The 209845-nt window shown below is 43.6% G+C and overlaps 4 protein-coding genes, 2 long non-coding RNA genes and 3 other non-coding genes across 22 annotated transcripts; 3 read left to right on the forward strand and 6 right to left on the reverse strand.

Annotated features, from left to right (window-relative positions):
* Positions 1 to 15058: 15058 nt before the first annotated feature.
* On the reverse strand, positions 15059 to 18229 carry LOC123775947 (uncharacterized). The gene is made up of 5 exons (XR_015720891.1): positions 18070 to 18229; positions 17619 to 17728; positions 16127 to 16179; positions 15570 to 15644; positions 15059 to 15300 (listed from the first exon to the last, which is right to left on the reverse strand). It is a non-coding gene; the product is annotated as an uncharacterized LOC123775947 (long non-coding RNA).
* LOC123775952 (small nucleolar SNORD12/SNORD106) lies at positions 15808 to 15899 on the reverse strand. The gene has a single exon (XR_006775208.1). It is a non-coding gene; the product is annotated as a small nucleolar SNORD12/SNORD106 (small nucleolar RNA).
* LOC123775954 (small nucleolar SNORD12/SNORD106) lies at positions 16254 to 16344 on the reverse strand. The gene has a single exon (XR_006775209.1). It is a non-coding gene; the product is annotated as a small nucleolar SNORD12/SNORD106 (small nucleolar RNA).
* Positions 17805 to 17895, reverse strand: LOC123775951 (small nucleolar SNORD12/SNORD106). Its single transcript, XR_006775207.1, has one exon. It is a non-coding gene; the product is annotated as a small nucleolar SNORD12/SNORD106 (small nucleolar RNA).
* Positions 18230 to 18370: 141 nt separating the features above from the next.
* Positions 18371 to 43927, forward strand: ZNFX1 (zinc finger NFX1-type containing 1). Its single transcript, XM_045771535.2, has 14 exons — positions 18371 to 18867; positions 20797 to 20911; positions 23288 to 25099; positions 29317 to 29448; positions 30980 to 31128; positions 31721 to 31870; positions 32990 to 33104; positions 34616 to 34866; positions 36367 to 36506; positions 37579 to 37733; positions 38088 to 38233; positions 39034 to 39144; positions 39458 to 39553; positions 40428 to 43927. Exons 2-14 carry the CDS (start codon positions 20851 to 20853, stop codon positions 42867 to 42869), a joined length of 5760 nt encoding a protein of 1919 aa, XP_045627491.2. The 5' UTR covers positions 18371 to 18867; positions 20797 to 20850; the 3' UTR covers positions 42870 to 43927.
* A 1552-nt stretch (positions 43928 to 45479) lies between these two features.
* DDX27 (DEAD-box helicase 27) lies at positions 45480 to 62998 on the reverse strand. Its single transcript, XM_045771536.2, has 21 exons — positions 62821 to 62998; positions 61158 to 61304; positions 59482 to 59541; positions 59064 to 59229; positions 58480 to 58523; positions 58268 to 58354; positions 57488 to 57593; positions 56104 to 56277; positions 55300 to 55450; positions 52972 to 53071; positions 52660 to 52801; positions 51610 to 51763; positions 50696 to 50777; positions 50423 to 50600; positions 49133 to 49239; positions 48849 to 48951; positions 47252 to 47346; positions 47048 to 47171; positions 46420 to 46507; positions 45782 to 45856; positions 45480 to 45655 (listed from the first exon to the last, which is right to left on the reverse strand). The coding sequence occupies exons 1-21, from the start codon at positions 62914 to 62916 to the stop codon at positions 45637 to 45639; spliced, it is 2298 nt and encodes a 765-aa protein (XP_045627492.2). The 5' UTR covers positions 62917 to 62998; the 3' UTR covers positions 45480 to 45636.
* A 15-nt stretch (positions 62999 to 63013) lies between these two features.
* LOC123775942 (uncharacterized) lies at positions 63014 to 94178 on the forward strand. Of its 2 annotated transcripts, none has more exons than XR_006775205.2 (4): positions 63014 to 63282; positions 67427 to 67541; positions 73097 to 73178; positions 93260 to 94178. It is a non-coding gene; the product is annotated as an uncharacterized LOC123775942 (long non-coding RNA). The 2 variants fall into 2 exon arrangements; XR_006775204.2 differs by lacking the exon at positions 93260 to 94178 and adding an exon at positions 84859 to 89541.
* Positions 94179 to 97712: 3534 nt separating this feature from the next.
* On the forward strand, positions 97713 to 150867 carry STAU1 (staufen double-stranded RNA binding protein 1). Of its 11 annotated transcripts, none has more exons than XM_087853515.1 (16): positions 97713 to 97967; positions 107691 to 107761; positions 114456 to 114744; positions 116539 to 116663; positions 119692 to 119896; positions 121786 to 121924; positions 123220 to 123406; positions 132797 to 132895; positions 141629 to 141859; positions 143403 to 143546; positions 145280 to 145426; positions 146624 to 146699; positions 146895 to 147214; positions 147828 to 147950; positions 148687 to 148772; positions 149363 to 150867. In XM_087853515.1, the coding sequence occupies exons 3-16, from the start codon at positions 114540 to 114542 to the stop codon at positions 149376 to 149378; spliced, it is 2103 nt and encodes a 700-aa protein (XP_087709641.1). In that variant the 5' UTR covers positions 97713 to 97967; positions 107691 to 107761; positions 114456 to 114539; the 3' UTR covers positions 149379 to 150867. The 11 variants fall into 11 exon arrangements, with proteins under 11 accessions (XP_087709641.1, XP_087709643.1, XP_045627470.1 ...); XM_087853517.1 differs by having other exon boundaries at positions 97714 to 97967; positions 141647 to 141859; XM_045771514.2 differs by having other exon boundaries at positions 97714 to 97967; positions 119692 to 119848.
* Positions 150868 to 159946: 9079 nt separating this feature from the next.
* On the reverse strand, positions 159947 to 201983 carry CSE1L (chromosome segregation 1 like). Of its 3 annotated transcripts, XM_045771538.2 has the most exons (26): positions 201852 to 201983; positions 199066 to 199304; positions 189567 to 189662; positions 186229 to 186371; positions 183552 to 183653; positions 183328 to 183473; positions 182134 to 182224; positions 180516 to 180623; positions 178807 to 178899; positions 175868 to 176035; positions 175614 to 175743; positions 174188 to 174253; positions 173579 to 173781; positions 172912 to 172996; positions 171372 to 171433; positions 169576 to 169712; positions 168357 to 168460; positions 166628 to 166725; positions 165204 to 165354; positions 164855 to 165063; positions 164377 to 164474; positions 164199 to 164284; positions 163574 to 163655; positions 162245 to 162391; positions 161280 to 161511; positions 159947 to 160369 (listed from the first exon to the last, which is right to left on the reverse strand). In XM_045771538.2, exons 3-26 carry the CDS (start codon positions 189655 to 189657, stop codon positions 160280 to 160282), a joined length of 2922 nt encoding a protein of 973 aa, XP_045627494.1. In that variant the 5' UTR covers positions 189658 to 189662; positions 199066 to 199304; positions 201852 to 201983; the 3' UTR covers positions 159947 to 160279. The 3 variants fall into 3 exon arrangements, with proteins under 3 accessions (XP_045627494.1, XP_045627493.1, XP_087709640.1); XM_045771537.2 differs by lacking the exon at positions 199066 to 199304; XM_087853514.1 differs by lacking the exons at positions 199066 to 199304; positions 201852 to 201983 and adding an exon at positions 191119 to 191250.
* Positions 201984 to 209845: the final 7862 nt, after the last annotated feature.

Raw genomic sequence — 209845 nt, forward strand, 5'->3', positions numbered from 1 at the left:
CTCAGGAGGCCTCTCACTTGCCCCCAGATGAACCAGGTCGTGCTGCCAAACAAAGTCATCTCCTGGGTTTGAGCCAAGGGTTTCTAGGGGCCAATTCCCAACCAGAGACAATGAAAAATGTGCTCTCAGAACAGGGCCTTTATTTATACCTTATATCTATATTCCGGACTGGGGCCTAGACAGGATGATTGCCCAGGAAGATAATGGAGTCATTAATCTCTACCCAAGACTGGGCTCCCCCTGCCAACTTCCCATCTGGATGACCAACTGGCAGCCCTGTATCAGTTTCCACAGTGCCTGTGGGGCAGAGGACAGGGCACCTCTGGCTGCTGCACTTGGCTTCTCCAGAGGGAGAGCTTCCTGGGTAACTTTAGGACAAGCAAGCTGAGCCCAGGCTAGGGTTCTCAGCCCTGACTTGGCTAGGTCCAGAGCTCAGGCAAACATGGACCTCTTGGCATGTGATGGGGGTGGAAACAGCTGTCTGAGCTTGTGTTTGTGTGGTTGCCCATGTGTGCCCTTCTATTCTTCCTAACTTTACACTAAATATTGGTTCCTTTAACATCACAAGAATTCCCCACCCCACAAGTAATCCGTCTCTCCTACCAACTTTTTTCCTCCTCCATAACCAGCACCAAGATGTTCAATGGAAATGCCCCCCTTCTCTGTTCCCAAATCAAGAAGGTAATTTTTTTTGAAGTTTTTACTTATTTTTAGTACTCTCTACACCCAATGTGGGGCTCGAACTCATGGCCCTGAGATCAAGAGTTGTACACTCTTCTGACTGAGCCAGCTGGGCGCCCCAAAAGGTAAATTTTGATTCAACTTGGCTCTCACTACCCAGAGCATGGTCCAACATCTCACTACCCAGAGCATGGTCCAACATCACCTGGGAGCTTATTGGAAACGCAGAGTCTCAGGGCCCATCCCAGATGTACTGAGCCAGAATCCTCCTTTTCACAAACCCTCTGGTGATTTGATCACATTAGTTCACAACCCTGACTGGACATTAGAAGCGCCTGAAGACTTTTTTCATAACTCTGATACCTGGGATCTTCTGCTGAGATTTTGATTCAATTGATCTGGAATACGACCTGGACATTGGTATTTCTTTTACAGTATAGCATACGTTTAGTAAAATGCACTAATTTTAAATGAATAGCTTGGCGTTTTTTACACACGTGTACACCCACATAGCCACCACTCAGGTGATGGCATAGAACATTTCCCAAAGCTCCCCCAAAAGTTCCATATGGTCCCTTTGAGGTAGGACTGAGGGTTTTTTTCAGGACATGGGGCTCTCAGTACTAAACCCTAAAGTGAGGGGGACAGGGAGGCAGGGACCAGGACCAGTCTATACCCCAGCCCACCTCCAGAGGGAACCATTCTCCTGATTCCTATCGAGCAGATAATTTTAAGCGTTCCCCCAGGTGACTTTAATGTGCAGTTAGGGCTGACCCAGTGTCCATCAGAATCACCTGGAGGCCCCGTGAAAACGTTGCTGCCCCTCACCCCTACTTGCTAATTCGGTAGGTCTGGGGTGGAGCCTCTTATTTGCATTTCTAACAAGTTTTCCAGGTGATCCGGATACTGCTGCTCCAGGTACCTTCATTTGAGGACTACAGGTCTAAGCCAATCACAGGACCTCTCCCCTTGCCAATGGCAGGTTTAGGCTTGGACGCGTGATGCACTTCTGGCCAAGGGGCACGAGGAGAAGACCTCCTGGCGCTTCCCGGACAGCGTTCAGGTAGGCTATTAAAATGGTATCCTTGGCTTGTGCAAATCAGCAGCCCTGGGGTGGGAGTGGGAGGCTCCTAGGACAGATTTTCTCACTGATAGAGAGATGCATGGGAGAGGTTGCTGTCCTCTTCCTTTGAAAGTCCAGTCGCGCATGGGCATGGCCCCTGGAGCTGTCTAGTGTACCTGAGGCAACAAGCCTGGGAACTAAACCCAAACTGCCCAGGGTAGCGGAGAGAAAAGCGGGAGAGAGCCTGAGTCCTTGAAGAGGTTGTCGAACTGCTGGATCAACGAACCCTAACTACCTTCTCGGGAATGTCTTTCCTTCTGGTTTAAATCACATACAGTTGGGTTTTCTCCTATTTGTGTTCAAAAGCATGGAATGCCCGGCTCTTCAGATTGTGGTCCAAGAACCAGCAGCATTGGTAACCCCGGGGAGCTCCCTAGTGTCAAATGATAAACTAAAACAATCTAGTAACAAGCCTGATGTCCGTTATCCAAGGGGAAACAAGACAAGCAGTGGAACACTGTTGCCGAAGGATTTGGGACAAGAGTATTATAGAGCTTAAAAGAGGCAAAGGCAACTTGAAATGACAGGCTGGGCTAGGAGGTCCCATTTGCAGGGTATGGTAAGCTAGCTAAAGCGGAGCGGGAGGACTGTGGCTGGTGTGTGTTACGTTTCCTTGACAGGTGTTTCTTCTGAATTCACGCTGACTTAGGGGTTAGACTTGTGACCTGGGCTGGACCACGAGGGCAGCCTCCGTTTTTGTGGGGGGTCCCGATATACAAATTAACTTCGTCTCAAGAAATGCAGAATCTCGGGCACCCGGGCGGCTCATTTGGTTAAGCAGCCGACTCTTGATTTTGGTTCAGGTCATCATCTTAGGGTCGTGAGATTGAGGCCCGTGTGGGGCTCCGGGCTCAGCATGGAGTCTGCTTGTCCTTCTCCTTCTGTTCCTTCTCTCTCTCGCTAATAAATGAATAAATCTTGGAAGGAAGGAAGGGAGGGAGAGAGGGAGGGAGGGAGGGAGGGAGGGAGGGATGCAGAGTCTTAGGCCCCACCATAGACCTACTGAACCAGAATCTGCATTTTAAGGAGAGGCCCACATTAAGGTCCGAGAAGGACTGTTCTAACGATACAGCAGCACATGGGCCTTTGGATTTTCTGGGCCTTTCTGTGGGTCACCTCCCCCAACTGATTGCTGCGTGAAATCATGTTATTGTTAATAAGTATATGAGAAGATGCTATGGCACTTGCCTCCAGCCACGTTTCCTTTGTGTCTCATTGGTTAGAACTGGGTCACATGCCTTAGCTGCCAGTGAGGCTGGGGAGGCGAGGGTCTGGCTTCATCTGCCTGTCTTGTGGGAGACAGGCTCTGCCTGCAAGGACCCAAAGGAGCTGAAAACTTATGTCTACACAAAAACCTGTACAAGGGTGTTTGTAGCAGTTTTATTCGTTAATTGCCGAAACTTGAGAGCAGCCAAGATGTTGCTTCAGTTGATGAATGGATAAACTGCGGTAGACCCATCAGTGGAATATTTTTCACTGCTAAAAAGAAATGAGCTATCAAGTCCTGAAAAGACATGGAGAAACTTTAAATGTATATTACTCAGCCAAAGAAGCCCATCTGAAAAGGTTACTGTATGATATTAACTCATATGTATGTAACATACTGTATGATTCTAATTATATGACATTCTGGAAAAGGTGAAAACATGGACACAATATAAAGATCAGTGGCTGGGTCGTCTGGGTGGCTCAGTCCATTCAGCGTCTGCCTTCAGCTCAGGTCATGATCCCAGGGTCCTGGGATCGAGTTCCACATCAGGCTCCTTGCTCAGCAGGAAGCCTGCTTCTCCCTCTGACTGTCGCTCCCCCCCACCCCTCCCCCTGCTTGTGCTCACTCTCTCTCCCCTTCCTCTCTCCCTCTCTCCCTCTCTCCCTCTCTCCTCCCTCTCTCTCCCTCTCTCCTCCCTCCCTCTCTCCTCCCTCCCTCTCTCCTCCCTCCCTCTCTCTCTTCCTCTCTCTCTTCCTTCCTCTCTCTCTCTCCCTCTCTCTCTCCCTCTCTCTCTCTCTCCCTCTCCCTCCCTCTCTCTCTTCCTTCCTCTCTCTCTCTTCCTTCCTCTCTCTATCCTCCCCCTCTCTCTCTCTCCCTTTCTCTCTGACAAATAAATAAATAAAATCTTAAAAAAAAAAAAAAGATGAGTGTTTGCCAGGGACAGAGTGAGAAGAGTGATGAACAGGCAGAGCACAGAGAATCTTTAGTGAAAATTCTCTCTCTGTATGATACAACGATGGATATACAATCGGCCCTTAAACAATGCAGGGGTTAGGGGCACTGACCCCCTGCACAGTCGTAAACCTGTGTATAACTTTTGACTCCCCCAAAACTTAACTACTAATAGCCTATGTTAACCAGAAGCCTTACCAGTAAAAAACTTGATTGACACATACTGTGTATGTTATATGTATTATATACTGGAGTCTTACAATAAAGTAAGCTGGTGAAAAGAAAATGTTATTAGATAGAAAATCATAAGGGGGGACCCCCTGGCTGGCTCAGTCAGTGATGCATGCTACTCTTGATCTCAGGGTTGTAAGTTTGAGCGCCATATTGGGTAAAGAGATCACTTAAAAATAAATTTAAAAAAAAATCAGAGAAAATACAGTTACAGTACCATACTGTAAAAAATTCATGTAGAGAGGACTCACCCAGTTCAAACCCATGTTGTTCAAGGGTCAACTGTATGTCATTATATTTTTGTACAAACCCATAGAGAGTATAGCAATGAGAGAGAATTCTAGGGTAAACTACAGACTTTGGGTGATTATGATATGTCCATGGATGTTCAGCCTTGATTAAAAAAAAAAAAAGTACCATTCTGGTGAGTGAAGGTGATAATGGGAGAGGCTGTGCATGAGAGGGGGCAGAGGGCAAATAGGATATCTCTGTATTTTCCTTTCAATTTTGTTGTAAACCTAAAACTCCTCTAAAATATTATCTTTTTTTAAAATAGCCCCCCCCAGAATACATATATATATAAACATATAAAAGATCTAGAAAGATATACAATAAGGTTTGACAGTGGAGTTTCTGAGTTATGTAATAGGGTCTTACTAATTTTTGTTCCATGTTTCTGACTTTCTACAATGTACTTCTGCTTTGGTAATAATGAAAGGTTTTTTTTAAACTTTTTATTTTGAAATAATTGTAGACTCACAGGAAGCAGCAAATTAGCCCATGGACTATCATGTACCCTTCATCTAACTTCTGCAAGAGTGCCATTCTGTGTAACTGCAGTGCAATATGAAAACCAGGGAATAGACTTGGGTGCAATGTATTTACCTAGACCACAGACCTCATTCTGTTGTCACCATGTTTTTAACACATTTATTTGTGTACACACACACACACATAATTCTATGCATTTTTATTCCATAGCAAATAGATTCATATATTCACGTAAATACCGCAAACAAGATACAAAGGAATTCCCTTGTGGTAACTACCTAGGATTACATTCCTCTTCCCTGTCCCTATAACCCAGACAACTGCTAGTCCGTTCTCCACCTCTCTAGTTTGGTCATTTCAAGAATGTAATATAAATGATCATACACATGCAACCTTTTGAAATTGGCTTTTTTCAATAAACATTAGGCCTTTGAGATCGATCTAGGTTGTTGCATGTTATCGCAGTTCATTCTCCATAATAAAAAGTTATTTTTAGTAAGAATATATTTGAGTAGATATCCTACCAGAATTTTAATATACATTTTTATTACGTTTTAAAATTCCAGTATAGTTAACATACAGTGTTAAATTAGATTCATGTGTACAATATAGTAATTCACCAATTCTTTTTTCTCTTTAAGTAGGCTCCACACCCAACATGGGGCTTGAACTCATGACCCTGAGATCAAGAGTCATACGCTCCACTGACTGAGCCAGCCAGGTGCCCTAAATTATCATTCTGTTATTTTTAAGTAATCTCTACACCTGGTCTGGGGCTTGAACTCACAACCCTGAAATCAAGAGTTACATGCTCCAGTGACTGAGCCAGCCAGGAGCCCCTGATTCAACAATTCTATACAATACTTAGTGCTCATCGTGATAAGTATAATCTATAATCGCCATCACCTATTTTGCCCATCCCCCTCCTCATCTCCCCTTTGGGAACCATCAGTTTGTTCACTATGGTTAAGTCTGTTTCTTGGTTTGTCTCTTTTTTTTTTTTTCCTTTGCTCATTTGTTTCTTAAATTCCACATATGAGTGAAATCATATGGTATCTGTCTTTCTGTGACTGACTTATTTTGCTTAGCGTAATACTCTCTAGCTCCATCTATGTTTTTGCAAATGGCAAGATTTCATTCTTTTTTATGGCTGAATAATATTCTATTGTGTATATATACCACATCTTCTTTATCCATTCATCTATCAAGGGACACTTGGGCTGCTTCCATAATCTGGGTATTGTAAATAAAGCTGCAATAAAACACTAATTCCTTTGAATTAGTGTTTTTTGGTTTTTTTGGGTTTTTTTTTTTTTTTGTTTTTGTTTTTGTTTTTGTTTTTGTTTTTGTTTTGTAATTGGGGCGTAAATACCCAGTAGTATGATTACTGAATCCTAGGGTAGTTCCATTTTTAACTTTCTGGGGAAACTCCATACTGTTTTCCACAGTGGCTGCACCAGTTTGCATTTCCACCAACAGTGCAAGAGGGTTGTCCTTTCTCCACATCCTTGCCAACACCTGTTGTTTCTTGTGTTGTTGATTTTAGCCGTTCTGACAGGTGTGAAGTGCTATCTCATTGTAGTTTTGATTTGCATTTCCCTGATGATGAGTGATGTTGAGCATCTTTACATGTGTCTGTTGGCCATCGGGATGTCTTCTTTGGAGCAATGTCTGTTCATGTCTTCTGCCCATTTTTTAATTAGATTATTTGCATTCTGGGTGCTGATTGATACATATATGTTTTGAACCATATCTATATATCTATATCTATATCTCCCTATCTCCACATGTGAGGATAGAGTTTGGAAACCACATGTAGATAAGCTTGGTCTCATCCCCCATGATATTCTAGCCTGAAAAATTAATCAGGGAGTTGGTGACTTGGATATGAACTATTTTAAGGCAATGACTGAGGGATAATTATTCTTCTCATTGCCTCTTTGGCTCAGCTCAATGATTTGCCCCCGAAATGATTCTAATTAAGCACTTGGGGTGGAGGTGCAAGTATTCATAAGGAGCTTGTTCCTAAGAACAAGTCAGGTAAAACAGCATCAGTGTGTGTGTGTGTGTGTGTGTGTGTGTGTGTGTGTGTGTGTGTTGTTAATAGGGTCATTATACTGGCAGGCCCAGAAAATACATTTAACATTCCCTGCAGTTGGGGAAATGCTAGAAATGAGAGCGGATCATGGCCTATGTCAGAAGGCAGACTCTGTGCCTGGCAGGAGCAATCTGAGCGCAGCCCTGGGAGGCCTCTTGCACAGAGGTTATTTTGGGGTCCCTGGGTTCGAATCCCAGTTCTGCCTCTGTACCAGTCCTAGCCTGCTGGAAATAGAACAGTTCCAGCCGACTCTATTCAGAGAATACCACAAGCTTATGCACAGAACATAAGGAAACCACAAGGGCTGGCAAGGAACGCCGGTGCTGGAAATAGAAGGGGGCGCCCCCCACACTTGAAAGTGCCAGGGAAGAAGGAGCCGCTGCCAGAGCCCGGAAGGACGGTCAGGGGAAGAAGCTCCTGGAGAAACGCCCTGCGGGTGAAGCCAGAGGAATGGCTCGCTCAGCCTCAATTGTCATTCGCCCTTCCAATCTACTGCTGAAGCTCCCAGCCCAGGGCTCCAGCCGTCCATGCTCCAGGAGCACTGAGCAAGGTAGATGAGGGTGAGCAGGCAAGGGAAGACATCGGCAGAGCCATTCACTCAGTTTCCTCATCTGTAAAGTCAGAATAATAATATGACCTCCCTTGTAGAGTTGAGGTAAGGAATAAATTATAACATGGCAAGTACCTAGTGCGAAGCCTGGTAGAACATTTCAATGAATGGCAATGACAGATGATGATCGTGACAGTGACAACTTGAGGAGGGAGAAATGGGGCTTAGAGGTCTGCTTGCACTTGACCGAATGGTGGGACAGTGACACGTTTGCAGCAGCCTAGCCCGTGGCACTATGATAAATACCACCACACTCTGTAGATAGCTGCTCTAGCTGTAAAAACATCAGGTCAACCTGGGCAGAGCCAAAAGTGACGTCGGATTTCCAGACTGCCCTTACTGCCACTTTAACATTGGAGAGGGAGGAAAAAAAAAAATCAAAACTCTCATCTTCTAGGACTGCCCCCCACCCCAGCCTTCCCACCTGCAAACAGCGGCCCTGCAGTGCAGATCTGTTTTAGCAAAAGGACCATTTGTTTCGGTGAGCCTGCCAAGTGAGAGGATCCAGATTTCTCCTTTTCTCTCTTTTTAAAAAAGCCACAGATATAAATAAGCCCAAGATGGTCTGTTTCTGCCATGACTAACAGAAAAAGAAAAGACAGTTGCCTTCTAAATAGACATGCAATTAATGAACATTGGGACCTTGGGGGGAAATGTTCAGGGGACCTCCCCAATGGATGGGCACGGGGTCTGCCAATTCCACCATCCAGACGGAAGCCAGTTCAGGAAAAGCCACAGGATGCAATTTGCCCCATGAAATGCAATATCGCCCCTTGGATGAAAAAAATTCCAAGTTGACAGAGAATATGGAAGTTACTCGGAACGTACAAGGTCCATCAAGACTTCCTCTTCAAGAGCAGATGCCATTGTCCCAAACCAGGTGCTCCCACGAATGAGGTTGCCAAATTTAGCAAGCAGAAATACGCAGTGAATGCCCAGTTAACTGTGAAATTCAGATAAACAACAAATAATTTTAACTGTGTCCCGAATATTGCAAGGGATATACTTATGCTAAAAAATTATTTGTGATTTATCTGAGATTCCCAAAGAACTGGATGTCATGTGTTTTATCTGGCTCAGGAATGATGAGACGGGTGCTGAAAAGGATACAGCTCAAATTGCAGAGGTCTCAAACTGGCAGTCTCCAGGCCATCTGAGGCCCACACGGGTGCATTTTCTAAGTCTTCACAGTTTATAAGATTGGAATCTGTTGCTAACAGTTTAAGGATTTCTGGCTTCCTTTAAAACTGGGAAGCTCCAGCCATGCTGGTGAATAGCCACCCTACCATGATAACATCATGGGGACAGAAGGGAACATGGGAAAGTGAAAATCCGATCACTAACCGTGTTAGATTGAAGGGATCATGGGTGAATTTGTTTCTGTTTGGTTTGTTGCTTGGGTCTAGTGGAGGCACCATTAGCAGCCCATATTTCAGGCCTGGGGAACTTGACCTTTCTCAGGCTTCGCTGCTACAGTCAACCCCAGAAGTGCTAGTTGCAAGATCTGAAAAGCTCACCCATCTGCAAGGCCACGACAAGCCATTTTCCCCCTTCCCTGCCCAAGGGTGGAGGCTTTGCGCCCACCAGTTGGAGAAATGTGTGCCCCCAGCGCCCCCTGCAGACACAGGCTGCAGCTGCAAGACCTGGAAGGGACCCCAAGCTCCATCTTCCCTGGCAATTGTGCCACAATGAGGACTGAGGCAGGCAAAATCTAGGAGGAAAAAGGAAAAGAAGAAGATTAAAAGAAACTAAAAAATAAGCATTTGAGAAGCTCTTCCCACGTCCCAAGCAGAGTTATAAGTGTTCCTTTACTCCTCAAAATACCCCAAGAGGTGGATCCTATTAACGTCCTGATTTTTCAGATGAAGGACCTGAGGCTCAGAGATGTGAATCACTTTTTTTTTTTTAATTTAAATTTTAGCTAACATACAGCACAATATTGGTTTCTGGAGTCGAAAGAGATGTGAATCACTTGCTTAAAAAGTTGCATGGTTAATATTGGGCAGAGCTAGGATTCAAACCGAGGGAATCCAATTCCAATTCCATGTTTGTTGTTAATATTTTTTATACTATCATACAATAAGATTGACTTTAGTTTTTCTTTTCTTTTTTTTTTTTGTTTGTTTTTTAAAGATTTTATTTCTTTATTTGACAGAGATAGAGACAGCCAGCGAGAGAGGGAACACAAGCAGGGGGAGTGGGAGAGGAAGAAGCAGGCTCCCAGCAGAGGAGCCTGATGCGGGGCTCGAACCCAGAACACCGGGATCACGCCCTGAGCCGAAGGCAGACGCTTAACCGCTGAGCCACCCAGGCGCCCCGACTTTAGTTTTTCTTTTGGTGTGCAGTCCCACAGACTTTAACAAATGCCTAAATTCATGTAACCATCACCACAATAAGGATACCCCACACTTTCTTGTGCTATTCCTTATATATTCACATCTCCCGCCCATCCTAACTCTCGCAACCACTGATCATCTCCTCCCCATCACTACAGTTTTGCCTTTTTGAGAATGTCCCTTTTTGCCCGGGTGAAGACGGTTGTAATTTATTGAGCACTTAACCCCTGCCAAGTGCTACACTAAGCATTTTGACATATCTCATTTGATCCTCACAGATTCCCAAGAGGAAAGTAATGTTATACCCGTTTTATAGATGGGAGATCCGGAGCTAAGAGCTGGCTGTACGCCAGGAGCCAGGACTAATCCCAGACTCAGAACCACTTATAAAATTGCTCTGTTCCCAGCCAACAAAGAGTGAGGTACGTGGGAGGCAGTACCACCTCCTGGCTGGAATTCTGGAAGATGATCTGTGGATCTCTTATCATTCTCCACAGCTTTCCAGAAACGCTTGTGATTCTACTCATGCAGTTGATGAGGGGTCTGAAGCAAATCTCTTGCAGGACAGGAGAGCATAGAAATTAGGGGCCCAGGATGAAGTTCAAATCCCAGCTGTCACTTCAATGTGTGTGACCTCAAGTAAGTTGCTAAGCCCGAGTCTCAGTTTTCCTGTCTTTAAAATGGGATAGTAAGGGGCATCTGTGTGGCTCAGTTGGTTAAGTGTCTGCCTTTGGCTCAGGTCGTGATCCCAGGGTCCTGGGATTGGGCCCCACACTGGGCTTCCTGCCTGCTCAGAGAGTAGTCTGCTTTTCTCTTTCCCTCTGCAGGTCCCCCTTGTGCTCTCTTGCTTGCCCTCTTCTCTCTCTGTCAAATAAATAAATACATACATACATAAATATTAAAAATGGGATAGTAACAAGCAGAGTTGAGGCATAGATTAAAAGAGATAATAAATAACAGAATATTGCACATGGTAAGCACTCAATGAACGCATTTATTCTTCTTCTTAAAGTTGCCCAACACAGACCTCCTCCCATCTCAATGTGGCAGGAAGATTTGTTTATTCACTAGATATGAATTGTGTCCTTACTATTTGCTAGGCCTTGGGCTAAATGCTTTGCAGACATGAGTTTATTGAACCTTTCGATTCTCTGGAGTAGATATTGTTATGAACCCCATTTCACAGATAAGGAAACTGAGGCTTGAAGAGGTGAAGTTATTTGCCGGTTCCCTCAGCTAGGAGGACAAAAGAAGTAAAGTGAGACTGAAGCTAGGGAGACAGGATGCAGAGTTTGGGCATCCAAGACCTATCATTGGCCCTGGAGTTCAGGGAAGCAGCGACAGCAAAGCCAAGAAACAAGGTGGATGGGAGGACTCTCAGGAGCTTCTTTGGCCCCCGGCTGGCGGGCATTTGGGGCCACTTCTGAACTCAGAAGTATCTTACTGGCAAGGAAGTCCGGCAAAAGCATGGGAACTTTTCATTTCAACTTTTAAGAGCCAGAAATTGAGTCCTTCCTATGTCCACTAGACAACATGTAAGTGATTGGCTGCTATTAAGCCAAAGATTACAAACTCAAGAGCCAGACTGACGGGGTTCGAGTTCTGCCTCTGCCATGATTCCCAGCTGTGTTGACTTTAGGCAGGTTGTTTTACCTCTCTGAGACTGCTGCTTCAACTGTCAAATGAGATTAATAATACAACCTACCTCACAGGGTTGTGGGAAGAATGTTTCATTACCTGTAAAGAACTGCAATTAACTCATAGTAAGGGCTCGATACATGTTAGCCGTTGTTACTCTGATTACTACTGCAGGGGCGGGTCCATAAAAGAGGGAAGTAGGTCACGGAGGGAACTGGAAAGCACGTGACCTGCCAAAAGGGAGGGAAGTTACTCAGCCATAGTCTTTCTTACAAGGCAGGAAAATGAGTCCACTCTGGCCAGACCTTCCAGTTTTCCACTCGAAGCCACACTGACCTCCTTTCTACTCTAAACACAGCATCCAATAGGCATGTTTTTGCCTCAAAGCCTTTGCACTGGCCTGGAATACACCATCCCACTGATACAACCACTCACTCCCTGATCTCAACTGCTCACCTTTACATTTCCAATTCTCTTCCTCTTTCCCGCTATAATGAGTTTTCTCTATTGTATTTACCATTAAATAACATACTATTATTGTTTTATTGTTCCTCCCTTCACTGGCAAGTTAATCTCCCACACTGGCAGTAATTTTTCCCCCCACTATTATATCTAGGTGTCTCAGCACCTAGAACGGAGTCTGGCACACAGTAGGTACTCAATAAATATTTACAGAATGGATTGTGTCCTCATGCTGTCGGTTCATGAGTGATAGTTCAAGGAATCATTTGGTCATTTTTGCCTTATTGAGCACCTACTGTATGCAAGGAATAGCTCTGGAAACTGCAGAGGATGCAGAGAACAGAAAATACTCCTTGTTCTAGCAGAAGACAGTAAGCTGGGAAGGGAAAAGGAGGGGCTTTGGAGTTAAACGGGTCAGAGTTTGTGACCCAGTTGCCTCACACAGACCTGGGGAACCATGCCTCTCTGAGCCTCACTCCCTCATCTGTGCAATTGGGATAAGAATCCTGTTCTCTTCTCCCTGGGCTGTTGTGATGAGTAATGCAGTGTACATGTCAAGGGCCTTTTTTTTTTTTTTTTTAAGATTTAACTTATTTATTCGACAGAGACAGAGACAGCCAGCGAGAGAGGGAACACAAGCAGGGGGAGTGGGAGAGGAAGAAGCAGGCTCATAGCGGAGGAGCCTGATGTGGGGCTCGATCCCAGAACGCCGGGATCACACCCTGAGCCGAAGGCAGACGCTTAACCGCTGTGCCACCCAGGCGCCCCCATGTCAAGTGCCTTAGCACGGTCCAGCCACAAGGTAAGTGTGTGATTCATTCTTTTATTTAACAAATACTGAGTGGCCTACCATATGCCAGGCACTGTGCCCCTTGCTGTGGAGGGGCCATAGACAAAGAAGGGAAAGTTGCTACGTACATGGAGTCCAGGTTTAATGGGGGTGAGGGGGAACCAACAATAAACAAATATACTATATAAATACATATACAATGATATATACAATGTGTGTGTGTGTGTGTGTGTGTGTGTGTGTGTGTCACTTAAGCAGTGACAAGTAATGTGAAAAAAAAATACAAGGTAAGGGAACAGAAAGGGAAGGGAAGGTTATTTTAGATAGGTCCCCGAAAAGGTGACATTTGAATAAATGCACCTGACCGAGACAAGGGAGGAAACCATGCGAAGATCTGAAGAGTCTCAGATTGGTCATTCCAGGCAGAGGGAACAGCAAGTGCAAAGACTCCGAGGGTAGGAGTGATCCTCAAGTGATGGAGGAACAGTTTGGTGGCTGAAAGAGGCTGGAAGAGAAAGGGATAGGTCAGAGATTGAGGAAGAGGCTATAGTGCAGGTCAGGCTCTGGCTTTTACTCTGAGTGAGGTGGGGACATGCTGGAGAGTTCTGAGGACAGTGGCATGATCTTTGGTTTTCAAAATCACTCTAGCTGCATAATAGATCATAGAGGGGAGTGGTAGTACAAAGACCAGTAATCAAAGCTTGGATGATGGTTTGGATCGGCAAAGTGGTAGCGATGGAGGGGCACATTTCAGATGTATTTCGAGGGCAGAACCAACAGGATTTGCTAATTCTTTCACACGTGGAACAAGAGCGAAACCTAAGGGTTAATTCCTAAAATTTTCTGCCTGATCAACTAGACCGAAGCTGTCAATACCTAGGATAGAAGTGACTGCGGGAGAGGCAGCCTTGGTGGGGAAGGGGATAATGAGTTGGTTTTCAAGTTTTGTTTGTTGTTGTTTTTTAAGGATTTTTATTTACTTGACAGAAAGCATGAGCAGGGAGGAGGGGCAGAGGGAGACAGAAGCAGGCTCCCCGCTGAGCAGAGAGCCCCATGTGGGATTCAGTCCCGGAACCCTGAGATTATAACCTGAGCCAAATGCAGACCCTTAACCGACTGAGCCAGCCAAGTGCCCCTAGTTTCTGAAGTTTAAATTGAATGCATGAAGGGGAACACAAGTCTGGAAATGTAGGTTAGGGGCTTCACATTCTTTTGAATGCCCTGATTCAGAAAGGTCAGCGGGCTGATGCAGTATTCCTGTCAAGACCATTATAGAACTTTTTGGATTATGGAGCTCTGGATTTATTGCTGGGTAAATTACTCCCAAAACTCAGTGACTTGAAAAACATTTAATCTTATTTTCTGTAGGTCAGTAATCCAGGTACAGTTTTAATGTGTTGTTTCAGGATCTCTTGAATGCATGAAGGTGCCAGCAGGGATTCCCACCATTGAAATTTGATTGGGGGAAGGATCTGCTTCCAAGAACAGTCCTTGGGAGGGTTCAGTTCCATGCACATGGTTGGCTGGAGTCCCACCTTGCTACGTGGACATTTCCCATTGACGGCTTGCTTCATCAAAGTGAACAAGCCAAGGAATAAAGCAGGTATGAAGGGAACTAGCAAGATAACAAATGAGGAGTCTAATCTCCAGGGACCTACCCTCTTTTGTGGTTTTATATTCATTCGAAGCACTAGGTCCAACACACTCAGGGGGAGGGGGAATCACAGGCGGAGTCAATACCAAGAGATAGTTTAGAAGGCACAATATAAGTGACCCAGTGTGAAATCCCCTTTCTTAGGTTAGACCATCTTAAGACAACATCTACTAAAATTGGGGCAGGGGAGAATGAGAAGAGTTAGATGATGAAACTAGATTGGCCAGGTATCATTAGACCAGTCTAGAATTTTCCATGGTTAAACATTAAAAACATGTAAATCAAGTAGAGCCCTAATCGTTATTTACTAATCTCCCAAATCACCTACAAGGCACAGAACCTGTGCTTTTGTGTCTACCACCATTTAGAAATGCCTGCAGGATGTACAAGTGTGCCATCTGCCCTCCATGTGCTCTCTGCCCCTGGAGTGTGACCCCCGGAGACATGATTGTTACTCATCACCCATGGTTCAGTGTTTATCTCCATTAACCAAACACAAAAGCTTTTGTTTAAAGAATTTTATTTTCTCTCTCCAGATAGGATACAAGTTAAAAGTTTTACGAAGTTTTACAAAGTTTAACCATAATCCTGGATTCTTCAAAATGGGCAAAGGCCTCCAGACAGTCCTCAGGTTACACAAAACCCTTGAGACTGATTCAACCAGAACAATCACCCTTTCTCAGGAAAGCGCAGTGTCAGTTTTTTCCAAGAAGCCTTGTATTCCAGCTCCACAGTTGAGAAATTCCTTAAAAAGAAGATTACAATCAGTATTTAATTCTGATGTAAAAAGATACTTGTTTGGGATGTGGGACACCTCCAGGACCCAGTAGTGCTAATAGGTCAACAGTCCTACTCTTGTTTTAATTCTCCCCTCCTGTTTTATATACCACTTGGGAAGTGGGTTCCCAGGTTACTCCCCAGCAGGCAAACTCAACACCTCTATGGGGGCACATTTGATCACCTTATACAAGGGGACTGACACTTATTAGATAATGCCGTTTGCAGAAACCTCACCTGTTGCAGGACAGACTGAACCAAGCACATCAGGCTGCATCCATCTATTGCCCTGTGGCTCACAGGGCTCCCAACCTATAGGAAGTTAGCAGGTAAAACCAAGGTAAGTGACTCGATTCCTGGGGGAAGAAAACCAAGCTCAAACACCACTTAAAAAAAAAAAAAACAAAACAAAACACTGACACAGAAGATAGTTTGTTAGTGGTAAGCAGAAAACAGGGATAGAGTTATCTCCAGGGCCAATGCATCAGACAAAACACTGGCTAACGGTTGTTAGATCAACATGGTCGATCTGATGGGGAAAAAAGTTATGTCATCAGTTGCAATGGCCAAATATGAGTTATAGCAGAACACAAGGGGGAAAACAGTCCCATATTTAAGATAAAAGTAGGGATGCCTGGCTGGCTCAGAAAAGCATGCGACTTTTCATCTTAGGGATGAGTTCGAGCCCCATGCTGGATGTAGGAATAACTTAAATTAACTTTAAAATAAAAGGAGTTATTATCTCTCCCATTTTCCAGATCCTGTCTATTCAGCCACATGGATACATCACTTACCAACATCTCATTCCTGGTCCAATCGAAGTCTGCTTTCTGCCAACCATCTACCTCTGAGATGAAAAAACAAACATGAGCTCCCATCAGCTAGATGCCCAGGGAGTGGGGGGGCAAAGGAGCTGCTCAAGCTGGCATATCAGACAGAAACTGGCTTAGGAAAGTTAGATCAACATGGTCGATCTGTTGGGGAAAAAAGTTCGGTCATCATATATGCCAGGAGGAAGCTCTCGTTCTTAGAAAAAGCCTGGAACAAGGAGTAAGATTTGGTTGGTCTGCTTCTTTATCTGCAAACTCAATGTTTGAGAGTATCTGTATTCTGTTGTTGGCAATAACAGCTAAGATAAACATCCCTGCCTTCTGAGCTTGTATCTGAGAGGCCAATGTGGCTGGCAAGAATTGTGGGGAAATGGTTGGCTTTGCAGAGGTAAGAAAAGACCACAGGGTTTTGGCTAAGTGTCAGGATGTTACATTTTAATGCAAAATGCCATCACTGAAAATCTGACTTACAGGAACACTCTGGCACAAGTTTTATGGTAAGTCTGTCCTCCAGTAAGTCCTGCCCTTAAGGGGCCATTCCTGGACTCAATCAAATTAAAAGGGTACACAGTTGAGAATTAGTTTGAGTGGCTAGGTCAACCAAAAACACAAATTTAGCTTTCTCTTAGAAAAAAAATACGGGGGGCGCCTAGATGGCTGGGTTGGTAGAGCATGTGACTCGATCTCTAGGTTGTGAGTTTGAGCCCCACATTGGGTGTAGAGAGTCCTTAAAAAAAAAAAAATGTCCTCACTTGTAGAGGCCGCTTTTAGGCAATAAGTTTCAGCAATGGAAACCCGGCTCAATGCAAACAAGCCCTTTAGGCGACCCACCTCAAAATACCCCTAAGCCCTAGATGACCAATGGCTACTTCAGACTGGGCACAGGTACCAAAAACCTAAAATTCCATTCATTCCCATACCTCCTCTCACCTTCCCCCTTAACTACAGCCTCCCGCCACTGCCTCCTGGCAGACAGTCTTTTGCTTTCCTGCCTGCAGCTCCCTTGCAGTATATCCAACAAACATCCCCTCTTGTTCTGCTTCTAGTAAATTTTTTCACCCACCGACCTGCGCTGCCAGCCTCCACCCAGTAAGACCCCCATCCACTGGAACTGTAAGTATGCTCAAGAAAACGGTTCATCAAAAAACACCTCACCTGCGAAGAAATGGGATCCAAAAATATGCTTTCAGGAGCATTCAAGAGACATATAGGAATTAACACCTATTCGCTTTAAAGAGATTTTTCCACTTGGGAAAATTATTTTTCTTAAACCTGTTTCTTCACCGAAGCGTAACAGGTACGTATTTTTAGAACTGTGATAAAATGAAGGGTCCAGCGCACTTATAAGTAAAATTAGTTACGGTTAAATCTTCATTTTCCCCCCAAGTTTGCCTAGCAAACGAAGAGGCACCCAGAGCACGCGTTTCCTACAATAGGCCTGGATACAAATGCTTACGCCAGAGATCAGGAAACGGATGGCCGTAGATATCTACAGAGGGTTCTCTCGGAGGCCCAGCAGCGACCCCCTCCTCCGAGATCCATTCTGTACCCTCTGATCGCGCTGACCTGCGAACCAACAAAGAAAGGGCATCAATCGCCATCTTCTCACGGTCAGCAACAGAACATGGCCGGGCCTCTAGAGGCCGGTGTATCAGAACTAACTGGCAAATATTCAAAGACATCAGCATTGTCGATCTGATGGGGAAAAAAGCGAAGTCATCATTTACACCAGCCAATGACTCCTCAGGTCCGCACACTGGCGCGGACTTTTCCAGTTTTAACTGGTCTCCCCGACGCCTTTAGGCCTTTTAGGGTCAGAGCAGACGGAGCTACAGGCAGGGGCGACAGCAAAGAGGAAAAAGGAGAAAAAGATATCTCGAAGGGAAAACAGCAGTATCTCCACTCACCACACACTGCAGCAAACCCGGGTTCCCGGGCCCGCACGGCAAAGGATAACGCAGAGGCCACCAAATATACAAACGAAAGCGCCGAAGACGAAAAAGAACGAAGACTCCCCCACACCTCTCTTATATAACCAGGGGAACGCTCTCACGCCTGCGCACTGCACCCGAGTCGCTTCCCCTTCCGTCCCGCGGCATGCGGGGCCCTCTGGGAAATGTAGTCTCCGAGCTGCCCGGCCCCAGGCAATCTAATGGTTGTCAAGGCTGCTCTAGCCCCGCCCCCTTCGCCGTACACTCGGGGCCACCAGGGCTTGTCGGCCTCGCCGCCATGTCGCGCTTCGCACGCACTAAGCCGCCCGCCGGGTTCCCCCTCCTCCGGGGCGGGCTGATGCCTGCGACGGCCTTGGGCACTGTTAACCCTCCCCCCGCAGTCCCCTCCCCTCAGTCGCGCCCGCCCGAGCCCGCCGGCCCCGCCGCCGGGGGGAGCTGAGGCGACGCCAACCGGTCAGCCAGCCCCTGCCCGGCCTGAGGGCGGGGGCGCCGGCAGTGCCCCAGGGCCCGGCCCCCAAGCTCGCAGCCCCGAGGTCCCCTCCTCCCCCAACCCTCACTTCTCCTCCTCCTCCCCCCACTCTCATTTCTCCTCCTCCTCCCGGCCGCCCGCCCGGCCCTTCGCCCCGCCCAGTGTCTGCGGGAAAGGAAACCGAAAGTGCGCGGCGCCGGGCGGGGCCGCAGACCTTCCTGGGCCCGAGCCCGAACACCAGTCGCGGCGGCGGCGGCGGCTGCGAGAAGACGCGGCGGAGCCGGGTGAGTGACCCCCCGCCCCGGCCCCGCACCTGCTTCTGCCCGCCGCGACCCCCGCCGCCCGCGCCGCCCGCGCCGCCCGCCACTGCCTCTGCCGCCGCTTCTCCCTGGCGCCCCGTACCCGCCTCAGCATCCCCGCCGCCCCCTCGGTGCCCCATCTCCCCATCATCCATCTCAGAGTCGCAGGTGCCCCCCTCAGAGCCCCATTACCCCCTCGGCGTCTCCATCGCCACCTCTGCCTCTGGCCCCTTCATCTAGTTCTGCCCCCCACCCCCATCTCTGCCCTCACTTTTCTGCCCCAGCCGCCCCCTTCATCTTCTTCTGTCCTTACCTGCCATCACCTCCTTCCACCTCCAGCTTTAGGAGGCACCCTCAGCACCTGCACTCCCCATCCCTACTTCCAACCGCCCCCCCCCAGCTGAGCTCAGCCCTACCCTCTTCTTCTGGAGACCCCCCTACCTCCCCTGCCATTCCCGCCCCAGCCTAGCCGTGGCACCTGCATGCCACCTCACGGCCCTGACTCCCTCTCGACGCCCTAATACTTCCATCGGGACGCCCTGGGCTCTTGGATGCCAGTGATTCCTCCATCCTTCTACTACCCTCTCGGGACTCTGGAGAATCCCTCTGATACCCACCTCTGGCCTCTCATTTCAGTGTGCGCCCCCCCCCCCCGTAATTACCATTCTCCTCTGATTTGACCCCTCTACCGGCTTGACCATCACTGATTTTCTTCTTCCTGCCCTTTTAGGCCTTGACTTCCAAAGAGACCCACTTTAGTCTGCTTTTTTTCATGGCATTTCCTGTTCTCTCTGCACCTCCCTTTGCTTTTTTTCCCCCCATTTCTTTTATCCCAGAAAATTTGAGTTTCTATTTTAGTATTTTTAACAAGAGAAAGAAGGCATTTTCTCCTCAGAATTTTTTTTATTAGAAAAAAAAAAACAACGGAAATACTGAATCTGCACTTGAGAGCTAGATTTGATATGATGAGGAAAGAGATTCACCCACAATATTGCCAGCAGGAAGGAAAAGGACTCCTTTTTCTGATGAGGATAAAAGCTACTCCTCATATAATGCCAAATCTATTCACAGTTTCCAACTATGAATATTTTAAAACTCAGTGAGAGGGACAGTCTCAAAAATCCCTTTGCTGAGGACTGAGTCACCCACTCTTTCCCTAGCCCCAGCTCATATGATGTGTGTGAGTTGTACTGAGAAGTTCCCTTAAAGGGGCTTCCCTTCCTCTTACAGGATCACTGTCAAAAACCTTCAAGGTAGAAGAAAGAGGGGAAGGAAAGAACTACACATTCCTAGCTGGTCCTAGGGAAACAGCATCCTGTAGAGGCTAAGCCTCTGGTTTTTGAAACGTGTAATTTCCTTCTCTTGATTCAGTAGAACAGAGGGCTTAATCAGTTTGGCTGCGTTCCAAAGAATTCGATAAGGGATAACTGCTCACTAATTATTTACAAATAGAATACTGTAAGCTATAGAGTTCTGTATAATATAAATGCTGGGTGGGATGGTGAATGCATGGTTTTTGGATTAGCAAAAACATACTACTTTCTGTCCTGGCAACAATATTTGTCTGCTTTATGGGAGAGGAAAATGAAACCTAGCAACTGATTAAGTAACTTGGCTAAAGGCATAAACCAAACAGTAGTTTTGAATGGGAATTGATGAACTTCTACCCCAGTGAAGTGCAGGGGTGAAGGAAACGGGGGGATTTGAAATCATCTAAATTGTGAATTTAACATTTTATATCATATATGGGCATTCACAGAGTTGAACACTCACACGCGTGATTAAATCTGTGTTTAACTCTTAGTTAACAAATCATTAAGATGTAGAGGCAGAAGGATTGGTTTGATGCTATTATGGGTTTTTTTGTGCTAGATGCTGTATTTCAAGGGCCCTGATCTCTCTCAATCTGTGCAGATTTCCAGGTAACTGAAAGTAACGTGAACGTGAAGGAATTCAGGTAACTCAGACATGGAAGACAGAAGACCTTGCTTGGAGGCCAGGCCAAGGAATCCCTATACTAACCACAGAGGTGAGCAAGATTTTCTACCTAATGGAAGGAAATTGAGTTCTGTATCAATGAGCCAGCCCACCTAAGATGGACAGCATCTCTCAAGTGAAGAATGGCTTATTCCTTAGCCATAGCATGAAGGACTCTGAAAAATAAGCAGCCTTCTCCTTTCCCTAAGAGAGCTGATGAATGGGTACATTCACTTTAACAAAGGTAGTGGTAAGGTGTCTGAGTTGGAAATAACTGTGGTTTAGAGCAACACCACCCAATAGAAACATAATCAAGCCAAAAATATAATTTTTAATTTTCTAGTAGCATCATTAAAAAAAGCAAAAAGAAATAGGTGAAATCCATTTTTGAAATTTAGTACTAATTTAATAAAATTCAATACCTATTTAAATGAGTATATCCAAATAATGTCATTTTATTGTAATAATTGAATACATATATTTAAATATTATTATCCTAAGGTGTTATCAGTATAAAGAAATTTTAATGAGATATTTACCCTATTTTTGGTATTATGTCTTCAGAGTTACTTGTGTTGTTTTACACATCTTAATCAGACTAGCCACATTTAAGATTCTTAACATCCATACATGGCTAGTGGATATGTATGTGATAGCATGTGTCTAGAACCCTAGTCACCAAAGCAGTTAGTTCCAAAAGCTTCACTACTGCTGTGATGATTCTGTTTGCTTAGAACTTTCTAAAACAAAACCAAATGGATTCTTGCTTTTCCCTAAGTTTGCAATATGTCATCTGAGTTTAGCTGTGGAACAAATGAGAAAGAACTGTTGAATTTTATTTTGAGCTGTATGAATGTTGGAAGGATGAAAAACAGTACAATTTTTCATTCTCTAAAACATCTAGCCTTTCAGTCTGATCCAAATATTAGAAGGATGACTTTCTTCTGATACTTTGAGAGTTTGAAAAGTAAATAAGAAAGTAACACATTAAGTTTAGACTTTAGTAATACAGTATTTATATTTTATCAAATGTTCCTTTATGTTGTCACATTAAAACTTTCCCTACAAAGTGCAAAACAAAAAGTGTACAAAAATGGATTTAGCATTTGATGTCATGGAGTGGTATGGTCATCTTGAATATGATGTGCATTTGTAACATTTTTATCTTCACATCATTGTATACGATCTTATTTTGTTGTTTTTAAAATCTCCAAGTAGTTCTGCTAAGTTGGGTCAGCTCTATCAATTTTATGGGAAAGGAAAGTGAAAAAAACTGGGCTTGGGTACGTTGGCCAAGTTAAGAAATGTGTGGCATATTAAGGAAAACAAGTTCAGCTTCATCCACAGGATGATGCTAACTTTCATGTGCGGACTGGTTGTATCTCCTCCCTCCCCCCAGCAACTTCTTGTCTGCGAGCTGGTAGTAGATGATACTGTGTAGATGAACTTGTGCTTCGGAAGGGAGAAAAACTTGAGTTTCGTTTTTGAGTTTCCTAACACAGAAGTTCAGTTTCATTTTTTAGTTTCCTTTTCAAGTATTAATTAGCTCAAAAACATCTTGGTAAAGGAAGCCCCACCATCCCCTTTGCCAACTAATGCTGGACAAATTTCAAGAAGCATTTCTCTTGTAATTTTATCCCACTTGATGCCTCTGTCGCCTGTGACATAACTGTTTAGTGGTAGAACCAATGACTCTAGAAGTCAATAGGGTATTCCCAATAGAAAAGTATTACTAGTGCTGCTAGTAATAACATTAATAATGAGAGCTTTTTATGTGTCAGGTATTCTAGTAAGTATTTTATAAATATTTAATCTTTACACCCACATAGCTACTTAGGCTTAGAGAAATTATTCGACTTGGCCAAGGTTATACAGTGAGGAAGTATCAAGGACAAGATTTGAACCAGATCTGTTTGGCTTTAGAAATCATGTTTTGGCAATCGTTTGGTGTTGGCAAAAAACTAGAAGCAATGAACTAATCTTTTGACCCTCTGAAACAATCCTAGCTTATGAGGACTAAATGAGATACTAGCAAGTATTTATTCTCTAGCATGTATTAAGCACTCAACAAATGTTTATTCTTGCCTTTTTTAAGTTTTATTTATTTAATCACATCCAGCGTGAGGCTTGAACTCAGGACCCCAAGATCAAGAGTTGCATGCTTTTCCAACTAAACCAGCCAGGTGCCCCAACAAATGTTTATTCTTTTTCCCTTTTGCACCCTCTGAAAAAACAATGTTTCATAATATATACAGCAAGCATAGTAATCTATTTTACATTTATTACATGACTTCATAGGAAATTTTCTCTGCAAAGAAAATCTAAGTTCCTTAGTTGTTTTCGAAAATGAGAGTCTTTCCATTGTTGTCCTATTAGATTTCCTTGCACCTTCATTTTTGTGCTTACCCAGTATTCCCATTGTGTTTAGGGCCTGCGGATGGAGAATTACCACCACCAAGAGCTAGAAATCAGGCCAATAACCCACCAGCCAATGTTCTCAGAGGAGGAGCCAACCAGCCCGGAAGGCAGCCTAGGGCCACCAACCATGCTGTTCCTGTACGGCAAAGAGAAGAAAGGTTTGGGGCTATGGGCAGGAACCCACATCAGGGAAGGAGAAACCATGAGGGGCACACGAGTGATGAACCTAGAGGCCAAAGACGTGGTCAGGAAAATGATGCTAGGCGGAGAAATGGCAACCAGGAGGGAAGGAATCACAGACCACCATGGTCTGATGAAAACTTCCAGCAGTGGCGGACCCCCCACCAGAAGCCTTCAGAACAGCCACAGCAGGTGAAGAAACTGGGCTACAAATTCCTAGAAAATCTTCTGCAGAAAGACCCTTCTGAGGTGGTCATCACTCTTGCCACAAGTGTAGGACTGAAAGAGCTCCTGTCTCATTCTGTTATGAAATCCAACTTCCTTGAGCTCATCTGCCAGGTTCTTCGGAAGGCTTGCAGTTCCAAAATGGACCGCCAGAGCGTTCTCCATGTCCTGGGCATATTGAAGAACTCCAAATTCCTCAAAGTCTGCCTGCCAACTTACGTGGTAGGGATGATCACCGAACCCATCCCTGATATTCGAAACCAGTATCCAGAACACATAAGCAACATCATCTCCCTCCTCCAGGATCTTGTAAGTGTCTTCCCTGCCAGCTCTGTGCAGGAAACTTCCATGCTTATTTCCCTCCTGCCAGCTTCTCTGAATGCTTTGAGAGCTTCTGGGGTTGACATAGAAGAGGAGACAGAGAAGAACCTGGAAAAGGTGCAGACCATCATTGAACATCTGCAGGAAAAGAGGCGAGAGGGCACTTTAAGAGTGGACACCTACACGTTAGTGCAGCCTGAGGCAGAAGACCATGTTGAGAGCTATAGGACCATGCCCATTTACCCTACTTACAATGAAGTGCACTTGGATGAGAGGCCATTCCTTCGTCCCAACATCATTACTGGAAAATATGACAGCACTGCTATCTATCTGGATACCCACTTCCGACTCTTAAGGGAAGATTTTGTTAGACCCCTACGAGAAGGCATTTTGGAACTTCTGCAAAGCTTTGAAGACCAAGGCCTGAGGAAGAGAAAGTTTGATGACATCCGAATCTACTTTGATACCAGGATTATCACCCCCGTGTGTTCATCATCAGGCATTGTCTACAAGGTGCAGTTTGACACAAAACCACTAAAGTTTGTTCGCTGGCAGAATTCCAAGCGATTGCTCTATGGATCTTTGGTGTGCATGTCCAAGGACAACTTTGAAACATTTCTTTTTGCCACTGTGTCTAACCGGGAGCAGGAAGATCTCTGCCGAGGAATCGTCCAGCTCTCCTTCAATGAGCAGAGCCAACAGTTGCTCGCAGAGGTCCAGCCCTCTGACTCTTTCCTCATGGTGGAGACAACTGCATACTTTGAGGCCTATAGGCATGTCCTGGAAGGACTCCAGGAGGTCCAGGAGGAAGATGTGCCCTTCCAGAGGAACATTGTGGAGTGTGACTCTTATGTGAAGGAGCCACGGTACTTGCTAATGGGGGGCAGATATGATTTCACTCCCTTAATAAAGAATCCCTCAGCCACTGGGGAACCTTTGAGGAATGCTGAGGGCTTGAGACATCCCAGAGTGAACATCTTAGACCCCAGCCAGTGGCCCTCAAAAGAAGCCTTGAAGCTGGATGACTCTCAAATGGAAGCCTTGCAGTTTGCTCTCACAAGGGAACTGGCTATTATTCAAGGACCTCCTGGAACAGGTAAGAGAATTTTTCAGAGCTTATGACATCTGCCCTATGAGATAGGCAAGGGAGGCTTGACTCTAGGTTTCTAGAGTATCTTGATTAGAGACCTTCTCCTAAAATGGGCATCAGACTTATCTATAAAGTAGCTGTTCGTGGTGATTTTCCAGTGGGCATCATTGGTATGCATAGTAATCAGAATCACAAGGTTAGAGAAGACTGCTATGGAGTCAGACTTAGGAAGATGCATGACCTTTGCTTCATCAAAGGCTGTATTAATTTTTATTTGATTTTATATTTTTAAGGTTTTTTTTAAAGATTTTATTTATTTGAGAGAGAGAGAACACAAGCAGGGGGAGGAACAGAGGGAGAGGGACAAGCAGACTCCACGCCAAGCACAGAGCCCAACTTGGGGCTTGATCCCACAACCCTGAGATCAGGACCCAAGCTAGAACCAAGAGTCGGACGCTCAACTGACTGAGCCACCGAGGTGCCCCTGATTTTATATTACTTTAAATAATATCAAATACATAATAACAGCACTATGTGCCAAGTAGTGTTTTATATGCTTTCCATGTATCAACTCATTACATCCCCAACAACTCTGTGAAGTAGAAACAGTTCCATTTTACAGATGAAAAACTAAGGCAAAGAAAGGTTGAATAATATGTTGACATTCGTACAGATGATAAGTGACAGACCCGACTTGAACTCAGGCAGTGTGGCTCATTTTGTCCTGGCTCTCCTATCTACCACACCATACTTCTCTTGGCTCAGAGCCTGATGTGAGGCTCGATCTTAGGACCCTGAGATCATGACCTGAACTGAAACCAAGAGTTAGACACTTAACTGACCAAGCCACCCAGGCACCTGTGGAAGGTTCTTTCTGATAAGAAACACCTATATAATGGAAAAATATGCATAATTAAAGAGATACTTTCAAGGCTTAAAAGAAAAGAGGGGCGCTTGAGTGGCTCAGTCAGTTAAGTGTCTGCTTTTGGCTCAGGTCAGGGAATCAAGTCCTGCGTCAGGCTCCCTCCTCAGTGTGGAGTCTGCTTCTCCCTCTGCCCCTCCTCCCTGCTCATGCACTCACTTTCTCTCTCAAATAAATAAATTAAAAAAAAAAAAAGAGGATGTACCAGTTTATACTCCCACCAAGAATGAACTAATGTTCCCATTTCCTTATATCTTTTCCAATATTGTTATCGGTCTTTTTTGCTAATCCGTTTTTGCTGATCTGCAAGTTTAAAAATTTTGGCCCATTAGTTTTTATGTTTTTGGTTTGTTTGTTTTAAGATTTGTTTATTTAGAGAGAGAGAGCGCGTGTGCACATGTTGTGGGGGTGGGGGCAGAGGGAGAGAGATTCCTTAAGCAGACTCCCTGCTAAGTGCAGAGCCCATGTGGGGCCCCAATCCTAGGACCCCAAGATCCTGACCTGAGCCAAAATCAAGAATCAGTTGTTGAACTGACTGAGCCACCCTGGTGCCCCTATTTTTTATGTTTTAATAAAAAATTGTTCAGAAGTTTTAAAAAGTCTCCACCATTCTACTCAGTTCCCGTCCCTAAAGCAAACAATGTTATTTTCTTGTTCATCCTTCCAGAGATAATTATGAATATTCAAGCAAATGCACAAATTGAATATAGTTATTACCCTTTACTATTTTCTTTTTTTTTTTTAGATTTTATTTTATTTTTTAAAATTTATTTATTTATTTTAGAGAGCAGGGAGGATGGGTAGAGGATGAGGGAAAGAAAAACTCAAGCAGACGCCACACTGAGCACAGAGCCCAATTCAGGGCTCAATCTGATGACCCTGAGATCATGACCTGAGCTGAAACTAAGAGTTGAGGGCTTAACCAACTGTGCCACCCAGGCGTTCCTTATATATTTTATTTTTAAGTAATCTCCACACGCAGTGTGGGGCTCGAACTCACAACCCGAGACCCAAGAGTCACATGCTTCACCTACTGAGCTAGCTCCTCAGCACCCCACCCCTAATTTTTTTTAACCCACTGTGCTAGAAACACTCTTGTGCATGTGGCTTTGTGCACTTATAAAATATCTTGGTGATCTTTTCGTATTCGTTCGTAAGTAGTAGCTCTTGTTTGTGACTGCATAATATTCCAGACAATGGAATAATCTCTTTAACCAGTCCCATGTGGAAAGATTTATTAATACAAATAATATTTCAGTGAATAGCCTTGTTTGTGAGTCATTTCATATGCAAACAAAATAAATGCAGAAGAGAAATTCCTAACTTGATCAAAGAATATGTAAATTTGTAATTTTTTAAATTTGAATTTAATTAGCCAACATAAAGTACATCATTAGTTTCAGTTGTAAACTTGTAATTTTAACAGATATTGCTAAATTGCCCCCTAGAAATATATATCACAGTGGTTAATATGTATTTGTTTAATGAAGGATGAGATTAAATATCCTTTCTTGAGTTTATTAGCTATTTATATTATTACTTCTGTGGAGTAGCTTCTTTTCAAATGGCTTATTGATTTGTAGGAGCTGTTTTGTTTCAAAATCTACATGTTACAGATAATTTCCCTTAATGTTATCACCTGAAGTAGGACTCTTTAGTTCCAAGTATAGTAATAATTTCAGGCTTGCTTAAGTCACACACCTAAATGGTTACTAGGAAAGAGCATATGTGAGGGGGAGGTAATAAAGGAGTCATTTTTGAGGTGGAAATCCCCAAAACTACCCATTCTAAGGGGAAGGAAGTAGGAGGAGGAGAGCAAATATTGAATTACAGAGATTTTCTTTCCTCCTGAGGTATCCTTATCCATCCAGTCCTGTAACCAGAAACCTAGTTTTCCTTTTCTGCTTCCCACCCTAGCCAAACCATCATCAAGTTCCAATCAATGTTGCCTCTGAAGCTTCTCCCCAGTCTGCCTCATTATCTCATCTCTACTGCTGAAGCCGAGCCTCAGTTTTTACTTACCTGGAAGATGGCAACCCCATCCCTAGTTCTACTTGCCCACTCTTAACTCAGTTTTCACTTCCCCAGGGAAGTCTCTTCTAATCTCATTGACTAGGCCAGAATCCCAATTATATGTTTTTTGGGTACTGTGTATTTCTCATTTCCCACCTTTATGATTTTACATTTGTTTTTGTGAGTAATTATCTTTTTCTTCTACAAGTCTGTATGTTCCAGGACGATAAGAACCATGGTGGTTTTACTCACTATTGTATTTCTTGCACCTAACCCAGTGCCTGATGAGTATTAGGTGCTCAATACTTATTATTTGAAGGAAAAAAAGGAAGGAAGACATTGTTATTTATCCTGCTACACTGAAATCTTTGATTTTCTTGTATTGCTTCCTTACTTACTCTGAGTTTTTCGAGGACAGTGGCTACCTTCTCAGCCTGACACAGAACAATAATTTACCTGTTTGTAGACTTAATTATTGGCCATTTACTAATGAGTCTGTAACTCTAACTTCAATGTTGAAATTTGTGAGTTTTCCCCTCCTATCACAAAGGCAAGTCTACTGTGATACATAGAAATCATTTCTAAACAATTTGTTGCATGAGGGTACTGGCTAAAAAATACCTTATGGTTGTGAAAAAAATACCTTACAGCTGTGAAAAAAGGGGGGATTCTTTTTATGTGCTGATAGAGAACTATCTCCAAGGTACATTCATTAAGTGAAAAAAGCAAGATGTAGAATAGTGAAAATAGTCTGCAGCTATTTCCATGTAAAAAAAAAAAGGGATGGGGCACCTGGGTGGCTCAGTCGTTGGGCGTCTGTCTTTGGCTCAGGTCATGATCTCAGGGTCCTGGGATTGAGCCCTGCCTGGGGCTCCCTGCTCAGCGGGGACCTGCTTCTCCCTCTCCCTCTGCTGCTCCCCCTGCTTGTGCTCTCTTTGTGTCTGTCTGTCTCTCTCTGTCAAATAAATAAAAATAGAATATTTAAAAAAGGGGGGGAAGGCTAGAGAAAGACTATATTCTTATTTGTTTGCATTTGCATAGAATGACTAACTCTGGAAAGTGGCACAAGAAACTGGTAATACTGGTTGCTTCCAAGAGAGGAGCTGCATGACTGGGGGCAGAAGAGCACGGGGGCTTTTCGTAATATACCCATTTGTGTTTCTTGGATTTTAAATCGTCTCCGTGTATGACTTTAAATTTTTTAAAATAATAATTTTCTGTAAATAATTAGTTACTCCTTCTAAGAAGTCTTTAATTTTTTTAACTCTCCTTTTTCCTTGTTTTCTAGGCAAAACCTACGTGGGTCTAAAAATTGTTCAGGCGCTTCTAACCAACGAGCCCGTCTGGCAAATTAGTGTCCAGAAATTCCCCATCTTGGTTGTATGTTATACTAATCATGCTTTGGACCAGTTTCTGGAAGGTAAGTCTAGGCAAATTTGTTCTCCTTCAAGACATTAATAATTGAACTATCAGCAACTTCAGTAGCTTTTTATTGTCTTTGAACTAAGTCCATAGTGCTTTCCATGAGCTGCAAGGCTGTGTGTGGTCTGCTCCAGCCTAACTCTTGAACATTATCTCCTACCTCTTCCTTTGTTCTCCCTAACTCCAGCAACACCAATTTTCTTCAGTTCCTCCAGCTTCTCCCTTGGACTATGCTGTTCCCCCCTCCCTAGAAGGCACTTTTTCTCTCTCCCTCTCTCTCCATCTTGACCTCATCTAGCCTGGTTGGCTCCAACTCATTCTTCAGGTGTCACTTAAATCTCTCTTCAGGTAGACTTTCCCAGTTGCCCCCAGACACGGGGTCTCCTTTTGTATTTTTTCTTCAGAAACTTAATACGTATGTAACAATTTATTATATGTGTTTCTACCCTAGACTCTAAACACTATGAGGGTTTCGGCCCTGTTTCTTGCTATATTCACAGATTCTGGCACATACTAGGTACTCAAAAAAATACTAATTGTATTAATAAATGAGTAAGTATATATTTTTCATTTTGCTTATAATACTATTATCCATTTTATATCTTCCTTTAACCTAGATTAGATCTTTTTTATTCTTGGGATCTCAGTTTAAATATTAGATCCTCAAGAATTGGATCACTACCCCACGTAAACTAGGTAAGGGCCCCTGTTACATACTTATACCATCATGGGCTTATAGTCTTTACTGTACTTATTGCTATTATGATAAATTGTTTAATGTGTATCTTCTCTGCCAGACTGTGAGACATGAGAACAAATTAGGAACTGCATCTGTGCTTTACATGCTATATCTTTTTTTTTTTTTTTTAAGATTTTATTTGTTCATTTGACAGAGTGAGGCAGCGAGAGAGGGAACCCAAGTGGGGGTGGTGGGAGAGGGAAAAGTAGGTTTCCTGCTGAGCAGGGAGCCCGATGTGGGGCTTGATCCCAGAACGCAGGGATTACGGACCCGAGCCGAAGGCAGATGCTTAACTGAGCCACCCAGGGGCCCCTTACCTGCTGTATCTTAAGAACCTAGCACAAGCCTGGCAAATAGTGACCAATCAGCAAATACCTGTAGAGTGAGTGATAGAGAACATTTACTAACTGCTTACCTTGTGCCAGGACCTGCCTGGGAGCTATACAGACACTCTCTCATTTATCCAGACCATAGCCCTATAAGGAGAGTATTTCTTTCTTCAAATCACAGATGAAGAACTGGAGCTCAAGTTAAGTAACTTGCCACAGTTTACATAGCAATAGTGGTGAAGCCAAGATTTGGGTCCCCAGTTGTCTGATTCTAAAGCCTATGTTCTTAAGCACCTCACTACTGCTCTGCAGGTCGTTTCATCTCTGGGGTAGATTCCTGTAAGCACCAGTTTGTTCTCTAAGGGAACAGCTGCAACAACATCCCAAACACATGGAGCTCTCTCCTGAGAGAATCCTGCATGGCTCCTCTGACCTCTGCTGTGCTCTGCCTTATTCCACAGGCATCTACAAGTGTCAGAAGACCAGCATCGTGCGGGTAGGTGGAAGGAGTAACAGTGAAATCCTGAAGCAGTTCACCCTGCGGGAGCTGAGGAACAAGCGGGAGTTCCGCCGCAGCCTCCCCATGCACCTCCGGAGGGCCTACATGAGTGTGAGTTCCGGCTTGGGCTAGCCGAGATAGTTCAAGGTGGCGATATGCTAGAGAGCTGTGTCTCTCTAGGGACGATAAGGAGGCACTCCGCAGAGTGGTGGAGGACCCAGGTTCCTTCCAGCAGTCCACTCTGCTAGTCCCATGGAGTGACCTTTGCCCTCATAATCAAGATGGAGAAAGGACAGAAATGGCACACTACCCCTCCCAACCCCTGCCAGCGCCTTTTAAGGCCACTTCCCCAAACCACCAGCAGCCCTTGCTTACAGCCCATCCTCTAGCTGGGCAGCAGTGTACCCAGACAAAACTCTACCAAGAAAAGGAGAGAAGTGTCTGCAGCAGTATTCTTGGCCTGTTTTTCTGTTGTATTAGTTGTTTCCTTTTACTGGTTGGTGGGCGTCTTTTAGACGTTTTAAATAGTAATCCTTTGGTTTTGAGACCACAGTAATGTGTTTGGAAATTGTTTGTTGACTGGTCTATTTATTAATCTCTCTTCTTGCTGTTCCTGTGTTAGCTCTGTTTTCTCTCATGGGAGGAACTGAGTTCAGGGGATGGTGGTACTTCCTCACCATTTCTTTCCCTCTGTTCTTGGCAGATCGTGACACAAATGAAAGAGTCAGAGCAAGAGCTGCATGAAGGGGCCCAGACCCTGGAGTGCACCATGCGCGGTGTACTCCGGGAACAGCACCTGGAGAAATACATCTCCCCCCAGCACTGGAAAAGCCTGATGAATGGACCAGTACAGGTAGGGGTCATCCTGGGGCCTCTAAGCATCTCTCTTGCCTCAGTACTTGGAGCGAGTCTCCAGCAGAAGCAGCAATCCAAAGCATTCACTGTTTTAATAATCTGACGCTGCCATAATGTGAGAAGTACCTTTTAATAAGGGAGAGGTGGCCGAGTGTACTAGTCAAGCCTGAGTATACTAGTCAAGAGCAAGACTCCGGAGCCAGCTTGCTGGATGTGAATTCTGGTTTTACTCTAGGCAGGTTACTTCATTTTTCTTTTTTTTTTTCTTTTTCTTTTTCTTTTTTTTAGGTTACTTCATTTTTCTGTGCCCGCTTCCTCTTTTATAGAATGGGGATGATAACATTAAGCTGAACCATGTAAAATTGCTAATATTTGTAAATTTGACTTGCAAAAATGGCAGTTTCTTACAGACCAATGTAATTCTTACGGGATTGTTAGTTGGATAAGCAAGTTAATATTTGTAAACCATTTAGCTTAATTAGTGTGCTATAAGCAATTGTTAAATAAAACAAAATCATAACAAGGGAGCCTCGCACATCTAGAGAGCCTTGACGTCAGCAGACCTAAGTCATACACACTGACTGTGTGCCTTGGCCAATGTGGTCCTCAGGTGTCTCAGCAATCAAACAGGGGCAGTAATAATGCCTGCCTTTGAAGGATATTCTGTGAACTAACTGACATGGTTTCTGTAAAGTGGCTGGCCAGGAACCCAGTGAAATGGTAGCTGTCTTATCAATGAGTTGGTGACTTCTAGGGTTACAAACCCAGAAGCCTGAAAGGGTCAATCAAGATCTATAAATGACTAACGCCGCCTAGATATGAGACACTGGAAAGTAGAGAGGGCTTGGCAGACTGGAAAAGAAGTGGTCGCAGTGCACTTGGAGCCATGTGTTGCTGTTCTCGAATGCAGGCTCGTTGCTGCCATAGATCCTGATTTTATCGAGAGGGGAAATTTTTATTTTTAAAATTCTGTGCAAGTCATATTTAATGATCCAGTAGCCCAAGGGTTGCCAACTTACAGCCTCTAAATTTTAAGGGAACTACTTTTGATCCTTCACAGAAACCTTTACGCTGGTTGTCATAGAATTCTCATGACTGATAATTATTCCTTCTTCAGGACAGCGAATGGGTTTGCTTCCAGGGCTGGAAGCATTCCATGATGCTGGAGTGGCTGGGTCTGGGTGTCGGTTCCTTCACCCAAAATGTTGCTCCAGCAGGACCTGAAAATACAGGTAAGAGTGCATGTCTACCTAGAATCACATCTTAAGGTAGACTATGGTAGACCAGAGAATAAAACTTAAAAGTAATACCTAGAGTATATAAAGAGCTATAATCAATCTGAGAGAGACAAGTCATAGTTTGATAGGCAAATAAATAAAAGACATTTCATAAGCACATCACAAAACAGGAAATTCTGATAGTCAATAAACATATGAAGGCTCATTAGAAAAGAGAGGAGCTAAAACTACAATGAGATGGTATCACACACCAGATTGGCAAAAAGCTATAACCCCGCACCAATAAGAATGTGGAGCAGTAGGAACTCTGCTAATGGGGATATTAATTGGCACAACCACTTTATAAAAATAGAAAAAAGAAAGAACTCAAATGTTCATCAACATTTGTACAACAGATGGATCAATTACTGTCCATTCAGATCATGAAATACTGTACAAAATGAAAAGGAATGACTCACAGTGTATATGGTAATGTATGAATCTCAAAAACAGGCTGAATGGAAAAAGCAAGCTGTAGGAAAATATATACAATACTATTCTGTTTGTATAGAGCTCAGAAAGTGGGGAAAAAAAAAAGCCAAAACTAGACAACGTGTAGTTTAGAGATGTGTCTACATTATATATGTGGTTAAGGTATTTTAAAAGAAAGGTGTGGGGGGCGCCTGGGTGGCTCAGTCGTTAAGCATCTGCCTTCGGCTCAAGGCGTGATCCCAGGGTCCTGGGATCGAGCCCCACATCAGGCTCCTCTGCTGGGAGCCTGCTTCTTCCTCTCCCACTCCCCCTGCCTGTGTTCCCTCTCTCCCTGGCTGTCTCTCTCTCTCTCTGTCAAATAAATAAATAAATAAAATCTTTAAAAAATAAAAAAATAAAATGTGGGGGGTGAGGTTGAGCAATAAAATTCAGGTTAGACAGGCCCACAAGGGTCTTCAAGAAATGGGTGATTTTCTCCTTAAATTGGGTGTGAGGTACCCGGATGTTCATTTTAAGAATGTTTATTATCTTTTAAATTGCCCATTTACGTTGCATACCTCTTTTGTGTATTTGTATATAAGTAAAACCTTTCTTAAAAAGGGATACATTTAGGGGTGCCTGGGTGGCTTAGTCGGTTATGCGTCTGCCTTCAGCTTAGGTCACGATCCCAGAGTCCTGGGATTGAGCCCCATGTCTGGCTCCCTGCTCAGCAGAGGGTCTGCTTCTCCCTTTCCTTCTGCCCCTCCCCCTGCTCCTTCTCTCTCTCTCTCTCTCTCTCTCTCTCTCTCTCTCTTGCTCGCTCTCTCTCAAATAAATAAAATCTTAAGGGGGGGATACATTTACATGGTATTTAAAAATATAACAAAAAAGTATCTAAGTCTCCCTCCCCTAACTCTCATTTCTCCCAGCTTCACCTGCTAGAGGTAACCACTTAAACCCCTTGAGAATGTCTTCATGCATCTGAGCTCTTGTAAGTGCCCTCCGCTATTCTTGGGCTTTGAGTTTCACTGCTGTCCTGCCTGCTTTCCTCCTAGCCCAGGCAGAAGGGGAAGAGGAGGAAGAAGAAGGGGAAGAGGAAGGTTCGCTGATTGAGATTGCAGAGGAGGCTGACCTAATTCAAGCAGACCGGGTGATTGAGGAGGAAGAGGTGGTGAGGCCCCGGAGGCGGAAGAAGGAAGAGAATGGGGCAGTCCAGGAGTTGGCTAAAGTGCTTCTGGCCATGAGGCTAGACAACTATGGCCCCGGAATGACAGCTGGGCAGGAGCAAAATGCCGGAGAGTGGGAGGTAAACTCACTTGCTCATGGCCTCTGGAAGCCAGCCCTAAGAGAATGGGAAATGGGAGTTCAGTTACTACTGCCAGGTGGGTGGGGGTTAAACTTTTCTGAAACGGGCCTGAGAACATGTGTTCTGATGAGAACTGCAGCCCCTTGTTTTCACCTACTTCTATTACAACAGTGTATTCACCTTGTCCTCACAGTTAATTTGCCCATTTTACAACCTAACCATCATATAAGGTGGGTTCAGTTCCAAAGAGTATACAGATTATGGCCTTTCAGAGGAGCCCTGGCAAGAAATTCCAACTTAGAAAAACAGGAAGCAGGTAACCAAATGCTTCTCTTGGACTTTTGGAAAAATGCTTCACATGTGGGTCAGATCAAACACGTGATCTCAGTGCTTGGTGCTTTCATGGATATTATCTTCTCAAGTACAAATGAGCCTATGAACAGTACATTAAGACTTTAGAGAATTCAAGTAAAGTAGAATGAAACAAGCTGTACAGCCTGGATGGAATACGCATCCTTCATTCACCTTGGAATTTGATGTTTCTCTTAAAGCCGGAATGGTGTGAACACCCAGACTTTCCCTCTTGTCCTTCCTTTGGTAGAAACAATTGGTCCTCAGAATTTACCGTGCCTTGCTATGACAGTAGAGGACTGGATACTCAAAAAAACATTTTCTGACCCCCACTGATGATTTAAGGGACTTTCAAAGGCAACTTTGACTGGATGCTATTTTCACTGATCTGCTAGCTTTGAGCCCGATCTTCTAGTTGAGTTCAGCATCACTGTACGTGATGGATGGAGTCTGATCCCAGTACGTGGAATTATGGATTGGGCAGCTCTCTGCCACATGGCCTTAGGAGTTGATTTGTTTGGTTTTGAAGTGGGGGGAGGTACATAATATTGTGACATCCATCTTTCATGCCAGTCCTTCTAAAGGCTCATGGCCTCAGACTTAGTACAGAGCCAAGGGAGAGCACTTTCCCCTAAATGGTCCCTTTCACCCACTTGTTGAAGGTACTATGATGGTGTTAAGACCATCTTAGCAGGCCCTGGATGGCATTCAACAAGAAAGACTCACGTCTGCTACTTTTGTGACATTTTTTAGGAATGAGAAATAGAATGTGGTCAAAAGACATTCAGTGATAACTAGTGTCAGCAGTATTCCAAGTGCTTTCCATGTGTTTATTCCTTCAGTCTGTTCAGCAGCCCTGCGAAAATGTACCATTAGTATTCTCATTTTATAGAAGGGGATGCTGAGGTACATAGAGGTTGAGTAACTTACTCTAGGTCCCACAACTCAGTAAGAGGTAGATGGGGCTTTGAACCCAGGCAGACTGGCTCCAGAGCCCTCATTGGGCCACTCTGCGGTGGAGTATGTGTTGGAAGAGTGTGAGACATTCAAAGAAGTTCTTCTGAGGTGGCAGCTTCTTTTTTTAATTTGCTCCCACCTTGGTCTTAGAACTGGGCCCGTGGTAACCCTGGCTGGTATTGATGTCCACAGACCCAGCGCAGCCAGAAAAAGAAAATGAAGAAGAAAGTGAAGGTTGAACTTCGTAAACTGAACACCATGACTGAGACTGAGGCCAGTGAAATCCAGGATGTTTGGCAGCTGGACCTGAATTCTCGATGGCAGCTATATAGGTATTATGCTCACTCCTCACCCCTGCCCCTCAGCCAGCCCATGTTATTTCCCCAAGGGGTTCTTTTTCTGTTCCTGGAACATAACACCGCCCCCCCCCGCCGTCGCTTCACCCCGACCTTCAGCAGTGTTAACTAATGATTGGTTGCATACCCCCACTGTGCTGAGTGCTAGGGGTGCAGCCACGGGATAAAACAGACACTAGGCTCTACCCTTACAGAGCTTAAAGTCTATCCAGGGAGACAAATTAGTCAATTGCTCAAATAAAATGTTACAAGTGGACATAAACGCTAAGAAGGAAAGGAGCAAGGAGTGCTAAGAAGATTAACATGGGATCTGAGCTGGTCTGAGATATCCAGGAAAGTGACATCGGAGGCAAGATCTGAAGGATTAGTAGACATTAACAAAGCCAGCAGGGAATGGGGAACAGATGAAATTACGGGGACCAGATGCGTAAAGGCTTGACCTAGGAAGGAGTATGGCCATTTGAGAAATGAACAGAAGGCAGCCAGCATGTCTGTGGCTTAAAGAGAAATGGGACGTGAGGTCAAAGAGGTGGGCAGGGGCCTGACCTCAGGGCCTAATGAGGCAAAGACGAGGAGCCTGGATTATCAAAAGCCACTTTTCAAAGTGTATTGAAAAGCTGTTGGAACGTTTTACAGCAGAGTAGCCTAGTGAGCAGAGTAGTGTAGTGACACGATCTGTTTTAGTTGTAAACAAGACTCTGGAGCATTAGGGGAGGGGCCTCAGGCAGGAGTGGGGCAGGGAGAATTTGGGAGAGATTCTTGAAGCTTTTGAAGTCCCTTACTTGCTTCCCAATAATTAACATCTTTTCTTTATCCTACTCCCCTCCGTAGCTCCTGGCCACCTATGTACGTGTCTCTGCACATCTTTTTTGTTGGGCATTTTGGACTTTTGGGTCCCAGTAAACCTGGGTCTTTCCTTCCTCTCTCTCTCTCTCTGGTCTGTAAGCTCCTCAAGGGTCTAGGTTCCACTTCATACACACCGAAGGGGGTTCCTCCACCTTCTCAAAGAGCACACATCTTCCTCTCTCTGGTTCTTCACATTCTTCAGGCTGTGGCTACAGATGTACCAGGCCGACACCCGCCGAAAGATCCTCAACTATGAGCGCCAGTACCGCACATCAGCTGAGAGAATGGCTGAGCTGAGGCTCCAGGAAGACCTGCACATCCTGAAAGATGCCCAGGTTGTAGGAATGACAACCACAGGTAAGAAAGCATGGGGAACTTTACCTGATCCAGGGGTCCACTCCTGGTGCCAAACTCCTATCAGACTATCTAGGACAGGTAAAGAGGAGCTGCTTTAGTAGGTTAGAGGGAAAAGGCCATGAGAAGCTACTGAAAGCAAGCTGTGTTTAGGGAAGTGATAGTAAAATGTACCCACTTGTTCCTGCTGCGTTCTGAACCCCAATAATGACCGACATGGGTGTGATGCTCTGGAGACCACCCAGCCGCACTTGTGGTCTCATTCAGGGGTGTGCGCAGCCCTGGCTGAATGTGAGGGCTCAGTTGTCCCAGGGTCCAGTGCCTCAGCTCAGGGAGCCTCTTCTCTCTTGACTCCAGGTGCTGCCAAATACCGTCAGATCCTGCAGAAGGTGGAACCTCGGATTGTCATTGTAGAAGAGGCTGCTGAAGTCCTTGAGGCCCACACCATTGCCACACTGAGCAAAGCTTGCCAGCACCTTATTCTGATTGGGGACCACCAGCAGGTAGGGCAGGAGCCCCTAGAAGATGAAGAGAGATGACTGAGGGGTGCACTCAGACAGAAGACCCTGGCCTCTCTGCTTCACCAGTCCTCAAGCTTGGTGGCTTTCTGTGATTCTTTCCCTCACTTTCCACATTCAATTTAAGAGCAAGTGCTCTTAGATTTGGGGTATATTTCAGAGGTAGTTTCATTCATTTTCTGTTCTCTGCTACTTTTATAATCTACAGTGTCCTTTTAAGTGGACTAGTCAAACAGTAAGCTCCCAGTTCCCCTACTTCCATTTTTGCTGTCCTCTAATCCATTCTTTATAAAGGAGCAAGTGAATATTAAATAAATAAATAAATAAATCAGATCATGTCACTCTACAGCTTGAGACCCTCCAGTGATTTTCCATTGACTTAATATAAAAATCAGGCTTCTTAAAGTGGCTTACAGAGGCAAATAGTCTCAGGTTCAGCCTGCTTCTCCGACTTCTCCTATCACCATCTCATTTGCCCACTGTGTTCCCACCCCTGCCCTCCTTCCTGCTTCCTCTCATGGCTTGCTTTTCAAATGATAGGCACTTCCTCCATGCTGGCATCAACTCAGATGTCACTCTTTACAGAGGCCTATTTAAAGGAACTCCCACCCCTGGGCACTCTGTTACATCACCCTTAGTTCTTGCCTTCATGGCTCTCTGGCTCTTTATCCTTAAGCTGTCAGTACTTAGAGCAGTGCACTTAAAAAACATTTTGATGGGCGGGAGGATGGGTGGATGGATAAAATGTGTCAATACAGAGTCCTTAGACTTGTTTCTTTTCTCAGCTGCGCCCCAGTGCCAACGTGTATGATCTAGCCAAGAATTTCAACCTTGAGGTATCCCTCTTTGAACGGCTGGTGAAAGTAAACATTCCCTTTGTCCGTCTGAATTACCAGGTGAGAAGCTGAACTTCTGTTATTACCTTCCAAATGTCCAGGAGAAGTCTCCTGGGAGCCTGCCAACTGCCAGTAAGAAAGGTCTCATAAAAGTAAAACTGGTTTAGTAATGCAGTGACTGTCAGACTTCTTTTCTGTTTCAAAATAGCACAAGATCAGCCTGTGTTGAGTTTGTGTTGGGCAAAGGAGCTGTTTACATTCTGCCTATTCTTTTCACATTACCTCCAGATTTTCCACCAGCAACCTAGCCTTTAGGAAACTTATCTATTTGTTCTCTGCCCATGTTTCTAATGACATATATATCTTGTTTCAGCACCGCATGCGCCCTGAAATTGCCCGACTTTTGACCCCCTACATTTACCAGGATCTGGAGAATCATCCCTCTGTTCTCAAATATGAGAAGATAAAGGTGAGCCTGTCCTACCTGATCTTTCTGTGATGCTATCAACAACCTAGAAGGCTGTCTTTCCTTGGGAGGGAGAAGTGTTTTCAGAAGGGACTAGAACCCGCTTTTTTTTTTCCTTAATTTTTCCTCTTCAGATTTTATTGAAGAGAGCGAGAGAGAGAGAGCATGAGCACGAGCAGGGTGGAGGGGTGGAGGGAGAAGGAGAGGCAGGCTCTCTGCTGAGCTGGGAGCCCAATGCAGGACTCGATCCCAGGACCCTGGGATTATGACCTGAGCCGGGACAGACACTTAACCGATTGAGCCACCCAGGCTCCCCTAGAGCCAGCTTTTTAAAAAGCTGGTTATTAAGGGGAGAGATAATAATAGAAGTTGAGAGATAGAGATGTGGGTTTTGAATCCCAGCTCTGCCACTTAGTAGTAGCTTTGTAACTTTTCAGCAAGTTATATACCATTTCCGAGTATCAGGGTCTTCTGTACGGTGAGAATAATGGGTACTGCCTTGTTTTGAAGGAGATAATGTGTGTAAAGCGGTCACGGTGGTGTGCTTGTAAGGTAGCTGCTCCCTCAACATCTTCATCATCATAGCTGCTATTTCCCGGACTATAATAGTTGGATTGTGGATGGCTGTTTTAAATATTTATATCTAAACAAATGTGTTGAAAACTAAAATAGACAAGTTTTTTATCTGTTTCCCTACTTGCCATGGTCCCAAAAGAAAGCACATGGTGACTGACTCCAAAGTTAAAGATTGTGGTACAAAGTTCACAAAGAGCTTTGCAGGGTCTCTCCCTGGAATAGGGTCAGTGGCCAATACATGTGGAGATAGAAAAAATTGCACGAGTGAACCTCCTAACGTATCACTTCTTTTCCTTTCTAGGGGGTCTCTTCCAACCTTTTCTTTGTGGAACACAACTTTCCTGAACAGGAAATCCAAGAAGGCAAAAGCCATCAGAACCAGCATGAGGCTCGCTTTGTGGTAGAACTGTGCAAGTACTTCCTGTGCCAGGAGTACCTGCCCTCCCAGATCACCATCCTCACCACCTACACCGGGCAGCTCTTCTGCCTGCGCAAACTCATGCCAGCCAAGACATTTGCTGGGGTCAAGGTCCATGTGGTTGACAAATACCAAGGAGAAGAGAATGACATCATCCTCCTCTCACTGGTGCGGAGCAACGAAGAAGGCAAGGTGGGTTTTCTCCAGATATCCAACCGCATCTGTGTGGCCTTGTCCCGTGCCAAGAAGGGGATGTACTGCATCGGAAACATGCAGATGCTGGCCAAGGTGCCCTTGTGGAGCAAGATCATCCATACTCTTCGAGAGAACAATCAAATCGGCCGCACGCTCCGGCTATGCTGCCAGAACCATCCCGATACCCACACCTTAGTATCCAAAGCTTCTGATTTCCAAAAAGTGCCCGAAGGAGGCTGCAGCCTACCCTGTGAGTTCCGGCTGGGCTGTGGGCACGTCTGCACCCGTGCCTGCCACCCCTATGATTCCTCACACAAGGAGTTCCAGTGCATGAAGCCATGCCAGAAGGTCATCTGCCAGGACGGGCACCGGTGCCCTCTGGTTTGCTTCCAGGAGTGTCAGCCCTGTCAGGTGAAGGTGCGTAAACTCATTCTTCGGTGCGGCCATGAACAAATGGTTCCTTGTTCCATGCCTGAGTCAGATTTTTGCTGCCAAGAGCCTTGCCCCAAGGTCTTAAAATGTGGGCACAGATGCAGCCACCCCTGTGGTGAAGACTGTGTGCGGTTGTGTTCGGAAATGGTCACCGTGAAACTCAAGTGTGGGCACAGCCAGCAGGTGAAGTGTGGTAATGTGCAAGACCTTATGTATGACCTGCCAGTCAAGTGCACCACCAAGTGTGGCACCGTCTTGGACTGCGGGCACCCTTGTCCCGGCTCCTGCCACAGCTGTTTCGAAGGGCGCTTTCATGAGCGCTGTCGGCAGCCCTGCAAGCGCCTGCTCATCTGCTCACACAAGTGCCAGGAGCCGTGCATCGGCGAGTGCCCACCCTGCCAGCGGACCTGCCAGAATCGCTGTGTCCACAGCCAGTGCAAGAAGAAGTGTGGGGAACTGTGCAGCCCCTGCGTGGAACCCTGTGTCTGGCGCTGCCAGCACTACCAGTGCACCAAACTCTGCTCTGAACCCTGCAACCGGCCCCCGTGCTACGTGCCTTGTACTAAGCTGCTGGCTTGTGGCCACCCCTGCATTGGTTTGTGTGGGGAGCCATGCCCCAAGAAGTGCCGTGTCTGCCACCAGGAGGAAGTCACCCAGATCTTCTTTGGCTTCGAGGATGAGCCTGATGCCCGCTTTGTGCAGCTAGAAGACTGCAGCCACATCTTTGAGGTGCAAGCCCTGGACCGCTACATGAATGAGCAGAAGGATGATGAAGTTGCCATCAGGTTGAAGGTGTGCCCTATCTGCCAGGTGCCCATCCGTAAAAACCTACGGTACGGAACCAGCATCAAACAGCGGCTGGAAGAGATTGAAATTGTCAAGGAAAAGATTCAGGGCTCAGCAGGGGAAATTGCAACCAGCCAGGAACGACTTAAGGCCCTGCTGGAGAGCAAGAGCCTCCTCCACCAGCTGCTTCCTGAAGACTTTGTGATGTTGAAGGAGAAGCTGGACCAGAAAAATCTGTCAGTGAAGGACCTGGGCCTTGTTGAGAATTACATCAGCTTCTATGACCACTTGGCTGGCCTGTGGGATTCTCTGAAAAAGGTGAAGGTCTCAGAGCAAGAGAGAGTGGGGATTCGACTAGAACAGGTCCATGAGTGGCTAGCCAAGAAGCGTTTGAGCTTTACCAGCCAGGAACTCGATGACCTCCAAAGTGAAATCCAGAGGCTCACGTACCTGGTGAACCTCCTGTCCCGCTGCAAGATAGCAGAGGGGAAGATGAAAGGTAGCACAGCAGAAGAGGTCTACAGTGTCCGGAAGATCCTTGAGAAAACATCTAAGTTCACCCAGGAGGATGAACAGCTTGTGCAGAAAAAGATGGAAGCTTTGAAAAACACCCTTCCCTGCTCTGGCCTGGGCATCTCAGAGGAAGAACGAGTGCAGATAGTCAATGCTATGGGTTTTCCTCGTGGCCACTGGTTCAAGTGTCCCAATGGCCACATCTATGTGATTAGCGATTGTGGGGGAGCCATGCAGAGGGGCACATGTCCTGACTGTAAGGAGGTGATTGGGGGCATAAATCATACTCTGGAAAGGAGCAATCAGCTTGCTTCTGAGATGGATGGAGCCCAGCACGCTGCCTGGTCTGACACAGCCAATAACCTGATGAACTTTGAAGAGATCCAGAGGATGATGTAGGAAGATGGCGCACCGCTGCCTTGTGCCTAGCCACGTCCTGGCTGGGGTCGGCTCCCTTGCGAAGGAACCGAAGTTTGTTTTTTACTATTGTCCTTTAGTCTTAGCACCTATTTAAGGATCCACTTTTAGGGGTTGCCCACATTTGTTTCTAGATTTCCCCTGCGCTAGAATAAGCACTTTACCTCCAGAACTGAGAGCAGAGTTAACAGATTTCTTCTCTTTTTTTCTCCTGCAAGTTAGTGGACAGGCTCCCTGGAGCACGTTTGGGGCTTCCAGCTCGGGCTACCTACTGGTATCTCTGGGTCCTGACTCAGTCAGATGTTTTTTCTGCAGTGCTCCGGGGCCACAGAGTATGAACTCAGTGAAGCAGACTCAATTCTAATTGCCAGGCCCTAACTTGTAGACTAACTTTAATTCTAATAAACAGAGGTCCAGAGGAGTTGTTTATGAACTGCTTATCCTTTCAAGGAGCACAAAAATCCCTCCCACCCTTCTCCTTGGGCACCCTCACTCCCGGAGACGGAGGCATGTGATAAGACAAAGACTTCAGTGACTAACCCTGACCCAGTTACATAACTGAGAGTGGGAAAGTTGTGACTACAACTTATGCAGCAGGCCCAGGTCAACTAAGGAGTGATCCCATACCCTCTCCTATGACCGGCACTTTGGGATGGTGGAGGTTTCTTTGCAGAAGTTCAGTAGTAGTGCTGGTTCCCCAGGGCCCTGAATGGAACTAAACTTAACATTGGGTACCAGCAGCACCTATCCAAAGTGTGACCCTTTGTCCCAACACTATTACAGCTTTTGCCTGGGCAGGGTTAGCATGCCAGCAGCTTCTGCAGGCTCCAGACCCATGCCAGAAGCCAGCCCCCAGGCCTGCTGCCTGCATACATTTTCCCTCAGTCCAGTGTTCCTAGAACAGACACTTAGGCATCTCAGGTCTTTCTAATGTTGGTGAGAAAAATGTCCTTTTCCTATGTATGCATATCCTTTTTTGTCTTTACTATGCACTTTAGCCTATAAAGCCAATTAATAAAAACGATGATTGAGAAAATCAATGGTCCACATTTGTCGTCAACTGTTAGAAGCAGCTCAAGCAGCTTGAGACAGTGAGGATGGGATTGGAGGCACTGCCTACAAGGAGGCTGGTCCTGTTTCTGTGGTGTGGGGTTTCTGTTTAGCTGGTGAGTCATTTTTACTCAAGGTAAAAAGAATTTTTGGTTATAAAAAGGTTTAACTTGAAGTTTCCTTCCCCAGAGGCAACTCTGTTAACAGCTTCCTGAGTCCTTCCAGAGGTAAGCTATGCACATGCAATGTATAAACCTTAAAACAAAAAACACGGTTCTGCACTTGGTTTTTTTAACCTAACAACCTTAGATGGACATTTGGTTTAGATTAGAGTTAGATTTCTGTAAGCAGATACACAGACAATGAGTCTGAACCATACTCCATCACGCAGGTGTGCCGTTATTTACTGAAATGGCGCCTTCTGTTGGAGACTGTTAGGTGCAGCCTAAATGAATGGCTTTGAACACATTCTTTTAATGTCATGGGTATGTGCTACTGGGTAACTATTATAATTTTTGAGCTGGTGGGGGGAAGTGTATGTATTCCTTAAAATTATATAGGACAGACTACAAACATACAGTTTTCTCAAGGGGTATCCCTTTCATCTAGTTGGCAAAGGAACCTAGGATTCAGAAAGGATGAGAACCACCACTCTAAAGGGTAAAAGCTGTTTTTTGCAACAAGGAGCTAATTTATCTGGGATCCCTTCTGTCCCCTTTGAGCTTCCTTCTCTCCAGCAGCATTTCCACAGCACAGTTAGAGTGTGGGTTCAGGGAGACCCTAGTTTCAAAACCTGAACTCCCAGTGTAACTTTGGAAAGCTACTCCCCTCTATGTGCAAAAGAGGGACGACTACTTCTCCCACAGGGTGTAGTGAATTTAATGAGACCGTGCTCGGTACACAGAATGTCTGGTATATGGCTGATGCTCGGTGGATTACTGCTTTTAGTTCTAGGACAGACATCAAGAGAACTTCTAGGAAGAATTTCCTCCACATCCAGGTCCTCTACAAGCGTAAAGATGGATTGGAAGTAGATGGGGTAGGGGTGCCTGGGTAGTGCAGTCGTTAAGCGTCTGCCTTCAGCTCAGTGCGTGATCCCGGTGTTCTGGGATCGAGTCCCACATCGGGCTCCTCGGCTGGGAGCCTGCTTCTTCCTCTCCCTCTCCCCTGCTGTGTTCCCTCTCTCGCTGGCTGTCTGTCTGTCACATAAATAAATAAAATCTTAAAAAAAAAAAAAAAGGAAGTAAATGGGGTAGACTATGCTGAGGGATGAACAGAGGAATAAAATACACAATTCAGATTGGTTTATTCTCCCTCCCAAAATATACTTCCATTTGTTTTGGGGTTTTTTTTAAGTTTTATTTTAAGTAATCTCTACACCCTACACAGGGCTCAAACTCACAACCCCAAGGTAAGAGTCGTACACTCCTCCGAGCCAGCCAGGCACCCCCCATTTAACTTTATGTGAAACTTAATCAGCAAGAAGAGCCTTGACTGACTCACAGGGATGCTTAGGAAATAAGTCTGCATGCCACCACCATCCCCTGATCTTATGTTCTTTTTTTTAATGTACAAATGACACAGACTTTACATTTAAAAAAAATTTTTTTTTTACAAATGGAGAGAAGAGACCAAACCAGGATGACTTCCCACAAGGAAGGGATCTAAGAGCTGCCCCATGAACTTCAGGCCAACACAGCTACTTCTTCCTCTTGTACCTATGAAGAAAATCCGCAGAGTAAAGGCCAACTTCCAAAGCCAGAAAGAGGAAGGAGGAGCTTTCCCATCAAAGGTCCAATCCCAAACAGGCACAACCTCTGGCCCTCCGTAACGGCAAACATTACCTGGATTTAGACTTAAAGTTTCCTCCTCGCCTCTGGTGGGGCAAGCCCAACTTTTTCCTTTCTTCAAAGGAGGGGCTGCAAGTGAGAAGATGAGACGCTGAAACGAAGCTGGACAGACGGACAATGTCTCACTGCCGCCCCCACCCAGCTCCCACATGAAGCAGTAGCATCACCGAGGCACCGTTTTCGGGGCCTGAGGTTCTAAACCGGGTGTTTCCACCTGATAATATGGGACTGTGGAAGTCAGGGCCCAGCTTTAAAAAAAAGACCAGAAGCTTCATCCATCCCCAATCCAACCCCAGTCCAAGGGATATTGGAGTGGGGGTGGGGGGGGGGGTATAACACATTCCTAAGAGCAAACCAGGATTCTTTGCCTTTCTAGCTCTCCTGAGAGAAAAGTCTACTTCTGAACCAGAAATTTTCACCTCCAAGGCAGGAGGGCCTTAACACTTTCCTCCTGTTTTCACCCTGGGATCCAGAGATGGGCTTAACTGGGGGCAGGGGGGTGGTTTAGACAGGAACCCTTAAAATTATATATTATAAAGCTACAAGTATATGGGAATTGGGGAGGACAGGAGGGAGAAGGTGTATAGCTTCGATTAAAATACAAAGAGCCCCATGATGACTTAAAACTCTACCCGGCTCGATACTGTTTCAGGGCCTTCTTGCTTGTGTTGGTAAGTTCTTCATCGAATACAGATTTCTTCATCTGCTTTTGTTTCTTGGCTGTGCACAGAAAGAATGGGTTAGATATATCCTCTTTGGCCCAAGCTCCTAAATCCTATCCTTACGCTCGGAGTAATGGTTCCAAGTTCAGTGGATGCTCTGACCAGATGATTTACTGACATGGCAACAAGACATTGGATCATTGGATCCCAGCAGAAAAGGGATGAAGAATTCAGAAGTGGCAGGTGTGACGAACCACTCCGAAGGATGACTGCACAGTCCCAAAGTGAAAAGAACCACTGAAATGTGAAATGGGCTGAAGACTGACTTCACTTCTTTTTACTCTGACCTGCTCCTCCAAGGGGCAGTTTGTAAGGACTTAAGCTCGAGTCAGAAAGGCCTGGGTTCAGATCCTAGCTCTCCCCATTAACCATGGGGTCACTTCACCACTTGAGAACCCAAAAATAACTGTACATACTGGTACACACATTACTCAAAAAATATGGGCTCTTATTATCCCTCCAATTTTCTCCCTGATCAGAAGCACAAGTTTCAGGGAGAACCTTCCTACCAGCTCCTGTGGGCTCCCCATCTGCCTACCAGGGCCTCTTGCTGGCTCCTCCTCAGGCATTGCTCGAGCCCTCTTGGCTCTGCGATTCCTCTTGGCCAGCCGCTCAGCAAACATCTGTGCCTTGAGGATTTCAAACTGGGACCTTTCCTCTGCCTGGAAGGAAGAATGATGTGAGTATAGAACAGACCAGGAAGCCCTGACCCATGCCGCTGAGCAGGGACCCCGCCACTTACTGTCATCTCCCCCTTTTTCTTGGCATCCTTCATAAACTTCTTTCTCTTCTTCTTTCCTCTTAAGGCCAAGTCAAACTCCTGCAGAGCCTTGGCAACTAGGATGAGGAGAGAGTACACGATTTCAGGTACCATTTTACATATTTTTTTAAAAGTACACATTTTAAATTGGTACATAAAAGTTCAAAATGAGAAGCAGCAAATCACATTCTCTGCTGGTGGTCACCTCCATCTCACTAACACGCTTCTTCCACTATTTCTCCAATAATCCACTTGAGACGTTCGTTATCTACATCGTGTTGTGAAGGATGATTTGGTTCACTTATACTCCCAGACCTTCCTGCCATATAGTTGTATCTATGTTTAACACAGAAATTTAACATGCATGCACCCTTTTTGTCCCATCAGACATAAGCAGTATTTCTTAAATTGCTGGTACAACCTCTTTGGAGGGTAATTTTGCAATCCCTAACAAAATAATAAATGCACATATCCTCCGGCCTACAATTTCACTTTCGGGGATGTATCCTGCAAATCAAATACACGTGTTTAATTGTGAAGGGGCGTTTGTACAGTTAACTCACTGCATGGTTAGAAAAGAAAAGATTATAAACAACCTCGATGTCCCTCAACAGGGAATTAATTAAATAAATTATAACCTACCCACATGATGGAAGACCATGCAGCCATTTAAAAAAAAAAAAAAAAGGCAGCTATGTATGTGCTTGGATAAAATCTAAGCTACAAAATTAACTGGAAAAAACAAAGTATAGAAAAATGTGAATTTGTTTGATAAAAAGGGGGTAGGGAGGGCAGGGAATACATATAAAAATCTTCCTGACTTAGTTCTTTTTAAATTGTGGCAAAATAGATAGAACATAAAATTTGCCATTTTACCCATTTTTTTTTTTTTTAATATTTGAGAGAGAGAGTGAGCAGGAAGAGAGGGAGAGGGAGAGAGTCTTAAGCAGATTCTGTGCTAAGCGTGGAGCCCGACACAGGGCTTGATCCCATGACCCTGAGATCATGACCTGAGCCGAAACCCCGTCGGACACTTACCCCAGTCGGACAAATGCACCACGCAGGCGCCCCTCACCCATTCTGAAGTACACAATTCAGTGGCATTGATTACATGCACAGTATTGCACAACTGTCACCATGACCTCTTTCTGTAACTTTTTCATCATCCCCAAACAGAAGCTCTGTAACCATTCATAACTCCCTCCCCACAACCCCTGTAATCTCTCTTCTACTTTCTGCATCGAAGGATTTACCTCACATAAGAAGAATCATTAACCATTTGTCCTTCTGCGTCTGGATCATGTCACTTAGGTTCACCCTTGCAGCGCGTATCAACTTCATTACGGCTAAACCATATTCTATCGTACACGCATACCCCGTTTCGTGTAACTGTTCATCTGCTGACAGACACAGGTCGCCTCTAGCCCTTGGCTACTGTGAATAATGCTTCAGTGGACACTGGCATACAGTGTGCCTCTGAGTCCTGTTCTCAGTTCTTCTGGGAATAGACCTAGCAGTGGCCTTGCTGAGTTCTAGGAGAATTCTGTGTTCAGCTTTTTGAGGGACCTCTCCAACATACTTTTTTCCTTCTTCCTCTCTTCCTTGGTCTGGAACCAGCTTCTCTCAGGCTCGTGGTTTGATGCCTCCTTCCCCTTCTCCAGGAGCCGCTTTGCTGTGTTGATCTGTGGAGAGAGCAAAAGGATGGCTGCCATGACAGCTCTGTCTGATAATATGTAGAACGACAGCTGCAGGAAGGCACACGTCTGGCCGACACCGCGTTTCGTCAGGGCAGGACCAGCAGAGGCTGCCACAGCCTGCTTCCCGCCCAGCCCTGCAGGCCCCCCACCCTCCGCGCAGCCCCACCTGGGCTTCCGACTGCTGCAGCTCTTTCTCCTCGGCCTCTAGCTGCAGAACTGCATACACGTCCTTCTCCATCTTCTCAATCTTATCCCGGAATTTGAGAATGACATCTCAAAGGGAAGAGAACAACAAAAATTTTTAAGTAAGAATAAATACTGTGTAACTGATGAAAATAATACAGATGTGTGTTTAGTGACAAAAGAGAATTGGGGTTTCTTATGGGTGACTTCTCTGCTTCACAACACACACCCCCATCCCACCCCCCAAAGAGCCTGTTGCTCTTGGAATAAATTCCAAACTCCTACATGTGGTCCCTGCCCTCGGAGCTTCTATCTCTGCCCTTGTTCACCGTGCCCTAGGCCCTCTCTGGCTCTTCCTTGACTCTGACTCACACCACGTCTGTTCCTGCCTCAGAGGTTTTGCCCTGGTTTTCTCTGCTTGGCACACTGTCCGCAGACCACTCACAGCTGCCTCATTCTTATCTAGGACTCAGCTCAAATGCCATCTGTTCAGATGCCTTTCCTAAACAGCTTTCGAAAGCAGCATCTCTCCTCCTGTCATTCTGGATCACATCTACTCTTATTATTTATTGTCTTTTCCCCACCAGAGTATCAGCTGTTTTGTTTCCTGCTATATCCCTAATACCTAGGATAGAATAAACAGCACCGGGCACTTGGTAGTACTCCATAACTGCTAGAGGGAATGAATTAAGTGAAACTGAAAAAAAAAAAGAAAGAAAAAAAGACACGTATGAATGGAATAAAGGTCTCAAAGGATATGTGCCTAAATGCTAACAGTGGTGAGCCCTTCCACAAGCAATTACACTTTGGCTTTTATTTGCTAATTTCTAACACTGAATATATATTATTTTTATAAATTTAAAAAACAAAGGATGTGACCCTACAGATGAGAAGGAAATGAATGAAAGACATCTAGAACAAGTAAGTGCTGACCTCTTTCCCCCACCAAAAGGAAGGGGGAGGCGCGGTGATTAATAGGGCTTTTGCCCCAAGAAGAAGGCTTCTCTTCCCAAAGGTTGGAAAGTAACCTATGAGTGGGGCAGTCGAGGCGTAAGTCTGTCTCATTCCCTTTCACACAGAGAGAGACACAGAGGGCAAGGTGAGACCGGTCCAGGGTCACTCAGCAAGGAAGCTGCAGGACTGGAGTCCAAATCCGGCTCCTGACTACTCTCACCTATGACCCCCTACTCCTGGCTCTGTCCCACAGAGTCTGGTCTAGGACCCTCCCTGTCCACCCCAACCGCCGTGAACTGCTGCAGTAGTGCCCACTCACCTTGGGGAAGTACCCGGGCCTTCACGGGGGCCTTGGCGGCTTTCACGATCTCCTTTAGCGTCTTCCGCTCTTCTTCTCCCACCAGAGACACTGAGCGCCCAGCCCTACCCGCCCGTGCTGTTCGTCCCACCCGGTGCACATAATGCTTGATGGTGTTGGGCATCGTGAAGTTAATTACCTGGAAGGTCAAAGTCAGACCTGGGAGTTGGAGAGAGGACACAAGGAGGCAAAAAGGCTCCCACCAAAAGTTCAAGGAAGATGGGGGCTACTCACCGTTTTAACCCCCTCGATGTCAAGGCCACGAGCCGCCACATCTGTGGCCACAAGGATGTCGATCTGTTCATCCTTAAAGCGCCTGGAAATAGCCACAAACAGATGTTCACCTAGATACTCAACCCCGAAAATGCTCCACAGGAGCCTGAGCCAGAAGAGAGAACACAAATCCTTTTGAATTCAACCAGGAGAGTACAGATTGTCAGTGATAATCTAAGAGAGATCCTAAACGTCAGACCGTCTAATACGCGACAACGTAAACATCCTGTGACGTAGAACAAACACAGTTTGGTTTATACCACCTTAAGCCCCAACTCCTACAAATACGAAAGTTCGGGAACCACAGAGCTAGACTGTAGAAGTAGCGTATGCAAATGTCTCAGCATTCAAAGCAGCCTTTCTTTAAGAAAATACCTTTCAGCTGCCTATGATAAATGCAGACAGATGAATTCTAAAGGGTCCCGCCTGGCCTACAAGCATGACTCCATTCTACGAGAATTAACAACAAAAAATACATGGAAAACACAGGACATGGCAAAGTACATCCTTAGGAAATGGTGGCTGGCTTTGATTTCAAATCTCGTTCTATCAGACCCAGGTATGCCCACTGCTCTGGAAAAGCTACAGAACACAGGACATGTGCTGTGCCTTCCCAAGTCAGGATTTCCTGCTGTGGCCCCACTCAGCAGCTCCAACACTCGAGCCCTGGGGCTTCTGCAAGACTACGAGGAGTTCCGAATGTATCTAAGACATAACCTTATAGCAGCTGGACTAAAATCTTGAAAGTGGGGAACTGTGCCATCTGCATCCCCTGCAATCTCTCTAACGTGACCTCTGGGTGGTTATTTTCTCTGTCTCTATGAGGAGAGCCCTCTCTGAAGGATGGGTGGGAGCCTGAGCCTCCCAAAGCTTACCGGAGGGCTTCCAGCCGCTGCGTCTGTGACAGGTTGCCGTGGAGCTCGCCCACCTGCAGCCCCATGAGCCCCAGAAGGATGTGCATGCGGTGGGCCTGCTTCTTGGTCTGGGTGAACAGCATCACATGGTCAGTGAAGGTTCTTGTCAGCAGAGCTGGGGGGAGAGAGGAGTGAGCTGGAAGCCACTTCCAATACATACGCCCTCCACACCTGTGAAGTGGCTGCTGTGGCTGGCACCGGGGGAGAGAGGCAAGGTCCCTGCCTTGTGAGGCTCACATTCCAGGGCACAGAAGAGAGGCCAATTCCCAATTCCCAAAGGTGACAAATGCTGTGAGAGAATGAAGGAAAGATGGGGACACAGCTTTAGGGCTGGCCTCTCTTAAGAGGTGATGTTAGGCTGAATGACAGGGCAGGCTTGTTCACAAGATTTGGGGGAAGATTCCAGCCAGAGGAAGGAGCAAATGTGAAGGCCGCAAGGAAGGACAAGCTTGGTGGCTTTGAGAGAACGAAAGCAAGAGTGTGGCTGGGCATCCAGGCAGGCAGGGGCCAAGTCCCAGAGGGCTGTACCGGACTCACTAAGGAGTGTAGACTGTGGTCTGAGAGCAATGGGAGACACCCGACAGTTGTAAATAGGCAGGAAACATGGGTGAATGTTCGCTTGTAAATGATCATTTTAAATGATCTGCAGTGTGGAGAATGGGTCAGCAAGGGACAAGAGTGGGAGTAGGAGCCAAGTCCAAGGCCACTGCAACAATTCAGGAAAGAGTAAGCAGCTTGAAACAAGGGCCAGAGGGGCAGTTGTGGAGGAAGTAGTTGGGTGTTCAGTAGGACCTAAGGAGGACTGGACAGTGGAAAGGAGGTGAGATGACAGAAGAAAGGGAGGAAGGACCCATGGCCAAAGTGGCAGAGCACATTAACGGCAGTACCACACAGCAGGTCAGGGAAGTCCATCAGAGCAGGTGCCAGGCAACACCCAGCCGCTTGAGTGTGCCACCCAGAAGGCCAAGGGAGTCCAGCACCCCCCTGTCTAGTCCCTCCCTGGGCTTTCACCTGCCACAATGGCTTCCCGGTCGCCTTCCCGATTCGGCCGGATCCGGATGAACTCCTGCCGCAGGAAGGGGGCCACGTCCGTGTTGCTGTTGACAAATATTCGGACAGGATTCTTCAAGGAAACAGAAGCCAGATCTTTTACCTGCCCAGGACAAACACAGGGATGCTCACTGGCCTGCCAGGAGGCAGGGGGTAGGGGGTGGGAGTAGAGGTGGAGGCAAGCCACACTTGCCCCAGGCCACCCCCTGCAGTCCAGCCTGGGTCCTCTGCATCCGTCCATTCACCCAGCCAAGCAGAATTCCTATGGCCCACCTCATCTGTCATGGTGGCTGAGAAGAGCATGGTCTGGCGGTGGTGGGAACACATCCGGATGATCTCCTTCATCTGTTCCTCGAAGTACTCGTCCAACATCCTGATGAGGAGGGAGAAGGAATCAAGAGAAATGGACTGAGTTTGCATCTGTCACAATGACGGACAGAAAACATCGGACAAGCTGATGTTCTGATGTTGTAACTGGTTATGCTTCAGGCTCATTTATTTACCCATGTATTAATATTGTTAGGTTACCCTTTCACTAAGATTTATCAAGAACTAGCATTTGGCCACATTTGTTTTATCTCCTTTTTTCTTTTTGCTGAACTGTATATAAGTAAGTGGCAGACATCACAACACCTTCCCCCTAACGATCTCCGCACACATTCCCTAAGAAAGGACCTTCTCCCTATACAGCCATCATGTCATTATCACACCCCAAACATTTAAGTGTTTGAATAATACCTGAAGTACAGTCCAAATTCAAATATCCCTAACTGTCCCCAAAATGTCATTTTATAGCGATCTTTTTATTTTTTTAATCCAGGAAACCAAAGTTCCTATGTTGCATTGGTTGTCATGTTTCTTTAGTCTCCCTTAATCTAGAGAAGTCTCCTTAAGCTTTCACATTCTGTCTTTGTCTGCTCAGTTCCCAGTGACTGGATTCGGTTAACTCATCGCAGCGAGAAGGTACAGCGGTGCGGCTGTGCACTTCCCTCAACATCGAGAGACACAGACCGTCCGTTTGCTCCAGTACCACTGACGTGAGTTTGATCACATGGTTGACGTGGCATCGGCCAGTTCTCTTTGCTGTAAAGGAACCTTCTTCTCTTTGTAGATAATATTAATCAGTAGGATTACTTTGACTCCAATTTGTTCAGCTGACTCAATCCTTCACAGTTCTTCCCCCAGTTCAGGCTCCAGTCGAGCATCACGTACCACATTGAGTTGTCATGGTCCTTGATCTCTTTAAAAGGAAACATGCAGCCTTTCTTGGTCTTCTGAGACTTTAACATTTTTTAAGAATACAATTTTCTTCCCCTTTAAAACTGTGATCAGATTACATTCCCTTTGCTCAGGAAGATCTCCTTTACCTCCCTCATGACTCAAGAATGGTTCATTTGCTCTGGGGGAACCAATCGGTTATTCAACAAACACTTACTGAGCACCTGCTAGATACCAGACACAACCCTGGGCACAGAGCAGCAAGCACCACGAAGCCGGCCCTTCACAATATGGTCCAGGGGAGAGGAGGTCACAACCACCACACAGGCACTCAGGCGACAATGTGGGAGGCTGGAGAGGCACAGCACCTCAGAGGACGGGAAGCAGGAACTGTTCAGACAGTGGTCAGCAAAGGTGCTTCGGGTAAGTGACAACTGGAGCAGAACCTGAGGAGGTACAGGTCATTCCGAACTGAGGGGACAGCAAGCGCAGAAGCCCTGACGTGGGGCTGTGCTGACAGGACTTCCCAATGGACGCTGTGTGGTGGGAGATGAGGCCACAAGAGTGATGCAAAGGATTCTGGCCTGACCCGCTGGGAGGACGGAGCTGCCATGCACGGACGTGGGAAGAGGGAGGGGCGTACGGGGTCCGAAGCCCGGCTCCAGACCTGTTTAGTGTGGAGATGCTTTAATTGGAGAGTAAACCTGCACAGGCTTTGGGGTTATTTGTGGCCTCCTTCCCCTGCCTCCACTTTGATCACGAGTCCAGTTCACTGAGGTTCATTCTGTTCGGTCATGAAGGAAAGAGGTGAGCAGATGGGACCCATATGAGAGAAAGGGGGGGAGGGGGTCCCCTACCACAGTAACAGAGGCTGTTCAATCCTCACCGTGCACTGGCACTCTACCTGTATTACTCCTTGAATCCTCAACACCATGAGGGGGTATTATTCTTACCCCTCACTTACAAACAAGAGATTTGCTTTAGAATCCACATAACAGGGGCGCCTGCCTGGCTCAGCCGGTGGAGCAGGATACTCTTGATGTCAGGGTTGTGAGTTCGAGTTCCATGTTGAGTATAGGGATTACTTAAAAATTTTTAAAATCTTAAAAAAAAAAAAGAACCTAAATAATATTTCCAAATCTCTGTTAGGAAACGGTAGAACCAGAATTTGATCTACCCTCCCTCTTAACCGTCCCATTAGAGAGAAAAAAAGCAGGATAATCGAGATGAACAATGAACAGATGTCCACATGTGAGCAGCTGAATTGGCATCGCACGCATGGCTATGGCAAGATCCATGAAGAATCATGCAGAGGCAGGTTCTCTTCTGGGGTGCGGCTCCCAGGACCCCGGAGCACTTGGGGCCCCACCGTTTCAGATGTACCTGTCAGCCTCATCCAGGATGAGCACCTCAATGCTGCTCAGGTGGAAGGAAGGGCAGTTGTGGAGGTGATCGATGAGCCGGCCCGGGGTGGCGATGAGGATGTCAGGCGCTGCCCTCAGAGCTGCTTCCTGAGACTTCACGTCCAGGCCTCCTGCAGAGAAGAGCCCCGCCAGGTGGCCGAGTCAGTCAGTTGTTCAACAGCATGGACCGGGCCCTGCCACCTGCCACGTCCCGTGCCAGATGCAGGGGAAACAGCAGAGAACGAGACTGACTAAGGCCCCGCTTGTGTGGATTTTACAAGATGTTGGGAGAAACAGATTATTTCATTACAACTGTGCTAAGTGTGAAAAAAGATGATGACATGAAGGCACTTCAGAACAGAAGGACTCAAACACCCAAGGACTGACAGAAGCAGCTGCGAAAGCAAATGATTTCTCCATCACCTTTGCCTTCCCACTGCAGAGGGAGGGTCACGTGAAGGTTGGTGAACAGTACCATAGAACATCATCAGAAAAAATCTGCCCCAAATATTTGATTCTTTATTCATAGAAGGAAGAAATTACATCCTAAATTTGTTCAGTCCCAAGAAAATTTTTTTGCCCTGAATTCTGAAGTTTCATTTTCTAAGGCTGGTGAAATCTCAGTGAAACCCTCTCCCCTCCCCCCAACTCTCTACTCTGAAAACACCTCATCTGGTTTTTCAAGTGGGTTTAATCATAGGAAGGCCTTCCTGGTACCCGTCATCCTCAGATGGTGGGCCCCCCCGCCCCACTTCACAGTCTCTCAGGGGCGTCAGACACTCACCCACGGCCAGGCAGGTGGTGATGTTGCAGAACTGAGCCAGCTGCTTGGTGACGGAGTGCACCTGGATGCCCAGCTCTCGGGTGGGAACCAGCACGAGCACGCGCGTGACCGGAGCCTGGCGGGGTTTGTAGATCAGACGCTCCAGGACGGGCAGGGCGAAAGCAGCGGTTTTACCTGGAGAAGAAGGCAGCAGAACACAGTGAGACGAGCTTCAGTCCCTTCAAGGTTCAGATTTTCACCTGAGCCCAGAAAACCTACCTATCTGCTCAGGCGGAAATTAAGCAACTTTTTTTTTAATAAGCTTTTTTTCTGGTTTTAAACCACAGGGTCAATGTAAAAAATCTGAGAAGTACAAAAAAATATGAAAATAATAAAAATCACCCACAACTCTGCCAACCAGAGATAAACATTAACATAATGGTATCGAGATTGCCAATATTTTTCTTAATGGACAAAAATATAAAAATAAAAAATTTAATGCAATAACACTATATATTCTGTTCAGTAATCCCCTTTCAAAAAAAGCATAACAGGGGCACGTGGCTGGCTGAGTTGCTAGAACATACAGCTCTTGATCTTGGGGTGACAGGTTTGAGCCCCACACTGGATGTAGAGATCACTTAAAAAAAAAAAAACGTATTTCCTGTTTCTTTATTTTTAAATGGTTGCATAATAATTCTATCATGTGACTACTTCTATAATTAACTGTACTGACCTACAACACCATGATGAACGTCTGTTTCATAAAATCTTTATTCCTATTGCAGCACCTGGGTGGCTCAGTTGGTTGGGTGTCTGACTCTTGATTTCGGATCAGGTCATGATCTCAGGGTCGTGGGATAGAGCCTTGCATTGGGCTCTGCTCTCAGCGGGGAGTCTGCTTGAGGATTCTCTCTCTCCTTTACCCTCTCTCCCTGCCCCTCTTAAATTAAAAAAAAAAAAATCTTTACTCCTATTATGGCAGCAACAAGAGATCACAAGCACAGAGACACCCTAATACGATAGTTATAGGTCACAGATTTCAGGGGGTCTCATGAAGGTCACTTTTATTTATACATAAGCCCCAGTCATAGGAGTAAAGATTCTATGAAAAGAATGTTCATCACAATGTTGTATATTAACGAAGTTAATTATAGAGTAGAAACAGTTATGTAATAGAATACCATACAACCATATTTTAAAAGTGAAGAGTACTTAGAGAAATAGGAAAATGTATGTTGAGGTTTTTAACAGGGTTAGGGTTATAGTGTTATTGCATTACAATGTGTATTTGCATATTTAGCCAAGTGGCCCTGGGGTAGATCAACCTAGACCCCTGCTGCAGGTTGAACAGCCTCCTCCTGCCTCCTCCTCTCCTCGCCCCCCAAGTCACTATCCTTTTTACCTGTCCCAGTGGCTGCACAGGCACAGATATCCTTCCCCAACAGACCCACAGGTATGCAGGCCTTCTGGATTGGGGTGGGCTGCTTGAAGCCCATGACTGTAATGGCCTGAAGAGAAAAGACGAAGTCAGACAGGATGGAGAGGAGGAGTCTCAGCAGGAAACAAACAAGGCAGGTTTCCCCACAGGCGGTAACTGCTTCAGTCCCTCCCAGTCATTCATTCTACAAACATTCATCGAGTGCCAACCATGTCGGAGACCTGTTCAAGGCACTGAGATATAGCAGTAAACCAAAGAAATAAAGACCCTGCCCTTGGCAATCTTACAGACTGGTAGGAAAAAAGACCAAACACCATTACATGCCATATGGAGAAAACCGCAGCAGTCCAGGGGGCGGGGGACGAGTACGATTTACAGTAGGGTCAGGGAAAGTCCCATTGAGCAGAGGATGCTGAGTAGAACCCTGAAAGAGGCGAGGAGCACCCCAACCAGATCGCTGGAAAAACCTTCCAGGCAGAGGGAACAGTAAGTGCAAAGGCCCTGAGGAAGAAAACGCCTAACCTGTTTGAGGGCCAGGGAGGAGCCCAAGGTGGCCAGAGCAGAATGCGTGCTAGGAGACCTCACCAGAGGAGACCAAAAAGGGCAGGGCCTTATAGGCCAACATGGAACTTTTTAAGAGGGTTCTCTGGCAGCTGTGTGGACAACAGAATTTAGGGAGGCAAAGAGCCCAGTTTAGGGCAGGGTGACTGCAATAATCCCATGGTTGCCGAAAGAAGCCACTACCTTCAGGAGAGGGCGGGAAAGGTTCATGTCCTGGAATGAGAGGTTTTCATCATACTGAGATGCATCTTCAAAAAATCCTCCTGTTTCCTACACCGGGAAATCAAAAGATAGAACGAGAATTCAGCAAAATGGGCCTGAGGAAACTAACTGGCCTTAAAGTCCTGTCAGGCTGCAAAAATACGCTGTATGCTGTCTTCCACGCTCATGCTCACCTGTCCTTTCTTCTTCTTCTTCCGCTCCTTTACTTTGAGTGTGTCTGTGGAGAAAAACAGAACGACCATCAGCGTTCATACTTACTGAGCATCTATAATCTGCCAGCCGCTGTCCTAAGTGCCTTCCGTGGATACCTCACTGAACACACACAACTGCCTGAGGGAGCTACTGTCATTAGCCTCGTTTGACGGTGAAGACAGCGTGCAGCAAACTCGGCAAGTACCAGAGACCAGGCTCTCAACCACTGCACTCTATTATCATGCCTGAGCACTCACTTCTGCAAGAAATATTTATGGAGCACCCACTACGTGGCCCGGTGGGATGTGGGGGACCTATCACCCCAAATAAGTCTGAGTCTTAGAGGTGCCAGCAGCTGTGCGGGGCTGAGGAGGAGGAAAAGGGTACAGTCTGCCAGCGAAGTACACCCACCCTAACAAAACCCCACGAAAAACGGGAAGCTAGAAGGAGTTCGACCTGGAGATCTTAAATGTGACTGTGTAGAACACAGGAAATCCTACAAAGGAAAGGTGGACTCTTTCCAATTTCCTGCCCCCGTTTCCTACAGCGCCTCTGTGGCGCCTACCTGCTTTGGTGAGGATGTTCTCATCAGCTGACGAGTAATCCGTCTCTGAGTCTTCGTCTTCTGGGCCTTCCTCATCTTTCCCTTCAGGGTCTTCCTGCTCCTCCGGTTCAGAGCCCTCCTTTGCTTCTTTCACCTTCTCTAACTTCGCAGACTTGGCTTCTTTATCCTGGAAAAAAATATTACAGTGAAGCAAGGCAACTACAAACTTCAGGAAATCCAGAACCTCTGAAGAGCATTACCATGCTCTCCGGCCTGGGCAGAGCGCTCTGTGGACTCTCAGTGATTATTAAGAACAGACACACAGAGAAGCCTGTGTGCACCGCCGCACTCCAATTCAGGCTTAAAGAAAAATGGTGGGGTCGTGTGGAGGGCAAAGCTCCGGGCTTTACACGGAGAAGCACCTGCTCTGCTTTCTCACCTCTGTTTTCCTTTTCTTGCGGACTTTCTCAATCTTCTCATCTAATGTAGTGGCTGCCCTCTGCAGATAAAAATAAGATGAATAAGAAAGACATATATGGGAAAGACACAAAGCAAGGTTTCTCTGAGGGCTGGGTCTCCAACGTTAATATAGAAGAGGCTTGTCTGTCCTTGGACAGATTAATCAATCTGCAGATTATTCACAACCACCAAACAACGTAACAAATAAAGAGTCAAGTGTGAAAAACCTTTACTTGGAACCAAGAACATCCACATTTTAGAAGGTGTTTACAATTTAGAAGAATAGAATTACCAAGAGATGTCACATTTATTTATCTGAATGCTACTTAGAAAAACCCTTCCCCACGCTAATCAGACAAAATTTAGCCTAGCAATTAAATACTGAAATCAAAGGAAACTCCGGTAATGCTGGATACTGCTAAAACTTTTAGAAAGGGTAAGTAATGGCAGGCCTCCCTCACATATGCTCAAAGCACCCTGAACTGCCACAGTATTTGCCACAACTATAATTAACTGTGTAATTATTTGTTTACTTATCTTCTACCCTGCTGGCCTGCAAGCTTTGTAAGACCAAGTCTTTAATTACATGGGGTCTATATGCCCAGACCTGGGAACAAACGTAATACTTGTTAAGTGAACCTGGAGTGAACTTTCATCAAAACGTGGAACAGGGGAACAAACACTTCATAATTAATTTGAAAAAGGAAAATTTTTCTGGCATTCTCTGAAAAAATACTGAAAAGGAAAAAAAAAATCACAAAGAAATCCTGTGCAGGCGACCATGAAGAGGCAATGCGGGTTTATTTTATCACCACACCAACAGAGTCGGGAGTAAATAGCTCTGAGCAGGCAGTACTTCTCTGAGGCCCATGGAATGGAAAACAATGCTGATGCGTCTTCTAGCTCGCTCACCAGATTCAAAGGAAAACATGGGATCTTGGCAAATAAGCAGATGACAGTGACATTTGTGGCAGCCTTGGCTATGCTGTGGGGGAACCAGGGACCCTAAACAGTGAGATCACCTGGCAAGTGACAGAATGACAGTATCTGTGGGACAGATCAAAACACTACTACCAAGGGTGCACGCCAGACTGTTCTTTGTTACAAACTAAAGTAACAAAAGTTTCTCTCTAGTATTCAAAACAAGGAGGGAACACCTATAAAGAGACCATTTTAACATAGCTACGCTCATTTTTTTTAAGTCAAGCAATTTATACGTAATATTTGGTATTCCTAAACCATTAGACCAGTAATCAGATTCCCTCTAAAACATTTTTCTCACATTTTAGGTGTATAATATCAGGAAGGTCTCCCTCAATATATACTGAAGTTAATCTAAGTTCGCCACACCCTCCTCGAGGAAAAGCCATCATGGATATCTTCTAACGAAGGAAATAAGATATTTCTGATACTGTAAAATATTCATGTGTTTTAACTAGTCTGTAATAGAATCTATGTTGCCACATTTTACACTTCGGTTTTAATCAAGACGGGGTTACTTGTGCCTGCTTCTCCCCACCCCCTCAAAACTATACCACATATTTCCAAGAGTTCCAGCATTTGCTGAATGTAAGCAGACGGCAAAAAGCAGAGAGGTTAGACCCTGAAACCTTAACAGCCCACGGCCCGGAACTGCCTATCACTGTCCGTTCTCACCTTCTTCTTGAGCTGGCTCATGACATCAGCCATGGCCCAGCTGCCATCATATGCCCCCTCCTTCTCAGTGAAAACGAAGTCAGGGTTGAAATCAGCGCTGCGGTTCTTCTGCAAGGCTTTCTGCTTTCTTCCCAGCACAATGGGCCCCTGGGAAGAGGGAGAAGCAGGATGACTACGGCGCTGAGATGAAAGAACACACAATAGGAATCTACGGTTGTCATGGGAGATTTTAGCACAGCTCTCTCAGTAACTTACAGATCATGCAGACAAAAAATAAGTGCAGAAAATCTGAAGAGCACAATCAACGAGCTTCATTCCTGTGAACATATAGACAAGGCGGCATCTACCACTGGAGAGTGTGCGTTCCGAACAAACACGGAATAGGTGCAAAAACTGATCACACAGGAGGCCTTTAGGCAAATCTTCAAAAAGTTTCAAAGAATCAATATCATACAGACGCTTTTCTCTTGCAGCAATTCAATTAAGTTAGAAACACAAAAACCCATTCATCTAAAAACTGGAAAGGAAGGAAGGCTGGCTGAATTATGGCTTCTGAGAACTAGAAAGTGCTACACTGACCTTTGTTCTTCACTTTAAACAATCTCATAAGAACTCTCACCCTAAAGTTTATTATTAATAATGATTACATAGTGGAACTATTGATAGCTGTACAGCACTTCATATTTTGACTTTGGTATTATCATTTGCCATATTTGCTCCACTACTTTTTAATGATAGTTTTCCATTCAAGAAATGAAAAGATCATTCCAGCTGCTAAGTAGTGAATGGGGGAGGGGGGAGAGAAAGAGCTGGAGACCAGGTACCTCAAGTTGCTGGGTCTCCAGGCACAAGGTGGCAGTGGCTTGGGCTAGGGTAGGCTAGGAGAAAGGGGGAAAAATTAAAGGGCGATTCCTGAGCTAGTCTGAATGAAACTGGAGGGGAGTGAGAAGGAAGACGCTGTAAAGGATGACGCTTAGGTTTCTGGCTTGAGATGGAGCAGGTTGGGAAGGTGAGGGAGACCCGAGTTAGCTTTGGTGAAGCTGAATTCGTGGAGGCCGTGGGACACCGGCGCGGAGGTGTCTGTAGGCAGATGAGGCTACAGTGGGGCAAACACCCGGGCTGGATCTTTGTAGGTTGAGCACCTTTTTCATGACACTGTTCCTCTTTTAATTGCCACACTGCTTAACGTCTGTAACCCTCCTCCCACCCGGCATAAGCTTCAGAAGAGTGGTGTCCTTGCCCATCTTGTTCACTACTGCGTCCCGAACGCTGAACACTAGGTGTAGCCTGCAGACACCTCCACCTGGGTGTCCCATGGCCTCCATGTCAATAAATACTGGCTTAATGAACGAACCCCTGATCAGGAACCACGACTGGCTTCGCCTCTGGAGCTCTATTACACAGAGCCTGGATTCAACATCAGTGAAGGGGTACTGAGCTCGCCAACACCACACGGCGCGTTACCGGCAAGGCGCAGAGGTGAGCAAAAGCGGTTGGTGACCAAACTGAGGAAGATCTCGGGGTCCCCTTCCAGGACACTTGCCGACCTGGCAGGAGGATGCTGAGAAGCTAGGGGCAGGGGCCCGAGGAATCACGGAGAAGGCAAGCAGTCACGGAAATCCGACTGCACGCCACCGCGCCCCCAACCCCGATCAACTCATACCTCCTCCTCCTCCTCGTCCCCGGAGTCAGACTCAGGATCCCCCGGCACTTCGTCATCTTCGCCTATGGTCCCGATTAAACCCAGCTCCTCAAGCATGCTGCCGCTGCCCCACTTCCGGAAATCAGCTCTCACGCAGGCCAGCCCTTACTTTCCGACTGCCTCCTCGTCGTCACTGCGCATGTGCTGACATCACTTCCGCTTGGGGGAAGGCCCCGCGGCGCTCCCTCCTTCGAGCGCCAAGTGCGCACGCGGCAATCTGGGAGGTGGTTTCGGGTGACGGAGTCCAGAGCCCGCTGGGCTTGGGTGAATTTCTTTGTCTTGGTGCGCCGGCCGCGGCGTGCGGCGTGCGACGTGCGGAGGAAGTACGCTGGCGGAGCTGTGTTCCCGTGTGTTTACGGGCTGGCGGAGCTGTGTTCCCGTGTGTTCACGGACGGAAAGTTGCGGAAGAAATGGCAATAAACGGTTAGCAGGGATTGCTACTGGGCAGTAGAACTATGTGATTTTTATTTTCTTCTTAGATTTTTTCCGCAATGCACATTTATTTTCATTAAAAAAAAATAAACAAAAATAAGAATAGTTAGCACTTATATAGCAGTTACTGTGTCCGGAGAACTGATTAAAGTACTTTTACATGCATTACCTATTTTAATCCTCATAGCAACCCTAGCAGAAGGTACCATTACTGTGGACATTTTACGTACGGGGAGACTGAGACAGAGGAAAGTTCCCAAGGCCACCGAGCCAAGATTACAACCCAGGCAGTTGCTCTAGAGTCTGGAAAGTACCTCCCAGAGCTTACCAGTAACTTTTCCTCTCCTTTCCTAGTGTGGAAATCTTGGCTCGTACCTGCAGCTCACGATCATCTTCTTTAGGCAACTTTCCCTAAACATCACCTCAAACATGTAGTTCTCCCAGACTACCCATCCTTGGTAGCTATTTGCTCCCGTGTGCATGTGATTTTTACCATTTTCAAGTGTACGGTTCAGTGGCATTCATTGCATTCACGATGTTGTGCAACCATCACTACTGTATATTTACATACAGAGTTCTTTTCATGAGCACAAATGAACTCTATAACTATTAAGCAGTAGGTCCCCGTTCTTCTCTCCCCAGTCCTGATAACCTCTCATCTATGAATTTGCCTATCCCGGATATTTCATATAAGTTGAACTTTACAATATTTATCCTTTCATGTCTGGCTTACTTCCCTTAGTATTTTCAAGGCTCATCCATGCTGTAGCTGTGTCAGAACTTCCCTAAGGCTGAATGATGTGCTGGTTGTACCAAAACCACATTTGGTTTATCCGTTCGTCCACTGAGGGGCACTTGGGTTGCCCCCAGCTTTTGACCATTGTGCATACTGCTGCAATGAATAGTGACTTAAAAGGATATATCTGACTCTCTGTTTTCAGTTCTTTTGGGTATATAGCTAAGAGTGAAATTGCTAGGTAAAATGATAATTCTAATGTTTAGCTTTTTGAGGAACCACCAAACACTATTTTCCACAGCCGCTACACATTTTACATCCCCACTAGTAATGTATAAGTCTTCCGGTTTCTCCACATCCTTGCCAACACTTGCCGTTTTCCTCCTCCTTGTTGTTGTTGTTGTTGTAGCTTCAGGTGTCTTTTAATGGTGGTTCTGATGGTGGTGAGTTTCATACCCTGGCCTTAGACACTGAGTCTTGTGAATGAAGAATACCTGTCACTTTATTGAGTGTTACTTCTTTACCTCTGGATCCTAATGGAAGGTCCACCCCTCGTAAGCACATAGACACAAAGTTTTTTATACAGTTACAGGGGCCTCTTTGGCCTCCTGAAGTTCATCCAGTCATCCTAAGTGAAATTCTTTGTTTCAGGTGATGGACAGCAGAGACTTGATCTGATTCATCTTCTGTCCACTTCTCTACACTTCTGCTCCCACCACCTCGTTCAAGTCACCATCTTCTCTCAACTGGATGTCTGCAGCAGCAGATTGGTCTCCCAGATTCTCCTCTTGTCTCTCTTCAGTCCATCCTCCACACAATAGAGAGATCTTTCACAAACTCAAATCCTATTGCCTTGCTCCTCTGTTGGAACACTACAATAAGCTTAGAATAAAATCCTGACTACTGAGCAACATGGTCTAGCTCTTGCCTACCCCATCCGCTTCTACTACTACTGTCCCCTTGTTTCCTCTACTCCAGCTACATTGGCCTTCTTATTACCCACACAAGACAATCTCATTCCCACCTAAGGACCTTTGTGCTGACTGTTCCCACTACCCAGAATGCTGTTCCCTTCAATCAGTACGTGACTGGCTCATGCCCATCCTCAGATTTCAGCTCAAATAGAGAGTCCTCACCACCCCATAAACCAGTAGCACCCATCTTGCAATCACGCCCTATCCCATCCCTCTTATTTCTCTCCTAGCACTTAGCACTCTTTGAGATCATTTTATTAGTTAATTTAGTGAACTTGTGTATAGTCTGTCTTACTAGTTGTGAGCTCCAGAAGGGTGAGGGCTTTGTCTGTCTTGTTCACTGCTGTATCCCAAGTGCTTAGTATATAGTGCTTGGCACATAGCAGGCACTCAGTGAATGCCAGGTGAATAAACAAGTGAACGAATGTCTTTACATGTTTTTGAATCGTTTTCAGATGTATATCAGGCCTGTATGCCCGTCTTTGCTCAGTTCAGATAGACCTTATGTCAGCTCTGGCTCCCTCCCATCATTATCTGAGTCTGGAGAGCAGGAAGCATGTCCAACTCTTGTGCCATAGAGCAGTGCTGCAATTTCACCATCTATAATGAAGGACCGACATTTTAAATTTCCAATCCAGGGTCTCCTGGCTGGCTTAGTTGGTAGAGCAGGTGACTCTTAATCTCGGGGTTGTGAGTTCAAGCGCCACCTTGGTTGTAGAGATTACTTAAAAATCTTTTAAAAATAAATTAAAAAATTATAAATAAATCAATTTCCAAATGACTGCAGACTGGTACTTATGTGAAATACAATGAAATATTGTAGCAATGCCAGTTTGCTGGAAAACTTCCTAAAATCTTAGTCTCAATTCTGTACTTTATTGTCCTGAGCAGGTAATAAACAGTTTGCAAACAGGCATCAGGTGCAGTCCGTATTTTGAGTCAAACTGTCTTAGAGCTCAGCACAACACATGGTAGATGTCAGTGTTTAGAGCATTGCCTCAAACTCATAGAAATCCAAGACAACAACTTCACACTGGGTTAAAAGCAAAGATGGACACGAACAGACTTTGTTTACGACGAAGCATCAAATACTGCCAATTGTTAGAGCAGTGTCCATTTTAACTTTCTGCAGCAGTTAAAATGTCTTATATCTGTCCTGTCCAATATGGTAACCATTAACGTGTGGATCGAATTTTCCACTTTTTATTTTAATTAAGTTAAATAGCCACCTGTGGCTAGTGGCAAATACTTTAAATAGTGCGGCCATATCAAGTTGTATGTTTGAAAACACTCCTCCATCTCCTTCAGAAACTATTAATGTATCAGTGTCCAAGATCTATCTTACTCTACTGCCTAAATGTTGGTCCAGTCAGGCCTTCCCCCATTCCCCAAATCAGTGGATGACAACACCATTCAAGGAGCCATGGGTACTTGATTTCTCCCCCTCCTTTACTACCCCCTCTCCAACCTCCCATTCTTCATATCCTCTCAGTATTACCGCCATTTCACGGGTCCCTCTAATTCTCCCTATCTCCACCATCACCATGTCTTGCCTGGAGAGCAGCCTCATAACCAGCTTCCCTGGGTCCAGTCTGGTTCACCTTTCCCTCCCCCCCTGCCTCGGTGAAAATTCTTGAGTGACTTCCATTGTTTTTTGTTTTTAATTTTTATTATTATTTTTTTACTTCCATTGTTTTTTAGGATACAGACAAACCTCCTTCCCCTGGCCCCATTCCCACTTCCAACCCCTATGTAGGTCAAATTCCCTCTTTTTTCTTTTCTTTTCTTTTCTTTTTTTTTTTTTTAACTAGAAGTCTATCATGATCAGTGCAATTCTTTGGAGCACCAGACACAGTTTCAACTTTACTTTCATTTGTAGTGACTTGATAAGTGGTCTTTCCCACTAGATCGTCAGCTCCGTGAGGACCAAGACTGGGTCTGGTTTCGCTCAACATTTTATTCTACCTCCTGGCAGGATGACATTTGGTATCAAGGCAGGTTAACTGAGTGGTTGAGCTCACGGACTGTGGAACTAGCTCTCTAGGTTCAAATTCCGGCTTCACCTCTTAGTAGGTATGACTTTGGCAAATTACCTTCCCTGTGCATCCGTTTTCTCACCTGTAAAATGGCAATAGAGTAACACCTACCCCTTAGAGTTTTAGATTACATGATTTAAAACAGCGCTTGGCACATAGTAAGCACTGGCTAATGTCACTTATTATTAAATGAGTATGTATCATTATTACATAAACGAAGACAGGTATCCCATACTTTTTGAAAGTTTACGTTACACCGCTTCGCTTTTCTGAGAGACCTGCATTAGTTACCTGTTTGCGCTAACTGGAAGAAATCAGAAGAGGATGTTTGCGTTCGGGGAAAAAAAAAAGACGAAAAGCAAAAATAGCACTCAACCGTTGTTTTGCAGCCCGTGGATACAGAGGCAGTGCGCCCCAGCAGCGAGAGTGGCGCCACCAAGTTCCTTCCCTGGGAACTACACTCAGCATCTCAGCATCAAACCACCGTAGCTTTGAATTGTGTAGGTGAGTATCTGTACTTTATCTTGATTTATTTTGTGCATCCATTGCCAAGATGTGTCGTAAGGCATCAGAAGAACCTCAAAGGTTATTTTTTGGGGGGTCTGGAACACTCAACAATTTTTCCGTATAAATTAACAGCAATTGTTCCTTCACATTAAGACATTTCCGCTTACGTAGGAATGCTGTCCTTTGGAATAGCAGGAAACCTGTCGGTGGACTCTGCCTCCCTGTTAGGATCTGCCAGTCAGGGGCACGTGGGTGAGACTGGAGGGCTGGAGGAGGTAGAAGGGAGCTGCTCCTTGTTTGCTGAAATTTCCTGCAAGTGTTACTCCAACAGTAATTCTTCCTAGAAATGACCTTTCATTCCAGTTTCCAGCTGGTTCTAGTTTGCAGGTTTCTATTGTTCTTTTTAACACTGGCAACACCAGCTTCACTGTAGCTGCTCAGCGAACCCACAGCAACAGCTGAGTGGCGCTGCCTTGTCCACCGCAGTGGGAGTCCCGGCCCCATGAGAACTTCCTCTGGGTTCAGAGACCCCAGCGGGTTGAGCCTCTCTGCTGCATTGGCCCCTTTCTCTAAACCCCTTCGTTTTGGTGTTTCCAGCCTCTTCCAATTGTCCCCCCAACTCATGGCTGCTCCCTGCAATTACTACTCAGTGTCCCTTCTTGCCTTTTATGTCGTTAACACCTGGTATGTGTACTTTTTAAAGTATGTTCACAAAATCTTTGATTTCCTCCCTTCAAGAGGTAGAGCTGAATCCCCCCTTGCGTGTAGGCTGTACTTAGTGACTCGCTTCTGAACAACAGAATGTGGGGATAATGTTGGAGTTCCTAAAAAACTTAGTAGCTACACTTAGTACTTTCTTGAACCACATGCTCTGGGAGAAGTCAGCTGCCGTGTGTTGAGGACACTCTAGCAGCCTTTGCAAAGGCCCATGTAATGAGGAGTGAGGCCTCCTGGCAACAGCCAGTAAGAAACTGAGGTCTCTGTCATGTGAAGAAAATACTTTTTTTTTTTTTTTTAAAGATTGTATTTATGTATTGGACAGAGAGAAAGAGCACAAGCAGGCGGAGTGGCAGGCAGAGGGAGAGGGAGAAGCAGGCTCCCCACTGAGCAGGGAGCCTGGCGCAAGGACCCTGGGATCATGACCTGAGCCAAAGGCAGATGCTTAACGACTGAGCCACCCAGGCACCCCTGGTTTTGGTTTTCTTGCAGATTTCACAAATAAGTGAGATCATACAATATTTATCTTTCTCTGACATTCCACTTAGCCTAATGCCCTCAAGGTCCATCCATGTTGTTGCAAATGACAAGATTTCCTTCTTTTTTATGGCTGGATAATATTCCACTGTGTATATATACACCACATATTCTTTTTTTTTTTTTTTAAAGATTTTATTTATTTGACAGAGAGACAATGAGAGAGGGAATACAAGCAGGGGGAGTGGGAGAGGGAGAAGCAGGCTTCCCGCCGAACTCAATCCCAGGACCCTGGGATCATTACCTGAGCTGAAGGCAGAGGCTTAACGACTGAGCCACCCAGGCGCCCCTACCCCACATATTTTTTATCCATTTATACATCAGTGGACACTTAGATTGCTTCCTTGTCTTGGCTATGTTAACAATGCTGCTATGAATATGAACAGATATCCCTTCAAGTTAGTATTTTTGCTTCCTTTGGATAAATACCCAGAAGTGGGATTGCTGGATTGTATGGTAGTTCTACTTTTAATTCTTTGAGAAACATCCATACTGTTTTCCACAGTGGCTGTGCCAATTTACATTCCTGCCAACAGTGCACAAGGGTTCCCTTTTCTCCACATCCTCCCCAACACTCATTATTTCTTGTCTTTTTAATTAAAGCTATTCTTTTTTTTTTTTTTTTTTTTTAAAGATTTTATTTATTTATTCGACAGAGATAGAGACAGCCAGCGAGAGAGGGAACACAAGCAGGGGGAGTGGGAGAGGAAGAAGCAGGCTCATAGCAGAGGAGCCTGATGTGGGGCTCGATCCCGTAACGCCGGGATCACGCCCTGAGCCAAAGGCAGACGCTTAACCGCTGTGCCACCCAGGCGCCCCCTAATTAAAGCTATTCTAACAGGTGTGAGGTGATATCTCATTGTGATTTTTATTTGCATTTCCCTCATGATTAGTGATGTCGACCACCTTTTCATGTACCTGTTGGCCTCTGTATGTCTTCTTTGGAAGAATGCCTCTTCAAATCCTCTGCCATTTTTAAATCAGATTGTTTGTGGGGGGTTTTACTATTCAGTTGTATGAATTCTTTATGTATTTTGGATATTAACCGCTTATCAGACATAGAATTTGCAAATACAGTCTCCCATTCAGTCGGTTGCCTTTTCATTTTGTCAATGTTTTCCCTTGCCAGGAAGAAGCTTTTTAAATTGGCGTGGTCCCATTTGCTTATCTTTGCGCTTGTTGCCTTTGCTTTTAGTGTCAAATCCAAAAAATCGTCACTAAGACCAATGTCAAGGAGCTGACTGCCTGCCCAGGTTTCCTTTGAGGAGTTTTATGGTTTCAGGTCTTAAACTTTCAGGTCTTTAATTCGTTATGCGTTAATATTTGTGTATGGCATGAGATAGTGGTCCCGTTTCATTCTTCTCCATGTGGTCATCCTGTTTTCCCAACGTTATTTATTGAAGAGACTGTTGATTCCCTATTGTATATCCTTGGCTCCTTTGTCATACATTAATCGGTCATATATGCGTGGATTTATTTCTAGGCTCTCTATTCTGTTCCATCTATCTAGGTGTCTGTTTTTATGTCACACCGTACTTTGTAACATAGTGTTGTAAGATAGTTTATAAAATAGTTTAAAATCAGAACGTATGATGCCTACAACTTTGTTCTTTCTCAAAATGCTCTGGCTATTTGGTGTCTCTAATAATTCTTTACATTAAATTTGCTGTTAAAATAACTTACATAGTGGAGCATCTGGGTGGCTCAGTCAGTTAAGCATCTGACTCTTGATTTCAGCTCTAGTCACGATCTCAGGGTCGTGAGATCGAGCCCCGCGTGAAGCTCCACAAGCCTGACTTGATTTCGGCTCAGGTCATGGTCTCAGGGTTGTGAGTCTAAGATTCATGCTCAATGAGGAGTCTGCTGGAGATTCTCTCTCTCCCTCTCCCTGTGCTGCCCCGCCCCCGCCCCAGCTTGTACTGTCTAAATAAATAAGTAAATCTTAGGGAAAAAAACGAAAGGCAGATTATAAGGACACCTGGGTGGCTTAGTCAGTTAAGTGTCTGACTCAGTCTCAGCTTGGGTCTTGGTCTTGGGGTCATGAGTTCAAGTCCCTTTCTTAAAAAAGGAAAGAAGGAAGGAAGGAAGGAAGGAAGGAAGGAAGAAAGAAGGAAGGAGATTATAAAACATGTATGGTAAGATGGAATCTTATGGGTGAGTTATTAAAAAACTAATCGGATTTGTGCTTTTTGCTGCTGTGGACTCACCAACTGAAAGAGGGGGAAACTAAGCTTCAAGCCCATCAGGGAAGGTGAAACTGAAGAGACCCAGAGGCAAAAGCAATAGAGATATTTGTCATCAAGTTTGTGAGAAGAATGTGGCCTGATGTCTCTGTGGGGAGGTAGATTCCCTAACACAGAAAAGGTGTGGAGGCTATTTAAGTTGAAGACAGACAACTAAATCCATTCCAGAATTCTCTATTGGTCAGTGTGATGGTGAATTTTACATCAGCTCGACTGGGCCACAAGATGACCACATGTTGGTCAAATATCATCTTAGGTGTTTCTCTGAGAGGGTTTTTAAATGAGATTAACATTTAGGAGCACCTGGCTGGCTCAGCTAGAGGAATGTGCGACTCTCGATCTTGGGATTATGAGTTCAAACCCCACATTGGGTGTAGAGATTACTTAAAAATAAAATCTTTTAAAAAAAGAGATTGAGAGAGATGGAGCACTGGGTGGCTCAGTCAGTTAGGTGTCTGCCTTCAGCTCAGGTCATGATTCCAGGGTCCCGGGGATCAGGCCGCTGCTCAGTGGGGAGTCTGCGTCTCCCTCTCCCTTGGCCCCTCCCCCAGCTCACACTCTCTTGCTCTCTCTCAAATAAATAAATAAAATCTTTAAAAAAAGAGAGAGAGAGATTCACATTTTTTTAAAGATTTTATTTATTTATTTTGAAGAGAGAGCCTGTGCAAGCATGAGCAGGAGGAGGGGGAGAGGGAGAAGCAGACTCCCCGCTGAGCAGGGAGCCCAAGGCCCGGGGAACCCAACGTGGAACTTGATCGCGGGACACCGGGATCATGACCTGAGCTGAAGGCAGCCGCTTAACTGACAGAACCACACAGGCGCCCCAGAGATTAACATTTAAATCAATAGACTGAGTAAAGCAAATTGACCTCCATAACATGAGGGAGCCTCCTCCAAGCAGTTGAAGGCCTGAATAGAACAAAAGACTGACTCGTCACTAAGTAAGAAAGTATTCTTCCAGTCTGACGGGCTTCATTGAACTGGAACGTCCACTCTTCCTGATTCTACAGCAACTCCCAGCCTTCAGACTCAAACTGGAACATTGGCTCTACAGATTTTGGATTGCTACCTCCATAATCGTGTGAGCCAGTTCCTTATAATAGATCTGTCTCTCCCTCTCTCACCCTCCCTCTGTCTCTGTCTCTCTCTGTCTATATATATATATATGTATCTATAGATATGTCTAAATGGATGAGATAGTTAGATAATCTTCAGACCTGAAGGCTCTGTCCAGAAACAGTGGTCAAATCGCTCCACAGATCTCCTTTGGTTGAGACACAATTGATGCTACTGCTGCTTCCAGATATCATGATCTGTCCTCTGACCACAAGACCAGAGGCCACTGCTGCCTCAAGCTGAGAGTCTCTGCTGCCAGGCTGGTGAGGGTGGATTCCATGTCTGGTTCCCTGCCTCCTGTGGAAGACCAGCACGGTTGCTTCTGACTGACGGAGTCTAGATCACGAGCCTGTCCTCCAGCTGCAGAGCTTCTGAGAAAGCGATTATCTAGTCTCAATCTTAGAGAGGCATGAATTGATGAGATGGGATGTTCCCAAACACCGGTCGGGGAAGGAGTCCAAGAATGTTGAGCAGCCATGAAGAGTAACAGATATTCATTGTTGAGTTTCCGAATGGTCAAGACCTACCCCTCTCACTTCTGTCACACCCCGGGGAGCAGCAAGTCTCTTGACAGGGGATGCTTGGACAGACTTGGAGCAAAGGAAGTGGTTGTTAGAGTACAGCCATCTAACTCAGATGGGACATGGTTTTGGACTTGGTCTCTGAGCAAATCAGCAGTAATCATTGAGCAGAAAGCTAAAGGGCCTTTCCCAATTTTCTTATATTATGGGAAGCTGGGTTGTTGTTATTATTTTGTTTTGTTTGCATGATTCCAAGAGATGGGAAAGAGCCCCCTAAAAAAGTTGACATTAGATTTACTGCCAAACTTGGTGAATGTAGACTGAATCAAAGGAATTCAAAGTTGATTTCTCTTTTGATAAAAGGGCAGATAGAGTGACCAGATTCCTTTCATCCTTTTGCTCCACATCACCATTACAGGGCTTCTACTACACTGGTCAAAATGGATGCCGAAGCTCCAGCCATCAGGCCTCATTCCAGCAAGTGTGAAGGAAGGGAGAGGGTAAGAACTCATATGCTCCCCCCCTCTTTTTCTTAAAAGATTTTCTTTATTTATTTGACAGACAGAGAGACAGCCAGCGAGAGAGGGAACACAAGCAGGGGGTGTGGGAGAGGAAGAAGCAGGCTCCCAGCAGAGCAGGGAGCCCGATGCAGGGTTCAATCCCAGAATGCTGGGATCACGCCCTGAGCCGAAGGCAGAAGCTTAATGACTGAGCCACCCAGGCGCCCCTCATATGCTCCCCTTAATCACACTTCCAGGAGGTCATATAGATGACTTTTGCTTCCAACTCATTGGCCAGGACTTGAGTTGTCTGTGGGCATTCCTACCTGCAGAGAGTCTGGCAAATGTAGATCTTATTCTGAGCATCCCTAGGCTCAACTAAAAATGTAAAGTTTTATTGTTAAGGAAAAAGTAGATAATAGCTATTGAGGGCAACAGGAAACTTCTGTCACAGTCAAGAGGCACATATTCTAAAATGCTAGCCACAATTGTATCTGGAAGGTGAAACTACAGATGATTTTTAGTTATTTCGTTATAGTTTTCCCTAATACTTGATTTAAAAAAAAACTAACCATATGTTTATAATCAGAGGGGAAATAGGCATTGCCGCTCTTTTCAATCTAAAGGAGAAAGCACAATATGAATGAAATAAGTGGCAAAACGATGTACCAGCACGAAAGCAATTTTTAAAGAAATACTTCTGCTCTAAGGAGGCCTTACGCAATGTTCCCGAGGAAATAAAACTTCCTGGAAGTGTAGCTGCCTTTAGCAACCGGATCATGGTTCTCTCCACGTGCAGATAAGATCTTGTCCTCCCCAGAATGCCACAGGGATCTGTTTGGACTTGTCATGGCACAAGGCATGTTTGGCATTGACTTACGTGTTCCTGCCTCAGTCCTGGTATCATCTGACCACATTCCGTGGGTGCCGGGCATCTCCCTGCACCGTGAATGCTGCCGCATGGGCTGCTGCTTCGTTAAATATTTATTACATGGTGTCAAATCCAGGCTGTCTTCACATCTTAATTCCCCTAAATGATTTGCAGTTGATAAGATCTGGGTAGATGTGGAAACCTTGACAAACTTGCCCAAGAATGCGCAAGTCCTGTGAGATCCTTGGCTGTCAGAGATGTCGAGCGCTTTGGAGATTGGCTGCAAATCCATCTGAACTTTCATTCCCACCCTCCTCCTCACCATCCCCACCCAGTTTCTTATCTCCTCTCCAAATCAGAGTCTACAAAGATCAGCTTGGAAACAAGACTTCTTTTCCTCCTTGGCGGTCTGACATTACCCCCAGAACTTTAGCTGAGAACTGAGACTTCCTGCCCAATTCAAAGTAGTTTCCAACTGATTTTTATTCTCAGAGAGTCAAGGGGGATGTTAATAATTAATGTTGAGCAATATTCTTCTAAACAGTGGCACCAACTCAGGATCAGTTTACTGACATAATATTTTCATGCGTTCTGAAACAAAGACAGACATGAGGGATATCGCCATCTCTTTCCCTTCTCCCTCCCCAGGGGTAACCATTCTCATGAATTTGAACTGTAACCTTCCTGTTGGTGCTATTATATCCCCATTTTACAGGCAAAGAAAATGAGGCACTGGGAGATAAAGGAATTTGCTCAAGGTCACACCCCTAGTGAGTGGTGGAACCAGTACAGACAGGTGGTAAGTCAGATGAAGGAAAGACCGCAGGTTGATAAGAGGGACTGGGGCATGTGGTCAGGGAAGTCAGCTCTGGAGAGGCGACCGTGTTCTAACGCTGAGAACTAAAGAGCCACTAAGCGAGATATCTAGGAAGAAAGAACAAGAGCAAAGGCTCCAAAGTGGGAAGGAACTGGGTAAAGTGGCTGCCCCTCCGGCTGCTGTCCTGGACCCAGAGGATGGGGATGGTGCATCAGTGAGCTAGAAGGAGCCTGCATTACCAAGATCTTTGTGGAACATAAAGGTCATGTAGGTCTTGAACTACTGACCTACACTACTACATTGATGAATGAAGCCAAATTATCTTCTGTGTTGTTTAAGCCCTGTTTGGTTTGGTTTTCTTGGCACATTAACTGCATCTAATCCTAATTGTTCCATTGTCCCTTCTGTGAATTCAAATAAGACGTATGCATGTATACAGACCCATTGTATTGACCCTATACCTGCCTCATTTTTTGTTTCTACCCCTTGATTTCTTCATCTTTTTTTTAAAGCAAGTTATAGTCATAGTGTAGTTTTGCTTTTGGTGGTGGTCTTAGTCAGAAATCATTTTATTGCAAGAAACATACCTGTTGAAGTTAGATCATAGAAAAACGTATTGAAAGGGGGCGCCTGGATGGCTCACTGGGTTGAGTGTCCGACTCTTGATTTCAGCTCTGGTCATGATCTCAAGGTTGTAGGATCAAGCCCCGAGTCTGGCTCTGTGCTGAGCATGGCACCTGCTTGGGATTCTCATTCTCTCTCTCCCCCGCCCCCCTCTCCTGCTTGCTCACTCTATTTCTCACTCTCTCTCTCTTTCAAAAAATAAATAAATAAAATAAAATAAAATAAAATAAAATAAAATAAAATAAAATAAAATAAAATAAAATAAAGGGTGCCTGAGTGGTTCAGTTGGTTAAGCCTCTGCCTTTGGCTCAGGTCATGATTCCAGGATCCTGGGATTGAGCTCCACTTTGGGCTCCCTGCTCAGTGTCAGGTTCCCTGTCTGCTTCTCTCTTTCTCTCTGCCCCTCCCCTTCATTCATGCTCTCTCTCTCTCAAATAAATAAAATCTTAAATAAATAAATAAATAAATAAATAAATAAATAAATAAATAAATAAAAATTTTAAAAAAGAAAGATTTACTGAAAGGCATCCGATGTCTCAAGGAAATAATAACAATATAAACCTTATTAAGTACTTATGTTTTAAAGATTATTCTATGATTTTCACACATTAATGTATTTAATTCTCACAATAGCCTTATGAGTAGATCAATACCCCAATTTTTTTTTAAAGATTTTATTTATTTATTCGACAGAGATAGAGACAGCCAGCGAGAGAGGGAACACAAGCAGGGGGAGTGGGAGACGAAGAAGCAGGCTCATAGCAGAGGAGCCTGATGTGGGGCTCGATCCCACAACGCCGGGATCACGCCCTGAGCCGAAGGCAGACGCTTAACCGCTGTGCCACCCAGGCGCCCCAATACCCCAATTTTTTAAACAGCTTTATCGAGATATAATTCATATACCACATTTTTCACCCATATAAAGCAACATCACCAAAATCAATTTTAGAACAATTTCGTTAAATGAAAGCCCAAGAGAAACGTCATACTCTTTAGCTCTCATCCCCAATCTTCACACACACACACTCCAGCCCTAGACAACCACTAATCTACTTTTTATCTCTATGGATTTGCCTACTCTGGACAATTCACATAAATGAAATTTTACAATATGTGATTAGTTCCTTTCTCTTAGCATGTCGTAGCACATACAGGACTCCATTCTTTCATATATGGCTAGGTAATATTCCATTGTATGGATATGCCACATTTTGTGCATTCACCAGTTGATGGGCATTTGGGTTGTTTCCTTTTTTTTTTTTTTTTTTTTTGGCTATTATGAATAATGTTGCCATGAACATACATGTACAAATTTTCAGGTGGACATATTTTAATTTTCTTGGGTACTACAAGTGGAATTATTGGGTCATATGTTAACTCTATGTTTATATCTTTGAGGAACTGCCAAACTCATCAAAACAACATTAGGATCATCAGACTGGGAAGTCAGCTTATTGTAATTACTCACTGAAGCAGTGAGAGGGGGATATGGCAACAAGAGAACAGCTTGTTAGATCGTTTGCCCGGAAATGACACATGTCACTTCTGCTCATCTTTTATTGGTCAAATTAAGTCATACAGCCACACCCAGTGTCAGTGGGGCAGGAAAGCACAGTCTTACCGGACATGCAGAAAGGTGGAAGAACTAGAAACGTTTATAGAAGGATGCTAACAGCTGCTGCAGTGAATGTTGGGTAGAAAGACTTAGGAAAGGCCCCTGTGAGGGGATGATGTTTATACTCTGAGACTTGAAAGACCAGAAAGAGCCTGTTTGAGGTGATGAGGGAAAAGAGATACTCAACATCACTAATCATTAAGGAAATGTAAATAAAAACCATGAGGAACTATCACTTCACACCCACCAAGACGGCTGTATGGTTGACCCTTGAACAACACAGGTTTGAACTACGTGAGTCCACTTATACATGGATTTTTTTTTCTTTTCTTTTCTTTTTTAATTTTAAAGATTATTTAATTATTTGAGATAGAGAAAATGTGAGAGAGAGAGAGAACATGACTGGGGAAGAAGCATACTCCCCGCTGAGCAGGGAGCCCGATGTGGGACTCGATTCCAGGACCCTGGGATCATGACCTGAGCCGAAGGCAGATGCTTAACTGATTGAGCCACCCAGGTGTCCCACGTGGATTTTTTCCCCCACAAATACAGTAAAGTACCATAAATGTATCTTCTCTCTCTTTTTCTCTCTTTTTTTTACTGTAAGCTCTATGCCCAACGTGAGGCTTGAACTCATGACCCCAAGATCAAGAGTCACATGCTTTCCCGACTAAGCCAGCCAGGCACCCCTATTTTCTCTTTCTTATGATTTTCTTCATAACGTTTTCTTTTCTCTAGCTTACTTTACTGTAAGAATGCGGTATATAATACATATCACATACAGAACATGTGTTAATTGATTATGTTATCAGTGAGGCTTCCAGTCAGCAGTAGGCTATAAAATAGTTAAGTTCTGGGGGAGGCAAAAGCCATATGCAGATTTTTGACTGCATGGAGGGTCAGGGCCTCTAACCCTTCAGTTGTTCAACTGTAATAAAAAAAGATACAGACAATAACAACTGTTGGCAAGAGTGTGGAGAAACCGAAGCCTTTGTACGCTGTTGGTGGGAATGGAAAATGGCACAGCCACTCTGGAAACAGTTTGGCAGTTCCTCAGAAAAGTTAAACCCATGGTGTTATCAGGGGCACCTGGGTGGCTCAGTTGGTTAAGCGTCTGACTTCGGCTCAGGTCATGATCCCAGGGTCCTGGGATCCAGCCCCACATTGAGATCCCTGCTCAGTGGGAGTCTGCTTGTCCCTCTCCCTCTGCCCCTCCCCTCACTCATGCTTGCTGTTCTCACTGTCTCTCTCTCAAATAAGTAAATAAAATCTTAAAACAAAACATAGAGTTATCAGATGACCCAACGATTCCACTTCTAGGTATATGTCCAAGAGAATTAAAAACATATATCCACACAAAAACTTTTTTTTTTTTAAAGATTTTATTTATTTGACAGAGAGAGAGACAACAAGAGAGGGAACACAAGCAGAGGGAGTGGGAGAGGGAGAAGCAGGCTCCCCGGGGAGGAGGGAGCCTGACGTGGGGCTCAATCCCAGGACCCTGGGATCATGACCTGAGCCAAAGGCAGATGTTGAACCGACTGAGCCACCGAGGCGCCCCATCCACACAAAAACTTATACATGAATGTTCGTAGCAGCATTATTCATGATAGCCCAAAATAGAAACAACCCAAATGTCTATCACCTGATAAATGAATAAAAAAAATGTGGTGTATATATAATATATATAACATATATATGTTATATATATGTATTATATATATATGTATTTTATATATATATGTATATATATGTTACATATACTGAAATATTAGTCGCCAATAAAAACAAATGAAGTACTGACACACGCTATAACATAGAGGGATCTGGAAAACATTATGCTACGTGAAAGAAGCTAGCCACATATTTTATGATTCTGTTTGTATAAAAGGTCCAGAATAGGCAAACACATAGAGACAGAAAGCAGATTAGTGGTTGCCAGTGGCTGGTGAGAGGAAAGAGTGCAATGCTAATAGGTTTGTTTTGGGGATGGTAATATTGTTCTGGAATTAGATAGGGGCGTGATGGTTGTACAATCTTGTACCAAAAACTGCTGAATTGTACACTTTAAAAGGGTGAATTTTTAGGGGCACCTGGGTGGCTCAGTTGGTTAAGTGTCTGCCTTCAGCTCAGGTCATGATCCCAGGGTCCTGGGGTCCAGCCCCACATTGGGCTCCCTGCTCAGCCAGCCTGCTTCTCCCTCTTCCCTCTGCCTGCTGCTCCCCCTGCTGTGCTCTCTCTCTATGTCAAATAAATAAATAAAATCTTAAAAAAAAAATCTTAAAAACAAACCAAATTCATTTACCTATTTCCAGTGAGGTTTCATAGTTTCTCAACTAACCATCTTTTCTTCACCTCACAATCTCCTTTTTTTTATTTGACACAAAAAATTCTTTATGCACATGTGAGAACATGCATAAAAAAACCTTGTATCACTTAATGCTCAGAAACTCTACTTAACTCAAGCAGGAAGAAGTATTGACTAGAAGGACATGAGACATATGGCTCGCCCTACTGGAAACAGCTCCTTCGCTTAATAAATGTGTGTTAATCTTGTGTAACTGACTTAACCACTCTGTGCCTCCGTTTATGCTTCCATAAAATGAAAGAAATTATAGTACCTACTGCATAAAATTGTTGTGGGGGTTAAATTAATTAATACCTGTAAAACACTTGCAACAGTGCCCGACACATCCTTAGTGCTTCATAAATGTTATTTGTTATCATTAACTGACTTTTCCAAAGAAGCCAAAGAGTGGCCAGTGCAGGATTTGAATCCAAGTCCATTTGAAACCAAAACCGGAGCTCCTGACCATGACAGCCCTTTTTCTGAGTGATAACTCAGTACGATTCTCCCCCTTTTCTCCTAAATGTTGGTGAAACCCAAGGGATGTTCCTTCTCCCATCCCACTAGCAATTACTTCCTTTTGCATTCTCCTGGGGTTTGTAAACAAAAACTTGTCAAGCCGGCTGGTCCCTCTGAGAAGCAGTTTATGCCCACACCCTGCAAAAGCTTCTGCCTCACTGGTATACTTCGTTTGCTTTGGGTAATGCTGTTCTTTCAAATATGGAGGACATTTAATCTAAGTAATACTGTGCATGGTCTTTGAACTAGGCATGCAGCGGCCGCAGCTGTGAGGTGACATGCTTGCTTCAGGCAATATCTGCCTGCCTTGTATCTAAGCATTATCCTTCCTTTCCATATTTGATATGAAAATATTGGGTCAATATCTGAAAGCGTAATGCAGTTCCCTGGAAGATGTGGCATTAATCTTTTTTTTTTTCGTATCCTATATTTTACAATGTTTTGACATCTTAAAAAGCTTGTCAGTAGGGGAGAGCCTGCTCCTCCCAGGGCTACTCTCTTCTTCTTAGAGACAGACAGCAGAGGGCTCAGCTGGGAGCACATCTTTCATATGCAAGCCGACCAATCCTTAGTTTATAGCTCCAATGGTCCTCTAACTGGAACCCACCAAGCTGTGTTTCCCTGCCTGAAATCATCCCAGAGCCAGGTACCAGGCAACTAGAGAGCACTCTTATAGCCTAGAGCCCATGTACATTATTCAAACTAGCTAGTCCTAAATCCAGACGTTCCCCTCTCTCCTCTCTTCTGCCACCAGGTGACATCAATACTTGGTGCTTCCTCTGTGGCTCTGCATGGCACATGGTTATCCCCCCTCTAAGACCTATGTGTACAATAAACTACTTCCTTGAAGAAGAAGAGCCTCATTCTCATTTCTTCCTGTGGCTACAACCAACTTTACCATGCTATCTCCAACACATACATTCTCAGAACAGATATTATAAATTGATTTTTTTCCTAAAAAATATACTTGATTTATATTTATTGTTAAAACACCATGAATGCATGTTAATTATACCTAAATAAAAATATATCATACAGTACACTGTTAGACTCTAAAGAAAATTTAAGACAAAGATTGGGGCGCCTGGGTGGCTCAGTCATTAAGCGTCTGCCTTCGGCTCAGGGTGTGATCCCAGGATTCTGGGATCGAGCCCCGCATCGGGCTCTCTGCTCTGCTGGGAGCCTGCTTCTTCCTCTCCCACTCCCCCTGCTTGTGTTCCCTCTCTCGCTGGCTGTTTCTCTCTGTCAAATAAATAAATAAAAATTTTAAAAATCTTAAAAAAAAAAGACAAAAGATAACACTTGTGTCATACCATTTCAATTAAACCATCACTTTCTTTTTCAAGTCTGCCTTCTAACTTTGTTCCATATGCATTCCTCTTTATATGATTAACAAGAAAATATTAATGATCTACACTAATTACAGCGCTCAGATTTGTGAAACACTTTCTTCTATCTTGTTTTGAGACCTTAAAAAGAAAAGGAGTGGATGGAAACTAGAAGAGAGTAGTGTCCAGATACCCAAGAAAGAGAATATTTCTAGAAGGGAGTGATGGGCCGTGTCATATGCTAGTGAAAGATCCAGCAACAAGAGATCTGAACATGTTCATTGGATTTAGCAACGTGTTTAATAAAGTACTCGCAAACCTTTAAATAAGCTTGGCTGTGAGAAGGGAAGGAAGAACATGTGATGGAGCCGGAGACGCAATGAGACTAAGAGATTTGTGTGTTTTGGTTTTGTTTTTTAGATAAGAAAGACTTAAGAATGTTAATTCTTATTTATTTATTTTTAAAGATTTTATTTATTTATTTTTGCGAGAAAGAGGGAGCATGAGGCAGCCTGATGCAGGACTCGATCCCAGGACCCTGGGATCATGACCTGAGCCAAAGGCAGATACTTAACTGACTGTGTCACCCAGGCACCCTGACTTAAGAATGTTTAAATAGAGATTGGAAGAATATAGTTGAGGGCTAATGCCTAGATATTCAGAAGGAAAATGAATGATTGGCAGTATAAGGTTTACATGAAGGAGAGGAGGAGATGAGGATTGGTTTTAATAGAAGATTGGTTCAGATGTAGGTGGGTTATTGTTTTTGTTTTGGGAAGATGAATGAGACACTGACAAAGCAGATAGCTGGAATTTTGATCGACACATACAATCAAAATACAAATGGTTCTTGAAATGATGGACAATAACTTTTTGCTGAATATAGAAAGGCGTGGAAGATGGAGAAGGCAGATGGAAGGGGAGAAACTAGATGGGTAAATAGATTGGAGTCCTGATTAGCTAGAAGAATAGTCTTCGTGAGTCATGAAATATGGAGGTTGGAAGGGTTGTGGCCAGAACGTAGAATGATGTTTCGGATATATTTAGTTTTGATGTCAAGACCTAGTATATGGTCATGGGGAGGGATGATTGGAGTAGGATGGAGGAGAAGGTCACTAGAAATGAGAAGGTCCTACAACTGAATGACCGGGATCTTGGATTGGCTGTTTGTATGAATGTTGAGGTCACCAGGATGATGAATGGAGGAGAATATGTTAGCCAGGTGCTCAAATGTGGTGGACAAAGGCAGTGGGGAGGAAACAACAGGTTCGTAACTGAATGACCTCTCTCCTTTTTTTTTTTTTTAAAGATTATTTATTTATTTATTTGACAGAGATAGACAGCCAGTGAGAGAGGGAACACAAGCAGGGGGAGTGGGAGAGGGAGAAGCAGGCTCCCAGCAGAGGAGCCCGATGTGGGACTCGATCCCAGAACGCCGGGATCATGCCCTGAGCCGAAGGCAGACGCCCAATGACTGTGCTACCCAGGCGTCCCTACTCTCCTGAACTCTGTTCTTGAATTTCTAGATGTCTAACCAATATCCCCACTTAGATGTCTTATAGACATCTTCAACTTAATGTGGTCATGGCTAGAAACAGGGGGACTAGAAAAGTCATTTTTATGGGCACATAATTACCCTAAAAATAAAGTTGGGGTTCTATTGCAATAAAAAAAATTGGAAAGTGGATATCATTAGACAACAAATGGTCTCTCCCACATTGTGTAATACTCACATTACCAGATTTTAAAAAAAAAATATTTATTTATCCGACAGAGATAGAGACAGCCAGCGAGAGAGGGAACACAAGCAGGGGGAGTGGGAGAGGAAGAAGCAGGCTCATAGCAGAGGAGCCTGATGCGGGGCTCGATCCCATAATGCCGGGATCACGCCCTGAGCTGAAGGCAGACGCTTAACCACTATGCCAGCCAGGCGCCCCAACACATTACCAGATTTTTACAATAGTGAAAATTCAGGTGACCTCAGAAATTATGGGGAATATCCAGAAAATACAAAGAACTCTTGCAATTCAAAACTAAAAGACAAACAACCCAATTTTAAAGTGAGGAAAGGACTTGAATAGACATTCTCCAAAGAAGATGTACAAATGACCAAAAAGTCATTGTATGAAAAGATGCTTGATATCATTATTTATTAGGGAAATGCAAATCAAAACCATGAGATACCACTTTACACTCACTAGGATAGCTGTAATTTTAAAAACGGAAAATAACAATCGTTAGCAAAGATATGAGAAGTTAGAACACTTGGACATCACCAGTGGGACTGTAAAGTGTTTCAGCTATAGAAGATAGCTTGGCAGTTCCTAAAAAAGGTAAACATAGAGTAACCATGTGACCGAGCAATTCAACCCCTAAATATATACCCAGAAGAACTGAAAATAGTTTCTTGGAGAATTTAAAAACAAATTCTTGTACGTGAATGTTCATAGCAGCACTGTTCAAAATAACCAAAGGTGAAAACAACCCAAACATCCATAAACAGATAAGCAGATAAACAAATTACGATATAGCCATACAATGGAATATTATTTGGCTATAAAAAGAAATGAAGTACTAATACATGCTACAATATGGGTGAACCTTGACAAAATTATGTGAAGTGGATGAAGTCAAACGTCAAAGGTCACATATTGTATGATTCCATTTATATGAAATATCCAGAATAGATAAATCCATACAAACAGAAAGCAGATTGATGGCTGCCAGAGTTTTGGGAGAGAGGGGGGATGGGGAGCAACTGCTTAATGAATACAAAGTTTCCTTCTGGAATGACGAAAATGCTTTGGAACTGGACAGAGGTGGTGGTAGCTCAACACTGGGAAAGTACTAAATGCCACTGGGTTGTTCACTGTAAAATGGTTAATTTTATGTGAATTTCATCTCAACTATAATAAAAAGAAAAAATTAAGTGGATGAGTTTTAGTATTAGGAATGATAGAGAAATCACTTATCAAGATACAGCAAAAATTTTAACTGATTCTGTAAGTGCGTTCTCACTATATAGAGTAATTCAAACACAGCACAAAGTGTAAGTGCCAAATTTCTGCTATGTAAAGACAAGCCTGTGTTAGGAAAACAGTTTTGTACTTTTTGACAGTTGTGGAGTTTGAAAACCCAGTGATAAAGAATTTTTCTCCACCACCATCAAGGAGAAAGAGGAGACAGAGAAGATGAAGAAGAAGGTGGGAGCACCTGGCTGGCTCAGTTGGAAGAGCATTTGACTCTTAATTTTGGGGTCATGAGTTCGAGTCCCACGTTAGGTGTAGAGATTACTTAAATAAATAAACATTAAAAAAAAGGAGGAGAGACAGGAAGTGAGGGAGTAATAAAAAAGTTGGTTTCCCATCTAAGCGTAAAGTACTAAGAAACAGATTTTCCCCCCCGGTATGAGAAAGAAAAACTCTGTGTTCTAAGACACAGTGATTCCTAACCTAGAATTCTATACCCAGCCAAGTTATCCATGAGGCATGAAGATAGAATAAAGACATTTCCAGATATGCAAGATCTCGAAAATTTCTCTTGTTGGCCATTTTCTCAGAAAGTGAGTGGAGCATGAAGGAGAAAGCCATGAAAAGGAACTCATGGAATCCAAGAAACAGGAGATCCAGCCCAGGAAAGATGCAAAAGAAAGTGCCACTGCCACAGCTGCCCAGCAGTCCCGGATAGGAGTCAGTCCCAAACGGAGCAGAAGAACAGAAACTGCAAGGTGGGGGAATGTCTCCAAGGCAAAAAAAAATTTGAACATTGATTGACAGATTACCTGATGTGTTTGAATCTCCTGAAAGGAAATTTCAGTTTCTGTCAGAGATTTTGTGGATGAATTGGTGATAAATACACAGAAAACGAAGTGTAGCCAATTTGTTGAACAGATGGGAACTCTGGGGTGTAGGAAGAAAAGAAGTTTATTCTTGGATGCAAAGTTTATTCTTTGCATATTCAAACTGTTCTTCCCCCATACCCTTGAATGAAGTCTAGGGCAAGTCTCATGGCTTTTTTAGTCACTCTCAGGTAATAAAATTCTCTTGGTCACTTAAAACCTCCAAATAACCTTGGTTCAGTAATTCAGAAGTCAAATTTCATGCATTAAGCTGAACCATATGAAGTTGCCATTTGTGTAAGTCAAAAATGGTTGAATATTGGCAGTTTCATTTGATTCACTCTAATACGAATCAAAACTCCCAAATTTATTTAAAATTAAATAATCTCTCTCTCTGCCACATAGACCTGCTTTGGACTGGCCATCTGAGATAAGAAAGCGAGGCCTGGTGGGCTTCTTTACATCCCCACCAGGCCTTCCAGCATCCTCCTCCTCCAGGAGACTGTCTCTGGTTCCTCCTGGATAGAAGAGGCCTGTATAGACAGGAAAGAAGAGGCAGTATGACACTCTCTGACCTTGGCAGGGGTTCACAATGGACTCTTCCTCTTCCAGGGTGCTTTTGACTTGTGTGATTCTTCCAGGACACGCCTCCATCCCCGAGCCCTGAGCTCTGATCTGCTCTATGGGTAGGGCCTTGCTCAACTAGAAGACCCCTTGATTTTATGACCACTTATAACTCTGGCCACAGCCCCCAGGCATGCAGCCTCTTTTGACTGGGGTCACCTCACTCCTCAGGAAAAACCTCTTAGACCAGATCCAAGCTAGTGTTTCCCCAGCACGGCCCAGTCTGGTCCTCAGGATATCATCCAGCATCCTGAAACAGCACCTCTGCTTCTTTCTGCCCCATCAGAGGAGCTAGCCAGCCATGGTCCCTGCCATATACTTCTCAGGTGCGAGTCAGGCACCAGCTACCGTGTCTCCTGAGCTTCAGAAGACACATCCAGCTCGCCAGGTCTGACTGAAGGGCCTTCCTTTTCTCATTCCCACAAACCGGTGGAAGGGTACCCACAGCTCATCAGTGCTCCCCAAACATTTCGTTTGATCTTGGGAAATTTCAATAGTCCTTTCATGCTCTTGAATGGGTAGGGGACCCAAAGTAACAAAACCAGTTTTTATTTTTTTAATTTAATAGACTTAATTTTTCAGGCAGATTTAGGTTCACAGCAAAATTAGAATAGAGCAGAGGGTACAGAGAATTCTCGTACACCTCCTCCCCCCACACATGCACTGCCTACTCCACTATCAACATCCTCACCAGTGGGTACATCTGTCACAGCCCATGAACCTACATGGACACATCATTATCATCCAAAGTCCGTAGTTTACATTAGGGCTCACCGTTGGTGTTGTGCATTCTTGGGTTTGGACAAAGGTGACATCTGTCCACCATTATAGTATCATGCAGAGTAGTTTCATTGCCCTAAAAGTCCTCTGTGCTCTGCTGATTCATGCCTCCACCTAAACCCCTGGGGACCACTGATCTTTAATTGTCTCCATAGTTTTGCCTTTTTAGAATGTCATATAGCTGGAATCACACAGTATGTAGCCTTTTCAGATTGGCTTTTTTCACTTAGTAATGTGCATTTTAGTTTCCTCCATGTGTTTTCATGGCTTGATAGCTTATTTCTTTTTAGTGCTGAATAGTAGTCCATTGTCTGGATGTAATACAGTTTATCTATCCATTCACGTACTGAAGGATATCTTGGTTGCTTCCAGGTTTTGGCAATTATGAATAAAGCTGCTATAACCAGTTTTTAGTCACCTCTTTTACAAGTCCCGCCTAGGCAGACTTGCTTTGGAATGGGGAAGCATGAGCTGAAACGAGACTGAAATAGTTCCCTGTCTGTATCCTGTGACACAAGAAAATGAAACACCAAGGCAACTTATAACTTCAGGGTGGGCGGAAGTTATAGAAGAAATGAAATATAATCATAATACTTTACATGGCTTAGCGGTAAATACTACTTACGGAGGCTTAATAATGTAAATATTAAATATTGACTGAATCAATGATTATGATAGATACTGGAACAACTGAGAAGGAGAAATTATTGTGTTGGAGTGGGTGGGAACAGGACTAAGAGAACTATTTCTCATCTTCTATGGTAGGCATTCAACAGATCTAAATGGAAGAATCAAGAAATATTGGTATAGGCATGTCCTTTAGAATATGGAGGAAGAGGAGTGCTTGACGGGCTCAGTCAGAACACGCGGCTCTTGATCTCAGGGTTGTGAGTTTGAGCCCCATGTTGGGTGTAGAAATTACTAAAAAATAATAAATAAACTATTTAAAAAAAGAAATATAGGGGCGCCTGGGTGGCTCAGTCAGTTAAGCGTCTGCCTTTGGCTCGGGTCATGGTCTCGGGGACCTGGGATCAAGCCCTGTGTCAGGCTCTCTGCTCAGTGGGGAGTCTGCTTCTCCCTCTCACTCTCCCTCTATCCTCTCCCTCTCTCTCTCAAATGCATAAATAAAATCTTTTTAAAAAAGAGAAATATAAAGGAAGATTACCTGAGGAAAAGAGTTGAAAGTGAGTGGATGGGGGTGTTCTTTTTTGTGATAAGCTTCTTAAAACTATTTGTCTTTTTAAACTATGGGTGCATATTACTTTAAGAAACTTAATTTTTTAAAAAGGTTTATTTATTGATTTTAGAGAGAGAGAGCAAGGGGAGGGGAAGAGGAAGAGGGGAAAGAGAGTCTCCAGCAGACTCCCCGCTGAGCATGGAGCCCCGACATGGGGCTCAATCCCACAAGCCTGAGACCACGACTTGAGCTGAAACTGAGAGTCAAATGCTTGACTGACTGTGCCACCCAGGCGCCCCAAGAAACTTAATTTTTAAAACTACGTAATAAAACATAGACATCATCTAGAGAGTAGATAATACTTGAATATAACAAGAGCACTTTTGCTCTTAATGAGAAGTAATTTGCATGAAGCCAAAAGCTATTTCGTCTGACCGTAAAGCTTTCTAACGTTCCAGGGAAAATGACTCCCTGTAGCCTTCTGCCTCCAGTGTGATACAAAAACGTAGCCTCCTCTTTCCAAATAACCTTGAGATAAGCAATGGATTCTCCTGTAGGATCAATTTAAATTTATATCGTGAGGAATTTCTTTTTCCAACTGACTTACCTGGTATTAGATTTGAGAGATAACCAGGTCAGCTAAGCCAACAGGAGCTACCTTGTTGACCTAGAACTAACTCGTAATCACTCCTCACTTCACCCTGGAGCCCATAGCATCCCTGTACAAAATCCTATCAAGATTTTTTAGGACAGTCGGTAAGAGAAAAAGACCAGTAGAAAAAAGCAGAGATGTGTTCTTTATGTAATCTCCATGAGGGCAGGGGCCTGTCTGACTTGTTCATCTCAGTATTCTCAGTGCATGGCACATAATTAATGCTCAGTAGATATCTAAGTATCTATTGAATAAATAAATCAAATGACTCTCCCCCCATTTCCCTGAGGTCTGTGAGCATTAGAATAAAGTTATCATAAATTATATCTATAGTTCATAGATATATAAAAAAATCAATAGGTAAGATAGCTCTTAGAAAAGGGTACCTTACTGGGTATTTTGGGAAACAGTCAATTACAAGTATAGAAAACGTAACATCTACAGACTGCATGAGGAGATACGCAAGAATGCTGATAGTGGCCGTGCTTACAACAGCAAGACATATCACTAACCTAAATGTCCATCAACAGAAGCCTGGGTAAGTACAAGGGGATACACCCATGTGACGGTATACAGAAGTGAAAATGAACAGACTAGAGCTACATATATAAATATAGATGAACTACCCAAAAATGTAGCATTGAGGGGCAAAAAGCAAGGCACAGAAGAATTCAAATAGTATGGCACCATTTATGTAACATTTTAAGGGGTGCCTGGGTGGCTCAGATGATTAAGCATAAAACTTTGGCTCAGGTCATGATCACAGGATCCTGGGATCGAGCCCCGCATTGGGCTCCCTTCTTGGTGGGGGTCCGCTTCTCCCTCTCCCTCTGCCTCTCGAGACCCTGTGCTTATGCTCTCAATCTCTCTCAAATGAATAAATAAAATCTTAAAAAAAAAATTTAAGACGCACAAAGCAGTATTGTTTTAGGAAGACTTCATTTGCAATGTAAGTATAAAAATTCATGGAAATAATAAACATCACATGTTGAATGAATGAATGAATGAATGAATGAATATGTTTTTAAAAGCCATCAGCCCTCAGGGCACCCGCTGACTCAGTTGGAAGAGCCTATGACTCTTGATCTCGTGGTTGTGGGTTTGAGCTCCACATTGGGTGCAGAAATTACTTAAATTAAAAACTTTATAGAACAATAAATAAAAACTACCAGCCCTCAAATGAAGATGTTTTCTTTGAAATATAAAACACTTTATTTTTTTTAACTTTTTTTTTTTTTTAAGATTTTGTATTTTTAAGTAAACTCTAGGCCAACGTGGGGCTCAAACACAACTCTGACATCAAGAGTGGCATGCCCTACCGACTTAGCCAGCTGGGAAGGTACCCGTGTTTTCGAATAGGTGATTATATATGTAGATTCAGAAGAAAACTGAAAGGTATTTCAGCAAAAAGTTTTTCCCCACCTTATCCCCAGCTACTCGGTCCTTCTCTTCAAAGGCAAATGCTGTTACCACATTTTTATGCTTGATTTCGGACCCTTGGAATCCAGGGGTGGTCTGTTCATTAACAAACACGTGTATTCTGTACCTGCCATACATTTTCTGGCTCTTTTTTCTTGATGAGTCTGAATAGAAGTTTATCAATTTGTTGATTTTTTTTTCTTCAGAAGAATGAGCTTCTGTTTTCATGTATTTTCTCTATTGTTAGTACTTTCCATTTTATTGATATCTGTTCATATCTTTATCATTTCTGTAATTCTGCTTGTTTGGGATTTAATTTCTTTTTCTAGTTTAAGGAAGAGACTTAGATTACTACTGATGGAGACTTTTTTTTTTTGCTTTTCCAATGCAAACATTTTAATACTACAAATTTCCCTATAAAGATTGCCTTAACTGCATCCCCAAGATTTTTGGTATGTTGTAATTTCATTTTCATTTAGTTCACGGCACTTTATAGTTCTCATGCCTGTGAGAAACGCCCCAACTAGAGGACAATTGTGTGCAGTTCTTTTTGCCTTTAGCTTTACAGTTGCCAGTCAAAGCACTTTCCAAAGTTTATTAGGGTCAGCTCCTTTTTTTCCGCATCCCCACCAGTGAGATTCATTTGTCACGGTCTTTAACTCCATCTTGAGAACCTTGGACATCTTTACTGATTTTTAAACGTTTGCATGCAGTAAAGTTCACTCTGTAACAGTTTGGGAAAATGCAGTCATGTATCCACCACATTGGTAACATAAAGAACAGTTCAATCACCTAAATATCTAAACATTAGGTGTAGAATTTTAGTCGACTACCCCCCCACCCCCAACCTCTCACAACCACCGATTAGTTGTCTGTCCCTATAATTTTGCCTTCTTCAGAATGTCGTATAAATGGAAGCAAATATTTTGTAGCCTTTTGGGTCTCGTTTTTTTTCACCTGTAATGATGCAATTAAGATTCATCTAGGTTGTTTCATGATCATATCTATGCTTATTGTTGCTGAGTATGGTCCCATTGCATGGATGGACCACTGTTTGTTTGTCTGTTCCCCTGTTGAAAGACAGCTTGGTTGTTCCCAGGTCTGGCTGTTATGAAGAAAGCTACTACACACTTCAGTGCAAGGGCTTCATGTGAACATAAGTTGCTGGGTTGTATGGCAAGTGCATGTTTAACTTTATAAGAACTTGCCAAGTACCTTCCCAAGCGGTGTACTGTTCTGCCCCTCTATCAGCAATCAATAAGCATTCCTGTTGCTCTTCATTCTATTTGGTGGTGTTGGTTTATTTTTATCATTTTTTAGCTATTCAAATAGGTGTGTCATAATTTATTTAGCCAGTCTTAGGTCAATGGACATTGATGTTATTTCCAAACTTTTGCTATTACAAACTTTATTTCCATTAATATCCTTCAATTCATGGTTCCCTCCCTTCCTCCCTTCCTTCCTTCTTCTTCCCTTTCTTTCCCTTTCCCTTCCTCCCTTCCTTCCTTCCTTCCTTCCTTCCTTCCTTCCTTCTTTCCTTTCCTTTCCTTTTCTTTCCTTTCCTTTCCTTTCCTTTCTCTTTCCTTTTTCTTTCTTTCTTTCTTTCTTTCTTTCTTTCTTTCTTTCTTTCTTTCTTTCTTTCTTTCTTTCAGAATGGGAGAGAGTTGGGGAGGGGGCAGAGGGGGAGGGAGAGAGAGAATCTCAAGCAGCCTGCATACCCAGCAAAGAGCCCAATGAGGGCCTCAATCTCACAACCATGACATGAGCTGAAAATCAAGGATTGGCGCTTAACTGACTGAGCCACCCTGGCGTCCCTCATGGTGTTATTTCTAAGAACAGCTTGTTTTTCCTTTCCCATGAACTGTCTGTTGCTATCTTTTACCCATTTTTCTATTGGGTTTTAATCTTTTTGTAATTCATAGGACATGTTATAATTCTATACATGCTATAAAATTTATCTTTCTGGGGCACCTGGCTGCTCTATCAGAGGAGCCTGTGACTCTTGATCTTGGGGTCATAAGTTTGAGCCCCATGTTGAGTGTAGAGATTACTTAAGTAAATAAAATAAATAAACTTTAAAAAATAAGATAAAGTTGGCCTTTCTGTGCTTGAGATGCAATTTTTTTTCCAGGTTGTCATTTGTTTCTTTACTTCCCATGATTATATTTTATTTTCATGAAGTCATACGTATCAATCTTTTCCTTTAAGTCTTCTAAATTTTGTGTTATAGTCAAAAGGGTCTTCTCTACTTCTCTCAGAAATTCTTTTGGTACTTTTATGGTTTCCCTCTTGCCAGTTAAATCCTTGATCCATTTGGCATTTTTCCAGGTGTAAGATACGAAGTATGGATTTAACTCTTTTTTCCCCACAGATGCTTTGTAGTTGTCCCATATCATTTATTGCATGAAATCTGCTTATCTTCACCAATTTGAAATACCAGCTTTATTGAATACTAAATGCCTACCTGTTTTTGGGTCTACTTGGGAATTTCTCTTCTGCTGATTTGTGGAACTAATTAGACACTAGTACCTAACAGTTTTGTTTTGTTTTGTTTTGTTTTGTTTTGTTTTAAGGTAAACTCTGCGCTCATTGTCGGGCTTACATTCATGATCCAGAGGTCAAGAGTCTTATGCTCTACTGAGTAAGCCAGCCAGGCACCCCTGTAACTAGTACGACATGATAGTATGTTTATTACTGGGGCAGGCACTTTCAGAAATGTTTTCTTGTTAGTTTTTCCACAAGAATTTTAGACTTGGCTCATCTGGTTCCAAAATAAAATCTTGCTTGTTCTTTTATTAGGATCTCAATAGCGGCACCTGGGTGGCTCAGTCAGTTAAGTGTCTGCTTCAGCTCAGGTTATGATCCCAGGGTCCTGGGACCGAGCCCCACATCAGGCTCCCTGCTCATCAGGGAGCCTGCTTTTCCCTCTCCCTCTGTAACTCCCCCTGCTTATGCTCACTCTTGCTTGCTCTCTCTCTGTCAAATAAATAAAATCTTTTTTTTAAAAAAAGGATCTCAACAGATGTCTGATCTTAATGATGCAGTCTTGCTAGTCAAGAACATAGCTTATATTTCTATTTGTTGAAGTCTTTTTCTGCATCCTTCTGTAGAATTTAAATCTTCTCTTCATATAGATTGTGCATTGTTATTGTGAAATTTATTCCTAGGAATTTTCGTTTTTTAATTGATTTGTAAAGTCTTTTTTTGACAAAAAATGATGTCATGATGTCAAGATGTCATCATGATATCATGATGTGAAGATGTAATGATGTCATTCCATCTTCTAAGATATAATGCTCTCCCTCTAAGATGCTGAAATAGCCCCAGGAGAGCAGTCTACCTCAAATAATCCTGAGAATTACTCATCTAGACCAGCAAGTAGTTCTCAACCATGTTTGCCCTTGCAACATATACTATGGGTGATTTTGACATACACCAATCAAACCTACAGGTGTTCCTTGTTTTTTTAGGGACTCCAAAGAGATGAGAGGCTGTGGTTCTTCAGTGGTTGATGGAAATGTATGTGTACCAGGCACTGTTTTAGGGGCCAGGGACACCATGATGATCAAGACAGCCTGAGTCCCTGCCGTCATGGAAGTTGATCACATAGTCCTAGCCAAACAGAGCAAATCAGCAGGTAATCAAATAAATATAAGGGTGCAAAGTTCCGCCAAGGGGCTGTGAGAGTGGAGCAGGGGTAATTCATCAGGTGTTAACATCCACTAACATCCACACCTGAGGGTTCAATTAACTCTCAAATGCTACCCACTCACACATTACGTCTCCGGTTCTGATTCTCCTTTGAGCTCCAGACCTGCCATTTGCACTTGCCCAATAGGAGGTAGAGTCTAATCCCCCTTCCTTTCGATCTGGACAGGCTTACATCTCATTTGTAGCCAGGGCACTACAGTGGACGCAACTCTATATGATGTCCGAGGCTAGGTCACATAAGGCAAGTGCAGCTCTGCCTTGCTCTCTGGGACCCTCACTCTTGAAGCCTTCAGCCACTGTGTAAACAGTCTGACAGCCCTGAGGCTGCCATGCTGTGAGGAAGCCCAGAGCAGCCCATGCAGAGACCCTGTGGACAATCTCTAAGGCTCCATGAAGAGGGAGAGGCCCAGCCTGCCCCCCAGTGTTCTATCACCCAGTGGTCCAACTTTACATTAGAAACCCAAGTTAAGGGGCGCCTGGGTGGCACAGCGGTTGGGCGTCTGCCTTCGGCTCAGGGCGTGATCCCGGCGTTGTGGGATCGAGCCCCACGTCAGGCTCCTCTGCTGTGAGCCTGCTTCTTCCTCTCCCACTCCCCCTGCTTGTGTTCCCTCTCTCACTGGCTGTCTCTATCTCTGTCGAATAAATAAATAAAATCTTAAAAAAAAAAAAAAAAAGAAACCCAAGTTAAAGAGCCTAGCCAAACTCTTTCCAAATTCCCGACCCGTAGATGTACGAGAGATGATACAATGATCACTGTTCTCTTAAGCCACTGCATTTGTAAATGTGATTTGTTTTGTAGCAATAGTAACTAGCATCTGGCCACATGGTTTTGTACATCTTTTCCTCCTACTTGGAACCCTTCCTGCACCCCTTTTGCCTAGTTACCCTGGACATATCCTCCAGATCTCTGCTGGAGCTACTACAGTGCTTCAGCATGCACTGTCCCTAAACCCTGAAACCTGGGTTCGTAGCGCCTTCATGATACCATGGACCTTTCTTTCCTGTACTCATCACAGTTGCACTTGGAGATTCTTTCTTTGACCAGGGTCTGTCCTCCTGACAAGTCTTCAGCTCCACAGAAAAGCATGCAGTTACACAGTAGGCCAGGCATGGCAAACTTAAATGTCAACAGGAACAGGAAAATAACATAAACGAGAGACATGGGTAGGGTGGGGGCTGCAGTGACATGACAAGAATGTGCCCTCCTGTAGGGTGTAGCTGCCACTCTGCACAGGCTCTATACAGCCAAATCTGCCTCATTTTTAAAGAGATGATAAAAACCCAGATTATTATTACTATTATTTTTTGTTTTATTTTATTATTTTTTTCTCAAATATTTTCTCAAATATATTTTCTCAAAATATAATTCTCAAATTATATTTGAGAGAGAGCACACAAGCAGGGGCAGTAGTAGGTAGAGGGAGAAGCAGGCTCCCTGCTGAGCAGGGAGCCTGACGCGGGACTCTATCCTAGGACCCTGAAATCATGACCTGAGCAGAAGGTAGGTGCTTAACTGACTGAGCCACCCAGGCAGCCCCCAAACCCAGATTATTATGTAAGTGTTAGAATGGTAGCAACTAGGGGCGCCTGGGTGGCACAGCGGTTAAGCGTCTGCCTTCGGCTCAGAGCGTGATCCCGGCGTTATGGGATCGAGCCCCACATCAGGCTCCTCCGCTATGGGCCTGCTTTTTCCTCTCCCACTCCCCCTGCTTGTGTTCCCTCTCTCGCTGGCTGTCTCTATCTCTGTCAAATGAATAAATAAAATCTTTTAAAAAAAAAAAGAATGGTAGCAACTAATTAAAACTAAAACACAGATGAAAGAAAAAGGAAAAGAAACAACAGCAAGCTGAAGATTTAATACTCCTTGGGGTTTTTTTGGGGGGGGATTGTTTTTGTTTTTCCATCAGGTGAGCACAGATGAAGCACAGGGCTACAGACTGGTCAGACAATACATATGACCCCTTCAGGTTCAGGTGGTCCCCAGCCACTTGACCCCAGGGCTGTTCTCAACACTCCTCGTTTTTTTGAGAATGACAACTCACTCTGTGTAATCAAGGAATTGTATTTAGCTGAGGCATAGGTTAGCTGTGGGGCTGGCTGGGGCCAGGAGGGGGTCACTTAGATTTGTTTTCTCTCTTGTACTGTGAGTTAAATTCTCTTCTAAGGGCCTGCAGACTTCTTGACCCTTGCGAAATAATAAAGGAATTATTTATTTTTCTTAGAGATGAAGGTGGAAATAAGAAACTGTGACCATTAAGTAAATTACACTAAATTCTCTGTATTCCTTCCTAGAAGGCAAATTATATGCATTTATAATAAGGAATGGTAACATGCAATCACATAAAAACCCCGTGAGAGGTTTATTTTTATCTAAAAATTATACTTCGTGTTATCTATGTATCTATTAAAAAGTGGGAAAAGAGGTATCAAGCTGTGAAAAAACATGGAGGAAACTTCGCACATTACTAAGTGGAAGAAGCCAATCTGAAAAGGCTACAGACTGCACGAGTCCGACTATATGACATTTCTGGGAAAGGCAAAAATATGGAGTCGATAAAAAGATCAGTGATTGCTAGGGTTTGAGGGGAGGAAGAGGGAGGCAGTACCCTAACTCACGTGATCCCTGGAATGACACGTGATTGGTCACTAGCATCGTGGCTTAAGCTGCTCACAACAGCACACTTAGAACTTCACAACTCTAAACAGAGTCCTATCACTCTTCAGATAGGGAAGATGAGACAAGGTGTCAAGCTATACTGATTCTCATGTCCACTGGGTAAGATAGGAAATTGTTCCTATTTAACTAAGGGGGAAAGTGAGGCCTAGCTGTATCAGGATCCAAATCGTGGAATAAAATCCAAAATTGAGATTAGGGGGAAAAACATAGAGGGATCTCCCCCCTCAATATATGGAAGGAGGGAAATAAGTTGATACTGGAAGTCATCTGCCCATCACGTGGGTCCCCACAGGTGATAGTAAAATGGGTCAGAATATCCCCTTCTACCTTTACACTTTTGAAGAGATTGTCTGATTGTGCAGGGACCTCAGCTTTGAGTTTAGAGAAACCCCTCTGTGTCTGCTCCTTTACCCAAGTGGCTGTGGGATCCAGACTGCTTAGGACTTAGAGAAAACAATTCTGCTTTAGCAGAGGGCTGGACGATATCTGTTGCTTACCACTGTCTTAGACTGGCACTAACTGGACAGTGAAAGTCCTTTGACTGTTTTTGATGTCCTGAAATTCAATCTCATTGCATATTACAAGAAGCAGAGTAAGGAGGCCTGGTCTAGAGAAAAGTGTCCTCTGGGCTGGGGGCAAGGTCCCAAAGCCGTTTGGAGAGGCCCCTTCAGCCACAGGACCTCCTATCATGAATTTATGCAAATTAAACTACATTGCCTTGTCAAGAGAGATTGAGCAATGGCTAGATTGAAAGATACTGAGAAAGGCAGAGGGAGAAAATAACCATTTTTAAATAGTGGCGAAGTAGTCTCAGAAAGAGGACGCCTGGGCATCTGCAGCTCTTCCCCTCACTGTTTCCTGGACCTCTCACAATGCCCGCATTATCTTTGCTGAGTGTGATTCTAGAGGTCCAAAATTCCCCACCATTAACCCACACCCCCCTATAAGCTTGCTGCTAACACCACTTAATTTATCCAGAACTGCGAGAAAGCAATAGCAATCTGGCACTTCTCGCCCTTTGACTGACTATAAAAATTACTGATTTTATTTATTACGTGCTTCACCTCACTAGAACGTAAGCTCTATGAGGGCAGGGATTTTTGTTCACTTCTATATCCTCAACTCTTGCAGCAGTACCTTGCACACAGCGGGCGTTTAATAAACATTTACGGAAGGAGAAACTAAGGGAAGGAGCGAAAGAAGGCACGGAGGCGGGAGAAAAGGAAGGGCAGAGACAAAAACGGGAAGAACGAAGGGAGGGGGCGGCGTTAAGAAGGCCGGCCCAGCCTCATTGCGGGTCCCAGGGCCGCCCTCCACTCCCAGCAGAACTACAACTCCCAGCTTGCCCCGGGAGTCAGGGCGGGCCGCCGCGACCCAGGCCAGACCAGGCCCCAGCCCGCCAGGCTCCCGGAGTGCCTTGCGAGAGCAGGCGCCGTCGCAGCGCCCGCTGGGACTTGTGGTTCAGGCAGCGGGTGGGGGGTGGGGCCGGGCATGGAGGCGGGCGGGGGCCGGGGGCGGGCGCAGGCCCCTCCCCCGTCACTTCCTGCCGGGCTGCGGGCGCCGGAGCGGCTCTTCAGCGTTTGCGCCGGCGGCCGCCGCGTCTGGCTCGGGTTCCCCCTTCCTCTGACCCCCCGGCCCGGCGGCGCCCGCCTCCTCAGCGGCCACTCCGCCTCTTCCCTCTGCCGTTCCCTTCCTCCTCTCCCTTCTTCCTTCCTCCTTCCCTTTCTCGCCGCCCCCGCCGCCGCCGCCCAGGACCGCCGGCCGGGGGACGAGCTCGGGGCAGCAGCCAGGTGAGGCGGCCGGGCCGGGCCTGGCGGGGCCCGCGCGGGCGCCGCGGCCGCGGCCGCGGGGAGGGGGGCGGCGGGTGGGGCCTAGGCCTCGGCGGGCCCGCGCGCCTGGCCTTCTTCCCCGGGCCTCTGTCCCGCCCGCGGGGCCTGCCCGGAGGAGGCGGGTCCTCCCCCCCCCCCCGCCTCGGGGCGCCCCGCGGCCTGGACCCCAGGCGCTCCAGCTCCTCCACCCCTTGCTGGGGCCAGAAACAGGTGCCACGCCGCCTTTCCTAATTCCTCCTCGTGCGCGGGGATGCCGAAGTTATTCCTGGGGCGGGGGGTGGGGTAGGGGTCCCCGCTTCAAGTCCCTGAGACCCAGAGCGTCTAAATCTCCGCAGCCGGATCTGGAGCGTAGTGGTTACGAGTACAGCCCAGGTGTCCAGCACGGGTACAAATCCCAGCGCTACTCCCTTAAGCAAGTCACTTAAACTCTTTGTGTCTTGGTTGGAAAAGGGGGCTAATGCGGTTCCTGCCTCTTCAGGCTGTTAAGGTTCCGTGAAATGGGGCGTGTGAAGCGCTTATCAGAGTGCCAGACCCACAGCGTGTCCCAATAAACCGTCTGCATAATTTATTAGCATGATATTAAGGTATAGCTTAATGGGCAAAGTGGGATAGAAGTTGACCTACCTACCCATTTGGGTTTTCTTTGAGGCAGAAATGTTTAACGTGCCCACCGCCGGCGCCGGGGCTTTGTTTTGGGTTGTTAACATCTGAAAGGGGCGTACGTTTAATTGGGACACTCTGGAAGTAGGCAGTCTGTAAAAGATGCTGTTATTTCCATCTCCCTCCGCTGAGCCAGCTACAAGATTTTCACCAGCTCCCTCAGTATGAGCAACCTGTCCATTTTTCTGCCATCATCCGGCTTCTTGTTGTTATTTCATTTCTGGGAAAGTTGCTGGCAGCAGCTTTCCTTGAGTTCAGCAAACCTTTCTGGAGCGCTTGCTCTGTGTCAGGCTTTGGGGGGGGGGGCGGTGTATGAAGTTGCAAAAAATATGTCTGTCCTTTCTTGCGCTACATCTCTAACTTCTAACTTTTTTTCACTGCAGCTTTGCTTTTATTCCCTCCGTCCCTGTTGGCCGACTTTCCTTTTAAGCCCTTGCCCCACCTCCGTGTTGCAGTATTGCTTATGTGGAAGTTTTCTTCTGTTCCGGCGAAGATGTGTGCTTCAGTCTGTTCTGCCTCTGTTCTCTGGCTGTGGGGACGTTTTTAAGGTCACTCTTCCCTTCTGCTTGTCGCTTTAATTGTTTAGAGGGTGGTGGAAAGAGAGTTAATCCGGGTTTTTGATTGATCTTGGCCTTTCAGGAATCAGTGTGCTTACCAAATATAAATTACATTGCTGCTTGTTGAGGTAAAAACTAAAAATACAGTTGGATTGTAGAGGGAGCAGTTTCGGCCCTCCTGGTGACAGGTGGGATTTTTAAAACAGCAACTTTATTTAAAGATACTGAGTTTCTTTTAATTCTTTACTTAGTTGTATATGTGTACCTTTCCTTAAGGAAATGCAACTCATGGAGGTTCAAATTTACAAAAAAGTAGTGTGTGTGTGTTCGCTCAACCGAATGATCCTCCTGTGTCCTAGGGTTGTTTTAGGTAGTAAATTTCTTTACTGAATTTAAAGCTGTTTTGATTTACACCTGTCTCTCAGTAACATGTAATGTAAAGTGGCCTCCCCGGTTTTTGGCATTTTCCTGTAATTTTCTGACAGTCTTACCGACATTTCTAGCTTTAAAATCTTTGTTTGGCTGACTCTTCAAAAACACCTAAGAAATAGCTGTACAACACGCATGTCTTCTGCCACCTTGGAAATTGTAGTGTTGGGGAAAGGATGTTTTAATATTGCAGTCTATAACCTTTTTTAAAAACTTTATTATGGAAAACATGCAAAAATTGGATAACTGTAGAGAACCCCCGTGTATCGGTCACTTACTCTGACAATAATTAACTTGTAGCCAAGGTCATCTTGTTTCATGAAGTACCTCCTCCTCCAAACTGGGTTATTTCGAAACAAATCCTAAACATCCTATAATTTTACAAGATTGTCCCAGACTGTTAATCTGTCACAAAATTTACTTTTAGTGGAATCACAGTTCTCATTGTATTTATTGGTCTTCTCATCTCTGTTTACACGATTACTATACAGCAGAAAAAAATGAGCAGCCAAATTAGCTCTTGGTTCAGTGCTTATCCCACTCAGTCATGTCCAAAATACTGCCTTGCTTTGTTTTGTGTACAAAAACAACAGTTCTTGAGCGGTTAGTGGCTATAACTGAAAAGCAATCAGAAATACAGATAACCCTAAACCTGTTTTGGTGGAGACCTACCTGTTAAACCACTTATAATGGAGAATAACTTTGTGTCAAAGTTAACCTACAGTTAATAATTCATAATGAAATTTTCAAAGTTTCTTTACAGTAGTTGTGTAAATATGCCGCTATCACGTTAGGTTAAGAATTAAGCAAAGGGTATTTGATTGCGAAACTCTGTTGTGGAATTATTTTTAGTAAGTATGAATGAATTTCAGAGCCTAGATGCTCATGTTTTTTTTTCTTGTCTAAGAATCCTCCTAAAATTAAAGCTGACAGGAGTATTACATTTGTCATTGTTACTTAATTTTTAGATTTCTGGTCATGGACCGTTCACAGCTTTTTGGCAGTTGTAATTTGCTTTTAGATTATTGTAATTTCAGTTATGTAGGTTTACTTTGAACTTGATCAGGTGTAGTGAAAACGTATGTTATGTTTTAGTTATTACAGTCTGGGAGATGGAGAGGGATGTGCATACCTCTTAAAATTAGAAAAAAAAATCTGTTATCTAAGAAAGGGCACAAAATGTGCTTTATTTAAAAAAATGCTTAGTGCTTCCCAGGAGGCTTAAAGTCAAACTTTTTTAAGTATTTGGAATTGTTACCATAAATACAGTTTGTTCAGACTAAATTGCTCTCTTTTAAGATTCAGCCAGAAAACCCATTTATATACAGATTATTTTAAGTTTAGAGATGAGTATGACTCATAGAACTTTCCCCCCTCATTTCTGAAGTCTTATCCATTAACATAATTCTGAGTGTAATCGTTAAATGTTGGCCTATGCTGTGCTGCTTCATCCAGTCTCCCCTCAGTAAGACAATGAAGATATTTAATACAGGAGGCACAGAGCGGCTCTCAGCTTGCAGGGCAACTTTCTCTCTTGCCCTTTTACTGGATGGAGTGAAAGTGGAATTCACCAGCATAAAAATCAGACTTTAATGAAAAAGGCATCTTTTCGTTGGATGTCATAAGTCAGTTCCAGGGACCCTTTTCTTTTTTTTTTTTTTAAAGATTTTATTTATTTATTTGACAGAGAGAGAGACAGCCAGCGAGAGAGGGAACACAGGCAGGGGGAGTGGGAGAGGAAGAAGCAGGCTCCCAGCGGAGGAGCCCGATGTGGGGCTCGATCCCAGGACCCTGGGATCACGCCCTGAGCCAAAGGCAGACACTTAACGACTGAGCCACCCAGGCGCCCCAGGGACCTTGTTTTTATGAGCCTCCACACTGGATCGTCTTACTCGCTGTCATATTTGGTGGCACAGAATTGCTCAGTTTGGGGAAATGTAAATTCTTTCCCCTTAAATGAGAGCTTTTGAGGTTGCTTTCTCTCTCTCTCAGAATGGGATTCTGGAGTGTTCAGAAATGTTTAGAGAATTTTATGACAGATTTTGTTTCACACTAAACCTATAACAGGTTGTTTTAAATTGTAAACTTTTGGTGAAAGAGACCTTTGTAGCTAACATGCTTCTGGTGAAATTTCTAGATGAGCTTTTCCTTAAATAAAACCTCATTAAAATCAAGGTTTAGCATTTATGCTGTTCCAAAAAGTATCATTTACGAGTTAGAGATTGAACTAGAAGACATGTTATTCGCTATCCTTATTTTTCCCCAACCTTTTATTATGAAAACTTTCAAACATAAAACAAAGTTAAAAGAATTTTACTCTATGCCTCTGTATCTACCACCTGCTTTCTGCCATTGACATTTGACTCCGTTTTATCTCGTCTGTTCTGTTTGTCTGTCTCTTCGAATTCATTAATCCATTTTATTTTTCAGTACATTTCAAAATAAATTGCAGCATCAGCACACTAAATACTTGAGCATACATAGCGACCATGGTGAATTTTAAATTGAGGCAGCTCTGTAAGGTGTTTCTAGACCTTTAAAAGCCAAGGGTTTTGTTGATTTTTGTTTCCAGTTTTGCTTTGACTCCAGAACTTTTTGTTTTTTTTTGAAGAAATGTTTAATGAATTTTTGCAACAAGGTGTGCTTATGTATAAATCAGGTATTACAAAGCTTGAGTAATATTAGCCAAATCCTTTGTTCTCACCTACTAGGGAGATAATAGGATTACAAATATACAGCTGTGTTGATCTTAACAAATAGTACTAGATGGATGGCTTGGAGATCTGTTTTGCTGACAGTTTAATGCTCTGAAGTAGAAAACCTTACCAAAGAAAATTACTTATTATTTAAAAAATGGTAAAATGGGGAAATTACTGCAAAGAGCTTAATTTTTTAAGTATGTTTATTCCCATAGTAGTGAATAAGGTTGATGTAAAAGTGATTTTTGTCACCAGATAAGAGGAGGTAGAAACAAATTTTCTGCAAACTTAATTTTATGTTTTCTGGAATTACACATGTTCATTTATTTGTTAAAGGAGTATATTCAAGGGGCTTCTTCAAAGTATATTTACTGAAAGCAAAAGTAAGAAAATCTATCCAAGAAAGTATTTGCTTTCGATTAAAAATTAGTCTTCTGAATATTAAATTTGTAGCCCATCTGCTTCTGTTTAATGTGGAATCTAATTTGGGGGAGAAGTGTGATGACTTTGTGAGTTTATAACAGTAATGAAGCAAACCAGGCTATTTTATTATAATATGATACGGAGATCATAATTGTTCTAGAAGATTTTTGTTATGTCTACCAGACTACAAAATCTAAAACAAATTTAAGTGCCCTGGGGTCTTTGCCTCAATGAAAAGGATTGTTCATGAGATTGTCTCTATATTTGATGTAGCTTTAGATCTGGTTGCCCAGTGAGTGGGTTGATTTTAGTCAGCTTGTTCTCTGTTCCCATTTAAAATGTTTTTTACAAGTGGTGTGTATCTATAAGTTTATATTTATAGATGTTTATGTGGCTGAGGCCAGGATTAGTAAATTTGCCGGATAATAATACTTGCTACTATTTATTGAGCTCTTAACCATGTGCTAGGTAGGTTAGGATTACAGGGTGAGGGTTACTTGATGCAGGAAAGGAATCTGAAGGGTCAGATTGAATTTATCTAATGATGTACAAGCTGCTGTTCAGAGAGCTCTTCCTTGGTGCTAAGAGTTGAAGTAGACGCTTTATGTTGTATTTCTGATACTGGAAAATGTCTTTGCAGACGTCAGTTCGTAGTGGCTGAGGCCTGTCTGGGAGGCCAGGTAACTGGAGTGGGGTCCTGAGCTCTTTCTACTGAACCACACTTTGTCTCTAATTATGCTCGGGTGCTTTTTGTTTAGGGCGGTTTTTTTCTGTGTGTCACCAGTGCTTCACCATAGCTAGGATGATTTTTCGTTCACTAGAACTTCAGACCAATTTGGAAAAAAGGCCAATTGGAAAAAATACCAATTTGGTATTGTGGGGTGGGGGGAATTTGTTTAGAAAAGTCTGTTTCAGTAATACATAGTCTGTTTATTAAAATTTATTTAGAAAAATTTATTAGAATTTAGAAGAATTTATTAGAAAAGTAATACTTAGTCTGTTAATTAGAATCAGTAATACTTAGTCTGTTTATTTAGAATTTATTTAGAAAAGTCTGTTTCAGGGGCGCCTGGGTGGCTCAGTTGTTAAGCGTCTGCCTTCGGCTCAGGGCGTGATCCCGGCATTCTGGGATCGAGCCCCACATCAGGCTCCTCCACTGGAAGCCTGCTTCTTCCTCTCCCACTCCCCCTGCTTGTGTTCCCTCTCTCACTGGCTGTCTCTCTCTGTCAAATAAATAAATAAAATCTTAAAAAAAAAAAGAAAAGTCTGTTTCAGTAATACTTAGTTTTTAAAATGAACTCTATTCATCATTCCCTTGAAATAGACTTACGGTGTACTTTTGTTTGTTGTGATAGATTGCTACAGCCACATTAACCTAAAACTTGTAGGTTGATTCAGAGGTTTGTGGGGTGGGGGGAATTTATTTAGAAATAAATGGGGAGGAGGATATTTCATTAACCTGTGTGTTGTAGGAGGCTCTCCGCTAAATTATTGCTGTAATCCTTCATGACGTTCATGAAAAATGATTTATGAACTATAGACAAGGTTGTTGCTAAGAAAATTAGTTTCTTTAGAATTATAATTTTCCACTTTATTGGATATGCATTAACTAAACTTCCAGTTAACTTTATAGGGCTCCGTAGTTGTTGCCCTCTTTGCCATGTCTAACATCTGTTTCCTTGCTGATGGTATTGGAAATATTTCATGTAACTTTCTGTTTGGTATTAAACTGCCTCCTGAATAGTTTCATCTTTACTTTCTTTGAATCAATGATCTCCTGAATAGGAAGCCTCTTTGGTTCTCCACCCAGGCAGTAGTCCTCTCTTAATGGCTAGTTTTAAAAAGCTAGATCAGTGAAATTAAACCTGCCCATTGGATTTGGGGTTTTCATGAGATAGTGTGTGAGTTTCCATTCTGTTTCAACCTCAACTGAGGTGACCGTGTAGTCTGTAATGACATACATGTATCTCATTAATCATGAAAAGGTGTCAGAAATGTGTCTTTTCTGGGGATGAAGTGAGCACATGCTGCTTCTTAAATTGTCTATATTGGCTCCCTTCAGGCACGAGCTTTTTGATCTAACTAGATCTTGTCTGATTCTCTCACAGTTTTGCTTTTTGAAGTCCATGCTTTCTATAGATTAAAATTAACTGAGGCATGAATTTTCTACTCTTGCAGATTCCACCCTGATACAAACAGGGCCATTGTCTGCTGATTCCATTGTGATTTTGTACAAAATGCTAGGCAGTCCTTTCCTCTGTCAGAAAGAAGATAATTTATATGTAATGATAAGTCTGATTATGCCTGGAGGCTTATGTTCTTTGTTGCACAATTTAACCAACCTGCTCATTGAAGCTCTATGACCCTTCACCTAGATGATAGTCAAATAGAGTTAGGTAAATAAATTCCCTTTTTGTTTGGAGTATAGTGAACCTTTATCGTCTGGAACATTTGGAGTATGATTACTGCTGGGTACTGATTTCCCTGTTAACAGAATTTACCTACTTAAGCACCAAACATAAAAAAAAGAATAAAGTAAAAAAATTTTTTTTGGATAAAGTTCTTTCTAATTTTGCTGTTTTTTTTTCTTTCTTAAATAGTGTGTTTCGAACATGACTTAAACGTCGTTTTATAGTATCAGTTACAGTGTACCCTAAGAAAGTGACGTTTAACAGCTAAGTTTGGTATGGAATGTCATACTTTACAATCATTTCACCTGTATTACCAGCTAATCCATCCAAGGAGTACAGTTATTATTTTATTAATCATATGCAGTTGGTGGTGGTAACCCCATTTAATATAATAAGGTTGAAGCCTCTTAACATATTAAATGAAGCATGTATTATTCAGCTCAGCACCAGAGTTGGACCCAAACTTGGATCTCCAGCCAAGACTTTCCTCCACCATAACCAGACAGCCCTGTGCTAGCTGGTTTGCCCTTATCCTACGAGTTAAAATGCCACTGTGAATTATTTACTTAAATTTGTGTTAGGTTCAGGGTTATTCTTGTACCAATGTGAATTCCACAAGGACAGGGACTGTATCTTATTTATGAACTCCCTTCTCCCCAGTGTCTAAAATACTGCCTGCAAGTAGTAGGTGTTCACTAATTATTTGTTGAGTGAATAAAGCAATGAATGTAATCCGTTCATTTGCGTTCTAATATGTTTTCTTGAGTGGGAAAGGAAGGGAGTTGGGCTTAACCCCCAGTCTGTCTTCTCTACCACTGCTTGGAGAAAGTAAGTGCTATATAGTTACACTGGTAGTAATCATGACAGTTTCAGATGATCATTTTGAAAATGGTTGGAGGATCTCAAAAACTGCGTTTGGTCACAGAAGTGCGAATGTGTACGTGAGTGTCAGCTATCCTTGTCTTGTGTGAAGATATCTGAAATCCAGATGGTTACAAGCTGCTGTATTTCTCCCCCCTCGTCCTTTCCCCTTTGGTGTAAAGTTGTTGGTGGTTGTTTCTTACCGTTGTCATTGTCTGACTGTAGCAGCTTCCTTTTTCCAGTCTTATTTATTTATTTATTGTATTAAAAATTTTTAAACTCCTGGGTTGGGCTAAAAAAACGTAGATACCCAAACCTAACCATAATCGTTCAGTACAGATGGACTTGAATTGAGGGAAGCCCCCAGGAGTAGAAGGCATGAGCTCTCCTAGGTCGTCTGAGAAATGTCTGTGGGCTGCTCAGAGGCCTTTTCCAGTTTCCATTTATGCTAGTCTTGTGAATGGGTGAGATTATGGAGTAACAGGCCTCTAGATTGGAAAGTTACTGGTATAACATACTAGCTACGAAAAGAACTTGAGTTGTTTAAAATATCGTAAAACAAATTAGAGTTTATTGTTTTATTTCTGAAATTGTTTGGACAGTGAACAGCTACTTTTATCTTCTGTTAACTCACAGTAGCAGTGAGAAATTGAAATGAGTGAAATTATGTTGTAAAAATGCAAAAGGCATCTCAAGGTAAGGAATCGTCTTTGTTGCTGACTACAGTTGACCTGTGAACAACACAGGTTTGACCTGCATGTGTCCATTTATATGTGGATTTTTAAAATAAATACAGTACAGTATTGTATATGTATTTTCTCTTTATGATTTTGTTAATATCTTCTTTTCTCTAGCTTTATTGGAAGAATACTGTATATAATACAATATAACATATAAAATATGTGTTAATCAACTGTTTATGTTATCGGTAAGGCTTCCGGTTACCATCTTGGCTATAAGTGATTAAGTCTTTGGGGAGTGAAAAGTTATACGTCGATTTTCAACTGTGTGGGGTGGGGGGTCAGCACCCCTAACTCCCGCGTTGTTCAAGGATCACCTGTACTACCCTTTAAAAAGGAAGATACCTTTAGATAAATCAGATCTGAGAGTTTGAGAATTAAACTCTTATGTCGCCTGAAATCCAGTTCTAAAGAGTGATTATGGTTTGGATTTACTAGAGGTAATGTGCTTTTTGTATTTTGCAATTTAATATCAGAATGTTTATGTACAAAGTGCGTTTTTGTAAGTTTTCCTATGCGGCTGTATTTGCATGACCAAGCATATGGTAAGGACGTTTATGAATAAAATATTTAGCTGGTAGTTAAAAGGGGGAAAACCCCATAAGTTTAAAAACCACGCTTGTGTGATCAGACAGTATATGATGCCCAGTTTCTTTCTTTAAAATTAGTTTCGAGGTGTTCACCTCTCTGTCACGGTCATGTCTCCACGAAGTGCTCAACCCAGTTCCCAGGCAGTTGTGTCTTCTGTGGACTCTAGTGTGCTGCCTCGAGCCATGACCTCATGTTTTCAGAAACTTCCCTACTTGTAAATTTTAGGTTTCCCCCAAACTTGAGCAGTATATCTATATCTTCATTGTCAGAAATGACCTACTCTAGTAAATTATTGTTGTTTCTTATTTTCTAGGAGTTTCCTAACCACATAACCTCTCAGAACTGAACCAAAACAGCATTATTCCCGGAGCACCTCTTTTTAAGGTACACATAATTTGGCTCTGTAATTTCAGGCCTGTTCATAATCTGTAATATTTTTGAATTCTTGAATGACTTGTGTGGAAAATGACTTTTACTTCTGGCTGTAATGTTAGGGAAACAGAAGAAATTGTATGCAGCCTGAATTTCTTTTTACTCTTGAGATTTAATTAGAAAGTAAATGCAGGGAAGATTGTTGGCAAGAATGTAAAACCCTTTAGCCAGCACTGCCATGTACTTTAAATGTCGAGACGTGAAAATTGGCCACTAACGTTGTGATTAGACACGACTTGGTTGGTAAGCATCCTACTCATAGCAGCTTTTGTAGCTTGCCTTTGATTTCTCAGACTGTTTACGTAGAACTTACTTTTCAAACTTGTGGAAATAATCCAGCGTTGTTTTCTGTCATGAGATAGGGTTTTGAATCCAGTTCCATTTACTGCTGGCTGCTGGTGATCATCTAGACCACAAGTTTTGTAAGAGTTGAGGGTTTTACAGTTTATATCAAGGCTCTGCAAAATACACTGCGTGCGTCAGTACCGCCTGGTACTTTAGCACTTTCCCTCTGAGAGCTGAATGCACAGCATCATACCATCACTGAGGTAGTGATTAGTAGACAAGTCAAACCCAACTTTCTTTGGGAATGAGCAAATTGAAGCATAAGGAAATCAGGGAAGTTGTATCAGGCTCAGTGAATGGATTTACACTGGCTTTATTTAATGCTTTTCTTTTCAAAGGACTAAACTGTTACCAAACATACCATGCCTCAGGATTTCTCCATCATTTTAGCGCTCCACTTGCTACAGCTGAGGCTTTGCCGAACATCCTGTTACAGAGTGTTTTGGGGAGACTGAGGCACCGGGCAGTGGATTGCCAAGAACTGGGTGGATAATTGCTGTCTTATTGGGAGTAGAACTGAAAGCCACAACTCAGAAGTTTGATCAGATTTAACGTTGTTGGTTGCTACTTAGCAGCAAGGCTGGTTTCTTAGAAACTGGGTCTTGGCTCTGGTCTGTTTTGCATGAAGATGATGGTAAATGCAGTTGTGTTTCTAGGTAGATGGCACATAGCTCCAGAGTACAATTTCCCTTTTCTGAAAGGAAAAGCCAGTTAACTGCTACGTTGAACTAAGTCCCTTCTTATTGAAGAATAGGTTACACAGTGCTACTCTGAAAAATCTCCAGCAAATCGTGAGTAGTCACTCATTTTGGTTGGTTGAAGACATTTCTCTGTGTTTTTATAAGTTTAGGTTTAAAAGACACTTAGATGTTTGCAAAAAATAGTATATGTTTGACTTTAGTTATTTTTAAGAGTTCCTCCTAGGGAATGGAAGAGGGGAGCTTGATAAGGTTGCAAAGCTAGAAAAGAAAGGAAGGTTTGCAACTCGTTAGGCTGCAGAGGTAAAGTTTTTTTCACTTTGGTTTGGTATGATGGTTTTTCCAAGATGAACAATTAATAATGAATTCTCTTTTAGGAAGTGTTTCTTTAAATGGACCACCCAGTGGTTACATTTGTGTGGAAAGAAAATCCTCCGTTGCCCACTTGGCACGGAGCCAAGTGTGAGACAGGGCCACATTCAGTCACTGGGATGCAAAGATCTCAAGCAGCCTGGGTTGTTTCAAGGCATTATTTTTGGCTGATTTTATTGTCTTACAAGTGATTGTGCCTCCTCAGGACTACTTGTCCTGTCTTTCGTTTGAGCACCAAGTACATAGCGGTCTTTATTTTTTTTTAAAAAGATTTTATTTATTTATTTGACAGAGAGACAGCCAGCGAGAGAGGAAACACAGACGGGGGGGTGGGAGAGGAAGAAGCAGGCTCCCAGTGGAGGAGCCTGATGTGGGGCTCGATCCCAGGACTCTGGGATCACGCCCTGAGCCGAAGGCAGAAGCTTAACGACTGAGCCACCCAGGCGCCCCCATAGTGGTCTTTTTGTTTTGTTTTTCCCTCTGTCTTAAGTAGTTTGGTCATCTTTCTTTTAAAGAACCTTTTTATTATTGGGTAATTTGATATGTGGGCCTGCTATTGGATATTGTTTGCTTGACATTGCCGTTGTTATTTGGAAATGGTTATGTAGGAGTATAGCGATTGCCATGTTTCTGTATTTGTTGCCGTCCTGCCTATGGGTGTTTAGATAATGTTCGGAGTCAATGAATTGCTGTTCTGGGGATCAGAGCCAGGATGGTGGGTGCTGGTAGGGGGTGAAAGAAGGGAGATGTGGTGGTGGTTGTGGGGGTGGAGTGAATTTATTTGTAGGAAATATAAAACCACATTGCAACCAGAAAGATGTGTGCAAAAACGATCTTAGAAATAACTGTTGAATGTTAAGGAATGCTGTGGGCATTTTAGGTGTATTTCAAGGCTATAGTAGGAAAAATGGTTTATTCCTTAGCTTTTTTATTGTTGTTGATAAAGTTTCTCTGAGAGTGGAGCCTCTCAAAACCTAGAGAATGGATTAATAGATTTATAGTTGGTTGCTTAAAGATCTCTTTTTGTGTCTTTGAGGGAAAGTTTAACAAATAGCTTTTTTTCAATTTACCGTATAAGGGTTCACATGTAGTAGATGCTTAATAAATTTTTGTTGAATATTGAATGTATATACTATCCTGAAATTGCTCTTCATACAACTGATGCTTTATCCTGGCCAGGAACTGGAGTGCTCTTGTGTCTGAGTACCCATATTACATAAGATTTGATGGGGGACTTGTAAGGGAGAGATTTTTGGTAGAATGTTTGTGGCTATCTTAGTTTGTCCAGAATTGGGGTGACTTTGCCTTTTCTTTTTCTCTTTCTTGTCCTTCTTTTTCTTTTTCTTTCTAACATATCTCGTTTGGAAACATTACTTACTGCAAAGGGAAATGTTATATGTTGAACGTAAAAGTTAGCTACTTCATTATAAGTCATGTGATACTCTAGTTACAAACTGGATATTAAAAATGAGGTTTTTCCATGATTGCTGAAGTAGTTGTTTCATATTACAGTGATATAACAATCTGTTAGTTGAAAGTGAGTAAGACTAAGCACTCTTGCAGATCTTGCAGATAGGTCTGTAAACTATTTCTAGAAGAACCCGCCTTTTTGTATATTAAACAGATCACTGAGATGGTGCACTCAGTATGGCCTACTCTTGGTCAGTCACTGCTGAGTGAGGAAGTTGCATTTGTGTCTCATCACTTTTTTTTCTTTTCTGGAGAGAGAGCGCACGAGAGAGGGGGAGGGAGAGAGAGAATCCCAAGCAGGCTCCACGCCCAGCACAGAGCCCACAGGGGGCTTGATCTCAAGACCCCGAGATCACGACCTGAGCCAAAGTCAAGAGTTGGACGGACGCTCAATCGACAGAGCCACCCAGACACCCCTGTGCCTGATCATTTTTTAACACATTATGTATAATTTTTAAAAATGCTTAGGGGTACCTGGGTGGCTCATTTGGTTAAGCGTCTGACTTGATCTCTGCTCAGGTCTTGATCTTAGGGTCATGAGTTTGAGCTCCACACTGGGCTCCATGCTGGGCATGGAAAATAACCTTTAAAAAAATGCTTTTGTAGCATTCGTGTGCCCACATTCCCCTTCCCACAACCCATTAAAAAGTATGTGACACTTGTGAAATGGAAGCTGCCAGCCAAGGTCAGACTATTTTTATGAGAAGATTTTTGTGTCACCAAACCAAACTTGGGACTTGGAATTAGGAGTCTTAACAAAATAAAAAGGTTCTCTATCCTGTCACCTCTCTTTGTGTTCTAGTGCTTGTGTATCTTAATATAAAGATTTGAGAATAAGATGAACATGTTTTGAGAATAAGATGAACATGTTTTCCTGAGTTGGTGTCTAAAGCTCTTGAGATAAAAGAAACCAAAAGCCCTGTCTGTGCTGGAGGCAGGAGGCTGGAGGCAAATAGCCTCACGACACAGGCTTAACAGTTAAAGGTGCTTCCGGTGCTGAGGAAAGCTGAAGTCTTTGTGTTTTCAGTTTTCCACCTAATTTTACTGTGTGTAAAATGTTGTTCTTTTATAAGAAGACTGATAAATCATTTTAATCTCTTTGGAGTGCCTAACTTATCTGGTAGCAAGTAATTCTTAAAGATAGGCTCAAAAGAAAGGCACATTTTCATGTAAGCATTTAGTCTTCAGGACAGGGGTAGTACCGTTGAGCCACAGGAGCTAAATTCGTACAGAAGTAGTATCTCCAGAATTCGGTGGTTCCCCTGAATGCTGCTGTGCACTCTGTAAGTAGCAGTAGTAAAAAGCTTTATTTGTTGTTCACATTTGTGTGGGTAAATAATATATTTTACCCCGTTTATAACTATGTCAGCTGCCTGGCTTCTCTTTGGGAGAGGAGCGTCTGTTTGGGTAAAATATTAGCCTCAATTTTTTAGAGCCTTTTGAGATGAAAAGGGGATTTTCTTTTCCTAAGAATATAAGCTACTTATTAGTGAGATTTTATTTTGTGGTTTAGTATATGTGTACTCGAAACAGCATCCTTGGCCCCTCTGTCCACTAGATACCAGTAATTCCTCCCATCCTCCGGTTGTCGACAGCCAAATAATGTATCCAGACCTTGTAAGATGTCTTTGAAGAACTGAATTGTCCCCTCTTTAGAACCACTGCATTAGAATAGATTCTCTTTTCAGGCTTAAAGACACATAGGAGCGTTCATGTGCTAATGGGTACTGTTTGTTGAATTTTAGTATTGGTCATGGTGGACATTCGAAATCTATGGACGTGTACAGCCTTATTAGGGTTTTAGAAAATTTTTATTTGCAGTTTTGAACTACTTGTTTCAACCAGTTGTTATACAGACACAACTCCAGGTGAACTTAAGGTAACATTTTTGGGGCAGTCTTAATTAAAGGCCATTTGTTCCCTTTTTCAACTTCTAGAAAATCGGTATATTTGTGTCTGTGACTGGAGGTGCTGGCTGTGGGCCTGCTGTAGGCAGCATTAGCCAAAAAAGATCTCTTTGGGCCCCACCCTTTCTAAATTTAGTTCATTCATTCAGTCTCATACTCTCAGAGCAACCCAGGACAGGACTGGGTTGGTGCTTCTGGGATGCAGGTAGGCTCTGGAGCAGACACTGTTTTGGCTTATTTTTTGACCTGTGACTAGTGGTCGTGTGAAGTTGTGAGTACACTATAAATAGGTTTTGGTTTTTTGTTTTTTGGTTTTTTTTTTTTTTTTTTTGTAGAAGAAAATGCCCTCAAGACAGTTTAGAAAGAGAAGGGGAAAGGGAGTTTGGGGGGGTTGGGGGGCATTGAGAGAGAAGTATTTCTATTTTGGCAGCTGAAGGAAATCAAAACAATGAAACAAGGTCCTAGCTGATTTCTGGATGGTTCTGGACTTGTTTCTTAATGTTGGCAACTTGTCTACCAGGACAGTTATCTAGTCTTTAGTGGATCTCCTCTGTCCTTTGTTCTGAGTCCAAAAGTAAACAAGAAACATTGGTGGGATTTTGGTGAATAAGGTAATGCTTCTGTCTCTATATCCAAAGTCATGTTTGAGCTGAGGTGTTTGGGTGGTGGTTTTTAGTTTTGCAGTTCTTTTTGTTCTCAATAAGAGAGAATGTGCCAGAACTCAAGTAACTTAATTGCTCTGGTCGTTCATCTCTTTCTAAAGGTCCAGCTTTAATTAAAAATTATTCTGAGACTTTTTAAAAAATTAAGTAACAATTACTCTGTAATAGAACTTCGGATTTGTTATGCTGATTTCTGTTTTAGTTGGCTTTTTCTACTCTTTGTTGCTACTGGTCATTTTGGGGGTACTTTTGACTTGCTTAAAAACATTTTCAGCTTTTTGGAGGATGACCGTGAACATAAGCAGAACTGTCCTTATTTTTGACTTATGAAGAAATTTAAATGTATTTAGAAATAATGCCTTTGGAACTTAGAAGATGAAGTAAACCGTCTCCTCTGCTCCCCGGGTTCCACTCGCCAGCCACACCAGTGAAATTACCAGTCTGAAGTCTGTTCCTCTCTTCTTCATCTTCCCCCACTTTTGCTTTTAATCATACAAACACTATAGAGTGTTCTTTACTATTCAAATGATTTCTCAGGATACTGCATATTGATGTAGATGCAAGTTTTGTTTGGGGTCTGTAACTAAATGAGACCATCTCAACAAACCTCATAGGAAAAAGATTTTTTTACTGTCATAAGCAAAAAGAAACAGCAACAGTGACAAATTCCTGTCTTTCTTCAGTCAGCTTAAAGGAAAACTGTAAGGGTGCCAGTCTGAGCACACGGCCCTTTGGTGAAAGCAGTGTTGACATTCACCCATTAATGGTCTTAGGAACCTAGGATGCTTTCAGCTTCTGATAATTTTGAAGCCAGAAATCTTTACCGTAGCTCATAGAGGATGGAAAGCCTCTCCCTATTTTTTTTAATTGGCCATTTTGAATATAGGCTGCAGTTTGTAATTCTTAATATTCAACAGTGAATATCATTAAACCCTACTGATGCTCTTTATAAAATAAACATGCAGAGCAGACGGGTATTGCAAGTCATTTAAAAGCAGTGTCAGAAAGTCACACGGCCAGGAACCTCACTGTGTACCAAGGGGAAACCCACTTCTAAGACATCAGCGGAGCTACAGGCTCAGTGGGACTATTTTCATTCTTGAGTAGGTGACACCGATTTTGACTGAATATTGGCAATTACAGATCTCCTCTATAATTTACCTTTTTATTTTCTTTCCCTTACAACCTTTAGGTAGAACTTTAGACTTCATAGCACTGAATTAACCTGCACTGAAAGCTGTTTACCTGCAGTTGCTCACTTTTGTTGAAAGTGACCATGTCTCAAGTTCAAGTGCAAGTTCAGAACCCATCTGCTGCTCTGTCAGGGAGCCAAATACTGAGCAAGAACCAGTCTCTTCTCTCCCAGCCTTTGATGAGTATTCCTTCTACTACTAGCTCTCTGCCCTCTGAAAATGCAGGTAGACCTATTCAAAACTCTGCTTTACCCTCTGCATCTCTTACACCCACCAGTGCAGCTGCAGGTAAGCGTATAAATCCAAGTGTCTTCTTTTTTCAAATGTTTTCTTAGCCTGTTTTTTGATCTGATAAGTAGATTGCAGATATAGGGAGCTCTCACATTACCTTCAAGAAGCAGAAGAAAGTATTAACACCCATGCTTCTTTATTCCAGATGTAAAACACTCGGTTGTATACTGGGTTTTTGGAGGCCTGAGTTGACAGACCATTTCAAAGTATAAGAAAGGGAATTGAAAACTAAACTATAAAACCTAGCTTATTATAAAGTGGTAGCCAGCAGAAAGAATTGAATAGTAAATACCACTTTGGATTTGTGTTGCTGTATGGGAAAATTTCTGCTTTTAAAATTATTTCCCAGAACTGACAAAAAATTCTTGTACGTGTAAGCCCTTGTTTTAGATGTCTGTAAGATTATACCCCAAGCAGGGGGCAGCCAGATTTACTGGAAAGCAAGAGAGTGCATTGGCATTTGTTAATTTTTATCTCGAACAAGTAAGTTTAAGTTGAGGCTCCAGAGGTAGTTCAGAAATCACAGTGAGGACCAGTTAGAAATTGAACAAAGAAGCAGAGGTTTTTGAAGAGGAAATAATTTCAGAAGCATTTAAATCTGACTGTTAGGAAAATAAAGATGAACTAAATATTAAATATGTCCGTTGATGGGGCACGTGGCTGGCTCAGTCTGAGCATGCGACCCTTGATCTCGGGGTTGTAGTAAGTTCAAGCCCCACATTGGGTGTAGAGAGTACTTTAAAAAAAAGTTATAAATGAATGTGTTCATTGATGAGAAAAGACTTGAAACACCTGAAAAATAATCCTGAAAACAATATTCTGCTTCCCAACCCTTCCCCAAAGTGGCAAAACCAAGTAAATGGGGTGCCAGCATGGGTGTCTCCATTAGCAGAGTCACCTTCTAACAAATTCTTTCAACCCCTTGTGCCTGACAATTTCCTTTGCATTTCCTCCTTCGTTTCTCATTTCCTTTACTTTGTAAATCTGTTCTTACAGTGTTGGCTCGTCCCCCTCTCAGCTGCATGGCATCTGTCACCCTACCTTTAGGCTTCCTTGGACCGGCTCGCCAGAGAGCCATCTTGACTTGTCGTAATACCCAACAGATTTCAGTTTTCCCCAAATTTGCCATTGGAGACCATCTTCAAAGGAAATGTCACGGGCTGTTTTCAGTCCTCCGGGATTAACTGCTTTTTCTTCTAATGTGTTCTTACATCCACATCCTACTGACTTTGTAAAACGCCTGCCCACCAAGGCCATTTATTTTACTTGTACAATTCTCAGAAGTAGGTAAGGTCTGAGGATGGCAGCCTCTGGAGATAAGACTAGGGGATGCCCCAGGAACGAGAAGGTAGCCGTGTGGAACACGACAGTCGTTGTTTGAGAAATGGCATTGGCACGTTGAGTTTTGTGCAATAACCGACAGGGTCCAGCTGACGGCTGTTGTGGTAACCAGTGTGTCTGTGCTCACAAGACCTCCGTGTTATTCCCGTGGTTGGTGATAATAACAGTGCTTCATCTGATTTCACATCTTGCTTGCTGCCATGGTTTAGTTATCCCCCTGACCTCAGTTCTCTCTCTTGGGAAGACACACTCCTAGGTTCCCTGGCTTCGGCCAGTTCAGAGCAGACCCCAGCTGTCCTTCAGGCAGGCGCCCCCGCGTGGTTTGCACTTGCGGAACACTGCTGCTCTGACTCCTTAGACCTTCTGTTTTCCCTCTTTTCTCATGTCCCTGGGACAGCAGCAGTCCTGTATACTGCTAGTTGACTTCATTGCTCTGACGTTATTTTTCAGTTCCTTCTAGCATGGCACACCCCAAAGAGAAAACCCCAATGTGTCTTGTGAATGAGTTAGCCCGTTTCAACAAGATTCAGCCTGAGTATAAGCTTTTGCGTGAGCAAGGTCCAGCTCACTGTAAGGTAAATATTGTCCATACTGCTTATGCATTTATAACCCACCAGGAATGTTTTCTGTCTTTTTATGCTGCTCCAAGTGGTGCTGTGGTTCAGAATATGTACTTTCCAACCACTGAGGCTGTCTTCAAGAGATGCAAAAGTATAGATTTTTGGCAAGTCACTTCTCTTCATCCTTGCAGAATGGGTCAAAGAAAAGACATGCTTCTTTTTGGGATATATGGCTTTTAAAATTCCGATTAGTGTGTGGTTGTGTTTAGGACTCCTAATAGAGACAATTCCCAAGCACCTGTGAATGATTTCCTGTGAGTTTTCCAGGCTCTGGGCCTCCTGGCTGCAGCCTGCCTCTGGCTCCTTTCCTGCTTGTTTGCACGTGTGCCTTAGACTGGGCAGGGAGAGAGGGGAACAGGAAATCCATTTTGCTGCTTGTTAGCAATCCAGCTAAAAGGTTTGAAGATGAGGGGTAGAAATTAGTCTCAGAGTGAGTCCTTTGGATTGTCTCTGATTTCACTTGTCCTTGTCTTTCTCCGTATCTTAGAGAATGGAAGACTGACTGTAATTTAAATTTTGACTATTTGTTATTCAGGAATTCAGTCTTTGAAGCTTGTGTGATATCTGTGCTAATGTAAATCTTGGAACTTGAATGTGTACATATCTGGCTTTATTTTTGCAGCTGCAGCGTGAGAGAGGGTATGGTATCAGACAGAAGGAATCGGGTCTCCTATTTCTGATCCTAGCTTTGCAGTAAAGATAATATAATTAAGGATGAATTTTTGGTCTCTTTATGCCTCATTTTTCTTCACATGCAAACCTCAAGCCTTGAATGATACCAAGTTTCCCTTTTCATTTGACTAAAAGTAACATCAGCCACAACTCTAGGCACCATAGCGTGGTGAGGTGAGTCGCCTTTGGTGTGAGACCAATCTGGGTTTAAATCTCAGCTGCTTCTAGCTGTGTGACCTTGGGCAAGCTGCTACTTTTTTTGAACCTCAGTCTCCTCATCTGTAAAATGTGGATAATACCTACCCAAATAGGTCTACTGTGAGAATTAAATGAGAGACTGTATGTTAAAATGTGGAGCACGATCCGTGGCAGGCAGTAAGTGCTTCAGAAATGGTAGCTATTATTTTTATGCATTTAAGAAACACAGAAATTTCTATGCACGTGAAGCTAGTTTTAAAGCTTCACTCTAGTTTTAAAGCTTCACTTCATTCTAAAGCATAATCATATCTGAAATGTTTCTTTACTTTTGGAAGCAATTAGTGATTTTCTATAACTGTTCTGTTTCTTCTACAGGATTTTTTTTGCAGACCTTAACTTTGGGATTCCCTTTATTAACTGTTTTTGGTACTTTTTGAAATATATACTTTCTCACTTAAACTTTAGTGGTACTGTAGGAAGTTTGGCTGTGTGTTCAATCTGTAACTACCACCCCTCTTTTTTTTAAGCTTCAAGTTATTCAAAGAGGAAAAGTTATTCCCTCTTAGGTGACTGTTAGACTCTTTAAAAAGTCAGTGGTGTGGTATCCTTTTAATTCTGTTAAAACCTAGATTCTAACCTTGCTACCACCCTTCCACGAGGGAGGCAGCAGAGCAGATGGGGAAAGTGCTGGAGAAAGGCAAGACTGTTGATAAAATAACTGTTTATTTTTTAGCTTTTTCCCCTTCAGCGTCTTTCCATGGAAGGGTCATGAAATGCCCCGGGGACTGCGCAGCGCTGTAAGCTCCTGCTGGTCGGCTGCTCAGACCAGCCACCGTTTTGAGTCCGTGCTATCGGTGCTAAATGCGTAACCTTCTGAACTGCAGCATTAATTCAGGGGACCCCCTGATGGTTCCAGTGGGGTGAGGATTTTATAATTTTTCCCCTTTAGTGGAAGCTGTGTACTGAGGGAATCCCGAAGTTAAGACCTACAAGAAAAATCGGCTGTGAAGGCAAGTCGCACCCATCCCTGTAGGCACCAAATTTCAATGATCTGGACGTTTTCAGATGACGTAGATGCATTCACATCAGCGTTTCTCGTGTAAATTATTTGTAGATGAAACAGAGTGATACCCAGTGATAAAGAAAAGCAGAAAAATAAAAGCTGCAGTTGGTTTTGCTAAATTCCAAAGTAGTGAGTCTCAAACTTCACAGTGTGTCGGAATCACTAGGGGAGCTTATTAAAGATACACTTGCCCCGGTCTCCGCTTTTGCTCCTCAGTCAAAATCCACGGGCATGTGTATTTTAGCAAGCTTCTTGGATGAGCACCAAAGTTAGAGAATCACTGTGGTGTGATGGCTCATATTGTTTCACGGAGTATTAATTCAGTTCTGATAAGATTAACATAACCTAATTTTAAGAATGGAGTGTGTATTTGGGTTACCTTTATACTTACAAAGGGATAAAGAGGCTTGCCATTGTCAGCATTTGCTGAGGACAAAATTAGCTATTTTGGATGCCTCCTTGAGTTCAGAAACGTTTCTAGATCTTTGCTTGCTGTGGGTCAGATTTTTTTCTGAAGGTGGAGATCGTGTCTGAATAGTATAGTCTTAGGAGAGTAGAAGGCAGAGTTTTAGAGTCTGGCTGACATTCCCAAATTTATTCAAGTTTTTGTCCTTCTGGGATTGTGTTTACAGACAAGAGACCACAAACGCCTGAGAACATCAAAACGAACGTCTTAATTTTTTATGATCCTACTATGTGTCTAAAACAAGTTTGCTATATTTCTTCCACGAGAAGTAATTGGAAGACAGGTTCTGTTTGGATGACTTCCAAATAGTCAATGTCTACTATTTAATGGAAGACATTTCTTAATCTCTATGCTTACCCTCATTTTTCAAAGTTTTGTCATAGAGTGCTGTTCAATGCTAGTCAATGATATATATATCTTTTGGTGTTCATAAAAACAACAAAAAATGGGAATGAAGGAATAAATTGCCAAGATAATGATCAGGCCTTTTAAACCATGGCCATAAAAAATGTTCAAGGTCCAAGTGACATACTGTAGTCAACATCAGGTATCATGAATTGAGAGCTCACAATTTTCATTTGTAGGTGTTTACAGTACAGCTAACACTTGGAGATCAGCACTGGGAAGCTGAAGGAACTAGTATTAAAAAAGCCCAGCACACAGCTGCTGCCAAAGCTTTGGAAGGAACAAAATTTCCTAAACCCATAGTCCGCCCTTTTCGTAGCGAAGGAAGGAATCCAGGTATTATGCGTGGGCCAAGACAGGTTCCTTTCAAAAGTGTGTTTAGAGGTACCCATTCAGTATGTATATGAATTCTTTCTTAACTAACTTGTTGGTTTTGAAAGCACAGTTTCTACACTACCAGTGGCAAACGCTTACCTTTTCAGAATCCTTAACCATACTCTAAATCTAAAGTATTGGTTCCCAATCTCTGGTCCCGTGACTCCTGAGGATCTGGAAAGTAGGTCCTGAGAGGTGGGGGATGTCACCAAACAATTTCCAAGGTTTCAGAAAAGTTTAGCGAAAATACCTTTTGTTCCTTGATAAAGTTGTACAGATTGCCAAGAAGATAGGCCTTATCTGGAATCACTTCAACCCAGTGTGGAAATATCAATTATAACACGTTGATCAGAAGCCCAGATTGTCAGTTACATGTCCCCAGATCATTAAACAGAATGAGAAAATAATTTAAATATTTATTAAATACTATTAGTAGATAATTTTTCTTCAAACAAGGGACCCAAGCGGGGAGAACACTAATAGAGAAGAGTGTCTGGTAAAAGCTTGGGAACCACTGACCTGCCACTGTGGGTGGGAGTGGCTCCATTGTAGCCACGTCACCTGCCAGGCACACACAAGCCATCCCAGTCCCTTTGTATGTAGGAAGGAATCTGAGGGATCTCAGCCACAGCTTTCTTGTTGCTTTTAATTTCTTTGTGGTGTTTCAGATTCATTCTCTACTGTAGGTAAATTTTATGGGTCAGAATTGCTCTTAAGATGATTCAGGTTATATTAAAATGCAACTGTATGAATCATATAAAAAATAAAATTCTTAGGAAGAGAGAAGCTGGTTACTTCTGTGACCCTCTGATTTTGCAAACCCAAAAGATACTCTGATAGATTTCATGCATGCACGAAATTTAGTTGGACCAGTTATAGTACAGAATCAAGTAATTTTTAAATTTTCCTCTACATACACCCTAACGAGGCATTTTAAAGTGGATTTTTGTGTGCATTTAAGTTGAACTTTGCCATTGCTAGTGTTGTTCTGTGTTTGATGTGAAAGTGTTGTTTTCAAATGTGATTGTGCACTGACACTACTTTTTCCAGCCTGGTTTTCCTTTTACATGTTTTTAACGGTTTATGAACTGGGTGAAAAAAATCGGGAAATGAACAGTGTGTATTTTCTATAGTTAATAATTCTGAGATAACTCAACTTGTACTTGCTCTTGTTTATATGGAAACAGAACTCATTTTCCTAACAAGTATTCTCACAGGTCAAATCCCAATGTAAATACCAAGATTGGAGATATCTGAATATTTTCGGTCCTCATCTGACTTCTCCAGATACAATTTACTTGCCTCCCCCTCAGTGATTCCACACCTTTCCTTGTAGCACACATCTGTTGTATAGTCGTTCTTTGAGAGTGTCTGTGTTATTTGAGTCCTCTGGGGCAAGAATTGTATCCCTTAGCACGGTGCTTTGCATCCAGTTATACTTAGTGCAGCATTCTGTGAAATAGCATGCATAAACATACTTCCGAGTGTAAGCCAATAATCCAGCAGGTCAGTACAACCGGAGTTATGTTGGCTAAGGATTCCCAAACAGTAAAATGATTTGGACAGTCGCGAGGGGTTTTTTTAATCATGGAATTCGATATGTGTAGGAACTGATTTCTAATAACTGAAATGAGTGGCTTTCACTGATAACATCTTGTGCTAGTTGTGGCCCCTCTAATAGCTCTTACAGTGTATTTTGTGCTGTTGACTGTGAATTAATATGTAGAAATCACAGCAAATTCTTGGATTTCCTGACCTGATGCCTAGCAGTGAAGTACTTAGGTCCTTTCATGAAATGCATTATGAATCCAGTTAGTAGAAAGCATGTTAGTCTTTCTGATTTTAGTAACTGTCATTCTCAGAAAAAACCAGTTCTCTGTGTTGATTCTGTGTTGCAGAGAGCATAACCCCTACTGTAGAGCTAAATGCACTGTGCATGAAACTTGGGAAAAAACCAATGTATAAGCCTGTCGACCCTTACTCTCGGATGCAGTCCACCTACAACTACAATATGAGAGGAGGTGCTTATCCCCCAAGGTATGTGTCTGTTTTAAATACAGGTAAAAATATATCTCATTTTTGACATGGAAGAATAAAATGTGTAGATTGAGGAGCACGTAATGATCCGGTCATCTTTAGGCTTGCCAGCTGTTGCAGTCGGTCTTAATTGTGCTGGTACTTCTGGACGTGTGTCTTGGTACTCCTGTAACTCCTGTCACTAGCAAGGGCCTGAGCATATCCTCCCTGGCACTGTGGCTATCCCCTGAGAAAATCACCTTTCTAACTGCTTTGTGTAACTGAGTCATATTTGAGCATGATTCCCACAACACCAAGATTCTCAGCATCCATAGATTGGTGGTTTTTTCCTTTTTTTTTTTTTAAAGATTTTATTTATTTATTTGAGAGAGAGAGAGCATGAGTGGGGGAAGGGGCAGAGGGAGGAGAAGCATACTTCCCGCTGAGCACGGAGCGTGACTCAGGGCTCAATCCCAGGACCCCGAGACTGTGACCTGAGCAGAAGGCAGATGCCCAACCGACTGAGCCACGCAGACATCCCTAGATTTGTTAATTATTGCTTATTGGGTACTTTTTGACTTCGAAATTATGTGCTTTGTAGTAGCCTTGGAGTACAGATGCAGTAAAATACTAATTGAAACCCGAAAACATCTTGTATTAAAAACCTCCTGTTGGCAGTCCTGAGGCATTAGTGGATAGACTGATGGTTGGAATGGAAGTCTTCCTTTCCTTGCCTGACTTGGATGGAGGCAGAGCCATTTAAAAAATACAAGCTCTGAAATGTAAGAAGCCAGGCTCTGCCAGGCTATAGGCTTGTTGAGGTTTCCAGAAATGAGGAGCCTTTCTAAAAAAACAAAAACAAAACCAAAAAAACCCCAAAAAAACAGAAAACGAAAAAAAAAAAACCTTTTTTCAAAAAATCCCCAGCCTTTTCTGGAGACAGGCAAGTGTGACTCTCAGATACGAGAAAGTAGAGCAAGATTAAGTTTTCTACCTGAGCCAAAGCCTAATTCATTTTAGATTTTATAAATTCGGGTTAGTATTATAAACTGAACTCATGTCATCTGTAAGCTAGTCCATTCTGTGGAACATAAGGTTGCTAACTGAACAGTATTTGCTCATGCCGTGTGCCAGTTCTAATCCAGCATAAGCCTACAAAATCTCTGTGTATATTGATGAGGAGTCCTTATTGGCAAGGAAGCCCTGATGTGATTTAGGACCCATGATGAAGGAAAGACCCAGAATTTGCCAGAGAATGTACAGGTGGCTTACTGATCTGAGATTATAACTCTGCTAACCTACTTTTTACTTTTCAGGTACTTTTACCCATTTCCAGTACCACCTTTACTTTATCAAGTTGAGCTTTCAGTGGGAGGACAGCAATTTAATGGGAAAGGCAAGACGAGACAGGCCGCTAAACACGACGCCGCTGCGAAAGCCTTGCGGACCCTGCAGAGCGAGCCCCTGCCCGACAGGCCAGAGGGGAGGCGGCCGGGCGAGCAGGTGGGTGCGGAGAGGCATCCTCTCGGGGGCTTTTTCTGAGACGATGCATTGAGAGCTGTCCATAATGTTTGTGATTTGGTAGCTTACATGATTTTGTGCTCTGTAGCTTTCTGGCCTCCTTAAATTTTAGCAAGAAGGATGCCTTCTTTTTTCCTCTGTGGTATAGTTTTGAGTGAACTTGGTAGGAAGATTGTGACTCAGTTGAATTGTGAAGCACATGCATGGATGAATTCTTCGGTGCAAAAGATTATGCTTGTTAGAATCTACTGTGATTTATGGTACCAGCTTAGAGAATGTTCTGAAGCCATTTTGATCAGCTACTCTTTGTTACATCAAAGTGCCGGTTACCTATTGCTGCATAACCATTACAAAACCTAGTGGCTTAACCACCTCTAGGCATTTATTTTGCTCACACATTTGCAGTTTAGGTAGGGCTTGGCATGGGAGGTGGTCTCTGCTCCACAGAGCTTTGGCTAAGGTGGTTCCGCAGGCAGAGGATCCACTTTCAAGATGGCTCCCTCACATGCCTGGAAGTTGGTGCTGGCTGTCAGCTGAGGGCTCGGCAGAGGCTCTGGCCCGAGCACCTCTGTTGCTCTTAGCTAACCCATGCAGAGGCTGCTTTCCCATCCTCATGGTAGGGTGCTGGGTTCCAAGAGTGAGTATCCTAGAAGACAGGAAAGGAAGCAGCTTTCAGTTTCTTAAGGGCTAGGCCCAGAAAGCCCCACAGCATTGCTTCTGCTGTGTTCTACAGGTCAAGCAGCACAGAGCCCAGATTCAAAAGAAGGAAATACAGAACCTCCCTTTTTATTAATAGGTAAAATTCACACAACATAAATTCATTTTAACCGTTTTAATTTAATTAATTAAATTAAATTAATTTAATTCATTTATTATCTCAGTTCAGTTGATTTTAGTACAGTGACAATGTTAAGAACCCCACTTCTGAATGAGAAGAGTGTGAAAGAATTTGGGGGCTAGGTTTTAAAAATCTCACGGTAGGAATAGGTTTTTAACTCCTAGTGACTAAATAGGAGCCTAGGTCTCAGGAAGTCAGTGACTGTTTTTCGTGGTGGTATGTTTCCATTTTCCAGTGTAATCACACATTTTAAAATAGAGATGATCTGTTTTCAGGGTCCACTGAGGACCAAATAAAAGAAGGGACTGTAATTTAGAAGAGGGGGATTTCATGAAGTTGAAGGGATGAGCTTCTCACTGGCGAGATTTGTTAGAGGCAGGAGGTAGTGTAATCTGAGTCATTTTGGAGGCTTTTCATTTTTTGACTTCACTTTGGTGCTAATGTAATCGGAGTCAGATGGGGTAGTTATTTCTCAGTTTTTTGTAGCCAGCAGTTGTTAAACGATCGCTGAACACTGGTATGTGGGCTGTCTGCTTCAGAACCATTTGAGAAGTTTAAAAAAAAATTCCTTGGTCCAACCCACACGATTCTAATAGGAGTCTGTCTTTTGCTTTCTTTTTCTTTTTTTCTCTTTTTAAATGTGCTCTTGGAGTAGCTCTAAAGCTCGATCAGGCTTTGGAAACATCGGTCCTAGGTATTATCAGGGCTTCCCCTTCATGCAGCTGCCCCACTTTGAATCCTGCTTGGAAGTACTCCTCATATTTTTGAAAAGGGAAGGTGCCCATTGGTGTCTGCAGTCTGACCCCATGGCCCTAGAGCAGCGTGATTGGCTCTAGCCTGAGGGCAGAGGCTGGAGTGGACGTGCTGTCCTGAGCTGAATTTCGTGGGCTCCTCTGCCGTCTATTCAGAGCTTTGCTGAGAGTAATGTTAAATCTCCTTGTGCCCCTGTTCTAGTTCTGTATGGTTTGAAGTAGAGACAGTGCCCTTCAGAAATGGCTCAGAGACTGGCTTAACCATTGCTGCAGAAATCATTGAGTTGGGAAAGACTTTCTTTGAGATAATAAATGAAACGCTTAGCCTCCTGCCTCAGTGAGCTGCCCTCCGATTTACCAGACCTCCTGGGTAGGTGGGTAGTAGGACGCAAAGAGAGACATTTTTATTTTTTATTTTAATTAACTAATTCATTTTAAGAGAGAGTGAGTTGGGAGGGGCAGAGGGAAAGGGGGAGAGAGAACCCCAAGCAGGCTCCACACCTGGTGCAAAGCCCAACGTGGGGCTTGATCTCAGGACCCTGAGATCATGACCTGAGCTGAAATCAAGAGTTGCAACCCCAGGTGCCTCAAGAGAGACATTTTTAGAAGGTATCTTTAGGTTTTTTTTACTTATAGTTAATGCATGCAAACTATAAATATTTAAAAATTAAATGTTTTGGTGGATGTCAGTGCATATATAAATACATGCACCTGTCTGTTTTACAAAAGTGGTGGAGTGGTATCATATGGTAACCACTTTTTTCACAGAACTGCTTATCATGAATACATTGTCATGCCATTTACTTATAATTCCTTGGAGGACTCAAGTTTAACTGGCATCTAAGCGCTTTTTAATGGCTACAGAGTGTTTCGTTGTATGAAATAGCAGTTTATTTTTTCAACAGGGCCTTAGTTATTTGGGTTGTTTACTGTGTTTCCTTTTAGAAAATAGGTAGTGAAGAACATTGTAGTAGTTAAATCTTTGTGCATGTCTATGACTGTTTTATGAGCCACAGAAATGGAGAGGAATTGCATGGCAGTGTATGTGGCCAAGTTCTCCACTAGAAAGATGGCACCATTTTAGACCTCTGCCAACAGGGTGTGAGTGGCGTGTTTGCCCCTGGCCTGCCAGGATTGGAAATCAGAATTTTAAACAAACTGTTCATTTTGCTTTTGACCATTTGTGGAGCATGTGATTGTGTGGTGGATCAATTCGTCTTCTCTAGAGCATGGCCAATAAAGACAGCAATTTCTGCCTACAAGGCAGATATAGTCTGGTCCCTTGATGATAGGCATCGTGGTGGGCCTGAGGAAAAACCACAGCCCTGTGCCTTCCCTGGTGGGGTTTCATTGAACAGCTGACAGAGGTTAGCAGTAGAATCATCAGAGTGCAGCGTGTGCCAGGGTGGACAGTAGCAAGTATTATGAGAGCGTCAGATGTCTTACTTATTTAGTATTTGAGAGAGAGAGAGCACGCACAGGAGGAGCGGGGCGGGGGGAGAGCATCTCAAGCGGACTCCGTGCTGAGTGTTGAGCCCAGTGTGGGGCTTGATCCCATGACCCCAAGGTCATGACCTGAGCCGAAACCAGGAATCGGACACTTAACTGACTGTGCCACCCAGGCACCCCAGATGGTCCCCTTTAGATTGGAGTGATGGTGATGCATTCGGAGAAGTCCTTTCTGAGGAAGTGTCATTGAAGCAGAGACCAGACAGAAGCAGAAGAGCGGGAGCAGCTTGTTCAAGGGCCTGTGTTGGGAACGTGCCTTTTGTTTTTGTTTTTAAATCTAAGGTTTGTGGTAATAAAGAATGACTTATTCAGTGTCTGAGCTGCTAGGAGCAAGATGGCTGATAACTATAGTATTTGTAATAGATAAAACAGGAGCTAGCTTAATGTCCACTAGTAGGGAAGTGGTTAAATAAACAGCTACATTTGAGGGAGGCCCAGGGTGTGGTAGATCTGTATGCACAGGCGGGAAAGCAGGCCCATAACAAATGGGGTGGGGGGGCATCGAGAACCAGAGCTATAATTTTGTAGATCGTGTGATCCTGTTTGTGTGTAAGTAAATAAAAGTGCCAACTGTGTGTAGGTATGTATGCATATATGTGTTTGCACATTTTCCTTCTTGAAGGCTGTATCGAGCTTTAAAAATAGTCTTCTCTTGGTGGTAGTGGTAGGAGACAGACTTTAAAAAAAAATTGTACTGTTTGAAGGTTTTTTTTAATACTACTTGTGTAAAAATAAATACATGCAGCTCTTTTGGTCTTGAGTCTGATCTTCACATGGGCCAGGGATGTATTTAGGTGGGGCTTAAACTAAAAGTGGAGACTTTGATTTTCATTATTCTGTCCGGGTCCGTTGGACCTGATTTTCATTTTTGAGCTGCTTTTTCAAGCTCTGTAAGGAGTGATATCACATGACTTATATTCTTTTCTGGAGATCTTACAAAGAACAAAGAGAAAACATACTTACCTTTTAAAATAGAATAAAGCTCATTCTGTCTTACACTGATCACGCAGGTCCTCTGAACCCTTTTGTAAATCTTCACCTTAGGGAATCTGAATTTTCCTTTGTCTCGAGACGTTCTGCTGTTCGTCATCCTGCATGTCGTTTCAGCACTCTTTGTCTTCCCTTCCTAAACATGCTGAGCAAGGCTCAGATAAAAGCACATGGAATTACGGTGCGATCCCAGGGTGGCTGCTACGGTAGCGGAGTAACTCACCATCTCATCGTCCTCTGCTGGGCCTGCCACACTGCCCGCTGCAGTGCGTCCTCCTTCCGAGAAGATGCAGAAAACTGGAGACACCATCTTTTTCCTGTGCTCTTAGCTTTCCTTGAACTCAGGTGGGAAGTTAGAATTTTTCTTTGCCTCTAATGGCAAAAAGAAGAAAGTTGACAGAGGAAGACCTTCCCGTTATTAGGCAAGTGAGAAGATGAAAGCAGAAGGACGGCAGTGCCCTAGACTCCAGTGGTGATGATGGGATTGAGAGTTTAAGTGAATCTCACACTGTGAGTCTTCAGACAGTATCTTAGTAAGCTCTCCCAAACTCAAGAATTGGCGAGTGAACAGTATATTTCTATGGTGTATGAAAAGGAAATGTGTGTTCTCTTCTGGCCATTCAACAGGAAGGACTTCGTCACACATTATTTTGTGACAAGAACCTGGAACATCCTGTTTTGGTTTTTGAAAAAGTGTGTGTGACAACATTCTTTCAATTTCTATGATGTTCGGCTGCCAGAATTTATTTCTCACCATTTATGGTCCACAAAATAAGTGGACAAATGAAAAAGGAGATGTGTGTACAAAGGTCATTGGGAGGATATAGATGATAAGACAAGGAAAAAACTCATTCAATCCTTCTTTGGGGGCTGACTGATCTAGAAATGAAAGCATTTTGTAGCTAGGGAGCGAAGGAGATGGCTGCTCTCCCTTCAATACAGTTTTACGAGTAGCGTGTTCTGACGATAGCGCTACCAGAAGAATCAGAAGTCACGATAAGCTAGAACCCACGGGATGGATTTGAAAAGTGGCGCTGCTACAGGTGGGCTGTGCTCTAGGTTCAGACGTGCCAGCCGATGAGCAGTTAGGTGCGTTTACAGGACCGAGTCCGTTTGGGTACATAGATGCCTTCCAGGCTACAAACCTGGAATGAAAACTTGGATTTGCTCTTTCAGTTTCTTTCTTTCTTTTTTTTTAGATTTATTTATTTTAGAGAGAGCAAGTGGGGGTGGGGGGGAGGGCAGAGGGAGAGAGAGAATCTCAAGCAGACTCCCCACCCAGTGAGGAGCCCAACGTGAGCCTCCATCCCTTGACCCTGAGATCAGGACCTGAGCCAAACTCAAAGAGTCAGACACCTAACCGACTGAGTCACCCAGGTGTCCTGTGTTTTAATTTCTTGTTAAAATCTCTAAGGAAAAGATTCTTGTCCTTTTATTCTGTATGTTATTTGTAAAATGACTAAATATAGAAAAATAGTCTGTTGGAGCCAGATAGTGAATGGTGAGATGACTCTCTTTTTCTGGCATGCTGAGGGTTAAGCATGGTTCAGAGTGTTTTTTTCTTTTCTTAATGTTGCCTAGATTTTATTGCTCAACCATATACTATGGAATTGATGTTAACAGTAAGTCCCACTTCATGAAGGTAAGACTAAGGCTCCACTGTACTTTCCCCATCTTACTGGGAATGGTATTTGTGGATTTGTTTTTGACTCATTTTGCTGCTTTCCCATTGCAACATTTTGTTCGCTACAGATAACATCAAAATTATTTATGTAGAAGAGCAACATAATCTCACTTCCAAGTAAATGTATATCTTTGTTTCCCGTTTTGCATTTTGATTTTACTGACTGCTTTGTCCCCTTTAAAATGCCTTGAGAAACAATGGCTTAGAGCAGCGAATCTCCACTCTGCTTGTAAAATCAGCTGGAGTCTTTTTTAAAAAATAAGCATCTGTCCTTGCAAAGCTCCCAGGTGAGCCTGCTGCTGCTTTGGCTAAGAAACACTGGCTTACGGGTTCTGTTTTTGCAGTAGGTGGTTGTTTTCCATCAGACTTACGTGGAAGCTCGATATGTAAAATAGGAAAGTAGCATATTTGATTAGTATAAACGTCTAAGTTTGAATTTTATAGTATTTGTGAAGGCAGTCACCGAAAACGATTTCTGTGAATTTTCAAAACACAAAATTATACCATATGTTATTTTCGTCCATTAAAAAAACAAGGCTGAGAAAGATACATTCCCATGTTAAAATCATGGCTAAGCCTGCCATGGAAAGGAGAGTGAGAAGAGCTTCGTTTTCCTTAAAAAAAAAAAAAAAAAAAAAAATTGTCAGTAGTTCTTAATGTTGGGCATTTGTTAAATCCAGCGCAGTTGCCTGTTACGTTATCTTCCTGTACTTTTCTGAATGTTTGAAATAGGTCATAATTAGAAGTTAAAACTAACTGGGCTGGTAAAATGAACAACAGATTTGAAAATTGGAGTATATGCATGGCAGCTGAAGTCTTATTTTAGCCACTGCACCCAGTTTATTTCTAAATTTTGTTCTGGTTGCATGAACGTTAGCATCAGAGTGGAGCCTTTGTTTTAACAGCTCATCTGCTTAAGAAACCTCTGGATATCCTTCATATAAACAGTTATCAGAAACCTTAATTGTGCACAAAAATGAGTTAACCTGTTAGCATAAGTTTAATGCATTGACAGTCTCTAGTATGTTATTATTTGGTACGAAACATACTTTTTTAAGTTGCTTTTTAAAGATAAACAACATAAAGGTTACCATTATAACCATTTTTGAAGTGCGCAGTTCTGCAAGCATTGAATATATTCTCAGTGTTGTGCAGCGCTCACTACTGTCCATTTCTGGAACTTTTTTATCATCTCACTTTGAAACTGCGCATTAAACAATAACTTCCCCCCATTTCCAACCCCCTGCCCCCCGGGAACATCTGTTCTACTTCCGTCTCTATGCATTTGCCCATTCTAGATACCTAATATAAGTGGATACTCATCCCTTCTTGTTGGGCTTATTTATCATATTTTCAAGGTCCACCCGTGTTGTAGCATGGGTCAGCATTTCCTTTCTCTTTCAGGCTGAGTGATGCTCCACTGTGTGACCGTTGAACGTTTTGTGTATCCATTCATCTGTTGGTGGATGTTTGGGTTGTTTTCACTTTTTGGCAGCTGTGAATAATGCTGCTGTAAGCGTAGGTGTCCAAGTATCTGTTTGAGTCCCTACTTTTAGTTCTTTCGAGTACATATCTGCTGGTGTCATTGCTGGATCATCCTGTAAATCTATGTTTAACTTTTTGAGGAATCACCACACTGTGTTGCACAGAGGCTGGGCTGTTTTATATTCCCACCAGGAATGCCCTAGGGTTCCCACTGCTCCATGTCCTCGCTAACACTTGCTGCTTTCTGTGGCCATTCTTAAAGGGGTGCGAAGTGGTGTCTCATTGTGGTTTGGACTTGCATTTCCCGAATGATGAGTGATGCTGAGCTCATGTAACTCACTGGCCTTCTTCAGAAAATGTCTGTTCAAGTCCTTTTCCCATTTTTAAATTGGGTTGTTTGTTGCTGAGTTGTTGATATATTCTGGATATTAATTCTTCATCAGATCTATGATCTGCATGTACTTTCTCCTGTCTGTGGGTCGTCTTTACTTTCTCGAGAGCATCTTTTGATGCACAGAAGTGTTTAATTTTGATGCAGTCCAGTTTATTGGCTTTTTCTTTTGCCTGTTTTCCGTCTCCTATCTGAGAAGTCACTGCCACGCCCAGCGTCATGAAGCTTTTTCCTGATATTTTCTTCTAAGAGTTTTATGATTTTAGCCCTTATGTTTAGGTCTTTGATCCATTTTGAGATAATTATTTTATATAATATAAGGTGGGTTTTTTTGTTTTTGTTGTTTGCATGTGGAAATTTGTTTTTCTAAGCACCATTTGTTGAACATGCTAAAATACAGGATGGTTGTTTGTTTGAAGTTTAAAACTTGTTTAAAAATATATTTCAAACCAAACCTCCACAGAGCTCTAAGGCATCTTGCTTGAAGATTTCTGGCTTTAAAGATTCACTCAGGCCCTCTTTCTGCTTAGGATTTAAACAAGAATAAAGTATTTTTAAGTTAATAAAGCCACCAGAAATGCTATGCAAACAGTTCTGACGAGGCAGAGAGTGAAGTGAAACCTGACTGGAGAGAGAGCGCCGCCCCCGTGGCAGGAGAGAGAAGTAGAGTGTGTCTGGGATGAAGTTACTGGTATAGGATTATATTCTTGATGGTATTAATATTTTTAACTTAAGGGTTTTATTTCTTTTCACTATAGTGTGAGATACTGATCCACGGAGGTGTAAGATCTATCTGGTGAACGTATAGAAATGCACAATCGATAAAATCCTGGCTAGTCCTGCATTTTGCCTATTCAGCGATTTTAGCTGTGGGGTCTCGTCAGGAAGTTCTAGTCTTGGAAATAGGATTTTACAGATTCTTTGATAAAAGAGTCCAATAATATGAAGAGAAATGCAGCTCTTTTGCCACGATTTGCAGGGAGGGGGGCATTGCTATTACTGAGCTTATCTGGATTCTCATTGTCACTGCAGCGGCTGGAAGTCCCCGTTATCAGCTCGCTCGGAGGAGATCTCTGCCCTCCCTAATCCCAGCCCTGGCTGGAGGACTGTAAATGAACCTTGTTATAAAGATAGAGTCTCAGCCTTTATTGAGCAGACTTGATTAGTCTGCACTTGGATTTTTGCCAACAGCAGTAAGGGCAAGATTTTGTACACAATTTCATAATTTGTTCCATTACATCCTTTTTTAAAAAAAGTGGGTTTCCAGGGACTTTATGTCCAAATGAGAAACCTGCATACTTAGATGGAGAGATTTCTATGAACTTGCCGTGTCCCACACACAGCTGTCTGTATTGACTTTTTCCAAAATGGGGCTTGCCGGTCCTCAAGGAAGGCTTTAGGAGTCAGTCACTCCTCCCGAGCAGCTGTGGGCGTGTGGTTGCGCCATGATGAGCCGGATTCAGATCCCCAAGTCTGTTAGGTGTGGGGTAGGTGTGGGGTTGTTTATGGTGGATTTAGGAAGTACAAGCTGACCCAAGTGTGAAATAATACTTTTATTTATTTTTTAACCTTGTCATTCACTGCCACGTGGCACACCGGTTATCTTGCTCCCTGGGTAGTGCTCACTCCATGAAGCCGAGGTTCAGTGCTTACGGTTTATCGCAGCTGGGATGTTGACAGTTTTTCATAAGCGTTAACTACTGAACAATTACTCTTTCTTCAGGTGAATGGAAGAGAATCAGAAGAAGAAAATCTCAATAAATCGGAAATAAGTCAAGTGTTTGAGATTGCACTTAAACGAAACTTGCCTGTGAATTTTGAGGTAAGCTTGCTTTACATGTGGGACTCTACTGTGAAATACTGCTGGCATTCGTCATCGTAATGAGTTTTTTCCTAAATGACATTGGACTTACCATCACAAACCTGTGAACCTTCAGGTCTAAGACTCAGACTTAATATTTAGCAAAGCAATAGCGATTCTCTTCTTTGGGGCTCCTAATTTAGGGGCAGCCATGCCCCTCCAGACAGTCCATGGATGGCCTTGGTAGGTCTGTGAGCCTCCCAGAATGGTTTTGAAGAAGATTGTGTTTGTGTTCTCATGATTTTTCTGGAAAGAGGGTCCATCGTTTTCATAAGACTCTCAAAAGACTCTGTGACTCCCAAAACATTAATCTCCTTAACAGTCCCTAGGAATCGTACAGTGGAGTGAAAAGGACCTTAGTGTCGTCCTTGCCCCGCATTTGCCCTGTAAGTCACCTCTCTGATAACTTCATTTGTTGTTGGAGACTTTATGGTCTTAAAAACCATAACTAATGGGTTGTTATTCAAAATGGAAAATAAAGTACATTTTGTGCATGTTTCCTTCAAAGACCCAGTGAGTCCAGATAGACGGGGCAGGTGAGGGAGGTTAATAAGTTTCCCGTAATGGTCTGACACCTGAAGAATTCTTTGCAAATCCTTTTGGTTTCCGTACTTGGTTATGCAAGTGTTTTACTGTACAGTGCAGATTTCTTTATCAATTCTTTGGTCTTTCAGAGGTGATTTTTTGTTTGTTTTTTTTGAGAGAGTGTGGTGAGAGTGGGGAAGGGCAGAGGGAGAAGGAGAGAGGGAGAGAATCTTGTAGAGCTGGATCTCATGGCCCGGAGGTCATGACCTGAGCCGAAATCAAGAGTTGAATGCCTAGGGGCACCTGGGTGGCTCAGTCGGTTAAGCTTCTGCCTTTGGCTCAGGTCCTGATCGGGGGATCCTAGCATCGAGCCCCACATTGGTCTCCATGCTCAATGGGGAGTCTGCTTCTCCCTCTCCCTCTGCTGCTCTGCCCCCCACTCGTGCTCTTAATATCTCTCTCTCTCTCTCTCTCTCTCTCTCTGTCTCAAATAAATAAATAAATAAATAAACCAAAAGACAAAAGAAAGAAGTCAGACGCCTAACAGACTGCGCCCTCTGAGGCGCCCCAGAACTTCAGAGTTGTAAAGACTAGCCTTTCAGAATGCTTTATGCTTCTACTTCGTTACTTAGGCAAATGTAATTTGAGGTGGGGCATTTGCTTAAAACAATTTTAAGTGGTCCATAAATTTCTTTTGGCCTGTTTTCTTTTTTTAAAAATTCCCCCTAATGGGGCACCTGGGTGGCTCAGTTGGTAAGCGTCTGCCTTCGGCTTAGGTCATGATCCCATGATCCCCATGATCAAGCCCCGCATCGGGCTCCCTGCTCAGTGGGAAGCCTACCTCTCCCTCTCCCGCTCCCCCTGCTGGTGTTCCCTCTCTTACTGCCTCTCTCTGTCAAATAAATAAAATCTTATAAAAAAATAAAAATAAATAAAAAGTCCCCGTGCGGGGCACCTGGATGGCTCAGTTGGTTAAAAAGTCCCCCTGAAGCTTATTATCCTGTAAAACACTAATTTTGTAGCATTTTTGCAGTTACAAGTGATCCCCAAACTTCATGTCTGACCTTTATAAAATGTATGCCTTCCCTTAATGTGCTTGCGCCCTAAGCTGACTCCTGAGTTCAGTCCTTAGTCCGTCAGCTGTGTGCTGCTGATTTCTGACCTGTGGCCAGCTCTGCTTCCCTGCCTGCCATGGGGTACAGGTGGGCTGGGAAGTTACACTTGCATCGTGGAGCCACCCTGCATCCCCCCACAGCATCCCTGTCCCACCCTGGCAGGTAGGACCAGGGTTATACTGTCCCCTCCTCCCAGAGCGCAGAGCCCTGGACAGACTAGGGCTGTATCTTCTCACCTGGCTCTATGTCCCTTCCAGCCCTTCTCCCTCTGTTGGGATTTGGGGAGGGAGGCCATGAGACAGGAGACATACGGAATGACAGTTAGGGCTAGTTGCTGGGTGGGAACTAGGGAGCTGTTCTCCGAAAAGCCACGAGGTCTTCCTGGGTACTTGTTGCAGGAAGGGGAAGAAGTCCTCCTTTTCTCCTCGTGCTGTGGGAGTGGTAGCGCATGAAAATGGATTTTTAGAGATTAGAGGGATGCCAAGATTGTGGGAGTGGGAGGTGCCTGGTTTCCCGTGTCACCTCAGGGTTACAGAGGTGTGACTGCTGGCGCCAGGGTCCTGGATCGCTGTGAAGCTTGCCACCTGTTCCTCCTAGTTGTTGCCCTGCCTGAGAGTCACAGAGCTTTCTGGAACCTTAGTGAAGGAATACCATTTTGTTTTTGCTCTGTCGGATTTGGGGACCAGATTGCTTCGGTCCCACTTCCCCTTTGTTTAGATTTCAGATTTAGGTTTCAAGCTTGTGTTCAGGAATATGTAACACATAGCTGGTCACCTGAAGGAAGTTTTGGGAGTGCCCTCTGGTGGGTGAATATCTTTAAGTTAATCATTTAAGACATTCCAGTTCTGCGTTGGTGGGGGCGTTGAGTTAATGTGAGTACTTACGTTAAATAGCTCATCTGTCAAAGGGTCCTGTTACTTCCATTATTAGCTGGAACAAGGGCTTTCATTTTTTCCCCCACAGTTCTGTCACTTGCACCTGGAAGATCACCTGGCACATACTGGATGCTCAGGAAATGTTTGTTGAATAAATGAATGGAACAGTTATTTTTTTTACTGAGTTTTTTATAGTAAAATCTGTCACATAGAAATCTGGGTGAGAAGTGTTTAATAGGAGAAGGCAGGAGCCTTTCCTATGGTTCTTCTGAAAAAAATGTATATAGCTTGACTGGATAAAATACATAGTTTTAGTTAAAAAGCGTGATGGTGCGGATAAAGTCACTGGGAGGCAGTTGTGACCTCTAAGTGACCTTGCACTAAATCCATCGTGGGTGGGCCTCCACGTTTAGATCTGTGGGCTCTTGATGTGAGTAGGTGATGGAATCATATCCGAGAGGCCGGGTGGGGCTGAGTGTTCGGAGAGCAGGCTGTCAGGGTGGGAGGTGGTGTGTGAGGGGCACCTGGGAGCCCCGCAGTCCGTGTGCGGGGGCCCGAGTCAGCTGGGCCCTCCCAGCCGACCTCTTCCTCTGGGGGGCAGTGAAGGCCGCTCTCGGAGGGGCTGCTGGTTCTCACCTGGGGAGCACAGCACTGCTGTTCTGGGGCTCATTTGGTTTTTCTAGCCATTTTTTGAATATTTTATTTTGAAAAATTTAAAACCTGTGGAAAAGTTGGAAGAATAGGACATGAATTTCTCCTTCACTGGGATGTACTTAGTGATTAACATTTTACATTTGCTTTTTCTCTCTGTGAACGTACATGTTATTTTCTGTCTCTTCTTACTCTTGCTTGGTCATTTGAGACTAAGTGGCAAGTATCAGTATTCCTAATATTTCAGCATGTATCGTTTAAGGACAGGACATGATCTTAAATAAGCACAATCTAATGATCAAATACAGGAAGCTGAGCCTCACCAGTTCTTATGTAACGTACAGCCTAGATTCACATTTTGCCGTCCGGCCCTCCCCTGTCCTTTCTGGTGTGTATCGTTCTGGCGGCAGCACAGGGTCACACCCGCAGAAGCCGCTCTCCTTTTGTCAACAGTTCGCAGCCTCTTGACATTTTTTAAAAGGTACTTTGTAGAATGGCCCTCAGTTTGGTCTGATTGTTTCCTCATGATTAGTTTCAGATCATGCATTTTCCCCTCAGGACACCACAGAAGTGGTGTTGGCTCTTCGGAGCCTCACATGAGGCCATTTTTCCTGTGGCCGTGACCTTGGTTTCCTTGGTCTGTAAACCAGCTTCACCTTAAGGAGACTTTCTTTCTCTGTATGATGAACCCATACCCTGCACGGAGATGGGTGAAGGTTATGCCCTAAGAGGTTTCTGCAGTGATTCTCCTAGTCACTGATGGTTCTCCCCAGCATCAGTCACTGCCGTGGTGGGTTTTCTGCCTTCCCGAGCTGCCCCTCCCCAGGAAACACCCCACCTCCGGACACAGATTTTTATTTAGCATAGGTCCACAGCTGCTTTTTTATTCCAAGTGTCCCTTCATTATTGTTGTCAGTTACTGGGGGGGCGCCTGGCTGGCGTAGTCGGTGGAGCAGTGTGACTCTTGATCTTGGGGTCATGAGTTCAAGCCCCATATTAGGTGTAGAGCTTACATTAAAAAAAAAAAAAAAGAAAGCAAGAAAAAGAGCCATGGTTCATTATTGCGGTCATTCATTTTGATGTTCAGATCGCCATGCAGCTGGCTCCCGTGTCCTTTGATATCCCCCTGTGGGGGTGGTTTTGGAAGGGGGTGGTAGTTTTTTTTGAGGCATAACTTATATAAAGTAAAATCCACCCTATCCAGGTCTGTGATTTGATATGTTTTGATGAATGTATACAGTTGTGGAACCACCACTGCAGTCAAGACCTAAAACTTCTCTAACCCCATAAAGTTGCCCTGAGGCCCTTTGCAGCCAGTCCTTTTCCTCCATCCTCAGCCTCAGGCAACCACTGAGCCGATTTCCACCCCTACGGTCTCTTTTCAGAACGTTACAGAAATGGAATTAGAGTTTATAGCCTTTAGTCCGGCTGCTTGAACTCAACGTCACGCGAGTGTTGAGGTGTCCATGTTGTCCCGAGCGGTAGTTCCGGTCTTTTTTTTTTTTTATAAAGGTTTTATTTATCTGGGGCGCCTGGGTGGCGCGGTCATTGAGCGTCTGCCTTCGGCTCAGGGCGTGATCCCGGAGTCCTGGGATCGAGCCCCACATCAGGCTCCTCCGCTATGAGCCTGCTTCTTCCTCTCCCACTCCCCCTGCTTGTGTTCCCTCTCTCGCTGGCTGTCTCTATCTCTATCAAATAAATAAAATCTTAAAAAAAAAAAAAAAGATTTTATCTGACAGAGGGCGCACAAGTGGGGGGGGGGCAGAGGGAGAAGCAGACTCCCCACTGAGCAGGGAGCCCGACCTGGGGCTCGAGCTCAAGCACTGAGGTCGCGCGCTCTGCGCTGCGGCGGCCCTCCTCCCCCGCCCCTCATGCCCTGCGCATGCGCCCGAGCGCCTTTCCTGCCCCGCCTCAGCCTCAGCCCCGCGCCGCGTCTTGGGCGCCGGTCTGTTCACAGCTTCGGTCAGTTTTGTTACTGGGTTGTTTTATTACTGAGTTTCGAGGGTTATGTATATATTCTGAATACAGTGCTTTTACCAGATACGTATTTTCTAAATACTTTCTCCCAGTGTGTGGCTTGTCTTTTCATTTTTTGCATAGCATCTTCCAGAGAGCAGAGGCTTTTAGTGAGGTTGAATGAGCCTACTTTTTCTCTTATGTTTCGTGGTGGTTGTATGTAACCTAAGACACCTTTGTCCCCCGTGAGGTCATTCTCTTCCTTCCTTCTCTTTCCTTCTAGAAGCTCTGTGGTTCATTTTGAGTGCCGGGTTCTCTGTGTGCCGTGAGGTGTTTTTTGTCCTCCTCTGTCTGTGCTCAGTACCCTGCTCGCTCGCTTCTCACCGCCCCTCTTCAGCTTTTGAGTGAACTTCTTTCAGTGAAATGGAAGGTCGTGCAGGGAGATGGTTTAGCCCTCCTTTGACCTTTCCCTGCTCGTGTTTTGGCCCCAGGAGAAATGGGAATCTCACAGAAATGGCCTTAGCCGGTGCGGCAAGGAGCCGGATCCCCCGCACGGAGAGCAGCATGTGGGGGCCGGGCCGCCAGGCATGCTTGGTGCTGCTGGAAGGAGGCTCACTGCTTCTAGGCCTTGTAGGCAGGAAGCCCTGGAAAATACCTGTATTTTCAAAATATCAGTTTATACCTCTAATTTCAATCTAGCCTCACAAGGGTCTTCCTCTCCGTTCCTGATTCCCTGCTTAGACCTCCTGCTGTCCGTCTGTCGAGATGTGCTTCCTGCGCAGGAGAAGGTGCATGTCTTCAGGGCACAGCCCGTACAAGCCCGTGGTTCCCCACCCAGATCCAGATCTAGAGCGTTCCCATAAATCGCCAGCAGTGCCTGGGCCCCTTTCAAGCTAACACCTGACCAGAAGAAACTTTTCTGAAATCACTATCGCTTCATGTTCTTTGTTCTTAGACTTCATGTAAATGGAATGATATAATGTGGATTGTTCGGTGTCAGGTCTCTCATCCTCAACGTCTCATCCTGTACGGCAGTAGCTAAGTGCTGCGTGGTATTCCAGTGTGTGAATGTGAAGCTGTGCTTTATCCATTGTCCTGTTGATGGACATGTGAGTTGTTTCCACTTTGGAAACTTTTATGAATAAAGCTGCTAAGGCTCCTTGTGTTACACATATACCCAGAATTGCCAAGTCAAGGGTAGGTGTTTAATAAAAATTGTCAAGCTGGGGGTGCCTGAGTGGCTCAGTCAGTTAAGCGTCTGCCTTCCACTCAGGTCATGATCAGGGTTGTGGGATCAAGTCCCACGTCAGGCTCCCTGCTTAGCGGGGAGTCTGCGTCTCCCTCTGCTTCTCCCCACTGCACATGCGTGTGTGCTTGCGCGCTCTCGCTCTCTCTCAAATAAATAAAATCTTAAAAAAAAAAAAATGTCAAGCTGTTTCCCAAAGTGATTGTACTAGCTAATACTCTGACCAGTTGTTCCACATCCTTGTCAACACTTGATACTGTCAGTTGTTTTACTTTTAGCCATTTTGGGGTATTGTGTATATTGCAGTATTTCATTGTGGTTTCAATTTGCATTTCCTTGATCACAAGTTATCATTTTTTCATATGCTTATTGGCCATTTAGAGATCTTGTTTGGTAAAGTACCTGTTCAAGTCTTTTTTTTAATTGGGTAGTTGACTTACAGGGGTTCTTTCAGTATTCTGGATATAAACCCTCAGATACATATATTGCGAATATTCTCCCCCCATTCTGTGGACTCCCTGTATTTTCTACATGTTGTCTTTTGATGAGAGCAATTTTTAATTTCGAGGAGCTCCAATTTTGTTTTCTTTATGGCTGGTACCTTGTGTTTTCAAGAGCTCTTTGCCAACTGCATGCTCCGGGTCTGAGAGAGAGAGAGCTCGCTTGCGAGAGCGCATAAGAGGGGAGAGGGTCAGAGGGGGAAGCAGATTCCCTGCTCAGCAGGGAGCCTGATGCGGGACTTGATCCTGGGACTCCAGGATCATGACCTGAGCTGAAGACAGTGGCTTAACCAACTGAGCCACCCAGGCGCCCCACTCCTGTGTGTTCTTCTGAGAGCGTTAGAGTTTTAGCTTTCACATTTAGGTCTGGGTTCTGGCTCCAGTTACCTGTTGTTTGTGGTGGAGTTTGAGACTCTGGTTCAGCTTTTCTTCCACGTAGGTATCTAGTTGCTTTTTTTTTTTTTTTAAGACTTGATTAAAAAAAAAAAAAAGCCTTTTGGGGCGCCTGGGTGGCACAGCGGTTAAGCGTCTGCCTTCAGCTTAGGGCGTGATCCCGGCGTTATGGGATCGAGCCCCACATCAGGCTCCTCCACTATGAGCCTGCTTCTTCCTCTCCCACTCCCCCTGCTGTGTTCCCTCTCTCGCTGGCTGTCTCTATCTCTGTTAAATAAATAAATAAAATCTTTAAAAAATAAATAAATAAAAATAAAAAAAAAATTAAAAAAAGCCTTTTGATGTGCTTTGGTATGTTTGCCAGAAATCACTAGACCAAATGTGTGCAGGTCTGTTTCTGCATTCTGTTCTGATTTATTGATCTCTTTGTTTGCCTTTAAAGAATCCCATGAGGACATCGTTGATATAACTTTATAGGAAGTCTTGAAATTTGGTAGTGTGAGTCCTCTTAGTTGTTCTTTTCAAGAGTGTCTTAGCTAAACTAAGTTGGGTTCAATTTTTATTTTCCTTCTGTGTGATCCATTAAGAACTTTACTTAGGTTTCTGTTCATATTGTTTTAGTGTTTTTCTCCCATCTTTGTTGACTTTCTGTATTTTTAATATATAAAACACTAAATGCTTCTAGAAGTCAAAACTGTACAAAAAGATACATTCAGAAGTGTCATCCTGTCCCTGCTCTCCCCAGTCCCTCCCACATGCTGTGGGGAACTAATTCTCTCGGTTTCTGCTTTATCCATCCTGTGTTTCTTTTTGCAAAAATAAGTATATAAACACACACATGTGTGTAATGTATGGGTATATATAAATCTTTCTTTTAACACAAAAGTTAGGGTACTGTACAAACTCTTTTTCAGTTTGCTTTTTTTAACTTAGCGTGTATTGGAAATCACTGTCAGTGCTTAGAAATTTCTCATTCTTATAGCTTCATAGCAACCAGTGTTTCATAAGCTCAGGCTTGGCTGGAGGCTCAGAGCAAATACTAAACTTGAACTCTTTGTGTTGCAATTATTTCTGGACTTCACTGGAACAGCTTCCTTTCTGCTGTTTGCTATGGATAACCCAAACTCAGGACGCTCTGTGACCCTGGGGAGACAGGAGCAGTTCTGCTAGGAGGGTGGGAGCAGAACTCGTTTCCCTCTTTATTCCATGCTAACTGTGTGGGGGACTGACCAGACCCAAGAACATTAACAAGTCTGAGAAATAAGGGAAGAAGAGCATTCAGGATTATCACTGTTTACTTTTGCTGACCTTTACGCTGCCTGCATTGATCAGGTCTTGTCCGTACCTCCCTCTTCCCTGTGGTTCCTGGGAGGTCGTGTGCTAAGCAGTGTGTCCTGCCGCTGGCAGTAAGTGTCTGTCACGCTTTCACTCAGTCTTTCCCTCTGAAACAGGTTGCCCGGGAGAGTGGCCCCCCCCATATGAAGAGCTTTGTGACCCGGGTGTCAGTTGGGGAGTTTGTGGGGGAAGGTGAAGGGAAGAGCAAGAAGATCTCAAAGAAAAATGCTGCTATTGCTGTCCTCGAGGAGCTGAAGAAGCTACCACCCCTGCCTACAGTTGAGCGAGTGAAGCCCAGAATCAAAAAGAAAACAAAATCCATAGTCAGGGTAAGAACCTTCTCGATCGAGGAGGGTATTTCCATTGCCTGTAGACAACTGGTGGGGGTGGAGGGAACGTTAAAAGGTTTACTAGGTTGCTGACCCTAGTGACGGGATGATCGGTGCTGACGTGCCACCTGCCGGGCCTGGTGTGGGGGCCACCTTGTGTAGTTCCTCCCTGGAGCCCCCAGTTAGGCAATGATGTGGACACCAAGGGGGATCGGCAGAGGCACCTGCAGCTGTGCGCACACATCGTGGGTGAGGGGTGATCACGAGAGCTGTGTGCACCTGCAGCGCCCTTCTGCAGAGAGAATGGCTGAAGTGTCCTTCCTCCATCTCATTCACCACTGCACTGGTGCGAGTGTGAAGCAGATTTGTGGGAGGAAAGACGTCTGGGGGCAGGTGTAGGAGTGAGACATTTCACCCAACATCTCCTTATTCTTTAGAATTTTTTAAGCCATGTCAATGGACTGTCAAAAATTATGCTAGCCCCTTGCTCCCCCACCCAGAGAAGGGACAGGAGTCCATTTGGGCATATTGAGGAATACTAGAGTCTGTTCTATTATGATTGTCAATACACAGTTTTGACCCTTGAACAGCACGGGGGTTAGGGTTGCTGACACCCCCAACCCAACCCCACGATGGGAAGCCTGGATTTAACTTTCGGCTCCCCGAACACTTAACCACTGATGGCCCACTGCTGACCAGAAGCTTTACCAATAACATAAACAGTCAATTAATCCGTTATATATATTATATATTGTGTTATATGTGCGTGTATTAAATGCTGTATTTGCACAGTAATCTGGAGGAAAGTGAACATTATTAAGGAAGTCATAAGGAGGAGAAAATATACCATAGCGTAGTTACCAAAAAAATCCACTTCTAGGTGGACCTGCACAGTTCAGACCCTGTTGTTCGAGGGCTAGCTGCAGTTTCCCGCCTTGTCAGGACCCCGTGCCCGGGGTGAGCGCGCTCTGTCCCGCAGCAGCTCCCTTTTGCTCTCAGCAGATCCCAGAAACCACCCCACATGAGTCGGGGGCCACGGGTCCCTTGGTGCTGAAGGTGGCCACTGGGAAGGAACCAAGGGATTCTTAGGTTCTTTCCACATGGTGTCAGCTTGAGGGTTTATGTTTTGTGTGTGGTTTTTTAAAAAATAGTTTCTGGATTTTGAGTCCTTGTTAAGAAATCTGGGGACCAGTTTTAAAACACAGACTTTGGGGGAATTTTAGGAATAGTGTTCTGTATTTTTTTCTCTCTTCATTGTCAAGCTGAAATTTATTGTTAAAAAGCAGACCTTTCGGGGTTGCTCGCCTGCCCATAGTGGGATATTGATATTGGTTTGCCATGAAGACCTTTTAAAGTCATCTCAGAGCAGTCCTAGGAAATCATTAAGCATCTCTTAATTTTAAGAAGGTTTAAGAAAGATCTGATTAATTCTGGGCACTTAGATCAACATAAGAGTAAGGTTGTGTCGTGTCCTGATCTCTGAATTGGGGAGGTCCTTTCTGTGGCTCACGTGGCCCACGGTTTCTGCATTCATCGTTCTCAGCTACAGGGCAGCACAGACTGCAGCCAGGGGATGAACCCGATTAGCAGACTGGCCCAGATCCAGCAGGCGAAAAAGGAGAAGGAGCCAGAGTACCTGCTGCTCACAGAGCGAGGCCTCCCGCGGCGCAGAGAGTTTGTGATGCAGGTAGGTCCGCGCGCGGTGGGCGGCCCTTCTGTGACCACGCCCCCTCGTGGCCAGACAGGGTCCGGGCGCTGCATGCTGTCCCGAGGAGACCAGGTCCAGTGCCCTGGCCCGGTGGGCCCCGCTCCCTGCCGTCAGACATTAGCAGTATTAAGACCATATTGCTTGTAGTAATTTGACGCCTTAAAACGTGTACTTGTGTGCACATCCCCCGGGCTGCTGAATCCGCAGGTAGCGCGGACGCGTGCTCCAGGTCATGAGTGCTAGGGCAGTGGGGTTGTGGGTGAACATTTCTCATCATTACATCTCCTTGAAGGTTTGTATTGTTCTTTTCAGAAGGTAAATTTTGTAGGTTCTATCAAAGGATCTGTTCCTGTTTCTCCTAATCCGTCTGTAGAATCTGGAGTCTAGGGTTGGTCCTCCGTAGATTGGGATTACACTTTGGATTAGTGCAGAATGGTTTCCCTGTATTTATGAAACAGTTACTCATATGGGCAGCCTACGTTGTGATTTGAATTTAATGGTGTTTTCTGATGAAAAACCCAATACTTAACTCTCGTGTAGCAGTTTATGACTTTGGAAGCACCATTACTTAGCCTGGTGTGTTCCCCCTACCCAGTCAGAAGGCAGGAAGGGTCATGGTCCTTCCGGGCTACAAAGGAAGATGGCAGCGTGCTGAGAGTAATTTGGCCAGAATCAAAGCTGGTAGATGGCAAGGCCAGGACTCACCCCCAGAGCCCTCTTCACAGGCCGGGGAAGGGTTCCTTGAATCTCAGTTCTGTGACATGGGGCTTTTGGTCTGGTTGGAAGAGGACTGTAAGCAGTGGTGTGTGCTGGAATATGTGTGACATTCAGCTCTCTGAGGGGGAGTGGCTGGCGGGAAGGGGGTGTGTGTGTGTGTAGACGTGTTACGCACGTAAACTACAGGTTGGGTACCGTACAACTGTCGCCGACAGGATGGGTAGCACACAGTTGACAAATAATATATAAAATACATAACGTTCTTTGCTGTCGCCTTCCGTCTGGCACGTCAGTGTAGCTGTCGCCGACAGTGTGAGGGCCGTGCGCACAAACGCCGACCGCGCAGTTCGGGCCGGCAGGCGCGCGTGCTGTCGGCAGAGGAGCGTGGTTTGTCGGAGAGCCACTTGGTGCTTTTGTTTACGTAAACGAGATGAAAGTAAAACACAAAGACATGTTAGAACTTCATTTGTGAACAGTGAGTGACTTTGTTGAATCGGATCGTCTTCAAAGATGGGACGAAGGCTCCCGTTTCTGGTGCGGCTCTGGGGCCCTGCTGTGGACCCGGCGCGCTCGCCAGCTTCGTTTGCAGCCACGCGTCCGCATCAGCCTTTCCTCCCTCTCGTAGGTCTAGAGAGACAGCCAAAGCCCCGGAGGCGCGCGTGCCGCTGCCAGCTGCCCGCAGGTTTCCTGGGGTCCCGGGCCGGGCAGCGCGCGAGGAAGCTCGGTAGCACAGATGCGCGTCGGGTGGCATCCCCTTAGGAAGCGAGGAGCTTTTAGAACGCCTCACGGCGGTCTGTCAGAGTGCTGCTGAGCTTCTGTGATGTCGCGGCAGACCGCAGCGCTCCAAGGTGCCGCGCATCTGTGGCGGCCTCCGCGGGCGCCCCTGGGAAGCTTCTGGCCACTGTTGGGTTCCTGTGCCCGCACGCCGCTGCCTGACCAGTCTTTACTCTAAAGGTGTGAGCACTGCTCTGAGTCCTGACTTCGTCTTCATGCAGGTGAAGGTGGGAAACCATACCGCAGAAGGAACAGGCACCAATAAGAAGGTGGCCAAACGCAACGCCGCTGAGAACATGCTGGAGATCCTTGGTTTCAAAGTCCCACAGGCTCAGCCCACCAAACCAGCCCTCAAATCAGAGGAGAAGGTGACTGCTCGGGGCTCTGTGTCCTTGCTGTCTAATGGCAAGATGACGTCCTCGCCTCATCTAGGGGACTCTGGCAACCTGCAGGGCCAAGCTTCAGGGCGAGGCTTCATCCTCCTGGCAGGAGAACAGCCCTGCTGAGCGGCGTCCTATCCGTTTGGAGCATTATAATGTGGTCAGAAGGGGAGTTGCATGTCCGTGGCTCCGAGCGTGGCTCTGGGTTAAGTCGTTCTTGTTTCCGTATCTTTGTGGTCGGGGACGCTTTACTGGAGGGCAGCTCGCTCCTTTCCCCTTGGAGGAGGATGGGCGACGGGGCTGCAGATGAACGTGTCTGGTTCTGTCCTTGTGCTCTCACAGTTGAGGCCCGCCAGCCTCAGGCGTCTGCTAGTTGGGGAACAGGCTTTGGGTTTTCTGGGACACCGACAGAGTGTGATTTATGGAACAGAACTCGTAGTTTAGATTCAGGACTCTTTTTTTCTTTATAAATTGAACACTAGATAAAAATGTTCTGCCAAGATTGGTAAGAGTACCCTCAAGCAAGTTCTTGACTGAGCTTGTTGCCCCTGAGCGATCCCGGGATGGAGCCCCTCCCTGTGCCAGCCGTGCCGGCAGCGGGCCGGGACGGCGATCAGACGTCGGCACAGAGCCTGGACTTGGTTTTTGAGTTTTTCGTTCCAAAATCTGGTAGAGGATTCGTAACATTTACCTTCTCGGAAAGGAGACCCGCGTTTGACAAAATTGTTCTCTCCTAACGTTTCCCCCGTGTTTGTTATCTTTGAGAAAGTCACCTTTTCTTGAATTGGATATTAGTTCCAGAAGAGTCTTTTAGCTTCTAAAAGCTTCTTGCCCCACCTTGGGCTCTACCAGTCTAGCATCCCTGGCTCTCTCTGGTCAAGCGTTCCCCGGTCCTCCTGTGAGTGCCGAGCGGAGTTCAGCCCCAGGTTCAGGGGCATCGTTAGCTTCCCCTGGTCAAGGATAGGCCGTGGGGGCGGGGTAGCTCTGGGGGAGGGCAGGGGGCTGCCGGGTGGTCCGGTGTGGGGCTAGGGCTTCTCTGCTGATTACCTCTTCATATTTCAAAAGGTTACAAAGCACAGATTAATGCTGGTTGGAGTTTGTATAGTTTCAGAGAGTAGGAACTAAATTTGCAACGGTTTGATTTACGCTCATGGCCGCCGCCTTCTTTTTTTTTTTTTCTTTAAGACTCCAATAAAAAAACCAGGGGATGGAAGAAAAGTAACCTTTTTTGAACCTGGCTCTGGGGATGAAAATGGGACTAGTAAGTGTGATGTTAATACTGTCTTGGTCTGAATGTGATTCTGGGCTTTGCGTGGTTCCTGGAATGACGAGCAGTGCTGAGCTTGTGTCCTCCCCGTGCCGTCGAGCGCCCCGAGGGAGGGCCAGCGGGTTGGAAAATGTCTTTCCCAGCAGCGCATGTGGCCTCGTGTTGATCTGTCTGCGTGTCCCTCCCTAGGCAATAAAGAGGATGAGTTTAGGCTGCCTTATCTTAGTCATCAGCAGCTGCCTGCTGGGATTCTTCCCATGGTGCCCGAGGTCGCCCAGGCCGTAGGAGTCAGTCAAGGACACCACACCAAAGATTTCACCAGGGTAGCTCCGAATCCTGCCAAGGCCACGGTAACTGCCATGATAGCCCGTGAATTGTTGTATGGGGGCACCTCGCCCACAGCCGAGACCATTTTAAAGAATAACATCTCTTCAGGCCACGTACCCCATGGACCTCTCACAAGACCCTCTGAGCAGTTGGACTATCTTTCCAGAGTCCAGGGATTCCAGGTAACTATTAGTCCAGAGCTGCGCGGTCTGGACCTCAGTGCAGTCATCTTTTTTGGGTTTCTCTCAGAAAATGAGCCTTGCACCTCGTTTATTAAATCCAGGTCTTTATGTGGAGGAAGGGGGTGGAGGGCACGTGGTACCCGGTGGTCCTGAGGTGGGTGGAGGGAGTTCGGGAAGTGTAGGACAAGCCTCGATGGTAACAGAATAACCTCGTCCTTCACTAATAAACTTTTAAAAAACCCAAGCTAACCATAATAACAAAGCTTCTCATCTTAGTGATAGTTACAGCAAGAATAGATTCAGTGTTTTTGCCTAGTAGGAAAGGACATGGCTTCTTTCAGACCAGGTGTTTGGTACCTCCTCCCCCCAGACGAGGGTTTTTGGGTAGACATCTAGGTTCCTGGAAGATTTTGGAAGCTGGGGCCTGGGTCTGCTGCCTGCAGCCCTCGGTGCCCCTAGCAGCAGCCCCTCTGATGGTCTTGCTGACCGAGCAGAAGTCGGTGGGGCCGTGTCAGGCTGAGAGCAGGGAGAAAGAGAGGTCCTCTCCCTGTTTGCTGGGCCCCGTGCATATTCGCCGCTTCCCTACCTGGCCTCAGTTTTCTTTTCCCTTCAGGTTGAATACAAAGACTTCCCCAAAAACAACAAGAACGAATTTGTATCTCTTATCAATTGCTCCTCTCAGCCACCTCTGATCAGCCACGGCATTGGAAAGGATGTGGAGTCCTGCCATGACATGGTACGTTCCCCAGTGCTCCTGGCTCCTGCCTGTTGCTGGCCTTGGGAAGACAGGAAAAGGGTTATCCCGTAGACTTTGGTTGTTTTAGAGATTTCTTATTTTTGAAGGTTTCTTCCTTAGTTTATTGGATTGGTTTTTCATTGTTTATCAGAATTCGTCAGCTTTGACACTCCTTCCCGTCCCTGTGCTGACCTGGGGGGTGGACTTGGATCTCCACGAGCTGTGTCCACTCATGTCCTCCCAGAACAGACCACAGGCCCAAGTTTGGGCAGCTATAGAAAGCCCCTTACTTCGGTCTTTTGTTCAGGCGAAACTACCATTAACAAGAAGTACAAAAAACCTGAGAAAACTGAGAAAAGGAACTGATTAATCTAGGCGAACTGTGGGATGATACCCACCTGATGGAATGTAATGCATCCGCCAAATTAGCGTCTTTAAAGATAATGTATTCTAACAAGGCAGCACGACAGGTTTTTGTTTCCGTGCAGGATACAGAATGTGTAGTCTAGTACCATAAAGTTAAAAATATTAGCAGAAAATATAAAATTAACAGAAGTTGTGATTCAATGAGGTAAACATAGATAATTTATATTTCACACTGAAAGTTCAAATATTAAGGGAAAGTGTGACTTAGTGGGACTACCTGTTTTGGCCCTCGCCTCCTTGTTCAAACAGCATCTTGTGCTGTGGCCCCGGGTGGCAGTCGTGCTCTGACTCTTCTTTTTTTCCCTGCCAGGCTGCACTGAACATCTTAAAGTTGCTGTCTGAGTTGGACCAGCCGAGTACAGAGATGCCAAGAACAGGAAATGGACCAATGTCTGTGTGAGTGAGCTGATTTACTGGGAAAGGCAGTTCTGTTTCTCATTTGCATTAAATTCAAACCCTCTGCTCAGCTCAGTAGAGAGACACTCCCCTCTATCACTTTTTGTCCCTTTCCCTGAAAGGTTTCCAAGTTGTGGGCGGAGCTCTACTTTTTCAAAAAAAAAAAAAAAAAAAACTTGAATAGGTAATAGATTCACAGTGTTCAAACCCCACAGTGATTTTTCAGAGATGCCCGGTGGTCAGTCTTGCCCCCTACGCAGCCCTCACCCATCTCACTCTCCCTGCCCCCACTCAGAGATCACGTGTTTATTAGTTTCTTTTGTATCTTTCCTGTGTGTTTCTCTATGCAAATATAATCCTGTATTTCTTGCATTGTTCCTTTCCCCCGGAGTTCACGTACTGCACACACATTCCCCTCATTGCTTTTTTCACTTGGCGGTCTGTCCGGAGAAAACCGGAACCCAGTGGTCATAAACTGGGGCCTGTGCTAGTGGACTTTAGTGTCTGCTGATTTCTTCTCGTTTTTAACATGGGTTAAACTTTCTTACATTTCAAAACTGGCATCATTTTCATTTTTTTCTTCCTTGAAGGTGTGGGAGGTGCTGAACCTTTTCTGGCCACGAACCGTTGTAAAACCCCAACATATATACTGAAAAACTGCTTTGAGAATTTGGAATTTCTGATACCTCCAGTGGGCTGAGAGACGTGCTGGGTAAAGAACCAGAGGCGGCAGTGGTGACGAAAGCGGGAACACAAGGAGGCGGCCGTGGCTGCACTCGCGGGTGCTGTTTTGTCCCCACACACAGGCAGCTGCTGGGGGGCACAGCGGGGCCTGCCAAGTGGCCCTGGGCCCCTCGGTGCTCAGCTGTGGCCGCTGCTGTTTGGGTTGTGTGAAGGAAACTGGAAACAGAGCACGACCCTTTCTCAGAGTGGCTTACTCAAACCCTTGGGACACACCCTGGACACTCACGCCGGGGAGCAGGGGCCTTCGACCAGCCCCAGAGCAGAAAGCACCAGAGAAAATCAAATGCTTCCTACTCAGCGCCAACTAACCGTTCTAGCGTGCTATGGCCCCCCTCCCGTGGCACCCACACCATCACCACTGCTTTCTCTCCCAAAAGAGATACATATTCTTAGTTTTATTATTTTCTTTTGATTGAAATGACACTATATAAATTTTCATCTGAGAGTTTCTCAATTGTATCTAGTTACATAGCACAGTTTAGAAACTTGTCTGAGACTGACTCCACCAGTAATCTAATCAGCAAAGATCATATCCATGTGTATGTGGTTATACGTTTGGACTTTATTGGACTAACCCAGGACCATCTCAGTGATGCAAATTCGTGTGCCCTCTGGTTTAGCTGAACCCGTCCTGGACTTCTCAGAGTCCTCGATGAAGTCTCCCACGGTTGTATAAATTGGACAATTTAGGAATTTTAAACTTTAATGATCATTTGGTTCCTTTTCTATTTTATTTTTGTTAATGCAACAGGACTTAAACAAATGAACTTGCATCTTTGTTTTAAAGATTATTAAAAAAAATTGTATATACATACAGCTCTTGAAGACACGTAGCTTTCACTACACTACAGGATGTGGTCTCCACGTAGTACGTATAAACCCGCAGATGGATTTCCTTGAGTGCTTGGTACTGTTGATTACATCTCCATGTAGGGCTGAAAAGAATGACCCGTGTTTATCTCTGAAACTGTGTTGCTTTTGATGTTGTGTTACTGTGCACAGAAGTGTGTGCGGTTAAGGTCCTGCATATGGTCCAGATGAAAAGCAACGTAGCCTTGCGAGTTAAGTACCGCTTCGATTCATTGTTTACGCTGGAATTTTTTCTCCCCATGGAATGTAAGTAAAACTTAGTGTTTGTCACCAATAAATGGTAATACTAAATTTTTTTTTTGTTAATTTATTCTCAAATGCCACTACTGCCAGGTTGGTTCCCTCCCAACCTGCCTCCTACCCTTTTTTTAAGGAAGAAAGAAAAAACTTTGTAATGCTTGTGACTTCTGTTTGGGCAAAATTCTGAAGACCTGAAATAACTTTATATCAAACCATTGATCAATAAACAGCTACTAATGAATTTTTGGTCCTTTCGAGCAGTAACTAAAGAAGTGAGGGAAGAGGTGAGTGAGGGTGTGGAAGTGCGGCGTGTGGGCACCCAGGCGAGGGGAGGTGCCTCTCCTCCAGACTAGACGCTGTCACCCAAAGAAATGAGCCCGAGGAGGAGAGATTCCCGACACTTCCGGCAGGTGCTCTCGCGCTCCGAGGAGTCAAGGTGAGGCACTGCGGTCAGGCCTGGCTGAGGAGTGGGCTGGTGGCTTCTGGAGTGTAGCTGTGGCAGGTGCTCATACAGATGGTTCACACTTACAAACCGGCCTGTGGGCGGGGCCGCCAGAACGACAGCATTGTCAGGACGTTTGTCAACGCTTCCCCAGTCCTGGAGTCAGCCATTTCTCCAAGGCGCTCTGGTCCCGTTTAATGACGACAGCATCTAAACACCAAGGTGGGGGGGGGGGCGCCTGGCTGGGCTCAGTCCATAGAGCATGTGACACTTGATCTGGGAGCTGTGAGTCTGAGCCCCACGCTGGGTATAAAAGATGACTTAAAAAAAAAAAAAAAAAAAAGCCAAAGAAACCACCAAGGTCTGGGCACTCAGAGCACTCACTGCTACTTGGGTGTTTTCTAGGCCTTCTGAACAGACGGCGAGCAGAGAGGTCTGTATCAGTGCACACGCGTGCGTGTCCGTGTGTACGCATGTTCGTCTGGTTAGCGTATGTGTATCTGGAAGCCCTGCGTTTACACTGATGCCAGCACCCTGGGGTTCTTCACAGCCCTCCTGGTTTTAGTACCTTCCCTAATTTTGAGATTGTAGCCGATCTCCCAGCCTCTGCAGCCACCTCCTCCGCACTTGCCCCCGCCACTCGTGCCCAGTGTCTCGCTGGCGACCTCCACGCTGCAGAAGGACGATGGGAGAGGATGGTGGAGTCTTTGAAGTAAATCACGACTTCTAGTTGGCTCTTTGGCCCTGACTGCCAAAACTCTAGCAAGGGGCATTTTCCCCCTGATCTCAAGGATGGCCTAAGGATTTCTGGTTTCTTGGAAAGGCTGGTTTTCAAGGGTGATGCACCTTTGGCTTTTTTGGAAGGATGTCCTTGAACGTTCATAGAGTGTAAACTCTCACGCCAGTCTGGCCTCTTGGAAGGCCACCCTCTGCTGCAAGGGTTCCCTGCAGCACGCAGCCCCCCCCCCCCCACGCCGCCCTGGTCTAAACAGGCTTGGACAGAGCTGCCCGGGAGGTCTGCACTGTTTTATGCCGGTATGCTCTCTGAGTGACAGAACCTTAGAGCCAGAACAAGGTGCTTCCACCCTGGGGACAATCCATGTGGTCCTGATTTCCCCATCGCAGGCAGAAAAGGAGACAGGAAGGCGCCTGAGAGGCAGGTCTGAAATAACCGAAGGTGCTGTGCGTCAGCCACGAGAAGACTGTGGGTCTTAGGATTTGTGGTGCTTTGATCCTCAGAGGGGAGAGGCTCTTGTGGTCCTTGGGACAGACAGGCTTGCGTCTCTCGGTCACCCAGTGCGTGTGTGGGCATTAGGTCTTGACTTTGTATAGTGCCTCTTATCAAAGGGAGATTTTAATGAGTAAAGATGATCTCCCCAGAGCTGGCTGGTTGGTTGGTTGGTTTGACAGGCCTTCTTGAGCCACAGGAATGTGACTTACAGTTCTTAGAGAAAAGTGTCCTCTCTGACACCGGGTTTCCTTCCCCCCCACACGGAGCTGGTGTGCATAGCTCTGCAGGGTGAATGTTTAGTGACAGCCACCTTGGCCCGGATCCCAAGTCCGGTGAGAGAGGGAGCCGGCGACTGCTGCGGCCCTTGGGAAGGGCATCCGCGGTTCCCCAGAGGCAGCGTGCTGCCGCCTGCCGCACTGGAGCTGCTGTGAGCTCAGAGCAGGACCCTGGGCAAGCGAGCCCCAGGACAGGGTTGCACAGCTTGTTTGCTTGAATGTAGTTTAACATTGGAAGCTTCCATCACTACCATCTCTGGCTTAAGGGCTTAAATGTCTGTGTGCCCTTAAAAACAGATTTACTTGTCATAAATGGATTTTTTTAAGCACTTGAACATTGCTGGATTGGCAGGGAGAAGTTAGCCAGTTTTCCTCAATAGGTTTTTAAAAGAAATGGTGGGTTCTTCTAAGAGGCAATGGCTAATTCAGAGATGGGGGCCACGGGGGTTTCGATTCATGAAAGCAGCACAACGGTCGTCTTGGAGCTTCTCGTCCCTCTATATACTTGCAGTGCTGTGTTTAATGGATACAGGGGGGTATATAGAGAATATGTGAAGCGGTAAATGTGTGAAAGCACCTTATTCTAATTAGACTTCTTTGCAATTTAAATGGCATCCATATTTTATTAGAAAAATCATATATATTTTAGGAAATTTATAGTGCTTTGCTTAATGTGTGCTTAATAGCCCAAGTTTAATTTTTTAAAAAAGATTTATTTTAGAGAGAGTGAGCCCCGTGCACGCATGGAGGGGCAGAGGGAGAATCTTCAAGCAGACTCCCTGCCAAGCGCAGAGCCTGACACGGAGCTCGATCTCATGACCCTGAGCTGAAGTCAAGAGTTGGCCACTTAACCAACTGGACCACGCGGCCAAGTGCTGTCCCCACCCCTGCGAGTTTAATTCTTAAACTATATTTCCTTTGGGGGCGTCTGGCTGGCTCAGTTGGTAGACCTTATGGCTCTTGATCTTGGGGTGGAGTTCGAGTCCCCAGGTTGGGTGGAGAGAGTACTTAAAATCTTTCTAGTAAAATATCTCCTTCACAGTGTTCCCACAGATATTCATCAAAACCTACTTTGACGGACATACCCACTAGGCCTGCAATGACAATGCAGTCTTTACTGGGTTTTTTTAATTGAAAAGTAAATTGAGGGGTGCCTGGGTGGCTCAGTCAGTTAAGTGTCTGCCTTTAGCTCAGGTCATGATCTCAGGGTCCTGGGATCAAGTCCCACATTGGGCTCCCTGCTCAATAGGGGGTGGGGGCCTACTTCTCCCTCTCCTTCTGCCTTGTCCCTCTTGCTCATGCTCTAATAAATAAAATCTTAAAAAAAATTTTTTTTTGAAACCCTCTTTTTTTTTCCAACCCCTTTCACACAGGGGTTCCCCCCCAAGATTTTATTTGTCAGAGCACAAGCAGGGGGAGTGGTAGGCAGAGGGAGAAGCAGCTCCCTACTGAGCAAGGAGCCTGATGTGGGACTTGATCCCAGGGGTCCTGGGATCATGACCTGAGCCGAAGGCAGATGCTCAACCGACTGAGCCAGCCCATCACACCTGGGTCTTTTCCCGATCAGGTGTGCAGTGCACGTGCAACGGTGCTGTTACGAAGTTGAGCAGGGCCAGGAGGCAGGCAGGATCAGAGAGGCCAGCACCCGCCCCACAGAAGCCTTCGGGCTCTGGTCAGCTTCAGCTCATCATGGATGTCCCCGCTTAGGCTGCAGCAGGAGCAGCAGCGAGTCTCCCTGTGACCTCGGACAATGCGGAGCGTGGATAGATTAGTGAGCAGTTGGTCCCATTCTGGAATGAGGACCTATCCAAATCCTGTCATTATTCAGACTGTGTTCTTCTGTGGTATCTGCCTTTTTAATCATGTATTTCCTCTGGCTTCCAAAAAGGCCTCCCCAAGAAAGAGCCAGAGATTTTCTAGGGTTTGGAAGCCCCTTGGGCCTTTGTTATTCCGTGCAAATATCCACTGGAGTTGTGTGGCTGCCGTGTGTCTTGTACGCTGAACCTGTGCTGCCCGGGTTGGGAGGGCTTGCCTGAAACTTCTCTGGGCCCTAATGGGACACTCCTGTCTGGTTGGCTCCTTGGACTCAAGGACAAGAGCAATGTAAATGTGGTCGGAGGGTGAGCCAGACCCCACCTAAGGAAACCAGAACGGTACAGACCTCCCCTAGCCTAGGGGAGGACGACATGCTGGTTTCCGGCTGTGTTGAATGGCTGACTTTGGGGAGTTAGGGCCAAGAGGGTTTTGTTGACAAGTCTGTGCCCTGAAAGCCCCAACTCTGAGATGGTGTGAAAAACTGTCATTGCTCACTTTGGCCAGGTAGCCTTTTCCCAAGGGCCTGCCTGAGGGAGCAGCACGGTAGAGGGTCGACAACCCTGTGGACGAGGCTCCTGGGCTGTGAAGAGATCACCTCCTGAAGGACCAGGGCGCGGTAACGTAGGTGCGCAGATATTTACATGTGGCGGAGTTGCTGGCTGGAGGCCTTCACCAGCGGGCAGGGCAGTGTGCTGAACTAGACGGCTGTGCGAGCTAGTGACAAGCAGAGCTAGCGGCCGGGGTGTCCGTTCTGACCTGTCGTCACCTCTCTGCTGAGACCTCAAGTGATTTCACCTCTCTGTGCCTCAGTTTCTTTATCTGTAAATTAGAAAATCGCTTCTCTCACACCGTTAAGATAATGCATGTCAGTAGCTGCTCAGAGCACCTGGTGCCTGAAAGGCTTCGTACCCACCTCCGGTGGCTCTTACCGCCAGCCGCGGAAGCCAGCCGCTCCTGGTCCGCCCTCTGGGCCCACCTACTCAGGGCAGCCGTCGGAGAGGACTTTGCCCGATTCCGTGCTGGATGTGTGGAGTCCTAATCTTGCTTGTTCTGTCCTCTCCAGCTCTCACATCTTCCCCCTGGGATGCGGGCCCCAAGCCACTGCAAGTCTCCAAAGAAAAACTGTAGTGACAGATTCCATGAGAGCAAGAATTTGTGTCTGTCTCCGCTGGAGCTGTAGGGAGTGGATGTGTTTTGAAAGAGGTCCGTTGAGGCCCGCAGCTCCTAGTGGGCCCTATCTTGCTCTGTCTCCCTTTGGGCAAAACCAGAGCTGTTAACTGCACATGTGCCTTCTGAGGCCGTGGAGCTCTAGAGCGCGGCTCCCCAGCAGGGCGCACGGCTTTACCAGGTCCGTGTCTCTCTTCGATGGATTCACATTTCCTTCGCTTTATCCTAATCACTGCCCATCAGCTTAAGCACTGAGCATCCCCTCACGTGGTGGAAGGCTGTTAAAAGGTTGCTGGGCTGGGGCGCCTGGGTGGCACAGCGGTTAAGCGTCTGCCTTCGGCTCAGGGCGTGATCCCGGCGTTGTAGGATCGAGCCCCACATCAGGCTTCTCCGCTGGGAGCCTGCTTCTTCCTCTCCCACTCCCCCTGCTTGTGTTCCCTCTCTCGCTGGCTGTCCCTATCTCTGTCGAATAAATAAATAAAAAATCTTAAAAAAAAAAAGTTGCTGGGTCCTATTCCAGAGTTTCTGGTGTAGTAGGTCTGGGACTCAAGAACGTGTATTTTTAGTATTTCTAATTTCCTAGGTGACGTTGTGGTACTTCGAGAACCACTGTCCTAAGCAGTCACATTGCTAGTGGGTTTTTTTCTAATCTAGAATAAAGAACTACGAATGATAGCTGTTCCTTTCGAAAGCATCACAAATGCTTCGGCTCATTTTGAGAAATGCTGCCTTGGAATTAAACGGAGGGCACCTGTGGTCCCACTGTGGCGGACACTCTCTCCCCTGGCTCTGGACACTGCTGTCCAAGCTCAGAGCCAGTCTGTCCCTGGGACTGAAGGGAGTTTCCTATGCAGCCTGTTCAGGGCGCTGGGGAGGACTGTGCAGCGGAGGATCAGAGCCCAGGGTGAGGTGTTCACGTGGCTGGGGGTTTGGAACGCACAACCAGGGGCAGTCAGGTCAGGTCTGCCGCCCCCACTGTGCTGCGGCCTCTGACGGGCATGCTCAGCAGGCACCACCGCAGCGACTTCCTCCTCCTCCGAGCCTGAGATTGGCAGTCCTGACAGAGGCAGCAGCTCTCCCTCCACTCGGGGCCTCCACAGTGGGGCCGCCAGCCTCCTAGGACACCGAGCCTGCTCTGCGGAGGGGCAGGACCTGGTGGATGCTGGGCTCTACCTCCCGTTGCCCCGCGGACTCACCTGGGACACATCAGGAGGTCTTCTCAGCTGATGTTTGCTAAAGAAACCCAACTACCTGGGGGCAGTCATCACATCCCCTCTACACTCAGAAGGAGTGACCCTAACTTCTTGCAAGGAGATGGACCTTTTTCTGGTGCAAGGTAAATATGCTGCTTTTTCCTCAGGTCTCCCACATCCCCATTAAATGGTCTCCTTTTTGCAGCACTGACCTACCTATTGTGGCTCTTTCTTCATGTGGACAGTGCTTCCCTGTTGCCACGTTTTTCTCTCACATCGTCTAATTGAGAAGGGAGGAAACCCGGAAATAGGTAAATGACGTCATATAGTTTATGACTGCCTTCTCCAGCCACACGGGAGCATTTCAGAAACAGCCTTTACCACCTTATCACGCAGCAAGCCCACAGAAGGGCAGGTGGGTGAGGGGCGGTGTCCACCCAGCGGCAGTGCGTACCTGTAGCTTTAACCAGGGCTTCTCAGCTCTTTTAGAGAATCCACTAGAAATGACCAACTTATTTTCAACGGGCCCATGAAGCTCCTTTGCCCTACAAAAGAGCAGTCCCTAAGCATACCCCAGGGTGGCCCCAAAGACACATCTGGGCCAACCAGTACTCAAGTACTGTTTCTCACTTGTTCCCCTTTAAAAGACACCTACAGATAAAGCCCAGGGGACGAACGGAGCGCCCCCTCTGACAGCATGTCAGTGAAGGGAAAGCGGGCACGTCAGAGTGACCTTATCATTGCTAGTGAGGAACCAAGAAACAGTGGCCAAAATTGAAGATAGACTCAATGTCATTACTGGGAGAAAACAAAAACCTAGGAGGATACAAGAAGCGTGACCTAGATTTTTACTTTTCACGGCAGGGTGGGTGATCTGCCAGTCAAGGAGATGAGGAAGAAGCAAAGGCCCCAGGAGCTGAAAGCTGTTGCCTCCAAGAGTAGAAGGTGGAAGGCTGCCATTCCGTTACCACAAATGCTAACAGTTGGACTAAACCCAAACTGGTTACGGCACACGAAAGACAAAAGGACCAGTGTGGGTAGGGCTGTGCTATAGAGATTGGCGTGAACCTTTCCACAGCACGGCTGCTTAGTAATTCCACCATCAGGAAGCAGAGACAGACTGACGTATAAAGAATGTTCACCTCAAGATTTTATCATTTCCAACAGTAGTTATAATTAAATTTGGTGATATCTACCAAGTAAATATTGTTAAATGTTTTTCAAAAAGCATATAAAATTATAAATGATCTCAACTTTAAGGGGGGGAAACCAAATATCTGAAGGTAGGAATATGAATTTTTAATTTTTTTCTGTATTTACCAAATTTCCAACAAAGAAAATACATTTATAATCAAATGTTATTTTTGAAAATCAACCTGTTAAAAGGGGAGATGTGCTGGAACAGAAGGAATCTGTGGGCCCAGCAGGAGACTCTCATGAGGAACTTTCCAAGTTAGAAACATTTCCCCTGTGTCTAAAACTACCTTGGGGGGTGAGTGCCTTACCTGGGCTGGGACTCTTCTGGAAAGTCTTTCCACCATCCCCACTCCCCCAGAACTACGACGCTACTGGTAAGATAGAGCAGTGTTCTGCACCTCTTCCAAGACCACCCTAAACAATCAAATAGCTGCTTTTATTTATTTGTACTTACTCTGTATGTTCTCTGCTTAAACTATGCCTTTTTACATCTTACAACCGTCCTGAAGGTGATTACTCTCATTTTTCAGAAGAAGAAATCGAAGTGGAGAGGCTGAGTCATTTACTCAAGGTCACACATAGCAGGTGCAGAGTAACTCAAACCCAGGTTGGCCCGATCTCAAAGTATGAACCCAGCTCTTTATATCCACAGAGAATTGGCATCACCACTGAGGAAGTCAGTCACTAAGACCTGTCAAAAACTCACTGCATACCAGCTCTTAAAATCTTTAAAAGCTAGGTAAACTGTCTTAGATGATGGAATAAGAAACCTCCATTTAAAGCATTTTTAAACATTAGCAGAATTAATAACTTGTGCCAAGTAAAGGAAAGGTACCAGTCTTCCTGTTCAGAAACTATTTTAAAAGGCACATTTATAAAGACAAACCCTCTTCTCAGTTGTTTTAGAGGGAAAAAATTCACAACCTGCTTAGTCCTCTGAGGTTAAGATGCTGAAGCAAGAGTTCTCTGGGACAGGATGTGCTGTGTATTTAACTGTCCCGAACAGTGCCCGACAGGTGCGGTCGGAGCTCAGCTCATGTAATAAGCAGCAAGCACAAACCACCACCAACTGTTTTCCATTCTAGATTTCTTACCTCTATTAAATTATACTTCAAAAGTAGATCCCAATACTATCTCAATATCCTGCCAGTGACCACTTAAATAGTAATATATGATTTAATGCTTCCATTACTATGTCAAGACAAAAAGGAGTAGACTGGTACAAGAACACTTAGATTAAGCTGGAGGGTTTCTCACGCAACACTACAGAAACAGCATGTGAAGAAAAAACATTCGAGTCAGGTGCCTGAGTTATAAATCACTGATGTGTGCAGAAGGAGATGCTAGTTTAATCTGCACTGAACAGACAATTCCAGCAGAAGTAAACTATGCCTCTCAACTGAGCTAGTCTGATTACTCCCTAAAAACGATCTGTTCTAGAACCTACCCAGGCGTCCTGTTTGCTAGTGTACACCCACTCCCGTGGCTCATCCTAGACCTCAGGTTCTAACACGCTGCGCTTTGTAAAGTTCCAAGTAACCGCCAATCTGCAGATAAGACAGACACTCTCAAAAAGGGCAAACATGACGTACCCAAGAGCCTCGTGAAGCCCGGCAGGGCATTTCTCCCCGATCCACAGAGGGAACCATCCAGCCCAGAGTTCATGCTGCTGCCTAGAAATGGGTCCAGAAAAGTTCTAATAGATAAGCCACAAACCTGTATTAATGTTCCCTTTCCCTGGTAAGGAAAGAGTAACCTGTGTTTAAATTTCAATTTTTTTAATTCTTCACTATAATAGTATCAGCACCAAAAACCTGTCTTTAAGATGTTCTTAGTTCTTAGATACATATTTGAGGGCTTTTTAAGAAAATTTCTGATTAGATTTATAACTATAAAATGTGCATTTCTTGGCAAGTTACACCAGTGATTCTTTACTTATTCACATTTCCAATAAAAGCTTAAGGAAACGACAAAAATACAAAGGAGGCGAGAAACACAAATGGCGATGCCTCAAAACAATTTAGTAACAGAAAAAAGTCTCCACGCTCAGTGTCCGTCGAAATTAAAGTTATCCCAACAGTGCAAATGCCCAACTCATGATCACCACATACTGAACTTGTCCCTGCAAACTGGAAAGTCACCCACTTCTATTTATGATTACACAAACCACCTAATTTGCTCAAGGTTCAGCTTAAAGCAACATTTAATATTCTTTACAAGATGGAATTTGTGACAAGTTCAAAAGGAAAACTTGCTTTAATGCAGCTGTGCTCAGATGTCTGTGGGATTTCCTCAGAAACCATCCGGGGCTTAGCCAATCTGGAAAATGCAGTTCAAAGCAGTGTCACGCTGGCCGCCTGAAGGTATCCTTGGAGATACTGGAGTGCCTCCGCATTGAGGCTGCTGCTCACCATCGATGGAACCTGCAAGAGATGGGAACCTGCTGGAGATCCCAACAATCCAACACAAACCCCGTATCTCCAGAACCACCCCAGCTTGGAAGGGCAGGCCGTCCCCAGGGACTCCCGCAGGGACTCTCAAGGATCTCAACTGCTTTATGCCTTCAGAACTGGGTAGGCCTAAAAAGCAGATCCATAAGGAATTACTGCTGTTCAGTGTGGTAGTGGCATTGTGGGGATTAAAAAAAAATCCTTATTGGTTAGTGATGCATAATTAGGTACATATAGGTGATATGACATGATGCCCAAGGAGAAACAAATGCAACAAGAATGGCAGAATACTGGTAATTTTTGAAGGTCCGTATGTGAAAGTTCATTATGCTGTTTCTGTGTTTGAAGTTCTATGTGTTTGAAGTTTTCCATAATAAAATACTGAAAAATACATATTTTATCAGATAATCTGGAAGAATCTGTAAAAGCTGCTGGATAATGCAACTCTACAGCCATCATGTTTACACTCCATGGTCCAGTATTTGAGTATGTTGTAGTTAAAAAAAAAATGCCTACACTTTAATAGAAGAATTATTTCAATCTGGGAAATACATTTCTGTTCAAAGGGTTTTAGAGCACCTGGCTGGCTCAGTCGGAAGAGCATGTGACTCTTGATCTTGGGAGTCGTGCGTACAAGCCTCGTGTCAGGTGTAGAGATTACTTAAATAAATAAATAAAAAGTGTGTGGGGCAGAGGTGAGGGGCGTTTTATCCCCTGCTTTGTCCTTATTCCAAAAGTCACTTGCTTAAAATCTACTTACAGCTCAGCATTTTTAACAAAAAACAAAGGCCTAACTATACGCCCCAGAGTGAACTGCTACCTTTTGCCTTCCCAGAATGGCAGCCGTGAATCAGAGATTTCTGATTTCTGACAACACACTTACCCTTCCTGGACAGGCGGTAGACAGCTTGTGAAGTGACTGTGCCAGGTGAATTTTGGGATTGTTCACCATGGGACCTACAGGATCATGCTCTTTTTTCCCAGCAAATGCCAACTGTGAGAAGGCGGTCTGATACCCTGGTGTATCTTCAATGTCAATAAAATGTTCTTCATCAGGAATGGTATCATCTTCAGGTAACTCAAAAAGGCCAATCAGAGACTGTAATAAAGGAGTCCTGGATTTGAAGCAAGCAAGCAGACAAAAAAATCAAGTGAATACTTCTGAAGATCTAAACATACAGCAATTCCTCAGAGAGGTACAGTCTCAAGAGCTGCAAGGGACCTTTGAAACGGAAGACGGACATCAGTTCTTAAACCTGTCCTCCAGAACCACTCTTCACTTCTTTTTGGCCACAGCACGCCAATTTCCCTTTTGGAAACTACTCCATCCCCAGAGCCATCCAGCTGGCTGCAAGGAGAGAAGGCCATGTGATGGAAGCTAAACCTGAGATTCACTGCTGCTAAAAGTTAGAGGAAATAGGCCTCGAATCATCAGATCCCTTTCTGGAAGAGGGTACCTGAGTGAACCCAAAATGAGGCAAGGTTCTCGGAAGAGGTCGAGAAAAGCCAGGAGCACCAGTCATCGAGGACAAGCTCTTTTAGCCTATTCAATTTCTCCACTTTCAGATTTAAGCCAGTTTAGTTGGGTGTGTGTCATGAACAATCCTAGAGGTCATGCAGACCAGCAACTTTCACCAGATTCTCAAAGAGGCACATGAACCGTCTCCAATAAAGTTAAGAATCAGGAAACCTCTTTCTAGGCCCAGAAGGACCCACATGTCCTGTCTTGGATCTGATGGCTGCTGGTGGAGAACCTGAGATCAGAACCCAATTCTCAGACAAGCTTGTTTAATTCTGCAGTCATAAGGGAGGGAAGCTGTAATTCCCAAAATGTTATGGGGCACTTACCATAGCTTGGTATACTCTGTGTCCATCATTGGGGGACATTCTGTTAGTAATTTCGTTATGCCAACCGCGCAAATCTTTTTCTCTACATTTCCAGATACTTTCTGAATTTCAGGAATTATGATTTTTTCCAAAACCATTCCAAACATTCTATTAAAATAAAATATTAGACTGTCACTATAATTAAACCGTGAAGTACTTCGATGTTATTTACACTGACTCCTTAGGGCTACTACTTTTAGTCAGCTGAATGGCAGAGACCTAGAGATGACAAAGCAACAATGAAACCTCAAACCTTGACCCTGTGGCCAAGTGCTGCCAACAACTTCTGTGAAATACTAAAGTCTGTGCTTATGTGGAATCTTCACACCTTTCTGCCTCATGGTTTTGGTTTTTTTTTAATCACTCAAGAAATCTTTGAAAAATTAGAAATTAGATAAGAGAAAGAAGAATAAGAATTACCCATGACCCCACTATCCAGTAATAACTAGTTTTAACATTACTGGATTATAAACTTCCCCACTTCCTATGCTTACGTACCTTTAAGGGTATAAATGTTAATGACCATATTGTAAAAATTACTTAGCCAACGCTTTTAATATGTTGTTGCAAACATCCTAAAAGCAAAGTTTTTCACGATACTAAACGATGTAATATTCTGTTTCTACTTCACTAAAATTCCCTTTAGTGGAAACAGTGGGTATCAGAGATACTGGACATTTTAATGCTCTAGGTAAAGAATGCGTATTTTTTGCTTTTTAGAAAGATCACACCAATTTATCCACTAGCAGTTCATGAAACCGGTTTCCTCACAAACCTCTACAGCTGGAAAGCCTATTTTCTGGTACTACTTTTTCAGGCTAATTCATTTTTTATATCTCAGTCAGTCTGGAATTTTTTTTGATATAATACCAATATAGGGATCTCACTTGAGTTTCTTCTCCAAATTGTTCTCTATCATTTCTTTCTATCCTTCCTTTCTCTATGAAATGGGAAATACCACCTAACTACATTCTTTGTATATACACTAAGTGAAAAGCGGTTTTTCACCTGAAAAAAATCACACTACTGGCCTGAACAAAGGCAGGCTCCTGGAGACAACCCCAACCATCCAGAATCACACAGAACGCTGGCTGTGTAGAAGGGGGGGTGGGAGTTAGAAAAATGTTTGCAGGGGTTTTCTTCTTTGCAACTCAACAGTCCTAAGAATATTTTAAAAACCACCAAGAACTATAAAACCATCTATAAAACAGAAATACTGGTTTGTGCTAAAAGAGGTCAATTTTTTTGCTTTAAAAAACAAAATACAGTAAGTAATAAAAACAAACTTACTTTGGTTGTATGCCATCAAATATTTCTTGCAGTGCCAGCGCCCCGTATTTTATGCAATACAAATTAATAAAGACTAAGAAGCCTGTTGAAAGGAGATGCAGAGTATCAGTACAGAGGCCTCACTGCACTAAACAAGCGATTCAGCCCAAGTCTGCCATGTGAAGTAGTCATAACCATTAAAACCAATGGCTGACTTTGGCATCAATATTTGCCTTTATTATGCAATTAACATATAGTACAATGTTTTGATATCTAAACTTAACTTTGGAACACAATATATTTGAAACTGACTTAGTATTTGGAGAATACAAACATGTTAAAAATATTTTACAGAAAAAGCTTATAACTGATAAAAACATTTATATATAACCATAAAGGCTAAAGGTTTTAGCTACTTTCCCTCATTATTTCTGTTAAGAAGAGCCAAATGATTTTAATTTTTTAAAATATTTTATTTATTTATTTGACAGAGAGAGAGTGTGCACAAGACAGGGGGAGAGGCAGAGAGAGGGAGAAGCAAGCTCCCCACTGAGCAGAGAGCCCGAGCAGGGCCCTGGGATCATGACCCAAGCCAAAGGCAGACACTCAACCAAATGAGCCACTCAGGCACCCCGATTTTACTTACTCTTGATAAACTTTGTTGTTTTGGAATTCTGAAGTCTTTGGAATAGCAGAATGAAGATTTGTTTCCTGTACTGATCAACTGACTCACTGAAGAAGTAAATAAAAGCAACAAGTCAGCCTCTTCCGAGTACCCAACAGTCCCTGAGTAATCGTACAGTGAGGGTTACACGCATACTCACGGAGGCATGTGCTCTATTATACTGTTCAGAAGATAAAAACCTTGGTGGTCATTGGCTTTGGATGCAATGAGCTTCTGGAAGACACCTAATAACCCAGGCTACAACAAATTAGATCAAATAATGTTCAGTTAAAGAGGCGAGGATTAACTGCTCCAAAAGTTACACTTTTAGCAGGTGATATTTTGGTTAAAGGGTGCGTGCTGTAATAATTAGCATTTTTGCTTTTGTTTCTACTTCTGAAGCATAGAGAGAAAATATCCCATCACAATAAGCCTTAACACTGTTTCTGAAATTAACCTATTTGGCTCTATTTTATTTTCTACCATGGAGATAGAGGATACCTAATTGTAATAAAATACACATTAGTATTTTCTACTGACTACTTTGTTACATTTAGGAATTTTTAAAAATCTGCCATCCTCAGTTTCTCTCCACGACCTTACAAAATGACAGTTACATCAAAATAAATCCCACTCACAATTTTGTCAGCCGCAGCACTTGCTATCGTGTTTGAACCACGTTCTAAGAACGCTTGGAGAAGCCTTACTAGAGCAGGGATATTTCCTGTTCTTTCCCAAAGCACTGGCTGAAGGAGATGAGGAAATAAGGCCATATAAGAAGACGGGATATCATTTTTGTGTGTTTCCAGAAGCAAAGACATCACTTGAAAGACGTATGGAATAAATTCTGTTGATAAAAGTAAAAACAGAGCTGTCAGCTTCATTACTAACGGCTCCCACAAAAAGGCACATACTTCATAGGCAGGCTCCATTTTATTAGCCGCTTTATAGTTTTATTCAGTAAGAAACAAACTTCCTTTAACTTACCTTGTACATCATTTTGTAAAATTTCAGTAAACACCAGAAACAAAGCCTCCTCAAAATTTACAACAGCAGCAGGGTTAGCTTTGCAAGTTATTCTTACGGACAGACAGATCGCTTCAAACATGTAGTGATTAAAGTGAGGCCTGCTTGGGTTCTGGAATGAGAAACAGACAACTTCCGAGTGACTATATTAAATATCTAAAATAAAACACATACACCTACCCTTTCAAAAACACATCGAGAGGCCATCTTTTAAAAACATCAGTATTAAAAACAGAAAAACATCAGTTACACTTGCCTGCATACATGTTTGAGTTTTATGCGGACTTTAACATTCAGAAAATAAAACAATACTAATGCCTATTTCTTTGGATTTTTTTTATGGGCAAAAGTCCACTATGAAAAATAATTCAAGTCACAGGGAGATGACTACACAAGCTTCAGTTCCCAGCGCTATAAGGAACTGGTCTTAAACCCGTGTGCTCTCCTAGAGCCATCCCTGTAAGCGGTGGTGGAAGAAACGAGCAGGGACATGTTAAGTCCTGGCTATGCCCCTAGCCTTGTGTGGGACCTTAGGCAAGCCTTAACCTCTGTGGGTCTCAATGTCTGTATCTACAGAGGGACGCTACTGTCTATCAGTGGTTTTCAGCTTTTAAAGCAACATAACCCTATTTTCCATCGAACAAAATCCTTCTTGGAAGGCTACCATATGAAGTTGACGAACTCAGAAGATTGGGGTGGGGGACCGGGGAAGACCCAATGTCTCTTCTCTCTCAATCCTCCAAGGCCCAACGCAGTCCAACACCCTTACCAGAACTCAGTGGGAAAATGATCACTGTTCTCCAAAGTCCCTGTAATAGTTCTATAAATTTATCTCCTTTCCATAGAGTAATTAGGAACAGGCACCTCAAAAAGAATTTTGGCAGCCTTAAGCTGACTTTTATTTTCTAAATCTTAGTATTAATAAATATGAATCAAAAGATCTATAAAATTTTCGATCAAAGGAATGGACTTTACATGGAGGAAGTAAGAGTAAAGGAGATCAGACACAAGGGACTACACCATTGTATAAAAGTCTGAGTACCTTATTTGTGTTCACTTGGTACAAAGCCTGCTTTCCTCCACCGAAGATCATTTCAGATCAATTATCTGTACTTTTTCAATTTTATTCAATGAAACATACTACTTTTAAAATGAGAATAATTCAAATGAAACATTTTAAAGTTTCTGGCCCTACACTTACAAAGCCATGCTGCAATGTCTCCAATCTGATACCTCCCCACACTTTCCAAAGGTACGTAACTGTTGGTCATGAAGAATCCAGAGAACTTTTCTTAAGCCTGACCCGCTGCCAGAGAGTTCTGAGGCTCAAACAGTTTGGACCATAAATTAAAAAGCAACTGTACTTTTAAAACTGGTCTTGTTACCTTACTAACAGCTAATAGCTTCTGTGTAAGCTGAGTGATGAGGGTGGGGATGTAGGGGATTATGGCTTCTTGTAGGAGGGAAAAACTTCTCATGATAGCTGTAAAATATAAAAACAGCAAGAACAAATAGTTAAAATTCAGAACAAAACAGTGATTAGGAGAAAAAAAAAAAAAAAAGTCCAGACTCATCACCAAAATTTTTAAGACCCTTAAGCAACCCCCAGATAGCTCTCTATATTTAAAAACAATCTAAATTTCCTTTCCTTTCAAAATTACACCAAGGACGGACAACAAAATTTAGCTACTTTCAGAAGGCCTAAGGTATAAAAGAAAAAAGAGACAATAAGAAATAATAAGTGACTAAAGAGGCAAACACCGAGCAGGAGGATGTGGTAGAATGACTGGGGAAGGGTGAGGGACAGTACCTGAAGGGAGTACAATTTCCAGTCTCTTTCAATTAGAAACCAGTGCCAGGTAATGTTTAGCCCTCGCCAAATGGACACATCACAGCCTACCAAAAACTGAGAGAAGACCATCTGCCCATCTCCCTCCAAAAACAGATCAGGAGCCCAAGAAAAATCTAAAAATACATATAAAGCTACGAAGGGTCAACACTACAAGAATACTGCTCATTAATAGATGCCTAAAAACATTTGGCATGGGAGACAGACACAGTATCAAGCTAAAAATGTACATAATTGTTTCCGCATAAGTTGAATAGATGTTTACCAAGTACAGCAGCTACTGCACGTCGGGCACAGAGGATAGAAAGTTATCCTCTCTCGGCTCCTAAACTTTGCCATGTTTCTTCTACCTGAGCCAGACTCCCCTTCCAGCTAGCTAACCACTGCGTATCCCTCACTCCCTAGACAAAGTGATCCCTGAGCTGGGTCAACGGGTTTGAGGATGGATCAGTGCCCCTCCTCTGGGCTGCCAGAGTCTGTTCACTCACTCATCCAGCAGTACTTATTGAGAAGGTATTACATCCGGGTGCTCTCGCACACCCTAGGAACACAATAACGAGACTACACGGCAGTGAACCTCACAGAAATGGACATGAAACAACAGCAGTTATGCATCACCGTTGGGAGAAGTACGGTGCTGAAAACACACACAAATACACACCTAGACACACTCTTATCCACACAAACACATGTACACACACATACACAACATACCCCAGGGGCCTGACCCGCCATCAGGGACAGTTTATTTGAAAAGCATTTCCTATGAGTCAGACACAGCTGGGCTGTTGGAATGCAACAGTGACTAACACTGCCCCTGAAGTCAGAGCTGTCACCGCAACGCTCTCCCAACGTAGCAGCAGGCAGGTGCTTACAGCTGCCTGTGTTCTTGGCAGTAGCTCTATGGAGGCAGGATGCGTGTGGAGCCTAGCAAGTACACCCGGGTTTCACGCCAAGACCTAGCCTAGCGTGCCAGCAATAAAAGTCTGATCTGATCTCTGCCGTCAAGAAAGTCAATCTAGGGAAAGAAAAAGGGAGTCTGCTATTTTTCCTTTAACAAGAGGAGCTCTATATCAAAATAGGGTAAATTTTTTTTCTGAAAACACTGTTAAAAGATTTTCCATTTAAAAATATCTAAACCTACCTAATGCTTAGCCAACAGTATCTGGTTCATAGACTACGTAACCTGAAGTACAACTCAGAGCATTCACCCCTGTAATCGGAGATGGGATTCTTACAGTCTGTACACCAGGGAAACGGCCTACCTTTCATAATATATTCATTTTCTGAAGAGCCAGGAAGTGTGAGAGCTTTGAAAAGGTTTGTTAGCAGAATCTCAACAAACGGTGCGATTTCTGCGGCTGTAAAGCTATAGATGAAAAAACAGCTTTCAGTCACTGCCAACTCTTGAGCTGATCACTCTGGAATACCCTAGGGCAACCACTAAATCACACTTCTGGGCATAAAAGCGAGCCATCTCCCACCACTGACAATCAACAGACAGCTTAGGAAAGCAACTGTTTACATGTGTTCGTGTTAAGTTCCTAAAAAGGCATATCTGGAATCAAACACAAACCAAAATCCAGGCAAACCTGACATCATCTAAAGCTGTTCAGGTCACCCTTGGTTCATACCTATCAGCACCGAGAACACAGCTCAGACTCTCGGGGTCTCAGTCATCTGCTTTTCCTGGAGCAGGTGCATAAATCCTGCATGAGTTCTGAGCCTGAAGACAAGTACTGGTTTGACTCACCTCAAAAGATGTCCTTTCAACCCTTAATTGGCTCTAAGAATATCTGCACTTCAAGTTCTTGATGAAGAAAAGAAACTAGAACTGTTTTCCATCTCTTACCCAAAGCTCAGTTTCAAGAAATAACACTGCTGAAGGATGGCCTGAAAGACATGCAGACCATCCATTCCTCTACATTTTCTCCTTGGCTCAGGCCTGAAAAGCTACTCTCTGAGACCCTAGAGAACTGCTTTCACTCAGTTGCGTCCTATCTCCACACGGAGTAATAATGCAAAAACAGCCACGTAAAAACAACTTTGTCGCATGATGTTGCTAAGAACACTCCCTTAATGAAGGCCCATTTCTGAGCTGCCTTCTGAGTAACTGTTTAATTTTAATCTCAAGGACAATGAAAATTTTAACTCCCCAAGTTGCCCTCTATGCCTTGGTTGCAAGGAGAAAGCACATAAATTTCAGGAGTTTCTTTAACTCCTATACAGGATCCTTGGACACCCATTTCTTTTTAGAATCTCACATTATTTTCCTTTGCTCCAATTTCCTATTTAACTTTTTGTCATCATGTATCTATTTATAGTCCTTTTGGACTGAGACACAGAATAATGAGGGAAAAGTACACATTTATTTTTCAAACTACTAATGACATTATGGATACAGTCAAAGAGATCTTTGACCAGCACAGAACAGTTCCCACCCTAAGCTGAAAAAATACAAATGGCTTAGAATCAAATACTTACAGAGTGGTGTTGTTAGGCCCTCTCATGGTAAACAGCCTCTCAAGGGCATGTGCGGCATAAGTGTGAACAACAATACTTTCAGCTTGAAGGTGATTAATCAAGAGAGGAATAGAGACTAAAAGATGTTCTTTTGGTACCTGAAAAACACAGTCACATGCATGCTTTAACTCGATGCGGTCTTAGAAGGGCTTGCTGATTCTGGAAAGTGTGTTTTTTCAGCTGTTACAATGGGAGATGATACGGTTGAGAAATCAGAACTTCTACTCCATGTAATGGCTCAATTCACATTCACTTTTCCAATTCTCTTTCTCTGAGCATTAAACTATGGTCAGAGGAAAATCTTGTAGATAAAAACACACACTGTAAAATAATAATATTATGGACAAGCAAACTAAGATTTCATTATTAAGAACTATGCTTTTCACTAACAGGTATTTCTTGGCAAAGTCATTCAAGCTGTCTGTGCCTCATTTTCTCTTCTGAAAAAAGGGGTGGTGCAAAAATAAGAATATTAATCTTCACTAGAAACTTCTGGGGCACCTGGGTAGCTCAGCCCATTGAGCGCCCGACTCTTGATCTCAGTCAGGTCTTAATCTCAGGGCGGTGAGTTCAATACCGTGTTGGGCTCCATGCTGGGTGTGGAGCCTATGAAAGAAAGAAAGAAAGAAAAGAAAGAAAAGAAGGAAAGGAAGAAAGGAAGAAAGGGAAAGGGAAAGGAAAGGGAGGGAAGGAAGGAAAGAAAGGAAAGAAAAGAAAGAAGGAAAGACAAAGAAAGGCAGACAGAAAGACAAAGAAAGACAGAAAGCTCTAAAAATTTAGAATTCCCATTCATTACTCTTTAAAAAAAGAGAATAGCTTCAGGGTGCCTGAGTGGTGCAGTGGGCTGAGTATCTATCTGACTCTTGATCTTGGCGCAGGTGGTGGTCTCGGGGTCATGACATCGAGCCCCCCATCGGGCTCCGTGTTTGGCACAGAGTCTGTATGACTCTCTCTCTTCCTCTCCCTCTATGCCCCTGGCCCCTGCCGCATGCGTGCGCTCAGTCACTCACTCTCTCAAACAAATCTTTAAAAATGAATAAATAAAATAAAGTAGAACAGCTTCACAAGGTTGCATGTAACCCTGGTAAATACATGCCAAAGACATAAAAATTATAAATCACGAAATTACAGAATCACCCACAAGAAATAAACTGTGAATATTCTAAGGATACTACACAACTATTAAAAAATGAATTACATTTTCTAAAATGAGTACGTCTCAAAAACAATATTAAGCACAGTAAAAAAAAGAAAACCACATGTAGAACAAACCTATTGCATGATATCATTTATACAAATAAAATTTTAAACCTATAGAATACTATGGGATGCCTGGGTGGCTCAGTTGGTTAAGTGTCTGCCTTCGGCTCAGGTCATGATCTCAGGGTCCTGGGATCGAGTCCCACATTGGGCTCCCTGCTCAGGGGGGAGTCCTCTTCTTCTGCCCCTCCCCCCTGCTTGTGCACACTTTTTCTCAAATAAATAAAATCTTTAAAAAAAAGACAAGACACATAATCAACCATAAGCAATGTGTATACCTTGTTTGGATCCCAATTTCTTATGAAAATCACCTTATAATGATTTTTGAGACAAAGGAGAAAATTAAGCATGGTCTGGAATCCCAAGTTTGTAAGAAGTTACTGTTTCGTTAGATGTGGATGGCAAGTAGGACTGCACAGAAGGGAAGAGAAGCTGGGATACAATAAAACTCTTAAGAGATTAAGTGGCATACAACATATAAATCAAAAGCTACTTACTTGATTCCTAAAAATCATAATGTATTTGATACCATCAGCTTTAAGGACAGGAAATTCATTCACTATTAAAAAAATAAAGCCACAGTTATTTAAGTGCTAAGGACTATTACTCCCAGATTGGTGACATTATCGGATTTTTGAAATATAGTCTGGTAACCAAAATGTCAAGTAATTGAAGCTTAATTAATTATATAAAGACCTACTCTGTAGCTACTCGTTCTGGTAAGATTATGATTAATTTTGTTTTCACCTCTTGTGAGTCATTACAAATGGACACACACTTACTACTTACAGTAACTGAATAAAAATGATTCAGACCACAAGCTAATGACCATGTATCATCTTTTAGCTAGAAGTGAAGCTATTCTGAATCAAAAACATGTTTCTCAGGCTGGGATTTGCTTTAATGTATGTGCTACCGAAGCAAGCACTGGCTGGGATTTCCTTTAAACTGCTCTAATGGTGGGAAAATAAATTAGTGAAAAAAGACAGAATATTGGTCAATTACTTAAAATTCTTAAAGCTAAATGGCAGTAAAACATGCAGGTCCATTACAACAGTCTCCCTTTTAGTGCATTTAAAATTTCCATACAAAAAGTTTTTTGTTTTTTGTTTTTAAATTTAAAGTAGGCCCCATGCACCATGTGGAGCCCAGCTCGGGGCTTGAGCTCATGACCCTGAGATCAAGACCTGAGCTGAGATCAAGAGTCAGACACTTAACTGACTGAGCCACCCAGGTGCCCGCCATACAAAAAGTTTTTTAAAAAAGGAATACATAATGTATCTTGATCAACATACTTTCATAAACATAGGAAGTTATCCTTATCAGTTTGAAGTACTTCAAATTTACTTCAATTTTTAAGATTTCATTTTTCAAATGAGAAGGGAAAGAAAACTGAAGTATAATTCCTAGAGTAAGCAGCACCAGCAAAACAAAGCTGAGCTACAATTTCATCTTAGTTGTTCCTATTTTCCTTCTACACAAGCAACATCTTTAAAGAAAGTTAATTTCAACTGGGCAAGATGTGGGGAAACCATTTGAGATTTTATTCAATAAAAGAACTAAGGGATGCCTGGGTGGCTTATTTGGTTAAGCGTCTGCCTTCAACTCAGGTCATGATCTCAGAATCCTGGGATCGAGCCCCACGTTGGGCTCCCTGCTTAGTGGAGAGCCTGCTTCTCCCTCTGCTCGTCCCCTGCTCATGCGCTCGCTCTCTCTCAGATAAATAAAATCTTAAAAAAAAAAAAAAAAAAAAAAGGAATAACTGCAACAAGGATAGGAGCCAATCTTTTGAGTATCATGGTGCTGTAGTGCCCCTATTACGACTTTTGCCCTCATGTTGCTTATTCTGTAGTGTAAAATAACAATGCAGGGGTCCCTGGATGGCTCAACCGGCAGAGCACGTGAGTCCCGATGTTCAGGCTCTTGAGTGTGGCCACACGTTGGGTGCAGAGATAACTTTAAAAAACAAAACAAAACAAAACAAAACCTCAAGTAAAAAGTGTTGTAAGTGGGATAAAAAACTTTTCGCAAACTCACCGTTAGCTGATTTTAAATCAGGGAGAATATGATTCACAAAGAACTCAGTCAGGTTTACAAGTTCATTTGCTTGTGTAATTCCATGCTGAAAAACAAATTTTTAACAGGGTAAATGACATGAAATGCCTGTATCCATCTAACACATAGAAAATTTAGGCAACTTTTTAAAGAACAGATTACAGGGGTGCCTGGCTGGCTCAGTTGGTTAAGCGTCTGACTCTTCATTTCAGCCTAGGTCATCATCTCAAGATCGTGAGGCCTGAAGCCTGCTTAAGAATCTCTCTCCCCCTCTCCGCCTCTAAAATAACTAACAGGTTACAAATTGAGATGAACACTTCAAATCACAAACTGCTTAAATACAAAAAAAAAAAAAAAAAAAAGACTACTTTAATAGACAATAAAGAAATCTCCCTAAATTAAGGAACGGCTAAATTTAAATTTAGCACATTATATACACTGAGTCTCAGCTAGGGAAACAAATGGTATCTATCAGTTTTCTGTCCATAAGAAAATTAAGTGCTTAATATAACCAGTGTAAAGTCATCTTGGGAAACTATATGAATTCTAATCAGAATAGGTTATCTAGGAAGGAAATGTATTACTTCTGATTTCTGTGGTTACTACACGAAGTCTATTTTAGAAACAAAACTATACTGAAAAGATTCACCTTCTGTGTTTGGGCTTTTGATGCCAAAGATGTCACTAGGTAAATGGCTGCATCTTTGTGTTTCCAGTTGACAGATGGGTTTTTTGCATATTCCTGCAGCATGGAATTAACATAACCAGAGAAGATTCCTGTCACGGGTCCTTCAAAAAACTTGCACAATCCTCGTACTAGATCACAAGCAGCTCTGCGTCTAGTATCAATATCTATAAAACCAAACGGAAATCGATCATAGGAGAAAGAAACGACCACCAACCAACGGATCAAGATTATAAGGCAACAGATTGTCATCTGACCGCTCTTAGCAACACCAACAATGAAAAAAACATTAAAAAAGAAGAAAAAGAACATTCTTTTGTTCATAAGAAACACAAAATGGGAACTAAAAAGGTTACTGTCGTAGTTACACACTAATAAGCATATAAAAAAGAGAAGGCAGATGATTCAACACTGGACACTATGCTCACGCTCTTTAAGGTGTACAAGGTTAGAGGAGGAGAGGCAGCTGGAACAACATACTTACCCTGACTCCCGCTCCTCCCCACAGTGACCAGAAAAAGCAACATTAAAAAAGCCTTGCTATCAGACTAAGTTAAAACCCAAAATACATACCAGATCCTTCCAAATCTCTTCTTATGTACTCCTCAGAATTGTCTTCAAAGGCTTCTTCATCAGCAGCTACAAAGAGAGATGGCACTTCAAATAACCCCTCAAAAAGCATGACAAGTCATTGTACTTTCATAGCCAAGTATGCAGAAGACTACGTAAAACTGCCACATTTTCCAGTAAAATGTTCCTTCCCAAAAAGGGGAATACATATATATATGTATATGTGTGTATATATGTATATATACATATATTTTTTTTAAGAATTTGAGAGAGAGAGGGGAGAGTGAGAGAGAGAGAGAGAGAGCATGAGCAGGAGGAAGGGGGAGAGGGAGAGGGAGGCAGGCTCCCCGCTGAGCAGGGAGCCCAATTCAGGGCTTGATCCCAGGACCCTGAGATCATGACCTGAGCCAAAGGCAGACGCTTCACCAACTGCACCACCCAGGTGCCCCTACTTCATATATTCTTAATCATTACTTAAGAGCAGTAAATGCCACCCTAAAAGGTTAGGTAATAGGTAATTCACACAGCTCACTTGTTCTAATGTGACCAGTGTTCCCCAGAATTGGACTTTATCACCAACTTGAAAAAGTTCAATGTTGCAGCTAACCTTTAAGGATGCCAACTTCTTATTCCGCTAGAGAAGGACATTAAAAAAACAAAGAGCCTAACAACCATAATCACCATTATTTCATAAAAGTCATTTCAAACCAGAAAAACTAGGATAGGCAACACCAAAATAAAGATTTGTCCTTTACAGTTTTATGAAAACATAAAAGGAAATTTAAAAAACCTCATTGTATTGTCCTTGATTCCTCTTTTAGTTCCTGATAATTTGAGAACCACTGATCTAATAATTATTTTGACATAAAACACAATTCCTCCCATATTTACTACCTGTTCTTCCCAGCTGTAAGAAGAAAAGACAGTTTATATACAAATACAGAGTCTTAGGACCCTCTTAACCTTAATCAGAAACTAAGTGGGCTTCAGCTCTGCATTTAAAGGTTATCAATCACTTCCACGCTCAATTGTTTGACAACAGCTATTTGCCTCAGCGAAACACTAAATCAAAACCAGATTCTTTCCTAAACTGAGATCCTGGATGTTTTACTTTCTTCTCAATATAACAGGAACTTTTTTTAGCCTTATTCAGTATTTCTGTGAAAAACGCTCTGCAGTAGAAACAAAGCTCATCAAAGCAACACTCACAGACGTCTTTTGTTACCACTTTTTTTTCCTTCTGTCTTGGTTTAGAAAATGGGGAATAAGTGACTGATAGAAAGTTTTAATTAGCAATAAGAAAAAATTAGACTGAATATATTATAAAAAGCAACAGGGAGCAGACTTAATAATAAATTTATACTAATATATGCTTTAAAAAACCAAGCTTTCAATCTCCTGAAAAGGCCTTAGACTTTGCTATAATTACCTCTAAATTCCATGTTAGGCACAATAACCTTCTCACAGATACTTGTCAGCGTGTTCTGGTCCTCAAATAGATTCTTATAGTGAGGTCTCTCACAAACTGAAGCCAGAAACTGAATTGCATTACTTACTAACTGGAATAAAACACAAAAATAGGCATTTTTAAAAATAGGCATATTTTTAAGAGCAAAACTGAATCATTTATTTCTTGGGGGAGGCAGGGAGGGAATGTCTTATTTGTCTGCACCATCATCTTACCAAGTCATATTTAACCTCTTGACCTGTTGTAACTAGTAAATTCCAGATGGCTGTGACAAAACGAGGCAGGTACCGTTGAAATTCTTCATCATACTTCTGTGCATAGAGTGCAGCATTATCACAAATCTGGGATTTTAAGAGCTCCAATAAGCCAGCTTCCTCTTCATCCTCACATAAGAAAAAACATAAAACTCAAACATCAAACTTTAATGTTACCATAAATACAGAGTAGCCATAATTCCTAAAACTAAAAATAAAACCTAGGGTTGTAATCTACATCAATGCCACCCACTGCCAATGTATTCATTTAGTCTTTCAAATAAATAACAAATGAAATGCTTATAATTTATTAATTACAGAGTGCAGCTCTCAAAGTTTTCAAATTAAATAGAGACTTTTCCTCTGGTTGTGGAATTATGAAATATTTACATATTCAATTAAAAATAACATATTCCTAGAGAAATCTGAATGATAAAAAGGCCATATCACAGTTTCCTTTGTAACATGGTCAGCTATGCTGTCTTACTATCTCCTCCCAAAAGGTTCTCATTTCAAATACATTAAGATAAAATAATACTATAAGATGATGGGGCGCCTAGGTGGCTTAGTCAGTTAAGCGTCTGCCTTTGGCTTAGGTCATGATCCCAGGGTCCTGGGATCGAATCCCACATCGGGCTCCCTGCTCAGGGGGGAGTCTGCTTCTCCCTCTCCCTTTGCTCGTGTGCTCTCTCTCTCACTCACTCTCTCTCTCTCAAATAAATAAAATCTTTAAATAATAATAATAATGATGCTACAGGATTCTCACCAATAATATTCTGGTTATAAAATATTAAACAGCAATCTAATTTAGTGGTCAAACTTGTGGTCTGCAGGCCTGCTGCCTATTTTTGTAAGTAAAGTTTTACTGAAACACAGCCATGCTCATTCCTTCTTTATATTTACACAACTTACAGTATTGCCTATGGCTGCTTTCATTCAACTACAACTGCAGAGCTGAGAAGCTGGAACAGAGACTGTACAGCCCACAAAGCCAAAAATAAATTTACCCCCTAAACCTTTATAGGAAAAGTTTGCCCACACCAATCTAAACCATGACTGTCACTTATATAATGATTACTGTAATGGCAATCCACAAACACCTTTTGAGCTGTACTATGTGCCAAAGAACTCAAATTTAGAAGAGCGAACAGGTGGCTCCCCAAGGCATAATGTAAGGGATGTTACACAGTGAGGACATAAGGTAGTACCTGGCTGAACGGGCCAACATCTCCCTGTAAGAACCCTAGGTGAAAAACTTCCTTTAGATGTTAAGTGTGAAGAAGACCTTTGTTTTCTGAGGGCATTTTTTCCTACTGGACTGAAATAATTATTTCATGGGAGCCGTATCATTTTTTGTTGCTTTTTAGTTGGTAAATCTCAGACAAAATTTGCTGTACACCCACAGAAACAATTCTCTCTCTGCACCCCACTCCCAAAAACTGATTTGAATCACCTATTCTAATTTTATTTGAAATGGAAACATTCTTAGTATTTTGCTCTTTATGTTTTCTGTTTCTTGGAAAAAGAGGTAGATCATAAGTCTATCAATAAACAAGCAAATGAGAATACAAAGTGTTATGATGAAAAGTACATATTATTATAAAACCCAGACCAGAAACCGTAACACATTACAAACCTTCATAATGTCCCCATGTTCCCATGCTGCACTGACTTTTTAAGAAGAGGCTATTGGTACAAAGGTTTAAGTTTTCTTAATATCTTCAATGATAGCTTTCTATTTCATAAAATGTTCACACTGTGAACACTCTGAGGCCTTACTTTCAATCCTGTAAAGAAATAGCCTTCTCTATAAATTGTGAATCTACCTATCCAGGGCCACAATAAGAGTAATTCTATGTGCTAAAAATAACCAAACATAGGGGCGCCTGGGTGGCACAGCGGTTAAGCGTCTGCCTTCGGCTCAGGGCGTGATCCCACCGTTATGGGATCGAGCCCCACATCAGGCTCCTCTGCTATGAGCCTGTTTCTTCCTCTCCCACTCCCCCTGCTTGTGTTCCCTCTCTCGCTGGCTGTCTCTATCTCTGTCAAATAAATAAATAAAATCTAAAAAAAAAAAAAACCAAACATAAACTGAATTTAAATAAAAAATAATTTTAAAAAATAACCAAACACAGAACATCCCACATAATCAATGATTACTTATATTCTTGGATTCTACCTCTTAACAGTGCAAGAGTAAAAGAATTTTTAGGAACCAAGACTTAAATGTCCAGTAGAACATCCAACTCTCGATCTCTGGTCCCTGAGTCTGAGCCCCAAGCTGGGCACATAGTTTACTTTAAAAATAAGCAAACAGGAGAGCGTGGGTGACTCAGTTGGTTAAGCATCTGCCTTTGGCTCATGATCCCAGGGTCCTGGGACTGAGCCCAACATCAGGCTCCCTGCTCGGTGGGGGAGTCTGCTTCTCCTTCTCCCTCTGCCTGCTGCTCCCCGTGCTTGTACCCTTTCTCTGTGTCAAATAAATAAATAAAACATTTTAAAATTAAATAAATAAATAAATGCTCTCAGGACGCCTCGGTGGCTCAGTTGGTTAAGCATCTGCCTTTGGCTCGGGGTCACGATCCCAGGGTCCTGGAATCGCATTCCACATCAGGCTCCCTGCTCAGTGGGGAGCCTGCTTCTCCCTCTGCCTGCTGCTCCCCCTGCTTGTGCTCGCTCGCTCTCTGACAAATAAATAAAGAAAATCTTAAAAATAAATAAATAAATAAAATGCTCTCAAATAACTTTTCGTTTTCTGAAGTCTAACTATATTCCAAAGTTTTCAGAGGGTACTCTTTTTATTTTACATTTTTAAAAATTGAGATATGATCAAAATCTAATATTTCAAGCAATTCTTCATTTAAAACAGGGCTACCTGTGAAACATTTTTAAATACTTACATCCGTTTGTAGAAGCTTATTATCTAATGTTAAGAGGGTATGAAAATTGTTCATCCAAGTTTCCATATTATCTTCAAAAAATTCAGGGAGGTCCTAAAGAACAAACACTGACTTGAGACTTTTGATTAAAATGAATGTTATTTTAGTAAGCTTTGCCCCCATGCCAAACATTTCCCACATGCCAACAGCCTCAAGTCCACACTCCTCAGCCTGAGCCAACCATTAACTATTTAGATAAGAATTCTCTATTCCAGTTGAGTCCGGCAGCTGAATAAATCATTGTCTCTTTGGTTTATACACTTTCAACTACAAATGATGCCACCTAATTCCTTAAATTCACTTATTCTTTTAAGGTCCAGCTAAGGCTGAATGAAGCCTTTCCTTACAAAAACTCAAGTACTTACCAGTATCTTCCTTTTCCTTTCTCAATTATTGCATTTATTGTAAGATGACCACCAATTCAGACTTACTGTCTTATATAGCTAAGACTGATTTCCTGTGCCACAGTACTGCCTTCTTAAAGAGATAAGCCACCCCAAGGATAAAGATTATGGCCCCTTTCTTTGGTTTTCCAGACTATGCCTAACAAGGTACTAAGAGCCTCATTCTATCTGACTTCTAGGAAGTAGAATTCAAAAGAAAGTGTAAGCAAAAACAGTGATATCCTTTAAGTAAAAATTTTTCAAACCGGTGTCCATCTGAACACTGATGCAGATACACCATTTTGGGCTATTCTTCTCCTATTCTGCCTATTCCTGTTGGAGAACGCTCTTCCTACCACTCTGAGTGCAATCATGTTACTAGGAGAAAGTCCAGGTACTCGGCCCTGGTTACAAACAATGAAAAGGCCACACTGTTCCTCTTGCATCTCAGCATAGTAATCTGCACCATGAAGACCCCTCTTCTCATTCCTAGAGCACTGAATCTCAAAGTATTGATTCAAGAAAAAGAACAGAGGCCACTATCTCAGCAGCAAGACATTTTCTACTAGAAGCCTATGGCTATGTATCCTCTGAAATGCCACTGGTTCTTATACCTCCCAAAACCTGGTTTTTTAGCGTTCTGTCTCCCCTGCTTCCAATAAAAGCCTTTTTCTTATAAGCTAGCCATAGACCTCTAACAAAAACACTGTTCCTCCAGTGTTAATATCCACTTAAATGAATAAAAGAGAAAGGTCGAGAATATGATCTCTCCATGTCTTCAATAATACAGTATACAGGGTGACTGTCCAAAACAGTGATTTAGGAAGTAGGGTCCTCTAAGTTATTAGACTATAAGAAAACGCTACCTTGGGGCGCCTGGGTGGCACAGCGGTTAAAGTGTGTGCCTTCAGCTCAGGGCGTGATCCCGGGGTTATGGGATCGAGTCCCACATCAGGCTCTTCCGCTATGAGCCTGCTTCTTCCTCTCCCACTTCCCCTGCTTGTGTTCCCTCTCTCGCTGGCTGTCTCTATCTCTGTCAAATAAATAAATAAAATCTTAAAAAAAAAAAAAAAAAAGAAAATGCTACCTTTCCCCATGAAATGTCCTAGAAATATCTCTAGGAATGACTATAAAATAGAATACTACTTGTAGACAAAGAGTGGGAGGGGAGTCAGAAAAAAACTGATTCTTTCAGAAAAGTCAATGCTGGCAAAGAAGTCTTTATTAATTGAAAACCTGTATATTTGACATCAAAGAATCATAAGTGAGAAATATAACAAAACTTACCTGAAAGTTTAAACTGTAGAACAATTTTGAGATAAGGATCAGGGAAGAAAAAAGAATCCTTAGGGCAGAGGCATCATTTGCATGGGTACTGCAGAGTTCAATAGTAGCCTTAGGAAGGAATTTAGGGACATGGTTTTAGTGTACTGTCAACTTTAGTGAAACAGGCTGAGACTACTTATATCCTCTCCAAAATTTGGCTTTTAAATAGTAGTGTACAGTCATTGAAGAGATTCTGAAAAATATGTTACAACAGTATATATTTTTAAATTGTCCACAATAGCATTACTAAAAGTCCAATGTTAATATTTAGACTAGATCCTTCCACTCTCCTTCGTGCATATAAAAATATTACCAAACTGTCTTTATATGCTCTCATTAAATGATTCCCTTGGCATCTAAGTTGTTTCCAATTATCTGTTATTCTACCTGCAATAAACAGGCTTATCTATAAAACTATGCACACCTCTAACTTTCACAGTATGAGAGTCTAGAAATGTATTACAAAAGCAGATCAGTATGTTATGAGCACAGATTTTGCAAGCCAGACAGACCTGGATATAATTCAGACTCTGTTGCTCATAATGAGCATTACTTTGAGCAAGTAAGTTATTTTACTGAGCCCCAATCTCCTCATGGATAATCTGAAAATAATGCCTGCCTCAGAAAGAGACTACGAGAATGAAGAAATATACATGAAATACCCAGTATTTTGCACACTATGTAAAAGACACTCAACATGGTACTTCCTATATTCTGGAGTAAAGAAATACGAATATTAAGGTTTTCCAAATGAAATGTCAAACTCCAGACAATACCATCTATAATCCAAAGGACAGGACATAAGAGTGTTCATTTCACTGCACTCTGGCTAACAGTTTTAACATCAGTAAAAAGAAGTAAGAATCTTTACCAACCCAATAGGTAGAAAATATTGATTACATTTTGTCCAATTTTATTTTTTTAGATAAAAATGTATCAGTAAGACATCCTAACCATGAAAAATCCTGTGTACACTCTACATCTTACAAATTTGTGAAAATCACAAAACTTTCCTTTTTGAAAAAAGGAAATGAGCAGCTTTTCCAGAGTTAGCAAACTAGGCTTGAGGCTTAGCTCCATTTTTATTAGCTGTGTGATACTGAACCTTCTTAAAAAAATATATATACATATATCTTTTAATCTTACAGGGTTCTCACAGAGACGAAGAACATGTTTCAGAAAACAGCCTGTGCACTATAAGGGGACGTACAAACACATAAATTAATCCGTTCCACTACACAGTCAAATTAAAACGAGGAGCAATTCCTTTAGAGACACAAACTCAAAAACGTACGTAAAATAATACAATAGCCTGGGATTTGCTTTTAAACATTCCTACAAAATGAGGGGAAGGGAAGAAAAAAAAAGTAATACTGTTAAACTTGTGTAAGAGATAGTGGGGGTTCACTAGATTGTCTTCTCTATTTCCGTGTAGGTTTGGAATTTTTCAAAGCAATGTTGCTCTAAATATTACCTATCAAATAGACTTTCAAAGCATTCTCTTAAACAGAATTTACACAATTAAGCGATTTAAAATATTAAGTAATTTTAAAGTATCACCAAGATGTTATTCCATTACCTTAAAAAGATTAGTCAAAGGCAAAGCAAAGGCATCCAGAACAAGTTTAATTTCAGTCCATAACTCATTTGACTTAAATTCATGGCGATATCTAAAAAATTAAGGTAAAATAAGTAAATTTACAAGTTTCTGTATACTAACTTCAGGTCTTCCAGAACAGATTAGAGAAAAACCCATGGCTAGATAGCTTTCTGAAATTCAAATGGATTTCTTGGTTTTCTTTTTAAAGAAATCAAGCACCGTTTATTAAGACCTTATTTCACAGTAATAGAGCTACATGAAATAAACATCCCACTTAAGAAACAAACACAGGGCGCCTAGGTGGCTCAGTTGGTTGGGTATCTGCCTTTGGCTTAGGTCGTCACGGTCCCAGAGTCCCAGGATTGAGCCCCACGTTGGGCTCCCGCTCACTGGGGAGGTCTGCTTTTCCCTCTCCCTCTGCACCTTCTCTCCCCCTCTCTCTCCCAAATAAAAAAAAATTAAAAAAAAAAAAAACAAAAAAAAACAAAACCAATAATGAACTGAGAAGCTTGCCAAATTCAAAGGAATGACAATAATCACAAAAATACAACTGTTTATATAAGAAAAAGTGTTTGAAAAAAGTTATTTTAAAAACATGAATTTATGGGGCGCCTGGGTGGCTCAGTCGTTAAGCGTCTGCCTTCGGCTCAGGTTGTGATCCCAGGGTCCTGGGATCGAGCCCCGCATCGGGCTCTCCGCTCGGTGGGAAGCCTGCTTCTCCCTCTCCCACTCCCCTTGCTTGTGTTCCCTCTCTCGCTGTGTCTCTCTCTGTCAAATAAATAAATAAAATCTTTAAAAAAAAATAATTATAAATTTTTAAAAAATAAAAACATGAATTTATGAGGGCACCTGGCAGTCTCAGATGGTAGAGCATGTGCCGTTTGGATGTTGGGAGTCATGAGCTGAGCCCCAGGTTGGGTGTACAGATTACTTAAAAATAAAATCTTTAAGGAGCGCCCGGGTGGCTCAGTTAAGCATCCAACTCTTGATTTTGGCTCAGGTCATGATCTCAGGGTTGTGAGATCGACCCCCATGTCAGGCTCCCTGCTCAGTAATAAGTTGGCTTAAGATTCTCTCTCCCTCTCCTTCTGCCCCTCCCTCAACACGCGTGCTCTAAGTAAATAAAATCTTCAAAAAAATAAAATCTTTAAAAAAGTATGAATTTATCAATACCTTTTAAATAAAGAATGTGCTGTACGAAGGACTCCATTAATAACATGGAAATCTCCACTCTGAAACCGATTCACCATTTCTGTCAACAAGTCAGGCCATTTCTGAGGAAAATCTTCTCTGCCAATAATGCTAATGGCATCACTTAACTGGGGGGAGGAAAAAGATTAATTAGATGAAAGTTCTACAAACAAGCCTCCTCCTTGAACAGTAGGGCCTTACGTTACCTGCTTCTGAATTTGCTCTGGGCTGCTGAGCATCAAGTGCACTATGTTGGCTTTAATGGCTACTCGGTCAGCTTCACAAATTTTGTTTGGTTCATCTTCAACCTAAAAGCAAAACATCAACAGCAAGTAACATAAAGTCCATATCCATGACCATATAGGTTTATAGAGAAAACAGAACCACTTTCTTTTTTTTTCTGGTTTTCTAAGAAAAACATAAGGGAAGGCAGGGCCTTCCTTATAGGAATGGCTCAGATTCCTTCAACAATCTGACGAAAGCATAAACTCTTCTGCAGAAAAATATACATTCCCTGATGCCAATTAAGAATCTCTGTTCTGGGGGCGCCTGGGTGGCACAGCGGTTAAGCGTCTGCCTTCGGCTCAGGGAGTGATCCCAGGGTCCTGGGATCGAGCCCCACAGAAGGCTCCTCCGCTGGGAGCCTGCTTCTTCCTCTCCCACTCCCCCTGCTGTGTTCCCTCTCTCGCTGGCTGTCTCTCTGTCGAATAAATAAATAAAATCTTTAAAAAAAAAAAAAATCTCTGTTCTAAACGTAAACTTATCAGAACACGTGGTGAAAATCTTTATGGATCTACACTGCCTAGCCCACATTCATCCTCAGAAGTTTCGCTCTGACTTGCACCTTAGGTCAGAGTATTTTCAATGAAAACTTCTTGACCATTACCAGTTTAAATGCATCCAGGACTACATCACTCAAAGAGGTTCTAGAAGTCTCACTAGTTTTACAAATCAAGAGAAAGGAAGAGGGCTAGCATGTCTGCAAGGAGAGGGATGGATGTTTAAACATTCTGACTCACCAGCTGTTTCTTCACTACATGAAGTTAACACCTGACTACACAAGCTTAGAAACAGTATTTACTACTAAACTCTTTCATGAAATGAAGACAAAAGGAGAATTCTAAATATTTAGGCAGATTTAAGGTTGACATTTTAGAAAAACTGACCATTTTTGTCAACCTTAATACTTTCTAAATTTCATTACTGCTATCACTTCAAAACAATTCTCTTTTTTTCTTTATCCTAAGCAAGCGTTTCCTCAACCTCAGCATTACTGGCATTCTGGGCCCAGACCTTTGTTGTAGGAATGGTTTTGTACACTGTAGGATGGTTGGCAGCATCCGTGGTTTCTACCCACTAGATGGCAGTAACACTCCCTGCCCGTGGCCCACCAGGAACAACCAAAATGGCTCCAAAGATCTCTGTGGGCAAATTTACCCCCATTAAGAACCACTGTCCTAAGGTAGGGAAAATACCTTAATTTCTTAATTTCTAATTTTATACCAGTTATCAAACTTGCAGTACAGGGGCTCCTGGGTGGCTCAGTCAGTTAAATGGCTGCCTTTGGCTCAGGTCATGGTCCTGGGGTCCTGGGATCCTGCCCCGCATTGGGCTCCTGCTCAGTGGGGAGTCCACTTTTCCCTCTCCCTCCTGCTCCCCCTGCTTGTGCTCTCTCTCTCTCTCGCTCTCTCTCTCAAATAAATAAAATCTTTTAAAAAAAAATAAAAAAATAAACTTGCAGTACAATGGAATTCACCTTAAAATCAGAATATATTTCTATATCCCTTATCAAAAACTCCAAATCTAAATTATTTTGCATTCTACAAATTCTTAATATAATTAATGTGGTTTTTCTACTGTATTTAATTTTCTTCCCATCCACAATAGAAATTGCTTCAATTATTCAGTAAGGTTGTGTGTCTTCCTACACAATATCCCTTCAGTTGACAATGAGCTAACGTTTAAATCTAACCACTCTTGGGGCGCCTGGGTGGCTCAGTCATTAAGCGTCTGCCTTTGGCTCAAGGCGTGATCCCGGCTTTATGGGATCAAGCCCCACATCAGGCTCCTCTGCTGGGAGCCTGCTTCTTCCTCTCCCATTCCCCCTGCTTGTGTTCCCTCTCTTGCTGGCTGTCTCTCTGTCAAATAAATAAATAAAATCTTAAAAAAAAAAAACAAAAAACTAACCACTCTAGCAACCTGGGTTAGGAAGTTCAAGTAATCTATATGAACTCAAATGAAACAACAGGAACTTTGGAAAAGCATCCAGTTTAATTTTTGCCAAGTATTTCAGAATTCCAATATAGACAAACATGTCATCTGTGAACAAAGATAGTTTTAGGTCTTCCTTCCCAGTCAGTAATACCCTTTACTTCCTCTTCTTATTCCAACAGCAAGGACTTCCAGTACAATGTTGAGAGGGAGTGATAAGAGGGAACACTCTTGCTTTGTACCTGATCTTAGTGGAAAAGCTTCAAGTTAATCACCATTAAGTAGGATATTCTCTCTAGGTTGTTTGTATATAGTCTTTAGCAAGTTAAGAAAGTTCTCTTCTATTCCCAGTTTACTAACAGTTTTATTATGGATGGGCACAGGATCTTGTTAAATGCCTTTTCTCTATCTACTGATATGATCATGTGATTTTTCCTTTGTCAGTTTATTAACAGGATTACATTAACTGATTTTTGAATGCTGAACCACCTTGCATCTCTGGGATAAATTCCACTTGGTCATGGTGTGTAATTCTTTTTACATCTTTTTGGATTTGATCTGCTAATATTTTGTTGAGGAGGGTTCTGTTTAATTTTATCTTTAACCTGTGTCTGAATCTTTCAGGAGCATTGCATACAAATTTATTAGATTGTGTGTTCACAAAATACTTACAATTCTCCAGTTTCTTTTAATATAGTTCTTGAATGTTACTGAGGCACAAACTTTGATAACATTATCCTGGGACTTTTCCAGCAATGTTAAAAGCAACAGTGGGTAGTTCTGATTTCCTTCTACAGATTCAAGAAACTTCTCAGCTGTAAAAGAATTTCCGTGTTAGAAGATTTGATATTATGGGGCGCCTGGGTGGCTCAGTCGTTAAGCATCTGCCTTCAGCTCAGGGCGTGATCCCGGAGTTCTGGGATCGAGCCCCACGTCAGGCTCTTCTGCTGGGAGCCTGCTTCTTCCTCTCCCACTCCCCCTTCTTGTGTTCCCTCTCTCCCTCTCCCACTCCCCCTGCTTGTGTTCCCTCTCTCACTGGCTCTCTCTCTTTCAAATAAATAAATAAAATCTTTAAGAAAAAAAAGATTTGATATTATAACCAAGTCTTTTCATTTTATATCTATGTAGATCTCTGATTAAATGCATCAAAAAATCAGGGCGCCTGGGTGGCTCAGTAGGTTAAGCATCTGCCTCCAGCTCAGGGCATGATCCCAGGGTCCTGGGATCGAGCCCCAAATCGGGCTCCCTACTCATTGGGGAGCCTGCTTCTCCCTCTCCCCTTCCAGCTCCCCCTGTTTGTGCTCTGTCAAATAAATTAAATCTTTAAATAAAAGAATGAATGAATGCATGAATGAATAAATACAAGGCCCCTGAGTTAGGTTAACTTCAGATCGCACAGCTAGAAGATTTCATCACTAAAAGTTTTAGTCCAGTCCTTATTCTATCACACAAGCCCTCAGTTTTCTTCTCGAACTAAACATTCCCAGTATGAACAGAAAATTATTCAAAGATTTTACCCACATATTACAACTCCTACCACACTTAATGGATAAGAAATCTCCCAAGTTTAGGGGTACCTAGGTGGCTTAGTCAGTTAAGTGTCTGACTCTTGATTTTGGCTCAGGTCATGATTTCAGGGTCATGAGATAAAGCCCTGCGCCAGGCTCTGCGCTCAGTGGGGAGTCTGCTTGAGATTCTCTGTCCCTCCACCTGGCCCCTATGCATGCACCCCCTCTAAAATAAAGCCCCACATCGGGCTCCCTGCTCATTTAGAGTCTACTTCTCCCTCTCCCTCTGTGCTTGTGTGTTCTCTCTCATAAAATAAATAAAATATTTTTTTTCAAGATTTATTTATTTGTCAGAGAGAGCGAGAAAGAGCACAAGCAGGGAGAGCTGCAGGTGGAGGGAGAAGCAGGCTCTCTGCTGAGCAAGGAGCCTAATGCCGGACTCGATCCCAGGACCCTGGGATCATGACCTGAGCTGAAGGCAGTCACTTCACTGACTGAGCCATTCAGACATCCCTAAATAAAATCTTTAAAAAAAAAAAAAAAAAAGGAACTCTCCAAGGTTACTGGTTGCACAAGTGAAGGTTTATAGCATTTCTTCATAAACTTCATTGAAAAGGTCTGCCATTGGCATCTATTATTTTCCATAATATGATTTAATACCTCTCTTCTTTCTGAACTGAGTCCCAAGAGTTTGACATCCATCCTCAAATCTTCCCTGCTTTGTGTCCATCATGTCTTTTTTAAAAGATGAGGAGTGCTAAACTGAAAAATGTTTTTCAGGAGGGGACATGCTATGGTTTTGTAGGAGTCTGGAAGGCTTTGGTTGTTTCCTCTCAGTGGTTAGCACTGCACACAGGGCAACACACTAGATCCATGATCTTCAGGGAAAGCCCATGTAGACTACCAGGTCTCTTTCTTAAATTGTAATCAATATCCTGAACGAAATCTCATGAGTTTAAGTCAAATTATTTCTTTCTGTGTTCATTTCCTTCAACCTGCTCACAGAATATTCACAAAGACATGTTTTTACACACTCAAGGAGCCTCAAAATGTCTTCCAGTTCATCTGGACCAGTCTCATCTCCATAACCAAGGGAGCACAGTGCTATCCGTAAGCTGGATCTACTACACATTTCAACTTCCAGATCATTTTCTAGAAACACTGAGTAGGTCTAGTACCAATCCTTTAGAAATGCTATGTTCATAATTCATTTCAGAAACATCAATTTACTCCTATACTCTGTCCTGAATTCATAAAACAGTAACACCCTCGCCTTGCAAAGAGAAAATTATTAAAAATAGTTTTTAATAGACAGGGCTTGCAGAGACTTTCTGGGAAAGTCTAAGAAGATTAGAGCCATTAATTTCCCTTCCTCCAAGAACACGTTACTTTTTTAAGCACTAATGGGAAAAGCCACAATTCTCCCTCTCAGAAATCACAAACACTATTCTAGAATAGAATGGATGCATTAACAAGGTTACAATTCTATTTATTATATATAACTGCAACACACACACACACACACACACACACACACACACACACATTCACTTGTGTCTTTGTGGAGGCGTTCCAAAATCCTCTTTCTGAGCATACACATTAGTAAGTTCTGAAGAAGCAGAATGATACCTAGTTAATATAGCTCACATCGAGAATCATCAACTGACTACCCACCCACAAGACACATCCAGCCCTCAGAAGGAGTTTGCTTGGTTTGCATGGTATTTCACATTTTTTGGAGTCAGATCCTATCATTTAAAATGAGGACACTTCACACTTCATAGAAATGTATTTTACTTTTCAAGCAAAGCTGGAAATCTGATCTTGCAATAGTGGTTTGAATCCCCGAAAGTTAGCTTGTTCTAAATGCCCTTAACCAAGGCATATAAATCACATGAAATTACCAAACCTCACTTCACCTGCCTCCCTCATTTTTACCTTCACACATTTGAGTCCTGTGGGCATCTGAGTTTATCATTCTAAGCTACCACTAAGTTTCTAACAGAAACTGGTCAAACATAGGAGGGAGGAACCCTAGGTCTTAAAATGTATTAATTAAAACAAACCCAATTGGGGATTAAAAGACAGCATCTCATTATCTGGTTTAATTCATTTAATCACTTTTTAGGCAATTAACTCTCATATCCGTGCCCTAATTATTATATCTCTAAAACAGGCAGGCATGGGGATTTTCAGAAAGGTGAAGGGACAAAGTATTCTAGACATACTAGTACTTTTTAATCCCAGAAGGCATCAAATAAAAGCTATTTTAACTCAAAAAAAACAAACCAAAAACACTCCACATCACCATATGTTATAGCAGCTGTAAGCAGCCAACCACACACTTTACAGGTAGAGAATGAAAAAGAAATTATGCCCGAAAATTAAGTGTTAAATCTTTTTTTTTTTTTAAACAATTTATAAATACAGATAGACTATGCAAAGGTTTTCATCACCTGTCCTTAAAGAATAAATCAAACCACAAAACAACATTCTCTTTACCTGGACGTCTGATGGCAGGATCGGGATCAAGAGTTTTCTTTAAGTATTCTGTTAGTGTTTGCAAATTTGCATCACTGAGCTCCATTGCCATAGAACCTAAAACAAAACATGAGCTTTGGTAAATTGGTCACACTGGGACACAATGATTTACATAAAAGAATACTTTTATACTATGGGTCTTCCCCTCTCTGAAAGTCATCCATTTCGTTATGTCTTAAGGCAAGGTTCCAGAAGATGGACTTTTCTGAGACAATGGTGAGCTAATTTTGAGATGAAGAAGAAAACACATACCAAAGTCAAAAAGAGGCACAGAAAAACAAAGGTCTGAAGAATTGATCAAAGTCACCATAAAGTTTATCAGATTTAATGCTAAAAAAGAAAAAAAGGGCAAACGAGGGGTTTTAAAAAAAAGACTCACTAGGAACTTTAATAAGTCCCGCCATGAGAAATTACAATTTTAAGCAATAAATAAGGATCCCATAGAGAGTTCTAAGATTAAATAAACTATAAATTTCTTTGTGTACAACATGCAATCACAAGGACAAGAAACCAGATGCTAAGATTTGTACCTGGGGAGAGATTTCTGGGATTCAGAAGATGACAGCTATGATTATAATTAAAAACCAAATTCCGACACCAAAACCAAAGATAAGCCAGTGGGACTACATCCAACTAAAAAGCTTCTGCACAGGGGTGCCTGGGTGGCTCAGTTGGTTAAACATCTTCAGGTCAGGTCATGATCCCAGGGTCCTGTTCAGCGGGGAGCCTGCTTCTCTCTCTCCCTCTGCCACTCCCCCTGCTTGTGCTCTCTCTCTCTCTCTCTCTCTAATAAATAAATAAAACCTTAAAAAAAAAAAAGCTTCTGCACAGCAAAGGAAACCATCAAAAAAATGAAAAATATGGCCTACCAAATGGGAGCATTTGTAAATTATATATGATAAGAGGTTAATATCCAAAATATATTACAAACCCACACAACTCAAAAAGCAAAAAAATAAAAATTATACATATATAAAACTTAAAAATGGGCAGAGGATTTGAATAGACATTTTTCCGAGACATACAGATGGCCAACAGGTACATAAAAAGGTTCTCAACATCACTAACCATCAGGGAAATGCAAATCAAAACCACAATGAGACTTCACCTCATTCCTATTAGAATGGCTTCATCAAAAAGATAAGAAATAACAAGTGTTGGCAAGGATGTGCAGAAAAGGGAACGCTTGTGCACTATTGGTGGGAACGTAAATAGGTGTAGTCACTATGGAAAACTGTGTGGTGGTTCCTCAAAAAATTAAAAAAAGAACTACCACATGATCCAGAAATTGCACTTCTGGGGGTGCCTGGGTGGCTCAGGTGGTTGAGTGTCGGGGCTCTTGGTTTTGACTCAGGTCCAGGTCCTGATCTCAGGGTCATGGGATCCAGCCCCGCCCTCCAGCTCTGTGCTCAGCTGGGAGTGAGCTTGTTCCTCTCCCTCCCGCCTCCCCCCCACTCTGTGGCCGCATGCAGGCTCTCTCCCTCTCAAATAAATATATAAACTCTTGGGGCACCTGGGTGACTCAGTTGGTTAGGCATCTGCCTTCAGCTCGGGTCATGATCCCAGGGTCTTGGGCTCAAGCCCCACATCAGGCTCCCTGCTCGGTGGGGAGCCTGCTTCTCTCTCTCCCTCTGCAGCTCCACCTGCTTGTGCTCTCTCACTCGCTCTCAAATAAGTAAAATCTTAAAAAACAAAATAAATAAATAAAATCTTAAAAAAAGAAAAAAAGGGGCGCTTAGGTGGCGCAGTCATTAAGCATCTGCCTTTGGCTCAGGGCATGATCCCAGCATTCTGGGATCGAGCCCCACATCAGGCTTCTCCGCTGGGAGTCTGCTTCTTCCTCTCCCACTCCCCCTGCTTGTGTTCCCTCTCTCACTGGCTGTCTCTATCTGTCAAATAAATAAATAAAATCTTAAAAAAAAAAAAATTCCATTTCTGGGTATTTATCCAAAGGAAATGAAAGCACAAACTCGAAAAGATGTCTGTACCCATATGTTCACCCCAACATTATTTACAACAGCCCAGACATGGAAATAACCCAAATGTTCACCAGTGGATAAAAGAACACGTGATATGTGTATACAATGGAATATTATTCAGCCATAAAAAAGAGTAATCCTGCCACCTGTGACAAAATGGACCTTTTTTTTTTTTTTTAAAGTAGGCTCCATGGAGCCCAATATGGAGCTTGAACTCACAACCTCACAGATCAAGAATCACATGCTCTACTGACTAAGCCAGCCATGTGCCCCTGGATGGACCTTGAGGGCATTATGCTAAGTGAAATAAGTCAGAGAAAGACAAATACCCTATGATCTCATTTAAATGTAGAATTTAAAATTAAAACAAAAACAGGGGTGCCCGGGTGGCGCAGTCGTTAAGCATCTGCCTTCGGCTCAGGGCGTGATCCCAGTGTTCTGGGATCAAGAGCCCCACATCAGGCTTTTCTGCTAGGAGTCTGCTTCTTCCTCTCCCACTCCCCCTGCTTGTGTTCCGTCTCTCGCTGGCTATCTCTCTCTGTCAAATAAATAAATAAAATCTTTAAAAATAAATAAATCAATTAATTTAATTAAATTAAAACAAAAACAAAAAAACAGACTGAGGGCTCATAGATACAGAGAACCAATTGGTGGGGGTTAGAGGTGCACAAAATGGGTGAAGGGGGTCAAAAGGTACAAAATTCCAGTTATAAAATAAGTAAGCCATGAGAATATAATGTACAGCATAGTGACTATAGTTAGTAATACAAGGGACACCTGTTTAGCTCAGAGAAGCATGGAACCCTTGATTCAGGCTTGTGAGTTTGAGCCCAAGTTTGGGTATACAGATTACTAAAAATAAATAAATAAATAAATAAATAAATAAATAAATAAATAAATAAATAAATAAATAAAACAAAAAAATTATACTGTATTACAGGGCACCTGGTTGGCTCAGTTGGTAGAACACTTGACTCTTGATCTCAGGGTCATGAGTCCAAACCCCATGTTGGGCGTGGAGTCTACTTAAAAAAAAAAAGTTCTGATGACAAAAAAATATCTGTAATTATGCGTAGTGATGGATGTTAACTATACTTACTGCGATCATTTCACAATACGTACATGTATTATGTTGTACACCCAAACCTCATGGTAATATGTCAATTATACCTTTATATCTCAATAAAAAAGCAATTATTTTATTAAATATTCAAAGCTTAAACAACACCAAACATAAATCACAAAATATACTGCCACTCACCAAAAAAATTCACATTACAAATTATAAGCTAAATATTTGGCTTATATACACGTAAGTGGTAACATAAAGCGAAGAAACACACAGAAGAAATCACACATATATATAAATTACAAGAGTGCGTGCACACATCATTCCCCATAAACAAAAAAGCTTGAGAACGCTATAAAATAGGACTTCGTGATCTCCGAGTTCTTGGTGAGTAGATAAAATTATATGCAAAACAACAGAACTTTCTGTGGCAATAAAAATGTTCTAAAACCGTGATGTATGGTGATGGATGTGCAACTATGTAAAACTAATGACACTCACCAAAAAGTACACAGTAAGTTATACTTCAATATAGCTATTTTTTTAAACTGCACTTTTTTTTTAAGAGAAAGAAAGGGTAGGGGAGTGAGAGAATCTTAAGCATGCACCATGCCCAGCACTGAGCCAAAACAGGGCTTGATCTCATGACCCCAAGATCATGACCTGAACCAAAATCAAGAGTCAGATGCTTAACCGACTGAACCACCCAGGCGCCCTTAAAACTGCACTAGCTCCCAGAGAGCCAAGCCTTCTCAGGGCAACCATGCACCAAACTTAATTTGGGGCTTCTGTGACAAAGAAGAAAAAAAATTATGTAATAATTTTTGGAAAATGTAATAAAGCTAAGTGGAAACAGGTCAAATACACAATTCAAATTATGTGAAAAAAATTTAGGGGCACCAGGCTGGTTCAGTCAGTAGAGCATGCAACTCTTGATCTTGGGAGCTTTAAGTTCAACCCCACATTGGGTATAGAGGTTACTGAAAAATAAAATCTTAAAAAAAATTTTTACACAGAAAAACTAAAAATACACTCCAAAATGTAAACAGCAGTAATGTCTATGTGATGAACTTTGGACATTTTTGTTCTTTTCATATTCTTCTAGATTCTTCTAACATCCTATAACCACCTATATGTATCACATTCGCAATCAGAGAGTTATTAAAATTTTATTTTATATATTTTTTAAAGATTTTATTTATTTATTTGAGAGAGAGAGAGCGCACAAGCTGGAGGGGAGAGGCAGAGGGAGAAGCAGACTACCTGCTGAGCAGGGAGCCCGATGTGGGGCTCAATCCCAGAACCCTGGGATCATGACCCGAGCCGAAGGCAGATGCTTAACCAACTGAGCCATCCAGGCACCCCTTTTATTGTATTTTTAAAATGACTCTGTCAAAGGTAAATCCAGGCTCTCAAAGGAGCTTCCATACTAGTTGGAAGACAAGACAAAACCGCTATGCCAACTACAGACCTATAATCCCTTTACTGCAGTTTTGAAATCTAAAAGTCTAAAATTGGAAGTCTTTTTTTTTTTTTTTTTAACTAGGCTCCACGCTCAGCATGAAGCTCAATGCTGGGCTCCAACTCACAACCCTGAGCTGAAATCAACACTCAACTGATCCACCCAGGTGTCCCTGAAAGGTTTTTTTGTTGTTTTCTAAAGTTTGTAACAAACTCATTTGGCAGCAAAACCTGGCCATAACTGCCTAAGGCTATAAATAAAGTATCTCAAAAATTTGTTTTACTTAAGAAATACCAATGTGTTTGATTGCAGAGTGCTATCCCACACCCCACAGGAATGCTGCATAATCCACAGCATGTACATCCAAAAAGAAACCCTGAAACACATTTGTCCTCTGGAGTAGCGGTGCCAAATGAATCACAGACAGTAACTTAACTGCTAGGAAGTTAGTAAGAGAGTCACTTGGCCTACATTTGCATGTGGGCCAAGATTTCCAAGAGACTGTCTTGAGCTAAACTTGAAGGATGCGGAGAACTGGAAAGGCAAAGTAGAATGAAGACCCATCTCATACAAGAAGCAGTGTGAGCAAAGAAACAGACAGGAAGAGTATATAGCTCCTTTGGAGAATAGAGGAATTGGAGGCTGAGATCAGATCACATAGGTTCCTCAAAACTGAGCTGAAGAGTTTCAGGATTTAATGTACAACAGGAAGTCACTGAAGGTTTTTTGAAAGGAATCAAAACTTAATGAAAGTGGAATATATGAACTTTGGGCTGGCAATGGTTTCCAGAATGGAGTTGAGAAGAATAATCGAAGATGTGTTAGGACACTTTTTTTTTTTAAATGGGGGACCGGCACAATGTCAGATGTTTTGTATGGTTTATATCATTTCATATAATAACCATTTTACATACAAGGGGACTCAGAGAGATTAATTAACTTGCCTCAAGTCACACATAGTTAATAAAAATCAGATTCAAATCAGCCTGACTCTGTAAGGCCTACTCTCTTCCTAGTAACCAAGGCTATCTCTCGGGGGAAATAATAATGACAGGGGACTGAACTAGAGTAGAAACACTAGGAATAGTCATAGAAAGGACATCTTGGGGGGGGGGTGTCACCTAATGCTATCAACAGGGCTATAGCTAACGCTACACTTGTGCAGGATATCCCTCCACAGCCAGAAACTACAAGCTGGTTGGAGAATGATTTGTTTGAAACTATCTGTATTCTCCTTATTAGTCTTTTCCTTTAACTGGAAAACTTTTTTATCATAAAGGAAGCCAATATTCTTATTTAGTAAATTCCTCCACCTGTCTATTCACTTCCTTTGACCCAGTACAAACCACTCAATGGCATGAATATCAAGTACCACTCAACCATACACACAATTTATTGAGAGGCTACCCTTTCTGGGTTTTATATCAAAACTTGGGAAAATGCAGGGGCGCCTGGCTGGCTCAGTCAGTAGAGCATGTGACTCTTGATCTTGTGGTTGTGAGTTCAAGCCTCATGCTGGATGTAGAGATTTCTTACAAACAAAAAAAAATTTTTTAAGACTTTTAAAAGATATTTAAGATGTTATTTTTAAGTAATCTCCACACCCAATGTGGGGCTCAAACTCACAACCCTGAGATCAAGAGTTGCGTGCTCCTCTGACTGAGCCAGCCAAACGCCCCTTAAATATAAAATCTTAAAAAGAAAAAAAAAGTTTGGAAAATGCTACACATTATATTCTCCCTCTTTTGGAGATTCATTTTAAAGGCTTCAGGAACTCACACAGTAAATTATCAGTTCAATGTTGCTTAATCCAGAGTTCCCCCCATTACTTGGCCACAGAACTACTTTATTATATAAAACTTTGGAAAGGGGCACCTGGGTGGCTCAGTTGGTTAAGCGTCTGCCTTTGGTTCAGGTCATGATCCCAGCCGGGGTCCTGGGATCAAGCCCTGCGTTGGGCTCCCTGCTCAGCAGGGGAGTCTGCTTCTCCCTCTCCCGCTGCCCCAGCTCATGTGCTCTCTCTCTCTCTTGCTCATTCTCTCCCAAAAAAATAGAATACTAAAAAATAAAACAAACTTTGGAAAGCAGTGATTTAATCAATTCATTTCCCATTCTCTTTTTGTGCTGAAATGCTCAATCTGTTATGAAATCACGAAAGTTTGCTGTTGCCAAGAAAAATCATTTACATCGGTGTATGTGAGCTAAAAACAACAACAACAAACTTATCTTTCTTTGCCACACAAATTTGTTCTACCTTTTGAGATTTATGCAAGGCAGCATGTTAGAAACTGTGTATGTGTGTTGGGAGGATTACAGAGATTAACTGGATCTATTCTGTTGAGTTTTTTTTTTTTTTTAAATAATATCCTTTATTTATTTATTTTTTTAAGTAGGCTCCATACCCAGCACAAGCCGAAGCAGGACTTGATCTCACAAGCCTGAGATCAAGATCTGAGCCAAGATCAAGAGTCTGATGCTTAACTGAGCCATGCAGCAGCCCCTATTCTATTGAGTTTAATACACTCCTCAATAATTCTGCATTTCTTGAACTTTTTTTTCTTAAGATTTATTTATTTTAGGGAGAGAAAGAGTGCATGCACGCCTGAGAGCAGGGGATAGAGCAGAGGGAGAGGAAGAGAAAGAATCTTTAAGCAAGATTCCTTACTGAGCTCAGAGCCCCACATGGGCTCCATCCCAGGACCCTGAGATCATGTAGAGAAGAAATCAAGAGCCAACCATTCAACCAACTGAGCCACCCCAGGCACCCAACTAACTTTCTTCATTATGTTCTTAAAGCATTATACATAATCTCAGCCAAAATCTCTTATGTTTCACATAATTATCTATATTAAAAATTCAAACTCTTGAGGCCCCTGGGTGGCTCAGTCGGTTAAGTGATCAACTTGTGATATCGGCTCAGGTCATGATTTCATGGGTCTTAAGATTGAGCCCCAAGGTGGGCTCCACAGCGGGGAGTTTGCTTGAGATTTTCTCCCTCTGCCCCTCTCCCCACATGTGTAAAATCTCTCATGTGTGCACTCTTTCTTTCTTTAAAAAAAAAAAAAATCCTAAAAAAAAAAAAAAAATTCCAGACTCTTTACCATGGCAGAGGCCCCTGCAATCTGACACCTGTCAACCTCATTTACTTTCTTTTGGCTTCTTTTTGACTCAAAGTTCAAGCCACAAAAGCCTTCCCTCTGTTGCGTGAACCAGCCAAGACAGTTCTCCATGCTGTAATAATGCTCTTCCTTCTAATCTGATATTGGGTATTGTTCAGCTGTCAGTCCACTGTCAACTCCCCAAAGGGCCTTCTACCATTATCATCTACCTTATTCCCATTATACTATTAACAGCAGTAACCATCATCTGAAATATCTTTGATATACTTGTTATCCTTCCTGTAAGCTCCTTAGGGCAGGGACTTTGTATGTCTTGTCTCTGTAAGCCCAGGACTTTACCATTGTCTGGCACACAGGAGATACTGAGTAAGCATTTGCTGAATGAACTAAAGGATGAGTCAATACGTCAGTCAACTAGCTAAAAAGGAGTTCCCAAGGTGTATTAGAGACTATTCTTTGAGGATCTGTTATGAGGAGCCCTAACTTAACAGGGGAACTATTACATCTGTAAGATAAACAAATGACAACTTATCCACCATAATTAATTTCTGTTCATTCAAGTTTTTCAAGGAAGAAGTGAATCTGAAATCTGTCCTATATTACCGTCCATATATGCCAGTGCTTATACTTTTGTTTCAGGGCTTTGCACTACTATTCTACCTGCCTGAACAGCTCTGCCTCTGGAGAGCTGAGTGGCTCACTGCCCACTTCATTCAGGTCTCTTTCCAAGGTCATCTCTTTTCAGAGATGCCTTCCTGGGCCATCCTATCTAAAAGAGCACCCATCTCAGTCACTCTTCATTCCCTTACTTGATTTTTCCAAGTTCCAAATTTCACAAGGCATACTACTTTGCTTTCTTGTAGGGGCTTTGTGTTTTGTTCACTTCAATCTCCCTAGAGCTTTACAATAGTGATAGGTATCTACTACATATCTCTTGTGCTATTTTCAAAAGTTGCACACCTTTGATTGATTTTTTTCCATCAAAAACATTCCATCATTCTACATATCTGTTCTGGTCAATTGCCTGTGAATACAGGAAGAGGTGGAGACAACTGATTCTAAGACCACATGATAGAATGATCCTAAAATGACAAAGTACTGAGACCCTAAAATGACCCTAAAATTCAGGTACTAAGCAGGACTATCTGTTAAAAAAAAAAAAAGTGGGGGCGCACAGGGATATATAAATATGCATGCAACAATCCCTGAAAGTCAAAATACTACACAGATCCTTGAGTTTAGTACTAATTAAGGAATTAAGTATTTGTTAACAAACCCTTTTTGTATCTCCTTAGTGATAATGTCTAAAAAACCAAATGGTAGGGGCGCCTGGGGGGGCCAGTCGTTTAAGCGTTTACCTTTGGCTCCAGTCATGATCTCAGGGTCCTGGGATCCAGCCCTGGGTAAGTCTCCCTGGTCAGGCTCCCTGCTCAGTGGAGAGTCTGCTTCTCCCTCTCCCTCTGCCCCTCCCCCCACGTGCATGTGGTGCTCTCCCTCTCTTTTAAATAAATAAAATCTTTAAAAAAACATTGTAAGCTTAGCCCTGATTTGGGAAAGCATGGCAAATCAGGTAATTTAGAGAATACTCCACAGGTATTCCCAATATATCGGCAAGATCAAGGTCTAATTAAGCGATCTAATTTGGCCACAGGTGAAAGTACTATGGCTTTTTAAAATATTAGCAATATGTAAATGTAAAACTGTTATTCATTTTAAAATATTCAAACTAGAAATGGGAAATTCACTATTTTGCCTTTATACGAGATACGTTACTATTCCACAGATCTTTAGAAATCCCTACCAATTCAGTTAAAAAAGAAAACGCATGTACCACAATAAATCAGTGATGAGAGACTTATCTAAATTCCAAGTTCTTCTTGTTGAATGAATGGCTGGACCTAAGTCTAGCCTCTTCCCACAGGCCCTCAGTTATGGATGAAGACTTTTGGAATAAAAACTTTGCTTTCCAAGGCCATCTCACAGACATCTGTGACATAAGCTGATCCAAGATCTGTGCCTTTTCCTTAGATAGTTCCTCCACATTAGAGAACCATTCCTGAGTCCTTACATCTGGGGAAAGGGAAAGAGATCCAATGAATGAAAACTATCTGGCACACACATAGCAAGAACATACCCCAAAACCTCGACCCCCCCCCCCACCCCACTTTCTGGAACAGACCACTTAGAATCATATCCAAACTGTACATTGTCTACAAAGCCCTGTATGATCTGTTCCCTGAATACCTCTTCTTTCTTCATATACTACTGTAGCAAGCTGGATTTTCCTCCAATATTCCGATATTCTAAATTTGTTCCTGTCTTCAAGCCTTTGTATTTTCTATTCCCTCTGCCTGGAATGCTCTGTCCCCTTACCTTTTCATGCCTGATCTTAGCTCATATGTCCCCTCTCCAGAGAAGCCGCCTTCTTCTTCTTCTGTTTTTTTTTTTTTTTTAAGAGATGGGGAGAGATGGAGGGCGGGAGAGGGAGAAACAGAAGGTGGGGAGGGACAAAGAGAGAATCCTAAACAAACTCTACACCCAGCACAGAGCACAACACGGGACTTGATCTCACAACCTTGAGATCATGACCTGAGCCAAAATCAAGTCGGACCCTTAACTGACTGAGCCACTCAGGTGCCCCCAGAGAAGCCTTCATCTGTCATATTGCTGTCACTTGTCACTATCTGAAATTATCTAGGGGCGCCTGGGTGGCACAGCGGTTAAGCGTCTGCCTTCAGCTCAGGGCGTGATCCCGGCGTTGTGGGATCAAGCCCCACATGAGGCTCCTCCGCTATGAGCCTGCTTCTTCCTCTCCCACTCCCCCTGCTTGTGTTCCCTCTCTCGCTGGCTGTCTCTATCTCTGTCAAATAAATAAATAAAATCTTTAAAAAAAATTATCTAATTCATTTATGTGTATTACTGTTTCTTTCTCCCATTAGCATATAAGCTCCCCAAAGGAAAGGACCTTGTCCATTTTTATTTCTTCACTGCATTCCCAGAGATTAAGTGGATGCTCTATAGTTAGTAAATGAATGAACAAATTAATTCCAAAGTTAAAGCACTGCTCTCAAACACATTCAATCCTGTATAGGAAACCTTCTGTCCCAGCCCCCAAAGAGCAGAAATCAAAGTAACCAGATGTGAAGAGAAAACTCCCTTGCATTGAAAGAAAGAAGTCGAAGTGTCTTGGAGGGATCAGGTGAATCAAGAGTCCCAGGAATTATGCAGAAAGTGGAAACACACACAGGTAAAAAAACTCAACTAAGGGGAGGGGGTTTAGGGGGAGGAGAAAAGAACACAGGTGGGATCCAAGAGTAAAAAATCCCCCTTCTATGCCTCCAAGGAGTAACAACACTTGTGCATCTACCATGTAGTAAGCACTCATCACCAGAATATAGCAGTAAACAAGACAGGCAAGGTCCTTGCTCTTGAAGTTTACAACCCAGCAGCTGAGAAAGACAATTAACAACTCTAAGTAATTCTGGTTAATGATAAATGCTATTAAGTAAAAAGTTGAAAGAAGTCCTCAGAGAAGTTGATCAAAGAAGGTGTAAGGGGCATGAAACTTAAAGGACAGGGAGCCAGCCTTGCAAAGCTCTGATGCTGATAATTTCCAAGCAAACGAAAGGCACGTCCAAACGCTCTACGGTGGGCACGAGCTTGGAACATTTAAGAAAACACAAAGTCAGCAGTATGGCTACAGTGGCTAAGAAGAGATAGGTGGAAGAGGCAGACAATAGTCACTTCGGGTGGGACTTCGTAAACCACGGTAATAACTCCGTGGATCCTCAGAGCCACTTTGCGAGGCAGATTGTTTTCAACCCCACTGCGCGAATAAGGAAATGGGGAGACTCCGAGGGATGAAGCGACTAGCCCTAAATAGCACTCCCATGGAGGCCAACTATGGAGCGAACCCAGGCCTTCTAATTCCAAAGCTCATGCTCCGAACTACCACACTCTCGCGTCTCCCCCAAGAGCGGGACCTTACATTCCTGGGCAGGTGCATGGACTAGAACGTAATCCTCAAACAACTCAGCAAAGGGATGCCCATTTACAGTTGGGGAAACTGAAGCACAGGGAGATTAAAGGTCCCCCTTCCAATGAGAACGTGAGTCCCGGGGACCGGGAAAAAGCCCATCTGGGCGGCGGCCGGCTCCGGCCCAGCAGCCCAGCCGGACAGGCCTCGCCGCGGCACTCCGCTCACGTTGCGGGGGGCCGAACGCGACGAGGACAGACGCGTGGGCGCGACCAATGAGAGGCGGCCTTCCCCAGCGGCCCGGCGGCGGCGCGACCAATCCGCGCGGCGCTGGGGGGGGAGGGGCGGGCGCTCGGGCTGCTCGCGTTAGGCCGCGCCTCGGGGGCCCTCGCCCCACACAGGCCCGAGGGCCGCTGGGCTTGGGCCTGAGCCCCGGAACGCCGCGAGGTGAGGCGAGACCCGTCTGTGCAGGCAAAGACCTCTCCGGAGGGCGCCGCCCGAAGCAGAGGCCCACATTCCGTTCTCGCCCAGAGGCGCGGTCCTTGCTTCCCAGCGCTCGGAAGTGTGAGGAGCGCCTCATCCCTCCCCCAGCGGGGTCCCAAGAGGCCACCCTGCCAGGCCGTGCACGCCCCGCGCCTCACCTCTTGGGGATACGGGAACGGAGAAGGGAATCTCAACCGCGAACTGTAGCCGGCACTACCCAACCCTGCTGCCGCTCCGCCTCACATTCAAACCCCGGCAAAATGGCGCGGCGGCGAGGCTGCGGCCCGGGCGCATGCGTGAGCGGGGCAGAGGCGGGGGGCGGGGCCAGGAGTGCTCAGGCCCCACCCAAGCTCGAATGGCCAATCGCGACCGGCTCTGTGTTTGCGCTGACGTCACAAGCGCCAATGCCCTTTGGCTCAGACCGCGGCTTGGGGCATCACAATCCCTATATTCCTGAGAACGAAGAGGAGTTCAGCGAGTGGCCGCTGGAGTGCGACCTAGCCTGATCTAGGGCTGCAGTGAGGTACGTATTAGGTCTTCTATAACTGGAACGAACTGCTCAAAGCCGTGCCCATAGCCTTTCAGACTGAGGAGACCTTTCTGCCCCTCGCAGAGCGCAGGTTTTAGAGGGAGACGTGGTATACACGAAATCATTTGAGGTTTTGATAAGCGCTACAACAAGAAAATTTAAAACAGGGTGATATGACAGGCAGTGACTTGGAAGGTCATTGGTTGGTCAGAGAAAACCTCTGAACAAGTGACACTTGACCTGAATTTCAACAAGGAGACAGCTGTGTCAAGATCCTCCTGGAGAGCATTCCAACAGCCTGAGCTCTGAGGCAGGAGCCAGCTGGGCTGGGGCTTAATGAAGTGCAGAGAGGCAGGAGATGAAGTTAGAGAGGCCGGCATGGGCCAGATGATGTAGACCTCATAAGCCCTGTTTAGACTGGTCTCACTTGCATCCATTAAGGGATGGCCACCAAATCTACACTTTAAAAGGCCCACCAGTTGCTGTGTGGGAATGGACTGTATGGGGATGGGGGCGAAGAGCTTGAAGCAGGGAGCCTGGAGGCATCCAGGAGAGAGATGTGATGGGCCGGACTCAAGTGAGTAGCAGTGCATATGGAGACAAGTGGACAGCTTCAGGATATGCTGTAGGGGTAGAGCCTGTAGGATCTGGTGATCCGTAGAGTGTGACAACGACAGGAAGCAATGGGGACTTAGGGAAATCCCAGCCCTCACTTTCAGCCACCAGCAGGCCCAGGCCCAGCTGTTTCAGAGCCCATCCCTTGCAATTGCTAGCTTGCTGACTCGGGGGACTGAAAGGCATGTATTTAGTTATCACTCGAGGAAACAAATATAAGAACACAGAATTATATAGGCTCTGAGAACTGCAGAACTCTCAGCTGATAATGACTCTGTCCAAACCTCTGCAGTAAGAGATGACCAAACTTGAACCTTAGGATGACCCCAGTGTCCCCCTCTGTCACCACCCCCACCACACACACACACACACACACACGCGCGCGCGCACACACGCACACGCACGCATGCACGCACACACACCACATGACTGCTTGAGAAAGCTCAGTGCTGCCAGGAGAATTTACTGTCTGTTCTAGCCAACACCTGAGTATAGGCCCCAACCTCCCTTTCTTAGAGCATTTGCTTAAAAGGACTTAAAATTGTGAATCCTTCTTCTGTCCCCTTGAGATGTGTATGTATCTCCTGCAATTCAGGAGTGTCTTTCTCAATGACCTGAAAGCCATTACTTTGAAATATAATCATCAGGAAGGTGAGGCCTATTTCTCATTCTCTGTGGGCAGATGGGAGCCTAACCTTGATAATTGCCAGCTAGCAGACATAGCTGGCCTGATGACATTTACACTGACCAATGCTTTAAGTTTTCACCTGGGCCCTCACTCTTTCCCCAATTCCCTCATTCTCCTTTAAAATGCCCTATCAGGGATGCCTGGGTGGCTCAGTCAGTTAAGCGGCAGCCTTTGACTCAGGTCATGATCCCAGGGTCCTGGAATCAAGTCCTGCATCTGGCTCCCTGCTGAGCAGGGAGGGAGCCTGCTTCTCTACCTCTGCCTCTGCCTGCTGCTCCCCCCCCACACTTGTGTGCTCTCTCTCTGACAAATAAAAAAATTAAATGTTTTTAAAAAATAAATAAAAAATAAAATGTCCAATCAGGGGTGCCTGGGTGGCCCAGTCGGTTAAGCCTCCAACTCTTGGTTTCAGCTCAGGTCGTGATCTCAGGGTTGTGCCTGGCTCCATGTTCAGCGGGGAGTCTGCTTGAGATTCTCTCTCTCCCTTTGCTGCTCACATGCTCTCTCTCTCTCTCAAAATAAATAAATAAAATCTTAAAAAATAAAATGCACAGGTGGAATCAACTCTCTCCCCCACTGTGAGTAGTTTCTGAATAAAATCGTTTTTGCTGCTTTAACAATGTCTGACTTTATCGTGGGCAGCACCCTGGCTATGAACCTGTAAAAGCCATTCCTGAGATAAAATGCAAAAACTGCTCTGAGTGAAAGGGTCACAGATGTAACTTTTTTGTAAAATTATTCAACATCTTTTATCACAATCCACAAACCCTGGAAGTTCTGGCCCCTGCCAACTTGTCTGACCTCATCACCTTTCTCCCTCCTCCTCTCCACCCTCACTCAACTTAGCCACCTCGCCTTCCTTTCTGTTCTTCCAAGCTCCCAGCTTATTTCCACCTCAGAGTGTTCATACTTGTTCATACTTGCCCCTCCCTGTGCCTGGAATGCTCTTCTAGACCCCTGAATAACAGGCTCCCTCTGTACATCCAGACTCCCACTCAAATGTCACCTCCTCAGAGAGGCCTTCCACGCTATCTGAAATTGCCCACTCTCTACACCCGGTAACTCGACATTTAGGTTTGCCAGATTTATTTTTCTAAACATTTTATTTATTTGACAGAGATATCACAAGCAGGTGGGAGGGGTAGAGGGAGCCCGACTTGGGACTCGATCCCAGCACCCTGGGATCATGACTTGAGCAGAAGGCAGATGCTTAACCAACTGAGTCACTCAGGCGCCCAGGTTTGCCAGATTTAGCAAGTAAAATACAGGACACCCAGTTCAGTGTGAATCTCAGAAAAGCAATGCATGATCTTTTAGTATAAATATTGCATGGGACATACTTCTACTAAAAGATCATACCTTGTTTATCTGAAATTCACATTGTCTCAGGTGTCCTGTATTTTATCTGGCAACCTTAGCCTCAATAGATCATTGTTTTCTTCATAGTGTTTATCATTCTTTGCAATTGTCTTTGTTAATTGCTCCCCTCACCATCAGCTTAAGGACTCTATTAGAACAAAGACATTATTTATCTTCTTTACAGCTGCCCCCCCCAGCACCTAGCGCATAGTACCTGCTTAGTACGTATTTATTGAATGTTGAATGAAATGCCCTATATAAATAAAGTCCATTGAGAAAGGTGTAAGTTATTAGGATGCTAGTGGAAAAGATGAATTTTTACCATTGCAGCAATAGCACGAGTAATCAATCATACTAATCTTTCCTGGACAAAGATTTTCCACCAATCCTGGTGAGAACAATCCTGATGATTTAACAGTTTTTCATCCCTGAGAGCTAATCACGAAGGAGGCTGGCTGGCGTCTCGTGTAGGTCTAGCTTCTCTTCCAGTTTCTGCAGGAAGCCCTGAGGTGTGCCAAGGTTATCATGTCTGCAGACACAGCTCTAGTGGTGCCCACTCCCCTTGCCCTTTGCAGCCGCAAGGAGATCCATGCAGGTGAGGGGCACAGGAAGGTTGGTGTGTCCTCCTCCAATCCCCGTGGGTGATACCTGAAGGCTCCCTTGGGAATCTCTACCCCCCCACTCTCCCCCAGCCCATCAGTACACACACTCCCAGGTTTGCTACAACTGCTAACGTACACATGGTGAAAAATTCACACAGTATGAACATGAGAGGATTTGGTCTTTAGCTAATTAGGACATTCGCTGTGGGTAATATTTTATGTTCTCCATGTCCTTATTTTAATTTTGCTTTATCAGATGTTCTCTGAGAGCCATGTTGGTCTCCCACCATGATTCTGGCTTTGTCATTGTTAAAGTGTACTCAGTTGTCTTTCGTTGTATGTTTTGAAGCTATTAGGCAGATAAGGTGCCTGCCATTTCTTCCTGATGAAGTCTATCTACCATCTGACGATGTGAAATATTCTTCTTTGGTCCTTTCAGACCTCTCCTCTTCCAATTCTATTTGTCTGACATCAATATTATTAGACCTGCTTTCTTTTGGTTAACAATTTCTTGGCATATCTTTTTATCCCCCCTGCTTTATTGAGATAGAATTGACATAGCTTGACACATCTTTTACCAGACCTTTACTGTCACTCTTCTTTGATCCAGTTGTATCAGACTAGTTAAGAGCATGGGGCCGCCTGGGTGTGTCTGCCTTCAGCTCAGGTCATGAGCCCAGGGTCCTGGGATTGAACCCTGCATCGGGCTCCCTGCTCAGCAGGAAGCCTGCTTCTTCCTCTCCCTCTGCCTTCCACTCCCCATGCTTGTGCTCTCTCTGTGTCAAATAAATACAATCTTAAAAAAAAGAGAGAGAGAGAGAGAGAGCATGGACTTGACTACCCAGCTTAAGACCTTCACGCCATCTGTATAACACCGGGCAAGTTACTTAGAATTGAGCTGTCTGATCTCTATTATAGTAGTGATAGTAATAATTTGCCTCTCAGGGGGGTTGAGAGTATGGCAGATCCAGGAAAGATGAGGCCCGTGGAAGAGCGTCTGAAAAATGGTAACTGTCCGAGGCAGTGTTAGCTCTTATCTCCATCCCAAGACCGGGCGACAATGCACTTTTGATGGCCTCCCATTGTTCCCAGTCCTGCGTTTTCCCAGGTGGCAGGTACTGCTGGAGACCTGGACAGGCCTTTGGACCCTTGCCTTGGCCCCTGTCCTTTAGAGGGTGTGGTGCTGGTCCCGCTCCAGCTGCCCACAGGTGAGGGGTCCATGCGCCGAGAGGGCGTGCTCACCCAGAACCCTTATCACCGCCTTTCAGACCGTTCTGGGGACCCTGGAATTCCCCACTGAGAGGCCCCAAGCCCTTTTCCAGGGTCTGTGGAAATCTCTTGGCTGGGTCACTCCTGAGAGCAGATACACAACAGCTGTGAACACCTGCACACTGGCGGTGTGACTTGGGGACAGATGTGTTTTCGGGGGGGTTTGGACGGAGCTGCATATCCACGCACACACATTCAAAGCCTTATGGTACAGGTTGAGCTCGGAGCAGGGAGAGAAAGGGGGCAGTACAAGGGCTTATTTCTTTCCATGCTGCTGTGTTCTGGCCTGGAACTCTGAGAATTCAGTCTTTAACTTCCAGGTATTGCAAAGGTTTTATTTGTCAAGGAAGGAGGATGGAATGTGTTTTCAAACACTATTTTGACATATAACTTTTATTTACGTATTTATGTATTTATTTTAGCAATTTATTTTTTGTGTGTGTTTTTAAAGATTTTATTAACCTATTTGAGAGAGAGAGAGAGAGAGACAGAGAGCAGGAGCAGGGGGAGGGGCAGAGGGAGAGGGAGAAGCAGACTCCCGCTGAGCAGGGAGCCTGAGGACACAGGGCTAGATCCCAGGACCCTGAGTCATAACCTCAGCCGAAGGTGACGCTTAACCAACTGAGCCATGCAGGCACCCATACTTATTTATTTTAGAGAGAGAGCGAGAGAGCACGAAAGGGAGGGGCAAAGGGAGAGGGAGAGAATCCCAAGCAGACTCCACAGCTGAGTGTGGAGTCTGATGTGGGGCTTGATCTCACGACCTGGAGATCACAACCTGAGCCAAAATCAAAAAGTCGGACACTTGGGGTGGCTAAGTCGGTGGAGCATGTGACTTGATCTTGGGGTCATAGGTTTGAGCCCCATGTTGGGTGTAGAGATTATTAAAATGAATAAGTAAATAAATACACTTTAAAAAATGGACGTCTAATGGTATCTATTTCATACAGTTGCTGTGAAGTTTAAAGGATTTCCTGTATGCAAAGCACTTAGTACAGTGTCTGCAGTGCTGTAAGCCATCAGTAAATGTTAGTTCTTTAAAAAGTGACATTAATAGCCTGCTTATTGCTGATGCCCAAAAAGGGGGAGAAAGTTAGCACAAATCCTTCTGTACAAAGAGTTCTTCGTTCCAGCTTCCGTGATCTGTCCACTGGCCTCTCCTATAGAATGATGCTTGGTTTTTGCTTGCTTCTCAAAAACCCATAGCACTCTGCACAAGGAAATCAATATGCCATTATTTAAGGTCAAATTCACTCAAGCTAAGAAGTTTACCAGAACACAAGGTGCTTCTTGAACATAAATCAAGATACATTCTTTAAGCAAATCTAAATTAGGTCAGTGAAGAAGAAGCTATAGAAGCTTTATGCAAAGCTGGGGAGTCTCTGGGAACGGCGAACACTGACTTATATACAAATGACCAGTCTTCAGTTGAGCACCAGATTGGCTTGTGTCTGGAAACAGACATGTTTAAAAATACTGAAGTCACTTCTGCCAGAATCCTGGGGGAGTCCTCACCCCTTCTTCTTTTGCTGTGGGTATGTCGTTGCATTTACTAAGCTGGCCACACCCAAGATGTGACACAACTCACTCACTCAAGGACAATTTAGCAGGTTTCTTGAACTGGACAACTGGTGTGTTACACAGCTTTGCAAAAAATCCAGGGATCACTCTGGTCCTTTGAAAAAGAAAATGTACTTTTGCCTAATTTGTGCTCCAGTCTGTGGGCAGGGAGGATACAGGCATAATGCTGAAACTACCTTGCAAAATGCTTAAATAATAGCACTTTAAATAAATGATGTGGAGCTGGTCCTTCCTCAACCGGTGACCTCAGCATGCCCTTTCTAAAATGGGTAAGCAGAAATGCCTTTTTTTTTTTTTTTTTTTTTAACAGGAAGGCCAGAGAAAGCTGACAGTATCTGCCGCAGACAGACTCTTGGGTCCTACAGCACCACACCAGAGAAACCTTCTTAGACTCCGAGTCAATTTAGTTCAGGGTTTTTCAGCCTTCAGCACCAGTTAGACCTTGAGGCTGGGTAATTCCTTCCAGTGGGGGCTGTTTAGCAGCATTCTACCCAACCCTCCTGCTGTGACAACCCAAAATGTTTCCAGACACTGCCAAGTGTCCCAAGTGCCCCCCTGGGGACAGAATTGGAAACTCCTGGTTGGCAGCAGGTTGAAAACCACTGCTCTAGGTAAAACCCAGGCACTACCTGCTATGGTGAGATAAAGACTCTTCAGAAACCTTTTCCTTTTGCTGTTCACTGGAAGCACCTGCTATGTGGGACCACAGAGAGTCGCCATTTTATTCCAATAAATTAATAAAGATGAAAAAGTATTAGTTTCAGCAGGGGAGTATTTTAAGCACAATGGTGATTTACAATTTTAGGATATTTCAGAAAGAATGGATTCTGAATTCAGAGGCAGTAGAGCCAAGCCATGCCTTCCTACGTTGGCACCCTTTGTGAACCTTAGAATTGCCTTCCACTCAGTGTCCAAGTTGGCTACCCTGTGAGTCATCCTTTGCAAATCTGCCCTCAACACCGGCAAGAGGAGATTTTTGTCTTCTTTTGGGAACTCACCCACTGGTCAAACTAATTAATGAGTTAAAGTGAATTCAAGAGATAAATAAGAATCTTCTCATGACTGGATTTTTTCCCCTTTCATTGGGAGGGAGGGGGAAGAAGGGAACCTTACTTAATTAAAACCCACAATTAATATTCTCCTATTAGAAATTATTTTTGTTAACTATTGAGGCCAAATTTTACTACCAGTTGAGAACCATAAGCTTATAGCTGCCATAAGAACAAATGTACCCAAAATTATAGCTTGATTTTATATACACACATACAAATTACTATATTAAAAACAGCTTTACTTTTTAAAACTTTATTGATTTACCACCTGATTAAAGCATGGGATTTTAACAGTATTATACATAATATTTTTACATAGAAAACTTTACATAGCATTTCATATTATATAATTCAGCTTATTCTTTCAAAAATGTATACATCCATTGGGCAAGGAATGCTTTTCATTAAATTACCAATATTAAATGCACTTAATCATTGTGTATAGATTAAACAATAG

This window comes from Ursus americanus, chromosome 22 (assembly GCF_024610735.1).
Source record: "Ursus americanus isolate L20-20 chromosome 22, mUrsAme1.1.p, whole genome shotgun sequence".
In the NCBI taxonomy this organism is placed as follows: Eukaryota; Metazoa; Chordata; class Mammalia; order Carnivora; family Ursidae; genus Ursus; species Ursus americanus.

Coding starts and splice junctions, on each gene's coding strand:
- ZNFX1 (XM_045771535.2), top strand. CDS start 20,851: ATGGAAGACAGAAGACCTTGCTTGGAGGCCAGGCCAAGGAATCCCTAT. Junction 29,449..30,979: donor TTTGGACCAGTTTCTGGAAG/GTAAGTCTAGGC, acceptor CTTATTCCACAG/GCATCTACAAGTGTCAGAAG. Junction 31,129..31,720: donor TCCGGAGGGCCTACATGAGT/GTGAGTTCCGGC, acceptor TGTTCTTGGCAG/ATCGTGACACAAATGAAAGA.
- DDX27 (XM_045771536.2), bottom strand. CDS start 62,916: ATGCTTGAGGAGCTGGGTTTAATCGGGACCATAGGCGAAGATGACGAA. Junction 59,230..59,481: donor GCAAGAAAAGGAAAACAGAG/GTGAGAAAGCAG, acceptor ATTTTTTTCCAG/GATAAAGAAGCCAAGTCTGC. Junction 53,072..55,299: donor ATCCTGGATGAGGCTGACAG/GTACATCTGAAA, acceptor CCTCCTCATCAG/GATGTTGGACGAGTACTTCG.
- STAU1 (XM_087853515.1), top strand. CDS start 114,540: ATGTCTCAAGTTCAAGTGCAAGTTCAGAACCCATCTGCTGCTCTGTCA. Junction 123,407..132,796: donor GGAGGCGGCCGGGCGAGCAG/GTGGGTGCGGAG, acceptor CTCTTTCTTCAG/GTGAATGGAAGAGAATCAGA. Junction 132,896..141,628: donor ACTTGCCTGTGAATTTTGAG/GTAAGCTTGCTT, acceptor GCTTTCACTCAG/TCTTTCCCTCTGAAACAGGT.
- CSE1L (XM_087853514.1), bottom strand. CDS start 191,143: ATGCCTAACCAACTGAGTCACCCAG. Junction 189,663..191,118: donor TAACCAACTGAGTCACCCAG/GTGCCCCAAGAG, acceptor GTTTTGTTTTAG/GTTCTATGGCAATGGAGCTC. Junction 164,285..164,376: donor ATAATAGAGCACATGCCTCC/GTGAGTATGCGT, acceptor TTACTTCTTCAG/TGAGTCAGTTGATCAGTACA.